The 288358-nt window shown below is 39.4% G+C and overlaps 3 protein-coding genes across 3 annotated transcripts in view; 1 reads left to right on the top strand and 2 right to left on the bottom strand.

The window, feature by feature from the left end:
• LOC149223843 (uncharacterized) overlaps positions 1-169 on the bottom strand; it is a 1361-nt gene extending 1192 nt beyond the window's left edge. Inside the window, exon 1 of the mRNA XM_089388014.1 lies at positions 33-169. Coding sequence (XP_089244140.1) covers positions 33-169 — 137 coding nt within the window. The remainder of the gene's footprint in view (positions 1-32) is intronic.
• Positions 170-25269: 25100 nt separating this feature from the next.
• LOC149223842 (uncharacterized) lies at positions 25270-26073 on the bottom strand. Its single transcript, XM_089388013.1, has one exon. It carries the CDS (start codon positions 26071-26073, stop codon positions 25270-25272), a length of 804 nt encoding a protein of 267 aa, XP_089244139.1.
• A 21483-nt stretch (positions 26074-47556) lies between these two features.
• LOC149223841 (psbP domain-containing protein 6, chloroplastic-like) lies at positions 47557-177416 on the top strand. The gene is made up of 3 exons (XM_089385942.1): positions 47557-48006; positions 176485-176801; positions 177025-177416. The coding sequence occupies exons 1-3, from the start codon at positions 47625-47627 to the stop codon at positions 177193-177195; spliced, it is 870 nt and encodes a 289-aa protein (XP_089242068.1). The 5' UTR covers positions 47557-47624; the 3' UTR covers positions 177196-177416.
• The last annotated feature ends 110942 nt before the right edge of the window (positions 177417-288358 follow it).

The following is a 288358-nucleotide window of genomic DNA, read 5'->3' as shown; positions in this document are numbered from 1 at the left end:
AAGACCGTGTTCCTCGTAGAGCTGACCCAAACCTCATTATTTGCTCTGGCAATCTTGAATCCGGAGAGTCATGAAGACACTGGCGTAGGTCTGATACCGTTGTTGGCAAGTTGTTCTCAATGTACTTCTTCACGAAAACACTGGCTGTTGCTTGGCTACGATGACGCATTAGAATGTTAGAAAGATAGTAGCAGAATCTTGGGTGTTGGCCAAAGCGGTTATCATGGTAGTGCAGCAAGTGCAAAGCATATTCATGCATTTCAACTTTTGTAAGTCTTGGTTGCATGATCATTGCGATGCCTGTAGGGAAGAGTGTGGGGAATGCCATGGCAAGGAGGCCGATGGTGTTGTATTCATTTATAGCAGTTAAAGATATTGGAGGCCAATCGATAGAGCTTGTTGAACTTGAATGGGTCGAGTGCAAATAGTTACAAATGTGGTCACGCTCAGTACATGAATTTGGGAGGACTGGAACGAAAGAAGAGGGTTGGATTTCTAATGGAGGTAGCATGACATCAGGATTATAAGTGGAATCAGTAGTGGTTTGATGGGGTTCAAAAGAGGAGGTGGTTACACTGTGGAGAAGAGAAGAAATGTCTGTAGGGAGATCTGGCAGCGTAGAAATTGCAGATGAATTCAATTGAACATCACGGTAGTAAGGGTCATATTTTATTTTGTATTCAAGAGCTGCAAGGACACGTGATTTGCAAACGTAGAATTCGTAAGCCTTTTCAGATGGATTTTGCCTTTTCACAATGAGGATGTCTAAGTCAGAGAGCATCCAGGGCAAGTATTTGGCAATACTGGTGATATCTTGAGGGAAGCTAATTGTATGGCCACTATATTTATATTGACCACCACGGGAATGAGTGACTTGTAGAATGGGGTTGACACGTGCGATGAGCATTTCTTCAACTTGTGTTAATTGGTGAAGGACACAGGGTTGTTCTCCAGGGTCCATGTTGTTTAGTTCAGAAAAACGATTGGTAGATTTAGATGATGCACAACGAAAACAAGAGAGTCTACCGTGGAAGAGCTTTGTTTTCATTCCTGGGTATGCTTCCTTGCATGTTGTGCAAACATGCAAGGTAGAAAGTCCATCAATCCTTTCTCGAAAGCGACGGTGTTCTTCGTTAAGGGGAGGGTTATATTGGATATGATGAACGTGTGGTGGGTTGGTTTGTATAGGTGGGAGAGCATTTGAGGTGTAGAGGAAGTAGTAGGGTTGTTGTGGTGTTCATAAAGTAGTCGAAGTCGTGCATTTATTCGATCCTTTTGTTGTGCATAAAGAATACGCCGCCGCTTGTTTTTGGCCGCAATTTGATTGTTTGGTGGCATATCTAAACAAGTACAAGTAATAGTTGTTAGTTTTCATAAACAAGTAGTGCATGTTTCGTATCTCATTTTATTGGGTGCACATACATTGTGAAATTAAAACATTATATTTTGAACATAGATTTAATTTTTTTTTTAGTTCAACATCGGTGAAGGTAGGTAGATTAGGTAGAAGAGAAAACATGCAATTAGGAATGCTATGAAATCATATGTTATTTCAGCATCTATCATTGAGAGGAGAGAAACAAGACTAAAAATATTTTGTTCCCTTCTTCTTCAAAATTTTTTTGTTTGACATGTTTGAGCGATAAAATGAATAGCTTAGCAAGCAAGGGATCAATGTATAGCATGTAGACAACGAACGAGAAACATATGTAGTGACTCTTTACAAATGTTGATATTTATATTATGTAAAATGTAAATGGCAAACATACATATGTTGGAATGACTGGAAGAGAGTATTTGCACTGAAAACTACAGGTTTCATGATAATAACATGGGTGTGTAATTTACAAAGATGAGACAATTAGTTGTGTGGAAATGTTTGTTTATGTACAAACAGGCGTGGTAGATGAAGCCCTAAGAAAAAGTTCAAAGGCGGCGAACAATAGGTCGTTTTGAAGCGGACAGTGCTTGAATGTTAGTGAGCGCTTCCTTGCACGCAGAGGCATATTGAATTTCTTCTGAATTGATCAGTATTGGTTGCAAGCGTTGAACACCGTTGAAGTAATATGTTTTAATGGAAAGTGTTAGCTGGAAGCGGCGCCCTAAAATCCGACCACAAATTTCCTGTAGATCAGTTGGTTCGATAGAAAGTAGGAACAGGTCTTTTGCGTGATGCCCATGAGCTCGTTCCCTGCATCATTGAAAACTGTGACGTTCTGTAGATTCCCGGTGTGGTCATGTAGCTCAATTTTAAGTTTGTAACGGTAGTCACATTCTAGGAAGTCACCGTTACATTTTGTACAATGCCAAAGATTGTTAGAATGCTCCACAACCTTTTTCATGCATTGTTTTCCATTGAAATCTAGTGGACATGCTAGAAAGTAGAAGTCGTCCATATCAAGAGCAGTAATTGTTGCTCGAACTAAAACCCAGATTGCTTTATCAGAGGGTTGCATGCCAGCAATTTCATGAAACGTCTTTCGTGGCAGGGCACGTTTCGAAGCAACACCATAGTTTCTACTCAAAGATGGAGAAGAAGAGCTATAGCCGGTTTCACGGAACCATGCATGTAATTGGTGAGTTTCTTCAACTTGTGGATTTATTGTGACAGTGCTCGTTGGTATCGTCCTTATTGTGGTGCCATTAAATTCAGACATGCGGCCTCCTTTGATTGCAAGAATTGGTGGGTTGTCGAAAGAGTAGAATTCAGAAAGATGATGTCCTATATAGTCACAGTGGTCTCCCCATAATGTTACATCAATGCTAAAACCCGACTTGTCCTTTAGTATGAGTGTTTTCCTTAATGTTTCACTTCCATCTTTTCGTCGAATTGTTGATGCAGGTGACGTGGAGGTAACAACACCAATGACATCCACATTTGTATTTGGAGTTGCACTTTTTACTTCAGCAATATTCTTGAAGTGAAAGCTCTGGTAGGGAAACGTTGGATCATCTGTAGGACATGGATTGATAGTGGAAGCAGTAAACAAGTAAATCTCCCATTTGTTCTTGAGGTGGTTGTAGTTTGGATTTGCTTCTCTCACTGTGCCATTTGATACAATGTATAGTTGCCCAACCTGAATTATATTGTAAAGAGATTCGGCCAGTTCAGCAAATGCAGAAAGGTGGATCTCTTCCTTATCACGGTTGATAAGGTCAAATACGAAAACTTTTCCTGAGCCTCGCACATTGTTGTATGCCTTCAATGATGTCTTCGCAGATGATCTACCTTGGATAGACCAATATTTTCGGTAAGGGTTGAGTGCTGTGAATGGAATTGTTGTAGTTGTTGCCGTAGTTGGTGGAGTAACTACAGAGGGCAAGGTATCTTCAGCTGACGAAGAGCTAAATTGGGTTGAACCCGCCTGTGCATGTTGCAGCGTCGATGTGTCCTTCATCAACGCTGCTGAGCGCTTCACAACTTCAAGCTCAACGACTCGGATGGACCTTATGTAAACAAGTAAGAAATGAATTAATAAAGATTCCATTTTCCTTCTTTTGATGCAAAAAATGTCTAGGCGGGAAAAAGTAATAGAGGGTGATTTCAAATGGTGGGCCTTACGAGGAGTTTTGGAGCACTGTGCAAGCTGCTTTGTTGAGCAGAATTATTGAGCCAATTTGGATGTCTCCAGAGACAACTTGTGGGCCATATGCGGATGGTAGCAAAGTCTTATGTTGATGTGTTCCATCAGATAGAGTAATGTGGAAGTGCGAGGATGTTGTTTTCAATGAGGTAACAGAACCTACATCGATTATCTGAAGTAGTGGTTGAATCTCGGTGCAACCATTCAGCAATAGAGGAATGGCATTCGATGTCAAGGTTGTCTCCATAATAGAACAAGAGGTTTCTTTTTCCCGTGATAGGAGTACCTGCAATTCATCAATTTCACCACAATACAAAATTCTAGTCAAAGAAGATGTGACATGAATGCGGAATCTAATCTAAGAAGGCTAACTGTTGATGGTGAAACAATAATAAGGGCACAACCTACACGGGGAGGAGAATAACCTCTCATATTAACCACCCAAGGTAGTCCACGTTAACAAAATGCTTGTTATTTGATTCAGGGACAAGCTACATATTGTTCAAATTTAGAAGCACCTCAAGCGGCTCAAAAATGCTTATAGTCTTACAGTACCGGCAAAACATCAATGAAATAGGAACATTTCCCAGCCAATCCTAATACTGATCCTACACATTAAGAGATGTGGTTCAATCGAGGCATTTGCCATGTATTTCACTCACTTAATTTACCCTTTGCAGACCCTTCTAAAAGGCTGACTGGACTCCATATGGATTTGTAATAATTTATGATATATTAAGTATCCTGTGAACAAGGCACAATTTTTTTTTCTTTAATATGCTATATTCGGGTGTACTCAATGCGCTTGTGCATTTCTGCACATTTTAGGGATGTTGAATAGCTCTGTTTTTTCTTTGCTGTTCTATCATATCCAAGAATGTACTCTTTCTTATAATTGGAAGTAATTTATATCTTACCAAGATTAAAATTGTACTCTATTATTCTCATGTACCAGTCGCGTCTGTTTATTGTTTTTTATTAGGAGCGATAAAAATTGTCATTGCCCATTGCTAAATCATAGAACAGTCTTCTGCTCTTTCTTCTCTCTGCTGTTCCATTGTTCCAATGATGTGCACTTTTTTTATCATTGTAAGGAATTTATATCTTACTATTTCGCTTCATGTATATCTTATATCTCACCTACTCTTTCTTATCATTGTAAGGAAGTTATTTCTTACCATAATTTATACCAATCTCTTGTTTCGCTTCTTGTATCATATTTTGTTATAATTGATTTTTATTAGGAGAGGCACAAGTCGTGATAGGGAGGAAGCTATGCACATGTAATTTGCCAAGGGACTTTCTGGTGCTTAAAAATTAAATTGCCACATATCTCCGCTGGTCTGTCATGAGCGTATTAGCTGTTAATTTGTTACTGTTTAGTTTCATGGCACTTTTAATGAGAATTATTGAGTAGACAATTTTGCATCAAGTACTCTTCTCTTCTTTCAAGAAACAAATATGTAGCTTCACCCAACCAGCTTTATACATACACACACACACAGCTAGAACAGGTATAATGATGATTGTTGCCTAGCTAGGATCAACTCCACTGCATTACTGGCATGTACATAATTAACGTTTAACTCATCATTGCTACCGAATTGTACCTAAATTTATTACTAGGTCAACTCATCCCATGCAAATGCCAATATTATCCCATGTTGGGTAAGCCATGTGCAACACCATTGGCGTATGACTGCTACCCATGGAGTTCATGATTGGGTTCAAAATAGGTATATGATGCCAGCCTCCCTAAAGTGAATATGGTAAAGTGTCAACATACAGAGTTTACCTCTGAAATTTGGAAGGCAGGGACTGTAACACCTGTTGTGTCAGCCCTATTGTTAAGCACTCACCCCTAATTTCCTCTGTGGTGAACATGTCTCCAACATCAACATCTGCTGGTTTCCAAGGAGAACACAGTCCGTAGTAGGGGCAAGTTCTCATGATCTATCTATTTATTGGGCTGAGGCTCCTCCCTATTTCTCTTCAACATATGTCATTCTACTCTGAATTCTGCATGTGTGGTGCGTAAGAAACTGACATACTAACAATACCAGTAGACAAAACATGGTGTGAGCACACATTTTTAGAGCAAATTTTGATTGTCCACACCTAAGGATAGGTAGGAGGTGAGGTCATTCAAAGCCCTTCCTTTCAGGTCATGAAATTACATGGGTTGGTAAGGCTAAAATTATATTGAAACTGCCCACATTCTTTCCCCTTTCACATCATACTCCATTTCCCTCTTTTTAACTTTGTACAAAAAGAAAATGGGAATTGAATTACTCCTCTTTTCCAGATCGCTGCATTTAGATGGGTTGGTCAGGCTGCAAATAAATAGAAACTGCCCATGATAGTCCGCAATCTGCCCACTGTTATGTCACTGATGGAATCTGATTGTTGTTATGGTCTGGCCGCTGTTTTCAGGGCCCTGTTTCTAACAAGAGGGAGGACCCAGATAGCTCTTATTACAAACATGAGCTTGGCCCCAGATAGTTCTTCTATATGCCTGGACTGAAGGAATGTGTGAACTTTCAGATTCAATAGCTATACATGGTGTTTGAATAGCGTGTTCACTATATGCAATGGCTGCTATTCAACATCCCTAAAATGTGCAGAAATGCACAAGCACAGTGAGTACACCCGAATATAGCATTTTAAAGGAAAAAAAATTGTGCCTTGTTCACAGAATACTTAATATATCATAAATTATTACAAAGCCATATGGAGTCCAGTCAGCCTTTTAGAAGGGTCTGCAAAGGGTAAATTAAGTGAGCGAAATACGTTGTGTGACTGATGGAATCTGATTGTTGTTATGGTCTGGCCGCTGTTTTCAGGGTCCTGTTTCTGACAAGAGGGAGGACCCAGATAGCTCTTATTACAAACATGAGCTTGGCCCCAGATAGTTCTTCTATATGCCTGGACTGAAGGAATGTGTGAACTTTCAGATTCAATAGCTATACATGGTGTTTGAATAGCTTGTTCACTATATGCAATGGCTGCTATTCAATATCCCTAAAATGTGCAGAAATGCACAAGCACAGTGAGTACACCCGAATATAGCATATTAAAGAAAAAAAAAATTGTGCCTTGTTCACAGGATACTTAATATATCATAAATTATTACAAAGCCATATGGAGTCCAGTCAGCCTTTTAGAAGGGTCTGCAAAGGGTAAATTAAGTGAGTGAAATACATGGCAAATGCCTCGATTGAACCACATCTCTTAATGTGTAGGATCAGTATTAGGATTGGTTGGGAAATGTTCCTATTTCATTGATGTTTTGCCGGTACTGTAAGACTATAAGCATTTTTGAGCCGCTTGAGGTGCTTCTAAATTTGAACAATATGTAGCTTGTCCCTGAATCAAATAACAAGCATTTTGTTAACGTGGACTACCTTGGGTGGTTAATATGAGAGGTTATTCTCCTCCCCGTGTAGGTTGTGCCCTTATTATTGTTTCACCATCAACAGTTAGCCTTCTTAGATTAGATTCCGCATTCATGTCACATCTTCTTTGACTAGAATTTTGTATTGTGGTGAAATTGATGAATTGCAGGTACTCCTATCACGGGAAAAAGAAACCTCTTGTTCTATTATGGAGACAACCTTGACACCGAATGCCATTCCTCTATTGCTGAATGGTTGCACCGAGATTCAACCACTACTTCAGATAATCGATGTAGGTTCCGTTACCTCATTGAAAACAACATCGTCGCACTTCCACATTACTCTATCTAATGGAACACATCAACATAAGACTTTGCTACCATACGCATATGGCCCACAAGTTGTCTCTGGAGACATCCAAATTGGCTCAATAATTCTGCTCAACAAAGCAGCTTGCACAGTGCTCCAAAACTCCTCGTAAGGCCCACCATTTGAAATCACCCTCTTTTACTTTTTCCCGCCTAGACGTTTTTTGCATCAAAAGAAGGAAAATGGAATCTTTATTAATTCATTTCTTACTTGTTTACATAAGGTCCATCCGAGTCGTTGAGCTTGAAGTTGTGAATCGCTCAGCAGTGTTGATGAAGGACACATCGACGCTGCAACATGCACAGGCGGGTTCAGCCCAATTTAGCTCTTCGTCAGCTGAAGATACCTTGCCCTCTGTAGTTACTCCACCAACTACGGCAACAACTACAACAATTCTATTCATGGCACTCAACCCTTACCGAAAATATTTGTCTATCCAAGGTAGAGCATCTGCGAAGACATCATTGAAGGCATACAACAATGTGCGAGGCTCAGGAAAAGTTTTCGGATTTGACCTTATCAACCGTGATAAGGAAGAGATCCACCTTTCTGCATTTGTTGAACTGGCCGAATCTCTTTACAATCTAATTCAGGTTGGGCAACTATACATTGTATCAAATGGCACAGTGAGACAAGCAAATCCAAACTACAACCACCTCAAGAACAAATGGGAGATTTACTTGTTTGCTGCTTCCACTATCAATCCATGTCCTACAGATGATCCAACATTTCCCTACCAGAGCTTTCACTTCAAGAATATTGCTGAAGTAAAAAGTGCAACTCCAAATACAAATGTGGATGTCATTGGTGTTGTTACCTCCACGTCACCTGCATCAACAATTCGACGAAAAGATGGAAGTGAAACATTAAGGAAAACACTCATACTAAAGGACAAGTCAGGTTTTAGCATTGATGTAACATTATGGGGAGACCACTATGACTATATAGGACAGCATCTTTCTGAATTCTACTCTTTCGACAACCCACCAATTCTTGCAATCAAAGGAGGCCGCGTGTCTGAATTTAATGGCACCACAATAGGGACGATACCAACGAGCATTGTCACAATAAATCCACAAGTTGAAGAAACTCACCAATTACATGCATGGTTCCGTGAAACCGGCTATAGCTCTTCTTCTCCATCTTTGAGTAGAAACTATGGTGTTGCTTCGAAACGTGCCCTGCCACGAAAGACGTTTCATGAAATTGCTGGCATGCAACCCTCTGATAAAGCAATCTGGGTTTCAGTTCGAGCAACAATTACTGCTCTTGATATGGACGACTTCTACTTTCTAGCATGTCCACTAGATTTCAATGGAAAACAATGCATGAAAAAGGTTGTGGAGCATTCTAACAATCTTTGGCATTGTACAAAATGTAACGGTGACTTCCTAGAATGTGACTACCGTTACAAACTTAAAATTGAGCTACATGACCACACCGGGAATCTACAGAACGTCACAGTTTTCAATGATGCAGGGAACGAGCTCATGGGCATCACAGCAAAAGACCTGTTCCTACTTTCTATCGAACCAACTGATCTACAGGAAATTTGTGGCCGGATTTCAGGGCACCGCTTCCAGCTAACACTTTCCATTAAAACAGATTACTTCAACGGTGTTCAACGCTTGCAACCAATACTGATCAATTCAGAAGAAATTCAATATGCCTCTGCATGCAAGGAAGCGCTCACTGATATTCAAGCACTGTCCGCTTCAAAACGACCTATTGTTCACCGCCTTTCAACTTTTTCTTAGGGCTTCATCTACCACGCCTGTTTGTACATAAACAAACATTTCCACACAACTAATTGTCTCATCTTTGTAAATTACACACCCATGTTATTATCATGAAACCTGTAGTTTTCAGTGCATATACTCTCTTCCAGTCATTCCAACATATGTATGTTTGCCATTTACATTTTACATAATATAAATATCAACATTTGTAAAGAGTCACTACATATGTTTCTCGTTCATTGTCTACATGCTATACATTGATCCCTTGCTTGCTAAGCTATTCATTTTATCGCTCAAACATGTCAAACAAAAATTTTTTGAAGAAGAAGGGAACGAAATATTTTTAGTCTTGTTTCTCTCCTCTCAATGATAGATGCTGAAATAACATATGATTTCATAGCATTCCTAATTGCATGTTTTCTCTTCTACCTAATCTACCTACCTTCACCGATGTTGAACTAAAAAAAAATTTAAATCTATGTTCAAAATATAATGTTTTAATTTCACAATGGATGTGCACGCAATAAAATGAGATACCAAACATGCACTACTTGTTTATGAAAACTAACAACTATTACTTGTACTTGTTTAGATATGCCACCAAATAATCAAATTGCGGCCAAAAACAAGCGGCGACGTATTCTTTATGCACAACAAAAGGATCGAATAAATGCACGACGTCGACTACTTTATCAACACCACAACAACCCTACTACTTCCTCTACACCTCAAATGCTCTCCCACCTATACAAACCAACCCACCACACGTTCATCATATCCAATATAACCCTCCCCTTAACGAAGAACACCGTCGCTTTCGAGAAAGGATTGAGGGACTTTCTACCTTGCATGTTTGCACAACATGCAAGGAAGCATACCCAGGAATGAAAACAAAGCTCTTCCACGGTAGACTCTCTTGTTTTCGTTGTGCATCATCTAAATCTACCAATCGTTTTTCTGAACTAAACAACATGGACCCTGGAGAACAACCCTGTGTCCTTCACCAATTAACACAAGTTGAAGAAATGCTCATCGCACGTGTCAACCCCATTCTACAAGTCACTCATTCCCGTGGTGGTCAATATAAATATAGTGGCCATACAATTAGCTTCCCTCAAGATATCACCAGTATTGCCAAATACTTACCCCGGATGCTCGATGTGCAGTTAAAGGAAGCGCCTTTGAAATGGATTGGTAAGAAATGGTTAGAATTCTTATCCAATTAAAGTTGCATGTCTTTTGATTGAATGCATTTCTTGGTTAAGGGAATGCAAGTTGTAGGATGGAAAAGTTGAGTATGAGACTCACTCTATTGCAGCGAACGTTATATTCATTTCAGCTTTGAAAGTACATGTACATGTGATCGAGGATATTGTACTTATGATTGTACTTAAGAGAAAGTTGAAGGATAAACTGCATGCATGAGAATGAGCACAGGGATCATGATGACTTCCTTGTTTTTTTAAAACATGTCTGTGTGATTAACTTGAAGGGTTGATTACTTTGTTTTTAACCATGCATGTAATGTAATATTGAATTGGAAAAAGTTAATTTGATCTCCAAGATTGTAAAGAGGAGAAATGATGAAGTGTTTCATCTTTGTAAAAGCCTTCTCATTTGGGAGGCAACTCTTCTTCTGGAGCGAAGGTGCCATGGATGGGCATCGTGACAGCAAGCAAGCCCACATGTTCAGGAGAATATTTCAGCTCATATATCAGCAATTTTCATTGCTGGTTTCTGCAAACTTTCAGTTTGTTTGGTGAACAAGCTTGGTCGGGATTCGACGAGTACTTGGTTTATGCAGCGACATTCGCCATGATGACAGTTGATAAGGCAGGACCTTTTGGCATCAGTATGCTCTTTTGGCTAAATGGAAGAGGATATTTCTGTTCCTCAAGTGCTGTACAATTCAGTTCAGAGATTCAGTGAGCTTTTGGGGACCAAAAGCCTTCTCATTTGGGAGGTGTGATCAGGAGATCAGTACCAAGTGTCATAAAATGGTCAAAAATGAAACTGCTTATAACTAGTTCAAAGTTGAATGACTGGAAAGTGCTCGTCTTCCCGATTTCGGCGCCGCAAACGGTTCGAAAAACGGTCGCCATATGAGGAAGTTATGGCAAAAAGAAGAATTTGTCCATAACATTAGAAATTTTAATTTTTCAAAAAAAAATTAAAAAAGGAATATTCCGCCTGGCACAAAATCCGAGGCAACCACCAAACATTAAATGTAACTGCAGTTAAGTTGGCGGAATTTTGGCAGGAGCGCCAAATTTGGCAGACCCGCCATAATTGGCGGAGCTAACTGGAGTTAGCTAAAGTTAGCTGGAGTTTTTCTAGGGAAAAACTGGAGAAACTTTAAATGGCCATAACTTTGGCTAGGAAAGTCGGTTTTGGACGATTTTTTTATTTTTATTTTGGGTATTTTCGACCTTCTGAAGCCATTGGTGCAGGTTTCACAGCCATTTTAGGTCATTTTCAGGTGTTTTTACTTCATGAAAGTTCCAAGAGCCACCAGGGCCAAATCAGTTTGGGAGCTGCATTGGGAATTGTGCAGCTAGTGAATGTGGAACGAAGGTCATTCCTGAAGGTTTTCAGCCTTCTGAATCCATTTCTGCAACTCGTTTTTCCTTCTGAAGCATTCTTCTCACTGTTTAGCTTCAGGGAAGCTTTCAGGGCCACAAGGGCCATTTCAGGGATTGAGCTGTTTGGGGGCTCTGTTCATCCGATTTTGGTGATTCAAAAGCCTATGTCTGCTATTTTCGACCTCCTGAGTCTAATGGAAGAGGTTTTAGAACCAATTGAGGTCATCTTCACCTCAAAATTCTCCATGAAAGTTTAAAGGGCCACCAGGGCCAATTAGGGAAAGTACTGTATAAGGTACAAAATTCACTGTTTAGTGTTTGGGAAAGAGCATGTTTGGCTAATTCCTATCTTCTGATTCTGTATTTACAGTCAGATTTGTCCTTTGAGACACCCATATTCTTGTATTAGCCTTTGTAGCAATTTTAATACAAGAGGACAAGCCTAGTTGGAGAGGTTTGGTCCAGCAGATGTAGCCCAGAGGGGGGGTGAACTGCTTTATCATTTTGATATCTTTATTTGCTGAAGATGATATGCTAAACAAAACTGATATAAAGTATTAAACAACAAATAAATATAACTTGCATACACACATAATCACCTGTTCAGCTGTAGAAAGTTACTTGTCTTATTCCGCAAGACCTTAACCTTCAAGTATGTGTATGTCGAAGACTTCTAAGTGTTTACTTTGTTATTTCTTTAGGCAGAGCCTGTAGAGGGCCAGGTAGCCTCTGGAACTCATCCTCTTTTTAGAGGTGACATGTCCGGTGAATGCCCCTACAGTCTATCTCTGTATAAGAAATAAGAAGTTTACACATTTTTAGAGGTCATTTGGAGTGTCTAGCTCACTGTTGAAATTATTGGAAATGGAAGTGCATGTTGCAGCGTCGATGTGTCCTTCATCAACGCTGCTGAGCGATTCACAACTTCAAGCTCAACGACTCGGATGGACCTTATGTAAACAAGTAAGAAATGAATTAATAAAGATTCCATTTTCCTTCTTTTGATGCAAAAAACGTCTAGGCGGGAAAAAGTAAAAGAGGGTGATTTCAAATGGTGGGCCTTACGAGGAGTTTTGGAGCACTGTGCAAGCTGCTTTGTTGAGCAGAATTATTGAGCCAATTTGGATGTCTCCAGAGACAACTTGTGGGCCATATGCGGATGGTAGCAAAGTCTTATGTTGATGTGTTCCATCAGATAGAGTAATGTGGAAATGCGAGGATGTTGTTTTCAATGAGGTAACGGAACCTACATCGATTATCTGAAGTAGTGGTTGAATCTCGATGCAACCATTCAGCAATAGAGGAATGGCATTCGGTGTCAAGGTTGTCTCCATAATAGAACAAGAGGTTTCTTTTTCCCGTGATAGGAGTACCTGCAATTCATCAATTTCACCACAATACAAAATTCTAGTCAAAGAAGATGTGACATGAATGCGGAATCTAATCTAAGAAGGCTAACTGTTGATGGTGAAACAATAATAAGGGCACAACCTACACGGGGAGGAGAATAACCTTTCATATTAACCACCCAAGGTAGTCCACGTTAACAAAGTGCTTGTTATTTGATTCAGGGACAAGCTACATATTGTTCAAATTTAGAAGCACCTCAAGCGGCTCAAAAATGCTTATAGTCTTACAGTACCGGCAAAACATCAATGAAATAGGAACATTTCCTAGCCAATCCTAATACTGATCCTACACATTAAGAGATGTGGTTCAATCGAGGCATTTGCCATGTATTTCACTCACTTAATTTACCCTTTGCAGACCCTTCTAAAAGGCTGACTGGACTCCATATGGCTTTGTAATAATTTATGATATATTAAGTATCCTGTGAACAAGGCACAACTTTTTTTTCTTTAATATGCTATATTCGGGTGTACTCACTGTGCTTGTGCATTTCTGCACATTTTAGGGATGTTGAATAGCAGCCATTGCATATAGTGAACAAGCTATTCAAACACCATGTATAGCTATTGAATCTGAAAGTTCACACATTCCTTCAGTCCAGGAATATAGAAGAACTATCTGGGGCCAAGCTCATGTTTGTAATAAGAGCTATCTGGGTCCTCCCTCTTGTCAGAAACTGGACCCTGAAAACAGCAGCCAGACCATAACAACAATCAGATTCCATCAGTCACACAACGTATTTCGCTCACTTAATTTACCCTTTGCAAACCCTTTTAAAAGGCTGACTGGACTCCATATGGCTTTGTAATAATTTATGATATATTAAGTATTCTGTGAACAAGGCACAAATTTTTTTCCTTTAAAATGCTATATTCAGGTGTACTCACTGTGCTTGTGCATTTCTGCACATTTTAGGGATGTTGAATAGCAGCCATTGCATATAGTGAACACGCTATTCAAACACCATGTATAGCTATTGAATCTGAAAGTTCACACATTCCTTCAGTCCAGGCATATAGAAGAACTATCTGGGGCCAAGCTCATGTTTGTAATAAGAGCTATCTGGGTCCTCCCTCTTGTCAGAAACAGGGCCCTGAAAACAGCGGCCAGACCATAACAACAATCAGATTCCATCAGTCACATAACAGTGGGCAGATTGCGGACTATCATGGGCAGTTTCTATTTATTTGCAGCCTGACCAACCCATCTAAATGCAGCAATCTGGAAAAGAGGAGTAATTCAATTCCCATTTTCTTTTTGTACAAAGTTAAAAAGAGGGAAATGGAGTATGATGTGAAAGGGGAAAGAATGTGGGCAGTTTCAATATAATTTTAGCCTTACCAACCCATGTAATTTCATGCCCTGAAAGGAAGGGCTTTGAATGACCTCACCTCCTACCTATCCTTAGGTGTGGACAATCAAAATTTGCTCTAAAAATGTGTGCTCACACCATGTTTTGTCTACTGGTATTGTTAGTATGTCAGTTTCTTACGCACCACACATGCAGAATTCAGAGTAGAATGACATATGTTGAAGAGAAATAGGGAGGAGCCTCAGCCCAATAAATAGATAGATCATGAGAACTTGCCCCTACTACGGATTGTGTTCTCCTTGGAAACCAACAGATGTTGATGTTGGAGACGTGTTCACCACAGAGGAAATTAGGCGTGAGTGCTTAACAATAGGGCTGACACAACAGGTGTTACAGTCCCTGCCTTCCAAATTTCAGAGGTAAACTTTGTATGTTGACACTTTACCATATTCACTTTAGGGAGGCTGGCATCATATACCTATTTTGAACCCAATCATGAACTCCATGGGTAGCAGTCATACGCCAATGGTGTTGCACATGGCTTACCCAACATGGGATAATATTGGCATTTGCATGGGATGAGTTGACCTAGTAATAAATTTAGGTACAATTCGGTAGCAATGATGAGTTAAACGTTAATTATGTACATGCCAGTAATGCAGTGGAGTTGATCCTAACTAGGCAACCATCATCATTATACATGTTCTAGCTATGTGTGTATGTATGTATAAAGCTGGTTGGGTGAAGCTACATATTTGTTTCTTGAAAGAAGAGAAGAGTACTTGATGCAAAATTGTCTACTCGATAATTCTCATTAAAAGTGCCATGAAACTAAATAGTAACAAATTAACAGCTAATACGCTCATGACAGACCAGCGGAGATATGTGGCAATTTAATTTTTAAGCACCAGAAAGTCCCTTGGCAAATTACATGTGCATAGCTTCCTCCCTATCACGACTTGTGCCTCTCCTAATAAAAATCAATTATAACAAAATATGATACAAGAAGCGAAACAAGAGATTGGTATAAATTATGGCAAGAAATAACTTCCTTACAATGATAAGAAAGAGTAGGTGAGATATAAGATATACATGAAGCGAAATAGTAAGATATAGATTCCTTACAATGATAAAAAAAAGTACACATCATTGGAACAATGGAACAGCAGAGAGAAGAAAGAGCAGAAGACTGTTCTATGATTTAGCAATGGGCAATGACAATTTTTATCACTCCTAATAAAAAACAATAAACAGACGCGACTGGTACATGAGAATAATAGAGTACAATTTTAATCTTGGTAAGATATAAATTACTTCCAACTATAAGAAAGAGTACATTCTTGGATATGATAGAACAACAAAGAAAAAACTGACGAAGAATGGTACATTGGTAGCAAGACAAAAATCCCTCACAAGGAGAAGAAAAAGTACATTATGTAATGTGCATAACTTCCTCTGTATCAAAACTTGTATCTCTCCTAATGAAAAAAATACAACCAAAATTACATGCATGAAACAAAAGAAAAGGGACTGGTAATATGAGTAAGATACAAATTCCTTCCAAGGAGAAGACAAAATACATTCTTGCCATGATAGAACACAGCAGACAAAAGAAACAGAAGAAGATTGGTTAAAGAGAAGTACTTACAAGGAGAAGAAAGAGTAAATAACCAATATGATTCCAAAATGATTACACGCACTCATTTCTGCTGTAGAGCACATTTTTCTTTTTTTATTATTTGAATAGATATACAGGGAAAATATGAAAAACCAGAGCTCAATACATATATAAATAATCTGACTAATGACAGATCGCATGGTGAAACGTTTGCAGAGGCATCCCAAAATCAGCATGCAAGTGCAAATTTATTTTCAGCTTTAAACTAATACAATTTGAGTATACTAACAAACTTGGGTTAGCCGTTCTACTCAATTCTCCGTTACCAACAAACCCAAAATTCTCACAATACGGTTCTAAGGTCATCTGCTAAGGGTTCCCTTAAGGTTGGAGATTTATAGTGGAGTCCAACAAAAAACTAATTAGGCTGGTTGGGTGAGTGTATTCTGCTATATACCTGCATGCTGGAAACCATGGCTGAAGTAATGTTGGGCTGCATTTTTACAACTAATTATGCAGAGATTGACTTCTGTGGATTTCTAATCAGGCAGACCAGCTGAAAATGACTGACTGTAATTTTGTTGTTTTGAAGGATGAATAGAATTCCCACTGCTTATTTACAATAAAGAAAAAAAATAAGGCATAACTTCAAATATCCAAAACAGAAATTCCCAAGGAAGTCTCGAAAACAAATTTTAAAAACTTCAAAAGCAAAATAAAGCAGCTAAAGCCAGACACAGATACATGAAAGACGACATGACCTAAAATGACAGAAACACGAGGATACAAATTTTCTGGATTAGAAAATAGGCCATGAAATTTCTGAGTAGCGCAAAATAGAAATAAATGAATCCGAAAAAATCACTTACAGTTTGCAACAAAAGCAATATGGAGAATAGAGACTCTAAATGAGAATATTCACATTGTGTTACAAGATATGGTAAAACATTTCTGAATCGAAGCCTTAAATAGAATTCCCTGGAACGCCATTTTTCAAACAATAAAAAGAAAAGGGAGACAACAGATTATTGATATATGCCAAAATCCTATCTCATATATACCAGCAATTAAGGGCATCACTTAGCAGCCACAAAGTTGAAAGTGTTTATAAGGGATAACACCAAAACTGTCAACATCGCTAGTACCAGAGTGGGAACCCTGGATTGTGTGGGCTGTATCTGGGAACTTGCACAGTTCAGCCCAATTCGCCGCATGCTCATGTTAAGGGTTCTTTGATTTCTTCCACTGTAAAGCTGGTTCTGGTCATAGGTTTGCTATTATGCTCACTGGTTTTTGCCTTGAAGAAAAGCAATGCTTCAAGATTCTGGAAGCTAACAGCATTCCAGAGGGTGGGCTTCACCTGTGAAGATGTCTTCGAGTGTTTGAAAGAGGAAAATATTATTGGAAAGGGAGGAGCAGGGGTTGTGTAGAAGGGTTCGATGCGGAGCGGTGAGGAATTTGCAGTGAAGAGGTTGCCTGGGATTGGAAGAGGGTCTTCTCACGACCATGGTTTTGCTGTAGAGATTCAGACTTATATGTAAGTTCTCATACAGTATTTTCTTGTGTTATTTTTTCAGAATATGCATACACGCTGAAAGTGGATGAAAAGAGAGACGATGACCTCACCTGGAAGAAATGATGTTGTGTTGACGTTTTCTAAACAACAGCTCCGGCTCACGATTTCCAGCTCCGAGACCCGTTCGTGAGATTGTTAAACCAGGCTCCTCTGTCAGTTTGAACAGTGGTATACTCTGTGAGATTGATCGCTGCCGGTAGTTTGATCCAAGAAGGAAACCGCAGAACAGTTGATTGTGCATCGCAGAACAGCTGTGCACCGCAAAACAGGGACCGCATAATTGGGTAGCTGCCAAACCGACAGAAGGTACCATAACACAATGCGCCATTACTACTGGAGCTTAAGAATGCATAAGCTGCGGAAGATAACTGCACGAAGTTAACACGACGCCACTCCCTCGCAGAACATGAATATCCATGAATACACGACGCCACTCCCTCGCAGAACTGTCCCGCTCTATTCTGACGCCACGTGTCAGCACGAGACTGCAAAACTCCCGGTTGTGCCATTCGGAATCCGATGCCACGTGTCAGCATGAGGAACAAAGGGACGACGAAAGTCCCTTTCAAAGGAAGGCCTATCGGCCTAATTAAGGTTTTATTATTTTAGGTTAATGGAAACGTAAATATGGAAAAGTAGTATTCTAGTAAATTGGATTTGTGGTATTTTTGAGTATGGAAAAATATTAATTTAGTAATTTGTAGGGATGATTTAAGATATTTTTTAATAAATTTGAATATAGTTAAAAAAAATTATAGGAGATTGATTTTTTTTTCCAATTTTATAATTTTTATTTATAGTATAATTATGTATTTTTTTCATAATGTTATATTATTTTTTTTGAAAATATAATTTTTGTTTCTATTAATAATAGAGGTGTTTAGTACGTGATTTCTTGTTATTTTTCATCCATGAAATGTAGGAGATTGAATTTACTTTTCAAATTGATAATCTATATTTAGAGTTGATAATGTATAAATTTAGTCATTTAAGAGTGTTATGTTATTTTTTTATGCCGATATAATTTTTGTTTCTATTAACAATTTTTTGTATCAAATTTTAGATTACTTAGTAGATATACCCGGTAGTCAATTTACTCAACCGTTAAACATCATATAATATAACGGTAGTCAATTTACTCAACCGTTAAACATCATATAATATAACTGGTGAATTGTTAAACATCTTGAAACCTTATAAAACACTAACTTTTACAATTCAAATATGCAAAAACAGTTAGAATGTGCTTGATACAGTTAATATGATAACATTATAAGTGACATTAAAGTTTTTTTTTTATGATAATTTCTATCCTAATGTTCATTTTGTTAATATTGAGCAATATTGAATTTTTAATGCTTTTGCCATTATATATCCTAATAAAATCAATTTATTACTTTTCAAAATTTATTTCCATGTGTAAATAATATTACAAATATAAAATAGAATATTATATTTGAATATTATATTCTTTAAATTATATCATATTTTTATATATTCAAATTGTTATAAGAGATTTAAATACTATATATATTTTTATAAAACCATTATTATTGATTTTATATATAATACAAAAAGTATATATTATAATTATTAAATAATTCTTATGTATTTATTAACAAATTTATTTTTTTCTTAAAAAATATTATATGAAAACAATATACATATAATACTTTATACAAAATACAATTTCTATTATTAATTACTTTTTTATATAAAAAGCAAGACTAAGCGACGTTGTATATTACACTTGTTTAGTTATGTAAATTTTATTTTTACAATTATAATTTCATTTTACTTTTATTTCAAGAATTAATTTTCATAACAAATATTAACATTTAAAATTTTGTATTAATTGAAAAACAATAATATTAAAAGTTTTAAAGTTTCCATTAATTGAAATAAATTAGTATTAAAATTTAATATTTTACATGTAATTAAAATATATTACAATTTTATTTTATTTTATTTATTTTTTTTTAGAAAAAAACACGTATTCTATTTATAGCCAAATAAAATATATTTATTGTAAATGCCATGGCATTCCACTGGCACTAGCCCCAAAAAAGCCAAATGAAATATATTCATTGTAAATGCCATGGCATTCCAATGGCACTAGGCCCAAAAAAAAGCCAAATAAAATATATTTATTGTAAATGCCATGGCATTCTGTTGGCACTAGCCCCCAAAAATAGTTCCAATCTTATGAGTCCATAATAAAAAAATTACATTTTCAAAAAATAACATATGTTGATGTGTCACAAAATATACATTTTTTGACATAGAAACCACCGATGATAAAACTTTTTCAACACACATTTCCCCTACAACTATGTTGTTATTTGTGTACAACAAATTCTCTTAACCATGGCTGATAGGGAGAAGGTTATATTTGTAAAAGCTAGCAGTACCATGACTTCTATGAGAGACATGTGCTTGTGATTTCCAAAAAAATGTAAATATTATATAAGTTTAAAAAATCTCAAATTCTTATCGAGAAAGATAAATCAGACTAGAGTATATAAACAATACAATGAAAGTCTTGTTTAGGTTAATTTTGCCTAGGGGCACAATTGGCGGTGCTTTTGTTGCTTTTTTCAATTTTCCATTGTCTTTGATCCAGTGCCAATCCTCCTTTCGAAATATGATCAACTTTTTGGTTTTTTCCCCATAAATGTGTGAAAGAAATGTGAGAGAATGCTCTCACTCTTTAGATAACATTTTGATATAATGAAAGGAGTGTGTCATTTTTTTTTTTTTTTTGGGCTAAGATGGAACCATTCATATTAAAAACGAGTTAAAGCCTGTATATACATACGAAGGCCTCAACCCGCCCGAAGGGAAACCGGGTCTGTTGGCCGTCTGAAGTTTTTAATTGCCATCCAAAAACAAAATTTACTGAGTCTACTTATCCATGCTATATAAACTAACCATTCAAAGAAACTGTCACTGTTTGCTAGCTGCATTATGAGATATAACAAAAAGAAACATGCTCTTCAGCTTCCTAACTAGGGAGATAATAAACATATCTTGAGAAATCATTCTTCCATTGCACTCGGCTGGTACTTTTCCTCTTTTGCTTCCAGAGTGAGCTTCTTAAGCTGCTGCTGAATCTCATCAAGCTTGCCATCCTGCATCATAAGGGTTATCTGAAGGTTATTCATCTCTTTCTTCAAGTTTGGAATGCCTTGGGCCAGTTCTGCCATCTCCATAGCCACCTGTTCCATGGCTTTAGCTAACAGCCGCTTCATTACCAAGTACACATGGAGAGCCTGTTTATACAAGGACATACGTCCTCTGGTATTTCCCGGATCTGGCAGCAAATACTCCCAGTCTTCCGTTTCAGATTCTGACTGCTCCTCAGTCACCTCCTCCTCCAAGTGTTGTATTATCCTCCTAATATATGCCTGCGTATCCTTACTGTATGCCCTCTCCGCATACTGAACCTGGCGCTTCATCGTCCTCCTGCCGCGTTTGCTCCTTGCCAGTTGGGGGTGACTCCGTTCCTGATTGCTCGCTTGACGGCTCCCTCCTCTTCCTCTGCGCCCTCTTCCTCGTACTACACTGCCTACATTGCCTTCCCCTACCCTGCTTCCCTGTCCAATTGCACTTGAAGGTGATCCCTTCCTTTTATCCTCTTCTCTGCCTCTGATTTCCTTATCTCTGATGTCAACCTTTGCCGGTCGTATATCCTCCACAGTTCTCCCTTTCCCTCTTCCGCTTCTCCTGGTCTGCAATTGACTATCCCGTTCCGAGTCATACATCTCCTCCATGTTAGCCTGAGTCTGTTCCTTTCCTTCCCAGTGTTCCGACTTAATTCCTTCAGTTCGTGAAGGTCCTCCTCCCCTGCTCTCAAAAGTTACAGTCTTCCTCCTTTCGCCCTTAGTGCTCTTACTCTGAATTTTCCTTAAACCAGGAGGTCGAGCCCTCTGCTGCTTGCTCTCTATGTTAACTCCTGCTCTGATTGCCAACTTTTCGCACTTATCTCCGCTCACCTCGAGGGCATTAACTTCATACCTGCCCTTATGCCTCCACCCGTACCCACTTCCTCTTACCTGCCGCCCTCTCTTGTGTTGCTGCACCGTCTTTCTCTGTCTCCTGCACTCGCCATAATAACCCACTCCTTCTTGGCTTGCCCTTATGCGAGCTGGTCCTTGTCCCATCACCGTTCCGCCGTCACCTCCACCACCTCTGGCTTTCAAATTTTCCTTCCTTCTGCTATTTGTAATGATGCCCAGTCTACCTAACGTCATGTCCACCTGTTGTGATCTCTTAATGCAAGGTGGCTTATAATTGCCACCCCTTGTCTTTTTATTGCCTGCTCGTCTCGTCACATTTGTCACCCCGATCGGGAGTCCTTTATACTTCTTTTTATCCTTCCGTGGATTCATTTCCATCCCGAGTGATTATTAGGTTGAGAGTCTCCCATCTAGGTTTGTTCATAACTATTGGCCAGATGTTGTCCACCTTACCTTCTTTGCATCCCTAGTTTGCCAAAAAATCTGCTGCTTTGTTTCCTTCTCACTTTACATGACTAATAATTTTATAGTCGACACGTTTCAATATGTTTTCCATGTCTTGAACTAACCCTGCTGTCCTCCAGCTCTGGGCCACCTGTTCCCAGTTCTTCCCATTGTCAAGCTTTCTGAGCATTTTTATTACGATCTGCGAGTCACCTTCAATCTCTAGGTTCATGTATCCATTTCTTATTGCTATTTTAATACCCTGGTATGCGGCCATCATTTCTGCTTCGTTGTTGGTCATTATGCCTCCTCTGTCTGCGTACACCCATCTAGTGCGACCCATATTGTCTCTGAAGATGCCCCCGAAGCCTGCAAGTCCAGGGTTTCCTTTGGAAGCCCCATCAAAATTCAGTTTAATGAAGTTTTCCCCTGGATATCTGAACTTCGCCTAGCTCTGAATCTGCGATCTTTGGTGTCTTTCCTTCTGGGGATATATCATGTTGTACTCTATATTAAGTTTGGCTAAGATTCTTCTCTCCTCGGGATTTGTCTTCCATTCCTCCTCCTCCCAGTTTTCAGCCATCACAGTTTCTATTATTGCTTTTTGAGTTTTTTCCCAAATCTTCCCTGGTGGATTGTTTTTGTCCCGGAATATCCTTTGATTGCCATATAACAAATCCTACAGCGAAACTCCATATTCTCCTTACCATAGAGCATGAAAATTGGCCTTTTCCCCAGTGAAATATGGTCTTCTTTATATCAGTAGGGTCTCTATTAGATTTTCCAAAGAGGTTCCTGACCTCATCCCATTGGTGCTGGGCAAAAGGGCAGGAGTTCAGGAGGTGCTCCTGGGTCTCATTCTCTTGTTTACAAAGGCTACATCTGGGGGGGCCCTGGAAACCCCTTTTCTATAGCTTGTCCCACATGAGGATTCTTCCTTTCCCTACTAACCATGCAAAAATTGTTACTTTCGGCCACCACTTATTCCTCCATATTTGTTTCCAATCTATGTCTTCCTCTTCTCCTTCTTGTTGAGTGGCTAAATAGTAAGCCTCCTTGACAGTAAAGGTCCCTTTTGTAGATTTTCCCCATCTGAGTATGTCTGGTCCCGTACTGTTTTTTATTCTTCTTGAATCCATCTCTTTTGTTAGTATCTCTTTCTGATCTCCGTCAATATTTTCATCCCATTCTTCAGGTTTCCTCCAGATCCGCCAGGTTTCATCCAGCTCTTCTTCTTTCCAGTAATCCTTAACAAGTTTTAATCCCTCCATTGTTGCCTTCTGATAGGTGTTTTGAAGGGTTTGAATATCAGCCATTCTGTCCCTTTGTTGCCATGCCTCCTCCCAGAATTGAGCTATACTTCCGTTCTTGATTTCCCAGAAGGCAAATTTGTTTATGAGGTCTCTGTTTTGGCTTGCTAGGTCCCAGATTGAGGATCCTTTTGGGATTTCTTCCATTCTGAGGATACCTTCTGTTGTTGAGGGCATGTTATATTTTTGAGTCCATATTTGTTTCCATATATCATTTCCTCCCCTCATCCACCTCCACCATAGCTTTGCCCCCAGGACTTGGTTTAAAATACCTGGATCCCTGAGACCCAGTCCTCCTTTGTCTTTTTGTTTCGATATACCCTTCCACGACACTAGAGCCCATTTCTTTTCCTGTTTGGGACCTCCCCATAAGAATTTTCCAAAAATTTCCTTCATTTTTGCGCAAACTCCTTTGGGAGCTGCCATCACCGATAAGGGTAAATTGGAATGGCCTGGAGAATTGATTTCAAGAGCACCAATCTTTTTGCTATATTTAGCGATCGGAAGGACCAGTTCTCAAGTCTGCTCTTGAGTTTGTCGATATTTTGGAACCAGTTTGCTACTCCTATAGGGTTTAGAGCTAGTTGATTCCCCAGATACTTTGTTGGTAACTCTCCAAATCTAAAGCCCAACGTTCTGGTCAAGTGGTTTTTAATTGGTTCTGGAGTGTTGAAGATAAAGGTGCATGATTTGTCTTTATTGATTTCCATCCCCGAGGCTTCGATGAACAGATCCAAGATCTTTTTCAATCGTTTCACTTCCTTTAGGGAAACCTCACAGAAGAGCATGATGTCGTCTACGAACTGCTGGTGGGAGACAGGCATGTTGTTTCCCCATAATCACAGTCCCTTTATCTTTCTATCCCTCATCTCTTTTTTAAAGTATCTGCCCAGGTCGTCTGCCACCATGATAAACAAAAAGGGCAATAAGGGGTCCCCCTGTCTTAATCCTCTAGTGGCGCTAAAAGTTGTTGTGGGAGTCCCATTCAACAGAATAGAAAAGTTAGGTGTTGATATCATGTTATAAATCCATTCAATCCATCTATTACTAAAACCAAATGCCCTGAGCGTTGCCTTGAGGAAGTTCCAGTTGAGGCGGTCGTAGGCTTTTGATAAATCCAGCTTTATCATCATTCCTCTCCTTTTTTTGTTGTATGGAATGGATCACCTCCTGAGCTACCACCAGCCCATCTAGGATTTGTCTCCCCTCCACAAAACCGGTTTGTTTCGGGGAGATAATGTTCACAAGGATTGGCTTCAATCTTTTAGCTATCAAGGTTGCAATAATTTTATAAATAACATTACAAAGGGCTATTGGGCGAAAACCTTGGGCATTCTCAAATTTGGCCAATTTAGGAATAAGAGTAAACAGGGTAGAGTTAAGACTTGGCCATACCTTTTGCTGTCTACGCGACTCTTCCACCACTTCCAGAATATCGTTTCCCAGGAAATGCCAACCTGCTTGATAAAACTTTGCCGTAAAACCATCCGGTCCTGGTGCCTTATATTTCTTCATTCCTTTTACTATTTCCTCTACTTCTTCTAGCGTTGCTGCCCTCATCAAAGCTTTATTCTGGTCTTCAGTTACCATCTTGGGAATTTCGTTGCATATTCTTCCGATTGCCTCATCTCTGTCGACCCTTGGTTCTGTCAGCAAATCTCTGTGATACTCAACTAGAACTTGTTCAATTCCTTCATGTTCTGTTATTCTTTGCCCTTCATTGTTTAAAATGGAGAAGATTCTGTTTCTTTGCCTGTGTTGAACCATTGCTTGGTGGAAAAACTTTGTGTTCATTTCTCCTTCGCGGAGCCAGTTTATTCTGGACTTTTGTCGCCATAGGATTTCTTCCTGTTTTCTCCTTTCTTCTACTTGGTTGATCAGGATTCCTTCTTCTCTGCTCTTCTCTTCATTTCATCCTTCTGTTATAATTTTCTGTTGTAGCTCCTCCATTTCCTGTTCTAATCTCTGCTTCTCCCTTAAAATATTCCCAAACTCCTCCTTGTTCCATTTTTTGATTTTCCCTTTGAGTTCCCTGAGCTTTAGCTGAAAGGTGTGCATCTTACTTCTCCCTCTTTGTTGACTCTGGGTCCACCATTCCTCTAACTTCGGTATGAACTGATTATTCCTGAGCCAGAAGGCCTCAAACCTGAATGGGCGTTTGTGAGGGTTCTTTTTTATATCTATTTCCAATCTGATAGGCCAATGATCAGAACCCATGGCCGGTAGAATCTTTGCCTCTACAAATACATCCCTGTTTAAGATCTGTTCTGATACTAAGAATCTATCCAGCCTGGATGCTATTTGGTTCCTGCCTCCCCTTCGATTATTCCAAGTATGAACTCCATTTATCGTTGGAATATCTACCAGTCTTTGCTCTGTTATCATTTCGCTGAAAGCCTCCATGTCTTGATCTGGCCTACTTATTCCTCCTTTCTTTTCCCCTAGGGTTTTAATCATAATAAAGTCTCCTCCTACAATCCATGGAATCCCAGGGAAAATCCTGCGGATAGTTTGCATATTTTTAAGGAAATTTTTCCGTTCCCTTGGGATGTGCAGGCCATAAACTCCAGTGATGAGTACCCACTCTGGTGACCCTATCATTCTAAATGAGCCTGAAAGGATTCTAGGGAGACTAACCCAATCTTTGACTTGCACCTCCTTTGGGTTCCATAGGATTGCCAATCCTCCAGCTGTGCTGGTCGCATCTTGAGCCATGACTTCATATTGTATTTTATATTTTCTCGCTATCTCTTCCAATTTTTGAGAGTTGATCTTAGTCTCTTGGATTATCATTATACTAGGCTTGTCTTTTTGCACCCTTTCCTTCAGATACCTCTGTTTTCCTTTACTGTTGAGCCCTCTAATGTTCCAGCTTGTTACAATCATTTATAACTTTTTGGATGTTGTTGAAATACCTATGAAAGAGGTATGACTCTTCCTGAGTTTACCAGGGTCTCCCCTACCACCTGTATGGTTTCACTCATCGGCCGTCTTCCTCTTTTCCTACTTCCTTTTCCAGAATTGCCCATTCCCATACTTTGTGTTTCCTGCGTTCTTGTTTGTTCCATAGGACTTGTCATAAGGGTTCCCTTCTTCTCCTTGTATTTCTGAAACATCTCTTTATATAACTGTTTTTGCACTTCCGGGATGAACCTCTCATCCAGGTTCCTCCAGTCCTGTAACAGCCTTTTCATTACTCATTCCTCGTCGCTTCCATTCTCCTTTTGAGGATCAATCTCCATCTGCGATTGTTCTATTAATATTTCTGCATTCTCCTCTATCCCTTCTTTTCCCATGTTTCCTTGGTTTGGGTTTGTTTCCTTTGTATCTTTGGTAGAGTCCATAGGTACTTCTGCGTTTTCCTCCTTTTCTGTCTCTCCTTCTTCTTCCTGGAGTATATTGAACTTATTTTGACATTCTAAAGATACTGATTTAGTGGTTTGTGGCCTGCTTACCGTTTCTTTCCCGGGCCTACCTTTTTTTTGGGATTTCCTGGAAACCCTCATCCACTCCTTCTATTTCTTCTGTCCTTCTCCTTTCCTTACTATTTCCTCCGCAACATTCAACGGGCATTGTTTGAAGAGATGGCCATATTCGTGGCACCTTCTACACCTAAAAGGTATATGTTCGTAATCCAACGGTTGCTGCCATACTTCATCATGGTATTCCAGCTCTATGTACTCTGGCAGGGGTTTTGATATGTTCATGTATACACATATCCTAGCATAGGATCTGTATCTCCCTCTCTTTGTAGACTCTGATACTTTGACAAATGACCCTATCGTATTGCCTATTCCTTCTAGGATTTCAGGGTCCCAGAACTCTATTGGTAAGCCAAACAGACGAACCCAAACGGGTGCTGCCAACATCTTTTCTTGGTCAGGATTGTAGCTGTCTTCCTAGTGCCTCATGAATAAACCAACGTTATTCGTGAAATACGGACCCCCTTCAAATGTTCTTTCCTTTTCTAGATTAGCAAATATCACTGTAAAAAAGCCCTTTGCCCCCAGCTTCAGATCAATATGTCCTTTCGGTTTCCATCTTTGTTGAATCCACCTTGCCAGGTCCTTTTCAGCCGGCCAGAACCCTACGAACTTACATATCAGAGCGTGATCTCTCATGTAGCATCTATACTCTTCGAGTTTATTGTTCGAGATCACGAATCTCGGCTTTTTTAGGGCTCTAGGAAGGCATCTGCCTCCTAATCTTGTTTGCCATTGGTTTCCCATCACTGGCGCATCCCTACTATCACCCCCTGATTCTCTTCGTAGTCCGCTTCCACTTGCTTCTCCCGCCGTTATGTTTTTGTAGGAGGGGATCTCTCCCCTCCCTGGATCCCCCGCCATGGCGCCTTTCAACTCCTCCTGGCTTTGTGAGCCTTCCCTTCTCCCTTTTGCGCTGCTGTTGGTTTGCTTGCGCCCCGGATGTTCGCCCCCTGCCCTTATCCCCTCTGTTGCTCCTCTTCCGGCCTTTCCATTGTAAACCCTAAAGTTTCACAAACCCTCGTCCATCGCAGACCTTCGCATCACTCCCTCATCCCCTAAACCTCCAAAAGGAGTGTGTCATTTTTTAGTAAAGTTGGAGTCTTCATATATATTTATATTAGAGATACAAATAGTTTCAGCCAATTGCAATAGTAATTTTGATGCAAATAATTCAACATAATTGTTTGTAGCCTTCCTAATGTTGCAAGAGAAGGAGAAGAAATGAAAATCTGACAAATAGATGAGGCCTCTTAAGCCACCCTAGGAAGTGTTTTGTTGTGATGCTCCATCAAAGAAATCCCACTACTTTTATTCAATAATTTCAACTTCATAACAATTTTAGATTCTCAAAATGGGTTAATGTAAAGGAAAAGAGTCATGTAAAGCTAGACCATTTATTACAAATCTGATAAAAGATTGCCCTTGATTTTCAAAAAATGTGTTTCTCCTCTCTAGCCAAATGCCCCCACAAACAATCAGAGGCATAACTCTTAGATTGTTAGGGGGATTCTTATCAATCCAAACTTTCAAGCATTCATCAATTGGGTTCCCTTGTCAAATGTAGATTGCTCCAATGGATTTATGTATTTCTCTCCATACACTTGTTGTGAAGGGACATTGAATGAAGAAATGAGAGATATTTTGTTCCTTTGTCAAGTGTAGATTGCTCCAATGGATTTATGTATTTCTCTCCATATGCTTGTTGTGAAGGGACATTATATGAAGAAATGAGAGATATTTTTAGCAACTTTAAAACAAATATATCATCTATTGAGCCCACAAAAGGATCTTTTCTATAATATATCCCTGGTTTGGACTTTGTTTTTTATGAGCAGCCACATATTTTTTGTTTTGTTTTGGGCAAATAGTTTTGTTTCCATAGTTTTTTTACCCATCAGGGAGGCAGGTGGGCATTTGGTTGTTGTGCAATGGATATGTACCCATACTTTGGACTGTAGAAACCTGTTGGAGCATTTGAAGAGCCCCTCAATATTTAAATCCTCAACTCTCTTCCAATATTGTTGGCCTTAGAAACCCATCCTAACAGAGACTTGATTCAAGTAGAAGATGCCATGATTATTTAAAACTTGGGTTAGTTGTTCGAAGAGAATATGTGTTTCCCCACTCCCAATCCAAGGATCCTTCCCAACTAAAAGTTGTGTTCCATCCCCCACTTTCCATCTGAGACCTTATGTGATGATACCCACAGAGTTTAAAATTTGTTTCCAAATGGTAGATCTATTTTATGAGGGCCTTCTAGGGGCTTTGAGCCAGTCCAGAGTAATAGATGAGAGAATGTATTTTAGGCCATTGTCTAAGCCAGAATCCAGTGCCTTGAATTATCTTCCAAGCATATTTTATAGCTAAATATTTTGGGAGAAAATGAGATTTTTCAACCCCCATCCTCCCAAGGGCTTCGGGAGGGCTATGGAGGATCAAGCTATGAGTGCAAAGGGTCTGCAATCTTGTTTTCTATCTTATATATATCTTAAGAAAATATGCTTTATTTTATTGAGAATTCCCTAAAGAACCCATGTTAATGATGCATAGTATAAAGGAATAGCCTTAATCATTTCCTTGCATAGAACTAGCTTGCCAACTCTAGATAGTTATCTATTGCACCAATTTCTAATTTGAGCTCAATTTTGGTAATGAACCAAACCCAATCCTCCTTTTTGTAGTTGTTTGCCTTTAAAATAAATCCAAAGAATTGTAGAGAGTCCCAAAGAGGTGAGGGGTTGATGAAAGGATTCTGGAAGCAAGGTCAAAATTGTCCTCATTTAGGGCATCCCAATAAGAATAGACTCCCATGATTTATCAACATACTTTTTTCCATAGAGAATAATTCCAAGATATGTTTTATGGCTTGCAGGCTTCCAACATTTAGCACAAGGAAGAGGATATAATCATCCACAAATAAAAGGTGAGTGAGAGAACATTGAGGGGAGATATCAAAGCCTTAAATAATATGTTGTATGTATGCATCAAGGATAGCCCTGCTCAGAGCTTTGACCACGAGAAGGAAAAAGGAGAGGGGACAGGGGGAAACCATGCCTAAGACCTTTTTGAGGATTAAATAAGGATGAAGTTGATCCATTGATCAATAAATCCATATAAGAAGTGTTGATATAAATGTATATCCAATCCATGAAGGAAGGATTGAAGCCAAGATGAAGGAGAATCAATCTCATGTAGAGCCAATCCATTCTATCAAAGGCCTTGGAAAGATCCACTTTGTAGATGAAAGCTTTTTGTTTAGGGATATGGATAAAGTGTAGACCTTCTTGAACAATCCCTATAGCCTCGTGGATTTGATGATCATTCAAGAACTCTATTTGTTCAAATGAAATATGCCCAGACATAGTTGGATTTAATTGGATAGTAGTGATCTTGGAGATAATTTGTAGATAGAATTGCATAGAGATATAGGCCAAAACTAAGCAAAAGAACTATGCTAATTTGATTTTGGGATGGGGGTGATGAAGGTAGAGTTGAATGGGGCTAATACTCTACCATTTTTTCTAGAGTATTCCACCACTCTCAATAAGTCATCATTGATAAAGTCAAAACAACCCTGATAGAGTTCAATGGAGAGGCCATCTAGACTTGGGCTTTTATCTTTTTGAAAACCATATAATAGTATAATACTACTTCTAGCCCTGCTTTGGTGATTTCTTTCATTAGTTCTTAATTTTCATCATCATTTACAAAGCAAGGAAAGAAGTAGCCGTCTGGAGGATCTTGTCTATATTTTCTCTTTTAGGATTTTGGAAAATGTTCTTGAAGTATGATAATCCTTCCTCTAAAATTTCCTTGAAGGAAGATCCTTTTGAACCATCTGCTTTAATGATTTCCTAGATAGTGTTTATTGATTTTCGGTGGGTTTCAATTCTATGAAAATATTTTGTATTCTCATCCCTTTCCTAAAGCCATAGAGCTTTGCCTTTAAATTCCATTCCTTCTCCTTTTCAAGAAGAAGGAATCTTTTTTCCCCTCTAGGGATTTTTTAGTAGCTAATTGCTCACCAATGAAAGAGGAATACTCATTGTTTACCACGAAATACCATAATGTTTCCTCAATTTTAGATAGAAGCCTCTCATCTTGGAGTTTTTTTTCTTTTTCCCATTGAGAGAGAGTTTTTTTCAAGTTCTCTTAGAATTGTATTGGAGGAGATGATACTAGGGTAGGATTATAGTTATTCTAATCCTCTTGATTTTTTTAATAAGGGAAGGATGATCAAGCCATCTAGGGTTTATTTGAAGGGACGCATGGACTTTTGGGATCCATGATTCATGTATAGGAAAAAAGATTTAGGTAAGAGGAGAGAAAAATACGGTAATGGAGGGAGGGGGGAGGGAAAGAAAGATTGGAGTGATTTGAGAGGGGGTAGTTGCACAATGACAAATTGATGGAAATATAGTTTAAAACATCAAAGGAAAAATAAGAAGGGTTTATGGGAGAAGACATACTCATTGAAGAAGTATCCACAAGAGTTGGGCCTCAACCATACAAACCAAAAGTGGGAATAAAGACATTTTCCTTTATATTTTTACCATTTGTCTCCAAACTATGCGAAGGAATGCTTTCTAAGTCCAAACCCTTTGTTGATTTTTGAATCCATTTTTTCTTAACCCTTCCATTGGGGTAGTCCTCTCCCAGGTGGCTATAGGAATGACATCTTGTACACTTATACATAATTCCTTTGTAATCCAGGGCCTACTTATGGTTCTTTGCCCCAACTTGAATGGTGAATGAATCCAGAAGGCTTGATGCCAAGCTTAACCCATAAGTATTATGGCCATCACCATGTGCCCAACCTTTTTGTGAGAGGAATCAACTTCGTAGAAAAAAAACTTATATGTTTCCAGCTTATTTGAACACTTCTTCTAACTTGAATTGTAGACGAAGGGTCAAAAGTCAGATCTAGACCAGAACCACCAAAAGTCACTTGGATCAGGCATTGAAGTCTATAATGCAATTCTTCAGGTATAATTCTTGAGAACCCCAATACCATCGATGTTGAAGCTGTCTCCATTCACCTGAGAATACGTAAGCCAACCTATCCAAATCTTGGCTAGAATGATACAACAAGGCAAGTATCCTAACACATGAGTAAAATGCTTTGCTGTCTAGCTCCGCATAACTGCCATATCCATCCTTTTAGTAGTGAAACAACCAACAACTATATATTCTTCCATCTTAGTGATATCGCTCAACTTGATGTCACCCAAATACCAGGTTTGTCTCTTCAGCCTGCCTTTTCACACATCTTTTACTCGTTTTGGAGGCATGCTTTGACGCCAGCTAGAGGGAAGGTGACTGACTATTCAAGGAAGTACCCCTGCTAAGCATTTCCAAAGTAAGGAGGTCACAAAGGAAACTAGAAGAGGAAACAAGTAGATGGGGGTCATTTACTAGTACAAGGGAAGCCAAATCCCCTAAAATGATAGGTAGGGATAAAGGCAAACACTGATAACCAAAAGTTGTCTTTGCGAAGGTTTCAGGAAGAGATAGATCTGGAACACTGGGGATTTAGAGGGGGCCCGCTAGTGGAGGAGAAGGGGGTTGATTGAGGGAGTAGCAAGGCACTATCAGGAGAGGAGCCAACGATGTGGAGGATGTAGAGGGCATCGGGCCTAACATGACATGGACAACTCCCAAGATGTTAGAGGAGTTAGAGGGGAATGCAGAAAAAGGTTATTCCAAATTTGGAGGCCCTCGTAAGGGTCCTTCGAATATTCTATTAAATTCATGTCCATTGTCGAGCCAAAGTATTTAGAGGCATGCCAGGCCTAGCCATTGAAGAGATAGATCTGGAGTGACAGGGGTTTAGAGGGGGTCCACTAATGGAGGAAGTGATGGAGGAGAAGGGGGTTGATTGAGGGAGTATGAGGGCACTATCATAAGAGGATACAATGACGTGGAGGATGTATAGGGCACCATACCAAGAGGGGGCTCTGACATGACATGGACAACTCCCAAGATGTCAGAGGAGTCAGAGGGGAAGGCAAAAAATGGTCAGTCCAAATTTGGAGGCCCTTCGAATAGTCTAATAACTCAATGTCCATTATCAAGCCAAAGTATTCAGGGGCATGCCAAGCCCAACCCTTGACAGAAGCAACTTCCAAACCCTTAGAGCTCGGATCTCATATGTTCTCCTCTGCTCTAGCAGAACATGTTGAATTAACGAAGCACCATATTTGCTTAGAGGATTCTAAGGTCCTCGCGAAGGTTGATCATTTCCATCACTAAAAATTAAGAGAAGCCATTGAAATTGAAAAGAGGAGTAAGACTCTTAATAGAGACGATGGATGGAAGTTAAGAAGCTAATGGGTCCCTTCTCTTTGTTCTTAACCCCCTTGGTTTCCTTCTTCTTTCTTGGTTGACGCGAGTTATGTTTTAGGGCCTTGTTTCCTTTATTGTGTTGATTGGTTATATATATATGATGATGATGATGGTGGTTAACGTCCACTGAGACCAAATTGGTCTATCAGACCTATAATTTTCTTAGTTTTTAATTATCTGGCTCCTCGTCTTTCTTGGCGAGATTGGTGTTGTAGATTTCTTTTTCCCTATAGTCTTCCAACTTCCTTTATCTTGCATCTCCTTCATCTCTTCTGGTTCTTGGGACATTGGTGTCTTAGCTTCGCGGTTTATTGTGTTCGTCCTTTTGAAGATAGTCGACGAAGAAGTTTGGTCTAGGAGATCTGCTTTGCTGTTAAATGAAGATTTATTATGTGAGGTATTCGAATCCTCATAGTTGTTGATTTGTTGGGCGGGGCTTTCTCCCTGCCTGTCTTGAGAGTTGTTTCTTTCGTGCCCGATTTCTTGTGATTCAGAGTTTTCTCTAGAGTATTCTTCTTTGATGACAGTGTAGTGTTCTTTTTGTGCTCCTTCCCACCATGTAGATTTGTGGTGGTTTTTTCTAGCAGAATTTTGCTGGAAGACTTTTGGGCAATTTTTGGCTAGATGGCCTGTCTCAAAGCAGGATCGACATCTGAAGAGGACACTTTCATAATCGAGTTTCTGGTTCCACACATAGTCTTTACTTGTTAGGTTTATTTTAGCTGGGAATCCGGTGCTGAAGTCCATTTCCACACAAATGCGTGCATAGGTGGTTCTGGCATATTCCTCTGTTTCTGGGCACCTACAGTAAAATTTCCCAATTGCATTTCCAATGGCTTTTAGCGAGGAGAGATTCCAGAGATGCAAGGGTAGGCTTGGAAATCTCACCCAAACTGGTGCTGAGGTTATGACTGCTATAGAGGGATCAAATGATGGGTTCCATGGCTTCATGAATAGGCCTGATTTTTCCCAAAACCAAGGGCCGGAATCTAGAATACATTGTCTGCTTTCAGGATTTTCAAAATCTACTATAAAGAAGCCCCTAGCACAGGGGTAGATATATTTCTAAAATTATATTGATTAGAATTTATTAGAAAAATATCATGGTTCTTGATTCAACCATGATAATCACATAACGGTTGATATTATTAGTATTTTTTTTTTGTAAGTAAAGGTAGTACCATCTTTTTTCTTTTCATTTATCAAATAGGGCAACCATATACATTGTTCTGGTGGCCTCACCTTGCCCCTAAGGGAAACCAGGTCTGTTGGCCACCTTAGATTGTTATAGGCATTCCAAAAACAAAATTTTGCTAATCTGTCCATATTGGCTACATACACCAAACAGCTGAAACTACTTATACGCATGCAGATAACATAGAAATCTAAACAAAACAGTTAACAACAAGCCATCAGAAGCTCATTCTCCCCTGGTTCTTGTTTGCTGGTCCATCTCCATGGGCATATGCACCTGATCAGCCTGGTTGGGGTTTCGTCCACCCATCCTGGACAGGATTTGTGACATCTCCTCAATCTTGTTATTCTGGTTTATCATAATAACTTGAAAATTCTTCATTTCTTTCTGAATCTTAGGCACCCCACTGGCCAGGTCAGCTACTTCCTTAGCCACCTGTTCAAGGGCTTTAGCCAACAAACGCTTAAGGACCCAGTAGATATGCAGGGATTGTCTGTACAGGGTCATCCTGCCCCTAGTATTGCCTGGGTCGGTCACCTCGTCTGCTAATTCCTCTGTTTCAGAACCCGACTGCTCTTCTAGTATGCTGGATTCCATGTTCTGTATAATTCGTCTGATATCTTCATCAGTCCTTTCCTGATAGGCACGGGCAGCTTCTTGAACCGCAGTCAGGGTCGTTCTCCTTCCCCTGCGCTGTCCACCAAGAGAGTCTGCATTCCTCCCACCCTGGGTTTCCTGCCTTGGGCGACCCCGGCCGCCACGACCTCTTCCTCGGCCCGAGCGCGCCATCTCTTGTCTTTCACTTACCTGTAAACATTCATCAATTGCAGGAGTTAGATTGTGATTATGCTGCTCATCATCCGACCTTGCATCGGCTCCTTTGGATAATCCCTGGCTTCTACTACAGTGCCCTTCGTTTTCATAAATTTGTTTCAGCCCTCTCCCATCCGGGTAAAAAAACTCAAGAATACCCTCTGCCATACGGACCAGATGATGGGCAGTTGGGATAATTCTCGGGTCACCCTTACCATATCTCTTCTCCTCTTCCGCCTGGGCATACTTGTCACTGGATCCCTCTTGCTTTTTCCCACTCTTAATTCTGTGACCACTTTCCTTTTTCACCGTATTTCCTTCCCAGTATAATCCCTTATTGCCTTCTCCATGAGTTACAGAGGGGCTCACATAGCTCTCGTCCTCCCCAGCTTCACAACTATTAAACATCTCCATTCTGACAATAGCGCAATATGGAAAAGAAACAGAGTTCACAGTAAACACATACCCGTGGATGCCGACCTCCCTGTTGAGAGCTTCTGGTTGCGTACCTTGCTGCTTCACCTTCGCCGCGAACAGGATAAGATTAAGCCTACCTCCCGCAGTCATCTTATAAAAACTACTCTCCATCCCAGTCTCTCTGCCACTACCGCCTCCACTCCTTCTACTCAACTGCAAACCAGTACCGCCACTGCAATGTCTTGAGGCTTGGGATGAGTTCCTACTCATTATATTTGTTGGGGATACCGCCTTTTCCCAGGCGTCGCCACCACCTGCCCTCTCTATGCTATGATTACTCCTGTCATCTCTACCTGCCTGTCTCTTCAACCCGATCGGGAGATATTATTAGTATTATTATTATTGTAATAATATTGTATTATTTTAATTATTGTATTTAGTAGCTTTTTAGTAATAATACTTCTATCATATGATTTTCCTCTATTAATAGATAAATAATATTTTTAAACAATCATTAAATAAAAGTAATATAATTTTAATTGATATTATATTTGTATCTTATTAGATTATATAATAAAATATTAGAAATTGTTAGGGTCATATAATAAATTAATAGAAATTGTTAGAGTCTATCATTTTTCTGAATAATTAAAATTGAAAATAAAATAAATTAAAATAAAATTCAAAATTAACTAATTAATAAATTGATTTTTTCCCATTAATATTTCTTTTGATTGATTTTTCTTTTTTGACCATTGAAAATTTACCGTTGCATCTCTGAGATATATATTAGTGGTTAATTGATCTTGCTCCTCATCGTGGTCATGATGATGAATCTATATTTAGGTTTGAAACGCGCCAACCCTTTGTTTTCTATGTGATTTCTCTAGAAGATCTGAGCGTTATATCATGAATCACAGAAGCATCCAATTTGAGAAAAAATAATTATATCTTCTTTATATATTTTTAATATTTTAAATTATTTATAAATATATTACTATGTGCTATTTATTTTAAAAAAATATTTTTATATAAAAGACAAATGTCCCAATTTTCATAACAAATAGTAAAATAAACTAAAGTGAATTAATTTCAAGATTTTAAAAGTTTTTAAATGACTGAGATAGATTAATATCAAGTTAAAATTTGGTATATAATTGAGATAAACCACATTTTTATGTTGTATTATTTAATATATTAGCAATAGTTGGTTATAAATGTAGGTTGTTAACTATTAATATCCAACAATATAAAATAAATAAACAAAATATAATTGGTCAGTTATAGATGCCATATTAAAATGATGCATCCACATTATAAATGTGAAAATAAAAAAGGCATCACCTTGATTGTCTTCCTCACTTTGCATTATAACATTGTTATTGTAAAAAATATGTTTTGATATCGAATCATGTCTTGGTATGAACCACCACTCCTTATCTAACACATTTGGGTTAAAAAAACTTGTTGCAATGTTTTTGAAAGACATAACGCTCCTTGGTTTCAACCAACATTTTTTCGGAGTTAATACTTATTATCCCACTATCATGATTTTTCTTTGCATTACTCTGGTTGAAGGTATCCCACCACTTGTAACTAAAAATAATACATTGAAAATATGAGAAATCCATGTTTCAAACTTAACCTAACTTCCCCTCTACTATGTTTCGATCACAAGAGCTAGCATGAATAGCTTCGCTAAAATCAATCTCTAGTCCACAATCTTGTGATAGGTGTCCATCATTAGCATCCTCAATGCGAAAATGTTCATATGCTCACATATATGGGAATAAAGACACCTGTAAAACATATGAACAGAGGAAAATATCACACCTCTAATAAACCCAACATTAATTAAAACATGTATCCCTTCCCATAATTGCTTAAATTCATCAATTAATGGTTGCATGTTGACAACCATGTTATTCACTTGCTTTCTACCTGAGACTGTAAGAGAAAACATAAAATGTTCATTCTTCACCAACAATCATGGTTTCTATTGATTGCTACTAATAACTAAAAAAATAGTTAGTGTTTTGGAGGGAATATAGATCAAATCCATCCATGGCTATGCTCAATTGGAGTCTTTGTACTTCATCATTGAATTTATCAAGCCATGTATCCTCTATACTTTTCATGGCTATTGAATCTGCTAGGATTCTTATAACTCCCTACTCATTTCTATGAGAGGCATGACACCTCTGCAACTCAGATAATTATTTGCAATGAAAGAACCTTGGAATTCTTGGAGTTATTGGCATGTGCCTCATAAGGAGGACATGTGCATTACTCTTGTTTTTTTTTTTTGATATCCATCATGCCCACATTTTGGACACATCTCTTTGTCCACATATTCATCTTTGTATATTATATAATCACTAGGACATGTGTCGTATGATATGTACTCAACACCCAACCATGTCAACATTTTTTTTTGCCTCCACACAACTGTTAAGAAATACATTATCACTGGGAAGTACCTTATCTTTGAACAATCTATAATTACTGGACAATACAAATGTACATTGTCATTAATCATGCATAAAATCAACCATTTTCAAATTATTTGTGTTAGATGATTACCTCAAAAGTTTCAAGAAACACACATTTGACATACCGCACATTAATTTGAAGTTGTACAATAACATTGTTGTCCCTAGTTGGGTACACCTTGTCGACCCATGTCTAAAGAGTGGGCTCGTGGAAGTAGATTTTAGGCTTTTGAAGAAGGTATCAACGTTATCAAAATCATCCCCTAGTTCATTTTGTTGGAGTGGGTGTAGTATAGGCTTTTAAAGAAGGAATCAACAATATCAAAATCATCCCCTAGTTCATTTTGTTGGGATGGGTGTAGTAACATACTCTCCATGGCATGAGTATCTTGTAAGGAATTATCCATATAAAACTTATATATCATTGGCTTCGTTGCCAACATGTGAAGAGCTAGTATTACTATAGAGGTGTTGAATTGGTGACTGAAGACATAATGGGAATTGAGTATATAGTTGATTCAATAATTCTTGTTATGTTTCCTCTCTGAGTTGAGCTCATTTCATTTGTTTCTCTGCTTTTAACATTGTAGTAGGGTGCAACAGTAGATGGTAGGCAAACCACTTGTCGTTAGAATCCTGATTGTAAATATATTGAACATTACACCAATAATGTTAGTAACACAATGCATTTAATATGCTCAAATATTAAACCAAACATTTATTATAAGCATGGATTTTATATGTTTTTTCCGCAATAATGAACATGCTATTAGGGTGTCATAAAAGAGATCCAATTCACAATGTAGTATCATTGTCTCAAGTTAGTTGCTAGAAGATGACATTTGGTAGGCTAAAGTAGTTGTCCATTTTCATCAAATAATTGTCTAAATATCTTTCTCTTCATAAGAGTTCGTGACATTTTAGGACTCGTGGAATATCATGCACATATGAATACAATCTTGAATACTTATCCTACAAAATTCAATAAACAATTATTCAAATGCACATGCATAGATAACATAAATTCAATTACATCCTCGAGGGTTAGTTCAATTGGTCGAGTCCCCATCATTAAAGCACCTATGCTATTGAGAGGCCACATGTTCAATTCTCTCGACACTCTCAGGGTCTGGCTTCGTGGTAGAGCTGACAAGAAGTAATCCTTTCAGGTAGATCTGCCTAGTACAAATATTATGTGGATGTAGTGGTCACTAATCCTCAAGGGTTGTGAACTACATAGAAACAAAGAAAAAGAAAAACATAAATTCAATTATACAAATGAATCATAAATAACATATAGACTTACTACAATTGGTGGCAGATAATTTGAAGGAATAACAATGTTATTAAATGAGATGGAATTTGAAGAATTAGCAATTTTATATTGTAACATTTTTTCCCTATGTTCGAGCTAAACCGATCTTCAGTATTTCAATATTGACAAAAACCAAACAATATAATTCAAACATAATTTCAATTAGCATACAAAAAAATATTGGGGTGCCAAATAATGTTTTAGTGCCCTAGTGCTTCTTAGTACAACGAGTGGATTGATGTGTGCATTAATGAAGAACATCGAATAGTGGCCTTTGCTTGAACATCCACAAAGAAAAACCTCCACAAATTTTTTATTGCAAAAATTTGAATTTCTATTTTGTCAATAAAATATTTTAGAAGTGCACTTTTATTTACATATATGCATCAATGCACTTTAAAGATAAAAGCACATTGAAAGATAAGTTGAAAAAAATCACATGTGCTTCTATGACCAATGCATAAAAATATCCATAAAAATGAGCAAGAAGTTTTATTTAGTTTTAAATGGGTTCCTATAAAGAAAACCTAATATTTATTTGTTCTTATTCCAAAATTTGGAGGGGAAAATTGTGCAAAACATATCTAGCAACTAATTTCATTCTCCAAGTTATACTATTATTATTGGGAGAGAGGGCATTTGCACTAGTCTATGTTTTAAGTGAGAATTCTTTGGCACATCTTAAAAGGAAAATTGTACAAATGTATCTAATATAATGAAGAGTTATATTTTTCACCCAACGAGGAGTTTGATTATATGCAAGAAATGAGATTGAGTATGTTGATGAAGAAATTCCTCAATCAAAAGATTTTCAAGGAACTACTAATGAAGGGGAAGAATATGATGATTATCTTTCTTTATAGCACTTTAATGATAACATCAATGATGTGGACAGTACTCAAAAAATACCTTAAAGTGATGATTTTGATGATAGTTTAAATGATCAAGATGATCACTTTCATCATCGTGATGGCTTTAATGGAAGCAACAATGGATATTCAATGATAGAATTAATGCAGACGAGAAATATGAGGATGTTTCAAATGATGATGACGTTAATAGTGATGATTATTTCCTCCAAATGGAGATTTTAAAGGCATCAATGAAGATTTTCCTCAAATTAAGGATTTTAAAGGCACCAATGAGGATGATGAATATTTTCCTCCAAGAGGGGATTTTAAAAGTAATGAAAATGATTATGATCGTGGTAGAGACTTTCCTCAAAGTGGGAAATTTAAAGGCATCGATGATGACAATGATGAGTTTTCCTCCAGCCATGGGTTTTAAAGGCATTGATGGTGACATTATTGACGACGAAGACATTCTTCCAAGTGGATGATTCAATAGCACCAATAGTCTTCAAGATGATGTTGTTTTTCCTTCAAGTGAAGACCTTCATTAAAAATCTGATGGCATTGGTGAGGATGATAGTAGTTTTCCTACAGAGTTTGATATTCCTCTTAGTGAGGAAATTAACAATAAAGATACTAAATGGCCTAGGAATAAGATCATACTCTAAGTCATTTAAGTGCAAAAATTCAAGGCAGACAAAATTCTTGTTGGGTCTCTTGACAATGTTGAGTATGGTTATGGAAGGGATGATTATTCCTAGCAATGAGGATATTCGTTCTTGTGAACATGATGAACTTTCCATAACCATAATGAGGACAATGAAAAGAAGCTATGTATCTATGTCCAAGATCATGAATACGACTATATGTTTTTATATTAATTCAATCATTTTGGCTATACAATGCTAAGTAAAGCATTTCGCACAAGTTCTATTAGTGATTTGATTTTTTTTTAAACCATATTGAGAATTTTGTATTTGTATGCATCTAGATCACAAAAAATACATTAGGTAGTACATATCTATATCTTCAAAGAAATTTCCTTAGCCTTCTTATCCAAGAAAACTACAATTTTTTCTAAGGGAACTCCAATCTGGATAATAAAAAAAGGGGTTTCATAGGTATATATCTTATAAAATTGACCAACGAAAAACAAAAATTATATGCCATACTATAATTGATTGATAATTCAATCCTTCATAATTGTGTAATGCCAATCCATTTAGATCTAAGGAATAAGATATTCAAGGTCTCCAAATCTTAATTTACACCCTTTTGTTAGCACATAAGTCTACATCTGTTGACACCTAATCCTCACGATTGGGTGAATTTATGTAAATAGTTAAATTAGGAATGTGAACAGTCATCAGGAGATGAATAGAGCAGTCACACCCTTTGTATATAACAATAGCATACCTAATGAAATAAATGGAATCAGTTTTACTGCCTTTGGAGAGTTACTGCCTGGCCTGACATGGTATCAGAGCCAGTTCTCAAAATAAGTTGTAACTCCCTTCATTTTTTGCTACTGTGGGCTGTACGTTGGTCTGAGCACTATCCACTGAGCACTGTCCTCTGTCGTTCTGACCTGAGCACTGTCCTCAACGCCTCTGTCCTCTGCGTTGTGATTCATTGCCTCAACGCCTGACCACTCCTCCTTGTTGCTTGGTTAACGCTTGAATTGACTGTGTTACATTGAACGCTTGAATTGAATGCTGTTTCATATACGTTTGCTGTTGTTTCAAATGTGTTTGCTGCTTTTCGATGAACTGTTATACTACCCTCCACGGACTAAACTCTGTTGAATCGACATACCACCATTAATGCTGCCTGAATGTGTGATGAGCCCAGCAACGGAAGCGTTGATGAGCCCAGGTCTCTTCCCTTGTTCGTGGTGCTTTCAACAAATGCTGCTGTTTTCAAATAAATGCTGCCTGACATGGTTTTTAAGCTGCTGTTTTTAAATAAGTTCGAATGGTTTCAAATACATTTTGATAAGTTTGAATGCTGTTGTTTATTTCAAATACACTTTGAATAATGTCATTTCAAATAAGTTCGAATGCGGATCAGAACGTGTTAGTATGCTCGTGAGGTCTGAAATCGGTTCGTGCTTGATTCAAACTCATGACCCACATGGTAACAGTACTATATATGTCATCCGCCATCCAATCTGAAATCGGTTTGTGCAGTGTTCTATCCCTAGAAATCACATGCTGTTAAGTTGGAAGAACTTGAATCCTTTTTGGGTAACCCGAATATTTTGTTTCTCTTTCTGGAATTCGGACCAGTGTTGAATGGTATGGCGCCCTATGTACATTTATAAATATCTATTTTTGTATCAAAGTTTTGTTCGTGCTTATACCTTCTTATTGGGTGGCGCATATCATGAATATTGTTTCATTGAACGAGTATAATATGGAGTGTTGAATGGTAACATTTCAAATGCGCAGTTTTTAAATCATTTGAATGGTATCACAGTTTTTGAAATTATTGCTCAGCTCAGTTTGGTGCGGTGACCAACATATGTTCATGTCTGTAAGAATAATAATATATTATATGGAGTTTTAATATATTATTTTGAATGAAGTGGAAGGTATAACATATATACTGTTTTCTATCAGCAGAAGTAATTTTTTTTCTTACAGAATGCATTCAATCATCTCCATGGTAGGAATAGTTCTCACTGGTAAGGAGAACTATCCTGAATGGTCCCAGATGATAAAACACACCCTCATCTTCAATGAGTTGTGGAAAGGAGTGTGTGCCGGAGAAGGAGACAATGACCCAGTACAGCCTACCTCAGACAAAGAGCTCATCATTTGGGAAAACAAGAATAGCAAAGCTTATGCATTAATCGTAGCATCTGTAAATGAAGAGGTGAGTCGCCATATTTTGTCATATTCAACTGCCTTTGAAGCCCTACAAAAGCTGAAAGAGCTCTATGACTCACATTCTGCACTTGAAGTTGTCCAACTCATGATTAAACTCTTCACTCTTGAACTGCAAAATAATGATCCTCTTGCTCTTGCATCTGAAATAAAGTCTATAATGCATGATATCAAATCCACTAAGGTTGAATTGGATATTCCTCTTATTGCTTTTCTCAAGGCACTTTATCCTACTTACTCCAATTATCTTGAGTCATTGCAAGCAAATGGAAATCTTAAAGATATAACCTTTGACTCTCTTGTGAAAAAGTTTGCTGAAAGAGAGAAAGCTTTCGGAAAGAAGACAACCCTTGAATCTTCTGAAGAGACTGTGTGCCTTGCTCATAAAGAAAAGCATCCTGCTCAAGATTCTACAAGAGGAAGAGGTGGACGAAGAGGAAGAGGAAGATATTTCAGAGGTAGGGGTTCAGACATTCTCAAGGAGAAAAGGCAAATTTACACTGTATTCGCTCAATCAACAGAGCAGCCTGGACCATCTCAGAAAGGTCACCCAAAGTGGCTGACAAAGACACTTGAAAGTGTTCATCGTGATGAAATTGGAAAAACAGGAACCAGAAATTCAAACCGGCAAAATGGAGGTGATGTAGATGACTCTAATTCACCTGTTGATATGGATGTTTCTTATGATTGTGAATTGAACTTGTCTACAGATTTTGAACCAACTTCCTTTAAAGAAGCTGCTTCTCATGATGAATGGAAAGAAGCGATGCAAAAGGAGTATGATGCCCTCATAAAGAATGACACTTGGAAGCAGGTTGATCCTCCATTTGGAACCAAACCAATTGGCTGCAAGTGGGTCTACAAGAACAAGTACAAAGCTGATGGCTCACTTGACAAGCACAAAGCTAGGCTTGTGGCAAAAGGTTTTGCACAGAAAGAAGGGGTCGATTATGAGGAGACTTTTGCCCCCACAGCAAAATGGGCCACCATCCGGACACTCTTTGCACTAGCAGCTCAGAACGGTTGGAAAGTCCATCAAATGGATGTAAAAACTGCTTTCTTGAATGGAGATCTAAAAGAGAATGTTTTTATGTTCCAGCCTGAAGGATTTGCTATGAAAGGACATGAACATAAAGTATGCAAATTTGTGAAGTCCTTATATGGCCTCAAACAAGCACCGCGAGCCTGGTATGAAAAACTAACTGAGCATCTTCTGAAGCTCAACTTCAATCATTTTGATCTTGATGATGCAACTTTATTTGTCAAGAAAGTTGGCAAAACAGTTGTATATCTTGTGGTATATGTAGATGATCTTTTAATGACAGGGAACAATGAAAGCTATATTGCATCCATAAATAAGGAATTGGGGAAAAGTTTTGAAATGACTGATTTGGGCTATGTTCATTACTATCTTGGCATTGAAGTAACCCAACATCCAAAGTACATATTTCTTTCTCAAAAGAAATACATTGGAGATTTGTTAAACAGATTTGGCATGACAGAGTGCAATCCTCTTACTACTCCAATGGAACAAAACTCAAAGCTCACATCTATTGAAGGAAAGGAATTTGAGGATGCAACAAAGTATAGACAGCTTGTAGGAAGTCTCAACTACCTTACTACTACCAGACCAGACATTTCATTTGCTGTTGGAATCCTCTCCAGGTTTATGCAAAAGCCTTGTGAGGGACATTGGTCTGCTACAAAAAGAGTTCTAAAGTACTTGAAGGGAACTCAAGGCTTTGGAATCGAGTACACACAGGTGGATGACTTCAGTTTGATCGGATACTCTCATTCAGACTTTGATGGAGACAAAGAAACTGGGGTATCTACTTTAGGATATGCTATGAGTCATGGATCAGGAGCTGTCTCCTGGGGATCACGCAAACAATCAGTTCCAGCAGATTCCACAACAGAAGCAGAATACGTGGCAGCAGCTGAAGCAACAAAAGAAATTCTATGGCTCAGGAAAATTCTTGAATATTTGCGGGTAAAACAAGTACAATCAACTCCACTCATGATTGATAACACCTCTGCAATAAAGTTGGCCAAGAACCCAAAGTTCCATGATCGAACAAAGCACATCAATACTAAATATCATCTGATCCAACATCATGTTGAGGCCAAAACAATCCATCTCCGTCATTGTTCCACAAATGAGCAAATTGCAGACATCTTCACCAAAGCGCTTGGAAGAGAAAAGCTTGAAAGATTCAGAACGATGCTTGGACTCACCAACATCCCTTCAGATTAAGGGGGGGGAATGTTGACACCTAATCCTCACGATTGGGTGAATTTATGTAAATAGTTAAATTAGGAATGTGAACAGTCATCAGGAGATGAACTGAGCAGTCACACCCTTTGTATATAACAATAGCATACCTAATGAAATAAATGGAATCAGTTTTACTGCCTTTGGAGAGTTACTACCTGGCCTGACAACATCTCTATTGAGATCACGAAGAACATGGAAATATGTTATTGAGGAGAACCCTTCCACTACTTTCCTAATTCTTTTCATAAGACTTTCTAATGTTTTGTCCTTCAGAGAGGAGCCCTTCACCAAATGTTGAATAAGGAGGGAGTCTCCCAAAATAGTGAGAGAAGTTACATGTTTTTCTTTGGCTAACTAAATTGCTTGGTAGAGGGCATACACTTTAGCTTAGTTGTTTGTCATGCATCCTAAGCCCCCTGAATACTCTACAACTTTAACTTCCTTGGGGCCATGAAACACCCCTCCCCGTCCTCCCACCCCTCTATTAGTGACTTTATTTCAAGTGAACGTTGTCAAAATAATTGTTTGAAAGATATAAAATGTAGATATGCCTTGGATAAAAGGAAGGCACACTTGTCATGAATAAAAACATGGAAAATGTACAAAGCTAGGTTAGGATTATTGCATTGAAAAATGTTTACTTTGCAAAAAGGCATCAAAGGAATTCACTTAATTGACAATCTTTATCTATCAAGAATGGAAACAAGATTGGAAAAGGATCTTACATTTGATTCAAAATCACATCATGGACAAGAGAGTGAACCATTAATGAACACTACAATGTCATGGATGCGATACTTCTTTTCGAGGGATAGAGACTGTATGCCAAATTGAGATAGTACATGTTCCATGTAATTTCTTCAAATAGAAAATCTACAACTTATAGAAATAAATATTGAAGGTGCTATTAATTGGGATTATCTCAAGTGGTTGGGAGGAATGATTGCTATTCTCCCCACCTAGGTTCAATTCCCACAAGTGATGATGATCTATGTTGCAATGACTTAGAGCCTTATTTGTTAAATTTACGCAGTCCCTTGAAGACTCAAACATGTATATTTTTCATAAGAAATACAAAGATATTTCTCAGGGGAAAAATGTTAAAGGTGCTAAAGGAAATGATAATTTCATTACATATGCATATTTCACAAGAATATGAAAAAAAATCAATGGTGTCCATATCCATAAGAAGTTAAAGATTTCATTACATATGCATATTTCACAAGAATATGAAAAAAAATCAATGGTGTCCATATCCATAAGAAGTTAAAGATGAGGATCTGCAATACATGTGCTTCTCTTTAATCAAGAAGGGCTGAATCTAAATGCTTAGAGAGAGGTATGTCTCTACAAAATTATTTGTTAGAGTTGGGTAGTTATCAATATTTTTATTTTATGTTTAATATGTAATTTTCATTATTAAAACAACTCAAGAACATCTCATTCAACAATTAAATGAACAAAAAGAGTTGTACAACATCAAAAGAAGTGTTGTGATGCTCCATATAAATATATATGTTTGATAATTGATAGCATGGATTAAACAAAACAAAATACACTTAAACTACATTTTGTCTATACACCAAAGAATTTAAGAATTTAAGAGAAGATATGCTACTCAACTTCACTTGGTTGGTTGTATAGCTTTAATGGAAAAATGTCTCCATACCTCCAAATATTCACAATTGTGAACATATGACCATCACTATAATTCATCATGTGCTTACTTATTAGTCCTTTTCTAAATATAAATATGTGTTATGATGTGTTAGAATCATAAGTCTAGTTTTTGAAAAATTTATAGTATTTTTTAATGCAATTTTAACTCATGTAGTTGATATTTAAGCCAATATATTATCTGGTTTTCTGGGATCGTTGTTTGTTGATTGTGTAGTCTGAAAATTTTAAGATTTTTTCGTTCCACCGTTAACGAGAGGAAGAAAGTTATTCGAAAATTTTATAAAATGGTTTCAGTTAATTAACCAAACAAAATTAATCTGCAATTCGTTATAACACTTCATTAGAAAGATCATGGTTACAAGTTGCCAGTGCCGAGGTGCCAAGAAATATGGTAAAAGCGAGTATAGTTAAAAAATATATATTTGAATATGAAAAATTTCAAAAATCGAAGCGGAGCGGATATATGTAAAAGTCCAACGATAGAATTGTGGGTAAGGAGAGATTGGGAGGATGCAGACAGCCACGACAGCTTCTGCTCTGTGCAAATGTTCATCCATTCCACCTTCATACACCTACAATACTATTGGGCCACCCATACATTTGAAGAAAAAGACGAAGGAGAGGCATGCACGGAAGAGGCTATTCCATGGTACGCGCTGCCAAGTGCTGCATCATCATCAACAACATGGACAATCATTTGCTCCCGCAATGAGCAGAAGGTGGGTGTGCATGGGAAGTGGTGCAGCAGCTGCTCTTTGGATGTTATTAATTGGAACAGAGGAATCGCAAGCTAAGGACATACAGGTTGGCTCATACCTCCCCCCTGCACCATCCGAAGCAGGCTTTGTTCAATTCAAGGCTACCAACAAAGACACCCCTGCTCTGCGCGCAGGTACTCAACATACATTACTCAAATGAAATTCAGGGAATTAGTGCCCAATTTAAGTTGGCCTCTTGGGGTTTATGTGCTGCCCAAAGATCAATTGAAGGGGGAATTTTTGATAGATTGTAATTCAGTATCCATCGATGGTTTTATCTGTTTAGTCCGTTATACCCATCAATGATTATACTGTCTGGTAGACAGGAAGTCATTGGTAATTTGCCTCAGTTTTCAGTTATGTTTAGTGTTCTGAACTCAAGTGTTCACTTAGTCTAGACTACGGTTTTAGGGGTTTCAAATCGCTTGTTAGCCTAAATAAGTTTTTAAACAGAGTCTGGGTATTTCGAAATTCGCACTAGGTAAATTATAATGAGTGGCTTAACAGAATATGGTCATTTCGCGCCGCATGAGTCCCTGTTTACTAATGTCAAGTTGAAGTTTGACAATATTTTAAGCATTGAGGCACTTCAAGAAATTTAGTTAGCCTTATGACCATTTCACAAGTCAGTGTCTTAGAATAGGAAAGATAAAATATCTGAAACATGTTAACATACACACAAGAAATTTTTTGAGTACCTTCCAATGTATTTTGAGAATCAGCGAAAAATAAGAGTTTATTGGAGTTTAGTGAATGTTATCCTTAACAGAATTTTTAACATGCTTGTGTGTGAGGTGAAGCTAAACCAAATTTATTTGTTTATTTTATTTTATCGTAGTGTGAAATAGCCTGTAAAGACTAATTTATTCTCTTCTTGCTATGTTAGTTTAACTTAATTCAAAATATCAGCCTTTGCAAAATGACTGTTTATTGGATTCAAAATTGGTCAGACTTGAAATCATTATGGACATCACATAAATAACAGCCCTAAACCAAAGAGGTCCCACAAGGCATGGCATAGAAACTATGAGGTATGCTGATACTAGAATGAGGGAGGATGCTATCGCATCAACCTGAAAGCCAACATCCAGATTCGGAAAGCTTTTGGTGTAGTTAATGCCTTATAATCCATTCTCTGCCTTAGAATTGTATGCATGTAGAATTATTCACAACACACATACTAACACATACACAATTAAAGGGAGAGTAAATCCCCATTGAAGTTGTAACTAGGTTCAATTTTCATAATGTAAATTTATCATTGATATATTTATTATATTTGTTTTGTTAAAGCATGTTCTTCATGCTTAGAGTCAAAAGAATTTATTTTTGAGTCAAAAGAAAATTTTTTTGAGTCATGTCCCATTTGGACATTTGTAAAAAAGGGAATTTAAATTTTATTTTTGAGTCGTAAGCCCACAAGATGACCAAGTCGGCCTAGTGGCCCCTATTCAACCCTCCTGGACAATTATATATAAGAGACAATTCGACCTCTTGGAAAGATCATTCATCCATCACATCATCAAGTATATTCTGTGTCAGGGCCTCGAGTTGACGAGCGCCTGCATTCGGTTAAAGGCGACTCGGAGGTGGACTTTCGAATGTGTGATGGGAGCGTGCGACGGGCAACCCGAGTTGGGCATTCGAGCGGGCGCACGCCCGAGCAAGGTTCCCATGGGCGAGCGATGGAGTGTGCGGAACCAAAGTATGGAGATCGGGCGAGCAGGTGGCTAGGCCGACCTGAGTGGCAGTGATACACATGCGACACGAAAGCGATATATAATTATACAAGTTGGGCTGACATACATATATGGGTAGGCCAACGTGTACATGGAGGATGGGCCGACCATGAAAGGTCGCGACCCTTGGTGTTGCCACATGGTAGCACGCATATATATTGGAGTGAATGATGGTCATTCCAACCATCAACGAACTTGAACGAAGACAAGCACAGGACAATAAGAAAAGAGGGAAAGCAAGCCGAAGCTACAGGTGGAAGCGCGAGGGTGCAGGACCGAAGTTAGCGAGGCAGAAGTTCGAGGTTTCTTTGGACTGGGCTGAGACACGTTACAGGCAACCGCACTGCACAACCGTGCTGCAGGCAGACAAACTGCTGCAATGTATTACAATGGTGGGGTCGAACGCCGAGTGGGTGTCAGAGTTGTTTGGGTGCGGGCAGGCTGCGACCCGAGGCCACTAAGGTGGACCTGTGAGCGGAGAGTGCCCACGCTGCCGAGTAACAACGATCGAGTGAACAATGGGCGCAGAAAGTTATAATAGGCGGGCCGAGAACTGTTTAGGCCTAAATGAAGGTGCGACAGAACGCCGAGAGGTGTGTGGTGCGGGCAGGTTGCGGCAAGGCGTGCTGAAGGTGCGGGTGAACCAAAAACGGTGAACGGTGGGTACGATAGTGCCGAGGGAGTTTTGTGATTTGGGTAAGCGTGCACGGTGGCACGACTTAGAGAATTTGCAGGCATGGTTTTGTAAAATAAAGGTGTGCAGGCCAAGGCTTGTTGGCAACACCGAATTGTATAATTTTTTGTACAATTGAATTACATAATTTATATATATTGATATTGAGCAGACTCTAACTTTTGGGAGTTGCCCCTCCCACTTATGATGATGTGTTGATGATTTCTGCTGTGCATTTATATTGATGAATGGTTGTTAGGTCCCTATAATACTAGTGATTCCCCCATTACTATTGTCATTATATCCCTTATTGTTATTATTGTGCCCCTATTGTCCCCATATTGTTATTAGTGTGCCCCATAGAAACCCACTATTGTTATTATTGTGCCCTTATGTTATTATTGTTAGGTCGGCTTGATTATATTGTGACCGTTTAGACTCTTATATATAGAAGGGAGGTTTAGTCGTTTGTATCATCCAAGAATTGTTCATTTGTATAATGTAAAGGAGGTTGCCCCCTCGAAGAGGCTGAATTCTAAGGTGTTGATCTATCTTTTATATCTTTTTGTGAGCTGGTTTCCTAACATTTGGTATCAAAGCTTTGGATTCTAGGGTTTCGCTGCTCCAAACAGGTCATCGTGGCATTTTCGCTATAACTTTTTTTCTGCGACGTTTCAAAAGCTAAAAAAAACCCATTTGAGCCAAAATTGTTCTAAACTTCAGGTTCGAATTTCAGAGCTTGTCTCGCTATATTTTCGGAGATATGATCTGAGGAAGTTAGGGTTTTTGTAGACTCCCGAATTACATTCCAAACAAGTGACCTGGGGAAAATTATCATAACTTTTGTTCTGAGCATCAGATTGAAATTTCGTAAGAAGTTTCAGAAAGAGGACGACCTGTAGTTTTTTGTATATCAGTTTCAGGTACTAAGGTCGAAACAGTGACACGTGGCACTTCGTACAAGTTCGCTCTACTAAACTAGTCTATAATCAGGTCACTGTGGGAGATTTGACATAACTCTTCCTTGGAGAATCCAATCTTGATCAGACTTGCAGGGTTAGAAAGAGGACTCAAAGGGCTACTGCAGGACGTGATTTCAGATATTCGAGATCCGTAGTTACAGAGATACAACAGATTCAATATCGAGCTCTTACAAAGTGAAAAAAGGTGTGTAGTTTTTTTAAAATTTTGCATAAGATTGGTTTGAAAAATTAGTTTGAAGGAATTCAAAGGGAATAGTGAAGAATTATTAGCATTGATTGATGCCCCGAAGAAAGAAAATGGAAACACCTAGTAAGAAACCTGAAAGCTCTAGCATGACTAGTGAAGAAGAGGAAGAAATGCAACATGATATATCAAAATTACAAGACCAAGTATAACAAATTTCACTCTCACAAAAGGTAGCTGAAGCCAAGATGAATGGCATGGAAGCTAATATGAATGGCATGCAAGTTAAGATAGATGGCATGGACGCTAAGATGAATGGCATGGACGCTAAGATGGAAGAATTGACGATAAATTTGAATAAGTTGCTACAAGAAATGGTTACTAATGGTGAAAGGGTAGTAAAGGAAACTCATGATGAGAACAAAAGAAATGTTAATCATGATTTCATAGACTCTAATGTTGGATTGAAGACCCACCATGTTCCAAAAATTTATATGAGGAAGTTTGATGGCAAGGATCCTGGAACATGGATACTACATATGGAGCAATTTTTCGATCTTCATAACATGCAAAACACACAAAAGGTACGTATTGCAACTTTATATTTGGAACCAAATCAGTTTGTATGGTATTGATGGCTTTGCTCTCTCGTAAACAAATTGTCACTTGGGCAATTTTTACGGAAGAAATGATAACACATTATGAGGATATAAAAAGCAACACCTTTTTTAGCCAATTGATAAATCTCAAACAAAATGGTTCAATGATGGAGCACATTGAGGACTTCCAAAAATTGAACATAAGGGTAAAAGATATTCCAGAGGAGCATAGGATTGATGTGTTCATAAGGACTTTAAAGGATAATATCCAACATGAGGTTCGCCTTTGGAAACCTGATTCATTGGAGAAGACATTCAGGTTTGCAAGAAAAATGGAAAGCAAAATTATGGCAACTAGGAAGCCTACCACTCACAACTATAAAGATAGAAGTGTTGTTGCCCCTAGCCTTCCACAACCTACAAGGTTGACACCACAACAATTGGAAGAAAAATAGCAAAAGGGCTTTGTTACAGTTGTGATAGCAAATACAATAAAGGTCATAAGTGTGCTAAGAAGAAATTACTCTACATAGATTGTGAAGAGGAGGAAGAAAAGGAACAAAAAATGTCAAAAGAAGAGGATATACTCCAGGAACAAACCCTAGATAAAGAAGAAATGAATCCGACCATATCTTGTAATGCATTGGTTAGAATTACCTCTCCTCAAACTATCAAGATTCGGGAAGTACCCATAATTTTATTCATTGTAAGATAGCCAAGGAATTGAATTGCTTCCTATATCCAACACTAGAGTGTCAAGTGATGGTTGCAAGTGGAGGAACCATAAATTGCTCTGGAAAGTGCCATAACATCAAGCTATCCATGGGAGAATATGTATTGAATAGCCCAATGCTTTCCATTCCAATGGGTGGTGTTGATGTTGTACTAGGAGTCCAATTGCTACAATCCTTGGGTACAATAGCTTTTAATTTTCAAGAACTTTTCATGAAATTTTGTGCGGAAGGAAAGGAAGTTGAATCGAGGGGTATTGTAAGATAGCCAAGGAATTGAATTGCTTCCTATATCCAACACTAGAGTGTCAAGTGATGGTTGCAAGTGGAGGAACCATAAATTGCTCTGGAAAGTGCCATAACATCAAGCTATCCATGGGAGAATATGTATTGAATAGCCCAATGCTTTCCATTCCAATGGGTGGTGTTGATGTTGTACTAGGAGTCCAATTGCTACAATCCTTGGGTACAATAGCTTTTAATTTTCAAGAACTTTTCATGAAATTTTGTGCGGAAGGAAAGGAAGTTGAATTGAGGGGTATTGCAGGGAAACCGGGAAAGATAATTAGCTCTAACAGTATGACAAAGCTTTTAAAGAAGGAACAACGAGGCGTAATTGCACAATTATGTTCGCTAGAGGTTCCCACATCGAAATCATCTATTTCTCCAGATCTCCAAAAAGTCTTAGACAATCATTCCAAGGTATTTGAGACTCCCAAAGGCCTCCCACCTATTCGTGATCATGATCATGCTATTCATTTGATTCCAGGAAGTGTTCCTCCAAACATCAGGCCGTACAGATATCCCTATGCCCAAAAAAGTGAAATTGAATGTATGTTTGCAGAAATGCTAGAGGTTGGTATAATTCAACCTATTTAAAGTTCTTTCTCTGCTCCAGTAGTATTGGTGCACAAGAAGGATGGATCGTGGTGCATGTGTCCGGATTGTAGGGAGGTCAACAAGCTCACTATTAAAAATAAATTTCCCATTCCTGTCATTGATGAATTGCATGGATCAATTTACTTCAACAAATTGGATCTTCGTTCAGGATATCATCAAATCAGAATGAATATTGAAGACATTCCGAAAACAACATTCAGAATTCATGAGGGTCATTATGAATTTTTGGTCATGCCTTTTGGCCTTACCGATGCACCTTCTACCTTTCAAGATTTGATGAATTCCTTTTGCAAACCCTTCCTTAGAAATTTGTGTTAGTATTTTTTGATGATATACTAATCTACAACAAGTCTTGGAAGGATCATGTTGAACATGTTGACAGGGTGCTCAAACTATTGAAGGAGAAACAATTATATGCAAAAAGCTCCAAATGTTTCTTTGGAGTACAAGAGGTGGAATATCTGGGTCATATTGTATCTCATGAAGTTGTTAAGGTAGACCCTAGCAAAATTAAAGGCATTAAGGAATGGAAAATCCCCACATCCATAAAGCATCTGTGAGGATTTTTCGGGTTGACAGGGTATATCACAAGTTTGTTAAGAATTATGGGAGAATATCAACACCTCTAACAACATTATTGAAGAAAGATGCATTTTCATGGACTTCGGAAGCAACAAAAGCCTTCGAACATCTTAAAGAGGCAATGTGCCAAGCACTGGTCTTAGCTACGCCGAACTTCACAAAAACCTTTATTGTGGAATGTGATGCTTTAGGAAATGGAATTGGTGCTGTTTTAATGCAAGATGAAAGACCCATTGCTTTCGAAAGTCGTCCAATCAAATGAAAGTATTTACACAAAGCTATTTATGAGAAGGAAATGTTGGCAATACTACATGCACTTAAGAAATGGTGACTCTACCTAATGGGAAGACACTTCAAGGTAAAAACGGATCATGATAGTCTTAAATACTTTCTAGAACAAATATTATTCTCTAAAGAGCAACAAAAATGGGTCACAAAGATGTTGGGTTATGACTTTGAAATCATCTACAAAAAGGGGAGGAAAATGTTATGGCAGATGCACTCTCAAGAAAGGACGAGGATGTGGAAGCATTGTTGTGCGCCATTTCTATTATCCAACCAGATTGGATAAACGAAGCAAGGGATGACGAAGAATGACGAAGAAGTGTGGGCACTCATTCAAAAGTTACAACAAGATCCCAATATATCTGATACATTTAGCTGGAAAAATGATTCGTTATGGTACAAAGATCGCTTATACCTATATAAGAATTCCCAACTCAAACAAAAGATTCTTATGGAATTGCACGCTTCTCCCTTAGGAGGGCATTTAAGATTTTTAAAAACTTACCACAGGGTTAAGAAGGAATTTTTTTGGGATGGCCTTACATCGGATATTCAAAAGTTTGTGGCGGAATGTTTGGTTTGCCAACAAAATAAAGTTGAAACAATTAAGACCCCATGTCTATTACAACCTTTATGCATTCCAAGCCAACGTTGGGAGGAGGTTTCAATGGATTTTATCACAGGTTTACCCAAGTCCGAAAGAAAGAGTGTCATCATAGTGGTAGTTGACAGACTTACCAAGTATGCACACTTTTGTGCATTATCGCATCCATTTAAAGCCAGTACAGTTTATACTGCATTTATGGAAACAATTCAAAAGCTACATGGAAACCCAAAGATTATTGTAAGCGACAGAGATCCCATTTTCACTGGAAATTTTTGGACAAAATTATTTTCTTGTCTCGGTACTCAGTTAGCTCATAGCTCATCTTATCATCCTCAATCTTATGGGCAAACTGAGATAGTAAACAAATGTTTGGAAGGATATCTTCATTGCTTTGTATCTGATAAACAAACACAATGGGTCAAATGGTTGCCTCTAGCTGAATGGTGGTATAACACTTCCTTTCATATTGCAGCAAAAATGACCCCATTTATGGCACTTTATGGATATCATCCACCATCCATCACATCATATTTAAGAGAAAATTCTAAGGTTCAAGTAGTGGAACATCACATCGAGCATCAACAACAAGTTCTCCAACTCTTAAAGGATAACCTCAAGTTGGCGCAGAATAGAATGAAACAACAAGCAGATCAACATCGCAGCGACAAAATTTTTGATGTAGGTGACTGGGTATTCCTACGGCTAAAACCATATAAACAAATGTCCCTCAAGCAAGCTAAGAAGGATAATAAATTATCACCAAAGTATTATGGTCCATACAAGGTGTTGCAAAAGATTGGTACTATGGCATACAAATTGGAGCTTCCTGCAACTTCCCAAGTGCAGCTAGTTTTCCATGTTTAATGTTTAAAGAAGGTTATAGGTGACAAGCTCCCAGTTCAAACAATATTGCCAGAACTTGATGAGGAAGGAAAAATCATATTGGAACCGGAAGCAGTCACAGAAACAAGAACTCAACAGCTACGAAATCGATCAATTTCAGAGTATCTCATCAAGTGGAAGAACTTATCCGCTGAAGATTCCACATGGGAGGATGAAAATTTTATACAGAAGCATCCAGAACTACTCAAGCATTGAGGACAATGCTTTTCAGAAGGAGAGGGGCATGTTAGGTCCCTATAATACTAGTGATTCCCCCATTACTATTGTCATTGTATCCCTTATTGTTATTATTGTGCCCCTATTGTCCCCATATTGTTATTAGTGTGCCCCATAGAAACCCACTATTGTTATTGTTGTGCCCTTATGTTATTACTGTTAGGTCAGCTTGATTATATTGTGACCCCTTAGACTCCTATATATAGAAGGGAGGTTTAGTCATTTGTATCATCCAAGAATTGTTCATTTGTGTAATGTAAAGGAGGTTGCCCCCTCGAAGAGGCTAAATTCTAAGGTGTTGATCTATCTTTTCTATCTTTTTGTAAGCTGGTTTCCTAACAATGGTTAATTGAAGAGTTTATTTCCAATGCAATAATAACACTTGAATTAATAATTGGTGAAGTGTTTGGTTAGGCGTAGCCTATACACTTAAGTATTGGTGAAAAGAAAAAGTGTGGCGGTACCACACCCGCCTATGTGTGGTTGAAATACTACCACCAAGATAGGGGCGTGACAGTTGGTATCAGAGGTTGATTCAGGTCGAGTTGAGCATGATTGAAGATTTGAAGCAGAGATACATCTTCCACTTCGTGACAGTTGGTATCAAAGCCTACTTTTTGCAGGGCTTTGATTGAAGTTGAAGAAGTTTGACAAGGACAAGTTGCAGGGTTGAAGGTGAACGGATTAGTGTATGGTCTTGACAAGATCACAAGCAAAATTGATGGTAGACAACGTAGAAGAACCTCAGGTAACAGGTGAATCTAGCACAATTTTTATGGACAGGTTATTGGACAGTATGGAGGAATTTGCTTCGAAGACAGGCTCATTGAAAGCTGAGAATGTTGAGCTGCGAGATAAGTTTACAACATTGGAATCTGTAAGAGATCAAGGTTTGGGTGAAATCTTGAAGCTGCAAAAAGCTCTTGACGATGTTTGGAATGAAATCACTGTTTTGAAGAAAGCAGTTGGGCAGGGATCGATTGGAGGGACTGCTCATGTGAAAGTCAATGAACCTAATTCTTATGATGGGATGATGAGTGCCAAAGCACTTGGCAATTTCTTATGGAATATGGAGCAATACTTGGAGCACTTGGGGATTCTTGAGCCAAGGTCAAAGTAGCTGCTCAATTCCTTACTAAGGATGCTAAGATGTGGTGGAGACAAAAGTTGAATCAGATTGCCAACGGTGATGCTGATGACATCTCTACTTGGGATGATATGAAGAAGGCTTTATAGACTCATTTTAGCCCACAAGATGAGACTTGGGATGCAAGGACAAAGATTAAATACATTAAGCAAACAGGGAGTCTACAAGCATATCAACGAGAATTCTCGAGTGTGATCTTGGAACTACCTGATATGGCAGAGAAAGACAAGGTATTCAACTTCATTATAGGATTGAAACCTTGGGCATGCAATGAGGTGAAGAGGCAAAAGATCAAAACTCTAGAAGAAGCATTTGCTGCAGTTGATCGACTGGTAGAACATTATGATGAAGGGACCGAAGAGAGAAAGACGAAGTCTGATAAACCGAAGGAGAAATCTACAAAGGAGGAGCATTCGAGATCGAGTGACAAGTCGAAGACGAAGAAGCCTCTGAAATGTTGGTTGTGCAGAGAGAACCACACAGTGAAGAATTGTCCTTCTAGATCAATGGTGGCTGCAACAACACAAACCGATGGAAAGAAGAAGAAAGAGGAACCAACAGTTGGGGTGATGCATATTTTAGGAGCTGCAGTGGCCACGGAGGCTGTCCCAAGGCAGGATCCTGAGAGGAACAAATTGGAGTATGTTAGCATGAAGGTTGGGCAAGGCACTTTACTCACTATGGTGGACAGTGGTGCGACCCATAACTTCATCAGGGAGGAAGCTGTGAGAAAAGTTGGATTGAAGTTCTCACCAATCCAAGCTTGTCTTAAAGCAGTGAACTCTCCACCAGATAAAGTCATTGGTATGGCAGAAAATGTGGATGTGAACATTGGTGAGTGGTTTGGAAAGATCGACTTCACGATTGTGCAGATGGATGACTATGAGGTAGTATTGGGTATGGAATTTTTGAAACAATATGAGGCTATGATGGTGCCACATATGAAGAAGTTGTACATTTACGATGGACGGGATGATGAACCTTTGGGGGTACCAACTGTGGCAGCTATGACAGCTGGATGTAAATTGACAGCGATGAATGTGGAGGACATCAAGCAGGACAAAGAAATCTATGGGAGGTTGTCTACTGTAGAGGCAAAACTCATGGAGCAGTCACAGGTTATTAGAGCATTGTCTGATAGTATCCTGGATTTGACAGGCAGGCTAGAGGCAGTGGAAGGAAATGAGGATGCTAGACCAAAGACTCAGGAGGAGAGCCGGGAAGCATACATGCAGAGATTGGAGGAGGAAGATCTGGATAGATGGATTGAGCTGTTAGAGAAGGAGGATGGAGAGCCATCGACTTTCCCATCCCCTACCTCTTCTTAGACTGACATGGGGATGAGGCTCATTGTCTTATGCTCATGGCAGTGAGTCCTCTATATTTTATGAGTAGGCACATGGGGCAAGATGGACACAATTGACAACAAGATGCGAAGATAGTCATGATGATGTGAGGATCATGCGTTCTTGTGGAGGCAATGTTACGGTTGGATTAACTACCCAACTAATCACCATCATAGGGGGATCCAACACATGATTTTCTTGTAGAGTTTGATGGGATTGGAGCATGGAGCAGGTCATGGGTGGAGCTATCTGGGTGCCCACATATATGGATATGTCTTAGCAATGGAGGTTGTTGAGATGGTGTTGTCGAGGACGACAACATTTTCAGAGTGGTGGAGGATGTCACGACCTTGAGTTGACAAGCGCCCACATTTGGTTAAAGGCGACTCGGAGGTGGACTTTCGGATGTGCGATGGGAGCGTACGATGGGTGAGTGTGTCGGGTGACCCGAGTTGGGCGTTCGAGCAGGCGCATGCCCGGGCAAGGTGCCCATGGGCGAGAGATGGAGTGTGCGGAACTGAAGTATGGAGATCGAGCGAGCGGGTGGCTAGCCGACATGAGTGGCAATTATACACATGCGATGGGGCAACGATATATAATTATACAAGTTGGGCCAACATACATATATGGGCAGGCCGACGTGTACATGGAGGATGGGCCGACCATGAAAGGTCGCAACCCTTGGTGTTGCCACATGGTAACACGCATATATATTGGAGTGAATGATGGTCATTTCAACCATCATCGAACTCAAACAAAGACAAGCACAAAACAATGAGAAAACAGGGTGAGCAAGCCAAAGCTATAGGCGAAAGTGCAAGGGTGCAGGACTGAAGTTAGCAAGGCAGAAGTTCGGGGTTTCTTTGGATTGGGCCAAGACACTTGACAGGTGGCTGCACTGCAGAACTATGTTGCAGGCAGGCAGACTGCCGCAACGTATTATAGTGGTTGGGTCGAATGCCGAGTGGGTGTCGGAGTTGTTTGGGTGGGCAGGCTGCGACCCGAGGCCGCTAAGGCAGACTTGTGCGCAGACAACACCCACGCTGCTGAGTAGCAGCGTTCGTGTGAACGATGGGCGTAGGGCACCAAAAGTTATAACAGGCGGGCCGAGAACTGTTCAGGCCTAAACGAAGGTGCGACAGAATGCCGAGAGGTGTGTGGTGAACCAAAAACGGTAGGTAGAAGTAGCAAGGCATGCCGAAGGTGCGGGTGAACCACAAACGGTGAACGATGGGTACGATAGTGCCAAAAAGTTCTGCGATTTGGGTAAGCGTGCACGGTGGCACAACTTAGAGAATTTGCAGGCACGGTTTTGTAAAATAAAGGTGTGCAGGCCAAGGCTTGTTGGCAACATCGAATTGTATAATTTTATGTATAATTGAATTACAGAATATATATATATATGTATATATATATATATATCGGGCATACTCTAACTTCTGGGAGTTGCCCCTCCCACTTATGATGATGTGTTGATGATTTCCATTGTGCATTTATATTGATGAATGGTTAATTGAAGAGTTTATTTCCGTTGCAATAATAACACTTGAAGTAATAATTAAGTGTTTGGTTAGGCGTAGCCTGTACACTTAAGTATTGGTGAAAAGAAAAAGTGTGGCGGTGCTGCACCTGCCTATGTGTGGTTGAAAGACTACCATCGGGATAGGGGTGTGACATTCTGCATCTAAACAAAGACGAAGAAGGGAAAAATCAAAGGAGAGAGAAGGTAATCAAAGCATAAGAAGAAAATTGAAGTTTCTACCCTACTACAACTCGTACGTGTTGAGAAATCAATGTTAGTAGAATTAGGGTTAGATTTCTCTTTCTTGATAATTACTTGTGAATTATGCTGGCTTCTTTTACTTATTTCTTATATTATCTTTCATTAAGCAATTACCAAATTATCTGTGTATGAAGATCACAAAAACACAAGACACAATATATAGGCACTCTGCTAAGGCAAAACCCCTATATAGGGGAAAACCCAGTCAAAATCTCTTCCTTCAATGGTTTTCTTGAGACTCTTCAACTTTGACACATACCTCCTCCAACTACCAAATCAACCTCCTCTTCCAACAACTTTGACCTAGAATTTCAACCTTGAAGCAGCAGATGGCAGTAGCAACAACAACTTCGACTAGATAAGGAAAACTTCGATCTCCTAGAGGAATCCAAATGAGAGATAGAGAGACAGCCCAAAGCTTCGATTTTCTCTTTTCCTTTCTCTTTCTCCAACTTCACACTTCTTTCAGCCTCCTTTCCTTCTTTGCACTTTTCCAGCTCTTTCTTCTGGATATCGAACTTATGAGAAAGTGAGAGAGTGCTCCAAATGAATTCGGGCTCCTTGTATATATAGGCTTGAGGTGAGGTCGAATTGCCTTGTTTGAGGCCGACTTGATCTCCTTGAGGTTGATTTGGTGTGGAAGTGTCAAATACCTAATTTGACTCCATAATAAATCTTTTTACATGATTCAAAAGCCCATAAGGGTCTCTTTAAATGGACAATGACTCTAATGACTCAGAATAAATCCTAGAAGTCCTCAATGGGGACTTTGACCTAAAACATGATGACCCAAGCATGAAACCCATGCTTTAATAAGTCATTGTGATAATAATAAAATTTTTCTTTTTCATTCTTTTGACAAGTACATTACATAATGACTCAAATACATTTATGAAGACCGAACCTAGTTACATTTTTCAACACTCCCTCTTAACTAGGGAGGTATTCATAATAACATATACAAGTACAAGGAAGATCTCAAACCATATGAACTATGAAGAGTTTAGGCACCACAATGCCATGGACTAGATTCCTGACCAGGGCAATCTATCCGAGTGGGATTGAGATGAACTAAAGCTTTCAGCCAGTCTAGGTACCATCAGGCTTACTTGCTAACCATCAACTGTTGGGTGTGGTTTTTATACCTATTTCCTACACTTTCTTTCCCCAATTTTGATTCTCTTTCCCTCCAAGCCAATGAAAACTTCACATGTTAATCGATTTTTTCTTATTATAAAAATCTATTTCGCCGTCATGTTATTTTGCCATTTTTGCTGAATATAACGATGCAATATTCCTTTTTGTGGCTAACTGGGGTAAGCATTGGAGAAGTCTTTTGGATCCTCTCCTTTTTTTCAGGTGTTGCTTGCGAGAATGAGGTTATGGAGTGAACAAGCTGCGCTGATCGGTCTCAGAGAAGGATGGAACAGATCGCTGTTACACTTTGTAAGCTGTTACATTCTGTATGCTGTTATAGGCGTTGTTGTTACACCACGTGCTGTTAAAGGTGACCGTTGTTACACCTCAGATGCCGTTACAAGGATGCTGTTACCTAGTGATTGCTGTTACATCCCAAACCGTCATTTGACCGCAGGATGCTGTTGCATCGTAGCTGGCAAAGTCGTGGGTACTATTCCATGCAACAGCTATCAGAAGTTATGAATTGTTTATTTAGAAAGTAACAGATCCAAACGGTTGTGATCTTAACCAATGTATTTGAATAGCATTTGTATTTAGGAACAGGTTATAACGATTTCTATTTTATGATCAGCATGAGAATCGTGAGATTCTCATGACTGATCTATTCCTGATTTTGGGTATGTAATAACTATAAGAGAAACTTAATCTCTCATGTACGGGGACGGCATAGAGAGCACTATTATTTTGATCTTGTAACTTTTAATTATTTTTAATATTGAAGACACTGTGGTGATGCTGTTACTGTTTCTCATTTGATTCTTTAACTAATCTCGTGTTCATTCTTGCGCCCCTGCTAGGGAGGAAGGACCCTCCTCTTTAGCAGGGACTACAGCGGTAGAAGTAGCTATATATTATTGTTTCTTTTATTGTTTGTATGGTTTTCTGCTGTTGCTGTATAAATTGTAGAATATATCTGCTTTAGTTCTAGAATTATGTTATGTTGTTACATTGATTTGATTAAGCAGTATGGTAGTTGACCAGCTAGTGTAGTTATTAGTTCAGTGTGTGGCGCGCCCTTGCTCTGGTAATCGTGAAGTGTGATTTCATTTCTGTAGAGTGTTTTAATTTCTACATGAATGATTTAATTTCTGCAATTGATTCAACAACATTCTTTACTGTTTCTATTTTTATTCTTGGCTATAGTGTATCGGCATAGATAGTGCAAACTCCATTGAAACAACAAGACCTACCCTGGGTTGACAATTAAATGGTTGCAGTCTTGGTCAATTAGGATTGATTAAAACAACACTACATTTTGGCGTCGTTGCTGGGGATGGCAGTTGACGATACAGTCAACCAAGTTGTTTGTTTGATGATAGAGTGTTCCTAGTCCACAATCGTTGGGCAGTAAGACGAGAGGTAAGAACCTGCACATCGCTCTAACATACCTGGGCGGGCTCACCATTGTGATCACTAGGGCACTTAGGGTGTGGCATTTTGGTGTTTTTTTAAAGCGTGTCTTCAACTCTTCAGTTGCTGGGCGGTAAGACGAGAGGTAAGAACCTGCGCATCGCTCTAACATACCTGGGCGGGCTCACCACTGTCGAAGACTGAGACACTTAGGGTGTGAATTAATACACATAGGGTCCATGTGTGCAACTGTAGGAATTATATAAATACCAAAAATACCCCCCACTCTAATTAGTCATAGGAAAAACAGGTCGTAAAAATGAAAGGAAGAGTGTAGATTTGGGAAGGAAAACATTTATCCATGAACTGATCTCAAAGGCAGAAAAAGAACAGTCAAGTTCTCAAAGGGACGTAAGGAAAACAGGGCCATGAAACGCTGTTACTCTTATAACAAGGACAGAAACCTCCGATTCCTTTGTCTCGGGGCCATACCATTCTAAAGCTAGTGAAAATACTCCCAAGATTAAGCATCCAATTCAGGAACAACAGGGGGAAGCTAGTAACCAGAACCTTAGGACTGAGGGACAAGGGGAAACTGAAGGGGGACATCAAAAACCTGAAACAGGAGAGCACCTATTGGTTTATCAATATCCAGATTCAGGCAGTGCAGTGAAACAACTAGCCTTGAAGTCACTTGAGCCATCAATTTCACCTGCAAGACAATCACAAGAACAGTTTGAAGAACGTCTGTTACAACAAGGATTAGAAGGGTTAGCAATGGGGGACAACAATAACAACAACACTAAAACATATGCTACTGTCACCACCTTTGAGTTCCCAATTGGGGATATCAGAGGCGAGGCTCCCATGAAAAATATTCCTTTATCATCCTTACCATCCTTTCAAGGAATGACTATAGAAGACCCTGACACCTTCTTATTTGAATTTGATGTCTTATGCAAGAGTTATGACTATGTTTCAGATGCTCAGAAATTAAAATTATTTCCTGCTACTCTAAAAGGAGCAACCCTGAGATGGTTCATGGGGTTAGGCTCTGCTTCTATTCGAACATGGAGCGATATGAAGGAGACATTCTTATCAAAGTATCAAGACTATTGCAGAACCAGGGACTTAAGAGAGGAAGTATTCAGGATGACACAAAAGGAGGATGAGAGCCTGGAGGACTACGTAGAGCAGTTTCACTATAATTTGCAGAGGTCTAAACACAGTGATTTAGATCACGAGATCTTGAAGACCATATTTATAAGAGGAATGAGGGACCATTGCCTTGATACCCTGAATCTACTAGGAAAAGGGGACATATCTTAGGAACCATTCGCCGAAATTGTAAAGCTCTGTCTAAGATTCTTTAGAGGATCGTCGAAGGGAAGAAGCACAATTCGAGATGCCTCTGCCCGAATACAAAAATCTGCAAGTGGAGGAGTAACTAGAGCAGAGATCGGGAATTCATTGACTAACATTTTAAATATTAATAATAAAAGTAATATTTATTGACATCCTCGGTGCTCTATCTGCCCAGATAACGACAACACAAATCAAGAAGACACAAGGAGAAGCTGATACACCTCTGGCTGTGTTCTGTTCGAATTGCCAAAAGAAACATCCCTTGAGGGAGTGTGAAATGAACAACATCAGCTTGTGCAATATTTGTGAGCTGGAACATTCTACAGGTCAATGTTCGGAGCTTCCCAGACTGAAAGCAGTACTTAGAGAGTTGAGTGAAGAAGTTTAGTCCTCTTATTTCATCGCACCTAGGAGACCATGGCAGCCATGACCTCCAGGTATGTCCCAAGATTTTTCTTCTTTTAATTCATGGAATAATGCATATAACACTCAACAATATCCATGGAAATACTTTGCTCCTTCTCTAGCATAGTTTCCTTCGCCCTGGAACCAGTGGTCCCCCTGTCCCTCTATTCAATATCCTCCATCTCAACCATACCCTTGGAATTAGAACTGGAGGGGGAATGCCCAGAGTACAGCCCCACCTGGATTACCAATGCAGCAATAGCTACAATTGCCCCCTTTCCAAACTCCTATTCCTACACCGCCTGTGCGACCCCAACTACCTGTGCAACCTAACCCTAACCCGAATAATAAAGCAGCCCAGAGCATAGAGGCTTCGACTACCTTCTAGACTTACCTTATCACTCCCGTTGGACTTAATGAAATTCAACTATGGTCGAGTAAGGTAATTAAACCAAATCACTCCCCTATCATTACTGAGGAGGAATGTGAACCTTCTAGAGGAGGTATAGTAGATCTTGAGGCAGCTGTTACACCTGTAATAACCGATACAGAGCAAACTGTTACGTCTGTAACAACCAACCTGAGAAGAACTGTTACTCCTGTAACAACCAACTCGGGTAAGGCTGATACACCTGTAGCAGCCGACTCAACTGTTATGACTCAGAATCCTTCATATCCTCAAAGATTAATTGAGACTGGAATGACCTCACAACCTGAATCCGATTTCCTTAGGGAGTTGCAAAACCTGCACGTACGAATTCCTCTGCTACAAGCTCTTAAAGAAGTACCTATTTATGCCAAAACAGTATGAGATCTGTGCATTAAGAAACCTAGAAGGAAGCCTAAGGACCTTGCTACCATACACGTGATGGGGAAATTGTTCGAATTAATGATTGCTCAGCCTCTTCTAACCAAGTATAATGATCCGGGAAACCCTACGGTTACTGTCTATATTAATGACAAACCCATAACTAATACATTGATTGATCTTGGGGCTGCCATTAATGTGATGACAAAGGACCTCTTTACCACCCTAGGGTTACATGGGCTTAGACATACGCCTACTGTACTTGAATTAGTAGATAGGTCCCGTGTTAAACCTGAGGGGGTATTAGAAGACATAGTAATCACAATAGCTTCCTGGAGGTATCCGGCTGACTTTCTTATCTTACAGACCAAATCCAACCTGGGGGGACATCCTTTGATCCTAGGGAGACCTTGGCTGGCCATTGCAGATGCATTTATAGGATGCAGATCTAGATCTATGATGATCTCAGATGGCTAGGCTATAAAGAACCTTAATCTTTACCCCCAAAAACCAAATATGGATTTGAACAATCCTTGGTGGGATGAATTTGAGCCTAAATTGGATCTTTCCCTACCGCTCCTCACTCTAGGAAAAGCCTAGTATTTCAAGGATGAGACAAAAGATGATATCATTAATGGCTTTATTAGTAACTCGCTTTCTGTCGCTTCTATTGAAAATTCAAAGGAGGAAGAGGAGGTAGAAGATATAAACTTTGAACAAATGAGAACCACTCCGCATACTGACAGCAGTCCAGTCAAAATAGAACTAGGAAAGTATTTGAACATTAACCCCAACCTGACTGCTGAGCAAAACAAACTGCTGTTACAAAAATACAAGAAGGCATTTGCATGGGACTATACGGATATGAAAGAGATTCATCCCAACCTGTGCACTCACCGCATTTATTTGAAAGATGGCTGCAAACCAATTAGACAACTGCAACATCGCATGAACCCTGCGCTAAAGGAGGTAGTGAAGGAAGAATTACAAAAACTCCTGAGTGCTAACTTTATTTATCTGATATCTGACAGTCAGTGGGTGTCTCCACTTGTCATTGTTCCTAAGAAGAATGGCAAGTGGAGAGTCTGTGTGGATTACAGAGAACTCAATAAGGCCACTCAAAAGGACCATTTTCCTTTACCATTCATAGATCAGGTCCTTGACACCCTTTCTAGGAAAAAGTTTTTTTCATTTTTAGATGGGTTTAGTGGCTACAACCAGATACAGATTGCCCCAAAGGATCAGGATAAAACAACCTTTACTTGCCCTTGGGGAACTTTCGCATACAGAGTACTCCCTTTTGGACTTTGCAATGTGCCAACAACTTTTCAGAGGGCAATATTGGGAATTTTTTTTGATTTGTTGAATGACTGCCTTGAAATCTTCATGGACGATTTTACACCTTATGGTGATGCTTTTGAAACAGCATTAGCTAATTTAGAAAAAGTGTTGGAACGTTGTGTACAAACTAATGTTGCTTTGAGCACTGAAAAATGTCACATGATGATGACTGAAGGGATTGTGCTAGGACACTACATTTTTGCTGACAGGATCAAGGTAGACCCTGCTAAAATAGAGGTAATTCTGAAAATTCCAACTCCCAAGACGCAAAAAGAGGTACGTAGTTTCTTGGGACATGCAGGGTATTACAGAAGGTTTATAGAGAATTTTTCAAAAATTGCATCGCCATTGTTTTCTTTACTCATGAAAGATGTAGACTTTTTGTGGATAGGAAAGTGAGCAGCCTTTTTGACGCTGAAACGATGTGTATCAGCAGCTCCGGTTTTACGTGGACCTAATAGGGAATTGCCGTTTCACATAGTTACAGATGCATATGATATTGCTGTAGGTGTTGTTGGAGGACAAGAAACCTTATGCTATTTATTACATAAGCAAGAATTTGACTCCAGCTGAGTTCAATTACACAGTGACCGAGAAGGAATTCTTACTGGTAGTGCATGCCATCAATAAATTTCAACATTATATCACTAAGCATCAAGTATTTTTACACACTGACCACTCTGCCATTCGTTTTCTAATGAATAAGCCAATTACCAATGGTAGAATTACACGCTGGTTATTGCTGTTATAGGAATTTGATATCACAATTGTCGATAAACCTGGAAAAGATAATGTAGTAGCTGATTTTCTTTCTAGGTTAACTATTGATGACAATTGCATTCCTACTGAGGATTCTTTCCCTGATGAATATCTCTTTGCTATTTCTACTTACTCACCATGGTATGCAGATATAGCCAATTATCTTGTTACAGGGAAGTTTCCACAATATTTGTCCTCCAAGGAAAAGAGAAAGATCATACAACAAAGTGCTACCTATACTTGGATAGATGGGAATCTCTATCACACTAGACCAGATTTCCAAATCAGATGTTGTGTTAGGGAAGATGAGATCTTTGACATCCTTAAGGCTTGTCATGAGGAACCTTGTGGAGGGCACTTCGCAGACAAGCGGACAAGATACAAATTCCTTTCGACAGGATATTATTGGCCAACAATATTTCAGGATGCCAAGAAGTTCGTGAAAGGATGTGATAGTTGCCAAAGAATGGGCCAACCGCTGCAATCAGATGAGATGCCATTACAACCTCAAATCGTCTTAGAACCTTTTGAGAAATGGGCCTTGGATTTTGTGGGACCAATTAATCCTTCATCTAGACATAAATCCTACATTTTGGTCTACACCGACTATGTCACAAAATGGGTTGAGGCAAAAGCACTAACCAAAGCCATGGAGTAGGCTGTTTTAGACTTCCTGTTTGAAGACATCTTCGTCCGTTTTGGTATACCTAGGGAGATAGTGACAGATGGAGGGCCCCAGTTTACATCCCATATGATCCAAAAGTTGGTTGAAAAATATAAAATCCATCATAGAATCACAACACCTTATCATCCACAAGTGAATGGCCAAGTGGAAAGCACCAACAAAGTCATTGAGGGGATTCTTACCAAGACTGTGGCTAGTCACTGAAGGAATTGGGCTGATAAACTTCCAGAAGTGTTGTGGGCATATAGAACTACGTGGAGGAATACTACGGGATTCTCACCATACGAACTTGTGTATGGTAAAAATCCCTTATTCCCTATTGAGTTCGAAATCAAGACATTGAGAACAACATTGCAAGTGAATTTGGATCTGGCTACAACACAAAAGCAAAGGTTGAACCAGCTCAATGAATTCGAGGAGAAACGGTTCGCTGCTATCTAGCAAACAAAGATTATCCAGCAGCAAAGAGCTAAGTGGCATGACAGGTTCATCAAGAAGAAGTTTCCAAAAGGAGATTGGGCTCTCTTATATGATTCAAGATTCAATTATTTCAAGGGTAAGCTTTGCACAAGATGGCTAGGTTCCTATGATGTAGATGCAGTCTTTGACAATGGGACTGTGAATTTGGTTACCATTGATAGTGCGAGGACACCATTGCTTGCAAATGGGCACCGTCTTCGGTTATATCATAAACTTGCTTCAAGGGATTCATTTGTTAACATTGTCACGAATTCGGATCTTCAGATTATAGGAGCAGGGGAAACCCCCATGTGCTGCCAAAATTCTAATTTTTCAATAAGTGTAACAACTGAAAACCAACCTCTGTCGACGGTTGTTACACCTTATATATACATATATATAAACAAAAAAAAGAAAATAAAACAATCTGGCTGTGAAAACCTTTTTCGGGCGCAGACAGACAATTTCTGTAGCAGTTGAAAACCACTCTGTGGCGGCTGTTACACACTCTATAACAACATTTGTTATTTCAAGTATATCCTACAATAATGCTATCACACGACTGTGTTTTTCTTTGCTTTTATCTTTTGTGGAAATCAATAATACATAACAGTCGTCTTGGCTGTTACATCTGTAATAGCCGACGACTTCTAGAAATAATCCAAGTAAATTATTTATTGTGATACACAGCATGCATCACCATGATTCGGGAGCAGTTGCCTTGACTGCCAGAATTAAATTTGCGCACCTCGTCACCAATGTCTTCTCTCCACATCACACCAGGTACGTCATAAAATGGTAATATCGCTATCCTCTTTTATTTAGTAATTATGGCAATCTAATGCGATATCCCTTTTGACGGTCGAGGTCGGTTGTCACATTTAAGCCAGGGGGGACGAATTACATGATGACATGACCTTTGCATGACCTGTGAGCATTTAAAAACCACAACCAAAGCATGATGATCTTGTAATCATTATCATTTAATGATCGATCATGCCAAAAAAGGGAATTGTACCTTAAACTAGACCTCCCATAACTTAGCATTAATAAGGAAATGTTACTGCGCAGTACGAATCCTGACTGCAAATCCTGATTTGAAATTCCTGCCTGCGTCACCCTACCATTTACCCACTACTGAAGCGTTGCATCCTCATTCAGAGTTCTCAGATAGAAGTGGAGGAGAACAGTTGCAGGGCTAGAACAACTGAGTATTGTGCCGACCGCTTCGGAACTTCTCAAGGGGGAGAAGAGAGGAGAACAACATTGAACTTGTGTAGCAATGGGTGGGGCAGCAATTCGACATGAACCAGGATCAACAGAGGCATTGGAAAACTACCTCGAAGCATGCCAAATTTTTAAAGACACAGGCTGGTTTGAGTTTTTCCAAAGGCTGGAAGGATCAGACGGGGCAATTGCTATGGAATTCGCGAAGAATTTAAAGAGGAATCAAATGGAGGTCAGGGGATTAAAGTTGGAAGTTACAAAAGAGGTAATTTCCCGTGTGACGACATTACCAACAGAGGGTAAAAGGTGGTTTAACAGAAAAATTAATGACCCCTCCTTGAAGGAGGATTTTCTCCAAGGGGAGGAACGATTGGTGAAGAAAGGAAGGGGGATTGACAGGTTGTCGCTTCCCCAGCCATGGGCTGATGTCGCCCTTTACCTCATCAAGTATATTACCTGTGAGGGAAGGGCAACAATTGTATTCAATTACCACTTCCCGTTGCTAAACCACCTCCGACATCGACAGTTGATAAACCTCCTGTACTTTTTGCTGGAAAATATTAGGCATATGGTCGCGGCCGTGAAGACAACTGTGCATCCAGAGACTTGCATCACAAACCACGGCCTCATCAAGCTAATTGTGTTGGACGCCCTAAGTCACCAGGGCAGGAGTTGGGAGGAATTCATGAGAAAGAAGGCTAGGACTACTCGTAGGAAGCAAACTGGGATGTCTGAGGAAGCTCCAGCGGAAACCAAGGAGTAACCCCAACCCTCGAAAGTAAGGGCTGGAAAGAGACCAGTTGACAAGCCAATTGGTGATAAGCGGCCAAAACAGAGAATAAGGGTTAGCGGGCACCCAGAGTCCCCATCCATGTCTAAGAAGAACAAGGAGGCAGTAAGGCAGGAAGATGAAGAGCAGGCTCGGCCGGAGGAACCTTCCTCACCAGGTAAGAACGAGACCCAATCCTTGCTGCTTAAAATTGAAAGTTTAGAAAGAGAAAATGAAAAGCTAAGGAAGCAGTTAGCAGAGGATAAGGTAGAGGCAAGGGCCCCAGGGTTAGATACTTTGGCTGAGGCTGTAGATAGGGCTGGGGAGGAAAATGTTCCGGGTGCTGTGTGCACAGCCTGTGCTAAGGAGCTAGTGGCAGCGGGGTATAGAGTCTGTGTAGTGGACACCATTTTGAGGGAAACACAAATTGAGTCCTGGGAAGATGACACACAAAAACCCGTTGAAGATGCTACTATTACACAAGAACCAACAGCTGAGATGGAGCATTCCACAGAAAGTAATTTGGTAGCTGATACACAGGAACCCTTGGTTGACACTGCTGTTACACAAGAACCAGTAGTGGAAACAGAAACTAACCAAGGGGAAAAAGAAGAAGCTGATATACATGAACCTGTGGTTGACACTGCTGTTATACAAGAACCAGTGGTCAAAACATAAGCTCACTAAGGGAAAAATGATACACAAGAACCTATGGATGACATTGTTGTTACACAAGAACCAACAGTGGAAGTGGAAGCTGATCAGAGAGAAAAAGAAATTGTTACACAAAAATCCATTGATGATGCTGCTATTACACAAGAACCAGTAGCCGAAATGGAGCAGTTTCACCCTCAGGAGGTTGTTACACCTTCAATTGTTAGTGCATGTAGGAGAACACTGGGTCCTCATGAAGGATCGTGTTCTGAAAGAATGTTGTTGATACCAGAGTTACAGAAATGGAAGCAATTGACGCTCTCTCTATAAGAGGGAATGATCTCGCTCGAGGCACATAAAAAGATGATGGATTCACTTGGGGAGAAATGGTTAAAGGAAGAGTGGGAGAGAGAATGGAAAGAGTGGAGTCACGAGGAAGCTATGAAGAAGAAGGACAAACAGCTGCAACCGTTACAACGACAGGTTCTAGATCTAACAATGATAAGACAAAGCTTTGTAAGCTTGCCTTGAACTTGCTATGATGCAGGCGGCCTTCCCCATCATATCCAGTGTTCCTTTGGGAACGTTATTATTTGTTTCAGTTAAAAGCAGTCTTTGAGAACAAACCTTATTTGGGTTCTTCTACCCGTACTTTTCTTGAAATTTTTCGTACTTGTGATTTTGATGAACAAAGCTTACTTTGTGAGCTGTTTTTGCATAACATAATGTGTGAATATGTCAGTACCAAGATGGTGGCAAGTGTTTTCTCCTATATGGGGGATTTGTAGTTGCGGGCCTTCCTTTCTTTTATGAGGAACCAAATCGAATGGCATCTGGCCATGAAATCAGCTGAGACCAATGAAGAAAGGGCAACATTATGGATCAGAGAAGAACCAAGAATGGTTTATGAACTAAGACGTGAGTTTAAGTTGTTCTTGAGTACCCTGGGGATCAGGGAACAATCAACCACTTATAGAAAAAGGATTGTGGGGATTTGCCTCAATTTGTATGCACAAATGAAAAGTCGAGCGCTAACAGGGTGCCTTAAGTGCACCGAGGCTTGTAGTGCTGGATTACAAGAAGGAGATCCTTTTGAGTACAGGAATTTCGTGGCTGTTGTTACACGAGTACTCGAATATGCTCGAGTGGTGCAGACATTGGGAGCATTCTGGATCGGACTTAGATTCAAATTTCCTCTGATTTGGTTACTGGTGGAAGAATACCAATCGGATTACCACTTGTGCGACTATGAAGAAGAATCCTGGCTGCGACAGCTAATGGCTACTCAGGGGTACAGGGCTCCTGGTGAAGACACTGTTGGTGCCTATAATTTTACAGACTTGCATCAGGGGTATAGCAGGAGAAGCTAAGGTTTTGCATGGGGACATGCAATTGCTTCAGTTGGGGGGATATGTTGGGTGTGGTTTTTATACCTATTTCCTACACTTTCTTTCACACTTTTGATACTCTTTCCTTCCAGACCAATGAAAACTTCGCATGTTAATCGCCTTTTTCTTATTATAAACAACCTATTTGACCGTCATGTTATTTTGCCATTTTTGCTGAATATAACGATGCAATATTCATTTTTGTGGCTAACTGGGGTAAGCATTGGAGAAGTCTTTTGGATCCTCTCCTCTTTTTCAGGTGTTTCTTGCAAGAACGAGGTTATGGAGTGAACAAGCCACACTGAGCAGTCTCAGAGCAGGATGGGACAGATTGCTGTTACACTCTGTATGTTGTTACAGATTGCTGTTACACTCTATACGCTGTTACAGGCGTTGCTGTTACACCATGTGCTGTTAAAGGTGACCGTTGTTACACCTCGGATGCCGTTACAAGGATGTTGTTACCCAGTGATTGCTATTACATCTCAAACCGTCATTTGACCGTAGGATGCTGTTGCACCGTAGCTGACAAAGTTGTGGGTACTATTCCATACAACAGCTATCGGAAGTTATGAATTGTTTATTTAGAAAGTAACATATCCAAACGGTTGTGATCTTAACCAATGTATTTGAATAACATTTGTATTTAGGAACAAGTTATAATGATTTCTATTTTATGATCAGCATGAGAATTGTGAGATTCTCATCATTGATCTATTTCTGATTTTGGGTATGTAATAACTATAAGAGAAATTTAATCTTTCATGTACGGGGACGACATAGAGAGCACTGTTATTTTGATCTTGTAACTTTTAATTATTTTTAATATTGAAGACACTGCGGTGATGTTGTTATTGTTTCTCATTTTGGTTCTTGAACTAATCTCGTGTTCATTCCTGTGCCCCTGCTAAAGAGGAAGGACCCTCCTCTTTAACTGGGATTGCAGTAGTAGAAGTAGTTGTATATTATCGTTTATATGGTTTTCTGCTGCTGTTGTATAAATTGTAGAATATATCTGTTCCAGTTTCAGAATTATGTTATTTTGTTACACAGATTTGATTAAGCAGTATGGTAGTTGACCAACTGGTGTAGTTATTAGATCAGTGTGTGGTGCGCCCTTGTTCTGATAATCGTGAAGTGTGATTTCATTTGTGTAGAGTGTTTTAATTTATGCATGAATGATTTAATTTTTGCAATTGATTCAACAATGTTCTTTACTGTTTCTATTTTCATTCTTGGTTGTAGCGTATCAGCACAGATAGTGCAAATTCCATTGAAACAACAAGACCTACCCTGGGTTGACAATTAAATGGTTGCAGTCTTCCTCAATTAGGATTGATTAAAACAACACTACACATCAAGCCACGGATCTAGGTGCATATCTAAGGTCAGAGCTACAGGACCAATGCCACCCTTCCTACTTTGAGATCCAAACATCAACACATAGTGCCAGTCAGATGTCCTCCTAGGCAATGTGTCTCACACACAAAGCCTCAACAAATCTCTCCCAAACTTCTATCATCATCAACAAGATCAATAATATCAGCTAAACCAAGCATGCTTCTAAGATGTTCAAACTTCTTATTAGGAAGAGACTTTGTTAGTATATTAGCTACTTGATTTTCTGTTGGGACATATTGTAGTTTCACGATCCCATCCTGCACCAAGTTCCTAATGTAGTGGAACTTATTGTTGATATGCTTCGTCCTAGCATGAAACACGGGATCTCCAGACATCTTGATGCAACTTTGATTATCACAGTTTATCACAGTAGGATCCAGAGGCTTCTTGAACAAATCTGTCAAAAGCTTCCTCAACCATACAACCTCCTTTCCTACTTCACATGTAGCCACATACTCTGCTTCAGCACTACTTAAAGCAATGAGATCTTGCTTTCTACTCATCCATGAGATCATGGTAGATCCCAAACTAAAGCATCCACCTATAGTGCTTCTTCCATCGGTCTCACTGCCACCCCAATCAGAATCTGTGAATCCAATCAGCTTGACTTCCTTGCTATCATACTTTAGGCAGTGATGTATAGTGCCACAAAGATATCTCAATATATGCTTGGCAGCTATCCAATGATCATGACGAGGCTCCAACTGAAACTGACTAAGAATGTTCACAACAAAGCATATATCTGGCCTAGTATTTACCAGATACATCAGAGAACCCACCAATTGACGATAAGAGGTAGGATCTACAAGACTTGAGTCAGAGCTCCTCAACTTCTTGAGATTGGTGATCATAGGAGTAGTCATGGGCTTGGAATCCATCATCCCAAATTTCTGCAACAACTTGATGATATACTTTCCTTGCCCCAAATATATCTCCCTAGGCTTTTGCCATACTTCCAGACCTAGGTAATAGTGCATCAGTCCTAGATCCTTCATCTCAAATTCAACTGCCAACATCTTCTTGCATTCTTGTATTCTTCGTTCCACACCTGTAATGAATAGATCATCCACATATAGTAGAATAATGATTGGCTCATTATCCACAACCTTGATGTAGAGATTTGGATCAACAAAACTCTTCACGAACCCAATTCTTAGAAGGTATGCATCCATTCTTGCATACCATGCCCTAGGAGCTTGCTTCAAACCATATAAGGCCTTCTTGAGTCTACAAACATGAGTATCTTTGCTATTTACTTCAAAGCCTTCGGGTTGCTCAATGTATACTTCCTCATCGATGGTCCCATTCAGAAATGTTGTCTTCACATCCATTTGATGGATATTCCATCCCATTGTAGCAGCCAATGAAACCAAAGATCTAATGGTAGTATACCTTGCAGTGGGTGCAAAGGTTTCTTCATAATCTATGCCTTCCTTTTGAGAGAAACCCCTTGCAACAAATCTAGCTTTGTATTTGTCTATACTTCCATCAACAATGTGCTTGATCTTGTAGATCCATTTGGAGGTGACAACCGATTTGTCACTAGGTCTAGGAACGATTTCCAAAATCCCATTCTTCATGATGGATTGATATTCTTCTTATGTTGACTTCTTCCATACTTCTTGATGAGCAACTTTTTCAAATGTAGATGGTTAAGCTTCAATCAATTTTGTCATATATGCAGCATATCCAGAATATCTTTTTGGCCTTTTGCTTTCTCTAAAGGTTCCTTTCGTAGCTCCATGTCCTTCAGCATCTTCAAGAGTAGCTTTTAACCAATTTGGCCTCTTCCTTGTGTTCAGTATGATCACAGGTTGAATAGGCTCACTTGGTCCTTCTTCTTCTTCTTGAATTGTAGATGGATTGTCGTGTTGTACTTCTTCTTCTTCGAATATAGGTAGATCTTCATCATCGAAATCAATAGGAATGTCCTTGGATCTTTTGTAGGCATGATTTTCATCAAATATAACGTCCCTTCTTACTTCAATATGTCTTCCTTCCTTGATGTAGATTCTATATGCCTTTGAGGAGAGACTATAGCCAACGAAGATCCCTTTGATGCTTGTAGAATCTAACTTCTTTCGTTTGTCCTTTGGAATGTGGATATAGGCAGGACTCCCAAAGATTCAGAGATGGTCCATACTTGGCTTCTTCCTTATGAATGCTTCCTAAAGTGTCATATTTTCAAGAATTCTATTAGGACTTCTATTTTGAATATATACCGTTGTCATTGTTGCTTCTCCCCATAGAAATTTTGGTAAGTCTTGATCAAGGAGCATTGTTCGTATACCTTCTTCAATTGTCCTATTCTTTCTTTTAGCCACTCCATTTTGTTCGGGATAGTAGGGAACATTAACCTCCCTCTTAATTCCTGCTTCATTACAATACACAATCAATTCTTTAGAAGTGTGTTCCACACCATTGTTGGATCTCAAAGTCTTTATTTTTCTTTCGGTTAGGGTTTCCACTTCAGATCTAAACTCCTTGAATTTTTCAAATACTTCATCCTTTCTCTTGAGAAGGTAGAGCCATGTGTTTCTAGAGTGATCGTCAATGAATGTCACATGGTAAAGATGACCTCCAAGTGATTTGTCAGACATAGGCCCACACACATCAGAATGAATGAGGTCTAATCTTTTTTTAGACCTTGTTTCACTATTTGAAAATGGTTTTCTTGTATGTTTACCCAAAGAGCATCCTGTAGGTTTTAACCTTGTACAGAAATTACCTGCATACGAATTCTTAAACAAAGAAAATAAACAATGCGAGAGCATAACCCATAAAACACATATGCACAGAGATTTTTCCCTGGATCCCAAAACCGGGACTACCAGCTTGGTTTTTCATTATGTTCCTTTCAATGTTACAATACATATTTATACATGCCGAAGCATCCAATACCATGGACCGAAAACCATCGTGTCCAATACCATGGACCGAAAACCATCGCGTCCAAAAAACATGTGTGAAAATCCTGCACAAAACCATAGGTGGGTCCGCCCAACCTAACATATGGTCCAAAACCAAAATTTTCCGGGGCACTGCCCCGGACCCCATAAAGTGGGGTTACAGGTGCCCTTCAAACCCCCTATTAACTACGTGGAAAGAATATAACACAACCCAACAATCTCCCGCTTCTTGTTTTCTTTCCACAGGGGGCCACAGGAGAGCTTAGTCATTTTTTCAGCCCTGAGATTCCCATTGCTTCTCTACACCAAGAAAACTTCTCAGAGCTCACAGATTTTGTCAATGCATCTGCAGTATTATTCAAAGTGTCCACCTTTACTAGCAACACCTTTCTGTCTTCTATCATATCCCTCACAAAGTGATACTGAACATCAATGTGCTTTGTCTTTGAATGATAAGCAGGGTTCTTTGCCAAGAAAATTGCACTTTGGCTGTCACAGTCTATTCTTATAGCTCCCTGTACTAACCCCATACTTGAACACAATCTCTGCAACCAAACTGCTTCCTTGCTTGCATGAGTGGCTGCCATGTATTCTGCCTCTGTAGTTGATAGTGCCACTACAGATTGTTTTTTACTCATCCAACTGACTGCACCTCCAAATAGGTTAAACACATACCCACTTGTAGATCTTCTCTGATCCAGATCTCCAGCCCAGTCTGCATCAACAAAGCCATGAATATCCAACACTCTGTCCAATCGTGGTCTTCCTTGGTAGCACAAACCATAATCACTAGTGCCACGCAAATACCTGAAAACCCGCTTCACTGCTGTCCAGTGCTCCTTCCCAGGTTTTGACATAAACCTGCTCAATACTCCCACTGCATGTGCAATGTCTGGTCTAGTACAGACCATTGCATACATCAGGCTACCCACTGCACTTGCATATGGAACACGGGACATGTCCTCTTCCTCTTCTTGTGTCTTGGGACACTGTTCAGCAGATAACCTCACACCTATAGGAATAGGAACCTTCACCGGTTTACTATCCTGCATATTAAATCTCTGGAGTATTGTCTCGACATACTTCCTCTGGTTTAACCAGAGCTTCCTCTTTGATCAATCTCTTTTAATTTCCATGCCCAAAATATATTTTGCAGCACCAAGATCTTTCATGTCGAATTTGGAGGACAATTGGGTCTTCAAATCCTGGATAATTTCTTTGTCATTTCCAACCAGCAACATATCATCCAACATACAAGACCAGATAAATAATACGGTCACCAATTAATTTAAAATACACACAATGATCTGCTTTGCTTCTGGTGAAGCCAAGTCCCCGTATAAATGTATCAAATTTCTGATACCACATCCTTGGTGACTGTTTTAACCCATATAGAGACTTCTTTAACTTGCATACCAGTTCTTTCTTACCCTTCACCGCAAAGCCTTCAGGTTGCTTCATGTAGATTTCCTCTTCCAAATCCCCGTGAAGAAATGCTGTCTTCACATCCATCTGTTCTACCTCAAAATCAAAAGCAGCAGCAACAGATAAAAGTAATCCAATAGAAGTTACCTTGGCAACAGGAGAAAAAATATCACCAAAATCAATTCCCGGCACCTGGGAATAACCTTTTGTTACCAACCGAGCTTTGTATTTCTCCACCTTTCCTTCTGCATTTGTCTTCTTCTTGAACACCCATTTGCTGCCAATGGGTTTCCTTCCAGCCGGCAACTCCACCAGATCCCAAGTCTCATTTTTGTGCAAAGATGCCATTTCATCGACCATGGCCTCTTTCCAGAGTTTTCCATCCTCTGAATCCACTGCTTCCTTCACAGTTCTGGGATCATTATCAGTAACAGACAAAGCAAAATTTGAACTGAAAGCAGATGGACTATACCTTTCTGGCTGCCTTCTTTCTCGAATTGATCTTCTCACAGCCGGAGTTTGTGGCTCTTCATCTTCTGATTCCTCCTCTGCTGCAGAGTCTGATTCTTCCTCCTTTGGCTCAAACTCTATCTTCTCAGGTTCCTTTGGTTGGACTTCATGTTGAATAACATCTTTTACCTCTCTAAACAACACATCTCGGCTGTACACAACCTTCCGTGTGACTGGGTTCCAAAACTTATAACCCTTTAAACCATCCTTATACCCAATAAAGATGCACTTTTCAGATTTACTATCCAACTTGGTTCGTTTCTCCTTTGGAACATGTACATATGCATCACATCCAAATACCCTTAGATGTGAAAGAGAGGATTTCTTACCAGTCCATACTTCTTGTGGAGTCTTATCCTCCAACGCTGATGAAGGTGATCTGTTGATCAGGTAACATGCAGTATCCACCGCCTCTGCCCAGAATTCCTGTCCTAACCCGACACCACTGAGCATGCTTCTTGCCCTTTCCATCAACGTCTTGTTCATTCTTTCTGTGACTCCATTTTGCTGAGGTGTATATGGAGTAGTCTTCTGTCGTGCTATACCACACTTCTTACAAAATTCTTCAAATTCCTTGCTGCAAAATTCTCCACCATTATCTGTCCTCAGCACCTTTATCTATTCTCTGTCTGATTTTCCACCAGAGCCTTAAATTCTTTAAACCTGTCAAAGACTTCAGATTTCTTCTTAAGAAAATATATCCATGTATTCCTTGAGAAGTCATCTATGAATGATACATAGTACACAAACTTACCCAGTGATGGAACCTTCACAGGTCCAAACACATCACTGTGCACAAGCTCTAATATCTGTTTCGTCCTCTTACCACCAGAGGGGAAACTCACCCGATTCTGCTTCCCATATACACAATTTTCACAGAAATCAAAATCCAGAGAGCTATTATTCATACCTTTACCATGAAGTATTCGAAGGCCCTTCTCTCCAATATGTCCAAGCCTTTGATGCCACAACATGGTCTTCTCTCCAGAGACCACCAGATTCTCTACTCCATTTTCAGGAACCATAGAACTATTGCACCCATCAACAACAGTGCTACCTTGCAGCTTGTACAGAGTTCCAATCCGAACTCCCCGCATTAATATCAGTGCTCCTCGAACCATCTTGCAGGTATCTTTCTCGAACACCGTCTTTACACCTGCATCATCCAACTTGCTTACAGAAATCAGATTTCTGGCCAATGCAGGAATATGTAGAACACCCGGAACTGTTCTAACCCTTCCACCTTGCAACTTCAACTTTACTTTTCCCCGACCAATGATTCTAGCCTTCCTATCATCTCCTAAGAAGACATCACCACCATCGTATTTCTCATACTCGCAGAACCACTCTCTATGGGGAGTGAAGTGAAAGGATGCACCTGAGTCAATCAACCATGCCTCATGATCTACATGTGTACTTGAAGAAGCCAGGTACACATCCCCACCTTCATCTGAGGTGGTTTTCGCCTCTGCAGAAGGAGCATCATCAGATCCCTTTCCTTTATCAGGAGCTTTAGATTTACAATCCCTTCTGAAGTGCCCTTCCTTTCCGCATTTCCAGCACACCACCGTTGTAGGTTTTCCTGGAGATTTAGATCTCCCTCTAGATTTAGATCTCCCACTCGATGACTTATTTTTGTTTCTGTTCTGGGACCGTCCTCGTACAGACAAGGCATCACCATTCTGGTTGTCCATATTTTTCCGTCTCATCTCCTCCGTCAGCAAGGCTGAGACTATTTCATCAAACTGCAAAGCAGTTGCATTGCTGCCTATTGCAATAACCAGACTATCCCACGAATCTGGTAGAGAACACAACAGACTGATGCACTTATCTTCATCTGAAATTTTAATATCAACAGATAATAACTGACTTACCACAGTATTAAACGCATTCAGATGCTCTGTCACCGAGTCTCCATCTTTCATCCTCAGGTTATACAGCTTTTTCCGCAGGAACAGTTTATTCACCAGAGACTTAGATTGGTACAAAGTCCCGAACTTGACCCACAAAGCCTTTGCCGTAGCTTCCCCTGATACATTCAGCAATACTGAATCCGAGACACACAATCGTATTGTGCTCTTTGTCTTCCGATCCAACTTCTTCCATTCTTCATCGGTCACTCCCGATGGTTTAGTACCCGGATCTACCGCGATCCACTGATCTTTATCCACCAACAGATCCTCCATCTTGAGTTTCCACAACTCAAAATTCTGACCATTGAACTTCTCAATCTCTATCTTTCCACTGCTCGCCATCTTCTTTCACCACCAGAATCAATCTCGCAGATCTCCCACTGAACAGGGTCTACCACAGGCTCGAGCGAAACCCCTTAGCAACAAAGGCGTCCCCTTGAAGCCAAAACAGCTCTGATACCAAATGTAGGTTTTAACCCTGTACAGAAATTACCTGCATACGAATTCTTAAACAAAGAAAATAAACAATGCGAGAGCATAACCCATAAAACACATATGCACAGAGATTTTTCCCTGGATCCCAAAACTGGGACTACCAGCTTGATTTTTCATTATGTTCCTTTTAATGTTACAATACATATTTATACATGCCGAAGCATCCAATACCATGGACCGAAAACCATCGCGTCCAAAAAACATGTGCGAAAATCATGCACAAAACCATAGGTGGGTCCGCCCAACCTAACATATGGTCCAAAACCAAAATTTTCCGAGGCAGCACCCCATAAAGTGGGGTTACGGGTGCCCTTCAAACCCCCTATTAACTACGTGGAAAGAATATAACACAACCCAACACATCCCTTGCAAACTCATCACGATCTTCTTTGATATCGGGGATGCCATGAACTAGTTGATTAAGAGTGGGAATGACCTTGTAATGAAGATGACCATATCTTCTATGCCATATCTCAATGGGATTGATTTCCATATGGACTAGGGCTTGAAGAGGTGGTGTAATAACTCTATATAAGATTCCTTCATGAACTCCAATAACCCTAGCTTTATCAATACTTGAATCTTTTCCCCAAACCAAAACCTTTCCATCAACAAAAGCAACTCTATCCTCTTTATATTTGAAGCAATAAATTGAAAACATTTTTTTTTTTCAAACTTGGAACATATAGTATGTTGTTGAGATGTAGTTTAGCTCCATTCTCCAACTTCAAAGATGTTGATCCCAGGCCTCTAACAACATAGCTTTTGTTGTCTCCCAATTCCACTGCATGAGAAGATGGTTCCTTTGATAGAGTTTGAAGTTGTTTACTTTCCCCTGTCATATGCCTTGATGCTCCATTGTTAATGATCCATGCATTATCATCATTAAGTGAACCTGTAAGTGCAACTAAGAACCCTTGACTTTTGACCTTGTTGAATAAGTAGTAGAAGATATTCTTGATCCAACTTCCTGCAATATTGAATCCCATTCTTATCATAGAGGGAGTAATCATTTCCTTCAAGCCAACGAAGTGATCTTCAATCTTCTTTGACCTTAGCTCTGAAACCATGTTGAGAAATCAATGTTAGTAGAATTAGGGTTAGATTTCTCTTTCTTGATAATTACTTGTGAATTATGTTGGCTTCTTTTACTTATTTGTTATATTATCTTTCATCAAGCAATTACCAAATTATGTGTGTATGAAGATCACAAAAACACAAGACACAAGATGTAGGCACTTTGCCAGGGAAAAACCCCTATCTAGGGGAAAACCCAATCAAAATCTCTTCCTTCAATAGTTTTCTTGAGACTCTTCAACCTAGACACAGACCTCCTCCAACCACCAAGTCAACCTCCTCTTCCAGCAACTTCGACCCAGAATTTCGACCTTGAAGCAACAACACTTTGACTAGACAAGGAAAACTTCGATCTCCCAGAGGAATCCAAATGAGAGAGAGAGAGATAGCCCAAAACTTCGATTTTCTCTTTTCCTTCCTCTTTCTCCAACTTCGCACTTCTTTCAGCCTCCTTTCCTTCTTCGCACTTTTCCAGCTCTTTCTTCTGGATATCGAACTTATGAGTGAGTGAGAGAGTGCTCCAAATGAATTCGATCTCCTTGTATATATAGGCTTGAGGTGAGGTTGAATTGCCCTGTTTGAGGCCAACTTGATCTCCTTGAGGCCGACTTGGTGTGGAGGTGTCAAATACCTAATTTGACTCAATAATAAATCTTTTTACATGATTCAAAAGCCCAAGAAGGGTCTCTTTAAATGGACAATGACTCTAATGACTCAGAATAAATCCTAGAAGTCCTCAATGGGGACTTTGACCTAAAACATGATGACCCAAGCATGAAACCCATGCTTTAATAAGTCATTGTGATAATAATAAAAAATTTCTTTTTCATTCTTTTGATAAGTACATTACATAATGACTCAAATTTTTTTATGAAGACTGAACCTAGTTACATTTTTCAACAGCACGTGTGTCGAATTTTCTGTGGAATAGGGCCGATTTTCTAAGGTAATTCCAGGCTGAAATTCGGCCTCTACTGCAAGGCCGAAATTCTGAGTTCGACTAGCGTTGACTTTGACTATTGTAGGAGACTTGGAGGGTTTGACTTGGTATCTTTGTGGCAGTTTGGTCTTGGTCTTTGTCTTGGATATCTCTCATTTTGATCTAATTATATAAGAGAAGGATTGTTGGGTTTTCCCCTTGTGGGTTTTTCCCTAGCCTCTGGCCTAATTTCTGGTGTCCTTTGTCTCATTGTGATCTTTATGTTTTGAACATTTGTATAATTGCTTGATGAAGAAGACATAAGAAGTAATAAGAAGACATCTAATATTCACAAGTAATTATCAAGAAGAGGAATCAAGCATTAAACTACACTACACTTGGTTTCTCAACATGGTATCAGAGCTAAGGTGAAGGAAGGAAGCTTGAAGATCACAAATTGTTGGCACTCTTGATTGAAGACATCTTTGTAGCAGCTCTCTCACTCTTCCAATGGCCAAGTACATGAAGGAAGGTCTCAAGGCTCTAAGGATTCTCCTTGAATCCATCAAAGGATACATCACCACCTTTGTTTCAAAACTATCTAAGGAAGTCAAGGATGGAAATCTCTACTTTGCTCTTACAGGTTCAATTGAAGATGACAACACATGGGTAATCAATAGTGGAGCTTCAAGGCATATGACAGGTGAACGTGGACATCTCAACACTTTATATAAAGGAAGCTCCTCGCATGCAACGCTTTATCAGATATTCAGGTTGAGTCAAAACCATCAACTACCTCAGGATCGGTGTCAACAGACACTGGTAGCACCAGAAGCGACACCCTCATTTGATTTGTTAAAGTGCATCATTAAGTCAAGTCAGTTGTTACTTGAACATTGAATTTATCATTTATCATTTGGGTGCATTTTCGATAGTGTTCGACAACCTTTGCTTTTTTTACAAATCATCACATTCAGTGAGTACATTCAAGAAATCACAAGTGTCAGTAATCAATCAAGCAAGTTCAAGTGAGCATCAAATCAAGCTAGTGTTTAAAGCGAGCGTGTCATTCAAACAACAAAGCAAGCGAGCGTGTCAAAATCAAGTGCGAAAGTTCAAAGCATGACATATACAACAAACGAGCTAGTGTGAAGTTGATTGAAGCATTCACGAAGTGTCAGTGAAGAATTCAAGCTAAAGCGATCGTCATCAAGTGAGCGTACAATAAGCAGTTCAAGCAAGTGTTTAAAAGCATCAACAATCAACAACCAGTACAAGCGAACGTGTCATTTCAGTGATCGACTCAAGTGAGCAATTTTTTCAAGCACGACTTCTACGACAAGTGAGCTTGACTTCAAAGTAAGCAAGGGAACGTGGTGACACACATTCAATTGTCCTAAATTATTAACAATTTAATGTTTTCATCAGCCGGTGACATGGTGCACATCAGCAAAACCACTCTTGCTGACATTCAAGTGCATCTTCAACATGCACATGAAACGATTGAGTTCCTTCAACTGGAGTCGCAACTGCAGAGAAATGAGTTGCAACAGAAGTGTGTTGCTTCCAAGTCTTTGATCAATCCAGAGACAACTGATCATTCGACTTCATTCATCCAACCAGCTTCAAGTGTTGAAGTTGTTCTAGTGCAACTTTCTTTCAAACCCATCATCAAGCCATGGGAAGAAATCCAAAGTAATCGAAATCGACACGGCTTAGGATATGTCAAAGATAATGACAACTTACATATCCCTGATTATTCAAAGCCCATTCAGTTCGTCAGTGTCAGATTACTTGAACAAATCACCTCAGCAAGTTCTCAGCAACTTGCAGACCGACATCAATGCACACAAACTGAAAGTGCAGACAAACATAAATGCATGCAAACTCAAGTTGCAGACAAACCAAAATGTTCTCATTGTCAAAGAACTGGTCATCTGGAAAATAAATGTTTTGATCTCCATCCTTGTAGCCATTGCGGCAAGTCAAATCATACATTAGAGAAATGTTGCAACCAACGATAGTCAGCCAGATTGAAGATAAATTATTCATGGATTGATCCCTGGGAATGGTCATCCACAGCCAAAAGATTGTACAAGTTTTACAATCGAATTCACTCACACATATTGCAGCCAACAGTCAAATGAAGATGGTACTCTCGTGCAGTTGAACGGGGGAGTACAACAGTGAAACTCTCCTACACCTAAAGGGGGGGAGTTCAGATATCAAATGCAGATGATTGTCTCTCCTTTCAGTTGACAAAGGGGGGAAAATGTCAATGAAATTGACAAGTGGTTGTCAGACTGAAAGTCTCGACAACATCAGCGAAGCAGCCAGTGGGCATCTTCATCAGCCAGTGGGCGATCATCATCAGCAAATACGCCAGTGGGTGTTCATCAAATTGTGTCAGTGGACATCGGATGTTGTTTTCAAGCAAAGGACAATTGGATCCTTTTGCAGCTTGGCACGTGATGGAGTTGTCAAGTGACATTCAGAGATGAATCAGACATGCAGCTGATTCATGTTCTCTTTAGATTTGAGTTTTTCCAGCATCCAGCTTTGGCTGTTTTTCAGGCAAATGTTTTTTTGAGGATCAGCGTGAGAACTTGGAAGATGGTTCCTTGTTCATTTTGGATTTATCATTGAGGGGGGGGGGGAATGTTAGCCTCTTTCTCTTAATAATCAATTAATAAATCCAAATATTAAATTAAATTAATAAAATCATGAGAATTCCTCAAACTAAGAAGTCTAGTTTGGATGAGAGATTCTCTCCAATTAGCTCTCCTAAATTAGTGTGTAAGTTGAGAAATTTTCTCAACCAAGTGAATCTAAGATAAACGCACTATCTTAAGACCACTTGCTCATGTATTATTAAATTATTTGAATAAGAGAGATTACATGAGCATGAGAGGCCACATGATGGCTCTCTGCCTTTTCCACCAATTTGTCTTTTGTGTGTTGCTGGTTTGATCACTGTGTGTGTTTAATATGGTTGAGTGGTTTCAACAACTTGGAGACAAAAATAGCTATCCAGTTAAAGGGATTGGATCTACCTCCATCGAGCTGGAATTTGGTGGGAACATTCATCTCAACAACATCCTCTATGTTCCAGGTTTGAAAAAGAATTTACTTTCTATTTCTTGTTTAGAAGATAAAGGAGACAAGATAACATTTATTGATGGCAAGGTGGTTGTTTGGGCTAAGGGATCTAGTATAGATAGTGCTAAAACTATTGGGATTCATGAGGGGAGGTTGTATAGACTTCTAACTCCTCCTCCTCAAGCTTTAGTACACATTGACATCAATCCATGTGAATTGTGGCATAGAAGATATGGCCATCTCCATTACAAGATATTGCCATCCTTGAGTCAAATGGTTACAGGTATGCCCCAATTGAAAGAAGAACATGAAGGAGTTTGTAAAGGGTGTGCTCTTGGCAAAAATGTGAAAAAGCCATTTCCTAGCAGTGACTCAAGATCCAAGGAAATCTTGGACCTAATCCACTCTGATGTGTGTGGCCCAATGTCTGAAAAATCACTTGGTGGTCATCTATACTATGTAACATTTATTGATGATTATTCTAGAAAGACTTGGATCTATTTCTTGAAGTCTAAAGATGAAGTGTTCGACAAGTTCCAAGAGTTCAAAGCCGAAGTTGAGAATATGATAGAAAAGAAGATCAAGACCTTGAGATCTGATAATGGAGGTGAATATACATCTAAAGAACTTGTAGCCTTTTGCAAAGAAGCTGGGATTAAGAGGGAGTTGATAGTTCCCTATAATCCCCAACAAAATGGTGTAGTTGAAAGAAAGAATCGATCTATCGAAGAATGTGTAAGAGCCATGATACATGATCAAGATCTTCCCAAATTCCTATGGGGAGAAGCCTCCATGACCGCAATATACATTCAAAATAGAAGCCCTCACAAATTCTTGGTGACATAACTCCAGAAGAAGCTTTTACTAGAAAGAAGCCTAATGTTGATCACCTCAAAATCTTTGGATGTTTGGTCTACATTCATATTCCCAAGGACAAGAGAAATAAGTTGGATCCTGTAGGTATGAAAGGAATTTTTGTGGCTACAATAACTCATCTAAAGTATACATAATCTACATCAAAGAAAAACATTGTATTGAAGTAAGCAGAGATGTCACATTTGATGAAAGCGTTGCATACAAGAAGTCCAAAGATATTCCCATTGACTCTGATGAAGAAGAAGGACTTGTCTTTCCCAATGAAGATAGTCCAAGACAAATCAATTCTCTAGAACCCTCAGTTGATCATCATGAAGAACCAAAAGGACCAGGTGAACCTGTAGAACCTGTCATCATTCCAGAAACTAGAAAGAGACCTGCTTGGCTTAGAACAACCTTGCAAGAAGCTGAAGGACATGCAGCCCCAAGAGGAACATTCAGAGAAAGCAAGAGACCCAAAAGGTACTCTGGCTATGCAACATTTATGACCAAACTCATTGAATCAAAACCTTCTACTTATGAAAAGGCTATTGAACAACACATATGGAAGAATGCGATGATGGAAGAATATCTATCAATAATGAAGAATGATATTTGGGAAATCATTCCTAGACCAAAGGATACATTTGTTGTAACTTCCAAGTGGGTTTATAAGATTAAGCATGCAATTGATGGGAGCATCAACAAATATAAGGCAAGATTTATGGCTAGAGGATTCTCTCAACAAGAGGGAGTTGACTATGATGAAACTTTTGCTCCTATAGCCAGATACACAACAATTAGAACTCTTATCTCTATTGCAGCTTCTATGGGATGGAATACAAATCAAATGGACGTGAAGACCATTTTTCTCAATGGCACAATTGATGAAGAAGTTTACATTTAACAACCGCAAGGATTTGAAGTCCATGGGAAGAAATCCCATGTCTGCAAATTAAAGAAAGCTCTATATGGCTTAAAACAAGCCCATAGAGCATGGTATGCTCGTATGGATGCCTATTTAATAAGGCTTGGTTTCATCAAAAGTACTGCAGATCCGAATCTCTACATCAAGGTAGTAAAGAATGAACCAGTGATCATATTGCTATATGTGGATGACTTATTAATAACAGGTGTGGAGCATCTTATTTGTTAATGCAAGAAGGAACTAGTAGCTAAATTCGACATGAAGGATCTTGGATTAATGCACTATTACCTGGGACTTGAAGTTTGGCAGAAACTCGGTGAAATATTTCTTGGTCAAGGAAAATATGTGATCAATATTCTACAAAATTTGGGATGATGGATTGTAAACCTATGGCAACACCAATGATCACCAATTTGAAGAAGTTGAGAAGTTCATATTCAAATCTTATTGATCCATCATCATACCGACAACTGATTGGTTCTCTGATGTATTTAGTAAACACTCGACCAGATATATGCTTTGCTGTGAATGCTCTAAGCTAGATTCAGATGGAGCCCATACATGATCATTGGGATCATTAGATAACAACGAAGCACATCTTGAGATATCTTCGTGGAACTATACATCATTGTTTGAGATATGTTGCAGGAAATGAGATTTGATTATTAGGTTACATTGATTCTGATTGGGCAGGCAGTGCCGATGATGGGAAAAGTACTACTGGTGGTTGTTTTTGTTTGGGATCCGCTATGGTTTCTTGGATGAGCAGAAAACATGATTCAATTGCACTAAGTACTGTTGAAGTTGAATATATGGCAACCAGTGAAGTTAGTCGTGAAGTAGTTTGGCTCCATAAATTGCTTGCTGATTTGTTTGAAGGTGTATTGGATTTGACCATAATATGTTGTGATAATCAAAGCTGCATAAAGTTGTCAGAGAACCTAGTCTTTCATGGGAGATCAAAGTACATTATGAATAAGTATCACTATATTCGAAGCATGGTGTAGGATGGAGTCGTGAAGCTACAATATATCTCCACTAACAAACAGGTAACCGTTGTATTGACGACGTCCCTTCCTAAGGGAAAACTTTGTTGGAAAATGTAACTGTGTTCAGTCCTCAATAATGTACTTGAGTTATCATGTAAATGTACTTGTCAAAAGAATAAAGAAAAGAATTATTATTATTATTATTATTGTGACTTAGGGAAAACTTTGTTGGAAAATGTAACTATGTTCGGTCTTCAATAATGTACTTGAGTTATCATGTAAATGTACTTGTCAAAAGAATAAAGAAAAGAATTATTATTATTATTATTATTGTGACTTATTAAAGCACCAGTTTCATGCTTGGGTCACCATGTTTTAGGTCAAAGTCCCCATTGAGAACTTCTATGATTTATTCTGAGTCTATAGAGTTATTGTACATTTAAAGAGACCCTTCTTGGGCTTTTGAATCATGTAAAAAGGTTAAGTATTGAGTCAAATATGAATTATGTGACCTCCACACTATGTTAGCCTAAAAGAAGATCAAGTCGGCCTAAGGACCCTATTCTACCCCACAAGAAGCCTATAAAAGGAAGCTCATCGAATTCATTTGGATCATCATTCTCTCACACAAGTTCAAATTCTCTTGTAGCTGGGAAGAAGTGCGAAAATCTCTTGTAGCTGGGAAGAAGTGCGAAGTTGTCTTGTAGCTAGGAAAAGGTGCGAAGTCTGCTACCGGAGAGCCGAAGTGAATGCAAGTTTGGGGAAGTCTAAGGAGAGAAGGAAAATCGAAATTTTGGTGTTTCTCTTTCTTTGTTTTGTGTCATGGATTGGGAGATCGAAGTCTTCCAAGTTTCACTGTTGCCGGAAGCTGGCAGTTATTGTAAGTTGCTGCCTAGTTGAAGTTGCTGGAAAGAGGTCGAAATTTTGGGAGGCCTACTTGGTGTGGAGGGAAGGTCTGGTCTTGGTCTAGGGTGAAGAGTCTCAAAGAACACTATTGAAAGGAAGAATTATCTTGACTGGGTTTTCCCCTCGAGGGGGGTTTTGCTCTGGCATGTGCCTACATCTGGTGTCTATTGTTTCTTGTGTTGTTTCTTTTGGTAATTGCTTGATAAACTAAAGAAAGAAGATATAAAGAATCATAATAATAAGAAACATCACAAGTAATTATCAAGAACAAGAAAATCTTTTTGCCTTTCTGATTTTCTAACACGATATTAGAGCTTTGGTGAAGAAGGAAATAAAAGGCAGTCTCAAGCACTTGATCAAGGAACCATTCAAAGGGTCTATTCAAGAAAGATGTCTAACTCAATCAAGGGAGAGAACAAACTTGAAGGAGCCTCTAACTTCAGGTCTTGGAAGAAGAGGATTGACCTAATCCTTGAAAAGAACAAGGTACTGGACTTGGTAAGAGGAAATGTAAAGAAGCCTACAAAGGAATCCAGTGATGCCGACAAAGTGAAATATAGGGAATTAGAATTGGTGGCCATGACTCTGATGGTAGAAGGAATAAAGGACAATCTTGTCCCATTCATAGCTAACATCGATCATGCTCAGGAAATGTATGAAGCCTTGTCGAAGCTATTCACTATTAAGAACATTGGACAAGTAGCAAGTTTGAAGAAGAGCTACAAACTACGAAGATGCCTAAAGAAGAAACTGTGGTAACCTTCTTTGTGAAGATAGCTAGACTCAGGGATGATCTCTTGGCCATCGATGAGATTGTTCTAGACAAAGAACTTGTGATCACTGCTCTATTAGGATTGCCACCCTCTTGGGGTGCATTTGCTGCAGGTCTCAATAGTTGGAAGGTAGCTCCCACCTTTGAAGAATTATGGACCGCCTGCAGTCAAGAAGAACTAAGGATTTCTATGGTTACCAATCCTGAAGGAGTATCAAATGCTTACGTTGCTCATCATAAAGGAAAGAGATCGAAGGGACCAAGGAAGAAAATTGACATGTCTAAGATAGAGTGCTATCAATGTCATAAGAAGGGTCACTACAAGAGTGACTATCCCGACAATCCAAAGAATAAGAAGAGAGGAAGGGATCAAGCCAACTTTGCTGAAGAAGGAGACTCAAAGAAAGTCAAGCCCAAAGAATCCGACATTAGGGACTTACACTACTAAGTCCTTTACTTGAAGCTTTATATATCTTGTTTTATATGTTTTTAACATATTTTGGAAAAGACATTTTTATTGTATAAGTTTGTAGGTATCCCTCGAGCTTTGGAGGGAGCCCCCAACAACTCCCAAAGATAAGTATCTCATTTCCTTTCAGTCTTTGGGTTCATGTATTCATTTAGTTTTGATTACATTAAATACTAATCACCATTTTCCCTCTATTGTCTTGATTAGGAAAAACCTCTGCAAGGAGTATGAAAGAGTATCTCTCAAGACAAGGTTGGTCAAGGAACTAAGGAAAAACATTTACAAGGAGTATGAAAGAGGATCCCTTAAGACAAGGTTGGTCAACGAAATAAGGTATTCTTTAAATACATTGATATTGAAAGGATTATTCATTTGATAATCTACTACTAACATTGTCATATTTAGCTATATTGAATCATGATGATTCTTGTTTTGGGTGATTCATCTCTTGATAAATCTACCCACCCTACTCATATTCTGAACTGATTTTGTAGAACCCTAGACAAGTTTTAGAAAACCCTAACCAAAGGTTATGCTAATGTGAATGTTTGAAACCCTAAACTGCTTAGGGATATTGTGAAATGCTATTTAAGTCTGATGATGTCATGTTTGGGATTTTGGTATGATCAAGAAAACCTATCTTGTTAGGGTTGAATGATAAGGTACAAAATCCCGAACCTTTGATGTTTTGGTAATGTTGGGTTTGCTATGTTTCTACATTGAAACCCTAGATCATTAGGGTTTGGTGGAATGTGTGAGCAAGACCCTTATATTGACTTAGAAATGATTTCCTTGGTATGTGTGTGTTTGTTTGATCAAACCCTAGTCTAATCAAAGTTTGTATATCTAACTCTTATTTGATATTTTTGTAAGTTGGGTTTGACTAACACATGATATAAAATGTATTTGCATGATGATGAAATCTAGGCATATATAGATATGTCCTTTTGATTGAAACCCTAGCTTAGTCTAGGTCAGATGTATTAATGTTGTTGGACATATGATATGCTTATGAATGATTATGAATTCCTAGATATGTGTGTTGACCTAGTCATTGATGGTCATAAGTTTTAGGATTTAATGGAAGTCCTTGTCTGAGATTCTAGGATGATGATATTTGGAAATCTAGGGTTTTGTAGCTAAACCCTAGTGAAGTTAAATTGTCTAGTATGTGTGACATAACAATCTGAAATCTATTTTAATGATTGTTGAAAATGAAAATCTAGGGTTTTGCAGTTAAATCCTAGTAGTAACATTGTCTAGTGAGTGTAACGTAACAATATGAGATCTATGTATTTAATGATTGTTGGAATTCCAAGGCTTTGGAGTTGAACCTTAGTCAAAGTAAAAATCTCTGAAATAGGATAATTTGGTTTGTGTAAATTGTGAAAAAGGAATTCTAGGGTTTTGAAGTTGAACCTTAGTCGAAGTAGAAATCTCTAATGTATGATGACTATATGATAATTTGAGATGTGTGACAAATTGTTGAAATTTGAGTTTTGGATGGATTTGATGATTGATTGGAAATCTAGGGTTTGCAACTAATCCTAGTGGAAGTTGGTCATGTTAATGACTAAGCTGTAATTGACTTTGATTGGTTCTTTTGTATGAAATCTAGGATTTGTATAAATCTCTAGTGAGAAGTCTAACATATGAATATTTGAAGGGTTGTTAGATGCCTTGTAGATCTATAATTGTGTGAACTGTTTCTATGGTTTGCTATATGTTGAAGTAAGGTATGTCATACCTTTGGAAGTGACATTGAAACCCTAGATAGAATGAAAAGTATTATGAAGTAGTCTAGGGTTTATGATAAAGTCCCTAGCAAGATGTTGAAGAATATATGTCTCTTGTTTGTAATTAAGTTTGGGTATTTGATATAGATAACATCATGTTTTTGTAGATTTGGTTGTACTTTCTATTTAAGTTGTTCAGGTACACCTTCAATATGGTGAAGATGCTCATTGATGTGATAAGCATGATGGGGATGATGATAACTTTAATATGGTTGGAAGCCACGGAAGATTCTCTGTTGACAAAAAGAAGAAGCTGATCTCGTTAAGAAAGCATGAATAGAAGAGATCTTCCTAAGATTAAGAGGGATTCTGGATGAAGAAGATGCTTTCTAGTTGAGAGGGAGGGCATAACTCGAAGTTAAATAAGGAACGAATTTCAGAGGATATCTTGTTGGATGGGAAGTAGGAATGAAAATGTATGATTGAGGAATCTTCTGTCAAAGATTCGGTTGATAGCCCTACTATGAAAAGTTGAGAAGCAACATCAAGTTGTCTGAAGACCCTGGAGGTTTGTATTTGATTTTGTACATATGAAAGTATATTATTGATTGGGGTTATGTTTGAACAGGTGAATCTCTCAAAGGTTTTGATAGCATTCTCGTTATCAATCAATTTGATTGGGAGAGATTGGTCATTCTTGATTTGCTGGATCAAGGGGATGTTGAGACTTTGTGAGTGAAGCATTGCCTGGGAAGACATTTGGCTGGCATTTTGTGTTGTTGTCTAGGTCCTGAAGTTGGAAAGGTGGTGTTGGTTATTGAGCTCTGTGTTGGATACACACCTGGATTTTTGGGTTGATGGTTAGCAAGTAAGCCTGAGGGTACCTAAAGGGGCTGAAGCCTGAAAGCTTGAGTCCATCTTAGTCCCACCTGGATAGATTACCTTGGCCAGGAATCTAGTCCATGGCATTACAGTGCCTAAATTGTTGAGTGTTTGGATAGATTGTCCTAGTCAGGAATCTAGTCCATGGCATTACGGTGCCTAAAGTTCTTCATGGTTCATATAGTTTGAGATCTTCCATTGTATTTGTGTTGATTTTGAGTAACATTGGATGTGCTCTAGCTTCAAAATTTTGTGGCGAGGCTAGAACACATGAGATCTCCAAGACCTAGAAACCGTTTGGAGAAATTCCACCCAGATTGTGAGTTATTAAAATAATTAATATTTTTAATGGGGTTCCTAAGTCTAAACTTAGGAAAATAAAAATATTAATGGGTATTAATAAAAATATGGGTGAAAAGCTTCTAAGAGATGAGGATCAAGTTTGTTTTAATATTAGTCGTTGATTAGGGACTTAATCTCGGTCGTTGATTCATCAACAGGAAAAGTATAAGAGGAGGCTTGAGGGGCAGTTGGAGATACACCAAGAGCTCAAAGAGTTCGATTTTTCTGGGGCGTAGTTTGCTGAGAAAGTCAAATTAAGTGATCTGAGTTGCAGTGAGGGGCAGTTTGGCAAGGGAATTTCAGTCTGAGGCCGAAGAATACATAGCAGAGAGGCAAAGCAACACTGGGAGAGACAACGCAGTCCTAAAGAGGGTGACACAGAGGTTGTAGGGGCTGACGCAGGTGACACAGAACTGTAGGGGTTGACGTAGGCCCTTAGAGGCAGTGCTGGGGAGATTCTGTGGGACAAAGAGGGAGTAGTTCAACAAATTGACTTTTCTGAGCAGAGGAGGCTCACTATGGAGGTGACGCAGATCCTAGAGGGGGTGATGCAGTTCCAGCACAGAGCTTGGAGCAGCCATCGCTGCCCAGCATTGGGAACAGCCGAGTCATTTGTGGGGTTTGATCATCCAGTTGCTGAATTTGTTGGAATATCTGTCTCTGGATAGAGGTAGTTCTGCAAGGATTTTTCTCTGTTGGGTGAGCCATATCTAACACCCTAGTTGTATTCAAGAATATGCTTAATAATAAAAACCCTCTATATGCTGCACCAGTTTTCCCGAATTGGGTTTTTTCTGGGGAAAATTGTCCAAAAATAATGGTGTTCCTTGTATGATTGTCTCAGTTTATTTCAGTTCATGATCTGCATGTATGTGTAGGTTGCAATAGTGTTTTTCATCGATGTTTATGTAATTAAATAACTTGTTAATGCAAAGAACAAGTAGGTGTTAAACCAATAATTGCAGTAGGGGTTTCTGATGTGTAGATTTAGAAATTGTCACCTGGTATCAGAGGGATTGCAAATCATAGGCGACTGGAGACACCAGCCAAGAAACTCGGAGAATTTGCAGCAGAAAAGGAGCTGTCCCGAGTGACAACGCTGTTCCAAAGCAGAGACGCAGGAGGAGGAGTGACACAGTGCAAAGAAGGTGACGCAGAGGCTCACGCAGTGCCTGCGTCAGCGCTCTGAGCCAGGTGAAGGTGAAGCAGTAGCTGGGAGGAGCCCACACAGTAGTTGCATTAGCTGTCTAGGCCAATGTAGAGGCAGAGGGGGGGCAGACCAGGCTCACATAGCGCCAAGTCATCTTTCTGAGCCAGGAAGAATTGATGCAGTGGCCAGGAGGAGCTGATCCAACTCTCACAGTGATTGCGCAGAGTCAGAAGGGCTCAGATTCTTCAGTTGCTGGGGGCTAAGGGAGCTTAACAAATTTCGATTTGAGGAGCTGGTGGTATGCTATTTCTGTTGGTACAAAATAGTGTCTAAGGAGACTGAACCAAGGTAGAAGGAATCACTGCCTTGACAGATTTCTAGCCAAGAAATCTAGATCCGAGTTGCAGCAGCAAAGGAGGATTGGAGAGGAGCGATTCGACAGTTGGCCGGAGGATTTCTGAGAGGGAAATTAGGACTCAAAGGGAGTCTAGAGAGGAGCTTGTTCCTTAGAGGGTTTCTTGAGCCCAAGGAATCCAGATCCAAGTTCTGCTAGATTGACGACAAGAGAGGGAGAAGAGAACCAGTCCTATTTTTTTGAGCAGAGATGGCAATGAATGGGTTGAGGGATCAGGATAGATTGGACAAAGCATCCAATTTTGTCATTTGGAAGGCCAGGATCCTGGCAATCCTAGCTAACCATCGCATCAAGGACTATGCCTTGAAAGTGGTTGTTGTTCTAGTTGACACTGATGCGACAAATGAGTACGAGGAGGCCCAGGCGAAGGCAAAGTGCATGATCCTATATGGGTCAAAGATCATGTAGTACCACACATTGCTGAGATGGAAACAACAAGGGCGTTGTGGGAGACCCTGACCACCTTGTACCAAGGCTCTTCCGTGCAATGGAAGATGCTATTAGAAAATCAGCTGAGACAGTATCAGATGCAGAAGAGAGAGGAGATTGATCCCTTCCTTCTCAGGTTGCAAGGGATTCGCGACCAGTTGACTTCTGTGGGGTCTACTCCAGATCCTGAGTTCATGGTTAGGATTGCCTTGAATGCAGTCACCGAGGATTGGGAGACATTTGTCCAAAGTATTTTGGGCAGAGCGACTCTCCCCAGTTGGGAGGAGATGTGGGCAGCTCTCTGACAATAAGAGCTTAGGAGGATGACCAAGACAGGGAGTAGCGGCAAGGGAGCCCAAGTCAAGAAGGAGGAGGAGGAGGATACGGCTCTCGCATCGTCGGGACAACAAGGGAAACAAAAGAGAAAGAAGAAGGATATCACCAAGGTCAGATGCTTCAACTGTGGGGAGCTGGGACATTATGCCACTCAGTGTCCCCGAAAGAAGGGCAAGGGGGAGGCTTTTGAATCAAAGGTTGCTCCAGCAAAAGCAGACAAGGAAGGCGAGGATGACGATTGTGCCATGAGTGCTCATGCGCCTCTGGAGAAGAGGTGGGGCGATATGGAGTTGTAGTCGAGAGGACTACATGGGGGTAGATCCTTGAGGTTCCCAAACTCTTGGATCACATACCGCTACGGGAGCCCTTAATGACAATCGCAGAATGTCGGGAGTCAGTTGGTGCGAGGGATGATGGAGCAACAGTGGCAGAGCTAGAATGCCAGAGTCTGAAGCAGCGTAGTGGAGGTTGTAGCAATGCGGGAGGCACAAAGCAGATTGCAACAACGCAATAACAACAGAGGGTTAGCACAGATTAGCAGCAGAGGTAGCTGCAGCATCACGAGGCATCCAGACTGACCAGCATGTCAGCTTTTGGGAGACTTTTTCAATTGCTTACGTCTTAGCAACTGAGTTGCAGTGCAATAGTTAGCAGTGGTAGTGCTATGGGAAGCATGATGCAACATTTTGAGAGGGAGCTGTAGTGCAGATGCAGCAATGACAGTGGCAGTGTCATGGGCAACAGTACAGGTTGCAACAGTGCAGTGGATGAAGGGCAGCAGGCCAAGCATCAACAACACAGAGGACCGATGCCATGGATTAGTGTGATGCTTCTATTGGGAAGTATTGCTAGAGCACATTCCTCGCTAAGAGGGAGTGTTGATTTTAGGTAGCATCGGATGTGCTCTAGCTTCGAAATTTTGTGGAGGGGCTAGAACACATGAGATCTCCAAGACCCAGAAATCGTTTGGAGAAATTCCACCCGGATTGTGAGTTATTAAAATAATTAATATTTTTAATGGTGTTCCTAAGTCTAAACTTAGGAAAATAAAAATATTAATGGGTATTAATAAAAATATGGGTGAGAAGCTTCTAAGAGATGAGGATCAAGTCTATTTTAATCTTAGCCGTTGATTAGGGACTTAATCTCAGTCGTTGATTCATCAACAAGAAAAGTATAAGAGGAGGCTTGAGGGTCAGTTGGAGATACACCAAGAGATCAAAGAGTTCGATTTTTCTGGGGCGTGGTTTGCTGAGAAAATCGAGCTAAGTGATCTGAGTTGCAGTGAGGGGCAGTTCGGCAAGGGAACTTCAGTTTGAGGCAGAAGAATACATAGCAGCGAGGCATAACAGCATTGGGAGAGACAACACAGTCCCAGAGAGGGTGACACAAAGGTCGTAGGGGCTGATGTAGGTGATGCAGAAGCCGTAGGGGCTGACATAGGCCCTTAGAGGCAACGTTGGGGAGATTTTGTGGAACAGAGAGGGAGCAGTTCAACAAATCAAATTTTCTGAGCAGAGGAGGCTCACTATGGAGGTGACGCAGGTCCTATAGGAGGTGACGCAGTTCTAGCACAGAGCTTGGAGCAGCCATCGCTGCCCAGCACTGGGAATAGTCAGGTCATTTGTGGGGTTTGATCATCCAGTTGCTAAATTTTCCAGAATATCTGTCTTCGGATAGAGGTACTCCTGCCTGGATTTTTCTCTATTGGGTGAGCCATATCTGGGACCCTAGTTGTATTCAAGAATATGCTTAATAATACAAACCCTCTATACGCTGCACCAGTTTTCCCGAATTGGGTTTTTCCGGGGACAATTGTCCAAAAATAATGGCGTCCCTTGTATGATTGTCTCAGTTTATTTCAGTTCATGATTTGTATGTATGTGTAGGCTGTAATAGTGTTTTTCATCGATGTTTATGTGATTAAATAACTTGTTAATGCAAAGAACCAGTAGGAGATGTTAAACTAGTAATTGCAATAGGGGTTTTTGATGTGTAGATTTAGAAATTTTCACAATCTGTACATTATGAATACCTCGCTAGTTAAGAGGGAGTGTTGGAAAATGTAACTATGTTCGGTCATCAATAATGTACTTGTCAAAAGAATAAAGAAAAGAATTAATATTATTATTATTGTGACTTATTAAAGCATGGGTTTCATGCTTGGGTCACCATGTTTTAGGGCAAAGTCCCCATTGAGGACTTCTAGGATTTATTTTGAGTCTATAGAGTTATTGTACATTTAAAGAGACCCTTCTTGGGCTTTTGAATCATGTAAAAAGGTTAAGTATTGAGTCGGATATGAATTATGTGACCTTCACACCATGTCGGCCTAAAAGAAGATCAAGTCGGCCTAAGGACCCTATTCGACCCCACAAGAAGCCTAGAAAAAGCAAGCTCATCGAATTCATTTGGATCATCATTCTCTCACACAAGTTCAACTTCTCGTATAGCTGGGAAGAATTGTGAAAATCTCTTGTAGCTGGTAAGAAGTGTGAAGTTGTCTTGTAGCTGGGAAAAGGTGTGAAGTTTGCTGCTGGGGAGCCGAAGTGAATGCGAGTTTGGGGAAGTCTAAGGAGAGAAGGAAAATCAAAATTTTGGTGTTTCTCTTTCTCTGTTTTGTGTCTTGGATTGGGAGATCGAAGTCTTCCAAGTTTCACTGTTGCCAGAAGCTGCCAATTGCCATAAGCTGTTGCCTAGTCGAAGTTGCTAGAAAGAGGTCGAAATTCTGGGAGGCTGACTTGGTGTGGAGGGAAGGTCTGGTCTTGGTCTAGGGTGAAGAGTTTCAAAGAACACTATTGAAAGGAAGAATTATCTTGACTAGGTTTTCCCTTCAAGGGGGGTTTTGCCATGGCATGTCCCTACATCTAGTGTCTATTGTTTCATGTGTTGCTACTTTTGGTAATTGCTTGATGAACTAAAGAAAGAAGATATAAAGAATCATAATAATAAGAAACATCACAAGTAATTATCAAGAACAAGAAAATATTTTTGGCTTTTTGATTTTCTAACAAGCTTGGGCTTGTGGATATCTCCTCCCAGATTGAGAGGGAGTGAGGATGGACACCTTGTTCTCCATGCGTCATGTATTATGGCCAGGACTAATAGTCGTAATTCTAGTACATGAACACGGATAGGGAGAATGGTAGATTGGATAAGCATCATGGAACGACATTCTTGAGACATGTACTATGACCAGGACTAACAACCGTAAGTCAAGTACATTGATCTGGTATAAGAATGGTCTAGAGGACCGATATTTCCTTGTGTCAAGTATTGTGACAATGGATTAGGAAATGGTCCTATGAGGACATACTTTGGTGAACCTAGATGGAGTATGTACCTCGGAGAGGTTGTGGTGTCCTATTGAAGGCCTCCCAACATTGTGATTTGATTTAGTGGAGAGATAGAGCTTACTTGTCAAGGCCTTGGTAGTTTGACAATGCTAGTCGTGATGATGTTTATGAAGATGCTTATCAATCTATATCCTTTCTTATATGAATATTTCAACTTTAGATTATTTTGATGAGTCATTATGAATACCTCCCTAGTTAAGAGGGAGTGTTGAAGTTGTAACTAGGTTTGGTCTTCATGATATAAATTTATCATTGATATATTTATTATATTTATTTTGTTAAAGCATGTTCTTCATGCTTAGAGTCAAAAAGAGTCAAAAGAAAATTTATTTGAGTCATGTCCCATTTGGACATTTGTAAGAAAAAGAATTTAAATTTTATTTTTGAGTCATAAGCCCACAAGATGACCAAGTCGGCCTTCCTTGGACAAGTCGGCCTAGTGGCACCTATTCGACCCTCCTAGACAGCTATATATAAGAGACAATTTGACCTCTTGGAAAGCTCATTCATCCATCACATCATCAAGTATCTTCTGCACCTAAACAAAGAAGAAGAAGGCTGAAGTCAAAGGAGAGAGAAGGCAGTCAAAGCACAAGAAGAAAATCAAAGTTTCTACCCTACTACAGCTCACACGTGTGATGAATTTTTCTGTGGAACAGGGCTGAATTTCTGAGGTAATTGCAGGCCAAAATTCAGCCTCTACTGCAAGGCCAAAAATCTGAGTTTGACCAGCATTGACTTTGACTATTGGAGGAGACTTGGAGGAGGGTTTGACTTGGTATCTTTGTGGCAGTTTGGTCTTGGTCTTGGATATCTCTCATTTTGATCTGATTCTATAAGAGAAGGATTGTTGGGTTTTCCCCTTGTGGGTTTTGCCCTAGCCTCTGGCCTAATTTCTGGTGTCCTTTGTCTCATTGTGATCTTTATGTTTTGAACATTTGTATAATTGCTTGATGAAGAAGACATAAGAAGTAATAAGAAGACATCTAATATTCACAAGTAATTATCAAGAAGAGGAATCAAGCATTAAACTACACTACACTTGGTTTCTCAACAATCTCAACTTATAGACATGCCACTGTAGTAGTAAGACTTGCAATTATTATGGACATCACATAGATAACAATCACAAGCAAAAGAGGACCCATAAGGCATGACACCAACATTGTTGGTGATGTTTGTCCTTGAGCAATGGAGCATGCTATGATATCAGTAGAGGAACTTGCACCTGAAAGCCAACTTCTAGATGGACAAAGTTGTTGGTGTACAAAGAATAAAAGAAGCAGAAATTAAATTTCATGGTTAAGTTCATTTCCAAAATATCTCATGGTCATGGTGGTGACTTTATTTGTGTTGTTCTCTAATGTCAGAAAATCCTCCTTTGTTTCCTTTATATATCATGGTACCTTTTGGGTTTCTTCAATTTCCTGTTACCAGACTAATCAGCGTTTTACAGTGCACCTAAACCTGCATCAGACATATTTCTTTCCAAGTTTTCTTCAGATTTTGGCTTCTTCAACACTTAAAGTTGCTCCCCATCAAATTCTGCAACCCCATTCTGTTCTAGAGATAGACTTAAAAAAGACAAAATCTCTGCTAATAATGAGTTTCTTGGTTCTAGGAGTAATAGAGTGTACAACCTATAGACTGGAATCTTTCCTGTAGCCTATAAAAATACACTTTTCACATTTATTTTCTGGCTTATGTCCTTTTTATTAGGAGCATGAACATAACCATTACAACTAAAACCTCTGAAATGTTTACTTAAGGCTGTCTTCCACTTCACACTTAGGTGTAATGAAGCGACCGCTTTTGTAGGGTTGGTTCATTAAATATACAATTGTCTTCACTGCCTCTGCCTGGTAAGAATAGTCGAATCCTTTGGCATGGATCGTGTGTTTGGCCATCTACATTATGTGCCTATTTTTCCTTTCCACGACACAATTTTGTTTAGGTGTGTAGTTGCACGAAGCGGGGACATTTGTTGGAAGCAGGGACATGAAAGCATCATTTCCCAAAAATCTAGGAAACGAAGTGTCTCAAAAGCGTCTACTATATATATATATATATATTTATTTTATTTTTTTGCATTTATATTTAAAAAAACATCCAAAATACCAAATTAGTTGTAGAAGACGTGAAAACATGCATATTTTTCCATAAATCAAGATAGATATGGCATCCATTGTACATCAATGATCAATTATCCCAACATCAACCATCTAGAATCTAGATTCCTCTTCTCTTGTCTAGCCTTTGCCTCTACTTCAATTCTATAGGGATATTAATCAACATTGCCTAATTTTGATCAAACAGCTTAATCCAAGCCTTATAATATGGTATCGAAAGCTTAACATGCTTGATCAATGATTTTGACTTGAGTGAAGGGTACATAATTGCTAAGGCCATGAAAAGGGAGTTCGACAATCAACAACACCCACACTGGGGTACATATAGGGCTTGGTGCTCTTGATTAAATGCCAATCACATGCCCTCATACTCGATATAATCCAATGAAATGCCACAAACCCATTGATCCTCAAAACTGTTAAAGTCTATTGAATTATGAATGGGATGTGAATTTCTATTTTCTCCATATGAAGTTTGTTGAGGTTGGAACCACTCTTAAACATCCTGAGTCATTTCATGGTAATGTTAAAAATTTAAGTAAAATGATGGAAATGAAAGACAAAGGAGCATGCCACTTTTACTTCAAGAATTTAACATTACCATTAGGGAGCATCTAGGAATCGTGTAGGGAGCATCAAAGGGCACCTTGGGAGTATTCGGAAAGTGTAGTTCCTCACATAACAGTTCGAAATTTCCAAAAAAAAACCCCGTGGAACTGTGTGAACCGTCCACCTTCTCTCGGATCCGCTCGCGATACGCGGTGGATACACGTCCGAACCTCCACAGATCCGTAGATCGGGCAACAGGGTTCGCGGATCGGGTCCCCACGGATCCAATTTGCCAGGAATGGCCAAAAAAAGGCGAAATCACGGATCTGCGATTCCGATGAAGGATTGGTGGTGGATCCGTACAGGACGCGGTTCTGCCTCCAGATCCTTGTGGGGGGGGGATTCCTGCAAGCCTTTATGCCACAGGCATTACAATAGTGATGAAATTCATTTGAGCTGAATTTTCCTCTTCTATTAGTTCTTAGAACCTTAATTTTCTTGCCACTTTGCTTTTTAAATAATTTTTTCAATTCAACAGATGAATTGAAATCTCTGATTTGTTTTAGAGAAAACAAGCCCCACCATTCCTTATCAAATTATTTATGAAGCTTAGAAGATCTTTGGATCCTCTTGTTAAATCTATTGCATTGGATTGTAGACATCTCTATACAACAAATCAAGTTGCTCTCTTGCTCTTCATGTTTATCTATTTCAAGTGAGCCAGAAAGAAGATTATGACAGGAAGGAAAGAAGGAAAAGGGGTCATTATTTGTGACCTCAGTTGCATGAAACGGGGAAACGGGTACGAGTTTCCGAAACGGGAAGTGATACGAAACGCGACCTCCACAAATTTTGGAAACGGGGAAACGCAAATATATATATATGTGTGTGTGTGTGTGTGTGCAATCATAAAGCATAAATGATACATTATAACTTATTACACTTGAACATTAAGATTTAATTTACATCACATTTACTCATGAATGATCACATAATGAAAATAAAAATATCGGAATATCCAAAAGCAACCTTTATTATATATCCAAATCTCAAAATCAGCCTTTATTTATATTAATATATGAGGCTGCAAGTACAATAAAGACTATAAGGCTGCAAGAGAGAGATCCAAATCAGGATTTTCTGCATCCACATCCCATTCTTTAGAAGGACCACTGTTGTATTGGGAGTCTCCTCCTACATAGTCGAACGACCTTAGTGCTCTTGATTAAATACACGTTTCATACCCTAGTACCCTACATGATCTTGATTATTGGGAGTTTCCCCTGCATAGAGGGCTTGGTTCTCTTGATTAAATACAAGTTCCATACCCTAGTACATGATAAAATCCAATGGAAACATTGCAATCCCTCCAATCTTGAAATCCTGAAAAACAAATAAGTCTGTTGGATTTTGAGTGAGATCTAAAATTCTACTTTCTCCATATGAAATCCAATGAGGGCGAAACCACTCTCAAACATCTTGAGTCATTTCATGGTAATGTTAAAAATTTAAGTAAAAGGATGAAAATGAAAAATAAAGGAGAATATCACTTTTACTTTAAGAATTTAACATTACTATGAATTGCATATCCCTCAAACTTCCTGATGAACTGCATATCAACACTAGGGCAAAAATTCACTTTTATAACTTTAGACACGCATCCATAAGCAACAAGAAGTCACTAACATACCCTAAAAGTAAATTAAAAAAAAAAAAAAAAAACGCAAGTTAATGAGGAAACGTGGGTCGTACGGCCCTGAAACGCGTTTCCGGCCGTACTGGCCACGTTTCAATTTTGGAAACGTGGCAGTACGGCCGGAAACGCGTTTCATGGCCGTACCAAACGCGTTTCCGCGTTTCGTACCCGTTTCCGTACGGAAACGGACCTCTATACCACGTTTCTAGCAACATAGTTTGTGACCTTGGAGCAGTGATTCAAAACTCCCTTCCATCCCTTGGTTAGCCTTGTTCTGAATAATGCCCTAATTGGCATGGGTTGGACCATCCTCCATCTCCATTGGTTGTGGGAATTGCAATGGCTTAGTGTGGTCTTCTCCAAGCACCTTCTAAGATGTGTATGTGCCTCATGACCTCCTTTTCCTCTCAAAGACCTATGAGAGTTTTGAGCGAAATATAACACCTCAACCTTTAATCCCCCATAGATATTGTAATTGTAATTAATTATGTTTCTGATACTTGTATGGGAAAGTACATGTAAATGGGTTACAAGACCCGAAACATTTGTAATTATATTTTAATAAGAATTGATGAAGAGGTGGAGCTTTGATATGGACCATGAGAAGCCATGAGGAGGAGGCTCTCGTGTGAACAAGGAACCTTGTGCATGATGCAACAACCTATGCATGATGTTAGTTCACTTGGTTTAGTGAGTGAAGTTAGTAGTAGAGTCTTTAACTTGACCTAGAGGGTTGCTAAGAATTTTTCTGAATTGTGTATAAAAGCTCTAAAGAAGGGAATCATCGAGGGACTATTGACTTAATGTAGGGCTCCCTTCATGCTGTGCAGGCTCAATGTGGCCAATTACTCAGAAAGCTTCTTGAATTACCTACAAAAAGAAAAAAAGGGAAGCATCGAGGGATTATTGACTTAGAGAAGGGCTCCCTTTTTGCTGTGCAGGCTCATTATGGCCACATTGTGAATGAAAATAGGCCCTGGCTCAATAGGTTGAAAGATATCATATTGATTTCTATGTGGATGAAGGAGAATGGCCTTCATCCTTACACTAGTAATAGCGTGGGAGAGAAATTTCCCTTTAGGTGCTTGCTATGCAAAGCAGTTGAGAAACCACCCACAATAGTTGGGCAGACTTTAGGCTTAGCGTGATTTCAAGAGAAATTGATGAATGTGATTTGATGAAGGAGAATGGCTTCCATGACTCCACCCTATAATGTTGAGTGAGAACTTCCCTCATGGCTTCTTAGTCTAGCTCACGGTGGTCAATTGCAAGAAAGATTGTAGTGTAGCTAAGTCTATGGTGGGGTGGAACGTGTCTTACCCTTCATCAGTTGCAAGCAGCTAATGATCTTGATCAAATAAGGACCCTTGTGGACTTCAACTTTACAATGTAAATTATGTTCAAGGAAGTAGAAATGATGTTGATAAGTTGTGTATATTTATATGTCTTCTTCCTATTGATCGGACTTGGCTTATGTGATACATGATCATGTCATGAATTGGTAAAGTTGGGTTGTGATGACTGTGTAATATTCATATGCCTACTTGGCGATCTTTAATGTGCTCTTATGATGTGCTTTCAAGAGAATAGGATTGATAGTTTTTGGTCCGGGTTATTGTTGATGCTTAAGGTTGTTATGGGCCTTTACCAAGTAGGATGATATGGCTAAGAAGATAGATGAGGTTAATCACTCGACCTGTTAGATAGCCAGGATGACTGGTTGGTTGTGAAAGACTCTTGGTGAGTCTTAATCATGCAACTTGGTCTGCTTTAGACAAGATAGAGAAGCTTTGAGTTTGTTGTGGTGAATAGAAAGCCTTGTTAGTGTTATGGACCTTGAAACAAGAGTAACAACCTGAACTACAGGGTGAGGACTTAGATGAAAGAAGTTTTCTCAGAACATTTGGGGCAAAGTGTTATAGAGTTCACTAAATAACTCTTGAATTGGTTGGAATGAAAAGGTCTGAAGCAAGGCTGCTTGGAAGCGGGAGCGGGGAGCAACAATTTTCAGAAGCTTATAGGCTGGGAACGATTTTGCAAGCGATTTTTATATAATATATGTTTTTACGTATTTTGATGCATATATGTCAACAAAAGCATGTAGAATAATGAATTAGCTATAAAAAGCATAAAAACATGGATTAAACTATATAACATCAATCATCTAGTAACTATAATATTCATCAACCACAGGTCCACAAGTTACAACATCTCAATTCTCATCATGTTGGGTGTGGAGCCTGATTATCTTCCTGATTTAGAGGTCTTGTTTCGGTCACTTTTGGATCCTAGTCCTTGACGGAGGCGGGGGCTGGGGGAGCTTGTTGTTGAGAAACCAATAGGCTAGCAATTAAGGTTGATTTCTCTTACTTGATAATTGCTTGTGAGTATTTTTTTGGCTTCTTATTCTTTTATTATGTTCTTCTTCATCAAACAATTATCAAAACATAAAACATAAAGATCACAAGAGACAAAGAACCCAGGATATTAGGCTCCAAACCAGGGCAAAACCCCACAGGGGGGAAAACCCAAGAAAATCCTCTTCTTATAGAATTGGATCAAAGTGAGATATCCAAGACACAAAACCAAGACCAAAACTGTCACAATGAACCCAAGTCATCCCTCCTCCAAGTCATCTTCACCAAGTCAAAGTCAACAAAATCAACGTTGGTTGAATTTTTGCATTCTAGTCATCCCATGAAAATTCAGCCCCTAAAATTTCGGGTCCTAAAATTTCAGCCTTGCAACAATTCTAAAAAATCATAGAGAATACTTGCACATGTGGACAGATTAGGGCAAAAAACAAGACTTCCTTTCTCCTTTTACTTCGCGCTCTCTCTCCTTTGACTTCATTGGTTTCCTTCTTCTTTCTTGCACATAAATTGATGTGATGTCAAAATGTGGAGTACAGGTGCCAATATATAGTTGTTCGACCATATGAAGAGACACAACTTATGGGTTGGTCGACTTGTCCATTTGGAGGACTGACTTGGTCTTGTGAAGACACATTGACTCAAAAGCAAATTTCTTTTCTTTTCTTTCAAAAAGTCCAAATGGGAATTTGACTCAATGACTCATAATAATTTTTCTATTGGACTCAAATGATCCTACAAGCATGAAGAACATGCTTTCACTGGACAAATAATAATAATAATTTTTTTTCTTTTTCTTCTTTTTGCTTTTGCATAAAATACATATTGACAGAAGTACAATGATAATTATGAAGACCAGACCTAGTTACTTTTCCAACAATCCCTCTTAACTAGGGAGGTATTCATAATGGCACGACAGGATACAAGGATACTCTCAAATTGAAATATTCATATAAGAAATGATCCATATTGATAAGCATCAATGATGATAGCATCATCATAACCAACATTGTCAAACTACCAAGGCCTTGACAAGTCTTCTCTATCTCTCCACTAGATTAGAGCACAATGTTAGGAGGCATTCCATGGGACATCACACCGTCTCTCTGAGGCACATATTACCGGAGTATGTCCACCATCGGGCCATTTCCCTCAAGGAAATGTCTATCCACCAGACCATTCTTTATCCAAGTCCATGTACTTGACTTAGGATGTCAATCCTAATCTGCCACAGTACATGACTCAAGAATGTCTGTCCAAGATGCTTATCCATCCACCATTCTCCTTATCCATGTCCATGTACTTGACTTAGAATGTTAATCCTAATCTATCATAGTACATGACACAAGGAGAACCATGTGTCCAACCTAACTCTCTCTTAACCTAAGAGGAGAAATCCATACTCACTCCCTCTCAAACAGGGAGAGTACATCAACAAGCCTAAGCTTGTGTCGGAATTACTCATACTTCCCTTACATCAGCTACTTGTTTTACTGTGGAGATTTATTGTAGCTTTACATCTGGCTTCCTCAAGCAACCCTCTTATCACTGAGTTTGCCCTACTGCAACCCACTGAACTAGGGCACAATACACTGCTTCCTAACAGCCCATTGACACCTTCAACGAATCACTGTAGATGAGGTCTTCTAGGCATCCTCTAGTCAATGTACTAGCTGCTCCAGAATGTTGTTCCTAGATCTGTCCTCATACAGTCCACCAACTCACTGATCTAAGGCTTACATATGCTGCCTCCTTAATAATCACTATACTAGGGTAGCCAACACACTGTCCAAACAACCTTGAACACAATTGGTTGTCCTTTGCCTCCAATCTGCAACTCTTTAATCTGCCTTTATCAGTTAACACAACTCTGTAGTCTCAAACAATTCGCCCTCTAGCTGCTTCTTAGCCCATCAAGGATGTCAACACATAGGGTCTTCTATAATGTTGCCCACTTTTGTCACACTGCTGCATCAAGACGACAAGTCTAGGGAAATGGAGGTTGCCCCTTCTTGTCACTGAAATAACCCCCCTCAACATAGTGAACTAGGGCTTGTTTACTAGCCCTTTTGGCTGCCTTATATCGTCCTTCAAAGAACCAATCGTTAGAGCTCAAGTTTGCTCACTAACAACCCTTAACTCCTTGCGTGTACAGTAACTGCCAAGCTTTGTCCCAAACTGGACCACCAAACACCTAGCAATACATCCAACTCGGAAGACACAAAACATACCTCTTAACCGACTTCTTCTGCCCACCTCTAGGTCACATTCCTGTGCATATACTTTTGATATTTCGGCCTGGTTAGGGCACACAAACAATCCCCAAATTCTGGTCCAAAACTTCCACTATAGTTGCGTTGATCCTCAACTAGAAGGCTTCTATCCCTACGTTGTTCATCAAGTGACTTGGCCTTGATACACTGCCCAATATTTGCTCTACAAATGCTCTATCCAGCAACAGTACTAGGGCTCGGCCTACCTAAAGTTATATAGTTAATGCAACCCTCTGTACATAGAGAAAACATCTCTCCAGGGTGCATAAAACTCCTCCTTATCCACTCGCCCACCTTTGCCTAAACTTTGCCTTCAAGCATAGAAAAGATAGACACCAAATCCGTCCTTCCTTCTCTTAACTTTGCCTATTCTCCATTATATCCTTTGAGTATTGTACTAGGCGACTCACACCTCATTCAATTTTGTCCACATACTTCAGGTCTCATATAGTCTTAAGGGTTGAATATAGATCTTAGTTTTTCGTCCTACGATATGTTGTACCTTAGGAGACAACCCCCGGCTGAGTAGAGGTCAGTGCCCTAGACATTTGTTTAGAATAATCAATTTCTTGATTTTTTGTTCCATTGTGAAACTTCAAAAGTATTTGTTTTATAGGTAAAGACTATAAAATCTTCTTGGAATGAAACACCTTTCAAAGTGGCCTTTTTGATAATGAATATGATTTTAAGTTGTAGTACAAGGGATGAAAAAGATTTTTAAGAAAGTTTTAAACAATAGGCTACTTGTGGCAGAATCTCTTGTTTTAAACTTTAGCAGAATTATGGAAGACAGATGAATGGAAATACAAAAAAGAGGAGCGCATATTAAGGTTATTTAACTTTAACTTATAGATTTTGTGATTTTAGTGAAATTGTATCATAAAAGACCGACTGCTTCATTACTCTTTCCCATAAAAGAAAAACTTTAAATGATTTTACAGATATAAGAGAACACATGTCACATTCAAAATCTGTCTGGAATCACTTCGAAAGCTTTATTCAAATCACTAAGAAGATCAAAATAACATTACACAGGAAAGTTTTCCTTTTGAAGTGAAAAACTCGAAACCATACTTCGTTCCTCAAAATTTCCTTTTGTATGATAATTACAAGGATGACAGTTATGGAACTGTCAACTATCAAAACTACTAACTACTTGAATTGTTTCAAACTGTTTGGTCCTCAAACTTCATCTATGATAAAATAAAAACAAAATTATATCATTTTACAAGTACATTTTGAAAATTTCTGATGAAAAAACAAGTGGCTTTTCTTCATTGAGTAATTTGGCATTCTGGTGCAGTAGAAGGTCCAACTTCTGTTGTTGTTGCTGTGGGAGACATCCACTCTCTACATCTCTTTCACACTGTTACATCTGAGCTTTAAAGATAATTTACAATTGTTGTTCCTTTAGAACTGTTGCTTTTTCATGAGAAGTGCCAATCTTTCTTTTGGCTTCTACCAACAAGGTTTCATAAGTCCCCTAGGGAAGCAGATTTCCTTGTTGATCCCAGCATGAAGGCAATCTTGCTTTGGCTCTTTCATCAAAGTTGGTGTTGAACTCCAAAACAGATTCTTTAATCTCTCCCAACTTTTTTCTAGTTGTCTTTCTATATAAACTCTTCAAAACCATTTTGTTTATCTCCAACACCAATTTTGTTCTTTCCTCAATCTGCATTTCTCTTAATTCCTGTGATGACTTAGAATTAAGGAAATCAATTATCTTCTTGGAAAATTGTGCACATTGCTGGATCTTTTGTTTACTAGCAGTAATTATGCTCTCCAAATCTCTGACAATGGATTTCTCCTCTGCTATAATTGACATAAATTCCCAAACATTCTTCACTGTATTAATAATATCGTTCCAAATAATCTCCCTGGCTTGAATGAGGGACATATTTCCTTTCACTTTCTCCTTCAATTCTTTAATCTCATGAGAAGCAATTTGGTAATCATTTTGATACTTTGAGGCAGTGTCTTTGCCCATGGCTAACTCCCTCTCTGTTATCTTCAGAATCTGTTTTGTATCATCCAAATTTCTTTGCATCTTCTTCATCTCATCCTATGACATCTTCAATTTAGTCATTACTCTAGTCAGCTTTACCAACTTTGGTCGCTGCTCTGTTCCAAGGTTGCAATCTTCAATGTCATCCTCCTAGTTTGATTTGCTTGCTTTTACAACAACATCATTTGCATTGAACAATCTTTCCAGGGGTACCAAGCCTCTGGGGATCACATTATTTTTCAATTGCACTATCTTCTGACCTCCCACAAAATCTTTCCAAGGCAACTCATTATTTGATTCTTTTTCTTGGAAATCTTCAATTGCATCTTCTTGATCAATCTCTAAATTTGAAAACTCGCCTACCATTTCCAAAAATCTTTTAATCTGTTCTTCATCCTCAAAAACCTGCCAATATTTTATATTGTCTGGAATGGAAGGTATGCTTCTAATTTCAATTTCATATCTCAATTTGAGATTTAATGGGGGCTTACAAGTGCTAGCTGCCATTGCTAGTGAGTCAGCTAATCTGTTCCCTTCCCTTGGCAGGAATTGTATATTAAAAGCAGAAAAGAAATTATCTACTAAATCCCACACATCATTTCTATAGGCTCTAAGTCTCAGATGTTTAGTTTGGCATTGATTCTTGACCTGTTTTACAATCAATTCAGAGTCTCCAAAAACAGAAATACATTGTATTCCTATATTTTTAGTAGCTTGTAAACCAAGAACCAGAGCTTCATATTCAGTTATATTGTTTGTGGAGTCAAATTCTAATTTGTAAGAAAAGGGAATAATCTGACCTTTAGGGGAAAGCAGAAGAACCCCAACTCCATTCCCTTCCTTTGAGTATGCTCCATCAAAATACAACTTCCAAACTCCATTGACTACTGCTTCCTTGCTTTGAATTGCTGAAGGAACCTGCACTTCTGTATCTTCAACAATTTCTTGAGATTCTTGCAACATAAAACAGGAAAAATCATCTTTTTCCTGACTGTAAATAGGAGAATTACTTGAACCCTCCTTGGTGATAGTCTTCACAAATCTGGTCTCTCGATATAATATCCTTCCTTTATGAAATTTCTTGAATCTAACACATCAGAAACCCCTACTGCAATCACTGGTTTACAATCTCCTACTTGTTCTTTACGTTAACAAGTTATTTAATTGCATAAACATCGAAGTAAACACGATTGCAGCCTTCACAAATATACAGATCATGCACTGAAATAAACTGAGAGAATAACACAAGGGACACCGTTATTTTTGGACAATTGTCCTGGAAAAAAACAATTCGGGAAAACCGGTGCAACATATAAAGGGTTTGTATTATTAAGCAAATTTCGTGAATACAATTAGGGTGCCAGAAATGGCTCACCCAACAAAGAATATCCTTGACAGTAGTACCTCTATCCGGAGACAGATATTCCAACAAATCAGCAACCGGATGATCAAACCCCACAGTGACTCCGACTGTTCCCTATGCTGGACAATGAAATCTGCTCCAAGCAATGCTTTGGAACTGCATCACTCCTCCAGGAGCTGCGTCACCCTCTCTCGGGTCAGAGTGTGCTGATCTGCTCCCAGTGTGCCCCACAGAATCTCCCCAATGTTGCCTCTGAGGCCCAGCGTCAGCCTCTACGGTTTCTGCGTCACCTGCATTAGCCTTCTTCGGCCTCTTCGTCAGCTCTTCGGCCTTTGTGTCAGCCCTTCTAGGGCCTGCGTTGTCTCTCCCGGCACTGCGACGCCTCTCCGCTATGTATTCTTCAGCCTCGAATGAAAATCCCTTGCTGAAATTCCCCTCACTGCAACTTTGATCACTAACTCGATTTCCTCAGTAAACCTGTTAATTTTAGGTATGTTCTATGCTTAGAGCAATCTATTTCAATTTTACAGTTAGCTCAATATCTTTTCCAGATTAGTAATCACATCAGCATTAAAGTAAATTGCAGATAAAACATAAACATAGATCGCAAAAGACAAGCCAAGACAAGATGACACAAGATGTGGCGCTAGCCAGGGACAAACCCCAATGTGGGGAAACCCTTGATCAATTCATCTTATATATTCTTCAATAGTTCAGCAGAGAGAGAGAGATAGTACATTTACAACAGAAGTCAACACTTTGACTTATAATAGCATAGATCATCTCTAAGAAGATGATACATGAGGTTAGTTGAAGACATGCTACTTCAACTGATTCTCCAAGGTGACTCCATCACCTATCATTGTGCCACACCTCATCATCATGCTGCACCTCACTGTGTTGCATCATGCTGCAACCATCATCACTACGCTGGACCTCATTACCATGCTGCACCTTCCGGTACTGCAACATCTTGTTGTACCTTATCATCTTGCTGCACATACTAGTGCTGCCTCATCCTGTACCTTACTGTGCCCATCACGCAGCATCTCATTGTAGCATTTAATATCACTATACTATACTAACAAGTGTTGTACGCAACATGCTACACTTCACATTGTCATGATGCCCATCGTTGCGCTGTAGCATTTCACATCATGCTGCCCCTTATCACAATGTTGTCACTGCTCATATTGCTGCACCATGATTGTTTGCTGTCCCTTGCAAGCACCATGCCCTTGCTGTCCCATCTACCATGCTCCACCATGATTGCATTTGCTGCACCTTGTTGTTGTTGCTGTTCCGTTGTGCCATCATTGCACCATGCCATTGCTGCTATCCCATTGTAAGCATTGTTGTGCCTACACTTCTGGTTAGGGCATGTTCCATTGCGCTTAACCCAACACACAACAAGACTAGCCCTCTAAATGACTGCGGCCTAGTCAAGGTAGAGTGCTGCCTCCTCATGCTGTTGTTTTGGGCATATGGCAACCTCTCAAGTCTACACGCAACCCTGTTTTGGAGTGGCTAGGCCTGCGGCCTACCACAGATCTCTGCGGCACCCTAACAACCCTCCAAAACAGTCAATCCTTACCTCTTGCTACCCTCAACCAATCCACAATTATTCTTTCCTAACTCGGCCTCCATGCAAGTGTAAACAGTCCCCAAATTACATCCACTGCACCTTCAGCAAATCGATCTTCAACCACAAATTTCTCCCACGCTATCCCAAAATCTCCTCAGCCTCCTTTACAACAACTCGGTCCTCCAAAAGACCCATGACTTTGCTGCGGCTAAGACCTATTTGGGCAGCGTATAGGTGTCTGCAATTAGGGCTCTTTCTGTCACTGCGTCTAGGGTTAGATCTCCCCTCTAGGACTGCGGCTAGGGCATCCTCCTTAGGACTGTAGCTAGGGCATCCTCCTTAGGACTGCGTTTTCCTTGCTAGGGCATCATCTCTAGGGCAACTCCCTTAGTCTCCTTTCCTCTTGCGTCTAGGGCTTCATCATCTAGATTTCTCTTGCCACGAAAACCCGGAACAAGTGGAGAGAAATCAAGAGTGAAGTGTGTGTAGAAATGACTATTAAGTCACCTCCTTTTATACTAAAACGTTGAGTACATGTGTGGGTTATTTGGTTGTTGTCCGACCTTGATGAATTGTCTTATAACACAAATAAATTCATAACTCCATGAATACTGATCGGAATCAGATGATCTTTAGATCAATCCTACACCTCTCGATGAGAGGAGTCCAGGAAAAATATCAGCTGCCATAAATAAGATGACCCACATGGAGTTTGGCCCTAGTTGCCAATTTTAACACTCCCTCTCAACTAGGGAAAACTCCATCCGCTGATCCATCTGCCAGACTGTACTATCTTTGCCAACAGTACCCTGCACTGCTCTGCCTTGCTAAACCATGAAGAAGAAGAATTGATCGAGAATGTCTCATACCATTCTCTACTGACCCGAAGTCAGTTCCATATGAAGAGTGTGTCATACCACTTTTACTGATCCCAAATCAGTTCCAAAAGAGAGTGAGTTTTGTCACTCTTATTGACCCGAAATCAGTTTCATTGATCCCAGATCAATATCAAAAGAGAGTGTCTCAAACCACTCATATTGATCCCAGATCAGTTTCATTGATCCCAGATCAGTTTCATTGATCCCAGATCAATGGAGGTCATCCTAGCATAGGGAGTACAGTAGATACAATGATGCATCCATCGATAGTACTACTATGGTCACTAACCCCATTTCCCTGCTCATTGGCCAGATGACAGGTACTTCCCATGAGTCCCAGACTGCATGAGTAGGATGCCTCGACAGGAGAACCACTCATCTTGTCCATAAGTCGCCACGGGGTATCACAGGGGAAGGCTGAACCATTCACCCTGTACACAACGTGCCATTAGGGGAGGGTGAGTCGCCCTATGGTCGCTTATTGCTCCAAGAAGTACCCCAAGCCCCCCGAAGCTCCCAAAGCTCAATGTATGCATCATACAGGACCCTCATAAGAGGGTCTCTCAATGACTCCAAGTCGTTCTGGAAAGTCACAAATTTGACCTTTCCTCGGGGCTTCGACAGAATGTCTGCGACTTTCACATCAGTCCCAATGCGATGGAGCCTTCTTGCTCATTGATGTACCATATCCCAGATAAGGTATTCCTTGATGTCTATATGTTGGAGCAATTACAGAATACGAGATTCCTCAATAATCGAATCCCCCTCTGGTTGACATAGAAGATCACGGTGGTATCCATCATGTGTACAAACAGCTCGCTGAAGAGCTTCCGCAACCAGGCAGCTTCACACGAGGTCATACTCATAGCTATGTATTCGGTCTCAGCGGTGCTTATAGCAACTGACTTCTGCTTCCTACTCATCCAGGATATCGAAGCAGAACCTAAAGAGAACCAACACTCAGAAGTGCTTCCCGCGATCCTCCACACTACTTGCCCAGCCAACATTCGAATAATCATGTAGCTTCACATTTCCGGCAGTGTATCTCAATCCATGAGAGATTGTGCCCCGAAGATATCTCAGAAGATTCTTGGCACCAATCCAGTGAGGCTCAACCAAATATGAGCCCAACATGCTAACTGCAAAACATATATCTGGACGGAAGTTCACCAAGAACATCAATGCGAATGAGTTTATGAAACTCAGAGGCATTTCCCAAATTTGGTCCGGCATCACTACCACATAACTTCTGAAAGTTAAGCTCCATCGAGGTAGTCACGGGCTTGTAGTTTACCATTCCAAATTCAGAATCCAACTCCCTCTTACTTTTTCAAATGAGAGGGTCTGCACCTGTCAGAAAGAGGTCGTCCTTAGAAGGTGCCGGTATGAGAGGTCTATCATCCACAACCTTCAAGTAATGGTTTGGATCGGCTTCACTCTTAGTGAATCTCAGCTTCATCAGACAGTTATCAATCCTCTCATACTATGCCCGGGCTGTTTTGCTTCAAGCCATAGAGAGATTTATTCCACCTGCATACATGAGATTCCCGATCATGAATCTCAAACCCCTCGGGTTGTTCCAAACTTGTAGACATGCTACATGAGGGGAATGGTCCCCTTGTAAGGTTTTCCTTCAGTACATCTCAAACATGTACTTTCATTCTCTTTTTGAATTCAGGCATCCCTGTCACTATCTGACTCACATCGGGTAGGGCCCCATAAAGTAGACCTCCGGTGCTATAGATTAGATGTGTCAACTGACATGGTCCCCAATGGACTTCCTGCAACTTGATACAAATTGCCAACACTGAACTCATGAGTAAAAGCATCTTTGAAAATTCTATTTTCAAGCATGTACCTTTCCATTGATGAATGCAACCCTGAAACCTTTGATTTCCATTGTCGAAATGGACACCAAGTTCTTCTTGCGATCAGGTACATAAAGAGATTCTCGTAAATGAATCGAGTTACCCTCATTCACTTGAGGGGTAACATTCCCTACACCCTTTCCGGGATAGGTGGCATTGACTCCAAGTATAATCCCACGATTGTTTCCATCTCTACCAAATTAGAGAGTGCACCCTTCTATTCGATGAAGTGCCTTGAAGCACTACAATCAATAAGCCAGATTCCCAAAGAGTCTGGAGGAGAGGGCCAATATAAGATAATGTTGCTTTATTTTACCAAAAACAACATTTGATTCTTCATACCTGGAGTTCCTTGCTTTCTTTGAAGAGTCTGCTGTTTCCTTGATGACCTGCATTACCTATCATTCCTCTGATCATTGAAGATGTCCCTGGAATGATTGTTATCATCATCAAGTGATGTGTCCCTACCATTTAGACACTCCTTTGTATAAAGGCCGAACTTATTACAAACAAGGCATCTGCCTTTCCTTCCACCCTTAGATCTGGACTTCCCATTGAAGCGATCTTAAGGTAGGTCATCAAAAGCTTCCGCTGTGCCATTCTGATAATATTCTCTGCTTCGACTTCACCCTTGGTGAATTTAAAGAAGGATGAGGAATCCATTGATCCTTTTGTCCTTTCCTAACTGTCTTCGGTGATTGCTCTTTCACTCTTGCTTGGGCTTTGTCTTCACCTCAGCTCTGATACCATGTTAATTTTAGGTATGTTCTATGCTTAGAGCAATTTATTTCAATTTTACAGTTAGCTCAATATCTTTTCCAGATTAGCAATCACATCAACATTAAAGTAAATTGCAGATAGAACATAATTTAGATCGCAAAAGACAAGCCAAGACAAGAGGACAAAAGATGTGGCGCTAGCCAGGGACAAACCCCAATGTGGGGAAACCCTTGATCAATTCTTCTTATATGTTCTTCAATAGTTCATCAGAGAGAAAGAGAAAGAGATAGTACATTTACAACAGAAGTCAACACTTTGACTTATAATAGCATAGATCATGTCTAAGAAGATGATACATGAGGTCAGTTGAAGACATGCTGCTTCAATTGATTCTCCAAGGTGACTCCATCACCTATCATTATGCTGCACCTCGTCATCATGTTGCACCTCACTGTGCTGCAACCATCATCACTACGTTGGACCTCATTACCATGTTGCACACATCATACTGTTGCACCTTACGCTGCACCTTTCGGTACTGCAACATCTTGTTGTACCTTATCATCTTGCTGCACTTACCAGTGCTGACTCATCCTTTACCTTACTGTGCCCATCATGTTGCAACTCATTGTAGCATTTAATATCACTGTACTATACTAACAAGTGTTGTACACAACATGCTACACTTCACATTGTCATGATGCCCATCATTGTGCTGTAGAATTTCACATAATGTTGTCACTGCTCATACTGCTGCACCATGATTGCTTTTTGTCCCATGCAAGCACCATGTCCTTACTGTCCCATCTACCATGCTCCACCATGGTTGCATTTGCTGCACCTTGTTGTTGCCGCTGTCCCGTTGTGCCATCATTGCACCATGCCATTGCTGCTGTCCCATTGTAAGCATTGCTGTGCCTGCACTTCTAGTTAGGGCATGTGCCACTGCCCTTAACCCAACACACAACAAGACTAGCCCTCTAAATGACTGCGGCCTAGTCAAGGTAGAGTGCTGCCTCCTCATGCTACTGTTCTGGGCATATGGCAGCCTCTCAAGTCTACACAACCCTGTTTTGGAGTGGCTAGGCCTGTGGCCTACCACAGATCTTTGCGGCACCCTAACAACCCTCCAAAACAATCAATCCTTACCTCTTGCTACCCTCAACCAATCCGCAATTCTTCTTTCCTAACTCAGCCTCCATGCAAGTGTGAACAGTCCTCAAAATACATCCACTGCACCTTCAGCAACTCGACCTTCAACCACAGATTTCTCCCACACTGTCCCAAAATCTCCTCAGCCTCCTTTACAGCAACTCGGTCCTCCAAAAGACCCATGACTTTGCTGTGGCTAAGACCTATTTGGGCAGCGTATAGGTGTCTGCAATTAGGGCTCTTTCTATCACTGCGTCTAGGGTTAGATCTCCCCTCTAGGATTGCGGCTAGGGCATCCTCCTTAGGACTGTGTTTTCCTTGCTAGGACATCATCTCTAGGGCAGCTCCCTTCGTCTTCTTTCCTCCTCCGTCTAGGGCTTCATCATCTAGATTTCTCTTGCCACTAAAACCCAGAACAAGTGGACAGAAATCAAGAGTGAAGTGCGTGTAGAAATGATTATCAAGTCACCTCCTTTTATACTAAAACGTTGAGCACATGTGTGGGTTATTTGGTTGTTATCCGACCTTGACGAATTGTCTTATAACACAAATAAATTCATAACTCCATGAATACTTATCGGAATCAGATGATCTTTAGATCAATCCTATACCTCTCGATGAGAGGAGTCTAAGAAAAATATCAACTGCCATAAATAAGATGACCCACATGGATTTTGGCCTTAGTTGCCAATTTTAACAAAACCTCGCCCCATAAAATCGAATTCTATGATCTCTTGGTGTATCTCCAACTGACCCTCAAGCCTCCTCTTATACTTTTCCTGTTGACGAATCAATGACCTAGATTAAGTCCCTAATCAACGGCTAAGATTAGAACTGGCTTGATCCTCGTCACTTAGAACTTTCTCACCCATATTTTATTAATACACATTAATATTTTTATTTTCCTACGTTTAGACTTAGGAACCCATTAAAAATATTAATTATTTTAATAGATCCTCATTCGGGTGGAATTTCTCCAAATGATTTCTGGGTCTTGGAGATCTCGTGTGCCTTACCCTTTCCACCAATTTTCAAGGCTAAAGCACATCCGATGCTAGCCAAAATCAACACTCCCTCTTAGCGAGGAATGTGCTCTAGCAATGCTTCATCATAGAAGCATCACATTGATCTTCCACATCGTCCTCTGTGTTGATGCTTGGCTTGCTGCCCCACATCCACTGCACTACTGCTTCTTGTACTGTTGCCCATGACACTGCCACTACCACTGCTACATCTGTATTGCAGCTCCCTCTCAAAATGTTGCCTCATGCTGCCCATAGCATTGCCACTGCTAAGTGCTGCACTGCAACTCAGTTACCGAGAAGTAAGTAACTGACTTCACCCAAACACTGACATCCTAGTAAGTCTGGAAGCTTCATGATGCTGAAGCTACCTCTGCTGCTATCCTGTGCTCCCTTTGTTGCTACTGCACTGCTGCAAACTCCTTTGTGCCTCTCGCAATGTTGTAACCTCTACTACACTGCTACAGACTTTTGCACTCTAGAAATGGCTTGCCACTCCATCACACCTTGCTCCACCCGACACCTGTCATCATGCTATTGTCATTAAGGTCTCCCATAGCCGTATGTGATCCAAGAGTTTGGGCACCTCAAGGGTTCTGCCCTTCCTTCTGTAGTCCTCTCGACTACAGCTCCAAGTCTCCCCACCTCTTCTCTAGAGGTACATGAGCACTCATGGCACAATCGTCATCGGTCTTGACATCCTACTCCACCTTTGTTGGAGAAGCCTTTGAGTCGGAAGCTTCTCCCTTGCCTTTCTTCCTGGGGCACTGAGAGGCATAATGTCCCAGCTCCCCACAGTTGAAGCACTTGACCTTGGAGATGTCTTTCTTCTTCGTCTTCTGTAGCCCCTGCTGTCCCGCTAATGCAAGAGTTGCATCCTCCTCCTCGATTCGAACTCCTTACCGCTAATCCCTGCCTTGGTCAATCTCCTGAGCTCTTCTTGTCGAAGAGCTGCCCGCATCTCCTCCCAACTAGGAAGAGTTGCTCTGCCCAAAATGCTTTGGACAAACATCTCCCACTCCTCGGATACTGCATTCAGGGCAGTCCTGACTAAGAACTCTCGATCTAGAGTAGACCCCATGGAAGTAAGCTAGTCGCGAATCCCCTGCAACCTGAGAAGGAAGGGATCTATCTCCTCTCCTTTCTGCATCTGATATGACCTCATCTAATTCTCCAATAACATCTTTCGGTGCATGAAATAGCCCTAGTATAAGGTGGTCAAGGTGTCTCACATCTCCTTTGTTGCCTTCTTCTCAGCAATATGTGGTATGACATGATCCTTGACATTGTCTAAGATCATGCATTTCTCCTTCACTTGGGCCTCCTCATACTTCTCAGCTGCATCAACGTCAACTGAGATAGCTACTACTTTCAAGGCATAGTCCTTGATGCGATGTTTATCTAGGATTGCTAAGATCTTGGCCTTCCAGATGACAAAATTGGAAGCCCCGTCCAATCTGTCCTGATCCCTCAATCCGTTCACTGCCATCTCTGCTCCTCTTCTCTAGACTCCCTCTAAGTCTTGATTTCCCTCTCGGAAATCCTCCGGCCAATTGTCGAATCGCTCCTCTCCAATCTTCCTTTGTTGCTGCAACACGAATTTAGATTTCTTGGCTAGAAATTTGTCGAGGTAGTGATTCCCTCTACCTTGGTTCAGTTTCCTTAGACACTATTCTGCACCGACATAAACAACGTCCCACCAGCTCCACAAATCAAAATCTGCACAACTCCCTTAGCCTCGGCAACTCTAAGAATTTGAGCCTTTCAAGCTCTGTGCAATCTCTGCGTGTGCTGAACCTGCTCTTCCCGACCAACTACGTCAATCATAGTTGCAGGAATCGCCCCCCCCGGATCCTAAGCCGGAATCGCGTCCCGTACGGAAGCGTTCCGGAACCTCCAGGCGAAGCGCGATTCCGGTTTTCATGAAGCGCGATTCCGGTTTTTTAAAACGATTCCTGGAAATTGGGTTGCGTTGCCCCGGATCCGCGCTTCGGAGGGCGCTTCGGGCATCCGGAAGCGCCACGCTTCGGGCCCGGAAGCGCACGCTTCCCGAGCGCTTCGGAGCGCTTCCGGAAATTTCCGCGCGGGCAGCCAATGAAACTTAAATTTTTTTTAATTTCTTTTAAAAGTTAACTTAACTTAGCATGAGGGGGTGGGTTAGGGTGAGTTTAGGGTGAGTTTAGGTGAGGAATGAAAAGCATAAAGCTCCCATTCATTCCTCATTTTCTCACTTTGAGTTTATGAGAGTTGGAGAAGAGAAGAGAGGAGAGGAGAAGAGAAGAGAGGAAAGGAGAGGAGAAGAGAGGAGAGCTTGGAGGAGTGAAGAAGGAGGAGCTAGGAGAAGGAGGAGGAGCTTGGAGCAAGAGCTTGGAGGACTTCATCTACAAGAGCTAAAGAGGTAAGTTCAAACCCCAAACTCCCTTGTTTTTTTGAAAAAAAAATTGTATTTTTCTCCTCCCTCTCCTACTCTTTCCCATTGTTTCTACTTGCTCCTTTATTTACAGGTTGTCCACCACCTATATCCATATTCCAAGATGGTGTTCTTTTGGCTTCTATGTATCATTCCACTCTTGGTTTTAATGATGGCAAGGGTGAGGAATAGAGGGGAAGAGGAAGGGGATGAACTTGGTCCTAATAGTAGTGACCCAATGTATGATGAGGAGGAAGGGTTTGAAGAGGAAGGGGATGAACTTGAAGGGGACACTGAAGCACAAGATGGGAAAGGTACATCAACACCCTTGTGGAACTATGTGACCAAACTTGATGGGGGAAAGGGTGGTGGATCTTACAAATTTGTGTGCCCTCATGGTTGTCATGGAGGAAAACCATATACGGGTTCATATACCCGTCTGAGGAGGCATCTTTGTGGGGTGCTGGACAGTGATGAAAAAAAGGGTTCTGTGGGGGTACAAATTTGCCCAAACATTTCAACTGAAGAAAGAAGAAAATACATCCAAATAGAGATGGCTGCACAACAAAAAAACAAGAAACAAAAAACTCATTCTGAATCAAGTGCAACCTCTAAATTTGGTAGTTGCCCATCTCCTCATGGTACTTCTGCAACCTCTGGAGGTAGAAGAACAATAGGGGATTTCCTTAATGTTGCTGGGAGGGATGATGTGGATGGAAAGATAGTCCGTTTTCTTTGTGCTTGCGGTGTATCATTCAATGTGCTTCGCTCTCCCTATTGGCATGACATGGTAAAGGCCATCAATGAAGCCCCAAAAGGATACAAGGCCCCCAACTATGAGAAAGCTAGAACAGTGTTATTAGAAAGAGAAAAAGCTAAGGTTCAAAGAGCTTTGACACGTTTTACACATGAGTGGGTGGATTCTGGGGTATCCATTGTATCAGATGGGTGGACAAATATTAGAAACCAACATTTGATAAATGTTCTTGGTGTTTCTTCTAGTGGTGCAGTATTTATTGCATGTCATGACTCCTCCTCCATCAGTGCAACTGCACAAAACATTGCAGATCTCCTATTGAAATCAATCAAAGATGTTGGTCCGAATAATGTGGTTCAAGTGATCACAGATAATGCAGCAAATTGTAAGGCAGCAGGAAAAATTATTGAGCGTACTCATCCACACATCTTTTGGTCTGGGTGCCTGGTTCACACATTGAACCTTTTGATGCATGATATTGTGAAACACAAAGATTGTGGGTGGATTGCTGAGGTTTACAGGAAAGGGAAGCAGCTCATTAAATTCATCACAGGGCATACAAGGGTAAACTACTTCTATGGCACTTACTCCAAGTTGCAATTGCTTAAAATTGCAAAGACAAGATTTGCTAGTTATTACCTCACCTTTAGGCGGCTAGTGAGGGTGAGACAAGCTTTAACTAATCTGGTGTGTGCTGATTCATGGGATGAAATTAACACTGACTCAGATGGTGCTAATGCAGTCAAGGACACTGTTCTTGACAGTTACTTTTGGTCACAGGTTAAATATGTTTTGCAATTCACCAAACCAATTTATTACATGATCAAGTTTGCAGATTCAGATCGACCAGTAATTGGGGAGGTGTATGAGCAAATGGATAGCATGTTGGGGCAGATTAAAGACATTGTTGAGCCTAGAGATACCACCTTGTACAATTATATTCGTGTAGAGGTGCAAAACCGATGGGAAATGCTAAATATTCCATTGCATGCATTAGCATATGTTTTGACACCTAAATACTATCATCCATCATGGCTTTCAACACCAGCACCTGGGGGGGGAAGCAGGAAAAAACCACACCAAGATAGAGAGGTCCACGAAAAATATATGGCTGCATTGAGTAAATTAATCCCTGATGAGGAGGAGGCTGCATTGGTACGGAGACAGGTGAGCAACTATACGCTCAACACTGGTCCATTTGGGAGCATGCATGCAATTCAAGATCGAGAGACTTTTTCTGCTCTTGAGTGGTGGAACATGCATGGAGGGGGTACTCCACTTCTACAGAGTTTGGCATTGCGGGTGCTATCACAGGTGGTAAACACTTCTTCTGCAGAGAGGTGTTGGAGCTCTTATTCTTTCATCCACAGTGTTAAAAGGAACAGGTTGAATTTAGACCGGGCAGAGAGCTTGGTTTATGTTCATTACAACTTGCGATTGTTGTCCCATTACTGTGAAGATGCAAAGTCTAATAAAGACTTGTTGATTTGGGACAAGAATCCAGAGGAGCCCAATTTGGAGGATGGAGTGTTGCGACTAGAGCAATTAGAGGATGCTCTTATCCAGGTATGTCCATTGTGGTATGAATTTTCCAATTTTCCCTTATAAAGCATTTCTCTAATTCATGTTTTTAATTTTTTTGTTAACTAGTGTTTTTTTTTTTTTGCATGAATTTTTTGAGCGATTCTAGGATGATGATGACCGTGTTGATATGCCACCACCCCCACCCCCATCTGGTCCCTTGGTTCCTAGGTTCCATGGTTCAACACCAACAGCAGGGGGTTCTTCTTCATCAATTTCAGTGCCACGACTTACACAGGGACCATCTTCTTCATTGCCACCACGTGGAGGCCCACCATCACGTTCTATTCGTGGTGGAAGGAGGAGAGATTAGTAGATATATTCACAATCTACTACTTTTTGTCATAGATTACTCATTAGACTTGTAGACTTGTGAATTTGAATTTTGAACCTTTTTGGCTTGGCGGTGACCAAGTGACATATTTTGTAAACATTATTATTTGAATTTTGGACATGACAAATGTTGACAGTTGCTCACTTGCTAGATAAATCATAATATGCTCTATGTTTTATGTTTTATAATATGCTTAAATGTTTTATGTTTTATAATATGCTTAAAAATTTGATGTATGTTTGTAATAGCTAGAATATAGATGATTGTTGTACATACTAGTAACTACAATGGAATCATGGATGCCATATCTATCTTGATTTATGCAAAAATATGCATGTTTTCATGTCTTCTACAATTAATTTGGTATTTGGGATGTTTGTTTTGAGTATAAATGCAAAAAAATATAAATATATATATATATATATAGCAGACGCTTCGCTTCCTAGATTTTTGGAAAATGACGCTTCCGCGCTCCCGCTTCCGCTTCCGCGCTTCCGCTTCGCTCCTGCTTCGTGCAACATTGACGTCAATCCTTCCTGGCTTAGAAAGATGATGTGGCTCTGCATGAACCTAATCTGCCCTCCTCTGCCTCTGCGCTAGCCCTGATGGTTAACGCAACTACTACATGGGCTCCTCCTAGCTACTGTGTCTCCCTCTCCCGGCTCAAAACGCTGACGCAGGCTCTATGTCACCTCTTCTGCACTGCGTCACTTCTCCTTCTGCCTCTCCGACTCTGGAACGACGTTGCCTCTCGGGACAGTTGCTTCTCTGATGCAAATTCTTAGATTTCTCGGCTGGTGTCTTTAGTCGCCTATGATCTGCAATCGCTCTGATACCATGTGAAAATTCTTGAATCTAACACATCAGAAACCCCTACTGCAATTATTGGTTTACAATCTCCTACTTGTTCTTTACATTAACAAGTTATTTAATTGCATAAACATCGAAGTAAACACAATTGCAGCGTTCACAAATATACAGATCATGCACTGAAATAAACTGAGACAATAACACAAGGGACACCGTTATTTTTGGACAATTGTCCCTGGAAAAACCCAATTCGGGAAAACCGGTGCAGCGTATAGAGGGTTTGTATTATTAAGCAGATTTCATGAATACAACTAAGGTGCCAGAAATGGCTCACCCAACAAAGAATATCCTCTGCAGTAGTACCTCTAATCCGGAGATAGATATTCTAGCAAATCAACAACCGGATGATCAAACCCCATAGCAACTCCGACTGTTCCCTATGCTGGACAACGAAATCTGCTCTGAGCAATGCTTTGGAACTACATCACTCCTTCAGGAGCTGCATCACCCTCTCTTGGGTCAGAGTTTGTTGATCTTCTCCTAGTCTGCCCCACAGAATCTCCCCAGTGATGCCTTTGAGGCCCAGCATCAGCCTCTATGGCTTCTGCGTCGCCTGCGTCAGCCTTCTGCGTCCTCTGTGTTAGCTCTTCGACCTCTGCGTCAACCCTTCTAGGGCTTCCGCTGTCTCTCCCAACACTGCGTTGCCTCTTTGCTATGTACTCTTCAACCTCGGATGAAAATCCCTTACTGAACTGCCCTTCACTGCAACTTTGATCACTAACTCGATTTCCTCAGCAAACCTCGCCCCAAAAAATCGAATTCTATGATCTCTTGGTGCTTCTCCAACTGACCCTCAAGCCTCCTCTTATACTTTTCCTATTGACGAATCAACGGTTGAGATTAAGTCCCCAATCAACGGCTAAGATTAGAATTGGCTTGATCCTCGTCACTTAGAACTTTCTCACCCATATTTTATTAATACACAATATTTTTATTTTCTTAAGTTTAGACTTGGAAATCCATTAAAAATATTAATTATTTTAATAACTCCTCATCCGGGTGGAATTTCTCCAAACGATTTCTGGGTCTTGGAGATCTCATGTGCCTTAGCCTCTCCACTAATTTTCAAGGCTAGAGCACATCCGATGCTATCCAAAATCAACGTTCTTCTCTATCGAAGACTGGAATGATTACATAAGTAAAATCCAATTTGAGCAGTCCTCCCAGCTTGGCTCCCCAGGACCTAGAAAGTAGCATTCCAAAACAAGTTGGAATGTCTACAACAACAACATCCATTACAATGCTTCTTGCTAGAATCTGAGCTAATGATACTACTAGATCTTTAATAAGCCCCAAACATTTAACCTTTTCTGAATCAATAGAATACAAGTCTTTGTAATCTGCAGATTAAGCTACTTCATAATTGAGAGAGGCATTAAATTATGAGAAGCCCTCGAATCGAACATACAATTGTGAAGAATAAAAGTAGTGTTGTTGGGGAGCACCCCCCCCCCCCCCCCCCCCCCCGATCCTGCTCCCAATCCGCGCTCCAGGCGGGAGTGACTCGGGAGCGCGCTCCGGGAAAAAAATTTCCGCTCCTTGCCAATTTTGGGATCGAACTAGCAAGTGTCGCTCCTGGTGGGTGAGCGACGCGGAAAAAAAAAATTCGCTGAAAAAAAAAGAAAAAAAGAAAGAAAAAAAGCAATGGTTGGAAAAATTAAAGGGAGGGAAGGGAGGGAATATAAATAAACCCTCCCTCAAATGAATTCATTATTTTAGAAATTGAGAGAGTGAGAGTGAGAGTGAGAGCAAGAGAGAGTGAGGAGCAAGAGAGAGCAAGTGAGAGTGAGAGAGAGAGCAAGGAGCAAGGAGCAAGGACTTGTAAGGGGAGATTGGAGGCCAAAGAGGTAGGCTCTATTCTAGCAATTTTTTTTTTAATGTTCATAACTTCATTCCTAAATAAATAAATAATTTTTTTTCTCCCATTCCCATTCCCATTCCATTTTTTTGCAGATTCAAAACTTCAAATTTCAAACATCATGGTTATATTTCTTGGCATTTTCTTCTTCTTGGTTCCTTTTTTGGTTATTATGGTGTTGGAGAGTAGAAAAAGGAGGGTTGAAAATGAAGAAGGGGATGAAGAAGTGGGTCATAGTGGATTTGATGAAAACCCCAGAGAGGAGGAGCTGGAGGAGAGTGAACATGAGTCTCAAAAAAATAAACAAGACCAAACTCCATTGTGGAAATATGTACTATTCCTAATTAGCCATGGCTAATTGGAATATTCGATTTTGCTCAATTTTACTTTCTATAGTTATTTATAAATAAAAAAGTGAGGAAAGGGGGACATAACTCACTTCATGAATAAAGTCACTCCCTAGTAGCACAACGTTGTAACTTAAAAGGGGAGCCAAGGGGGCCCAAGGACCACATAGAGAAGGGGCCCACGTAGACATTTGGAGGGACTGCGCAGATGGAGAAGGAACACGTGGCAAGAGAGAGGCTACGTTGGAGGAGGTGGGCCTTAGGGTTTTGAGAGAGGCCAACGCTATAAAGGAGAGAGGAGCCTCCTCATTTTGATCATTCGATTATGTTGCATTTGAGCTAGTCACTTCGACTTAGAGCACGCTGGCTGTTTAGCCTGTCTGCAGCACTGTTTAGTGCATCGAGTGTCTCTGTTCGAAGATCTCACCCTTAGCCCCGGGGGACTTCGAGTGCCTGCTCGGGCAAGGTAGTTTCATCAGTATTTTGTAGGAGGAGCGATTTCTAGAGTTGAGGAGGAGCTGAGCATTTTGATGACTGCGCAGTCTTGAGAGGGAAGGACGCAGTCTCTTTGGTAGGAGCTCCGGATTGGGTTTGTGTGGAGGATTTGAGGTGGGAGATTGAGCAAGGGATCAACCCTTGCATATTGGAGGATTTTGGCAGAGTTTCAGGTGGAGTTTTGGAGGATTTTCTTCAGGGGTAGCGCAGAGCCTTGAGGGATTGCGTAGATCCCCAAGGGGGTGATTTTCGGGGGTCAACTATTTTAGAAAAGCTTTCTGGGCTTTTCTGGGTTTATTGAGCAGAGGATGATTCCAAAGTTTCAACATTTTTTGAGGAGGGGAACAACCCCAAATCCTCATTTGATTCCAGTAGTAGCAGCAGCATAGCAGTTCTCCGGTAGTTTGGACGTAGTTTAGAGAGAGGCCATTTCCTTACCATTCTGAGTGTATTTCTTCACTTGCCTTGTGCAAGTCGAGGTGCTATCTTTCTGATCACCTCTTGTACTCTTTCCATTACTCAGTATAATAAAATGGCTTACCATTTTTCTTTGCATTTCTCGAGTATCTGCTTATATTCCATGTATACATTATTGTATGTTGCATTACTGTTATTTCTCTGGTTGGAGTTTGCTTGTGTTTGAGGGATTCCCCTGATAAGGGATATTACAGTGGTATCAGAGCATAGATCTGGCTCAGCCTGTGGAGCTAGCAGTCTATGACACCGAGGGAGAAGCCCTACATCTGTTACAGAGGTAGGAAATACAAAGATATTGAGCGTAGGTTGGAGAACACCTACGGAGAGGGAGACTGTGTTCGGGTGGTGGACACAGAACAGGAGGAGCCTGTGGTGGACGCAGAGCAGGAGGATCCGATGGCAGATGAGGACGGGAAGAGATTTGCGGACATGCTCCTCAAATCAGTGCAGGATCTGTCGAGGCAGATCGAGGTGATGGGGCAGAGATTCATGGCAGTAGAGGCTAGACAGCGTGAGAACCCACGGGTTTTCCAGGTTGGTGAGGGATTGGGTACATCCCACCATTTGCCAGAGCAGGGTGCCACTCAGCGTGATACTACTCAGTAGATGGCCTCACATGCCCCGACACGTTCTATCATGCCCACTTTCCTAGGAGCAGACACGGGGGCCGGAGCCCAGCAGGAGGCAGAGCTCGGTCATATGGGCGATTATTTTGCAGAGTAGCAGGCCTATGGGCAGGAGTTCAGGGATGCTCTCTCATTCAGAGACTTCGTTCAGCTCCAGCGGGATAGTAGACCCCGCGACCATCATAGAGGATACCGACATTATCATGATGGAGACACCCACCGCATAGCTAGTAGATTCCACTTGCCTATGTTCGATGGCTCATCAAATAGTTCGACAAAGTCTTGGGTGGAGTAGCTAGACATCTATTTCCAACTTAACCAGATGTTGGAGACAGAGGCCATCAAGGTGGCGACATTACATTTGGATGGTGAGGCCCAGGACTGGTGGTTCCATGGGTTGGTTACACTCGAACACTCCATAGTGATGACATATGCCGAGTTCACCAAGAGACTAATAGAGAGGTTTGACCGGAGGGATCCAAAACAACACTTTGTTGAGCTGACGAGGCTCAAACAGACGGGAACCTAGAGACCTACATTGCAGACTTCTTGAGGGTTTCAGTGATGGTGCCAGATCTATCCGTGGCACGGAGGATCTACATGTTTGTTGAGGGGTTAGCAGAGCCACTTCGGGGTCTAGTTAGATCCACTAGACCAGCCACACTCCAGGATGCTATTAGCAGGACTCGGGACTTACAGGATGCCTTACCCAGGACCCAGACACCTTACCCCTAGAGACAGGCTTTCCAGCCTAAGGGGAAGGATGTGAGGATTCCGCCTCCAAAGGGGAATCCAGGATGAGCACAGATTGATGATGATGCCAGGAGGGAGTTGAAGAAGAAGCGGTTGTGCTTTACTTGTTAGGAGCCGTGGGCACTGGGACATAGATGTGCTGCTGGAAAAGCACATTTTATTAAGGTCTTCTCTGAGAGCAGCGGGGAAGAGGATGAGGAGGATGATGTGGAGGCAGGAGATAGTCATGCCGCGCAGGATCCTTTGCCACCTCCACCATTAGCAGCAGGTGGTGCAGCTTTTGCACCTACCAGAGGGGCCCTTGCAACATTGTGAGGAGTTCCCAAGTACTTGACGTTGCAAGTACGGGGGACAGTACGTGGCCAGTGAGTATCAGTTTTGGTTGACAGTGGGGCAACCCACAACTTCATTGATGCACAAATGGTTGAGCGGAGAGGTATATAGACAGAGAGCTTCGATGGCTTTTCAGTTTTGGTCCCAGGAGATTAGACCATGGTCTGTGCTCATTATGTTCCAGAGTTATCAGTGACGATGGGCACCTACACACTGATTGACCACTTTTTCGTGGTCAATATTCCGGACACCAACATGATACTAGGTGTTTAGTGGCTTATCACTCTAGGGAAGGTCACGACAGATTGGAAGGCCCTAGAGATGGAGTGGGATGATGAGAAGACAGGGAGGCATGAGAAGATACGGGGACAGCACACATATCCGCCTCAGACTGTTTCAGTTCATCGGATGGAGGCAGTCTTTCGGAAGGGAGACATAGAGTGGGCAGTGGAGCTGCGTGCATCAGAGGCAGGGACTACAGGGCAGATGGTGCACCCAGAGATACAGTCCATCCTTGACCAGTATGCCATAGTGTTTGGGGAGATTTTGCCGGGACAGCCACCGGACCGGGGGTTTGAGCACACCATTGAGCTTGAGTAAGGCATACAGGCAGTGATTACTACCCCCTATAGGCATCCCAAGGCCTATTGGGATGAGATTGAGCGGGCCATTCAGGAGTTGCTGGCTCTTGGGCACATTCCGTCGAGCACGAGTCCTTTTGCTTCTTCTGTGGTGTTGGTGAAGAAGGACGACACATTGAGGATGTGCATTGACTACAAGGCCCTGAACAAAAAGACCTTGAAGAACAGGTACCCCATACCCAGGATCGATTAGTTGAGAGGAGCACAGCTCTTCTCAAAGATTGATTTGAGATCTGGATACCATCAGATTCGCGTGAGGGAGCAGGACATTCCCAAGACCGCCTTCAGGTGTCACTATGGGCACTTTGAGTTTTCGGTGATGCCCTTCGGGCTAACCAACGCCCCAACTACATTCCAGTCCTGCATGAATCACATCTTCTGCAGTCACTTAAGGAAGTTTGTGTTGGTGTTCTTTGATGATATTCTCATTTACAACAGGATTTGAGAGGAGCATCTCCAACACATTGAGACAGTATTGCGCATTTTGGAGGAGCAGCAGTTCTATGCCAAGCTCTTCAAGTGTGAGTTTGGGTTGACGGAGATGTTGTACTTGGGACACATCATAGGGGTGGACGGAGTGAGAGTCCACGAGGAGAAGATCAGGGCCATCAGAGATTGGTCGGAGCCGAGGAACGTGACAAAACTTCAGGGATTCATTGGCATTTGTACTTACTACCAGAAGTTTGTCAAGAGTTTCTCACAGCTTGCTGCACCCTTGACAGATCTGACGAGGAAGGGGGCATTCAGTTGGTCGGATACAGCACAGCGAGCCTTTGACAGGCTCAAGGAGGTTATGAGCAGCTGCCCAGTGCTTGTATTGCCGGATTTTTCACAACCATTTGTCTTGGAGTGTGATGCGTTGGGAGAGGGGATCGGCGCAGTGTTGATGCAGGGAGGTCACCCTATAGCCTTTGAGAGCCGGAAGCTCCTTTTGCATGAGAGGTTGTATTCTATATACGACAAGGAGATGCTAGCCATTATGCATGCATTGGCCAAGTTCCGCAGTATTTAGTGGGTAACAGGTTCAGGGTGAGGACTGATCACAACAGCCTCAGGTTCTTTTTGGCGCAGAAACAGCTACAAGAGAGGCAACAGAAGTGGATCAGTGAGATCCAAGCGTATGACTTTGACATTGAATATGTCAAGGGTAAGAACAACGTTGTAGCAGATGCCTTTTCACGTAGACCAGCCACGTTGTCTCTTATGAGCTTGGACACAGATTGGAGGGTTCAACTCTTAGTAGAGTACTCCAAGGACAGATTTGCATATGAGGTTCTAGATGGGCAAGTGGTGGATGACAGGTACAGGGTAATCGATGAGATCATCTACTATAGGGACCGGATCTTCTTGACTGAGGGATCTCAGCTGGAGAATAAGATACTTCAGGTATCACATGATTCACCATTGGCCGGCCGTCAGGGGTTTACCAAAACCTACAGGGCCATTAAAGAGAGGTTCTCATGGAAGGGCCTCAAGGAGGACGTGCTTCAGCATATCCGGGAGTGCGATATTTGCCAGAGGAACAAGGGGGAGATGAGCCATCCCGCAAGATTATTGCAGCCTCTTCCCATTCCAAAGGGGAAATGGGGAAGTATTTCGATGGACTTCATCACAGGGTTGCCCATGGTGCAGGGCAAGGATTGTATCTTTGTCGTTGTTGATCAACTGACAAAGGACGCACATTTTTTCGCCATATCCGCACACTACACAACAGCGCAGGTTGCCGAGCTGTTCTTCAGAGAGGTCTTCAGCCTACATGGTCTTCCTAAGACCATCATCAGTGACAGGGACAGCCGTTTCATGGGCGGGTTTTGGCAGGAGCATTTCTGGTTGGTGGGGACAGAGTTGACACCGAGTACCAGTTATCACCCACAGACGGACGGGCAGACGGAGATAGTTAACAAGTGGCTAGAGGGCTACTTGCGTAACTATGTCAGTGAGCAGCAGCGAGCATGGCTGAAGTGGCTGCATCTGGGGGAGTACTGCTACAACACTACACATCACATGTCCATTGGTATGTCACCATTCTATGCTTTGTATGGATATCATCCTTTATCTTTTGCTGACGTGATGTTTGTTGCTAGCAAGGCTCCGAGAGCCAAGATTTGGATCCAAGAGAGTCAGGGTATCCTCCGAGCTCTCAAGGATAATATGGCTACAGCGCAGAACCAATAGAAGTTGTACGCTGACAGGGGTCGGGTGGAGAGACAGTTTGAGGTAGGGGACTTGGTCTACCTACGATTACAGCCATACCAATAGTCGTCACTGAAGCAGAAGGGAGTGGATAAGCTCAAGCCCCACTTTTATGGGCCATACAGGGTGATACGTAGGATTGGATAGGTTGCGTATGAATTGGAGCTGCCCCAAGGCAACAAGATTCATAACGTTTTTCATGTATCATGCCTGAAGAAGGCATTGGGGCAGCAGGTGACAGTGATAGATGAGCTACCACCCATGGATGATGATGGGCATTTGGTGTTGCAGCCAGAGGCTATTATTGATCCCAGGGAGAGGCAGCTATGGAGCAGGACGGTCCGGGAATTCTTGGTGAGGTGGAAGAATTTACCGGATGAGGATGCCACTTGGGAGAGTGAGAACATTTTGCAGCATCCATCACTTCAGTTGCTTGAGGACAAGCAACATTTTGTCGGGGGAGATTGTAATATTCCTAATTAGCCATGGCTAATTGGAATATTCAATTTTGCTCAATTTTGCCTTCTATAGTTATTTATAAATAAAAAGGTGAGGAAAGGGGGACATAACTCACTTTATGAATAAAGTCACTCCCTAGTAGCACAACTTTGTAACTTAAAAGGGGAGCCAAGGGGGGCCCAAGGACCACGTAGAGAAGGGGCCCACGTAGACATTTGGAGGGACTGCGCAGATGGAGAAGGAACACGTGGCAAGAGAGAGGCTATGTTGGAGGAGGTGGGCCTTAGGGTTTTGAGAGAGGCCAACGCTATAAAGGAGAGAGGAGCCTCCTCATTTTGATCATTAAATTATGTTTCATTTGAGCTAGTCACTTCGACTTAGAGCACGCTGGCTATTTAGCCCATCTGCAGCACTGTTTAGTGCATCGAGTGTCTTCGTTCAGAGATCTCACCCTTAGCCCCGGGGGACTTCGGGTGCTTGCTTGGGCAAGGTAGTTTCATCGATATTTTGTAGGAGGAGCGATTTCTGGAGTTGAGGAGGAGCTGAGCATTTTGATGACTGCGCAGTCTTGAGAGGGGAGGACGTAGTCTCTTTTGTAGGAGCTCCGGATTGGGTTTGTGTGGAGAATTTGGGCTGGGACGTTGAGTAAGGGATCAACCCTTGCATATTGGAGGATTTTGGCAGAGTTTCGGGTGGAGTTTTGGAGGATTTTTTTCAGGGGCAACGCAGAGCCTTGAGGGATTACGTAGATCCCCAAGGGGGTGATTTTCGGGGGTTAGCTATTTTAGAAAAGCTTTCTGGGCTTTTCTGGGTTTATTGAGCAAAGGCTGATTCCAGAGTTTCAGCATTTTCTGAGGAGGGGAACAACCCCAAATCCTCATTTGATTCCAACAGTCATAGCAGCACAACAGTTCTCCGGCAGTTTGGACGCAGTTCAAAGAGGCCATTTCCTTACCATTTTGAGTGTATTTCTTCACTTGCCTTGTGCAAGTCAAGGTTCTATCTTTCTGATCACCTCTTGTACTCTTTTCATTACTCAGTATAATAAAATGGCTTAGCATTTCTCTCTGCATTTCTCGAGTATCTGCTTATATTCCATATATACATTATTGTATGTTGCATTACTGTTATTCCTCTGGTTGGAGTTTGCTTGTGTTTGAGGGATTCCCCTGATAAGGGATATTACAAAATATGTTAATAGGCCCGAAGCAGGGAAAGGGGGTGGAACCACTAAATTTCATTGCCCCCATTACAACAATAATTACACAGGTTCATACACTCGTGCTAGAAAGAACCTATGTGGGAAAAGGCCATGGGATGGAGATAAACAAATAGGAATCAAAAATTGTACAGGTGTGTCAGCAGCAGATAGAGCCAAATACATAAGGGAAGAGGAGGAAGCCCAATACAAATCTAAAAAATCAAAGGATTTCTTTGAACCAAGCTCACAATCACATGCACAAAGAACTCCTTTAGCATCCTCCCAAGGCAGTGGATATGGAGGCATAGGGTCACCAAGTTTAAGGCATAGAAGCATATCAGATTTCCTTGATGAAGGGTGTAGGAATGATGTGGATTCAAAAGTTTATAGGCTTCTCTATGCATGTGGGATACCATTCAATGTTCTTCGCTCACCTTATTGGCACGAAATGGTTTCTACCATAAATGATGCCCCTAAAGGATACAAGAGCCCTGGGTATGACAAGGCTAGAACCATTGGACTTGATCATGAAAAAGCAAAAATATCACATTCTTTGAATAGAATGACCAGTTCTTGGACTGACCATGGGGTGTCCATTGTATTTGATGGATGGACAAATGTAAAAGGCAAGCCATTGATAAGTGTTCTTGCTGTGTCTGTTAGTGGTGCCATCTTTCTTTCAGCATATGATTACTCAGACAAGGTCAAGACCCACATCAACATTGCAGAAGCATTACTTGAAACAATTGACCGTATTGGGCCATACAATGTAATCCAAGTCATCACTGATAATGATCCTAATTGTAAGGCAGCGAGAGCAATTATTGAGGATAAATACCCCAACATATTTTGGTCTGGGTGTTTGGTTCACACAATGAACCTTTTGATGCATGATATTGTTAAGAATAAAAACCAACAATACAAATGGATTGGTGATTTGTACAAGAGAGGCAAAGAAATGATAAAATTTATTACAAATCATAGCAATACCCATGGCCTTTTCCGTAGTCACTCAAGATTGGAGTTGTTGAAGATTGTGAGGACTAGATTTGATAGCTATTACCTCACCTTCAGGCGCCTTTTGAAGGTAAGAGTCATTGGCTAGCATGGTATCAAGTCCACACTGGCAGGTATTAAAGGAAAGGGCTACAAATGCAGCTGACAGGCAAGGTTTTGAACAGGTGGAGGAGACCGCTCTTGATGGTATGTTTTGGGCACGTGTGAGGCAAGTATTGGATTTCACCAAGCCCGTTTATCACATGATTCGGTTTGCAAATACAGATAAACTAGTGATTGGCGAGGTGTATGAGCAGATGGATACCATGTTGGGGCAAATAAAATATATTGTTCATAAAAATGATCCCAACTTGTATACACTGATTCACGATTGTGTGTGTATACGGTGGGATAAACTTAATGTTCCACTACATGCCTTGGCATATATCCTTACGCCAAAATACTACTCTGCATCTTGGTTGGGCCAACCTGCACCAGGGGGTGGGGTTAGGGTCAAACCCCATATAGATGAAGAGGTATCTACAGGATATTTGCAAGCATTAGACAAGTTGATACCTAACAGGGAGGAATGTGCTAGTCTGCGTCTTGAATTAGGCAGATACTTCAGTTGCACTGGTTTGTTTGGTACCTTCCATGCAATGGAAGATAGAGACAGATTTGATGCTCTCACATGGTGGGAAGCATATGGCGGCTAGGGAATTTTGCCAAAATTGGCAAAAAATTTCTTTCACAAGTTGTAAATACTACTTCTGCAGAGAGGTGTTGGAGCACCTACAACTTCATACATAATGTGAAAAGAAACAGACTTAATGAAAACCAGGCAGAAAGCTTGGTTTATGTGCACTACAACTTGAGGTTGTTGAGTCATTACTGTGATCAGGCTTATGAGGATCCAACATATAAAATTTGGGACAACCACCCAGAGGATGATAATTTGGAGGATGGCACTATACATCTTGAAGAACTGGAAGCGAAACTTATGAGAGAGGAAGATGAAGCAACAACCATGCCACCTCCACCATCCAGTAGCAGTGCTCGAGTTCCGAGTCTTGTTCCTTTGCTATCACCGCCTCCATCTACACCCTCATGTGGAGGGCATGTGCCTTCTGGTTCTAGTCGTCGGTCTGTGCGGGAGGAGACTCCTAGAAGACCACCACGACCTGCTCATACATCAGACACTTCTCATGGCAAGGGCCACATGAAGTAGTAGATAATAGATTTACAGTTTACTTGTCTTTTCTAGTTTCTAGTAGTTTTCATAACTGTTGACTCTTTCATATTTATTATGATATTTTTTGTAAACAATATATGACAATTTAAGTTTGAAGTTTGAAGTTGGCAATTATAACTCATTGGTAATGATTCTGAATTATGAATATGATGCTTCGTGAAAGTTGTTTCATTTCATTTCATTTTATAACATTTCATTTCATGTTAGATATTATTTCTTGTAATGGTTAAACTTAGCTTACAAGTACAACTTTGGTGATCAATGATGATAAATGTTATATATTGAATTTTCAATTTTGAAAGCTTGAAGTTGAAACTTTAAGATTGATGAATCATGATTCATGAGACTCAATATGTTGTATGTTACTAACTTGTGGACGTGGTTGATGAAGATTATAACTTCTAGATGATTGTTGTTATATGGTTCAATGATCAATCTATGTTTTTTTTTTTTTTTTTGTATGTTTTTAATATCTAATTCATCATTCTACATGTTTTTGTTGACATATATGTATCAAAATATAAAAAATATATATATTATATAAAAAACACTCTGGGATTCGCTCCCAAACCGGGAGCTTTTGAAAGTGTCGCTCCCGCTCCCTGCTTTCGCTTCCACTCCCAAGTAACACTGAATAAAAGTGTGCATGAGAAGAGAAATGTAAAAAGGAGTGGAAGAATCTTGTTCTTCCACATGAGGGCCAAACATCACCACTGGCCTTTCTTCTTGTAAATTAACTATTTCAGCTGCATGATTGTTTTGAGATAAATTTATGAAATCATAAAAAAAAAAACTGTAATCAGAATTTTTTACTAATCAGCTAATGGAATAGGAATTTTAATTTTCTCCAATTATTTCTGCAAATTGAAAGAATGAACCTCCTTTACAACTTTTGGTTGCTCTTCCTCAACTAGCATCTCTTTTGGCACATTTTGTGGATTGATAACAGGCTGTTGGGACTGTTTTTGCAGCATCCCGGTGTCCTGCTAGCTTCTTGAACTCTCCCCTTGATGAATTGGGACTGTTGGCAATGTATTCAATAACTGCTTCCCTCTATCATCTTGTTTTGGTGATTGCTGCTGAGTTGCTTGGTTGGATTGATCCTCCACATGATCTTGAGTTCTTGATCTTTTCCTCGACCTCAGATCATATTTTTTTATGTAATTATGTCTGCATAAAATCTGTGAACCTTTTGCAATATTCTTCAATCTCTTCATCATCTAGGGCAATTTGAGGTTCCCAGCTTGAATCCTCATTAGTGACTATTTCTTCTTCCTCTTCAAACAAAGTAGAATATTGGTTTTCCTGCAATCTAAGAGTCTCCTCCACTACTTCTTCTGGTTCATCTTCAATGTATAAGGGTGGTTGCACCTAATCCTCGTCCTTCTTGTCCCTCTGCATAATTTGCAGTGGTTGTCTCCTAAACTGAGGATTGAAATTTCTATTTTGTGTTTGTTGAATCTGCCTAGGAGGATTTTTACTTTCCAGCTCCAATTTTACCAATTTATTAGACAAATTTCTAATAACTTTAGTCATTTCATCTAACTTCTGCTCATGAGAATCCTTTGGTTGACTAGCAGGTTTGGATTCCTCCTTTCCTTTCTTTTTATCATCAACTTGGTCCCTTGATTTGATCTTCCCTACCACAGACAAGTTGGCTTCAATCTCCAGTGCATCAGTCTAAATTTGGTCCAAAGTAGGGGATTGCCTTTCCCTCAAAGTAAAACCATAATTAGATTCAAATGCTCCCACAAACACCACTTCTGCACTAGCTGGTGGTGGTTTTATCTTTGTAGGTAGGCTATTTTATAACTTATTAAACCTCTTAATAAATTCAGCTACCTCTTCATCTGGTTTTCTCTTAATTGCATTAAATTCAGTCAGGAAATAACCATGATCTTTCTTTTCACCCCATCTCTATATAAATGTATTTTCCAATTCTTCCCAAGTGTTTATTGAATTAGTAGGGAGGGTTTTAAACCATTTCCTTGCTTCTCCATCCAATGACTGCACAAAAAGCCTCATCACCACATCCAAGTATTCAACATTCAAATTTTCTGCAAAAGCGCAGAAGGTTGCCACATGTTTTTCTATTGTTACTTCATCTTCCCCTGTAAATCTAGGTAACAACTTTAGATAATCTTGAGGCATGGCATTCATGGGTCGAGGAAGATTCAAAGGTGCATATTTGTTTAAAAGAAAAGTCAAAATTGCCATATTTTGATTTTGAAAAGGAACAAAAGAAATTCTTGCTTGAAATACACAAGAGTGAGGTGGAATGACATATAGGAATTGGCTGAGAAATAACAAGGACAGTCTGATACGAAATTAACAAATCAACTGTTTTTTTTCTTCAACTTTTGGGAAGGAGAAAGAGACAGACTCAAACGACTCTTCTTCTAGAGTGGGTTCTTGAAAGGTACTCTCAGGAGGGAACAATCTTTCTTGAGAAAAATCTAAGTTTCTAACAACTTCTTCTGAATGATGAATTCTGGGATATTGTGAGACAGAACTGGTACCAGGAGCTGATAGGGTAGGACTTGGAGTTATTGGAGATTTTTCTTTCCAAATCCTTCGAGAAACTAATTTTTTCGGATTAGAAAGGAGATGAGCCTTTTGTTGTGAGGTGTCAGACCTTGTGTGAGGCCTTCTGGGAGCCAGGACTGCTTTTCTTGGTGAGAAAACTCAGCCTAGACACTTTCTTTGCCCACCAAACAAAGAAATGACATATAAAAGAAAACCCAGGGAAAAATGACTTCATTCTCTGTTCCCCGACAAGGACGCCAAAAAATGTTGTACCTTAGGAGACAACCCCCGATTGAGTAGAGGTCAGTGCCCAAGACATTTGTTTAGAATAATGAATTTCTTGATTTGTTGTTCCATTGTGAAACTTCATAAGTATTTGTTTTACAGGTAAAGACTATAAAATCTTCTTGGAATGAAACACCTTTCAAAGTGGCCTTTTTGAACTTTGATCTGTTTCACCCTCCAAATCAATTATTTCTTCACTGCCTCTTTTTAGACCTTTTTCAGTAGGATGTGGAGTTTCAATTTCTATTCCTCCTTGTGCTCCTATCTTAACACCATTTGCCAATTTTTCTACATCTAGTCGAGATTCATGTATATAGGGAGCATATGAATTTTTCACTCTTCTCTTAGAAATAATATGATGGGGATCATATGACCATTTTTCACCTTGTTGCAACTGCATGCCTTCAAGAATCTTCTCCACTTCTTCCATGGCCTGTCTATTGTTCACAATAAAAGGCCCAATAGTTTTTGGCAATTTGAATAAATGCCCCTTCTTTGCTGGTACAAAATGAACCTGATCAACATTTAAACTTTGTCTGATGAATTCCAAAGAAAATAATCTCATAGGTACAAATGTGGGAAGTCTATAAGGGGCAACCTCTGCTCCATACAATCTAATCTCAGCATAGTCTTCAAACTGGAACCAATCACCCACTTTAACATCTTTGCTAAGTTGCAGAAGAGATTGGGCCTTTGGCAAAATACAAGGTGGAGGAGAGCTATTTATAATGGAATAAGAAACTAACATGAAAGTAGTGAAGTGTGTAAATCCTTCATAATTGGCATGACATCTTAAGGTATCTGTCCAATTCACTATTGATTACCTTTTTTTTATGGACATCCATTATATTTAGATACAAATGCATGAATCTCTCCAAATGAGTGTACAAGAAAAGATAAGTTACTAATGAAGGAAATCTGAAACAACCAATAAGAGCTAGGTCTGACAATTGAAAATTAACCAACTTTTCCCAATAAGCATGTATATCAAGTACAGTCTTAGGGTGCAGCATTAAATTAAACATCCTCAAAATAGCTCGGTCAATAACAGTGGTATCTTCCCTTCCCAAAACCTTGGCAATTATTTGCAAAACCGGTCTTACATCTTCAACAAAAGTTTCAAGAGAAAACTGAGTGGACTCTATAGGCAATTGTTGTCCTGTAGGCATTAAAAAGAAGGTCATTTGGGCATAATCCTTCCCAGACAAATTTTGAAAAGATGACAACAAGGTTTCTTTTGAAAATGGGGTGTAAAGGTTTGAAGATGGAAAGACCAATGCTTGTTGAATTAAGAGTAGACACCTGAAAGATGTTTTCGCCTAACACATTCATCACAAAGCACTTATGAGGGTAGAGAGCAGAGACTAATTAGTAAATAAACTCAGGGAAGACATAAGTTTGAGGAATTATTGTAGCAAAAAGACCAGACTTTACAGCTGAATCATATACAAGAGACTCCTTTTGGTTGACTAAAATATGCTGATGAAGTTCCATTAAATTCAGAGAGCAAATTGGATCAAAAACATCCCTCTCGGTGTCCATGAGAGGAATGTGGGTAGAAGAACCAGACAAAACAATTTCTTTGACACTCTGAAGACTTTGACAGTTGGAGATGATATATAAATCCCTGGTTAATGGATGGCTGGCGATAGTGACTTCAAATTTAAGCAGGATAGCGACTACCACATGCTACGGATATGGGGAATTGAGAATGACAAATGGGAAAATGAGGCTAAAACAGAGTTTATGGGAAAACAGGAAATGGAAGGGAAAACAAAGTTAAATGCTGAAGTGACGTGTATGGGATGGGTGGCATGGCGGAAAAGACATGACGATGTGATGGAGTGACATGGCAGTGACAAGGTGATGATGTGGAGGACCAGTTTGCTAGATCGTGCTCGTTTGTTGCAGAGTTATGGGGACACCTACCGAGACGGGGAAAACTCGCTGGTAGTGCTCCTGTAAACAATCCCAACCGTCGATTGATAGTCAACCACTAATTGTTTGACTGCTCTACAGAGGCACCCACGGGCATAACCATCGGGCTAATTATGGTGTCTAGTTTGAACCATCGGGGGGTCCCAACACGACAATTAACTCCGCCCAACGAATTAGCTTGTTGTTTATTTGTGTAATATTTAAAAAAAACAACTCCGACAAGGCCCCACCAGAATTAATGTTGCATCATTCTCAATGTTAATGTTAATCCACCCTTTATAAAATCAAAATCTTAACACTTCTAGATTTTGATTTTGATTGATTTTTTTTTGAAATATATAATTTTTCTTTTTCACAATTTTAAAACATAGTGAAAAACAAGTTACAAGTTACAACAGGATACAAACCACAAAAATGTCTATGCAAAGTCCTATGATTCTCAAAATCAAACAGGTCAGCTTTTATTGTGAGATCCATTCTTCTATTATAAAAATCGAGACTGCTTCATGTACCAATACTTCATTAGACCTCAAATATCTTGATACAATCCTTGTTGCTATATATTCTGGTGTCATATAGATAAGCTTCATAGATCTATCATATCCCAGAGATGGCTTACATCAACTTCTGTTCTTCATTCCTTAGATATTATCACTTCAGAACTCATAATTACAGTACCTCAAAGTTCAGATTCTTCATTATTTCAGGTGCCACAGAGAAGTGTTGCCTTGTAGAAAGCTCAAATGTCATGATAGCTTGTAGTTTCCTTGAGACTCACATCATTAGAGATTGTAGACTTCTTCATACGACTTCTCTACCTCTGAAGTTATTCATAATAATTGTCATTTGTCTCAGAGATGAGTTACTACAGTATAGAATTCTCAGCTCAGTCTTTCGTAAATGCTAGTTATAAACTTTATTATGTTCTTCCCATAGAGCTTGGTGTTAATAAAACTTGGATAAACCTCAGAATTTGGACTGCTCATAATTTGTATATGTTAAGTTTAGGTATGTTCTATGCGAGAGCAATTTATTTAATTTCTTTTTCCATATTAGCAATCACATCAGCATAAAGTAAACTGCAGATAGAACATGAATATAAATCGTAGAAGACAAGCCAAGACAAGAGGACACAAGATGTGGCGCAAGCCAAGGACAAACCCCACAATGTGTGGGGAAACCCTTTGATCAAATCTTCTTTTATCTTCAAAGTTCAGCAGAGAAAGAGAGAGAGAGAGATTGTAAATTTACAATAGACATCAACACTTTGACTTATCTAGATCTAGCATAGATCATTTCGTATAACGATGAGATCAGTTGAAGACATTCTGCTTCAACTGATTCTCCAAGGTGACGACTTCACTTATCATAGTGCTGCATCTGGTCCACTTGCTGCACCACTGCATGCTGCACTAATCATGATTATCATCATGCTATCCATGTCCATGATCTTATCCATCATCATGCTTCATGCTGCCCATGCTGCCCATGATCTCATCATGCTTCATGCTACTCATGCATCATCATGCTTCATGCTGCCCATGCATCATTATATCATAGCTGCATCCTTATGATAATACATCCTTCTGCCTGCATAGATATTTATTGCCATAACCTGCATATATATACCTTGCCATGTATATATGTTGTATTGCAGATTTGCCTGCATATATGAGCATAGGTCAGAATATATGAGTCTTGATATACAACATATCACTGTCCATATACATACATAGCGTATAACTTGTATCACCCCAGCGTATATATTGTGTGTGACCACGCTACCAGATCTAGGGCCTGCATATATATATATATATATTGCTGTCCTGCATATATATATACAATCTTCATTACTAAGTGCCTTGACTGCGTTCATATGTACAACCTTTATTACCTTGATTGCGTTCATATGTATAGTCTTCAATACATGACTGCATTCCATATATGTATGTGACTGCGTTCACATGTATACTGCATTCATTACTTGTGAGCCTTAACTCTGTTCATTACGCGTGTTAGGGTTTACAACATCAGCGTACCATAAATATATCAGCGCATCATAAGTATATCAGCGTATCATAAATATATCAGCGTAGCAGCGTGTTAGGGTTCAATTTGTAGATGAATACATCTCAGCGGATTCATGACTCTGTGCTCTGCGTATGAACAACGTATATGTGTCAGCGTATATGAACAGCATAGTAAGTGTCACCATGACTACGTATGAATCTTTCAGCCTTGCGTAAAGAACAACATATATGAACAACGTAGATATCTACATTGCCTGCTCAGCGTATAGTGTTTCCAAAATTGTGCGTACATTGTCCTCATGACAGCGTATACTGCGTGGATGTCTAACTGCGTAAGGTTTCCCTCCTGTGCATATATTGCTGGGCATTTCAGCGTATTAGAGTCTTCTTAATGCGGATAGGGCCTTTCCTTTGGCTGCGTATGAGGCCTCCTTTACTGCGGCCAGATCTCTGCGGCTAGGGTAACGTACAACAGCTAGGGCATCACTTGAAGACCAACGTATCACTCATGGTGTCTCTCTCCTTCACCAAAAACCCAGACGTGGAGAGGAGGAGACTACTCATGAAGGTGTGTGCCAAATGACATCAAATCCTCTTCTATTTATACCAAAAACGTATAGGTTGAATAGACATGACGTTTGGGCTTCTAGAACCTACATAAGAGCTGGTCGGCTTGATAATAATTACATAATCAAAATAAATTCATATCTCCATAAATACTTATCGGAATAGGATGATCTTTGGATCTATCTTACACCTCTCGACGAGAGGGATCCAATAAAAATATCAGCTGCCATAAATAAGTTGACCCACATGGAGTTTGGCCCTAGTTTCCAATTTAACACTCTCTCTCAACTAGGGAGAACTCCATCCGGTGATCCATAAGTCTGACTGTACTATCTCGCCCATCAGTGCCCTGCCCTGCTCTACTTAGCTCTGCTGACTCTGCTAGCTCTGCTTCGCTGGCTCTGCTCAACTTTGCTTTGCTGAACTATGGAGAAGAAGAATTGATCGAGAATGTTTCATACCATTCTCCACTGACCCGAAGTCAGTCTCTGAGTGCATACCACTGGTCCCAGACTAGTCTCAACCGACCCGAAGTCAGCCTCATAGTAGGAACCACTCCTACCATTGGTCCTAGACCAGTATCGCAATCTCAGAGAGTGTACCACTGGTCCTAGATTAGTCTCAACCGACCCAAAGTTAGCATCATAGTATGTACCACTCTCACTAGTCCTAGACCAGTACTGCACTAACACAAAGTTAATCTCAGAGTATGTACGACTGGTCCCAGACCAGTCTCAACCGACTCGAAGTCAGTGTCATAGTATGGTACAACTCCTACCACTTGTCCCAGACCAATATTGCAGTCTCAGAGAGTGTACCACTAGTCCCAGACTAGTCTCAACCGACCCGAAGTCAGCGTCATAGTATGTACCACTCTCACTGGTCCCAGACCAGTACTGCACTGACACAAAGTCAGTCTCAGAGTATGTACCACTGGTTCCAGACCAGTCTTAACTGACCCGAAGTCAGCGTCATAGTATGATACAACTCCTACCACTGGTCCTAGACCAATATCATTGATCCCAGATCAATGGATATCATCCTAGCGTAGGGAGTGCAGTAGATACAACGATGCGTCCATCGGTACTACTATGGTCCCTAACTTCATTTCCCTGCTCATTGATCGGATGAGAGGTACTTCCCATGAGTCCTAGACTGCATGGTTAGGATGCCTCGACAAGAGAACTAATCAATCCTGTCCTCACAGGAGAACACATCAATCCTGCTACAATCGCCATGGAGAACACATCAATCCAGGCCTCACAGGAGAACACATCAATCCTCCTACAATTGCCATGGAGAACACATCAATCCAGGCCTCACAAGAGAATTGATCATCCTGCTACACAGGAGAGCGAATCATCTTGTTCCACAAGAGAGTGAATCATCTTGTTCCACAAGAGAGCGAATCATCTTGTTCCAGTGTGCACCACTAGGGGAGGGTGAGTCACCTTGTGGTTGTATGTTGCTCTAGTAAGAACCGCAAGCCCTCCAGAGGTCCCAGAGCTCAATGTATGCAACATGCAGGACCCTTTTACAAACGTCTCTCGACGACTCCAAGTCGTCCGGCAAAATCACAAATTTGAGCTTTCCCCGGGGCTCTAACCTGTACATTATCTCAGTGCGATGGAGCCTCCTTGCTCATCGACTTACCATATCCCAGATAAGGTGGTATCTGATGTCTATCCACTGGAGCAATCGACGAATACGGGATTCCTCAATAATCGAATCCCACCTCTGGTTGTTACAGAGAATCATAGTGGTATTCATCATGTGTACAACTCACTGATGAGCTTCCCCAACCAGGAAGCTTCATATGAGATCATACTCGTAGATATGTATCCGGTCTCGGTGGTGCTTATAACAACCGACTTCTGCTTTCTACTCATCCATTATATCGAAGCAGAATCCAAAGAGAAACAGCACTAAGAAGTGCTCCAGTGATCCTCCACACTACCTGCCTAATCAACATTTGAATAATCATGCAATTTCATATTTCCGGTAGTGTATCTCAATCCATGAGAGATTGTGCCCTGAAGATATCTCAGAAGATTCTTGGCACCAATCCAGTGAGGCTCATCCAAATATGAGCTCACCATGCTAACTGCAAAACATATGTCTGGACGGAGGTTCACCAAGAACATCAATGCGAATGAGTTTATGAAACTCAGAGGCTTTCCCAAATCTGGGCCGACATCTCTACCATATAGCTTCTGAAAGTTAATATCCTTGAGGTAGTCACAGGCTTGCAGTTTATCATTCCACATTTGGAATCCAACTCCCTCTGTCTTTTACAAATGAGAGGGTCTGCACTTATCAGACATAGGTGTCGGTATGAGAGGTCTGTCATCCACAACGTTCGGAAGGTTTGGATAGATTTCACTCCTAGAGAATCTTAGCTTCATCAGACAGCTGTCAATCCTCTCATACTACGCCCGGGGTGTTTTGCTTCAATCCATAGAGGGCTTTCTTCCACTTGTATACATTAGATTCCTGTTCATGAATCTTAAACTCCACAGGTTGTTCCAAACCTATGGACTTGCTACATGAGGGGGAATGGTCCCCTTGTAAGATTTTCCTTCGGTACATCTCAGACATGTACCTTCATGCTCTTTTTGAATTCAGGCATCTCTGTCACCATCTGACTTACAGACCTCCGGTGTTGTGTCAATGGACATGGTCCCTAGTGGACTTCCTGCAACTTGATACAACCTTGAACTCAAAAACATCTTTGAAAATTCAATTTTCAAACACGTACCTTTCCATTGACGAATGCCACCATAAAACCTTTGACTTCCATTCCCTTTTCAGGATAGGTGGCATCGGCTCCAAGTGTAATCCCACGATTGTTTCCATCTCTATCAAATTAGAGAGTGCACCCTTCTATCCGATGAAGTGCCTTGAAGCACTACAATCAATATGCCAGATTCCCAAAGAATCTGAAGGAGAGGGCCAATACAAGATAACACTTCTCTATCTTATCAGAAACAATATTTGATTCTTCTTACCTGGGGTTCCTTGCTTCCTTGAAGAGTCGGCCGTGTCTTTGATGACCTGCATCTCTGTCATTCAGACACTCCTTCGCATAAGGGCCGAACTCATAACCAAGACATCTACCTTTCCTTCCACCCTTAGATCCGAACTTCCCAATGAAGTGATCTTTAGGTATGCCATCAGAAGTTCTGCTGCGCCATTCTGATAATATGCTCTGCTTCGACTTCACCCTAAGTGAATTATGAGGAACACATTGATCCTTCTGTCTTGTCCCAACTGTCTTTGGTGATTGCTCTTTCACTCTTGCTTGGGCATTATCTTCAGCTCAGCTCTGATTCCATGTTAAGTTTAGGTATGTTCTAAACGAGAGTAATTTATTTAATTTCTTTTTCTATATTAGCAATCACATCAGCATAAAGTAAACTGTAGATAGAACATGAATATAAATCGTAGAAGACAAGCCAAGACAAGAGGACACAAGATGTGGTGCAAGCCAGGGACAAACCCCACAATGTGTGGGGAAACCCTTTGATCAAATCTTCTTTTATCTTCAAAGTTTAGAAGAGAAAGAGAGAGAGAGAGATAGTACATTTACAATAGACGTCAACACTTTGACTTATCTAGATCTAGCATAGATCATTTCGTATAACGATGAGATCAGTTGAAGACATTCTGCTTCAACTGATTCTCCAAGGTGACGACTTCACCTATCGTAGTGCTGCATCTGGTCCACTTGTTGCACCACTGCATGCTGCACTAATCATGATTATCATCATGCTATCCATGTCCATGATCTTATCCATCATCATGCTTCATGCTGCCCATGCTGCCCATGCATCATTATATCATAGTTGCATCCTTATGATAATACGTCCTTCTGCCTGTATAGATATTTATTGCCATAGCTTGCATATATATACCTTGCCATGTATATATGTTGTACTGCAGATTTGCCTGAGTATATGAGCATACGTCAGAATATATGAGTCTTGATATACATACATAGCGTATAACTTGTATCACCCCAGTGTATATATTGTGTGTGACCACGCTGCCAGATCTAGGGCCTACATTTATATATCTGCGTATATTGTGTGTGACCACGTTGCTAGATCTAGGGCCTGTGTGTGTGTATATATATATATATATTGCTGTCTTGCGTATATATATACAGTCTTCATTACTGAGTGCCTTGACTGTGTTCATATGTACAACCTTCATTACCTTGACTGTGTTCACATGTATACTGCCTTCATTACTTGTGAGCCTTGACTGCGTTCATTACGCGTGTTAGGGTTTACAACATCAGCATACCATAAATATATCAGCGTATCATAAGTATATCAACGTATCATAAGTATATTAGCGTATCAGCGTGTTAGGGTTCAATTTGTAGATGAATACATCTCAACGGATTCATGACTCTGTGCTCTGCGTATGAACAACGTATATGTGTCAGCGTATATGAACAACATAGTAAGTGTCACCATGACTACGTATGAATCGTTCAGCCTTGGGTAAAGAACAACATATATGAACAACGTAGATATCTACATTGCCTGCTCAACATATAGTGTTTCCAAAACTGTGCGTACATTGTCCTCATGACAGCGTATATTGCGTGGATGTCTAACTGCGTAAGGTTTCCCTCCTGTGCATATATTGCTGGGCATTTCAGCGTATTAGAGTCTTCTTAATGCGGATAGGACCTTTCCTTTGGCTGCGTATGAGGCCTCCTTTACTGCGGCCAGATCTCTGCGGCTAGGGTAACGTACAACAACTAGGGCATCACTTGAAGAGCAACATATCACTCATGGTGTCTCTCTTGTTCACCAAAAACCCAGACATGGAGAGGAGGAGACTACTCATGAAGGTGTGTGCCAAATGACATCAAATCCTCTTCTTTTTATACCAAAAATGTATAGGTTGAATAGACATGACGTTTGGGCTTGTAGAGCCTACATAAGTACTGGTCGGCTTGATAATAATTACATAATCAAAATAAATTCATATCTCCATAAATACTTATCAGAATCAGATGATCTTTGGATCAATCCTACACCTCTCGACGAGAGGGATCCAATAAAAATATCAGCTGCCATAAATAAGCTGACCCACATGGAGTTTGGCCCTAGTTGCCAATTTAACACTCCCTCTCAACTAGGGAGAACTCCATCTGGTGATCCATAGGTCCGACTGTACTATCTCGGCCATTAGTGCCGTGCTCTGCTCTACTCAGCTCTGCTAGCTCTGCTCTGATCTGCTCAGCTCTGCTGGCTCTGCTCTGATCTGCTCAGCTCTGCTGGCTCTGCTCTGCTCAGCTATGCTCAACTTTGCATTGCTGAACTATGAAGAAGAAGAATTGATCGAGAATGTCTCATACCATTCTCCACTGACTCGAAGTTAGTCTTTGAGTGCGTACCACTGGTCCCAGACTAGTCTCAACCGACCCGAAGTCAGCTTCATAGTAGGTACCACTCCTACCACTGGTCCCAGACTAGTATCGCAGTCTCCGACAGTGTACCACTGGTCCCAAACCAGTCTCAACTGACCCAAAGTCAGCGTCATAGTATGTACCACTCTCACTAGTCCGAGACTAGTACTGCACTGACACAAAGTCAGTCTCAGAGTATCTTCTGCTAGTCCCAGACCAGTCTCAACTGACCCGATGTCAGCGTCATAGTATGATACAACTCCTACCACTGGTCCCAGACCAGTATTGCAGTCTCAGAGAGTGTACCACTAGTCCCAGACCAGTCTCAACTGACCCGAAGTTAGCGTCATAGTATGTACCACTCACTGGTCCCAGCCCAGTACTGCACTGACACAAAGTCAGTCTCAGAGTATGTACCACTGGTCCCAGACCAATCTCAACCGACCCGAAGTCAGCGTCATAGTATGGTACAACTCCTACCACTGGTCCTAGACCAGTATCATTGATCCCAGATCAATGGAGGTCATCCTAGCGTAGGGAGTACGGTAGATACAGCGATGCTTCCATTGGTACTACTATGGTCCCTAACTTCATTTCCCTGCTCATTGATCAAGTGAGAGGTACTTCCCATGAGTCCCAGACTCCATGGGTAGGATGCCTCAACAGGAGAACTAATCAATCCTATCCTCATAGGAGAACACATCAATCCTGCTACAATCGCCATGGAGAACACATCAATCCAGGCCTCACAGGAGAACACATCAATCTTGCTACAATTGCCATGGAGAACACATCAATCCAGGCCTCATAGGAGAACACATCAATCCTGCTACAATTGCCATGGAGAACACATCAATCCAGGCCTCACAGGAGAACACATCAATCCTGCTACAATCGCCATGGAGAACACATCGATCTAGGCCTCACAGGGGAACTAATCATCCTGCTACACAGGAGAGCGAATCATCCTGTTTCGCAAGAGAGCGAATCATTTTGTCCCACAAGAGAGCGAATCATCTTGTTCCAGTGTGCACCACCAGGGGAGGGTGAGTCACCCTGTGGTCGTATGTTGCTCCAGTAAGAACCGCAAGCCCCCCAGAGCTCCCAAAGCTCAATGTATGCAACATGCAGGACCCTTTTACAAAGGTCTCTCGACGACTCCAAGTCGTTCGGGAAAATCACAAATTTGATCTTTCCCCGGGGCTCTGACCTGTACATCATCTCAGTGCGATGGAGCCTCCTTGCTCATCGACTTACCATATCCCAGATAAGGTAGTATCTGATGTCTATCCACTGGAGCAATCGTCGAATACGAGATTCCTCAATAATCGAATCCCACCTCTGGTTGTTACAGAGAATCACAGTGGTATTCATCATGTGTACAACTCACTGATGAGCTTCCCCAACCAGGAAGCTTCATACGAGATCATACTCGTAGATATGTATCCAGTCTCGGTGGTGCTTATAACAACCGACTTCTGTGTTCTACTCATCCATTATATCGAAGCAGAATCCAAAGTGATCCTCCAAACTACCTGCCTAATCACCGTTCGAATAATCATGCAATTTCATATTTCCGGTAGTGTATCTCAATCCATGAGAGATTGTGCCCTGAAGATATCTCAGAAGATTCTTGGCACCAATCCAGTGAGGCTCATCCAAATATGAGCTCACCATGCTAATTGCAAAACATATGTCCGGACGGAGGTTCACCAAGAACATCAATGCAAATGAGTTTATGAAACTCAGAGGCATTCCCAAATTTGGGCCTACATCTCTACCATATAGCTTCTGAAAGTTAATATCCTTGAGGTAGTCACAGGCTTGCAGTTTATCATTCCACATTCGGAATCCAACTCCCTCTGTCTTTTACAAATGAGAGGGTCTGCACTTATCAGACATAGTTGTCGGTATGAGAGGTCTGTCATCCACAACCTTCGGATGGTTGGGATAGATTTCACTCCTAGTGAATCTTAGCTTCATCAGACAGCTATCAATCCTCTCATACTATGCCCGGGGTGTTTTGCTTCAAGCCATAGAGGGCTTTCTTCCACCTGTATACATGAGATTCCTGTTCACGAATCTTAAACTCCACAGGTTGTTCCAAACCTGTGGACCTGCTACATGAGGGGGAATGGTCCCCTTGTAAGATTTTTCTTCGGTACATCTCAGACATGTACCTTCATGTTCTTTTTGAATTCAGGCATCTCTGTCACCATCTGACTTACAGACCTCCGGTATTGTGTCAATGGACATGGTCCCCAGTGGACTTCCTGCAACTTGATACAACCTTGAACTCAAAAACATCTTCGAAAATTCAATTTTCAAACACGTACCTTTCCATTGACGAATGCCACCATAAAACCTTTGACTTCCATTCCCTTTTTAGGACAGGTGGCATCGGCTCCAAGTGTAATCCCACGATTGTTTCCATCTCTATCAAATTAGAGAGTGCACCCTTTTATCCGATGAAGTGCCTTGAAGCACTAAAATCAATATGCCAGATTCCCAAAGAATCTGAAGGAGAGGGCCAATACAAGATAACACTTCTCTATCTTATGAGAAACAATATTTGATTCTTCTTACCTGTGGTTCCTTGCTTCCTTGAAGAGTCGGCCGTGTCTTTGATGACCTGCTTCTCTGTCATTCAAACACTCCTTCGCATAAGGGCCGAACTCATAACCAAGACATCTACCTTTCCTTCCACCCTTAGATCCGAACTTCCCAATAAAGTGATCTTTAGGTATGCCATCAGAAGTTCTGCTGCGCCATTCTGATAATATGCTCTGCTTCGACTTAACCCTAGGTGAATTATGAGGAACCCATTGATCCTTCTGTTTTGTCCCAATTGTCTTTGGTGATTGCTCTTTCACTCTTGCTTGGGCATTGTCTTCACCTCAGCTCTGATTCCATGTTAAGTTTAGGTATGTTCTATGTGAGAGCAATTTATTTAATTTCTTTTTCCATATTAGCAATCACATCAGCATAAAGTAAACTGCAGATAGAACACGAATATAAATCGTAGAAGACAAGCCAAGACAAGAGGACACAAGATGTGGCGCAAGCCAGGGACAAACCCCACAATGTGTGGGGAAACCCTTTGATCAAATCTTCTTTTATCTTCAAAGTTCAGAAGAGAAAGAGAGAGAGAGAGATAGTACATTTACAATAGACGTCAACACTTTGACTTATCTAGATCTAGCATAGATCATTTCGTATAACGATGAGATCAGTTGAAGACATTCTGCTTCAACTCATTCTCCAAGGTGACGACTTCACCTATCGTAGTGCTGCATCTGGTCCACTTTTTGCACCACTGCATGCTGCACTAATCATGATTATCATCATGCTATCCATGTCCATGATCTTATCCATCATCATGCTTCATGCTGCCCATGCTGCCCATGATCTCATTATGCTTCATGCTACTCATGCATCCTCATGCTTCATGTTGCCCATGCTGCCCATGCATCATTATATCATAGTTGCATCCTTATGATAATACGTCCTTTTGCCTGCATAGATATTTATTGCCATAACTTGCATATATATACTTTGCCATGTATATATGTTGTACTGCAGATTTGCCTGCGTATATGAGCATAGGTCAGAGTATATGAGTCTTGATATATATACATAGTGTATAACTTGTATCACCCCAACATATATATTGTGTGTGACCATGCTACCAGATCTAGGGCCTACGTATATATATATATATATATTGCTGTCTTGCGTATATATATATATATATATTGCTGTCCTGCATATATATATATATATAGATATTGCTATCCTAGGTATATATATACAGTCTTCATTACTGAGTGCCTTGACTGCGTTCATTACGCGTGTTAGGGTTTACAACATCAACGTACCACAAATATATTAGCGTATCATAAGTATATCAGCGTATCATAAATATATCAGCGTATCAGTGTGTTAGGGTTCAATTCGTAGATGAATACATCTCAGCGGATTCATGACTCTATGCTCTGCGTATGAACAGCGTATATGTGTCAGCATCTATGAACAGCATAGTAAGTGTCACAATGACTACGTATGAATCTTTCAGCCCTGCGTAAAGAACAACATATATGAACAACGTAGATATCTACATTGTCTGCTCAGTGTATAGTGTTTCCAAAACTGTGCGTACATTGCCCTCATGACAACATATACTGCGTGGATGTCTAACTGCGTAAGGTTTCCCTCCTGTGCATATATTGCTGTGCATTTCAGCGAATTAGAGTCTTCTTAATGCGGATAGGGCCTTTCCTTTGGCTGCGTATGAGGCCTCCTTTACTGTGGCCAGATCTCTGCGGCTAGGGCATCACTTGAAGACCAGCGTATCACTCATGGTGTCTCTCTCGTTCACCAAAAACCTAGACGTGCAGAGGAGGAGACTACTCATGAAGGTGTGTGCCAAATGATATTAAATCCTCTTCTATTTATACCAAAAATGTATAGGTTGAATAGACATGACGTTTGGGCTTCTAGAGCCTACATAAGGGTTGGTCGGCTTGATAATAATTACATAATCAAAATCTACATAAATACTTATCGGAATCGGATGATCGTTGGATCAATCCTACACTTCTCGACGAGAGGGATCCAATAAAAATATCAGCTGCCATAAATAAGTTGACCCACATGGAGTTTGGCCCTAGTTGCCAATTTAACACTCCCTTTCAACTAGGGAGAACTCCATCCGTGATCCATAAGTCCGACTGTACTATCTCGCCCATCAGTGCCCTGCCCTGTTCTACTCAGCTCTGCTGACTCTGCTGGCTTTGCTCTGATTTGCTCAGCTTTGCTGGCTCTGCTCTGCTCAGCTTTGCTCAACTTTGCTTTGCTGAATTATGAAGAAGAAGAATTGATCGAGAATGTCTCATACCATTCTCCACTGACCCGAAGTCAGTGTCTGAGTGCATACCACTTGTCCCAGACTAGTCTCAACCAACCCGAAGTCACCTTCATAGTAGGTACCACTCCTACCACTGGTCCCAGACCAGTATCGCAGTCTCAGAGAGTGTACCACTGGTCCCAGACCAGTCTCAACTGACCCAAAGTCAGCGTCATAGTATGTACCACTCTCATTGGTCCCAGACCAGTACTGCACTGACACAAAGTCAGTCTCAGAGTATGTACCATTGGTCCCAGACCAGTCTCAACCGACCCAAAGTCAGCATCATAGTATGGTACAACTCCTACCACGGGTCCCAGACTAGTATCGCAGTCTCAGAGAGTGTACCACTAGTCCCAGACCAGTCTCAACCGACCCGAAGTCAGCGTCATAGTATGTACCACTCTCACTGGTCCCAGACCAGTACTGCACTGACACAAATTCAATCTTAGAGTATGTACCACTGGTCCCAGACCAGTCTCAACCGACCCGAAGTCAGCGTCATAGTATGGTACAACTCCTACCACTGGTCCTAAACCAGTATCATTGATCCCAGATCAATGGAGGTCGTCCTAGCATAGGGAGTACGGTAGATACAACGATGCGTCGATTGGTACTACTATGGTCCCTAACTTCATTTCCTTGCTCATTGATCAGGGGAGAGGTACTTCCCATGGGTCCCAGACTGCATGGGTATGATGCCTTGACAGGAGAACTAATCAATCCTGTCCTCACAGGAGAACACATCAATCCTGCTACAATCGCCATGGAGAACACATCAATCTAGGCCTCACAGGAGAACACATCAATCCTGCTACAATCGCCATGGAGAACACATCAATCCAGGCCTCACAGGGGAACACATCAATCCTGCTACAATTTCCATGGAGAACACATCAATCCAGGCCTCATAGGAGAACACATCAATCCTACTACAATCGCCATGGAGAACACATCAATCCAGGCCTCACAGGAGAACACATCAATCCTGCTACAATCGCCATGGAGAACACATCAATCTAGGCCTCACAGGAGAACTAATCATCTTGCTACACAGGAGAGCGAATCATCCTGTTCCACAAGAGAGCGAATCATCTTGTCCCACAATAGAGCGAATCATCTTGTTCCAATGTGCACCACTAGGGGAGGGTGAGTCACCCTGTGGTCGTATGTTGCTCCAGTAAGAACCACAAGCCCCCCAGAGCTCCCAGAGCTCAATGTATGCAACATGCAGGACCCTTTTACAAAGGTCTCTCGATGACTCCAAGTCGTTCGGGAAAATCACAAATTTGATCTTTCCCCGGGGCTCTGACCTGTACATCATCTCAGTGCGATGGAGCCTCCTCGCTCATCGACTTACCATATCCTAGATAAGGTAGTATCTGATGTCTATCCACTGGAGCAATCGATGAATACGGGATTCCTCAATAATCGAATCCCACCTCTGGTTGTTACAGAGAATCACAGTGGTATTCATCATGTGTACAACTCACTGATGAGCTTCCCCAACTAGGAAGCTTCATACGAGATCATACTCGTAGATATGTATCCAGTCTCGGTGGTGCTTATAACAACCGACTTCTGCTTTCTACTCATCCATTATATCGAAGCAGAATCAAAAGAGAAATAACACTAAGAAGTGCTCTAGTGATCCTCCACACTACCTGCCTAATCAGCATTCGAATAATCATGCAATTTCATATTTCCGGCAGTGTATCTCAATCCATGAGAGATTGTGCCTTGAAGATATCTCAGAAGATTCTTGGCACCAATCCAGTGAGGCTCATCCAAATATGAGCTCACCATGCTAACTGCAAAACATATGTCCGGATGGAGGTTCACCAAGAACATCAATGCGAATGAGTTTATGAAACTCAGAGGCATTCTCAAATCTGGGCCAACATCTCTACCATATAGCTTCTGAAAGTTAATATCCTTGAGGTAGTCACAGGCTTGCAGTTTATCATTCCACATTTGGAATCCAACTCCCTCTGTCTTCTACAAATGAGAGGGTCTGCACCTATCAGACATAGGTGTCGGTATGAGAGGTCTGTCATCCACAACCTTCGGATGGTTTGGATAGATTTCACTCCTAGTGAATCTTAGCTTCATCAGACAGCTGTCAATCCTCTCATACTACGCCCGGGGTGTTTTGCTTCAAGCCATAGAGGGATTTCTTCCACCTGTATACATGAGATCCCTATTCATGAATCTCAAACTCCACGGGTTGTTCCAAACCTGTGGACCTGCTACATGAGGGGGAATGGTCCCCTTGTAAGATTTTCCTTCGGTACATCTCAGACATGTACCTTCATGCTCTTTTTGAATTCAGGCATCTCTGTCACCATCTAACTTACAAACCTCCGGTGCTGTGTCAATGGACATGGTCCCCAGTGGACTTCCTGCAACTTGATACAACCTTGAACTCAAAAACATCTTCGAAAATTCAATTTTCAAACACGTACCTTTCCATTGACGAATGCCACCATAAAACCTTTGACTTCCATTCCCTTTTCAGGATAGGTGGCATCGGCTCCAAGTGTAATCCCACGATTGTTTCCATCTCTATCAAATTAGAGAGTGCACCCTTCTATCCAATGAAGTGCCTTGAAGCACTAAAATCAATATGCCAGATTCCCAAAGAATCTGAAGGAGAGGGCCAATACAAGATAACACTTCTCTATCTTATCAAAAACAATATTTGATTCTTCTTACCTGGGGTACCTTGTTTCCTTGAAGAGTAGGCCGTATCTTTGATGACCTACTTCTCTGTCATTCGGACACTCCTTCGCATAAGGGCCGAACTCATAACCAAGACATCTACCTTTCCTTCCACCCTTAGATCCGAACTTCCCAATGAAGTGATCTTTAGGTATGCCATCAGAAGTTCTGCTGCGCCATTCTGATAATATGCTCTGCTTCGAATTCACCCTAAGTGAATTATGAGGAACCCATTGATCCTTCTGTCTTGTCCCAACTGTCTTTGGTGATTGCTCTTTCACTCTTGCTTGGGCATTGTCTTCACCTCAGCTCTAATTCCATGCTATGTTTAGGTATGTTCTATGCGAGAGCAATTTATTTAATTTCTTTTTCCATATTAGCAATCACATTAGCATAAAGTAAACTGTAGATAGAACATGAATATAAATCGTAGAAGACAAGCCAAGACAAGAGGACACAAGATGTGGCGCAAGCCAGGGACAAACCCCACAATGTGTGGGGAAACCCTTTGATCAGATCTTCTTTTATCTTCAAATTTCAACAGAGAAAGAGAGGGAGAGAGATAGTACATTTACAATAGACGTCAACACTTTGACTTATCTAGGTCTAGCATAGATCATTTCGTATAACGATGAGATCAGTGCAAGACATTCTGCTTCAATTGATTCTCCAAGGTGACGACTTCACCTATCGTAGAGTTGCATCTGGTCCACTTGCTGCACCACTGCATGCTACACTAATCATGATTATCATCATGCTGTCCATGTCCATGATCTTATCCATCATCATGCTTCATGTTTCCCATGCTGCCCATGATCTCATCATGCTTCATGCTACTCATGCATCATCATGCTTCATGCTACTCATGCATCATCATGCTTCATGCTACCCATGCTGCCCATGCATCATTATATCATAGCTGCATCCTTATGATAGTATGTCCTTTTGCCTGCATAGATATTTATTGCCATAACCTGCATATATATACCTTGCCATGTATATATGCTGTACTGTAGATTTGTCTGCGTATATGAGCATAAGTCAGAATATATTAGTCTTGATATACAACATATCACTGTCCATATGCATACATAGCGTATAACTTGTATCACCCCAGCGTATATATTGTGTGTGACCACGCTGCCAGATCTAGGGCCTGCGTTTATATATCTGCGTATATTGTGTGTGACCACCTTGCCAGATCTAGGGCCTGCGTTTATATATTTGCGTATATTGTGTGTGACCACGCTGCCAGATCTAGGGCCTGCGTGTATATATATATATATATATTGCTGTCCTGCGTATATATATACAACTTTCATTACTGAGTGCCTTGACTGCGTTCATATGTACAACCTTTATTACCTTGACTGCGTTCATATGTACAGTCTTCAATACATGACTGCATTCCATATATGTATGTGACTGCGTTCACATGTATACTGCCTTCATTACTTGTGAGCCTTGACTGCGTTCATTATGTGTGTTAGGGTTTACAACATCAGCGTACCATAAATATATCAGCGTATCATAAGTATATCAGCGTATCATAAATATATCAGCGTATCAGCATGTTAGGGTTCAATTCGTAGATGAATACATCTCAGCGGATTCATGACTCTGTGCTTTGCGTATGAACAACGTATACGTGTCAGCGTATATGAACAACATAGTAAGTGTCACCATGACTACGTATGAATCTTTCAGCGTTGCGTAAATAACAACATATATGAACATCGTAGATATCTACATTGCCTGCTCAGCGTATAGTGTTTCCAAAACTATGCGTACATTGTCCTCATGACAGCATATACTGCGTGGATGTCTAACTGCGTAAGGTTTCCCTCCTGTGCATATATTGCTGGGAATTTCAGCGTATTAGAGTCTTCTTAATGCAGATGGGGCCTTTCCTTTGGCTGCTTATGAGGCCTCCTTTACTACGGCCAGATCTCTGCAGCTAGGGTAACGTACAACAGCGGGGGCATCACTTGAAGACCAACGTATCACTCATGGTGTCTCTCTCCTTCACCAAAAACCCAGACGTGGAGAGGAGGAGACTACTCATGAAGGTGTGTGCCAAATGACATCAAATCCTCTTCTATTTATACCAAAAACGTATAGGTTAAATAGACATGACGTTTGGGCTTCTAGAGCCTACATAAGAGCTGGTCGGCTTGATAATAATTACATAATCAGAATAAATTCATATCTCCATAAATACTTATCGGAATCGGATGATCGTTGGATCAATCCTACACCTCTCGACGAGAGGGATCCAATAAAAATATTAGCTGCCATAAATAAGCTGATCCACATGGAGTTTGGCCCTAGTTGCCAATTTAACAGTATACCACAGTAATAGTCGGATGCTTGTCACAGTATGTTAGGATCTTCACTGTCACAGGTCTGCATTTTAGGAGAGATACAGTAGCTTTTATTGCAGAGAGATATATATCCCATAATAGAAGATGCTACTAAAACTTTGATGCCTTGAATATAGTGTAATTCTTCATGGAGTTGATCTTCAAACTACCAACAACAAGTATAAGAATACCATTCTTGGTCACAACTGTCTACTTAGAAGTATAAGTTCAGATGGCTTCCACAGGATTGGATCTTCTGTCTAGGATTATCATAATGTCTTCACATTGCTTCAGAGATATTATCTTCTTTTCATGCCTGAGCAAGAGTGTATATTCTTTAAAACTTGGTTTTGAACTATATCTCGGATAGTAATAAGCTTAGGTCTTCTATACAAGTAGATGTCATCCTTTTTCTTGAGTTCAGATTTCAAACAGGGAATAGTCCTTGGAGCAATATAGGATTTAGACCACCTTTAGTTGGATGTTGCAGAGTTACGATAATGATCTTCTTCATAGGGAGTGATGATTGCTTCAACGATGATGAATCTGCTGCAAGAATATCTTCAAGCAAAATGCCAACAGAAAGTGATCTCCAAACTGCCTTCTAGTAACCTTAGCTCTCATACCATGTTGAGAAACCAATAGGCTAGCAATTAAGGTTGATTTCTCTTACTTGATAATTGCTTGTGAGTATTTTGTTGGCTTCTTATTCTTTTATTATGTTCTTCTTCATCAAACAATTATCAAAACATAAAACATGAAGATCACAAGAGACAAAGAACACAAGAAATTAGGCTCCAAGCTAGGGCAAAACCCCACAAGGGGGAAAACCCAAGAAAATCCTCTTCTTATAGAATCAGATCAAAGTGAGATATCCAAGACCCAAGACCAAGACCAAGACTGTCACAATGAACCCAAGTCAGCCCTCCTCCAAGTCTTCTTCACCAAGTCAAAGTCAACAAAGTCAACGTTGGTCAAATTTCTGCATTCTGGTCATCCCCTAAAATTTCAAGACCTCAAAATTTGGCCCTCTAACAACTCTAAAAAATCGCAGAGAATACTTGCACATGTGGACATATTAGGGCAAAAAAAAGACTTTCTTTCTCCTTTTACTTCGGTCTCTCTCTCCTTTGACTTCGCTAGTTTCCTTCTTCTTTCTTGCACAGAAATTGATGTGATGTCAAAATGTGGAGCACAGGTGCCAATATATAGTTGTTCGACCATATGAAGAGACACAACTTATGGGTTGGCCGACTTGTCCATCTGGAGGGCTAACTTGGTCTTGTGAAGACACATTGACTCAAAAATAATTTTCTTTTCTTTTCTTTCAAAAAGTCCAAATGGGACTTTGACTCAATGACTCATAATAAATTTTCTTTTTGACTCAAATGATCATACAAGCATGAAGAACATGCTTTCACTAGAAAAATAATAATAATAATAAAATTATTTTTCTTCTTTTTGCTTTTGCATAAAATACATATTGATACAAGAACAATGATAATTATGAAGACCAAACCTAGTTACTTTTCCAACACTTGCCCCCCCACTAGTGTTGCAGGCAGAGGGGGGGAAACAACCTTTGAGATCCCCCTGGCGAAGGTTCAGGGGAAATACTCCCGAAAGGAAATTTTTTAGGAAAGTGCCTTGTAAAATATTGTAATTTTGTAGTCAATATGGACCGTTCTAACCCTTTTTCTTCTCACTAATTTTGTCACATACTTTTACAAGGGTGTTGAACAGTAGAGGGAATATTTTTTTGTGAAGAAAACAAAAGAAATTTTGCTTCCGACTCTTCTAAATGTAAGACTCCATCCTCCAAATTGTCCTCCTCCGGGTTGTTGTCCCAAGTGATATATGCTTTATCAAATCGAGCCTACTCACAATAATGTGTCAACAACCTCAAGTTGTAGTGTACATAAACCAAGCTTTCTACCTAGTTTTCATTGAGGCAGTTTATTTTAACTTTGTGGATGAAGCTATAGGTGCTCCAACACCTCTTTGTAGAAAAAGTGTCAACACCTGTGAAAGCACTAGGGGGAAGCGATTTATTTTTGGTGGGAACGACCAGGGAGCGATTTTTTTTTTTTTTGAAATGGTGGCAGCACACTCTTGAAAATCGCTCCCAAATGGGAGCGATTCGAGAGTGCGCTTCCGTTCAGAGCACGCTTTGGGAGTTGGTGTCAGGGGGGGCGCTCCCTCGCAACCCTGGGTTGAAGGCCTCAAATGGGGGTGAACTATGAAAAATGGTCTCTTCGTAACCTTGGAAGGAAAGCTTGTTAAATGGCCGTGGATGAAAGATTTTGGATGCCTTTGTGGTTAGTGTGTACCTTGCAGCTTTAGAAGTCTTTTGGGGCATGGTATTTTCCCTGTTGGAATTATATTCCAACCTTTAGAAATTGACTTGATTTGTCTATCGAAAGCTTGATTGTTGGAAATTTGGGGATTGGAGGCTTCAGCCCTAGCCCTTGGTCATATGGGCAATAAGGGGGCCAGAACCAAGAGCTTAGTTGAAGGGGGCTTAAGCCCTGGAGAATGGGATATCGATTGTCAAGGTATTGGCCTATTGACGTTAGGCAATACTTTAAACAACAACCAATGCAAAATATTGATACTGACAGATCTCGACAATGCTATTAAATAGCAGGGAATTTCCTATCATCAATCTATGGTATATCGACCTTTTGGCTATCGAGGCCTCAAGCTATCAGGTTATGGGATTACTGAGTTTTAGGTGTTTGGTGACACTGCCAGTAGTTACCAACATGAACTTCCGATGCTGACAAACCTCAATAATGTATGTTAACTATTGGGAAAAATTACCTCATCAATTGCGAAACTTCGACTTATTAGACTATCGACTTTTAGGCGATCAAGGGGTCAGATGTCAAGACAATGGGACATCAGCTAAGTCAATGCAAACCCGATACTGACAGACCTTGAAACGTCAGTAGAGGAAAGTTTGGGAGCTTCCAAGTGACATGATTGGGTCATCGAGAGATTGGGCATTAGGACCTTCGGAGCGGAAGCGACATTTTCAGAAGCTCCCGGTTTGGGAGCAATTCCGGGAGCGTTTTTTATATATAATCTATATATATATATATATATTATATTTTGATGCATATATGTCAACAAAAGCATGTAGAATGATGAATTAGATATAAAAAACATAAAAAGCATAGATTGAACCATATAACGACAATCATCTAGAAGTTATAATCTTCATCAAACATGTCCACAAGTTAGTAACATAGTAACATACAACATATTGAGTCTCATGATTCATCAATCTTAAAGTTTCAAGCTTTCAAAATTCAATATATAACATTTATCATCATTGATCATCAAAGTTGTACTTGTAAGCTAACTGTAACCATTACAACAAATAATATCTAACATGAAATGAAACAACTTTCAACATTCATGAAGCATCATATTCATAATTCATTATTAATGAGTTATAATTGCCAACTTCAAACCTCAAAATTAAATTGTCATATATTACTTACAAAAAATATCATAATAAATATGAAAGAGTCAATAGTTATAAAAACTACTAGAAACTAGAAAAGACAAGTAAATCTATTATCTATTGCTAATGCTTGGGCCTCTTGCTACCACGAGAAATGTCTAATTTTTAAGTCCTGTTGGAAAATCATGATCTTTGTCATTAATATCACACTCTGAGCATTAATATCCAGAGGTATCTTTGTCATTACCTTTGGATCTGTATAGGGATGTTTGTCATTAATATCACCCTCTAAGCATTAACATAAGATAAAAAAAGCATAGCATGTCAAGTCAAGATTTTGTTTGAGTGATGCGTACATTTTTAGGAGGGTCATGATAGAGGTGTTCGACAACCAATGTCACTAACATCAAGGTACATAGAGGGATTGGTGCTCTTGATTAAATACAAGTTCCATACCCTAATACATGACAAAATCCAATGGAAACATTGCAATCCCCCCAATCCTGAAACCCTGAAAATTGATAAGTTTGCTAGATTTTGAATGAAATCTAAAATTCTACTTTCTCCATATGAAATCCAATGAGGTCAGAACCACTCTCAAACATCATGAGTCATTTCATGGTAATGTTAAAGATTTAAGTAAAAGGATGAAAATAAAGATTAAGGCCATTACCATGAATCACATATCAATACTAGGGCCATAGGCTTGATCATTAGGCTACCCCACCCAAAAATTATTTGTTTCTTTGAAAAAAAATTGCATTTGGAATATTACTGCAATTTTTTTTTTTGCACAAAATACTAAATGCTCTCGAAAAACTAGGGAGTGTTTTTTTTGCTAGGAGCGTGCTCCCGACTAGCTCCTGAGTCGCTCCCTCCCGGAGCGCAAATTGGGAGCAGGGGCATGAGGGGGGGCGCTCCCCCACAACCCTGCTGGGTAGACCATGATGTGCATGTTATCACGTAGACATTCCCTGTCAACTGACTATGGTTTTTATGCTTTTGGGTATTAGCCTTCAGGATATCAATTGATTGATAATCAAAAGGTTAGGATACCGTTCACTTGGGCTTCTTCCTAATATTGATAGAACCCAATAAGGTTTTGACATGGCATGCTGAGTGGCAGGGCATTGTGGCAAGACAATGTGGTATGGAATGACGTGGATGAGAGTGTGCAACAGTGCTAAGGTGGAAGTTGACATGATACGACTGAGGATGTGGCCCTATGAAGTGATGACATGTGGACAAGGGCTGCCATGTGTTTGCCATGTGGCATGGTAGGATGTTGACGTGACATTTGGAGGCCAAAATTTCAAATGTGTATAACTTTTCCCCCTAGAGCTTAGAATGAGATGAAATTTATATCATTAGAAAGCTCTCGATGAGCAAAAGATGATGGTGGCCTTAGAAATGAGTTTTAAGGTGGTTGAAGGAGGAGGAATTTGGACAACCCCACTTTCTTAAGGTGACCTAGGAGGTTAGGTTTGAATACATCGCAACCTTAATCGGGCATTAAGGGGTTCAGTATCTGACACAAAAGCTCCATCCTATTATAGGTAATTGTTGGATCTTTGGCTCCAGATAACAGATTCATTACTTAGAGGACATCCAAGGTTTTGGGGATGTGGCATGCTTTATCCATGATTCCCTTCAGGTCAAAGTTTCAATGGTCACCTTCAATGAGCATTCTAGATTCATGTGGATTTGAGTCCAAGGGAATACTCTTCTCTTCTAGGACATTTTCTTTGTAGTTTACCAATTCACTACAACTAAATTGAGCTGTGTACTTCACTTTGAGTCTGATGATGATTCTTTACTAGATCTTTACCCCAACATTTTTCAGTACTCGACATTGGGTGACATTATGCTCTTGGGTGATTTCAACACTTGTATTGGGTCTTTATAGATACTAATTCATCATAGGTTAATGTCCATCTTTTCTCTTCTAGAGTTCAACCTTGACATGGTTGATTTTCACAAGGTTCCATATGATAGTGTGGGATCCCTTATAACATATGAGAGGCATCTCCTCTAGGTTGGTAAATCTCATGGCCTACTGCTCCTCAAAGACTTCTTTTGGTAACTTGATTCTATAAGCTTCACTTGTTTCTTTGCAATGGTAGCACTAGTTTGGTCAACTATGCCTGTTGATAACTAGGCCTTGCTCCCTCACATCCAACACCTCTCAATCTCCCCCCTTGTTTAGATGATCATATTCTCATTATCTTCTCCCTTCACAGTTCTCCCACTCCCCTTCCTCCTTCCACCTTGTTCCATTATGATGCCTCACGGGTTATTGTCCACTTTGATGGGGAGTACACTAACTCTTGAGAGGGAAACTTTGATTAAATGACACTTGAAATGGTAGACACACGAATAGGGTGGTAGTATTATGTGAGTGTGAATTATCTGATGCATTTAGTGTTGTAGAAGGGTACACTATATTAGGAATAAATGAGAGCCAACTGGAACATATATGATTTTAGTCTTTATATGAAAAAAAACAGTGTGTGTAGAATCCTAAATCTTGACCATGATTCACATTCATCTTCATATAATGTTGAAGCTATAATGATCATTGAGCACCCACGAGATGGGAATCGAGACTAATGGGTTGTTGTAAATGTCACCTTCTTTTGAAATTTTAAAATACTTGTCCTTCAAAAATGACAAGTGAATTCAAAAATTTTCATTTTTGTTGAAGGTTGATTTTTGAGTTAACCCTTCTAGGATAGGTTTGAACCCCTTGGAAGGGTTCGATTTTGATCACTGCCACCATCCATCCTCCAAGGTATCCATGTAAATATGATGCACGTGCAAAAATTGCTCAAATAGATCTCTAGAAGCTTGAACTGGCACCATGCTAAAAATAACACGTGTTGTCCTTCTAGAATGTTGATCTAATAATAATCTCCAAAACTTACACATTGCAACTTTGGAACAAAGTTGAATTGGAATAAAGCTTTGCACAAGGTACCCATGTGGCCAAGGTATTGAGGAATTGTCATTGTCATAATGTTGAGTCCACCCTTTATAACATCCTTGAACATACGCTGGGACATAAAACCTAAATTTTATGTAGGAAAATTTGGGCTTAACATTTATTGTTGAAATATGATGGAAAGGGCAATAGAGAGCCATCATTTGGGGTAATAAAATGGAACTTATCTTGGTATCAAGTCCACTATTTGAAAGAAGGAAATGATTATGACAACCTCACATTATTTAGAAAGAGATAATTATGATTGGTTCTTGTGGTGGTATGAAAATTGTGGTGGGGTCTCGATAATTGGAAAATGTCCATGAACAATTTTTGAAAGGGGTTTCACAAAGAAGAAGAAGATGATAGTTATACTAGGCTTACCTGCTAATACCAAAAAGGAACGATGATCAAATATACTCCTGAATGGGAAATACTTGCTACAAGAAACCGTGGGCTCACAAATATCCGACTATTGAAAATGTACATCATAGGATTGAAGCACAACATCTGCAATGAACTAAAACTATGTGTTACCACTCAAATTGTACTTAATGATAAAAGTCCCAATCCACAAGGTACAGCTCAAGGGGTAACTATTAGGATGGTTACTATCAATACTTTGCAATTTAGGTTGGTTCTCCTTTGGCTCAAGGGGGATATCCCTAGTAGGATTACTATGACCAAGCAGTGAGGCACGAGGTGAAGTTGAGAGTAGCCTTACTAAAATAGAGTTTAAGGATTTTAGGGTTTTGAAATAAGTGATGGAAGGAAACAAAGATATATTCCAAAATCCAAAATCCAATAATGGGAATGGGGTCAAGGTGAATCAAATGGCTTATGAGGTCAAGAAGAAACCCTCTTAAGAATTGGTTTATTTCTTTCAAGGATAATGGATTAGAGATTAGAACCAAGAGGACGAGTAATCCCTCACCCAATCAAGATTGATAGTGAATATCAAGGTCTACAAGAAGTTAACCTTAATGGAAAAACCTTCACTAACAAGATCAACTATGATTTGATGGATTTACTTAATACTATTACTAGGGCTCCACAAGCAAGAACAAAGCATGGCACCAAATAATCACCAAACCAACAAAGCAAGAAGGAAAAACCCTACAAAATCTTCCTTCCATGATCTACAAACCATTGTGGATATTCCACTAAATAGTTTGTCACAACATATCTAATAAAAATATACTGAAAATCCAAAATCTATGCTAGGAGGGTTAGTTTGTCTTAGACTTTCTAGATTTATTAAATCATTGTTTCTGCTTATTCATTCTATATATAAAATGCAGAAAATAGAGAACAGATAGAACGATCACTCATAAAACCACACTAATGAAAGATATGACTTAGGAAACCCTTTTGGGAGAAAACCTAGCTGGAAGGTGACGCGACTGCACTCTCCCTTTCTCTGAATGGAAATGGTGCAAATAGAAAGGAGTGAGAATTGTGGCCCATGGGCTGCTACAAAACACAAGTCCTCTCTATTCTATCCGTTCTCTTTCCACTCTCAGCTACTTTGTGCAACTATAGAACAAAATGCACTAGAATAGAATTGAACCTCTTTTCCTCCTAGTGGCCCAATTATAACATAGCTCAATAGCCAACTTGGGGTTAAATTTGACCCATTCAACCCTCAATATGAGTTGCAACTCTACTCTTCTAGAGTGTTCTTCATGATGGACATGTGGCTAGCCCGTTTCTCATGAGTAATGGGGCTGACATGGCATCCTCTTGAATCATGGTGGACAAAACAACTTTTGGGTGGCATAACTTTTGCATACAGCCTTCGTTTGAGGTCTTTCTTGCACTAATGGAAAGGTATTTGACCAAGGGGTTTGGTACAAGCGAGAGTTTTTGGACCCCAAAAAACTTCATTAAATGTCTCAAACTTCCTCTGGAAGGTCTTAAACCCCAATTTGCCAAACTGGGATCCATCAGTAAAACTGGTCCTGTGAGTTGACTCATCCAATTTTTCCACTCTAAAAGTATCAACATGGATGATAAATAATATAATGATCCAATCCAGATGATATTGATGATCCCTCACCTAATCAAGATCAATAATGAATATCAAGGTCTACAAGAATGGAACCTTAATGGAAAAACCTTCACTAACAAGATCAATTATGATTTGATGAATTTACTTAATTTTTTTTACTAAGGATCGACAAGCAAGAAAAAAGCATGGCACTAATAATCACCAAACCAACAAAGGAAGAAGGAAAAACCCTACAACATCTTCCTTTTAAGTGGTAGACTTACCCCTCAAATGGATCAATCTTGAAAGCTTTTAGAAGACCTAAGCATTTCACCATTAATCCTTATGCACCAAATAATAACCAAGATAAAGAAGCTTCAAGAATTGACAACAATCACCCACAAAGAAAGAACCCTTTACACAACCATATGCTCCAAGGAAGATATTTCAATTAAGCTCCAAGGAGTGAAGCTCCAAAAAATCTAGCCATGGGTACAAATGAGGAACGACATCTCCTTTTATAGAGTGGTGCACATCTCCCATTACAATAAGATAATATGATATGATGTGAGATCCTTAGATCTAAGCTAAAGGAAAGTAAAAATCAAATTTCCTACAACTATCTAGTCAAAATTACTATAAATATAAAGTGGTCAAGCCACATGTACAATGATCAAGGTGAAACAACACCTAAAGAGAGGGACGTACCCACTAAAGAAGGAAGGAAGTGGTTCCAAGGTGCAATGCCTAGCCTCCAAAGGCCCTCAAAGTGTGTAGAGACTCAAATAACTCCTCATAGCATGGAAGTCAACCCTCCTAGTTTTCCTCCAAAGTGGACGTATGGGTTTCCAAGCTGGAATGTTGAAAATAATAACGAGAAAGGGTTCCTTGATTTGTGCCTTAATCAAAGGAACTACAACAAGTTGCTCCTTGAGCATGCACGAGTTCCTAAAATTTATGGTGAATTCCTAAAAGTTAGGAGTGTAAGAAGTAGTTGACTAGTGCTAATTAGTGGAAGGCCAAGTTCATTGTCTTCTAGTGCGAGTTATTTTGGGTAAAGGACGAGTTGATTGAGTCAGCCTACTAAATTATAGGAAGGACGAATTAACACAACTAGTGAGCTTTTGTTAACTAGTCAATCAACAGTCTGATTTTCCTCAAATAGAACTTGCCAATGATAGCCTAATCAAAGTGCTTATAAGGAGGAATGAAGGCACAATTTGATCATTGCCTTGTGAACACAGGTTAGTGCTTGTGTGAGTTTGATAGAGGGTAGATAAGGATCAACAATCTTGCAAGGGTTTCAAGCCTAGTTCAAGGCAGGGAAATAAGGTTGTTTTCATAATGAAAAAGCTGTATTTGTAAGAGATCTAATGCTCAATGTCTATCAATAATCAAGTAGAGGGTTTTCCTGATTGAGTTCCCTAGAAAAAATATTGTGTTTTGCTATTGTGTGACTGTGATTTATTTATGTGCCTATTCCGCTGCAAAGTTTAGTAGAGAAATTATGTGTTCATATGAAAAGAAATTATATTTCAGATTGTTAATATTAGCAAATCAAAATTTTGTGGATTTTCTACATGAAATGTCCTCAAAATCATTATCAAAAACCCTTCAAACAGAGAGGCCCGTCAAAATCAACCCCAAAAGTCAAGTGTGAAATCTTCATAGTGAAAGAACCCTCATCAAATGTGTAATGAAAGGCCCATAGGGAGCCTCCAATGTTTTCCAAGGTGACAAGGGGTCAACAATCAATGAAATAACCCTCCAAGTGTGGATGACCTCTCAAAATCAGCTTTGCAAGCAATGTATGATGCCTCCAGGGGAGAGTTTTACTCTTCAAATCAAGTGAATCATCTCCTAAGACATGGGAGGGGGCCTGTAAGTCCACATGTGCCAATAGAGCCCTTCATATTATCTCCAATATGGTCACCCCCACAAGTGATGTGTCATATGCTTCAAAATAAATGAACAAGGCAAGAACTCCAAATTCTAGAACGTGTATTGTTATGAGAAACCCTGGCTCAAGAAAATAGCTCCAAACTATTTTTTTACCACTGCCTTGGGAAACATGAATTGCCTTGAGACATGTGAATTGCCTTGGGAATCATGAAGATGACCAAAACTCAGGATGAAGCCAAATTCCCAAGAAGTATCATGCCACATCATATGGTCCATCCAAATGTCACCAAACCGTCTATCTCATCAATATCCATGAAAACAAGTACCCCAACTATCCAAAATACAAGGTCTAGTGAGGAAATTGAAATTCACTATGTTTACCCACTACCAAAATGACGGTGACATTGTAGAAACCTCAAAATGTGGATGAGGCTAGAAGTGCAACAATGTTAATCAACATAAAAACCCTTGGTCAAGAAAAGATATCTTTTGAGCCACTAGAGAAGATAATTGGCTATAATCCACAAAACCAACACAATGAAAATAAATTCCACCACAAGGGACAAGATAAGGAAAATGATTGTCACAATTTGGTCAAAAATGGTTTCGAGACATGTAGAAAAGTCACTACAATATTACAAAATAATGATTGAGAAGGAAGTAGTCATCCCAAACTCATAAAATGAAATCACTATTGGGCACATGTTAAAATTTGACAATGATGGAATCAAGCCTGAAATACCATTAGCTACCATTACATGCACTAGGTAGTCTTGAAGGGAAGGACAATTCTTGCTTCCAAAAACTATCGAACCTAGTGTAAAATATATGTCACCGCACCTAAGGAATGTCAACAAGACTATGGCTCTAAGAAAAGAGGAAAACAAAACTGCAATTTGCCTTGCATCCACAATAAGAAATTTGAAACCGAAGACTTCAAAATTGATAGGAGTCATAAAAAATAGGAATATAAGATACTAGTAGATTCTAGCAGCGCACATAACTACATAGACATCAATTTATCTAAGAAATTAAACCTTTTTATATATCCTACCAAGGATATCATAGTTAAACTTAAGATTGTTGATGGAAAACTAATAAAAAATTTGGGAATATGCCATAAAATTTCTTTAAAATTGCAAATATTGAAAACCAGGTTTTACGCTATGCCACTTGATGGAGAGAATATGGTATTAAGCACTAATGGTTGATATAGTTGGGTACTTATGCCACAAACCTCGAAGAGCAACCCATGGAATTCAATTACCATGGAAAACATTACAAGCTATATGAATTGGAAACTTTTTGTAATAATGCAGTCAAGTCACAAGCAACAAGGAAAGAAAATGTCAAGGAAAAGCCATATACATGTCAAAGAAAGCATCATACGAGCGATCACCAAAAAAACATATTAATAAATGAAATATATGAACTTGGAAGCATTATAATCAAGTTACAACAAACCTTTGAAGTATTCAAACCAATGACAAAAAGACCAAGAAGGACACTTTAGAAAGGGAATCATCTAAAACCTACATTTTCAAGAGTGCTTTGAGGACAAAGATTTTCGAAGGGAGAGGCAATATATATATATATATATATATATAGAGAGAGAGAGAGAGAGAGAGAGAGAGAGAGAGAGAGAGAACTTGTTACAACAAAATAACACCCTATATGATGTAAATTACCAAACATCAAGGAAGCAGTCTTGTGCAACTCAGGAAAGCTAAGCACTATTACCTCAGTGGCTCTTCCTCTCACTTTTGGTTGGCTCTTCTCCAACTTTAAGGGGGCTTCCTTGATTAGGATTGTTAAGGCTATGGAATGGAGGTACAAGGTGATTATTGAAGAATAAGGTATTGGAATTTCCACGCACCCTAGGTCTTGTCTATGACTTAGCCAAGTGCAACACACTAGAGATGCTCAACTATAAAGAACTTTGCACAACCAAATATAATAGCAAAGAAATCAACAAAGTACACAAGAATTATGGCCCAAACACATTCCTTATCAGTCCATTAATAAGAAAATAATAGGGCTCCCATACCGGGGATCATGGCCCTTTACAATCCCTGTACAAATGCCAAATATAATACAAAGTACTTGGGTCGAGACTAAGTCCTTTTAGCCCTCATCTACCCTTGATCCTGGTTGTCCTTTGCCACCAAAATCCCAACTATTTGTTGTACCACACAGGGCACTTCTTTCCCTCCTCAAACTGCCCAACTAACTCCTTTAGGCTCACAATCAACCTTTGTCCAACTGGCAACTCCACTGACAGCTTCTTAAGCCTAGGCTTATCCCTTTAGCCCACATACTTCTTTTTGTAGCTTAATCTCCTCCACAGTCATCACTATCCAAACTTCTTTAGCCCTCCTAGGCCAACAATCCCTTCGTTGTCCAACACAAATTCTCCTTCTTCAACTTGGCCTGCTTCAAGCCTTCAACAACCTCTATCGTAACTATGACTCACCTTCAAGGGGCCCTTTAACCCCTCGGCTAACCTGTTGACTATTTTTGGGGTCCTCGGGCTACTTGTTTACCCTGCTTCCTTGCTCCTAGGGTTGAGGCAGCGTGTGGCCTTCAGTTGCCTTAGAAAACACAACATAAACCCCCTCTCTTGCTTGTGGATGGCCTTACAAAGCCTTCTATCATTGCGGCCTGGACAATAAAACACAAACTAGCGCTTGCTTTAACCACAAAAACCTCGGTCGCCTCTAGGACAGTCCACTCGACCTTCTCTAAACAAACTTCTTGAATAGAACTCCTAACTCGACCTTTCTCTCTTGGTTGCGACTCCTCTTGCTTGGCTCCAGCTCGGTCACTTTAGCCTCCTTTCTCCACAAGATGAATGTCCTTCTCCACTTGTGATTTGCTCTCCTTTGGCTTCATATTTATACTTTTCCATTAGGTGACTTAGGAGCCCTCTTTATTCTTCAAGAGACCCCACTACACCACTCAACAATTAATTAGAATATTAAATTAGTTTCCTTGGGTTCCAAGCCCACTCCTTTGGGTCAAAACCCCCTAACTTGGGTGCTTTGTCCACAAACTCATTCTTTTGTGAGTTGTCTCCTCACAAACCTAGCACCCAAGGCTATTAGGAGTACCTCCCAAGCTACCCAGTTTCAACATAAGCCCTAGCAAAACAAATGTTGTAGCAATAGTGGAAAAGTGAATGGACTAACGAAATTGAGATGGAGGTGAATCCGTAAGATGAGTGCCTAATCACATTGTGGGCAAAATGGAGTCAAAGAAACATAGATCTAAGAGGGTAAGTGCATGAACATGTAAGGTAAATGTGAGCTGATCTAGTTTCCACAAACAAACTTTAGCTTGCTGCAAAATTAGCCCCAAGGGCTAGCTCAGTTGGTTGAGTCCTCATCATTAAAGCACCTCTGCTATTGAGAGGTCACAGGTTCAATTCTCTTGACACTCTCGGGGTCAGGCAATGTGGTTGAGCTGGTAGGAAGTGATCCTTTCGGGTAGATCTGCCTGGTACAAATATTCCGTAGATGTAGCAGTCACTGATCTCCAGGGACCATGAACCACACAAAAAAAGTTTGCTGAAAAATTATAATTATAGCAGAAAATTACCTTGGAAGGCTTGGGGTGCCATTCTTAGGCATTTGTCATCAAAGTGAGGTTATGTTACTCTAACAAAAATTAGGTTTATTAGACATAAGCTTGACACAACAACTATATATACATATAAAAGAAGGATTAAATCCTCGCACTACACTATCCAAGTGACACACAATTCATTACAAGGCCTTCAAAACATGCTACAAGGGTTTCCTGCAACAAAAATCAACATGTGAAAGAGTTGCAAACATAAAAATTCCTTGCATAGATAGATTCTATGCCTCCAGTCTTCCATTAAGCTTGCCAAAAATGATGTATCATGTAGCCCAAGGGGAGAACTCCTCAATGGCCAAATCCCCAACAACTATCAAATAGAAAGAAAGCTCCTCTTTCTAGAAAGGGATTCTTCTCTTTTACAACAAAAAATTATTATTCTCCAACTCCATGACAATTCAAACGTATAATATAAAAATGGAGTTGTTAGATCACTCAATCAATGGTTGACCAAGTCAAGGTACGTGGACACTAGCCTCCAAGAGAGCTTTCCCTCATCCAAAAATAGGAGTAAAAACACATTACATATCTCCAAGAGAGGGAGCACTGCCTAAAATAGGCATCATAACCAAGTCAAGATGTTATAGGTCCACATAGGTAGTCCCCTCCAAGATGCATGTATGCAAAACATAATAAAATATCTTTAACATAGGAAGATGTGCCTCAAGGTCCACCTAGAAGAGCTCACTGAGTGTGCCTCCAAGATGCACAAGTGAGAAAACAATATAATAATCCTCCTAGGGGAATGCTCCATAACTAGTAAACAACCATCCCAAAATAGCAAGTGGTCCACAAGATACATGTAACCAATCTACAGGTGTGAATCCCAAGGCAACTGACTTGATGGATGATGTGCAAAGTCCAAAATTGATAACTGGGTTAATTGCCAGATGTTTGTAAGAGTGATTCTATTGTATTATGGGTTGATTTGATGGCTGGAATCACTGTTACATGTCTTTTGTAAGAGTGATTCCAGCAATAATAACGGGGATAATCTTTTCTGGGAATAACAAAATTTGGCAGGAAAGCAACATCTAACACAATTTGAGGATAATCTTTATCCTGAATCTCACTTTATAGTATCTTCTCCAGGGATGGAATCAATTAAGAGTATCCCACAAAATAATCATGGAGAAAATTAATTAATCCATTCATCAATGTGCCATAATTAGTCCAAAATAGCATTTTGTAATTTGTGCACATTGGCCCCCATGTTTTTCAGCATCATCATGCTAGGAATATCATATTAAGTAACTAACTTGATTTTAGGAGTTGAAGGTGCGTGTTATCTCCAAAGCTTATCTTGAAGAATATTTTTATGTTAGGGATTATCTTTATCCTCAATGTCACTTTAGTACCACCTTGTACTATAAATTTGTACTTATCTATTGTTGTGTGACATGAAAAGTAGTGTAGTGTACAATTTATCTATGGTTAAGACTACTTACGCTCTCTCTCTTCTCAAAATTTTACCTTGTCCTGCGTGCTTGTATCATGGTCCACATCATGTTACAATATTTTTTTTAACTTCCTTTAAGTTTGCTCCTGGCTTCAAAACTGCTCATGTTGTTATGTAATGTTTACAAGTATGCAATCCTGAGAGACATTGAAATGGGATTTTAGATATACTGTAACTGATCAAAATTGAAAAATAATTATCCTATATCTAATCAAGTTCCAGTATGTGTATGTGTGGTCAGTATGAAAATAAGCACAAAATAAAATCGATATATAAGAATTTGTTTCTCTAGGGAAGATGCTGAGTCTCTTGAAATTGACGCTAAGATTGACATGATGGCCCTTCTTGTTTATGTAGGGAGAGAGCAAAAATAATGGCTGTTAGCCCTCTGATCTAAGTATATTGACAATTCAATATAGTATAATACTATAACATACACTTTTTTTAAAGAAAGGGAAGTCAAGCAGGAAAAATTTACTCTAAGCGATTGCTGAGGACTTGTGTATCTATTTTTCATGGTCACTCTATCCTCGACTCCAATTTTGATTGTACTCTTGCTGCTTCTTCTGTAGCTGTAGACTCTAATTTGACTTCGTTATACCAACCAAGGTGTGGCATCTTTACCACTTTGTAGAGTTGGTCGTTACTGAGATTCTTTCAAACAGTTTTAACACACAAGCTTGACTAACTTATTTACAGCTTCAAACTGGCTTGGACAAAAGCAGTACTTTTCATTCTTTTTAAATAAATTATGCACCATTTGTGTTCTAAAGATCAATGCCTTTTAACTCATGATTTGTTATTTGACAGGCAATGTGGAACCATATCAGTTTATTCTTCCTCCTACCTGGAAACAGGTCCGAGTTGCTAACATACTATCGGGTAACTATTGTCAGCCTAAGTGTGCTGAGCCTTGGGTGGAGGTAAAGTTTGAAGATGAAAAGCAAGGAACTGTGCAGGTAATTGCATCTCCTTTGATCCGCCTTACAAACAAACCAAATGCTCAAATTGAGGAAATTGGAAGTCCAGAGAAGTTGATTGCTTCATTGGGTCCCTTCGTAACTGGGAACAGCTATGACCCGGATGAGCTTGTTGAAAGCAATGTGCAAAAGTATGATGACCAAACGGTATGTGTACATGAAAGTGCTCTCTTGGAACTTTTTGGGAATTAACCTGGTTATCGCCTTATCTGAATTTTGAAACTAAACTTCTTTGTGGTAACATTTCAAAAAAAGTTGCTCTTTATTATTCAATGCCACACAAATGAGATTCAAAGACGTATTTTGATTTTTCTCTTCACAATAATTACATTTAATCCATTCTCTGACTATATTGTTTTCCTCTCTCCAGTACTACAGGTATGCGTTGGAAACCCCATATGCTTTGACTGGCACACACAATCTTGCAAAAGCTACAGCAAAAGGAAATACAGTTATATTATTTGTGGTTAGTGCCAATGATAAGCAGTGGCCAAAGTCTGAAAACATACTGAGAACTATGGTAGATTCCTTCCAAATCTAGTATTTCATTTATTTTATTTCCTGTAAAATGAATCAGCAAAGCATGTATGCAATCATTTGTATTTTTTCAAATAGTAAGCAATACTGTAAGCCTTGTTCAGTTCTTTCCATTAAATTTCCTCCGTGTTCAGAAGTTGTGAAATGCATCCATGCTGGAAGGTAAAGTGAGCCTGCTTTAATTAATTTAATATTGTCTTACAACAGAATGAGCTTGTTTGTAAATTTTGGCCATTTGTCTTCTTGGGTGGGTAGAAGCAACGTTTTGAGTGTATCTTGAGGTTTGGATTGTGACTTGGTAGGTTTAATTGTATATTATAATCATGTGATAATTTTTACCACTTCGCAACTATGCATGGAAACGATATGATTATTTCTTTCTCAAAGGTCTTTTACCAAAGAAATATATTTATATTTTACTTTCTTACCAGCAAAATAGTTAGCATTTCTGCGCCTCTCCTAATGGTGATGCTTGAGATATTTACAAATTGACATGTAGACACATCTTTACTTGGATTATATCCTTTTCCAGGTTTTAAGGGGCAAAGGCACAAATCTTCCTAACATTAAAATTAATTTTGTATTGCGCACACAATGTTTGTGGTGAGAGTTAATACTAATCTAGTAGATTTAGTATTCAAATTATTGTGTATAGGGAATGGGAAGTTCCTAGAAATATTTGGGGCTTTTCTTGTGGCATGCTCCTCCTAGAAAATGCCATCCATTTACTTTAAAGAATCAAACTAGTTGACAATTTCCATTTAAATGAACATGTGACCTAGTTTATTTAGCATAAACAGATCATATAAAGTTTATACTAATTATCAATTCAAGTTACTAAGTCTTATGCAATACAAAGCTGGATTGTGTAACAACACAATATTGGGAATATAAGAAATTTAGTAAACAGACAGAAATTGAACAAAGGGTGCGAAGAACAATGGAAATGTAAACTAAGAAAGTAAAAATAATATGCAACGGAGCTCATGCACCTTTGAAGAATGAAGGCTACAGCTCACGTGTATTATGAGTCGGGTACCATAAAGGTGACAAGTTGCTTTCTTTCTTCTATCCATGCTCAAAGATGGGTAGTGTCGCCCTTTGATTGAGAGTTCTCCTTTGATGGAAAGCTGGAGCGATTGAAGAATATTGATCTTTATTTTACAAGGGATGCTCATTTTATTTTGACTGTAATTGTGTATAGAAGGGAAAAGAAGTATAGTGTTTTTACAAGTTGATGATAATGATATGAGATGGATGGTAAAAAAAAATGAGGAAGTGATCCCCTATTTATACCATTTTTGGTGTCAAATTTATGTGAACCACCTCAGCTTGCGTATGGTCCATGAACTTTGTAGTGTGGCACCTAATTGGATACAATGTTAGCTCTTGGAAATCTTGTAACATGGTAGTATAAATCCTCTTGCTTCTAGCACATAAAAAAAGGTCTTTTAGAAGTTGTCAATGTCTTGATTTTGATGACTTTAGTATCTTTCTATCCATTTTCTTGCTTTAAAAATTTCCCCATCGCAATGAATGCAAGGTTGCATATTAAGTGGTAATAGATGCTCCATATGATCAAGATGAAATTATAGAAATCCTTGTAAAAGTGAACATCTAAGTTACATGGCATGCTCCTAGGGGGCCTTGTTGTTAATTTTCCATTGTTCTATGTTGTTACAATTACTTTAGCCCAATTTTATTTTCAATTAGCAATCACTTTCAAATCAATTTAATCTTTCCAGTAACAAATAGGAATTGTAGATAGAACAATAAATGCAATGACAATAGAAGACAACCAAGAGCAATAAGCAACACAAGGATTCAGTTAAAGACCAAGGAAAAACCCACAACGTTGAAAACCCTTTCAAATTCTTCTTCTTATTAGATTGTCATAAAATGTTCAGTAGAGAGAGTACAATGATTCAATTCACAGTTCAAGAGTCAAAGGCTAACAATTTTGACTTTCCAACAATCAATATCCAAAACTTCAAGACGTGAGCCCAAAAGTCAAATCTGGTCAAATTCAGTAGCAGTCAACAACAACAAATGATGCCCTAACTAGTCATAAGTCAACTGTAAAACACCTCAAAGGAGCTCGGTCAACAACCCAAAAATGTGGCCTAGAAAGCTGGTCAAAATGAGGTCAAAACACTCCCAAACAACTTGGTCAAACTTGGTCAATAGAGAGAAAAAATCAATTGTCAAATTTGCGGTCAAAGTCTATGGTCAAATGTAGTCAAAGTGCCCAAAAAGTCTCGGTTTTTGTGCCAAAGAATTGGGCCAACAAAAACAGTCCAAAATGCCAAGTCAAATCAAGACAAATTATGCCCAATCTCAAAAAGTCAACGTTGGTCAAAGATAAGATTTTCGGCCCAATCAAAATCTCCTCTCTCCTCCTCACACGTGTGAAAGAGACTTGCAAATTTTCAGATGTGCGAACCTCCAAGAGAAGAAGAAATGAATGTTGTGTGAGATGTGTGTCCAAATGAGGTGCTAATGAGTTGTGTTTATAGGTGTTGGAGGAGACCCAATTTGTCTTTAAAGTCGACCTGAACTTTTGTGAATTTTTGGGTTTTCACATTAAAAATATATTTTTCCTTGACCAAATTAAATTCTTTCAAGGGCAAAGAAGGTCTTCTCTGAATGAGGAAGGTCGTCCAAAGGAGGGAATTGGTCCTGCGCTGCAAAAATTAACACTCACTCTTAGCTCTGGAGGAATTTTCGACTGCATCATATGCCCCATCTCAAATTTCTCATCATCATCAAATCAAATGTCGTCTTTGTTCATCTCTATTGAACACTCTCGAATCTAAAAGAAGAAGAATTTGACATCATAGGGGAGTTCAAGCTACCACCCTCTATCCAAGGACGATAGGCAGGATATGACTTACTGTGAGGTAATGATAGCAACTATCCTATCGTCAAGACAATAGGAAAGATATGACTTACTGTGAGGTAAGGATCACAACTATCCTATTATTCGTTGATCTTCTTAACTTTGACCCTCAAGGGTTAGTGGTGGAACACTTGCATCCTTTCACTTGGGCAGGATACTACTTACAATAAATGGTAAGGATCGCGACTATCCCAAGTCACCTCTCAACCCCTTAGCCAAATGGGGAGGAACAATCCCAGCAAGCCCATCTTGTAGGTAGGATGCCAACTAGGGTATACTCTGTCAAGTTCCAAAGATGACAATAGGCAGGATATTACCTACCATGTGGTAAGGATCTCAATTATCCTATTGTCGGACAATATGTAGGATATTACTTACCGTGAGGTAAGGATCACAACTATCCTATTGTCTAGAGTTCCCTCAACCCTAGGAGCCCTTACTGCTCCATTCCTCATCCTGGGAGCTCAACAAGGGGGGAAGAGCACGCTTAGTGTTCTTGATCAATAGAACCCTTACCTGAGAGGGTCACATCCATCAGTCCAAGTTGCTCTCTGAAGACCAAGAACTTCCACTTCTATACCTTCCTTGGAAATAACATTTTTGAAGTAATGAACTTTTGTCTGAAAGAAAGTGCACTTGCTAAGCTTGGCATACAACTGATGCTCTCTCAGCAATCTTAACACTGTTGCCAAGTGTTCTGCATGCTCTTCCTCATTCTTAGAATATATCAATATATCTTCAACGAATACTATCACAAACTCAGGATGCAACACATTATTCATCAAACACATGAAAGTAGCTGGAGCATTAGTCAAACCAAAAGGAACCACAACAAACTCATAATGCCCATACCTAGTATGGAATGTGGTTTTGTAGATGTCATATTCTTTGATGTGTACCTAATGATATCCTAATCTAAAATCAATCTTCAAGAACATTACTGCTCCCTTCAACTGATTAAATAAATCATCGATCCTCGGTAATGGATACCTGTTCTTGATCATCACCTTGTTCAGCTGCCTATAATCAATGCACAACCTAAGAGTATCGTCCTTCTTCTTCACAAACAACATTGGTGCACCCCAAGGCAGTGCACTTGGCCTTATGTATCCCTTCTCAAGCATTTCCTTCAACTGCAGCTTCAATTCCACTAACTCTGGAATGCTCATCCTATAAGGTGTCTTTGATGTGATGCTACTCATGGTACCAAATCTATAGAAAATTCCACTTCCCTATGAGGCGATAAATCTGAAATATATGTTGGAAATACATCCTAAAACTCTTGCAAAATCAAATGCCCCTTCAACACTTATGCATCCTCAACATCCTTACCTTTGTCACTGGATACATGCACTACAAACAATAAACACCCTTTCCTGCAATTGTGCTTAGCTTGCATAGTTGTAACCATTCTCACTGATGTAGGCTTCTTCTTACCCAACAATATTTTCTTCCCTCCATCATCATCCAAACACTCAATAGCTTTCTCATAACAATCTATGTTAGTCCTGTGAAGGTACAATCAATCCATGCCCATAAGCATATTATACGAACCCAAAGGAAGCATATTCAGATGCGTTGATGTAGACATGCCATTTAACTCAAATGCACAGGCTCTCATCCAATGATGAACTATTTTCTTGGTACTTGTAGCCAACTGCACCAACCAAGACTCTGCATGCACTTATTTTCTCAAACCACACTTATCCACCAAGTCAGGATTAACATAACTATAATTAGATCCAGGGTCAATCAAAATGGAAACAACTTGATCATAGATCTTACCTTCCATCTCAATAATGGATGCCTGGTGATCTACCTGCTTATTATCAAATGCTGCATAGATCTGAGGAATGCTCTGGCCCACATCCCCAACTGTCTGTGCCTCCTAAGCACTATAGATTTGAGGTTTTCCACCCTGATACAATGGAAAATCCTTTTTGTGATGATCCTTGCCACAAATCCAACACTATAATGCTTCTATACCACTACCTTTATTCTGCTGCTCTCCAAGCTGAGGTCGATGTCCCTTCTTTGTCGCATTAAACTTCTTGTAAGGAGAAACATTTTCCTTTTCACGTGCATCATGAGGTCTTGGTCGCTTCAATGGCCACTTTCCTTTAGTTTTGTCATTCCCCTTCCAATCTCGCTTAGGCTCGGACTTACACTTCAATTGCTCATAATAGTGCTTCAACTTCCTAATGACTTCCTCCAGCGACCGAGGCTTGTCATACTCAATCTGATCCTTGAATGCTAATGGAATTCCACTAATAAATCTCTGAACCTTCGTCTTCTCATCCTTGAGCTAAGGCACATACCTCAATAATTCCATAAACTTAGTCGTGTACTCCTCATCTGCCATAGATCCCATCTTCAACTCGTAGAACTCCTTAGCCTTATTGTCATAGTATCTCTCTGATCTGAAAATGGGGCATTTAGGCTTCTTGTCTAACTTACAAGAACCTCTCCCACTTCCAAAGCTTTAAAATTTCCCAAGTCTTAATGATTAACCAATGCAGAATTAAGAAATGCTTGGAAATATAGGTGTATGTTGGTATTTGTTTTTCACTGATTACATGCTTTAATTTTTGTTATTGTGTTGTAAGTTGATGTGCTTAAACTGATATATAAAGGCATATAATAGTAAATAAAACAGCAAAGATAATGCAGCAGCGAAACACACACAAAAACAACAATTTAATTTGGAGTTCACCCACAACTCTTGGGCTACATCTCCGTGAGCTCTAGTCAACTCAACTAGGCTCTCTGGGATTATGGTATAAGTCCTTTTTACAAGCTCTTGACTTAACTCCTGCTGTTTTTCACATAAACAGTGGGTTCAAACACCATGTTATCCCTGGCTCTTGAAGCTCCGACTTTTGGCTCTGGCTCTTAGCTCTGGCTCTTGGCTCTTGGTTCTGGCTCTTTGGCTCTGACTCTAGCTCTTTCGCTCTGGCTCTGGCTCTGGCTTCTCGGTCCTCCCAACCTTTGGTGACCCTCTCTGAATCCCCCGTCTTCCGTATTATTTGTGTTTTTATAACTTATTCGGTTATCGTTTTCCTTTTTGCGTGGAAACCCAACTGTTCATATAAAGAATCAGTTCACAAATAAACGAAACGGCAGGCACGGGTAACTCGACCGCCCTGGCCTTTTTCCGTTATTAATCCCTGTTGACCACTACCGGTCAACTACCCATGCAGTGCACCCCCTCCTTTCTTGGCAGAAAGGGGTAGCACCTGAGCGACGTGTCCGTGCCATCCTGCAGTCATCAGCAGCTTAATCATTTTGATTGTAAACCCAGTCTGCATGTATGAATTGTAAATAATCTTAGCAGATATGAGTCATGTATGTAAATTGCCTAGGTGGACCTAACTTTCTAGTGGTAATCTACATCCCGGAAGGTTTTTCGTCTCACCGATCCATGATCGGCAGAGTCTTCCTTCAACCTGACCCCAAAGCCGGGATGGATTTTGTCATTAGAACTTTAGGAGAATCCTAGTGTGTTAATCTGCTAGATTATAATTGTGTTGCAGAATTGGGTGGTTTATGAGGGTCTGTATTAAGTGGGTTTGTCCCCTTGAGATGTAAATTGTAAAAGTCATGATGAAATGTGTCTTGAGGGTTGGAAAATGTTTTAAAACCCTCATGAGTCCTAAGTCCTAGGCCCTAGGTGATGTTTCCGAAGGCTTAGTTCGATGATCCATTTGAGAAAATAAATAAAAATAATAAAATAAATAAAAAATTATAAAAATTATAAAATAATAAAAAATTAAAAAATAGAGCAAAAACCCTAAATAATAAAATAATAATATTTTAAGTGAATGCATTTTTTAATAAATCGACGGATGAGATCAAGAGATGTCTTGATCCTCATCAACGGTCGAGATCATTTCAACATGGATCACTCGAACTAGCCGTTGCGATCATTTCCTTTAAATAGGGTGCTAGGGGTCATTTTCAGATAATTGGAGGAAGATCTGTGAGTCTGGTACTGAAGAAGCTCTCTCTTGTAAATCTGTTTCTGGTTAATAAAAGAAGACTTTGGGGTCCATATCTTGCTAGTGTTACTCTCTTGAAATGCTGTGAGATTGTTTAATTTTCTGCATATTTTATTTTCAGCCATTAATAATAGCTTATTGTAGAGTATTGTGAGCACAGGTATCTTGTTCACTTGCTGGGGTTTGAGTGTTGTTAGGGTTTCTGAAGTAATGGCAGGTATCTCCATTACTTTCTGAGACCTAGCAGCATTTTTGCCCTCTTTACTGATGGTTGTTCTGAGCTGTGCAGAAAACCCTTATCGAAGAAGATTTGTGGGCGTTAGGGGAAGTTCTCGGCTGAACCAGCCAACTCCCGCAAGCATTTTTTGCTGAGCCCAGTTGGATTTGATCCTGGGTCTATCATTCGGTTTATTTTTCTAATTTGCATGAGAGATTTTCTGAAGTTCTTCACAGTGAAAATCTGAAATCTTTATTTCTTTAAAATATTCCTGTGCTCATTGCTGAATCTGGCTGTTAAGGGGCCAAATCTGTAAATTAGTTAAGCTGTTCTAGGGTTTCAGATTCAGTTTTGCTTATATCAGGTTTAATTAGGGTTCTGATTTTGGTTTTATGTACATATTATTTTTTGGGTGATTTCATTATTTCAGGTTACAGGCATCAGAGGAGAAACATATTTTTTATACGCTGTCCAGTTTTTCTGAGCTACCATTTCACACAACAATACATCAACTGTGCCTGTATTGCTTGAGCCGGATTACGGATTCTGCCTTCTCAGTCGCCTGCGTGGATCTGGTCAAGTGATTCATCATAGATAACGCAGCCAGAGACGTGGTCGTTTCACAATATCCTTGACATCAGTTTTCAATCAGTTCACTTGAAAAATTATTCCGCTCCAGCCGCTTAGACAAAATAGCCAGTTTCAAAGTGGACGCCAAACCAAAACACGTCGCTGTCTCAGGTAAAAAAAATAAAAAATTCCGCGTTTCAGGTGAGCTTCCCTTCTATCCATCGCCGCCATTGAAATCTCGTGCTACGCATATTCCATTGCCGCCGTCGAAAAATAATGCTATGCCATATTCGAAAATACGCATGGTTATTAGCAAGTCATGAAGGTAGTCTCTCAAACAGTTTCCGATTTCCCCGTCATCAATTTGCATATCTGCAAAATCATAAACCAAGCAAAAATTAGATGCGTACAAGCTTATTATTTCACACGCAAGCTCATCAGTAAATAGTCGTTTCTGCGTTTCAAATTTCTCAGGGTTTTGACTTATAATTGTAAATTTTGATTTAACTCTGCTCTTTATCATCAATACGTGGTTAACCTTTGGTCTAGGGTTGCGTTTCTTCTTTTCCGAACAGGCAACATCGGATTGCTCTTTTGATGAAGCTAGCGACTCAGACAAACAGTGGCTTTTCCTTAATGTATGATCTTCATCCACACACGGTATCAATTCTCATTCACGGCGGCTCAGGTAACGTTTGTAAAGCTCGGAACGTTCAGTGCTCAGGAAAATTTCAAACTGAATCGTATTTCTCTCTGCCATCACCTGTGTCTGCCAAGGATTTTTTTTCTGCGATTGGTCATTTTGTTCTGATGCCGGGCCAAGTCACGCACATTCCATTTTGATTGTTATTGTTGGTTTTCAATTCAATATGCAATGCGTGGTTATATTTTAGACTAGGGTATATTTCAGTTGTTTTACGTTTTCTTTATAGCGTAAAGTTAGAATTTAGTTTCTTTTTATTAGTTTTATTTTTGACTTTAATTTTTAGATTTTAGAACTTAGGCTTGGTTAGATTAATTTTTATGTTTTAGACTTTAATGTTTTATAGTTAGCTTTCAATTTTATTTAAATTAGATTTTAAGTTTAAATTTTTATTTTTTCATTTTTATAATATAAAAATTAAAAGAAAAAAAAAAATAAAAAATTAAATTTCGTTTTTCTTTTAAAATTTTGAAAAATAAAAATTTTGTGGAAAATTATTTTTGCCAGATTCAGTTGTTTTCATGTTATATCTTTCACGCTGAGATCTAAATTTTCAAGTCGAGATACGAAATATAATGATTTATGATTCTCGTGGTGGTTTAAAGCATTCATCTCTTTAAAATTCTCAGTTGCTGGATATCGTGACAAATGATTGCTTTTCACGATTTATGTTTCTATATCATCTAACAAGTAATCGTTTTAATAATAAGGCACTGGTCTGCTAAATTAATCAAATCCATCTAGTGCTTATCATATCGTGTCTCGTGTCTCCTAACCAACTGTTTGGCAGTTGGTTTTCATTATCTCATAGGGTCTACCCCCCTTAGCCGCGGGAGACAGGCTTAAACGGAGGGATCGGGGATCAGAGTGACAGCCCCCGGTCTGAGCGTTGTCGTGTCAATCTGTGCGACAACATTTTTTGGCGTCGTTGCCGGGGAAATTGTTTTCTCGACGTTTCAACGACAATCTTCCTTCTCATTTTTATCTTTTCATCTGGCCCGGAAACGCCAACATTTCTTGGCGCCGTTGCCGGGGACAGAGTTTTTTGTTCCTGGAGTTTCATCGACATTCATCTTCTCATCTCTCGTCTCTCAGTTGAGCTGGCAGATTCAATATTTTTGGCATCTTTTCATCCCATATCAGCAGCATCTCTTGGGTTTGTTTCTTGTTTGGGTGGCGACTCCATTTTCTCATTTTTCCCAGACAAGAAGCTTTCCTCATATCTGCTTGTGGTTACTTTTTGGATCTTAGAATCAGATTCATTGTTCAAGTGGCGACTCCACTTCTCTCATCTCTTAATTTTCTTGAGTAGAAATCTCTTTCTATCATCCATTGGATCCCTTATTGTTCATCATGGATTATTCATTTAAACCATGTCATTTTACTGATAATCTCCATGATCTTCCGAAAGAGGCCATTTCTAAATTATTTAAGTTCTCAGGTGGTGATTCGGTCGGTGTTAGATAGCATTTAAACAGGTTTACTTGTGTAATGATCATATATTGTAGACTTCCTCAATATAATCATGAAGATTTCAAGATGCGTCTATTTGTCCATTCTTTAGAGGGTGATGCCTTGAATTGGTTTAATAATTTTCCTAATGATTTTTTCACTTCTTTACAAGACATTCTCAATGCTTTTAAAGATAGATATGATAATCCAAACAGCTTGCCTTCTACCTCTAAAATTGTGCAAAAGGAAGAAAGTAATCATATTAAAGGTCCAGCTGTTGAAGAAAGATTTCAAGATCAGAATGTGTCATCCACCAGTACTAATGCAGATCAAGTCCATGATAGTGGAAAATCAGGGACAAATGACAATGAAAAGGAAGAGCAAAAGCAAATTATACAAGAATTAATGATGCTGGTAAAAAATATGGAGGCTAATCAAACTAATTATGTCAATGACGTGAGAACTTTGTGCACCCACCTTGAAAAACGTAATAGGGAGATAGAGATTATGCAAAATCAGCATGCTAAAGAAATTAAGGCCATGAAGACTAATCATGAAACAGAGATTAGATTCATGCAAAGCAAGATGTCAGGCTTAGAAGAAAATATGGCGACCATGAAAGCTGATCATGATAGAGAAATTGATTCTATGCAAAACAAGTTATTAATTATGGATCATCAGTTGGCTACCATGCAAGCAAATCATAAAGAAGAAATAAACTCTATGCAGTATTTCTTGATGAACTTAAAGGAAAAGACCGATAAAGTAATAAAAGATATGGAAGAAGACCATGCCAGGCAAATCAGTGATTTAAAGGTTGAACACTCTAGTCAGATGGATGCCATTAAAATACAGGTTCAAAAGTTTCAACAATGGTCAAAGGATGAGAGAGACCAGGGGACATCAACAGATCAGGAGCCTTTTCATTTGTTGCAACAAGTTCCATCTTATTATGAGAAAGACATTGGTTCGATTGAAAAATGGTTAATTGAAGGTGATCCAGATAGACTTAAAAATGATAAAGATCAGATGCAGGATAAAGAAAGACATATCACGCATACTTCATCTGATAGTTTTGAAACAGAAAGTTCCAGGTCATCAGTAATTCAACCTACCAGAAAGAAGAAGCGCAAAAGAAAGAAAATGAGACAAAGATTTGATGCATCAGACGGCCGTGAGCAGCTTGATTTTCGGATAGGAAAAAGTCCTACCATATGCAAAATTGGACATGGCACATCCGACAAGCAGCCGACAGATTTGCCTGAAAGCAGGCAAATGCTCAGTATACACTATATTGAACACATCTGATGCCATGGGGCATCCTTTGTATTGTATTTCTAACCCTACTTGTCATTTCAGCATTTTCATTTCGGTTTTAGGATTAGATTTGCTTTTCTAGATTAGTCAATAAATGAAGAGCTCATATCTTTTCTGTGCTTAATGTTATATGATGATTTTTGGACGGACGCTACTTATATTTTGTTGTGTGTGGCATGGATGCAGATTCTGGATTCTCACATTCCTACAGAGCAGCGACGTGTCCCCAAGTAGAGCCAGATGTTGACCACTACCGGTCAACTACCCATGCAGTGCACCCCCTCCTTTCTTGGCAGAAAGGGGTAGCACCTGAGCGACGTGTCCGTGCCATCCTGCAGTCATCAGCAGCTTAATCATTTTGATTGTAAACCCAGTCTGCATGTATGAATTGTAAATAATCTTAGCAGATATGAGTCATGTATGTAAACTGCCTAGGTGGACCTAACTTTCTAGTGGTAATCTACGTCCCGGAAGGTTTTTCGTTTCACCGATCCATGATCGGCAGAGTTTTCCTTCAACCTGACCCCAAAGCCGGGATGGATTTTGTCATTAGAACTTTAGGAGAATCCTAGTGTGTTAATCTGCTAGATTATAATTGTGTCGCAGAACTGGGTGGTTTATGAGGGTCTGTATTAAGTGGGTTTGTCCCCTTGAGATGTAAATTGTAAAAGTCATGATGAAATGTGTCTTAAGGGTTGGAAAATGTTTTAAAACCCCTCATGAGTCCTAAGTCCTAGGCCCTAGGTGATGTTTCCGAAGGCTTAGTTTGATGATCCATTTGAGAAAATAAATAAAAATAATAAAATAAATAAATAATTAAAAAATTATAAAAATTATAAAATAATAAAAAATTAAAAAATAGAGCAAAAACCCTAAATAATAAAATAATAATATTTTAAGTGAATGCATTTTTTAATAAATCGACAGATGAGATCAAGAGATGTCTTGATCCTCATCAACGGTCGAGATCATTTCAACATGGATCACTCGAACTAGCCGTTGCGATCATTTCCTTTAAATAGGGTGCTAGGGGTCATTTTCAGATAATTGGAGGAAGATCTGTGAGTCTGGTACTGAAGAAGCTCTCTCTTGTAAATCTGTTTCTGGTTAATAAAAGAAGACTTTGGGGTCCATATCTTGCTGGTGTTACTCTCTTGAAACGCTGTGAGATTGTTTAATTTTCTGCATATTTTATTTTCAGCCATTAATAATAGCTTATTGTAGAGTATTGTGAGCACAGGTATCTTGTTCACTCGCTGGGGTTTGAGTGTTGTTAGGGTTTCTGAAGTAATGGCAGGTATCTCCATTACTTTCTGAGACCTAGCAGCATTTTTGCCCTCTTTACTGATGGTTGTTCTGAGCTGTGTAGAAAACCCTTATCGAAGAAGATTTGTGGGCGTTAGGGGAAGTTCTCGGCTGAACCAGCCAACTCCCGCGAGCATTTTTTGCTGAGCCCAGTTGGATTTGATCCTGGGTCTATCATTCGGTTTATTTTTCTAATTTACATGAGAGATTTTCTGAAGTTCTTCACAGTGAAAATCTGAAATCTTTATTTCTTTAAAATATTCCTATGCTCGTTGCTGAATCTGGCTGTTAAGGGGCCAAATCTGTAAATTAGTTAAGCTGCTCTAGGGTTTCAGATTCAGTTTTGCTTATATAAGGTTTAATTAGGGTTTCTGATTTTCGTTTTATGTACATATTATTTTTTGGGTGATTTCATTATTTCAGGTTACAGGCATCAGAGGAGAAACATATTTTTTATACACTATCCAGTTTTTCTGAGCTACCATTTCACACAACAATACATCAACTGTGCCTGTATTGCTTGAGCCAGATTACGGATTTTGCCTTCTCAGTCGCCTGCGTGGATCTGGTCAAGTGATTCATCATAGATAACGCAGCCAGAGACGTGGTCGTTTCACAATATCCTTGACATCAGTTTTCAACCAGTTCACTTGAAAAATTATTCCGCTCCAGCCGCTCAGACAAAATAGCCAGTTTCAAAGTGGGCGCCAAACCAAAACACGTCGCTGTCTCAGGTAAAAAAAAAAAAAAATTCGCGTTTCAGGTGAGCTTCCCTTCTATCCATCGCCGCCATTGAAATCTCGTGCTACGCATATTCCATTGTCGCCGTCGAAAAATAATGCTATGCCATATTCGAAAATACGCATGGTTATTAGCAAGTCATGAAGGTAATCTCTCAAACAGTTTCCGATTTCCCTGTCATCAATTTGCATATCTGCAAAATCATAAACCAAGCAAAAATTAGATGCGTACAAGCTTATTATTTCACATGTAAGCTCATCAGTAAATAGTCGTTTCTGCGTTTCAAATTTCTCAGGGTTTTGACTTATAATTGTAAATTTTGATTTAACTCTGCTCTTTATCATCAATACGTGGTTAACCTTTGGTCTAGGGTTGCGTTTCTTCTTTTCCGAACAGGCAACATCGGATTGCTCTTTTGATGAAGCCAGCGGCTCAGACAAACAGTGGCTTTTCTTCAATGTATGATCTTCATCCACACACGGTATCAATTCTCATTCACGGCGGCTAAGATAACGTTTGTAAAGCTCGGAACGTTTAGTGCTCAGGAAAATTTCAAACTGAATCGTATTTCTCTCTGCTATCACCTGTGTCTGCCAAGGATTTTTTTCTGCGATTGGTCATTTTGTTTTGATGCCGGGCCAAGTCACGCACATTCCATTTTGATTGTTATTGTTGGTTTTCGATTCAATATGCAATGCGTGGTTATATTTTAGACTAGGGTATATTTCAGTTGTTTTACGTTTTCTTTATAGCGTAAAGTTAGAATTTAGTTTCTTTTTATTATTTTTATTTTTGACTTTAATTTTTAGATTTTAGAACTTAGGCTTGGTTAGATTAATTTTTATGTTTTAGACTTTAATGTTTTATAGTTAGCTTTCAATTTTATTTAAATTAGATTTTAAGTTTAAATTTTTATTTTTTCATTTTTATAATAAAAATAAAAATAAATAAAAAAATAAAAATAAAAATAAAAATAAAATTTTAAATTTCGTTTTTCTTTTAAAATTTTGAAAAATAAAAATTTTGTGGAAAATTATTTTTGCCAGATTCAGTTGTTTTCATGTTATATCTTTCACGCTGAGATCTAAATTTTCAAGTCGAGATACGAAATATAATGATTTATGATTCTCGTGGTGGTTTAAAGCATTCATCTCTTTAAAATTCTCAGTTGCTGGATATCGTGACAAATGATTGCTTTTCACGGTTTATGTTTCTATATCATCTAACAAGTAATCGTTTTAATAACAAGGCACTGGTCTGCTAAATTAATCAAATCCATCTAGTGCTTATCATATCGTGTCTCGTGTCTCCCAACCAACTGTTTGGCAGTTGGTCTTCATTATCTCATAGGGTCTACCCCCCTTAGCCGCGGGAGACAGGCTTAAACGGAGGGATCGGGGATCAGAGTGACAGCCCCCGGTCTGAGCGTTGTCGTGTCAATCTGTGCGACAACAATCCCCAAATTGAATACATAACGGATTACATAGAAGACTCATGGAAATCCGACCTGAACGCCTCAAGCCGGAACTCAAATGGAATTAGCCGCATCATAATCCTTTTCGGGTCTGCATATCATAGAAGACTCATGGAAATCTGACCTGAACGCCTCAAGCCAGAACTCAAATGGAATTAGCCGCATCATAATCCTTTTTGGGTCCACATATCGCAAATCGCCTGTCACATGGCCCACGGCCAAACCCAAACAAAACCCCAAATAATGGAATATATGGGAAATACAAAAAAATCCACCCGAAACGCTCAAGGTTGGATCTCAGATGGCATTTAATTGCATTCATAAATCCTTTCAGGTCTGCGCATCCCCATCGCATATCGCAATCGCTTTGTGCATTGGATACAAGTCATGGCCATCTCCCATGGCACATTGCGATGCGATAACATAACGCATATCGCCCACGTCGCATGTCGCATATGTAAACGGCCCAGGGTCCATTCAACGTTTAATGGAACGTTGCGATGCGATATTGTGACGATTGCATATCGCAATTGCTTGAGGCCTAAAGGTCCAGTCCACTCCGCTGGCTTTTCTCCGATGCGATAAAGCGGAGATCGCAATCGCATGTCGCTTGTGCTTCAGGCTTGTTGTCCGTCCTTTATATTATTGCGATGCGATATATATATATATATATATATATATATATATATATATATATATATATATATATATAACAAGCCCTTGTTCCACACCGTCGATTGGTCTGCTGCCTTATTAAGGTTTGCTTGTAAAAGCGTTTATCTCCATGATCCTCCACCTTTGCTCTCGGATTTACATGCATTTGCGCCATTTAGCACCCCTTTTTTTTTCCTTTGTGAAGAAGATTTTTAGACTTAGAAGTCTATGCTAGATCCATTTTGGATCACGCCTTCCCACTAAAAAGCTTTTGGACTCCAAAAGACTGATATACTGATCTGAATAGTAGATGAGAGTAACTCACCCTCTTCTTTCAGCCTCCCTACACTTGCCTTTGCATAGTGCCTCTGAACCAAAGTTTCTGACCACTTCCCTTCTTGAATGGGCTAGTCCTCCTGGGAAGAGTTGTCTTCCTCCTTGCCTTTCTGCAGAACTTCTACTGAAATGGTCATAGAAGGTAGTTTGAGCTTCTCTGCCTTGATCATTGATCCAAGGTGGCTCAAACAAGTGTGAAGTACATCTGCTCCACAAAACTTTCATTTGTACCTATTTGACAAGCTGTCAACAACAACTGTTAACAACAACAGAAATATAGACAACAACTGGATGGCCTAAACTCCTGCTTCAACAAAAGAAACAGATTTCACATCTTGTGAATGCCTCCATGTCTTACATCTACATACAAATGATGGACTAGATAACAAGCCCACAAAACATGCCTTTAAACAAATGACCCTTCAAGTCAAGCATGTAGAAAAAGACCACTAGGACTCTTTTTCAAAAGATGAAATACTTCATCATTATCTCCATTTGGAAACCAAGTTAACTTTTCCCAAGTCAACATGGCATCACATGCATGTCAAAGCAATCAACCTTGCAAGTTAATTACACATACATGTTCAAAAACAAGGAAATCATCAACATCCTTGTGTTCATGCACATCAAGCTCATGCATGGATTTCACCTTTCAACTTTTGCTTAAGCACACTGTACTTTTGAAGCTAAAATGAAATATAACATTGTAGCAACAAAGTGAGCCTCCTACTCAACCTTTTTCCATTCACCATCTTGGTAGACCTGCAACTTGCATTTTATTAACAAAGAAATGCAAATAGATGCATCAATAGACATGCAATCTTAATCGGATAAGAACTCTAACCGTTTCTTACCAATCCCTTTCAAAGGTACTACCTTTATTTGCACATCAGCATCAACAGGTGAATCATTTTGAGACACATTACTCATGGAATCTTCCTTTCCATTCTGCCATCTTCTCTTTCCACTTTCTTCAGCTTTGGTGGAAGCATTGTTAGATTAAGTGTCCAACATTTTACAGCAAGATGTCCTTGCTTATGGCAGTAAGTGCATTGCATATGCATCCTCTTGACAGCATGATTTGCCTTGTCCAATGGACTTTTGGCTTCTTGCTTCTTTTCCTTCAAAAGTTTCTTGTATGTGGCCATTCTCTTCCAACATCTAGAAACATTATGGTTATCCAACCCACAAAAGGAACATGCAATTCTTTTCCCATACATATGTGGAAATTTATCATGTTTTGCACAATCCAAAGGAAAATGTTTAGAACTAGATTTATACCTTTCTCTTTCACCTTTATCGCCTTCATGAGGAGGTGAAGCAAATGAAGAAGTGGCTCCCTTTGGAACACCATCAATCTCTTCAAGGCTGTTGGAGTCTCTCCAACTCTCCGATTCAAGTGTGTGCTTCTGAACACCTGCATCTTGCAATTGATGTTTCAAGCTATTGCATTCCTCCTGAATACAACCTTCACACTTTGTAATGCAACCCCTTCTTGGAGATATTTCAATGGCCTTCATGGCAGCCTTGGAACTTTCTCCATAAGCTTGTCCATAGCCAAGACCCAAATACTTAGGCCTTTCCTCAATCATTATTGGTTCAATAATACCTTGTGCATGTCTACCCAAGCCTTTTCCTTCGTAGCGCATCTTGGACATTAGCTTGGAATCTATGCCTCTAGTATGTTTTTCAAAAGAACCAATATAAGCATCCTTACAGGAATTTGAAGACAAACTGGAATGATTTACCTTTTCTTCAAGCTGATACTTGACTAAGGATTCTTGGGCAACAAAGAGCTATGTTTCCAACTCATGCATCCTCTTCAGGTTCATATTTGCGATATGAAGTTGCCTCTCCATTTCCTGCAATTTGTCAGCAAGCAACTGCTTCTCTTCCTTCATGGAATACAACTGCTTTCTAAGCATGCTGCTCTTCCTTCCATCCTCATACAATTCTCTCACCATATCCATCATGGTGGATAATTCTTGCTTCATGTCTTCATCAAAGAATCATGTGAAGAGAGCAGAATTTGAGGACCCACTTGTAGCAGTTGCCATTATGCCAATGAACAAAAAAAACTTCAACAAGATAATAAAGAGCTTATGTAAGCAACCTTTTGCAACAAACCTCTTGTGCTTTGGATTGCCTTGAGGTCCTTTGGGATAGAAGAATGTCTTCAGCCCTTCTTCCTATTTGTCCTTCCTGGACTGAGCTAGCAACAACTTTCCCTTTACCTCTACAAACTCATAAAATAGTCAGTCTGCAAAACAAGCATACAATTAGCCTCTTGATGTTCAAACACCTTTCAGACAAGCAATCTTTGCTTTGTCAATCAAGCATACTGATAATACCTTCTTTGAAGGTGGGTGTTAATCAATCTTAAGCTCTGATACCACCTGATCTGAAAAATGGGGCACTTAGGCTTCTTGTCTAACTTACAAGAACCTCTCCCACTTCCAAAGTTTTAAATTTTCCCAAGTCTTAATGATTAACCAATGTGGAATTAAGAAATGCTTGAAAATATAGGTGTATGCTGGTATTTGTTTTTAACTAATTACATGCTTTAATTTCTGTTGTTGTGCTGTAAGTTGATGTGCTTAAACTGATATATAAATGCATATAACAGTAAATAAAATAGCAGAGACAATGCAGTAGTGAAACACACACAGAAACATCAATTTAATTTGGAGTTCACCCACAACTCTTGGGCTACATCTCCGTGAACTCTAGTCAACTCAACTAGGCTCTCTGGGATTATGGTATAAGTCTTTTTTACAAGCTCTTGACTTAACTCCTATTGTTTTTCACATAAACAGTGGGTTCAGACACCATGTTATCCCTAGCTCTTGAAGCTTTGGCTCTTGGCTCTTGGTTTTGGCTCTTTGGCTCTAACTCTGGCTCTGACTCTGGCTCTTCAGCTACGGCTTCTCGGTCCTCCCAACCTCTGGTGGCCCTCTCCGAATCCCTCGTCCTCCATATTATTTGTGTTTTTATAACCTGTTTGGTTACCGTTTTCCTTTTTGCGTGGAAACCCGACTGTTCATATAAAGAATCAGTTCACAAATAAACGAAATGGCGGGCACGGGTAACCCAACCACCCTAGCCTTTTTCCGTTATTAATCCCCAAATCGAATACATAACGGATTACATAGAAGACTCATGGAAATCTGACCTGAACGCCTCAAGCCGGAACTCAAATGGAATTAGCCGCATCATAATCCTTTTCGGGTCCACATATCACAAATCGCCTGTCGCATGGCCCACGGCCAAACCCGAACAAAACCCCAAATAATGGAATATATGGGAAATACAAAGAAATCCGCCCGAAACGCTCAAGGCCGGATCTCAAATGGCATTTAACTGCATTCATAAATCCTTTCGGGTCCGCGCATCCCCATCGCATATCGCAATCGCTTTGCACATTGGATACGAGTCATGGCCATCTCCCATGGCACATTGCGATGCGATAACATATCGCCGATCACAATCGCATATCACATATCGCCCATGTCACATGTCGCATATGTAAACGGCCCGGGGTCCATTCAACGTTCAATGGAACATTGCGATGCGATATCGCAGCGATCGCATATCACAATCGCTTGAGGCCTAAAGGTCCAATCCACTCCACTGGCTTTTCTCCAATGCAATAAAGCGGAGATCGCAATCGCATGTCGCTTGTGCTTCAGGCTTGTTGTCTGCCCTTTATATTATTGCGATGCAATATATATATATATATATATATATATATGTTCCTCACCGTCGATTGGTCCGCTGCCTTATTAAGGTTTGCTTGTAAAAGTGTGTATCTCCATGATCCTCCACCTTTGCCCTCGGATTTTCATGCATTTGTGCCATTTAGTACCCCTTTTTTTAATTTTGTGAAGAAGATTTTTAGATTTAAAAGTCTATGCTAGATCCATTTTGGATCACTCTCTGACAAGTACTTCTTCTCGAAAAGCCTTTTAAACCCATGCCAACTAAACTCCTTTGTACTGATGCCTCTAACAGGATTTACATCTTCCCACCAAATGTCTGTTTTTCCTTTGAGAATGAAAATAGTTATCCTGGCTTTCATGTTCTTTGTGTAGTTACGCAGCTCAAAGAACTTCATCATCCCAAGCAACCATGCCTTTGCATCTTTTGGGTTCTTTATCTCTCCATTGAATGTAGGAGGCTTGGCTTTCTTGAACTCATCTAGCAAGTATCCCCTCTCACTCCTCCTGTAAGGATGATAGCAATGATGAACATGATACCTATCTGAATAAGAACTAGAATAGAATCCATAACCGTCGCCTCTCCTCTCAGGTGTATCCAAAAGCCTACCATCTCTGACTGTGTCATCTTTGTTCAACTTGTGCCCTCCATGAGACCTATTATCGTATCCCCCATTAGTCCTTTCCTCCTGTCCATAAATGATCAGTGGTTGTACCTGTCTCTGCAAATCTGATAAGCTCAGAAGGATAACTGCATTGACTTTTGTTTGCTTTTCTTGAGCCCTGGCAAGTCTTTCTTGTGACTGAATGATCCTATCATTATCTTCCTTGCAACTTATGATTCATGCCTTTAGACTTCTCAAGGCATTTTTTATGTCAGGAGAGTACTCATCTCTTGGCTGCTCATATGATCTATACGGATAGTCACATGAAATTGTTGATTTGGGGTAACATCAAATGTGCTCTAGCCACAAAAATTGGTGGAGAGGCTAAAGCACATGAGATCTCCAATACCCAGAAATGGTTTGGGCAGATTCTAAGTAGTTTGGGAGATATTAAAATAATTAATATTTTTAATGGAGTCCCTAAGTCTAAACTTAGGGAAAATAAAATATTAATGTGAATTAATATAAAACTGTGTTAGAAGGGTCCAAAAGTCATGGATCAAGCCAGAGTTAATCTTAGCCGTTGATTAGGGACTTAATCTTGACCATTGATTTGCCAATGAAAAAAGTATAAAAGGAGGCTTGAGGGTCACTTGGAGAACACATCGAGTTGATCAAGATTTCGATTTTCTGGGGCAGGGTTTGCTGAGGAAGTCGAAAGAGTGATCAGAGTTGCAGTTGAGGGGAAGTGAATACAGAAGCAGAGAGGCAGAGATAGTACCAGGAGGATCATCACAGAAGCTGGGAGAGGGGGACGCAGAGCCATACAAGAGATACGCAATGCTTCAGAGAGCCAGTGTGGGTGACGCAGAGGCTCTAAGGGCTGACGCAGGGCAAACTAGGGTGATGTTGTGCAGATGCTGGGCCAGAAAGGGCTGACACTAGGGTTTTCGTGGGGCAGATTGGTGCTGGGAGCTGTCAGAGTGTTTATCCAAGGTTTCAGCCGGAACATCTGTCTCCGACTGAGAGGTACTACTGCCGAGATTATTCTCTGTTGGGTGAGCCGGTTTTGGCACCCAGATTGTATTCTGAAACTGCTTAATAATTAAAACCCTTATATAGCTGCATCAATTTTCCCGCATTGGGTTTTTCTGGGGACATTGGTTCAAAAACAACGGTGTCACTTGTGTGCTTGTTTTGTTTCCTTCAGTTGATAATCTGTGATGTGTTGAGCATGAACTTGTATTTATTTTCAGTATTTACATGGTAAATAACTTGTTAATTAATTAGAACAAGTAGGTAGAAATAAATAAATAAAAGTATATGAAGGGTTTCTAATAGTTAGACTTAGAAATTCCAACATGGTATCAGAGGGTGGTTGTAGATCACAAGAGAACTGAGGCCATCAACTGAGTAGAGCAGCAACAGCAGAAACAACTATCTCGAGTGACAGAAGTTGTTCCTAGTGGAGAAGCAGCAAGGAAGGGGTGACATAGTGCTTGCGTAAGTTTGAGCCGGGAAGAGGATCAACGCAGTGGAAAAGGGGAGCAGACTCGACCTACGCAGTGCCCGGTCATCTTTCTCAGTCAGGAAGGATTGACGCCCGTGGCTAGGAGGTGCGGATTTTGCTGGTGTCGGGATTGCGCAGAGCCTAGAAGCTCTAACCTTCAGTTTGTTGGGGCTTAGGTGGTTGTGGGTAAGTTGCAGAGTGGAGTTGGCGGGGTATTGTAGTCAGAACAGTACCTAACAAGGCAAGACCAAGGAGGAGGGAGTTGCTACCTTGTATTTCTAGCCAAGAAATCTGGATCAATGGTGTAGCTGTACTAAGGATCGGAGTAGGGGTATCTCAACATTGGAAGAGGGGTTTCCAGGAGGGAAATCGAGGCTCAGAGGTAGTCATACCGAGAACTTCCAGAAGGGAAGTAGAGGCACAGCGAGATGGCAATGAACGAAGTAAGAGACTAGGATAGACTAGACTGAGCCTCAAACTTCATAGTCTGGAAGGCCAAAATCTTATCCGTTCTAGATAGGAACCGTCTCAAGCACTTCGCCTTGAGGACAATAGCGGTCCTAGTTGACCCAGCTGATAACGATAAGTACGAGGATGCAATGGCGAGGGCCAAGAGCATCATCCTTGACAGGGTCAAGGCCCATGTAGTACCACACATTGCCGAGAAGAATACGAAAAATGAGATGTGGGAGGCCCTAAATAAGTTGCATCAACATACTTTCGTGAAGAGGAAGATGCTACTAGAAAATCAGCTGCGGTCATACCAGATGCAGAAGGGAGAACAGATCGACACCTTCCTTGGTTGATTGAAGGAGATCCGAGTTCAACTAACTTCCATAGGGGCCACGTTGGATCAAGAATTGATGGTGAGAAAAACCTTGAATGCAGTCTTAGAAGTCTGGGAGGTGTTTGTCCAGAGCATATTGGGCAGGGCGACCCTTTCAGATTGGGAGGAAATGTGGGCGGCTCTTTGCCAAGAAGAGATTAGAAGGCTAAGCAAGGCGGGAAGCAGCAGCAAGGGGATCAGAATCAAGAAGGAGGAAGAGGAGGATGCTGCCCTAACATTTGAGGGAAAGCAGGAGAAATGGAAGAAGAAGGACCTCTCCAAGGTCAAATGCTTCAACTATGGGGAACTGTGTCACTATGTGAGCCAGTGTCCGAGGAAGAAGAGCAAAGGAGAGGCTTCCGAGACCAAGGTTGTGCCAGCAAGGGCGGATAAGGAAGTGGAGACAGATGATGACTGTTCCATGAGTGCTCACACCCCTCTTGAGCGGAAGTGGGGAGACATCGAGTTGTAGTCAGACAGACTACAGGCGATGAGGAGCAGGATCCTTGAGGTACCTAACTTCTTGGATTTTACCTGGCTACGGGAGCCCTAAAGAGGAGTAGCAGTAATGGCAGATGTTGGTAGAGATGGATGTAGATGGAACGACAGCGGGAGTTACAGTGCAAGAGTCCCAGGGGCCAGGACAACGTGAGGCAGAAGTGCTAGATGCATAGAGTTGATGCAGCAGTGCAGAGGTCAGAGAGGGAGCACTTGTCAGTGACAGAGGGAGCTTCAACATCAGGAGTGTTTCTAGCTTAACGAAGATGTCAGAGTTGGGAGATCAGTTAATTACTTCTCATTCACTGAGTTGCAGTGCAGCAGTTAGCAGTGGTAGTGCTATTAGCAACACGATGCAGCATGATGAGAGGGGTTGCAGTGTAGATGCAACAGTGGCAGTGGCAGGGCCATGGGGAACAACACGGATGCAGAGGGAGCTACCATACAGATGCAACAGTGGCAGTGGCAGGGCCATGGGTAGCAGTACATGATGCAGCAGTGCAGAGGATGTTGAGCAGCAGGCCTAACATCAGCATAGGGACTGATGCCAGATGATCAGGGTGATGCTCTGTGAGGAGTATTACTAGAGCATAGTCCTCGCTAAGAGAGAGTGTTGATTTGGGGTAGCATCAGATGTGCTCTAGCCACGAAATTGGTGGAGAGGCTAAAGCACATGAGTTCTCCAATACCCAGAAATGGTTTGGGCAGATCTTAAACAATTTGGGAGATATTAAAATAATTAATTTTTTTAATGGAGTCCCTAAGTCTAAACTTAGGGAAAATAAAATATTAATGTGAATTAATATAAAACTATGTTAGAAGGGTCCAAAAGTCATGGATCAAGCTAGAGTTAATCTTAGCTGTTGATTAGGGACTTAATCTCGGTCGTTGATTTGTCATCGAGAAAAGTATAAAAGGAGGCTTGAGGGTCACTTGGAGAACACGCCGAGTTGATAAAGATTTTGATTTTCTGGGGCAGGGTTTGCTGAGGAAGTCGAAAGAGTGATCAGAGTTGCAGTCGGGGGGAAGTGAATACAGAAGCAGAGAGGCAGAGATAGTACCAGGAGGATCATCGTAGAAGCTGGGAGAGGGGGACGCGGAGCTAGACAGGAGCTACGCAATGCCTCAGAGAGCCAATGTGGGTGACGCAAAGGCTCTAAGGGCTAACACAGGGCGAGCTAGGGTGATGTTGTGCAGACGCTGGGCCAGAAAGGGCTGACACTAGGGTTTTCGTGGGGCAGATTGGTGCTGGGAGCTGTCGGAGTGTTTATCCAAGGTTTCAACCGGAACATCTGTCTCCCACTGAGAGGTACTACTGCCGAGATTATTCTCTATTGGGTGAGTTGGTTTTGGCACCCAGATTGTATTCTGAAACTGCTTAATAGTTAAAACCCTTATATAGCTGCATCGGTTTTCCCGCATTGGGTTTTTCCGGGGACATTGGTTCAAAAACAATGGTGTCACTTGTGTGCTTGTTTTGTTTCCTTCAGTTGATGATCTGTGATGTGTTGAGCATGAACTTGTATTTATTTTCGGTATTTACATGGTAAATAACTTGTTAATAATTAGAACAAGTAGGTAGAAATAAATCAGAAAAGTACATGAAGGGTTTCTAATAGTTAGACTTAGAAATTCCAACATGGTATCAGAGGGTGGTTGTAGATCACAGGAGAACTGAGGCCATCAGCTGAGTAGAGCAGCAGCAGTAGAAACAACTATCTCGAGTGACAGAAGTTGTTCCTAGTGGAGAAGCAGCAAGGAAGGGGTGACGTAGTGCTTGCGTCATCAAGTTTGAGCTGGGAAGAGGATCAACGCAGTGGAAAACGGGAGCAGACTCGACCTACGCAGTGCCAGGTCATCTTTCTCAGTAAAGAAGGATTGACGCCCGTGGCTAGGAGGTGCGGATTTTGCTGGTGTCGGGATTGCGCAGAGCCTAGAAGCTCTAACCTTCAGTTTGTTGGGGCTTAGGAGGTTGTGGGTAAGTTGTAGAGTGGAGTTGGCGGGTACTGTAGTCAGAACAGTACCTAACAAGGCAAGACCAAGGAGGAGGGAGTTTCTACCTTGGATTTCTAGCCAAGAAATCTGGATTAGTGGTGCAGCTGCACTAAGGATCGGAGTAGGGGTATCTCGACATTGGCAGAGGGGTTTCCAGGAGGGAAATCGAGGCTCAGAGGGAGTCATACCGAGAACTTCCAGAAGGGAAGTACAGGCACAGCGAGATGGCAATGAACGAAGTAAGAGACTAGGATAGACTACAATGAGCCTCAAACTTCGTAGTTTGGAAGGCCAGAATCTTATCCGTTCTAGACAGGAACCGTCTCAAGCACTTCGCCTTGAGGACAATAGCGGTCCTAGTTGACCCGGCTGATAACAATAAGTACGAGGATGCAATGGCGAGGGCCAAGAGCATCATCCTTGACGGGGTCAAGGACCATGTAGTACCACACATTGCCGAGAAGAATACGGAAAATGAGATGTGGGAGGCCCTAAAGAAGTTGCATCAACATACTTTCGTGAAGAGGAAGATGCTACTAGAAAATCAGTCGCGGTCATACCAGATGCAGAAGGGAGAACAGATCGACACCTTCCTCGGTTGATTGAAGGAGATCTGAGATCAACTAACTTCCATAGGGGCCACATCGGATCAAGAATTGATGGTGAGAAAAACCTTGAATGCAGTGTTAGAACACTGGGAGGTGTTTGTCCAGAGCATACTGGGTAGGGCGACCCTTTCAGATTGGGAGGAAATGTGGGCGGCTCTTCGCCAAGAAGAGATTAGAAGGCTAAGCAAGGCAGGAAGTAGCAGCAAGGGGATCAGAATCAAGAAGGAGGAAGCTGCCCTAGCATCTGAGGGAAAGCAGGAGAAATGGAAGAAGAATGACCTCTCCAAGGTCAAATGCTTCAAATATGGGGAATTGTGTCACTATGTGAGCCAATGTCCGAGGAAGAAGAGCAAAGGAGAGGCTTCTGAGACCAAGGTTGTGCCAACAAGGGCGGAGAAGGAAGTGGAGACAGGTGATGACTGTGCCATGAGTGCTCACACCCCACTTGAGCGGAAGTGGGGAGACATCGAGTTGTAGTCAGACGGACTACAGGCGATGAGGAGCAGGATCCTTGAGGTACCTAACCTCTTGGATTTTACCTGGCTACGGGAGCCCCGAAGAGGAGTAGCAGTAATGGCGGATGTTGGTAGAGATGTATGTAGATGGAACGACAGCGGGAGCTATAGTGCAAGAGTCCCAGGACAACGTGAGGCAGAAGTGCGAGATGCATAGAGTTGATGCAGTAGCGTAGAGGTCAGAGAGGGAGCACTTGTCAGTGACAGAGGGAGCTTCAGCATCAGGAATATTTCTAGCTTAACGAAGATGTCAGAGTTGGGAGATCAGTTACTTACTTCTCATTAACTAAGTTGCAGTGCAACAGTTAGCAGTGGTAGTGCTATTGGCAGCACGATGCAGCATGATGAGAGGGGTTGCAGTGCAGATGCAACAGTGGCAGTGGCAGGGCCATGGGTAGCAGTACATGATGCAACAGTGCAGAGGATGTTGAGCAACAGGCCTAACATCAACATAGGGACCGATGCCAGATGATCAGGGTGATGCTCTGTGTGGAGTATTACTAGAGCACAGTCCTCACTAAAAGAGAGTGTTGATTTGGGGTAGCATCAGATGTGCTCTAGCCACGAAATTGGTGGAGAGGCTAAATCACATGAGATCTCCAATACCCAGAAATGGTTTGGGCAGATCCTAAACAGTTTGGGAGATATTAAAATAATTTTTTTTTTAATGGAGTCCCTAAGTCTAAACTTAGGGAAAATAAAATATTAATGTGAATTAATATAAAACTGTGTTAGAAGGGTCCAAAAGTCATGGATCAAGCTAGAGTTAATCTTAGCTGTTGATTAGGGACTTAATCTCGATCGTTGATTTGTCATCGAGAAAAGTTTAAAAGGAGGCTTGCGGGTCACTTGGAGAACACTCCGAGTTGATCAAGATTTCGATTTTTTGGGGCAGGGTTTGCTGAGGAAGTCAAAAGAGTGATCAGAGTTGCAGCTGAGGGGCAGTGAATACAAAAGCAGATAGGTAGAGATAGTACCAGGAGGATCAGCGCAGAAGGCGGGAGAGAGGGACGCAGAGCCAGCTAGAGCTCACGCAGAGGTAGCCAGGAGCTGTGCAGTGCCTCAGAGAGCCAGTGTGGGTGACGCAGAGGCTCTAAGGGCTGACGTAGTGCCTCCAAAGGCTAACATAGGGCGAGCTAGGGTGACATTGGGAAGACGTTGGGCCAAAAAGGGCTGACGCAGTCCCTAGAGGTTGACGTTGGGGTTTTTGTGGGGCAGATTGGAGCTAGGAGCTGTCAGAGTTTTTATTCGGGGTTTCAGCCGGAAAATATGTCTCCAATTGAAAAGTACTACTGCCAAGATTATTCTCTGTTGGGTGAGCCGGTTTTGGCACCCATATTGTATTCTGAAACTGCTTAATAATTAAAACCCTTAGATAACTGCACTGATTTTCCCGCATTGGATTTTTCCGGGGACATTGGTCCAAAAACAACGGTGTCACTTGTGTGCTTGTTTTGTTTCCTTCAGTTGATGATATGTAATGTGTTGAGCATGAACTTGTATTTATTTTCAATATTTACATGGTAAATAACTTGTTAATTAATCAGAACAAGTAGGTAGAAATAAATCAGAAAAGTACATGAAGGGTTTCTAACAGTTAGACTTAGAAATTCCAACAGAAATGTAATCCACCATTCTACTAGTCATCTCTTATCTTCTTCTTCCTGCAAACATACCATGTCAGATAACCAAATATAAACATAATCAAACTTACCTTGGTGAAGTTCAGGGGAGGCTATCTCATCTACACAAATTAGTCCAGATTAGCATGACAAAGATATATACATAATGGCTCAGCTCATCAATCATAATACATGGAAACATAAGGTTGTAACACTGACCATATGGATGTTAACCATAGCCACTACCATACATGCATAACAACCACATAGACACTAACATGCATGCATGACAATCACTTTTACCTCGAGGTTCAGTGCTGCAATCTCGCTCTGATACCAATATGTAACATCACCACCTCACAATTACCCGCTTTTGTAAGCCCTCTTGGTAAATGTTAAGCGGAGCACCACTATGACAAGACCCCACCTCCAAGCTTTAGTTATGGAAGTGGGACCAACAACTGACAACTCACAAACATCCCTCAAGGTTTACAAGATACTCAGGGGCCAAAGAACCACTCCAGGTACCAAATCCCTAAGTTGGATTTTTTTCACTAACATGGACCCACAACTGCATGCACAAGGCTGCAAGGGTGTGGTTATGACCCTCCAACCGCATGCACAACACTACCTCCATGCAGTTGCATCCCAAAATCTCCAGCTCAGAGGGTGTAGTCCCGAGATCTGAGCCACTTTTCCAGGCCAATCTCCAAACCACTGCTTGTAACTTCTCAGAATGATAAATGACATAATGACAAAGCTATTCATACAAAAATTGAACAAGAAATTTACCTAATCGAGCCTAACCATGACAGTCATTTCATCAAACATATGGTCAACATGTAAATTACAAGTCATGAATGCATATCTGATTTTAAGAGTTTGTGGTCCATCTGATAATCATCAAGAAGGTCTAATGCCCTCTCATATTAGCTGCAATAACACTTGTTAGTCCATGCATTCATCAACCATTCATATACTTATCAAATCCTGAACAAGTCATAGCTAGAGCACATTACAAATACATGCTTATCATGAGCATATAACCAAAGTATTAACCATGACAGAATAACCATCAAATCATCATAATAACAAGTACCAGTGCTCATAGATTGCAATAGGAAAATATATCTTTATTACTTATGTGAAATCCAACCAAGTCAGGGACTTCCATGCATCACCCGATCATAGAATGGGTTGAACCAAATATTTATTCCAGTCAATCACCATTGATCCATATTCCAAGCATGAATGTGGGATCTCAAGACATAAACCACTAAGGCTTCCCAAAGATTAAACCACCTCCACTCTCAAGCTACCGCGATCTCGCCAAAACCAGTCAAAAGATCACGAAGCTCAAACAAGCTTGGATGCCTCAAAGTTTCTTCACCATTATCTTGAGGAATTTGTCCATCTCCACCCACCTATCAAGGGAAACCCGAAGATTAAACCACCTCCACCCCCAACCCTTGGGAATTTTCCTAAGACCACCTCACCCGGTTCCAAAACCTTCCGGAAATCCAAAGCTCAACCAGAAAAGAATTCCATCACACCATGGCTATCTAGGAAATGGCAAGGCAAGGCTGAAACCATTGTCAAACCAGGTAAAACCCATGCCAACGAAAACAAATGAACCAACCGAACAAATGCATGTACCATGCATTCACACTTCAGCTAGGAAATCACACATGCAACCTGTTACCTACAAAATCTTCTTGCTGAAGTTGCTTGATCCAACCTTACTTTCTTGTCCTTTGCTTTCATTGTCCTTCCTTTTCCTTTTGTTCTCCAATGCTAGAGTGCTTCAAGAATGCTCTGTGTGTGTAAGAGTATGAGAGAATAGAAGAGAGCTCCAAAACTGAACTAAAAAAAAGCTACAACCAGCAAAAGATGCGCACTGATCCTCAAAATTCTTTTATCATTGAGGCCTATTTTTTCTTCATTTTCCTCTATTTTCCTTCAATTTCTCTCTCATGCAAATATGTGACCCTTCATCTCCCTTTTCTCCTATTTTCCTTTATTTTCATAAATAAATGTCAATTAATGTCTCTTTGCATTTTCCAATGCTTTTACCAATTTCCTTAGCCATTAATAAATCGAAAGTGACACCCACTAGGATGTTTTGCCCAACATTCACCTTGGAATATGTGTCCCATGGCCTAGGTCTTATTTTGCCTTTATTATCCTTTATTACATGAACTTTTAACACGGGGTTATTACAAAGGCTATGTATGACAAGCTAGTGAACTTGTACTCTATAAGTACATCAAGACAAAAGATGTCTTTGAGGAAAAAGCTATATAGAATGAAGAAATCGAAGGATGAGGTCATGGGATTCTTTCTAATGAAGATCTCTCAATTAAGAGATTACTTGCAGGTGCTTGGAGAGGCAATTTATGATTCAAAAATAACCATATGTGTATTGAATGCATTGCCACCAAAATGGCGCAACTTTGAAACAAGCATCTACTCTAAGAAATATTCAACTCCTTTTGATGAGTTGTGGGTTCAATGCATCTTAGAAGAAACTAGGATCAAGGAAAATGATGACATTGGATCAGATGAACAGTCTCAAGCTTTTATAGCTAGAGTCAAGAAGTTGAAGAAGGGAAAGTTTGGGAAGTCCAAGAAGAAAGATATGTCCAAGGTTCAATGCTTTAAGTGCAATGAGTATGGACACTTTAAGAGGGACTGTCCAAACCAACAAAACAACAAAAGAAAGGAAAGAAGTGAGGCTCACGTGGCTGAGGAAATGGGAGAACCTGAGAAGAAGACGAAAAAAATTATATGTGAAAGATCTTTACTATTAAGTAAGGCATCGTGTTTGTCAAGTTCTTTGAAAAGTTGGTATTCCTTTAGGATAGTATGCATTGTTGTTTACTATATATGAATCTTGATTTTGTATAGCATCATAGAAGAAGAAGCATGTGATAGTAGCATACTTAGAGTCTACTTGGTTAAGTTGCTTTGTAGAAATCATCTAGTCTTTAAAGATATGGTAGACCATTTTGCATATTGTTCATCCAAGCATTATCTAACATTATGTTAGAAGCGGTCATCTTGCTAAGGTGGATCATCATGCTCCTATAAGAACCATAATTTTGGAGGTTCTTGGGAGAAGCATTATGACAAGATTAGTATACATTCCATACAATATGGAAACAATAATCTTGGAGGGGTGAAGGAATGCAATGGGCCAAGTTGCAGGCTCATTATGAAGACACATAGCTAGATGATGGAATAAGAAGCATAGGAATGCATATTGAAAGTAACTCTTGGATAAGATTCATGTGTGCATAATCTTGTAAACATGATTTCTATGATTATGTGATGTTTAAAGGGGAAGATTTTTTACTTACTCAAGGATGAATAAAGAATTAATACTTTCTCTAGATTATATAGAATAATGATTAAAATCCAGTGTAATCTTCGAAAGAAAGCTCTAACTTGGTAATCAAGTTTGATCCTTGGGCACTCTGATGCATGAAGAAAGATTTGTGTGGAGATGAGGATGTTGATTAGACGAGAGGGTCATCATGATGAGGTAAGTCTAAGTTGAATTGTCGTTGGTTATCTAGTTAACATATTGTTTTGCTACCTGGAAAGATATTGCAGGAATATATATATATATATATATATCGAGAGAGAGAGAGAGAGAGAGAGAGAGAGAGAGAGAGAGAGAGAGAGAATGTTGAGGCAAGCTCAACATGGGATACCTAGCAATTATGAATTCAAGATACATTCATCTTGGGAATAAAAGGTAGTAGTGCAAGAAGATAAATTGAAGGTCAAAGGAGATCACTTTCATAAGGAATCTATGAATAGCTTGAAGATTGGAAAGGCTCAATACAATGCTTGCATTATTGATGACGAGTTGAAATTAATGTGCAAGATTAATGACCTGGATCCTGTCACAAGACTGAAGAAAGAATATGGCTCCATGATACCTCGAAAGGAAGCAAGCTCGATATAATGAGATGTGAAGGAAAGATGGAGCCATGCGGCTATAAAGAACAGGTTGTTGATACTCTTATGCAGACAAGCTATAAGGCTTGTGGTGTTGACTTCCCAAACAGAAAGGAATTTTGGGATCTCCTCTAGATTTAAAAGGGAGTAAAAGAGTCTCCTTGAATAAGAGCAAGTATTTATTCCTTGGTCAAGAAGGAATAGGGATATCCTCTCTGGTTCAAAGGGGGTGATGTTGGACATCACATGTGTATTCTCTTCTTCATCTGCAAAGCACTTGACCAGGATTGATAATCGTAAGTCTAAGGTAAGGTCATGGAGAGAGAATGGTGGAGGATTTGATAAGAATCTATGGTTTCCTTGAGGATAAAGCATCCAAGAAAGGAAAGGTATTGACGCTCTTTGAGGATGGGACAGGTATCCAAGATAACAGTGGTTGAAGAGGATCGATATTCTTCGAGGATTTAGGAATGGAAATCCAAGATAAGAATAGTCCTAAAAGGACCATCCTTGTGAACATTCAGATGGAGTATGTATCCTGTAGAGGTAGTGCAGTATTATACGTAAAGCCTCCCAGCATAATGCTCTCAAATAAAGTTGAGCTTGTCTAGTTAGGCCTTGAAGACAGTGGTGCTCATAATGATGATGCTTACAATTGGCTTATCAATCCGAATCTTGTTATGAGAACTCTTCAATTTGAGAATGATGTTGTACTAGTTGTACAATTATGAATACCTCCCTAGTTAAGAGGGAGTGTTTGAAATGTAACTAGTTTCGTTCTTCATAATTGTTGTACTCATTTCAATATGTATATCTTATGTAACAAACAAAAGAAGAAAGAAAACTTATTTATTGTAAAGCATGGGTTTCATGCTCTGTATTGATGATCTTCTAGGTAAAAGCATGTTCTTCATTCTATTAGGGTTTGCTAGGTCATAGGATTTATTGTCATGAGTCAAGAGAGTCAACATCATGTTTTTAAGATCCTTCTGAGAAAAATATATCTTGTAAAAGAATTTATTTTGAGTCTAGAATGTCTTGTAAACCTCCAAAGTACAAGTCGGCCTTGGAAGCTTCAAGTCAGCCTAAAGGAGGGAATTTGACCCCTTGGAATGACTATATAAAGGAGCAGTTCAACCTCATTTGGCACTCACTTCACCACAAGTTTGATCTCTTAAGAAAATGTTTGATCTAAGGTTAAAAGAGGCAAGGAAGGAGGAGTGAAGGTCTAGAAGGCAAGAAGTCAAGGAAAAACTTGTTTTGGGGATCTATCTCTCTCACATGTGCGAAGAACTAGGGTTCTTGCAGCTACAAAAGAGATCGAAACTGCATGTTTGAATTGCAGGAACGAGTTGCTGGAAGAACAAGTATCTTGTTTTGACTTCATTGACCTTGGAAAATATTGTCTTTCCCAAAGGAAGGTTCCTTGAAGAACTATTTCATTGTTGGATTAGGGTTTTTACAAGTCGAAGGTGTAGGACGAAGTTGTTGGACAAAATTGCGAATAGAAGTTGGTTGGTGCAAGATTGAGTTGTGATATAGTGAAACGCTCACTTGGTACTTGGGGGAGGACTTGGTCTAGGGTTTGGGTCTTTGTTGTCTCATTTGACGCAGATTCTATATAAGAAGAGTTTATAGGTTTTGGGGTTTTTCCATAGCTTGGATTCTAACTTTTGTGTCCACTGTCTATATTATTTTTCTCTTGATATTTGTTTGATGAAGAATATCTAATAAAGAAACACAAGCAGACGAATAAATTTCACAAGAAAGTATTAAGGTTAAAGAAAATTGGAATTAATAGTTGCCACTTTGCATTTTCCAACACATGAGAGGGATTGTCGTGTTCATAGGTTGTTGATATCCTTGCATGGGTTGTTATGTATATCATGAGCATGTTATTTTAGGATGGATGCATATTTCCATATTTTTATTTTGATAAGGTAATTTAATATGATTTTAAATTACGTTGCATTAAAGTATCAATCCAGGTAAGTAAACTTGTGAAGTACATTACACTATATGTGCTAGGAAATCAACTTTTAACTATGGTACTAAAATAAAGGTTCTAGTCTATAAATAACAAGAAATAAAGGATCAATTTTATGAAAATAAATTTAACATATTCTATGAAAGCATATGGAATGGAATGAAATGAAATACTAATCGATGAGCAACAATCAAAATCTTAGAAAGCAATGAAAGCAATCTATGAAAACTCTAGTTTAGGAAAGAAGGTAATTCTATGTTTTGAAAGCATTGAAAGTGAAAGCAAAAAAGTATATTATGTGAAAGCATAGAATTTATTCTAGGGAAGCATTAACAATGTTTGATCTAGGAAGCCATTTAAAGCATTTAACCTAGGAAAGCATCAAAATGTCAATCTATGAAAACCTTGACAATATTTAATCTATTGAAAACATGGATAACATCTAATCTAAGGATGTAAAGAGATCTAAACTAATAAAGCAAAGAACTAATTATGAGAAAGAATTTTATTTCCTATGAAATCATAAAAATCCAATTTAACAGAATCGTTGAGAGAACTTAAAAATCGATCTTTTAAGATTAGACTAAGCATATGCAATTATTCTAAGCAATGATTTGGACTCTAATGACAATGTAAGAAGGTAATGTGACTGAATGTGAAAGTTATGCACTAATGTGAATGCTAGTTAAAATAAATCTTTTTATAATTTTTCTTTGTATTTTCAAGCACTTGATCTAGCCTATAAAAGAAGAAAGACAATGATTAAAACTATAAGAATAACTGTAAAGAAATAGAGTATCTAACTATGCTTTAAACAAAGTAAAATATAGCAAAAATATAAAGGATTATATTGCAGGTCTTGCAAGCAACAATGGGGCCCTACAAGTGATGCACGAGATTAAAAACACACAAAGAAATTTACTAGAATTGTCACATTATACTCATAAAAACTAAATTTCAGTAACAAGCAGTGTCTGACATTAAACTGTAAGTTGTGCGAACACAACTATCCAAAATTACATACTATCTCCATATCTCTCAATTGTTAGCAATTCAATTTATAGTGTCTTCTCAAAAATAACAAACTCATAATGATATTGCTAATAATCAGAGAAGATGGACAATGATCAAATGTCCAATTACAATTTGAAGTTTAATTCGTATGGTTCACTAATGACTCAGTGCATCCACATCAAGATATATGGACACATAACCATCCTCATTTTATTCCTCAGTTTACTGGATATGGAGAAGATACCTCACTCACTTGAAATTGATTCCATCTCCAAGTAGTAGTCCTAATGTATTTTGTTTATGTTCATGCCACATGATAGTTGACTAGAATTATGACCAAGCTATCGTGGTCCTCCAATAGCCTTTCTCTTGTGCTAAATAGGTGGAATACCATGTTAGAATTGTTTGACGATTGTTCATATGCTTGAGTTGGCCTTTCCACTTCAGAAACCTTTCTAACCTTGGATTTACCTACAATTTTTCCACATTAACTCAATTCTATAAAAATAAAAAACATATAGAATCATGGAAATATTGGGCTAAATACCTTTTTATTCCTATGTAGCTCAAATGGCCATGTTCATGCAAGAGATGGTAAAATGATGCAAAAATAGGCAAGTTACGAGGGTTTCTACAAGGTATAAGTCAAAAACTGAAGTAGCAAACTATTAAAAAGGTGTTGATTCTTAGACCCAACAAATGGAGTTAACATTGATGACACTCTTACTTTAGGATTCTCACATAAAGAGGGAGTCAAACTAGCTCTAATTAATATGTAAATTATCAAAGGCTTTAAGGTGTATGAGAGGGATTCTCATGTTCATAGGTTGTTGATATCCCTGCATATATTGTTACTTATAACATGATCATGTTATTTTAGGATGGATTCATATTGCCATATTTTGATTTTGATAGATGTGATTCACTTGTCTTGGTCTTGTATGGACAGGTGATTATCTTTGTGGGACATCCTAAACAAATCACAATTGGTGTCTAGAGATTTTGACCCATGATACTAACTTGAGGAATGATGGAGATAGGTATGTATATTGTGAAGTCCATGCTCCTTCATATTCGCTAGTGGTTAGAACATTTTGGAGATTTAAGATGTTGTGATGGCATCTTATGTTGTTGGATAAAATGTTACTTCTACAAATCACAAGGTCTATATACCATCACAACCAAAGAGAATAGTGAGTAGAGATGTGAAATTTGAAAATGACATGGGGTCTTCTAATTCGCAGGATTCTTATTTAAAGATTAGGGAGAATGAGAAGGTTGTTGATCTAAGCACTGATTTAGAGGTGTTGACACCTAATCTTTAGGGATTAGGAAAACTGTAAATAATGTAAATAAGAAATTAGGGAAGACGAAGAGATATTGGAAAATGAATTCCAATAGTCTCCCACTCCTTATATATTCATGATTTTCTTAATGCAAATCATTTTCATGGAGTTACTCAAACCTGGCCTGACATGGTATCAGAGCTATATGTCCTATTTAGTAATTCTTTTGCTATGTAACTCCTATTCCCTGCCATATTCTTTGTCCTTTGTCCTCTGTCCCTTTGCATCGATTATGTTAAACCATTGGAACAAAGTGTTTGGAACCTTTGACTAGTTTGTTGAATGTCGTGTATGGTAGTTGGTGCACGCTTCTTTGAGTGTGGAATGGCTCATTGTTGTTAATTTTTCATAGGGCTATATTGTTATTTGCTTTGATAATTGAATTTCTTCATTAACACATTAAGTTCACCCCATAACATCATAACATTATTTAGATTTACATCATTATTCAACAACATATGCAATTATGTAGAAAGAACAATATCATCATCATCAATGCAGCGGAACATAAAGGAACAATAGAAGAAAAATATTCACACATAGAGACACCAGGATTGGTCGGAGACCAGGGAAAAACCCACTATGGGGAAAACCCTTTCAAATTATTCTTCTTAATAGATCGTCATCAAATGATTCAACAAAAGAGAGTACAATGATCCATATCTTCATCTATGCAACTAACCAACAAAACAACTACAACATCCATGAAATGAACCCAACAATGTATATACTCAAAACCCTGATTCTGAAGTCTATAATGAACTGTCACTGTATGCAATCAATAGTCGAACCCTGTGGTCACTGAGCGAAATCTTCGAAAGACTGAGATTTTATCTTTTAGTTCCTGGTCACACAAAGGAGGAGATATGCGAGCGACTGTGGCAGCCCAGTTGTTATGAGGACAAATCGCAAGTGCGGACACAAGAAATCTCCGTAGATCCTAAAGGAAACTAGAAACAAATAGACAATCAAGCTAATTCCTTCCCTGAATCTATCTTTTCTTGAATCATAAACTAACAAGGTGAGAAAAGGAAATTCATACCTTATTATGACATGCTTGATGAAGATCCCCCTTTGTGCTTCAGTGCAGCTCCTCCATGCTTGAATCTAGACCTGCACACATGGAAACAACAAAGGATCAAAGGCATATGCAACATAAATGATTCAATAATTCAAACTAGTGATCAAGGAGACTAGTAACAAACATCATTCCAATGGACAAATAGAAATAACATAAACCATCCATGAAATTCATCAATTAATCCATTAAACAATGCAGTGAGAAGAAACACTTGTTTGTATTAATTTCATAAACATAAAAGAGCTACAAAACCTGTGCCTTGATGTTGTGAAGCTCCTCCCATTGATCTCAATCCTCTCCAAGAATGATAAGCTCTCCAACCTAATTTCTCCAGCATAAACTTATTCTCAACAGCCTCCCTCAACTCCCCCACCTATGGCTTGATTAATAGGCCAAAAGGAAGTAGTTTGAGATCCTTAGTCCAAGGATGAGATCCACTAAAAGAGGGATGAGGGCTCCTTGAAGAATGGGGATTAGTTCCATAAAAAATGAGGTTAGGCTCAAATAAACATGAGTTCGAGGCTTTCTGTTGGGAATGATTCACCCAACAATGCTTCTAGATCTCACTTTTTATTTTTACTTTTCTTTGATTCACCCGCGCAGTCTATAGTGGAAGAAAAAGTGTAGTTTTGTGTTGTCCTCGGGGATAAGTACAAGGAATGCACAGAATCTTCTAGGAGAGTGTGCAGGTCATACTTAACAAGGAATACAAGCCATTTTCCCCAAAATACTCATCTTCTTCAAGGGGTTTTTGATTGTTTGACCTCTAAGGGAGTTCAATGAAACATGTTCACGGATGGCGAAAGGTCCATTTTATTGATCAAGTGTCATGGTGACAAAATGATGTGTAACACCGATCGCTCCCTTAAGCCTGATAAGCGAGCCTCTGGGGTCAGATCTGGAATGTGGAAACCCTAACTCCCAGTCGCATGCATAGTGAGTTTCCTGTGCAAATGGAAGGCTCCATTCGCACGCATGAGCCTCTGAGAGAGCAACTGTAGTCAGGATCCTTTTGTATTGTGCCTGCGACTATGGCCCAAAACCCTAGATCTGAAATGTGAGTTTCGGACCCTACAATTTCACCTCAAAGCAAACTTGATCCTCCGCAAACGAGCCTCAAACCTGTGCAAGCCAAAAATAGTATAGAAGAGTGTCTCATAGTTTTGTATAAATGAGGTAGAGGGAACTTGTATTTATATTCTTTCAAGGTGGTCCACTTTGCTTTAGGGTTGACCTTATCAGATATGCACATGTGGGCTTTTCTTCGTAAGTACACTTTCCATTATCCGATTGAGTGATATTTAGGTCAATTTTGGTCCTCTCAAAAAGAGGAATTCAGTGCAATCTTTATCTGTTGAAAATACTGAGAGTGGGTGAATCAATATTTCTTTTCAATTGTTACTTTTACCAGATAGATAATTTATATTTAGAACACAAAATGAACAATGGAAATAAATGCTTTTATTAATATAATCCTTATAATGAATCAAGTACAGTATGGGTAGGGCTCCAACCCTTGATGAAGACACCTAGGCTCCAACTTGGGATGTGCCAAGAACCTACTTGGACTTTAGTGAGGCTCCGACCTCTAGGGCTTCGACTGTATCTTATCCAAGGCACCAACCTTGAGTTTAGGAGCACCAACTCCAAGGACACCAATCCTATAGCTTTTCTTTGTCAAGATATGTTTGGTTGTACTTCACAGCTCCCAAAGTCTTCTTCACCAAGCCTTGTCAATCTTCAGCTATCCCCTCACTTAATTGTCACATCACATCATCAATGACAACCTTGTCATACAGAAAGTGTCACCATTGTTCTTCATAATACCCAATCAATATCCTCAAGTTACCTCATCATGACATCAACGCTACATTACGATATTCAATACAACACTTCAATGTGTCTTCAATGAACTACACCAAGTTTTGCACCAGCTCTAATAATAGTTTTGCACCTTCTTCAAATCTGGTCCAAGGTCAGTCCCAAAGATTACTTCAAGTTACCTCCAAAGGTCTGCACCAAAGTTTGCACCAGCTCTTATGCACTGCACCAATATTTCAACACCAGATTACCTCAAGACTACTAGACCACTGCTCAAAATATCACATTGCCCAATGCACCATGCTGCACCACGACTTCAACAATGATAATCCTTGCACCACACTACACCATTGTTCAACGCACCATGCTACACCAAGACTTCAGTAATGACAATCCTTGCACCAATAAGACTTCAATGTTTCTTTAATATTACTCCAATATATGGTATGTTCCTTCAATGCCTCATATTCAAGTCCGCCTTCAAATTTCTCTTATCATGCCCTTTTCAAAAAAAATCCCTTTAACAAATTCCTTCAACGAGTTATCCACGGGTCTTGGTTACACCACAGGTTTGAGCTTAAGGCTTCAAGCCTTGATTGTTTGAGCCTCCACAAAAATATAAGTGAACCACTCCATAGTTATTTAAGTCTTAACCAAGCCTTCCAAACGTTTATTATCTCATCAATCCTCCACTATCCTTTTCGATCTCCAAGAAAAGGTCACTGGTCTGCACTACAAGTATCTTCCACAGATGACTATAGGTCTGAGGCACATAAGCATAAGTCCAAGCCACTGTCTAAGCTCAAAAGGAACGCTACTCTACTATAGTCAAGAGTCAAATTTCTGTGGTGAGGAGTTTTGTAACCCTAGTCTGAGTTGCACCAAAACCAAGACTGAAGTGTTGTAAGTGATTTGAGTTATTCAATCAAAGATGCTAAGTGGTCTAACAATTAAACTTCTTGTCATAAGTCTGAAGATTAAAATCCTGTCACAGGTCCGAGGGTATAGAGGCTTCTTAATATTGGACTGAGGTTTTGTTAGGCATTATAACTGCAATGTATCAATGAAAACAAGCCATAGGAGGTCAACATTATCCAAAGTTTGTTTTAACTAATCTGAGCCTCAATCCAAGGCTGCAGCACAAGTTCGAGCCCTAAACTGGGTTGCAATAGGTCCGAGGGTTGGATATCTGAACCACGAAGGTCTTCTTTAGATTATCCAATTCAGATTTACCCTTAAACACTTCTTCTCAGCCTCCTACAGTTCATGAGTTATGAACTTCTTGATGCGTTATATTCTTTTTATTTTCCACCAAATTTTTACTTGTCAAAACTGAGGAGTCGTGGTTTATATTTATAGTAATTTACCATATCTGAAAGGACACGACTATTGGAGAGAGAGCCGACATGAGGGCCGACTTAACACAGGTCGGCTCACTGTCAGAATTATACCCTTAACTTGTAAATTCTCGTTCTCCCTCACTGTTTGAAGTTTCGGGCCAAGTAATAGCTCATTGGAAAGGCAAAATTATGCTCTAAAGGATGGTGTAGGTGTCATGATGAAATTCTGCCTCTAAGGTAGTAAAAAATATTCTTTAATGTGACTGGTCATTTATTAGTGCAGAAATGGAGGTAGAGTAGAATGCCTTCGAGTGTTAGGCTTCTTCATAGTTTGATTTCTTCATTGTTTGCCTTCTTCATCATAGGGTCATAATGTCATCATCAATGTCATCAATTCACCATGTCATTAAGATAGTGCAGTGATATGTCATCAATCATATGCAACATCATGTCATCATGTAGTCTTCCATCATCAAGATCACCGGAGGTAAGGACATTTAAGGTTATGGCTTCACACCATCATCAAGACCATCAAAGGTAAGGACATCATCTAGTCCTTCATCAAGTGTGGTCAACATATGTCATCAAGGTCATCAAGGGCTTCTAGATCATCAGAGGCATGATTGACACTTCTTGTCTTATAAATGATGAGCAAGAGTTGTAGTCATCCTTTGGCATCTTCAAGAATATTTTCCATCCTGGCCAATGCCATATTGACATCAATGACAACCTATATTAACAATATCTCCATCAGGTGCGTTGTCCAAAGTGGAATTTGACCACAATTGCATATTTTTAACACTCCCTCTCAACTAGGGATAATTCCACCTGCCAATATCATACCATTGATCATCATGTCATCTTGTCATCATATCCCATCCAGTCTCAAGTATCTCATCATCTTGAATCATCAATGTTCATCTCAATTCATCTCTTGCTTATTTATGATTATCTCTTGATTGTCCTTGCTCATATGTTGAATATTCTTGAATCTAAAAGAAGAAGAATTTTGACATTGGAGAGGAGCTCAATCTACCACCCTTTGTCCATTGGGATACTACCTAGAATCTTTGCCAATGGGGTACTACCCGGAATCTCTATCAGCGAGCTACTACTTGAAATCTCTTTCAACAGGCTACTACTCGGGAATATCGTCAGGGACTTAAATCTACGACCCGCGCCATCATCAGAGAGCATATCATTAGGGAGCATATGTCAACCTGGAACCACATCGAGGATCACATCTCGACCCAGAATCTCATGGGGGAGCTACTATTACGACCCCATATCGAGCAATAAGATATCCAAACACACAAGGGAGCAAATATCAACCCTGGAATCACATGAGGGATCTCAATCTTAGCCCGAAACTACAAAGGGGAGAAAATCTCAATTTTGCAATCATAGTGAGATCTATAGTCCAGAACATATCAAGTCAAAGTTCTTAAGTCATTATCAAGCATTATGTCAAAACTCCAAACACTACTCATCTATATCAATCAGCCAAATCATGTCAAACTCTTGTAACACAAACTTCAAGCATAATGACATATCTATATGCATGTCCCGGTCACTTGCAAACACAAGTTCATTTTATATATTCATATTATAGTAAACATTCAAACTTTCCTTCTCACAAATATTTTTGTTGTCTACTCCACATCTGTAGGACTGACATCCTTCAAGTGAACCTATGATTTCATGCACATTTTTGTGTCCAGCAGGCATAGTCGCACCAATAGGACTTCCCTACAGGTGGTTGGGAGATTATAGTCTCACCCCTAAAGATGTTATGCGAGCGACTGAGGCTTCTCAGTCGCTCTCTGAAAGCATTATAAGTGAGTGACTATGGTCGGATTTGCCCATAACTATCTCAGTGCCTCAGTCGCACCCTTAAGCTTGCTTCCATGTGGCTGGGAGGCTACAATAACACCTGTAGGCTTTCTTCCATGCGACTAAGGCTTAGAGTAAGAGAAAACTCTCTCATCTGAGATCAGAACTTTGCTACAAATCATGAATGTCAGATATTTGTCTATTCAAACCCATAAATCACACTTTAACAGTAAAGAGTATATAATGCAAACTTCAATATGAGAAGGGATCTTATGGAGAGGTTCTCCCTCTGAATGGGAATCCACTTCAGTCATCTTATTCATGTCGTCAACTTGTCTATAATGCTATCACACATCAACATATTTGTTAGATCATAAAATCAGACTATATCCACATATTCATCATGGTCATATATGTTATCATCAACTACTTCATCATGATATCAATCTGTCATCAAAGGTTAGTGTCAAAGAGCTAATAGGAGTAGAGTTCAAGAATCATGATCACATGCATTACTTCTTTGTCACATAACTCAATCCATCAAGTCAAGGCATTCAATTTTATCATATGTCATAATTACTAAAACACATCAAAACATAACCATGGTCAACAAAAGATCCTAAGTATCAATCTCATAGCTGTACTTCTATCATCATGGTTTCCATGCATTTTGCAAACAAATAGTGTCAAGTTACCATCTACTAGAATGAAGGTGATAACCTTCTTTATGGGATCAAGATATCCAAAATAATAAATGTTAACCAAACATAAAGTATGCCACTATATCAAAGATCAACATTAAGTAGCCTCATAGAATCAAGAAGTTCATTATGTAAGAAGGTAAGATACTTCTTCAATATCAAGTGGACCGTTTCATCATAAGAACCATGAATCTAAATTACTTTCATATGCATGTATGAACCATTTGAGAAAGATACATTCTCATCATACCTTAGGGCTTGCTAATATTATAGATGAAACATAACATTGAAACATTATATCATGCATACCTTGTAGTATTTGAATACATGTGCACCTTTTCATTTGACATAGGCAACTTGTAACACTTAGTCATCTTTTCATCAGGTTCCTCTTTACCTTTTCCAGCTCTAGCTTTTCTTTCTTGCATCTCAAATGATCCTCAAGAAGGATCCTCTTATTATATCTCATCAAGGAGGTTAGAAACATCCAAATACTCAAATATACATGCAGAAAGTATAAGTAATGATCAAAACAATAATCAGATCTATAATTCTAGACAAAAGTAAATACATAAAGGAGCATCATAAGTCAAGAAATACTTATCTTCAATGAGAGGTGATCCTCTCCCTCTTGAACCAACCTTCAAGAGCCATCACTATCCATTGTCCACATAACAATGTTGCCTTCAATCAACTTTATCAACAACCATGCCTACTAGAGACTATCCCATCTAGGGCTTCATCAAATCTGTCACAAGTGCTTGAGCATCTTCACATTGACCATGCAAGGTTTCATATCTCAAATCTTTGCCATAAACGAGGGTTTCTCTGAAACCATAACCTCATAATATCCATCAAACCAACCTTCAATCAAGAGCCATCACTATCCATTCTCCACATAACAATGTTCCCTTCAATCAACTTTATCAACAACCATTCCTACCAAAGACTATCCCATCTAGGGCTTCATCAAATCTGTCACAAGTGCTTGAGCATCTTCACATTGACCATGCAAGGTTTCATATCTCAAATCTTTGCCATAAACCAGGGTTTCTCTCAAACCCTAACCTCATAATATCCATCAAACCCTAATACACAAATTGCCTAAGGTTTTCTTCAAACCCTAGAATTCTTTTAGGTCTCCTCCATCTTCTCTTGCTTCCATCAAAGGTGTCTCCATGGGGGTGATCTCCATGACTTTTCTTCAGCCCAGCTCTGAAACCATGTTAATTTTTCATAGGGCTATATTGTTCTTTGCTTTGATAATTGCATTTCTTCATTAACACATTAAGTTCACCCCATAATATCATAACATTATTCATATTTACATCATTATTCAGCAACATATGCAACTATGTAGAAAGAACAATATCATCATCATCAATGCAATGGAACATAAAGGAACAATAGAAGAAAAGTATTCACACATAGAGACACTAGGATTGGTCGGAGACCAGGGAAAAACCCACTATGGGGAAAACTATTTCAAATTATTCTTCTTAATATATCGTCATCAAATGATTCAAAAAAAGAGAGTACAATGATCCATATCTTCATCTATGCAACTAACCATCAAAACAACTACATCCATGAAATGAATCCAACAATGTATATACTCAAAACCCTGATTCTGAAGTCTGTAATGAGTTATCACTGTATGCAGTCATCAACCAAACCATGTGGTCACTGAGCAAAATCTTTGGAAGACTGAGATTTCATATTTTAGTTCCTGGTCGCAAGGAGGAGGAGATATGCGAGCGACTATGGCAGCCCAGTCGGTCCCTTAATCCTAACAAGCGAGCAAATGGGGTCAGCTTTGGATTGCGAAAACCCTAACTCCCAATCGCATGCATAGTGAGTTGTTTGTGTGACTAGAAGGCTCCAGTTGCATGCATGAGTCTCTGAGAGAATGATTATAATCAGGCTCCTTTTGTGTTGTGCCTGCAACTGTGGCCCAAAACCCTATATCTGAAATGCGAGCTTCAGACTCTACAATTTCACCTCAGAGCGAACCTGATCCTCCACAGACGAGCCTCATACCTGTGCGATCCAAAAACAAAATAAAAGATTCTTTCATCATTGTGTCTAAATGAGGTAGAGGGCACTTGTATTTATAGCCTTTCAAGGTGGTCCACTTTGCTTTAGGGTCGACCTTATCAAATATGCACATGTCAGATTTTCTTCATAAGTACACTTTCCCTTATCTGATTTGAGTGATCTTTTGGTCGATTTTGGTCCTCTCGAAAAGAGGAATTCAATGTAATCATTATCTCTACTAGATGATTTTTCCAAAGTGGAATTTCACTGCAGTTGCATATTTTTAACAATTGTTTCATTGAATCATTCTCTACGTTGTGCATGGTGTTGCTCCTTGCTTGAAAATTCACTATCCGCATTCAAAGACTCCCTGTTGAATAATCCTCGTCGTGGCATATTTGTGTTGAATCCTCTTCATTGAGAGTTTGAAGTAGTGTTGAATAGTTTGGAAGAGTGTGTTGATTTATGCTAGTGAGAGTTGTCATTATTGTTGGACCTGGTGTGTTAAACTTTGTTGAATACCATGAATTGCATTAACTGATGCATTCATCCTTGTCTGTGCTTAAAGTTCAAAGCATAAATATTTTTGGTTGAATTGCATATACGATGAACATATATTATATGCATTAGAAATCTCTATATGTATGCTAAAGATCGTGCATGGTTCGTTGGTACTCTCCATATGTGTGTTGTGAATAATATTATATGAGCATTGAGTCATATATTGTATGTTGAATATATTGATATGGCATTGGTATTATATGAGTGTTGAGTTGAATATATATACCTTGATTTATATGCAAATTGGCTTGGTTTGTTAGTTGTCATATTGGTTTGATGGTTGTCATATAAAAGGTAGAAAGTAAGGTTGTGATTGTTTTGGAAATTAAAAGTAGATAGTCCTTTTTTATGATGCATTCACTCATCTCCATAGTTGGAGTAGTTCTCTCTAGAAAAGAGAACTACCATGAATGGTCCAGGAAGATAAAGCATACCCTTATTTTTAATGAGTTGTGGAAAGGAGTATGTGAAGGAGAAGTTTGGAATCCTCCTAAAATGGTCACTTCAGACAAGAGCTCACCATATGGCCTATGCCTTGATTACAGCATCAGTCAATGAAGAGGTGATTCATCATATTATGCCATTTACAAATTCCTTTAAAGCCTTAAATAAGTTGAACGATTTACATGACTCACACTTTGAGCTTGAAGTAGTTCAATTAATTCCTCTAGCTCGAGAGAGCGGGTTTAGCCACAAACAAACAATCTATGGAAAATCTCCTTAAGCTAGAATCAAATAAGAGGGCCTACCTCTTAGAACGTTATTCCGCTTGGTGATGATCCTACTTCCTTACTCTAGCTATCTTTCGTTTCCTTCCTTCGAATACCTGAAACAAGCAAACAAACAACAACAACAAATGTGATAGCATACAATATTGTATTCAGCCTACTTAACAGGTCAAGGAACATTAAGCCATAAAGATGTAAGATAACACTTCATGTAGGAAATCAATCAATAGTTGTATTCATATAAATTCAGAAAGAGATTACAACCAATGCCTTGACGTTGCTGGTCTCCTCCGATGTATCCAAGTTCCCACACTTCTACTAGCATCTCATGGATAGCCCCAACAATGGAAGTTTTAAGGCCTCTTCCCTTTAGTCTCAAACCAAACCAAACACACTATTCTCCCTCAAACATACACTAGAAAGCTACAAGCTATAGATGTCTTGTTGATCATTCAAACTCACTCCAAAACTAGTTTAGCTTGGGAAAAGAGAGGTTTATATAGCTTGGATGGAGGGGAGATGGTTCCTCTCATCATGGGAGAAGGCCTTATCTCTTGGGTTTGTTCCATCCTAATAGGGGAAAGGAGCCCAAACTAACTTCCTCGGCTCCATCCAAGCCCAACCATCTACCAGAATTCCATTACGAAGCTTCTAGACCTGGAAGCTTCAACTCCATATTTAAAAAACTTGCCAAAAGAGGATCGGCACGACTGAAAAAGGGCTCAATCGCTCCGTACGACGCTAGTGCTAGTTTTAATCTCTACAAATTGACGCGAGGAGGAAACTGGTTAGTAGTGCAGGTCTTGTAAACTGGGTAAAAGGAAGATTCTTGGGAAATGATGCAAAAGGGAATTATTCTGCTCATGAAGAGGGACATACTGGGAGTTTCTTCATGATGGGAAAGCATGTAGGGTTCACTGTAGAGGTCCTCCAGGATCGTGGATGGGGAGTACAAGGACAATGACAAAATGATGTGTAACAGATGTCCGCTAAAGCATGAACGTTGAACTAGAGTGAGGGGTGAAATTATTTACAAGTGTATGTGGGGAACCAGAGTCCGTCGTCAGAAAACCTGCAAGCAAGCATAGATACATATACATCACTGAAAACTCTGAAAAATGATACATGAATCATGGTATGGATGCAACCATCTAGAGAATGATCATGTAAATGGATCTAAGGCATGGGCGCAGCCATCTAATAGAAAGGATCATAACGAAACCAAGGTATGGTCGCAGCCATCCAATAATGAGAAGGATCACATATAATAACTCATGGTATGGTCGCAGCCATCCATCTGAAAGAGACATGTATATTAACATGATCATGTCACATCGCCTCGCAACCTGGACTGATGTAATCTGAGCCCAAGGTCTTGCGCTCCAAACGACCCGATCAAAGTACAAATTTTAACATATGAATGAATGTGTTGAAGTCAAACATGCTAGAAAGTCGCTTTATTACCGTTCAATTATGTGAACCATTAACAAGTGTGAGAGAAACCACCAATAATTACAATGGCTCTCAAGGTACTAGCAGCACAGTTCACAGAATGTGAATAAAGGAACTGATGTCAAACACCCGTGAAATCACCTGATCAAAAGCTAATGATGTGAACTTGTCGTCGAGTGCGAAGAACTTGCCATTAGGGCATGCAAGCTCTAAGGTACTGGAAGGGAGTCTCTCGGCCAGCTTCCTGGATAATGAGTTGAAGTCGATAGGAAGCGACCGTGTCGAAGGAGGGCCATGACGTGTTCCACATCATCGACATGAGACAAAGGGATGCAAATGATTTCAGATGATATAGAAAATCAGGAGTAAGTGTAATTGCAGAAGGACTAACTCTTGAACATATCGGCGACACGACTCTAGAGTTTGGCAGCTTTTGGATCATAGGATCGGTGGTCATGATGACATGGCAGTGATAAAATGGAAGGCAAAAATGAATGGCCCAGCCCAGGAAGGTCAATGACGAAAAGGAGGATATCCCAACCCGACACGAAGTAGAAAGTGTCATGTTCAAGATTGAGCTGCCGACACAACTGATAGAATTTCTAATTTTCCACCACCATTCCTGGCAAGTACCCCAATTATTTTTTATCGCAAGCTTGAAGGGGATAGTATGTGCTTGCACTGTAAGTTCATCCTTCGGACAAATCCGACCTAGTAAGTTTAATGAGCCCTAGGAAGGAGAAGCTCATGTTTGTCATGGTGACGAATCCAATGTTATTTAATATTTTAACGAGTCTGAAAAAGGTGTAACTCGGTATATTTTTCATGTTTAGAGAGCTTGAAAAGACACGGAAAAGAAAACTCCACATGGTCCCTTTTCGTACTTTTGTGTCTCTCGAGCTCGAAAATGTAGAAAACGATACTTGAGAGAACTGCTTGACCATTTCAGCCAAGGAGTACTTTTTTCGTAAATAGTTCATCCCAACTCGAAAAAGGGGTAAACGTATATTGGGTAAATGACGTTTCGCAACCTTTAACGAGTTCAAAAACGACAAGAGATCAGCAATCTTTTCATGTTTTAAGAGTCGGAAAAGAGCTGAAAGCAGACCCCCCGTTTTTATTCTCTTTAACGAGTCAAAAAAGGGAAAAAATACTCGGCAATCTTTTCATCTTTTACGAGTCAGAAAAGAGCTTAAAGGTGACTCGTCCTGGAGGAACAAGTGGTATAAAGGGTAGCAACTAGTTCCAGCAATGGAGGAACTGCTCAAAACATGTAATGGTCAAGAGGTTGGCTAATAAAACCACTCATTGTTGCAGTTCCTCAGGAAAGGAAAAAATAACCAAGTGAAAGCATATGATCAGCCAAAGAGATGGTGGCGATGGAATAAAACAACCAAGGCTCATCTAGCAGAAATCAGTTGATTAAAACGACAATCACGAGATGTAAATCGGGCATGGGTTCATTTTTACACAAGCTTGAACCATGGAGAACTCTGCTTGGATTTAGTTTCATGTTTACACAAGCTTGAAACGAAAAACTATGCTTGAGATAAGTTTGCATGCCCCCGGCATAATGACTCAATTCGAGGGACATGCCCCCCAAGCTTCATTTCATTCAAGTAGGTGGATGGAATGAAGGTTCACTTTCGAGATCTAGGAAAGTCTCCACTGTGATTTTATGAGAACTTAATCAAAGACTCGAATTTGAAAAGGGAGTTGTTTCATTTTTTAATAAGGTTGACATAATAAAAGAACTATCCTCGGACATCTATTTCATTTTTTAACGAGGTATATACAGGAAGAAACTGTCCTCGAACTCCTTGATTCATTTTTTAATGAGCTTGACACAAGACAAGGAACTATGCTTCCATTCCTTGTTTCATTTTTTAACGAGGTTGATACAGTAAAAGGACTATCCTTGAGACCCTTGTTTCATTTTTAACGAGCTTGACACAAGGCAATGTTCGCACTCCTTAATTCATTTTTTAACGAGGTTGTCACAAGACAAGGAACCATCCTCATGACTCCTTATTTCATTTTTTAACAAGGTTGACACAAGACCAGGAACTATCCTTACGACGTCTGTTCATGACCCAGAAGAGAACATGGCTCCCAAGAGGTCTTCACAAGACGGAAGAAACACATTCTAGGAGGAATACATGTCATTTGGCACCAAAGACAGATCGAGTTCCAATGCCCCTAGTACATAATGTACAATACCATCTGTGTGATCATCAACAGATGCGGAGATGGAATGGGTAGCCACATAATTGACCTATGGCAGGGAAGGTACTGCTTAAAAACAAGAGTCGATAGGGGATGATGGTTGCAAAGGAGGTGCCTGATGACCAATGAACAACAGTTGATCAATGGTCATAATTCTCCATTCGTGCGGAAAAAAACCACACGGAAAAGTGAAGAAACAAGAGCTCCCATGACATAAACATAGTCGCATCCAAGGAGAAGATTGAAATCTAAGGGACCTTGGACTACCATCACGTCTATATAGACGGTCTTTCCTCCCAAAGTAATAGGGAACTTCGGAAGGACCCCCAAGGGTTGATTGGTTCCTCTGTTGAAAGCCAACAAATTTTGAGTGACAAGCACAAGTTGTGGGGAGCCCAAAGCTTGCCAAGTAGTAGAAGACATGATGCTAACAGATGCACCTTCATCTAATATAGTTCCATGTACTACCATATTATAGGCTTGTACTGTGATCTGGAAAGGCACATAAGATGGGAGGCGGAAAGCAGTCAATTGACTCCAATCAAAAGAGACGACAGAACTACTTGGTGGGGGTATCATATGATTTCCCCCATGCTCTGCAGGAATAGAAGAAAGACTCTCCTGAACAACCGAGATGGGAGGGTCACTCTTTGATTCATGAGAATCTGAGGAGACGAGAAGAACATGAGCAGTATGATCACCACTCTCTTCAGGAACAGAGTGATCAACTGAAGGCAGAGACAAGTCGACACTCTTTTCGACCAATGGTTGGTTGGGAATAGACAGAAGAGAGTCTTGCTCAAGAAGAGTAGGATGGGAAAGAGATGAATCCAAGTCAATCTCTTTACCAACTGGGAGAGGGTCAGAAGAAAACCTCTGATAACCAACAGGGAGTTGGGCCTGAGGAGCTGTAAGGTTTTCCAAAGCTTTGGACGCTTTATCCATAAGAGGACAAAGGTGAAGAATATGCTCTTCTTCACATAACCTACAGGGGAATCTAATTTTCCCTTTCTTCTTACCATCGCTAGCCGAGGGTGTAGCATCGACATGATCTCCAGAGGTCGATGGGGATGGTCAATCCAAATTTTGAGACCATACCTCTAAGACTCTGGGAATGTCAGGACAGTCTCAGAGGATATGGTCACCCTTACATAGCTTGCAAGGGAATCTGACCTTTCGTGGAGGATAGGAATGTTTGTCTACGGGAGGTGCATTTGGAATAACAACTACACGGTTGGCCTCTTGCTATTTGTCCTCTTCTTCTTCTTAGCCTCCTAGTTACTGGATTTCAAACTTTCACTAGGCGAAGTAGAAGAGGAGGGTGAAGAAATAGGGGAAGAAGGTGAGAGGTCAACCTTAGAATCAACGTGATGTGGTTCAAATGAAGGAGATGGTTGGGTAGGAGTCGGGACACTCGAGACCACCGAGGTCGAAAATAACCAAATAGGTAAACCAATGGTTAACCCAAGGAGGGACAACATTGCCATATAAGGAGCACCAGCATTTCCAAATGAAGGAAATGGACCAGGGTTCCAATCCGAGGGGAATCCTTGACTGGTAGACTCTGGAAATGTTGCCATTGGAATCGACCTAAAGAATTACTAAGGAAGATAACTTTAACCAGGAATATTTCGTGGAAAGTTAATTTTAAGACGCTGAAACAAAACTTTGCATTTTCATGTTTAAGAGTCGAGAAAAGGGCAAAAGGTGACTCTAGTCTCTTTCAGTTTGAACGAGCTCGAAAGGACAAGTGCTCGATGATCTTTTAAATTTAAAGAGTCAAAAAGACCAAAATGACTGTTATGAATGATCTAGGCAAAAGGATTACCAAGTAACCATGAACTGCAGAATACCTCTCGGCAAACCGAGAAGTACAGGCAAGTAATCTCCCCGAATGTTGTGTTCGGTGTATCGCATTTACAAGGCGGAAAACTCGGCTTCTAATGGATAAAGGATTGCATACCTAGTGGGGTCTCCCTTTATATACTCGATGGTACGGGGAGCACAAGTCCATACTAGTGTTTTCTAGTGCCGAAGTGAACGACAACTTCTAGGTTTAAAGACGCCAGAACATGTCTCTAGCTTAGACCTCTAAATATAAGCGTTAAGTTTCAATGCTTCCCTAGGTTAATTCAATAAATTTTAACGGTTGATCTTGAATTAGGTTTCAATTACAAGGCCCTACCGCTGTCAACTGAAAAAAATCCTACATGCAACTATATGAGAAAGGAAATCTTTGTCTTCAATGAAAGTTAACACTAATTGAGAGATAGAGAACACACAATCAATGCAACAATCAAAGAATAAAATCTTTCACTAATAAATCTCCAAAATGCACTAAATCTTCATATCGAATGCACTTCAACTAGTCCTTTTAATAGTAAAGAGAATTCATTTCTTTTTCGAATACAAATGATGACACAACTCTAGTCTTCAATGATTCTAACTAATGTAACATATTGATTCAACAAACTAGAATTATGTATTTTTCAATGGAATGATAACATGAATCTTTCACAAACACTTCAATGAAAAATTTCCAATATAATCAACCTCAAGCAAATGCAAAGCACAAAAGAGAATTCCTTCCAAACTAATGATGCAAAGACTCAACCAAAAACAAGATGAGCAATGTGATCTATGCCCGAAAAGAGACGCTCAATCAACAAACGAAACTTTTCAAACTTGTTAAATGGAAATCAAAGAAACAAAAGGACTAACAAATGAAATGCAAGGAGAAACTTGACTATCGACTTGACTTGTTGAGCACACAAACAGGTGAATGGATGACGACCTAGATGCCATAGGGTTATAAACCATCCAAGAACTCAAAAAACCAAGTGAAGAAAAGGCAAACCAAACCAGCATATAAACCAAGCTAATAGGACTTTCTAGTTAGGGAGAACACAGTCAAAATAGGCTAAGAGATAGAAATTAGAAGGGCAAGACACACTGGTTATGATCTAGGGGAAACCCTGATCTTCACCTACAGGAATCAGCGCAACTGCCTAACTAACAACAAGCGCCAGAAGGGGGTCAGCGCGACTGTCAGAAAAATAAACGCGCTGACCGAGGATTCAAGGAAATAAAAATAAAAAATAAAAGGCTAAAACCAAACTTTCCACTGTAAATTTCAGGCTCAAAGCAGTAAACAGGCAAAGTAGAGAACAGTAAAGGGAAACGGTGATACTAGAAAAGTTCACACAAAACCATAAAATGACAATCAATCAAATAAAAGGATTGGCTCCCTAGCGAAGTCGCCAATTTGTGGTGCAGGTAAATTCTCAGTGCGGACACAAACAATTCCTCTAGCCCGAGAGAGCGGGTCTAGCCACAAACAAATAATCTATGGAAAATCTCCTTAAGCTAGAATCAAATAAGAGGGCCTACCTCTTAGAACGCTATTCCGCTTGGTGATGATCCTGCTTCCTTACTCCAACTATCTTTCATTTCCTTCCTTCGAATACCTGAAACAAGCAAACAAACAACAACAACAAACGTGATAGCATACAATATTGTATTCAACCTACTTAACAGGTCAAGGAACATTAAGCCATAAAGATGTAAGATAACACTTCATGTAGGAAATCAATGAATAGTTTTATTCATATAAATTCAGAAAGAGATTATAACAATGCCTTGACGTTGTTGGTCTCCTCCAACGTATCCAGGTTCCCACACTTCTGCTAGCATCTCATGGATAGCCCCAACAATGGAAGTTTTAAGGCCTCTTCCCTTTAGTCTCAAACCAAACCAAACACACTATTCTCCCTCAAACATACACTAGAAAGCTACAAGCTATAGATGTCTTGCTAGTCATTCAAACTCACTCCAAAACTAGTTTAGCTTGGGAAAAGAGAGATTTATATAGCTTTGATGGAGAGGAGATGGTTCCTCTAATCATGGGAGAAGGCCTTATCTCTTGAGTTTGTTCCATCCTAATACGAGAAGGAGCCCAAACTAACTTCCTCAGCTCCATCCAACCCCAACCATTTACCAGACTTCTATTACGAGGCTTCTAGACCTGGAAGCTTTGAATCCATATTTAAAAAACTTGCCAAAAGAGGATCGTGCGACTGAAAAAGGGCTCAGTCGCTTCGTACAGCGCTAGTACTAGTTTTAATCTCTGCAAATCGGCACAAGGAGGAAACTGGTCAGTAGCATCGGTCTTGTAAACTGGGGTAAAAGGAAGATTCTTGGGAAATGATGCAAAAGGGAATTATTCTACTCATGAAGAGGGACATACTGGGAGTTTCTTCATGATGGGAAAGCATGTAGGGTTCACTATAGAGGTCCTCCAGGATCGTGGACGGGGAGTACAAGGATAGTAACAAAATGTTGTGTAACAAACCTATGCCTTGATTAGAGTATCAGTCAATGAAGAGGTGAGTCATCATATTATGCCATTTACAAATTCCTTTGAAGCCTTAAATAAGTTGAAAGATTTATATGACTTGCACTTTGAGCTTGAAGTAGTTCAATTAGTGATCAAATTGTTCAATTTAGAATTGAAAGATGATGATCCCCTTGCCTTAGCCTCTGAAATAAGAGTCATTATGCATGATATAGAAGCCATTGGCATTAAAATGGATTTTCCTCTCACAAATTTTGTCAAGGCACTATATCCCTCATTATCTTGAGTCATTACAAGCTAGTGGCAAACTTAAATACATTTCCTTTGACTCTCTTGCGTATAATTTTTTCAAAAGACAGAAAGCTTTTAGGAAGAAGAAAACAACTGTACAAGCCCTAAAGAATTTGTGTGTCTTGCAGAGAAAGAGAATAATCAGGCACAATATTCTTCTAAAGGAATAGGTGGTCATAGAGGGCATGGAAGGAAGAATAATAGAGGCATGGGGGAGCAAACATTACCAAGGAGTAAGACCTAAACTTCATTGCATATGGTGCAACAAAAATGGACATGATGCTTCCACATGTAAGCTCTCTCACGACAAGATCAGATAGGAAAAGGATGAAGAGAAGGGAAAATCAACAGATTGAGGGAAATGTAAAGCACTCGAATCTGCTGATTATGTTGTGGCACATTGTGATATTGGAGTAATTGAAAACTTGTTAAATGCTTCACTTGCTTCATGGAAATATGCATGGTTTCTTGATTCGGGATCAATTTGCCACATGACTTTTAGAAGAGATTTTTTTGAATAATTCACTGACAATGTGATGGAATAGTATACTTTGCTGACAAGTCAAAGTTCAAGTCATCGAGGTTTGGCACCATCAGGCTCAAACTGCCTAGTCTACCAGACTTTCTTCTACATGATGTTCTCTAACCCCCAGAGTTGTGGAGAAACTTGTTGTCTTTGGTTCACATCCACCAGTAAGGACACTCCATCCACATATTTGATGGCAACGTTGAGGTCAAAAAAGCATCAGACAAATCACTTGTCATGATTGGGATAGCAAAAGAAAGACTTTTTAAGTTACAAGGAACCTCTGCTCGTGCACAATTTTTTTCATAAAGTTCTCAATTTGATGAAGGTACAATACTATCCAGTCTCTTATGGCATGCTAGATTTGGACATTTGAACTACGACAATCTGCGTTTATTGAAGAGAAATGGTGTTATTGGTTGACTAACCATTCCTAGGAAACTTAAGCAATGTGATGCTTGTATCTTAGGAAAGCACAACAAACAATATTTTCATGATTCTCATTCCAGAGCACATATGAATCTTGAGTTGACTTATTCTAACTTTTGTTGGCCCTATGCCTATTCCTTCTACAAATGGTAATAAATACACAATGAATTTTATTGATGAGTACGCCAGAATGTGTTGGGTATATCTCTTGAAGAACAAAGTTGAAGCTTTTGAAACTTTCAAAAACTTTCATGCATGGAATTAAAAGGATACACAATATCATATTGGCTTTATTCACACTGATAATGGAAAATATTATACTTCAAATGAATTTGAAAAACTAACTTCGCCAACATGGGATCAAAAATCAAACAATAGTGCCTTGTAATCCCTAATATAATGGTGTAGCTGAAAGAATGAACAAGACAATCTTAAATATGGTAAGTTCAATGATGTTTTTCAAAAATGTAAAGTTGATTTTTTGGGTTGATGTAGTTCTATGTGTTGTGTATATTAATAATAGGTGTCCATCTCATGCTCTCAAAACTAAGACTCCCTATGAAATGAAGTATGGCCACATTCATTCGATGAGGCATCTGAGGGTTTTTGGTTCCACCTATTATGCCTTGATACCTATGAAACAGAGAAACAAACTTGGTGCAAGGAGTTGAAAATGTATCTTCTTAGGGTAATCAAATACCTCCAAAGCATATCGTCTCTACGATGAAGTAAATAATAAGTTTATAATATCTAGAGATGTATTTTTTCTTGAATCTTCCAAGACTGACAATGTTGTTGAGAAACAACTTGATCACTTGGAAAATTTCGGGCATACAAATTCTTTTCAAGAATTTGATAATGATATTCCACATCTTGAAGGGGGGATCCCTATACTTGATCAATCTATTCCTTATTCAAATACATCGTTGTCATTAAGCCCACTTCACGATAAGGAATTAAATTGAACCGAGCTTTCGGTAAATTTTTCGGATCCTCTACAGATCCTCCTTCAGGAATTATTTGATTAATTCATGGAATCTCCTTCGGAAGCACTCTCTCCCCCTCATGAAGTTCCAACCAGTGATCAAGAAGCCACTTTGAGTGATGTGATTGAGAGAATTGATAGTCTAAATCTTGATTTAGCCCCATCTCAATTAACTGAACAACATGGGCCATCTCATAAATGTCCTCCAAAATGGCTCACAAAAAAACTTGAAAGTGTTCATCCTAATGAGGTTGGAAAGATGGGAACAAGAATCTCTTCTAGATAGAATGGAGGTGATGTAGACGATTCATATTCACCTGCGAATATGGATGTTTCTTATGATTGTGAATTAAATTTGTCTATAGATTTTGAACCAACTTCCTCAAATAAGCCACTTCTAATGATGAATGGAAAGAAGTGATGTAGAAAGAATATTATGCTTTGATAAAGAATGGAACATGGAAGTTGGTTGATCCTCCATTAGGAACCAAACCAATAGGCTACAAGTGGGTTTTTAAGAACAAGTTATAATCAGATGGCTCACTTGACAAGAATAAAGCTAAGCTCATGGCAGAAGGTTTTGCACATAAGGAAGAGGTTGATTACGAGGATGCTTTTTCCCCACAACAAAATGGACTATCATACCGAATCTCTTTGCCTTGGCAGCTCAAAACAGTTGGAAAGTCCATCAAATGGATGTAAAAACAACTTTATTGAAGGGGGATCTGAAAGAGAATGTTTTTATGTATCAACCAGAAGGATTTTTTGTGAAGGGATGTGAGCACAAAGTATGCAAGCTTGTCAAAACATTGTATGGCCTTAAACAAGCACCGCGAGCTTGGTACGAGAAATTGACTGAGCATATTCTGAAACTAAATTTCAAACATTATGATCTTGATTATGCAACTTTGTTTGTCAAGAAAGTTGGAAATACAATTATATTTCTTATGGTGCATGCAGATGATCTTCTAATGACAAGTAACAATGAAAATTACTTTGCATCCATAAAGAAAGAATTGAGGAAAGATTTTGAAATGACAAATTTGTTATATGGTCACTACTATCTTGGTATTGAAGTAACCTAGCATCCAAAGTTTATATTCTTGTCTCAAAAAAATTATATTGGAGATATTTTTAACAAATTTGGCATGGATGAGTGCAATCCTTTGACCACTCCAATGGAACAAAATTTAAAGCTCACATCCACAGAAGGAAATGAATTTAAGGACGCAACAAAGCACATACAGCTCGTAGGAAGTCTCAACTACCTCACTACTACCAAATCAGACATTTCGTTTGTTATTGGAATCCTCTCTAGGTTTATGCAAAAGCCTTCTGAGGGTCATTGGTCTGCTACAAAAAGAGTTCTAAGGTACTTGGAGTGAACTCAAGACTTTGGACTCAAGTATTCTAAGGTACTTGGAGTGAACTCAAGACTTTGGACTCAAGTATGGACACGTGGCTAACTTCAACTTGATTAGATACTCCGATTCAAATTTTGATGGAGATTAAGAAAATGGAGTATCTACTTCAGGTTATGTTATGAGTCTTAGATCAAGAGCTATCTCTTGAAGTTCATGCAAATAGTTAGTTCTAGTAGATTCCACAACTGAGGTTGAATAAGTGGCAGTTTCAGAATCAATAAAGGAAATTATTTGGCTCAAGAAAATTTTGGAAGATTTGCAAGAGAAACAAGTGGATTCTACTACTATTTTCATTGAAAACACTTTTGCAATAAAGTTGGCCAAGAATCCAAAGTTCGATGATCGAACCAAGCACATCAATATAAAGTATCATTAGATTCAACATCATGTTGAGGCCAAGACTATTCACCTACGCCATTGTTCCACAAACGAGGAGATTATAGACATCTTCACCAAAGCGCTTGGAAGGGAAAAGTTTGAAAGATTTAGAATGATGCTTGGACTCACCAACATCCATTCAAATTAAGGCAAGGAATGTTGACACCTAATCTTTAGGGATTCAGAAAATTGTAAATAATGTAGATAAGAAAATAGGGAAGACAAAGAGACATTGGAATATGAATTCCAATAGTCTCCCACTCCTTGTATATATTCATGATTTCTTAATGCAAATCATATTCATGGAGTTACTCAAACTTGGCATGACAAGAGGTCATAATAGAGTATGTCTAGAGGTGGATGAGGTGATATTCACCTTCTACCAAGAATATAGGAGACCAAGATGGCTCACCTAAACATTGTAGGAGGATTGAGAGCATGTAAAGTCCCTAGATTTTTAGTGAGGGTGAGTATATCTCCTGGGAGATATTCTTGTCGCATTACATTGGTTGTTTCTTCCATTTGCAAGCCTTCAAAATTTCTTAAGGAGGCGAGGTGTGGTACCTTGATGGACAATGATGTTGGATTGATTCCATGAATACAAAAGGTACATATTTGTAAATGGTAACTTTGGTGGAGTTGCAAATGGAATTGATTAATCTTCTTGATCAGATATTGACCGAGGACCTTAACCGCAGTTAAGAATAAGGTTGCAAACAATGTACATGCGGTTGCAGTTCACATGACCGCCAGTCCTACGTGAATTAGCGTTAAAAGGTTAATATTGGCTTTTAACGTGAATTAGCATTAAAAGGTTAATATTGGCTTTAAGCGCTAAAACCTTTATTAAGCGCCTTTTTCTTAAAATACGAATTAAGCATGTGGGCAGTATTCAGCCAAGCGGTAAACAGTTTTTCGCGTGAGCGAAAGGTTGGAAGCAGTAATTTACCAAGATCACACGATTAGCCTCAGCAGGCGACACGTAGCAAGGCAAAACTGCTTTTCTCGTGCGCCCTCGATTTGATATCGGTCGTGCAGAAATTTGCGCGAGATTGTGCGATGTTTGTTGGATCAAGCGGGGTCACATCAAAGGTGGAGATCGTCCAGGCTAGTTGGCTAGTGGACAACGCAACAGTCGTTGGATGGACGGGATAGATCGACGGTTGAGAGTTAACCCGATCGTAAACTCTATGGAGGACTATCCCTAACTCTCAGGATTATTGTTTGGTCAATTTAGTATGTCCTAAATTGCTATTTAAAATGTCAATCCGGGAGCCGTAAACTGCTGAAGTGAAGTGCACTGTATATGCAAGATAACCGATTTCTTAGTCTTTTGTCGTTTTTGAGTTTTTTTAGTTTGTTTTTGGGTTTATCTTCTGTGGATTCCCTAGTGTGAGATGGCGAAATTGAAAGTCAAGTATGGATGGTAATGGTGATTTCTACAATGATTCAAGTGTGGATGGTAATGGTGATTTCTACAATGATTTTCCAAATTTTAAAGTTCTCAAAAAGGAGGTTTCAAACTGACTGTGATGAAATCAATTCTCAAAAGGAAATAAATGTACCAAAACATTGAACTAGTGACAATGGCCCAGTATCCTTACTGCTGTATGAAAAGAAAATAAAAACTGAACTCAAAGCAACTCAAAGACTGAAAGCAAAGCAAACTAAATCACACTACTTCAACCCACATTCTGACCCTTCACCTTTCGACTCGCTCTAACTATAGGAAGTAATCATAAACAGGCTGAGTAATATGATATCTAAATTGCAGGAAATCAAATTGCATAAAAGGAAACTAAGATTTAACTACTCATTCATATTTCAATTCTTGAAAATTACATAAGTTATTTAATCTCTAACTTGCAGGAAAGCAAACTAAATCATACTACATCAAATAATATTCTGATTCCTCACTAATTGAGTCGCTTGGCTATAGGAAGGAAATCATAAACAGATGAGTAATATGATATCTAAGTGGCAGAAAAGTAAATAAGCAAAGAAAAATTGAAAGAAGTGACAATGCTGGAATTAAAACTCAGTAAATGAAAATCAGCAGAAAGGACAAGATGATCTCATGTCAGTAGTCATTAAAAATATGTAAATTTGCCCGGGCTGCCTACAAAAACCTGTAAGAAAAGCACTGATCAGCTAACAGTTATGAGAAAACATAAAAGGAAATATGGACAGCAGTTAATCATGAACATCAGAACAGCGTAATATATACAAGCAATGATTATAAAAGCAGTAACATAATGAAAGCAAGTAAGAAACTATACAGAGCCTTGGTGTACAGGGGCCCTCTACAACCTCAGCCAGTGAATACTCAATCACAAGTCGAATTCAAGAATGTTGTCTTCTCATATATTAAAGTGCAGCAATAAAACAAAAGTAAAGCACGGTACAGTGGGCTTATAACAATAGTCAAAATTACATCTGAAAAGCTAGCTATCCAGCGTATACCAACGCGTTATTTATAAGTGAAAATGCTGCAACTAATTCCTAGATTCTACGCTGCCAAACAAACACGTAAATCTCCACGGCCTAAGATCTAGCGATATGGTAATTATGACAGTTAAATCCATGGAGTGGTGGCTGCTCGATTCAGTTCACGGGTTGATCCACAGGTGTGCCAACACCTCCGGAAATTGAGGATCGTGCCACGCAAACCTTCACGTGGGCAAAACAGAGCCGTGCCATCGCAAAACTCTTGGTTTGACCCCTCCTTTGACCATCTTTGACCACGACTGTTTTTGAGTGATTTGGCTGAACTGAAGGACATGCTCCATGTACATGTCACTTGCAGCTTGCCCATGTGGCCGATTTCTCCATTGGACACCTGTAACATAGTCTTTAACAAAATGGTTGCGGAAACTTGAGCTGGCTGCAGAAAGTGACAAGTTTCCGCAGCTGCTTGAACAAAAATCTAAATCAAACAGCAGTCATAAACATAGTTAGGAAACCATTTCATAAGCTCTTTTTAGACTAATATGCAATGATTTGACAGCTTGGTGGATCAAGTAAATGGAAAAGAAGGCTGAAAAGGTATATAGGGAAGATGCAGGTTTGGGACTCAACATACCCCCACTGTGAAGGTGTTGCATGTCCTCATGCAACCAAAATTCAGTCATTCCCCTCTAATCCATATGTTCTGAAGCCTCTGCTAGGACATCTAGCCCTCTTTTCTTCTTCTTTGGTGCTACCACCATCCTGGGTTTCCTTATTAGACATCTGAATTTGAGATTGATCAATTCTCTGCTCAATTTTCTGCACTTTTTCTTCAGTTTCTTGTTTTTCTTTTGCCATAGTCCCAAATGAAGCATAGTGTTATCATGAATAATTTTATCTACTTTGCTCTGCTCCTTAAGTGCTTCATTTTCTTGCTTGATATGCCTGTTTAGAACCTCTAATTCAAATACCTCCTGCTTTAAGGACTGAACTTGTGCATCTGGTGTCATGTGGGGCAGAGTGGTACTCGGACCTGCAGCTAATTTTTCTAAAGATTCCAAGTAGTCATATACCTCATGTTATTGGGATCTATTTTAGGTGTCTTTCTTGGACTGAGTTTAAAATCTTGTGGAGAAGGAGGACTGCTCTCTAACTCTGGCCGAGAAGGGCTTTCATCAATATGTGGAGGACTAGTTTCAATACTTGGCTGAGGACGAGGTGGACTACGGCCAGCTGGAGGTTTCTCGGGTGCCTCACCACTCAAGTCAATGAAGTGGGGTCGTTTTACTTGTGTTTTACTCCCCTTTCCTCTTAGCCTGGTGCTTCTCCTTAAGTATGGTGTACTAGTACTCCTTTCTTGTATACTCTGTTTCCCTTTTCCCTTTTTCTTTGCTATAGCAGTCTGTTCTTGAAGATGCACTAATCTCTCCAACAGTGGTTGATAATCCTCCTCTATGGATGGCTCAGGTGATTGGTAGACTTCTTGGATGGTTCTTTTGCCTTTCACTTTTTTCTGTTTCTTGTCCTTAGTTCTGTTTTCTTTTTCTTTTTGACCAACTTCTTGAGTTTCTGTAGTAGGAGAGTCTTGGACTATGGCACTCTTTTCTTTTCTCCTACTTTTTCTTGGTGTCTTTGGTGTACTACTTTCAGATGCCTCAGATGGCTCTTGAAATTAGTTTCTTATCAAGAATTGTTCCCAAGTATCTTTGTTTTTCTTTAGTTGGTCCTCAATGAGAATTTTTACGAGTCCATGATGATATAGATGAGGTTCTATATTGCCTATGTGTTTTTGGACTGTAATACTCATCTTTTTCAAACTCAACAGTAAGAAATAAGGCAAATTAAGAGTTTGACTCTCTAAGAAATTCATCAACAGTCTAGCATGGTACATGTACATTGAACCAAAGCATCCTTCGCAAGTGATAAATTTTTGTATAACTAACAGCAGACTGGCCCATTCTTCTTTCAATGCATGAACAAAAATTCCTTTAGTAAACACAGTGGTGTCCATACATGGGTTTCTTAGCATAATTCTCCATGCCTGTTCATCCACGCTTTTGTTTTTGAACCATCGCTCACCTTCCTGGGGTAAGCCTGTGGTAGCTGCTATTATTGTTTCAGTCACTGTGAGCTTCAAGTCTCCAATCTCCACCATTTGGCCATCGAAAGACCGTGCAAAAGCTTTGGTTACCTCTTTATTATAGCCCTTAAACTTTTGGATGAAGCGTAACCATTTGGCTTTCTTCAGCAAATCTTTTGCTTGAGGGTAACCTTCTAAATATTTCGGTCCTTCTGGTTCTGCCCTTAGTAATTTTCCCATTCCTTCCTCTGTTTTGAATTTCAACTGAGAATTCAATTGTGTGTGAGGGTTTAGCAGAGGGAAGGTGGCTCGGTTGCAGGGTTTATGGTAAAATGCAGTGGCTGCAATCGGTAGTAGGTAACGGGAATGCTTCGGATTACAGGCGGAACAGAGGATGAGCAGCTGCAAATGAGTTCACAAGTTGAAATGCGTGTATGTGAAGAGGATGATCTTAATAGAATGGTAAGTGGGAGTGAAGTCGAGATTTTTGAATTAACGGCTGCGTACGAAATATTACACGTTTTAATGGATGGCTGCGGGAAATGCGGTGGAGAGGAGCCGTAATGGGATAGGTCACATCTCATGAGTACAGGTGGTAAATGAAAGTGCAGTCGACTTGAGTTTAAACCCGAAAATCAATCATGAGACCGTTAAGAAATGAATGAATGGAATAGGAGTGGGTAATGGAGCTATCGTACCGAATCATTGCACATAGTAGAGCTTTTATGGTTTGATAACTATGCATAATCATGTCTTGCTATTTGATAAAAAAAAATTGCTCATACCTTTGGAAACCTTGTCATTTCTTGCTCATAGATTTTAACCAACTGCTCTTCCTTGATGTCTTGGAGATGCTCCATGTCTTCATAGCATTTGCTCAATTACTCCTGCATTTTCATGATTATTGCGCTAACATTTTGACTGTGAATTTGAAAAACGGAGTGGTGGTAGATGCGGAAATCGTTTCTGGCTGCGGAAACTGTTTCTGGCTGCGGAAACTGCTTCCAGCTGCGGAAACTAGGACAGCACCCACTTAGCTGAACAAAGATAGTTAGAAAAGAACTAACTGAGTGAACATAGTCCTGAAAGGGACTTTAATTGATGAAATGAAAATGAAATGAGTGGAATGGAGTGAAAGTGAAGCGGAGTGAAATGAAATGAAAATGAGAATGAGATGGAGATGGAGTGAAATGGCAAATGAGGTGGAGTGAAGATGGAAAAAGGAGGAGATGAGAGATTTTTTTGGAAAATATAGAGTGTCAGGTGTCCCTGATTTTCACTCTATATTTTCTGTATAAGACCGCCAATCTATGATTGGTTTTCAGGCTTATACATTTTTTATTTTTTTTTTAACTGAAAGAAACAAACGCTAGGCTAGTGGGGAAGAACGATTCTTCTCCACCAGCCTTATTGCAGAATTCTCTTGGAACATTTTGACAAATTCCTCTTTTGAGAGTGGCTTATGATAAATTTTCAATTGGTGGCCATTCACAATGAGAGGAGTTTGAAATTCATCAATGGTCTTGATTCTTACCGCTCCATTGTTAAAGACTTTGTCAATCTCATATGGCCCAAGCCAATGGGTCTGAAATTTACCTTTGAAGTCTTTAAACTTGGAATCAAACAGTAGCGCCCAATCTCCCTCTTGAAACTTTTTCTCTTTGATATATCTGTCATGCCACTTAGCTCTTTGATGTTGAACTAGATCAGTCCTTAAAATTGCTTCTTGTCTGATCTCATCTAGCTCATTTAGTTGCTCCATTCTGTGCTTTTGGGCTTCTGATAGATTCATCCCCAACTGGACTGCCATCTTGAAAGTCTTGACTTGAAACTCAATGGGGAGGAGGACTTCTTTCCCATAAACAAGTTCATAGGGAGAATGTCCTGTTTTGTTCCTCCATGTAGTTCTGTAGGCCCACAAGGCTTCAGAAAGCCTCTCTGCCCAATCTCTTCTATGTAGATGAACAGTTTTGGTGATGATGCTCTCAAGAACTTTGTTTATAGACTCCACTTGGCCATTTGCTTGTTGTTGTGGCCAGCAACACCCCCCCTTGTTCATTTAAGTGTTGTCCAAAATACTAAATGAATGGGGACCCTTAGTTAAATTTTAGAAAAAAAGCAAGAGTTTCCTTTCTTCAAAATAAGGTTACCATCGTAAGCTTAGAAAGGTCTTTTGAATATTTTTTAACCTAAGTCTATGATAAGGGAAATATCTTTAAAGCCGCGTTGCAAAAAAGATAGGAAATGCCTCCATTTCTCTATAATATCGGTATGCGCAAGACTCTCGTGTTAAGCATAATATCGCATCGCAATAAAGTAATACTCATAAAGAAAAAACTTCAAGATTTACCGATCTGCGATAACACCGATCGCAAGATCGCATATCGCAGAAATGAGCTGACAAGATTCGGCAAACATTAAACTTCTGCGACCTACGATGTTGCGATCGATGCGATATTATATTCGTATGTTTGCGCGATCTGCGATGGTGCGATTTGCGATGGCGCGATCTGCGATGTTATGTAAGCAAATCATAAATCACTTCATCACGAATCCTTCGGACACGCTATTCAAAGAAAAGCCACTTACCATAATCTGACTCAAGATCATGCGCTTTTAATAATAATAAAGGAATTAGTTGTCAGCTATTAAATGAAATGAAGACGCGTGCTTTTGTAAAGAATTACTTCACATAAGGTGGCATATTTGATATATCTGTTGCATTTAAAACTCTCCCATCACCTTTCTTGATCAGTCATTTCCATTTCACTCGTAAGCTGCAGGAACGAAGAACTAAAGACGATTCAAAGCCAAACGCAGGAAGAAATGGGAAAGAAAAATAAAGCTCAAGGCTCTGAGGCGAAGGAAAAGACGAAGGAGATGGCGCTTTTGTATACAGACACAGCCTGTAACAGAGACGCAAGGATATCAACATGGGAAAGCATGTACAGACTGCTCGAAGAAGAGAATCCCAGAATAATGAAGGTTGCTGCTGTCGCGGGCTCACAACGCTCTTCCAAGGCGTCCTTAGAGGAGCTAGTATGTTCATTTCTTCACCGGATAGCAGCAAGGCCCAAAACTCTACCATATACGGATATGATCAAGTGGATACTTGACAATGCAGAGATGAACAACAGACAATTCAAGATTCAAGGACATGGGCTCATCGGATCATTCGCTGCACAAGATTTAAAGCTTATGTATCATCTTCCTGAACCACAGGCGACTTACAATGCACAATTCATTAAGAAATTTGTGGCAGAGAACCCAAACCTAGCAGAGACCACCAAAGATTGGTCCAGAAAAGAGGAGCCGCTCAAAAAAGACAAAAACGGTATGTACAGCACTGGTTCCCTCACCTCTCCGTATTGTTTTGCTGCGGCCATGCTTTGTAGATTATTTGGGATGCCGGATATCAATAAGTTTTCGTCTGAATGGCTACCATTAATAGATGCTGCCACAAATGCCGATATTATGGATTGGGCCAAGATCTTTTCTAATAATCTATACATGGCTATTATCAATTACCGGTCTAAAAGATCCTTGTCTCAAAGGATCTATCCTCCTTTTTATCTGTCCGCATATGTTATGGATTCTATTTGTTATGTGTCTAAATTTCCCACTATGGGTTGGAAATGGACTACTCAGGACCCATTACCTATCCATGTTTATCATAAGGTGTTATGGGATTCTCAGTTCGTCCCGCACTTCTACCAGATTTGTCACGGGCTTATCTTACCCTTGTATAAAATGATGTATGATGAAGACCCCCCGAGGTGCTCACCCGAGGCACAGATAGATATCATCCCCATCGCAAGATGGTTTGGGGAAGAATGGTACACCTATATTAGAGTGTTTGGAAACACTGTACCTCCTCATGTCCTGCCTCTGTATATCCCCGATAAACTTTTGGCTCGGGAAATTGCTTATCAAACCTGTTTAGAAGGCGGCCTGACCAAAGACCTAAAAGACAAAAAGAATGCCATATGGCCTCAATTTCCTGTAGCTTGTGGGTCCTTTTCATTATTCGATGTAGGACACGCTTTCACTGAAGTGGAGAATGTGACGTGTCTACAATTATTTAAATTCCCAGCAAGGTCATTCGACCCAAATGATGTTGCCCAAGATTTCACAACGAACGTCAAAATAAAAGTATTCGTTGGAAAGAAAGATTTGTTCGATGATTTATTTCAGAATAAAAGCTCACTCCAGGAAATTTTGCGGGAAGCTCAGTCAAAGTTGTCTCCAGATGACCTCCAAAGATTCATGTTATACAGGGAAAGAGACTGTGTAAATGAGAATTTACACAGGGCCAATTTAATCGAAGAGACCACCCCGGGGTACCTACCAAATAAACTACGACTGGAAGCAGAATGGAAGCAGAAGGCGCAGGAAAAGGGAAAGGCGATCCAAGCATTAAACAGGTTAAATTGGGAGTGTTACTGGGCATACTTGGTCAAGCCGCATAGTCAATGGATGACTGTGAAATGCATCATAAACGCGGCCGAAAAAGTAGTGCCAGCTCTCATAGATTCTGTTTTCGCAGCCCAGCTCAGTGCAGAAGTCAGCCAGCCGACTCTCCTCAAGCCCATGATGAACACTTGCAGCTTTAAAGACCAAGTTCAGAAGTAGCCTTATTTTAGAATGTTGTTTTTTCTTTAAAATTAGATTAGAAAAAGGACGGTCATTTGAAAACCGCATCCTAAATTTTGTAAATACACTATTATTAGAATTAGGAAGTAGTATTTTAACCCTTCTCATGTATTTAGAGAAGGGTCCAGAAATTTGTCAAAAACTTGTCCTCGGAACATGCACTTCTGCACCCTCAGAGGAGGTTTTGATGAATGGATGGATCGAGATTTATTAATGTTTGCATTTGATGTCTGCTACTGATGTTGCTCTTTTGTACTCTTAGTAGATGTTAGAACAAGTAGAGGTAAATCATTGTTGCTTGAAGCTTATGAGTAGGATTAGTCATAAATGGTACTTTTATCTTTTGGCCATTTCTGCTTATATTCTTAAAGTGATATACAGTTTTCAGTTGTTTATATGTTACTGCATGAATGTATGAGTTACCATTTGGCACTTTTGTACGGTGGAGTCATTTATTTATGTTTGATATATGAATAACTTATTATGCGATATGTTGTTCACAACTGTTTTGCCTAACTTTTTATGCAAAGTGGTTTATCTTAATTGATTCCTATTCTTATGATAGCTGAATGATCTTTATTACCAGTTATTGTTTGAAATCTCTTTAGATCGCATAATAGAAGAAATACACCCCGGGTTAGCGTAGATTAGATGTGTTGTTTCTCATTAGATTACAATAGCATAGAGTTAGTTTAAAAGTTTGAATTAAATTAGCTTTAAGTATTCTTAGATCAGCAACATCCAACTCTGCACACACACACATACACCCTTAGATTGGGAAACTGGTCCCATTATCCCCAGTCAGACCCGCTATACCAAACGGATAAGGAGCTGCCAACCAAGGTCCGGACCGGGTGGGTATCCCCCTTGTTGTCGACCCGATTTTCGGGGCTTCAACATATTTGGTGCTAGAAGGAGGGCCTGAACATAGTGTCTGTTGGAATGATTTTCAATTGTAACATTTAAATCCGGATGGCTGCTCACAAACTTCCCATTTGGAGTTGCATCCATGTTCCTACCTCTTCCAACACTCCACCTAAATTGGTAAGACTCTTGTCTCAGGTAAAATTCAATGGTAAGAATAATTCTTCTACTTTTACTCATGCTCTTCAATTTATTCAAAGAGTTTCAAGTTCTGATTGTTCAAAGAATTGATGAAGGCGTTTTATGCAGAATTTTTACTCTTACATTCACGGCGGAAGCTAGAAAATGGTGCCGAACCCTCCCAGTTGCCTCAATTCACAGCTGGGACCAATTCGTCAAGACTTTCATTTGTAAATTTGATTGTTATGACTATGACCAGGTATATGATGAAATTGATTATCTACGGAAACAAGATGAATCTGTTAGGGATTTTAATATGCGATTTCATCTTAATTGTCTAAAGTATGATCTTGAAAGTGAACTCATGGATGAAGAATCTTCAGATTATGCTGAGCATTCCCTGCCTCCTATGTCTGATCAAGCAGAAATTAGTCCAAGCTTTGTCTCATTTTCTTCTAATGTGAATGAGAATTCCAATTTGAATATACAAATCAGCCATGATGAAGAAAGTCCCCAAAGCCTAGGAGACATGCATGCTCTAATGCAAGAAGACAAAAGCGAGAATGCTGGAGGAAAGCCTGCCTTGGAACCAGGAGATGACTTTGATACAAGGTCAGATAATATCGTTGCAAATCAACAAATGCAGATGCCAAGGTTAGAACAGCAAACTATTTCTCTTTCAAAAAGTATCAGTACACAAAGGTATGATCTAAAGCCCGATGTCTATGATGAATCTGATGAACAAATATTTTTCCATGACGATATTTTCAAATGCATTGTTCCATAATCTCATTTTTCTCTTTATCCTGATGTTTTTAGTGATGATAATTTTTCCCCTCTCAATATTAAAGATATCTCAAAAAGTACAGAGGATTATTCAAATGAGTCATCATTATGTTTTCAAGATAAAAAGATAGCTATAGAACATCCTTTGATCATTTTCAAACAAGAACCACTTGACCTTCCTTGTCTAAAAATATATGACGAAAAAGAAAAATCTAGGGAAACCTGTAAAATCATTTATGATAGCTACTTTGACAACGATGATGTTGTTGATTTATCCCAAATAACTCAACAAAGCTCAGATAATGAGAGATTTTCTAATTCAGGAATCATATCAGTCAATCCTCATTTCAAAGTAAAAGATCATTTGCATGATTTTACTATCCAAGACAATACCCCGATCTATGATTCATATCATGAGGAAACCCCCATGCCTGTTCACAATCATAAATTGTCTTCTGATTCACAAGACGGAATTCGAAATTGCTCGGATGCCATAATTCTGGCCAGTTCTTATGAAAAACAAGATATTCCAAGTCAATCCCAGTTGTGCTGTAACATTATTTGTACAGATAATCATTTCTTTCTTTCTCACTTGCACTCATTGTGTACAAAATTGGATTGTGTTTTAAATTTTCAGACTTTTGATAGATTACTATGGTATGTTGAGCACCTTATCAAAGAACATTCGAAAGATGTGCTACCATTTTGGAAAGCTAAACTGTGTCAAGGAAGTATAGAACTTTTTCAATTCCAAGATCAATCAATATCAGACTTCCTTAAAAAACTTCTTTGGCATCCAAAACACCATCAACGAAGGAAAGTACCTTTCGAAACTTGTCGGCAATTCGCGCCAATTGATAAATCTCTTTCCAGAAATTTCCATCTATTCTTCATTGATTTATTTAGTGATTTATATATGGAAACTTTCCTTTTACAAGAAATTGCTAAAAGCTTGACTTTAACGCACAGTAGGTTACAAGCCATTAAAACTAAAAAATCATATTCGCAACCTGGCTTGTCATCTTTCCTATTACGAGATCATCAATCCATAACAGAAATTCATCCTGATTTTTATGATCCAATAGGTATCCAGTTGGAAAGAAGTTTTCATGAGAAAGAAATTTCAGACAGAATTCCAACTGAAGTTACACATTCTTATTCCACATCCAACATTAACAGTCCAAGAAAAGTTTTGTTCTTAACGCTGATGTTTGAAAGTTACATACGTGTAGGAATAAAAATGAAAAGATGGCTCCACTGGAAATATCATTTCACCTAGTTAATTTTCTGTATATAGTTAGAATAGGAGTAGGAGTAATTTAGCTAGGTTATTAGGTTTACTTTTAATAGTTGGTAGGTAAAATAAGAGAAGAGATTATCCCTATTCTGTACATAATCCTAGGGAATGTCTACCTCTCATTTCGTTAAATATTTTTCTCCATAATAAAATTTGCTATGGTTAACAGCATTTGACATTTACTAAAGACACCTTTTCTCTATCAAGATTTTGAACTTCTGCTTCTATAAATAGCAAATCTTTTGAAAACTTGATCTTTATTATCAATAGAACTTTAACCCAGATATGATACTAGTTTCAACTCCAAGAAATTTGAAGAAAGCAATCTTAGTGAAGAAATTGTTTTATGTCAGTACAATGAAAGGCATCAATAACAAAATAAGGATTCCCTGTAGAAACAGCCATTTCCAAAAAGCTCTATTATTGTCGTCCAGAACTTTCTTAAGGAAAAAAATTGACTTCCTCCCTGCTAAAGAAAATCGCAGCATTTAGAAAAAGACCCAAGGATACACTATATCTTGAAGAATAAGAGGTCTCATCACGAGCCGGCTTATCATGATCACAGATATTATAACTTGCTGACTTTGCCATTACTGTCCACCAAAACAGGGCAACGACTTAAGATTATTGAAATCACAAGACAAGGGGTCTCATCGCGAGCCAGCTTGTTCAGCAAAAGTGTAAATCAAGTGAATGACTGTGTCATAATTTGGCTACCAAACCAAGACATTGTTCTTTAAGAATAAAAAAAGGAAAAAGTATCAATCTGGGTTTTTTCTTTAAGAGTTGTAGATCACCTTAAGTAGGATAAAGGATCATTACTGGGTAATAGGTAACCCTGTCGAGGCTATGGATGCCTGCTGGCAGCAGAGGCTCTACCTGCGACAAAGGAGCATATTTAAAAGGCTGCTACACAGGGAAGACTTTATTTTATTTTTTACAAGACCAAGTAATGGCTTATGTAAATGCAAGGACAAGCTGAGGATGCAAGTAATTAAAATAGAAAGAGGTTGAAACAAAATATCATTGATAGTTTGGAGTATAATATGCTTTATCTTTTTATAATAAAGTTTAAGTTTTCTGAGAAAATTTTTCGTTTCGGAAGTTTGAAAACGTCAATAGAAGATGAGAGATAACTGGTTCTCCCAAGTGAATCGCCAATTGTTGTGGCCAGCAACACCCCCCCTTGTTCATTTAAGTGTTGTCCAAAATACTAAATGAATGGGGACCCTTAGTTAAATTTTAGAAAAAAAACAAGAGTTTCCTTTCTTCAAAATAAGGTTACCATCGTAAGCTTAGAAAGGTCTTTTGAATATTTTTTAACTTAAGTCTATGATAAGGTAAATATCTTTAAAGCCGCGTTGCAAAAAAGATAGGAAATGCCTCCATTTCTCTATAATATTGGTATGCGCAAGACCCTCGTGTTAAGCATAATATCGCATCGCAATAAAGTAATACTCATAAAGAAAAAACTTCAAGATTTACCAATCTGCGATAACACCGATCGCAAGATCGCATATCGCAGAAATGAGCTGACAAGATTCGGCAAACATTAAACTTCTGCGACCTGCGATGTTGCGATCGCTATATTATATTCGTATGTTTGCGCGATCTGCGATGGTGCGATTTGCGATGGCGCGATCTGCGATGTTACGTAAGCAAATCATAAATCACTTCATCACGAATCCTTTGGGTACGCTATTCAAAGAAAAGCCACTTACCATAATCTGACTCAAGATCATGCGCTTTTAATGATAATAAAGGAATTAGTTGTCAGCTATTAAATGAAATGAAGACGCGTGCTTTTGTAAAGAATTACTTCACGTAAGGTGGCATATTTGATATATCTATTGCATTTAAAACTCTCCCATCACCTTTCTTGATCAGTCATTTCCATTTCACTCGTAAGCTGCAGGAACGAAGAACTAAAGACGATTCAAAGCCAAACGCAGGAAGAAATGGGAAAGAAAAATAAAGCTCAAGGCTCTGAGGCGAAGGAAAAGACAAAGGAGATGGCGCCTTTGTATACAGACACAGCCTGTAACAGAGACGCAGGGATATCGACATGGGAAAGCATGTACAGACTGCTCGAAGAAGAGAATCCCAGAATAATGAAGGTTGCTGCTGTCGCGGGCTCACAACGCTCTTCCGAGGCGTCCTTAGAGGAGCTAGCATGTTCATTTCTTCACCGGATAGCAGCAAGGCCCAAAATTCTACCATATACGGATATGATCAAGTGGATACTTGACAATGCAGAGATGAACAACAGACAATTCAAGATTCAAGGACATGGGCTCATCGGATCATTCGCTGCACAAGATTTAAAGCTTATGTATCATCTTCCTGAACCACAGGCGACTTACAATGCACAATTCGTTAAGAAATTTGTGGAAAAGAACCCAAACCTAGCAGAGACCACCAAAGATTGGTCCAGAAAAGAGGAGCTGCTCAAAAAAGACAAAAACGGTATGTACAGCACTGGTTCCCTCACCTCTCCATATTGTTTTGCTGCAGCCATGCTTTGTAGATTATTTGGGATGCCGGATATCAATAAGTTTTCATCTGAATGGCTACCATTAATAGATGCTGCCAGAAATGCCGATATTATGGATTGGGCCAAGATCTTTTCTGATAATCTATACATAGCTATTATCAATTACCGGTCTAAAAGATCCTTGTCTCAAAGGATCTATCCTCCTTTTTATCTGTCCGCATATGTTATGGATTCTATTTGTTATGTGTCTAAATTTCCCACTATGGGTTGGAAATGGACTACTCAGGACCCATTACCTATCCATGTTTATCATAAGGTGTTATGGGATTCTCAGTTCGTCCCGCACTTCTACCAGATTTGTCACGGGCTTATCTTACCCTTGTATAAAATGATGTATGATGAAGACCCCCAGAGGTGCTCACCCGAGGCACAAATAGATATCATCCCCATCGCAAGATGGTTCGGGGAAGAATGGTTCACCTATATTAGAGTGTTTGGAAGCACTGTACCTCCTCATGTCCTGCCTCTGTATATCCCCGATAAACTTTTGGCTCGGGAAATTGCTTATCAAACCTGTTCAGAAGGCGGCCTGACCAAAGACCTAAAAGACAAAAAGAATGCCATATGGCTTCATTTTCCTGTAGCTTGTGGGTCCTTTTCATTATTTGATGTAGGACACGCTTTCACTGAAGTGGAGAATGTGACGTGTCTACAATTATTTAAATTCCCAGCAAGGTCATTCGACCCAAATGATGTTGCCCAAGATTTCACAACGAACGTCAAAATAAAAGTATTCGTTGGAAAGAAAGATTTGTTCGATGATTTATTTCAGAATAAAAGCTCACTCCAGGAAATTTTGCGGGAAGCTCAGTCAAAGTTGTCTCCAGATGACCTCCAAAGATTCATGTTATACAGGGAAAGAGACTGTGTAAATGAGAATTTACACAGGGCCAATTTAATCGAAGAGACCACCCCGGGGTACCTACCAAATAAACTACAACTGGAAGCAGAATGGAAGCAGAAGGCGCAAGAAAAGGGAAAGGCGATCCAAGCATTAAACAGGTTAAATTGGGAGTGTTACTGGGCATACTTGGTCAAGCCGCATAGTCAATGGATGACTGTGAAATGCATCATAAACGCGGCCGAAAAAGTAGTGCCAGCTCTCATAGATTCTGTTTTCGCAGCCCAGCTTAGCGCAGAAGTCAGCCAACCGACTCTCCTCAAGCCCATGATGAACACTTGCAGCTTTAAAGACCAAGTTCAGAAGTAGCCTTATTTTATAATGTTGTTTTTTCTTTAAAATTAGATTAGAAAAAGGACGGTCATTTGAAAACCGCATCCTAAATTTTGTAAATACACTATTATTAGAATTAGGAAGTAGTATTTTAACCCTTCTCATGCATTTAGAGAAGGGTCCAGAAATTTGTCAAAAACTTGTCCTCGGAACATGCACTTCTGCACCCTCAGAGGAGGTTTTGATGAATGGATGGATCGAGATTTATTAATGTTTGCATTTGATGTCTGCTACTGATGTTGCACTTTTGTACTCTTAGTAGATGTTAGAAGAAGTAGAGGTAAATCATTGTTGCTTGAAGCTTATGAGTAGGATTAGTCATAAATGGTACTTTTATCTCTTGGCCATTTCTGCTTATATTCTTAAAGTGATATACAGTTTTCAGTTGTTTATATGTTACTGCATGAATGTATGAGTTACCATTTGGCACTTTTGTACGGTGGAGTCATTTATTTATGTTTGATATATGAATAACTTATTATGCGATATGCTATTCACAACTGTTTTGCCTAACTTTTTATGTAAAGTGGTTTATCTTAATTGATTCCTATTCTTATGATAGCTGAATGATCTTTATTACCAGTTATTGTTTGAAATCTCTTTAGATCGCATAATAGAAGAAATACACCCGAGGTTAGCATAGATTAGATGTGTTGTTTCTCATTAGATTACAATAGCATAGAGTTAGTTTAAAAGTTTGAATTAAATTAGCTTTAAGTATTCTTAGATCAGCAACGTCCAACTCTGCACACACACACATACACCCTTAGATTGGGAAACTGGTCCCATTATCCCCAGTCGGACCCGCTATACCAAACGGATAAGGAGCTGCTAACCAAGGTCTGGACCGGGTGGGTATCCCCCTTGTTGTCGACCCGATTTTCAGGGTTTCAACACTTGCGGATGGTAAGGAGTAGATTTTTTGTGCTTGATTTTGTATTCTTCCATCAGCTTCTCCATCAAGTTAGATGTAAATTGACTTCCCTGATCTGTCACAATTTCTCTTGGGACACCAAAACGAGTAAAAATATCCTCATAAAGAAAATGAATAACTGAATTTTCAGTGGCAGAAGGCAATGCTTTGGCTTCTACCCATTTAGTGACATAATCAGTGCATACCAATATAGACTTCTTCTGTTTAGATGGTGGATTAATGGGTCCAATGAAATCTAAAGCCCATTTTTCAAAGGGTTCGATAAGTACCTGTGGTTGTAATGGCATTTCATTTGAAAGAGTCGGTCTCCCAACTCTTTGGCAACTGTCACACCTTCTGACATATTGTTTTGCATCTTTGAAAAGGGAAGGCTAATAATATCCTAAAGAAAGGATTTTATAGGTCGTCCTTTTGTCAGCAAAGTGTCCACCGCATGGTTCATCATGACATGCCTTGAGGATGTCAGGCATTTCATCTTCCCGAACACATCTTTTTATCACACAATCTAGCCCTGTTTTAAACAATTCATTAGAAATCCATGAATAATTCGAACTCTCTTGAATAATTCTTCTTTTTTCACTAGGAAATAAATGTGGAGGTAGCTTCCCTGTAACCAAATAGTTAGCAATATCTACATACCAAGGAGTCTTAGTAGTTACTGCAAATAAATATTCATCTGGAAACTTATCCTCTACAGGAGAATCTTCATTGGTATTTTGGATTCTAGACAAGAAATCAGCTACTGTATTTTGTTTCCCTGGTCTATCCAACACAGTAATATTGAATTCTTGTAAAAGTAAGAGCCATCTTGTAACTCTGCCATTAGTAACAGGTTTGTTCATTAGATATCTAATTGCAGAATGTTCAGTATGGACAAAAGTTTCATAGCTTGTTATATAATGTCTAAACTTATTGATTGCATGAACAACAGCTAAGAACTCTTTTTCAGTCACAGTATAGTTTAACTCGGTGGGAGTCAAATTTTTACTGGTGTAGTAAATGGCATAAGGAACTAAATCCTTTTGACCCAACACAACTCCTAGAGTTGTATCTAAAGCATCTGTAGAAATATGAAAAGGAAGTTTCCAATTTGGCCCTCTCAAGATGGGTGCTTTAGATATTCTTGTTTTCAAAGTTTCAAATGCAGATTGACAATCAGGATCCCATTTGAATTCACAGTCTTTTGTAAGTAATTTGAAGACTGGAGATGCTATCTTGGTGAAGTTTTCAATAAATCTTCTATAGTATCCAGTAAATCCAAAAAAACTTCTAACATCTTTCTGACAATTTGAAATAGGCAACTTGGAGATGACTTCAACTTTTGATCTATCAATTTTAATCCCATCCCCTGAAATATGATGTCCTAAAACAATCCCTTCAGTAAACATCATAAAGCATTTTTCATGACTTAATGAAAAGTTTGTCTCTTTACACCTTATAAGGACTTTTTCCAAATTCTCTAATGCCTCTTCAAATGAATTACCATAAACTGTAAAATCATCCATATAAACCTCTACACAATCATGGATTAGATCAGAAAAGATTCCTAGTACTACCCTTTGAAATGTTGCGGGTGCATTACATAATCCAAAAGGAAGTACTCGGTAAGCAAAAGTTCCCCATGGACAGGTAAATGTGGTCTTATCTTGATCTTCAGGTGCTACCTGAATCTGATTATAGCCACTAAAACCATCCAAAAATGAAAAATACTTTTTGCCTGCTAAAGTATCTAATACCTGATCAATAAAGGGTAAAGGAAAGTGATCCTTCAAAGTTGCTTTGTTCAATTCCCTGTAATCAATGCATACCCTCCATTTACCATTCTTTTTAGGTACTATAACCAAAGGAGAAACCCATCGGCTATCTGAAATTGGGTAAATGATGTTTATATTGAGTAGTTTTTGGAGTTCTTCTTTCACTATCTCCCTAAGGTTTGGATTCATCCTTCTATGAGGTTGTCTGATTGGTCTACTGTTTTCCTCAATATAGATGTGATTATTGCAAGTCTTAGGGTCAATACCTTTCATATCGGTATACTCCCATGCAAATGCAATAGAATGTTTTTGCAATATTTTAGTTAGCTTTCCCTGTTGTGATCTTTCCAAGTTTTTGTTGATATTCAATGATTTACCTGGAAAGATCTCAATGGCGGAACTACCAAACTCTTCCATAGAGAAAAGAGACATTTGTCTAGATGATAGATACTCAATGTCAGAATCTAACTGAAATTGTATGTGGTCATATTCTGAAGATGTTTCAAAGTTTTCTAATGTGTTTAGAATTTGACTATCTTCACTGATTTCAAAAATGGTAAAGATAGGTTGTATAGTATCCTCATCATCAACCCACTCATTATCCCCTATTTCTGTAATTGCTTTTGCTGGAGGATACAGATTGAATTTCTTTGTCAAATTACCATCAGAAATATACATATCCCCAGACCTACAAGTGATAAGAGCATCAGCTATGGCTAGCCAAGGTCTTCCTAAGATGAGAGGGTGTCCTCCTAAATTACTCTTGGGAGTTAAAATCATGAAATCTACTGGATATTCCCAAGAGTCTAAGGAGACCAAAATGCCTTCTAATACACCATCTGGTTTGATAATTGATCGATCTGCAAGTTGCAGTAAAGTAGGTGTAAAAAGAAGATTAGGAAGTTTTAGATGTTCCATAGTCTATCTACTCATAATGTTGATAGCGGCCCCTAAATCAATCAAAGTATTTGGAATTTCTACCCCATTGATATGTGTTTTGATAATTGGACTACCGGGATCTACATACTTCTGCATAGTAATTTTTTCCATCATGATATCTGCAATTTTTCCTATCAGGTGGATTCTTCTTGTATCTCTTGGTTTCCTTCCTGGTCTTTTAAGACTCAACTCCTTTATTGTTTTTGCTAGACTAGGAATCTCTCTAATGGCTTGTAACAAGGGAATCTTGATACAGAGATTCTTTAATTCATCTAGAAAATCATAGTCAGGCAACAAGATTTGTTTTTCCACCCCTTTGTCAATTTGTAATCTTTCGGGAAAAGGAGGTGTGGATGAAGGTGCAGGTTGCTCAACTATAGGAGTTGTGGGGGTTGATTCTTTTTCTTTTTCTTTTTCTTTTTGAATGCTTGGGTTTTGAAGAGATGCTTCAGAACCTTTATTGGCTTCAAGAGAATCTTCCTCAGAAATGCTTTGCTTTTGAGCATCTATAGAAGGCTTATCTAAAACTATACCAGATCTGAGTTGTACATCATTGAGAGGAACAATCATATAGGTAGGAAATTGTTGACCTTCTACCATGTAAGCATTTTGAGGGTTTTTATTGTTGGGGTTTGGCAATGGCTGGGAAGGTAGTTGATTTGGCTTCTGTTGGAATGGAAGCAAGAGTTGAGAATTTGGATTCTGTTGAGAAGGTTGTTGTTGTTGTGAAAATGGCAATGATAGTTGTGGATTTTGATTTGGAAGCTGTGGAGCTTGTTGGTTTTGAAAAGATGGAGGATATTGATAAAATTGAGCAAATCTCCCATAAGGATTTTGCATACCTTGTACCCATGATTGAAAAGGATTTTGAGGTTGGGACCAAGGTTGTTGCCAAGGATTCCAATTTGGTGGGGGTTGAAAGTTCATAGAGTTATTAAACCCTTGGTTTTGTTGCCCCTGCCAAGGTCTCCTTGCAACAAAACAGAGAGACTCAATTGTATTTGGATCTTCTTGAAAGACAGCTTTGAGCCCATGAATTGAAGGACAATCCTTGGTCTCATGATTTTCTGAACAAATCACACATGTTTCTACAACTTTTGCATCCAAGGGACATTCCCTTAGAGCATGTTTCTTTCTACATTTTGGGAAAAAGATGGCCAAAGCTTCAGCTTCTGCTTTCTACTTGTTTTGTATTTTAAGGGTGTCTAGTTGCTCACTAAGACTCCCTAAGATATCAGTTTTGAATTCATCAAGCATGTTGCCAATCTCAGCCCTACTTACTGATGCGGTTGCAGATTTGTTTGCTCTAATGAGAGAAGGATCTCCAAGCCCTTTTCCAGTTTTAGATTTTCCCCTTGAGAGATGGACACATAGCTCTGTTATATCATGAAGTGGAGGTTGAGATATATCTCCTTTTCCCATCATGTTCAAAATATCTATCCATTCATCTCTAATGGCTTTTAATAGAAGAGCTTTCAAGGTTTCCTCATCTAAGTTACTCATTTTTCCTCTTTTCAGGTTGTATTGGAATCTTTCAAGTAAATCCTCCAAGTTTTCATCCTCTCTTTGCACCATTTTGAATACTTCATCCTTGTGATTGGTGGGCATACAATAGTCCAGGTATCTATCCAAAAATGTTTGTTTCATATCATTCCAAGTCTTAATGGATTGAGTGGGTAATCCCATGAACCATTTCAAAGTAGCTCCTTTCAATGTTGAAGGAAACAGTTTGAGTTTTTGAGAGTCTTCCAAATAATCATAAGTTCGACACACGACTTCAAACTCAAATAGAAATGTTTCAGGATCCTCATTTCTTAACCCATGAAAGTTTGGGAGGACAGATGGTGAGATGTTTTTCATTGTTGCTCGAGAATCCTCATCGACTATAGGAAATCCGAATGAATTATCTCCATCCCTATTTCCCCCATTGTTACCTCTACCTCCTCCATTGTTTCATCCTCCTCCTCCTCTACCTCTACCTCTACCAAATCCGTTTACTACTTCCTCTGTCATGATAGTTTCCTCAGAGACTTCAGAGTCCTCTGGTTCCTCTACTAATGGCGAATGAGGAGGAATTTCTCCCTCTTCTTCCTCAAGTGATTGTACTTCTTCAATTACAATGTGTCTCCCTATAGAAGGAAAGAAAGGATCTTTTCCTAATTCAGATTTGATGGATGGTGTGGGAGAGTCTCCTAATTCAACTACTGCCTCTTGAATTCCAGGAATCCTAAGGCTAGGAGTATGAGTTGGAGATGATGGAGGTGTCTCTTGTCTATTCCTTGAAGTAGATGGAGTTGTAAAAATCGACCTCTTGGCCCTAGCTAAAAACCTTCCCCTAGAATCTCTTGCTCTATGCATGTCATTTTTTCTTTTTCTTCAAGTCGGGCTAATAATTCTCTTTCTGATCTTCCAGGTCACTCTAGGTGCAAGAAGAGAGCATACTCAAGAAATTATTAAACCAATAACTCTCTTTCTTGATCCTCCAGATCACACTAGGTGCAAGAGGAGAGCATACTTTGAGAGGTTATCAATTTTTTGCTTCCTTGAAATTATTTTTTTTTTTTTTTTAAGAAATTGGCTACCTAGTTTCACTTCCCCGGCAACAGTGCCAAAATGTTTGGTCAATTTAGTGTGTCCTAAATTGCTATTTAAAATTTCAATCCAGGAGTCGTAAACTGCTGAAGTGAAGTGCACTGTATATGCAAGATAACCGATTTCTTAGTCTTTTGTCGTTTTTGAGTTTTTTTAGTTTGGTTTTGAGTTTATCTTCTGTGGATTCCCTAGTGTGAGATGGCGAAATTGAAAGTCAAGTATGGATGGTAATGGTGATTTCTACAATGATTCAAGTATGGATGGTAATGGTGATTTCTACAATGATTTTCCAAAATTTAAAGTTCTCAAAAAGAAGGTTTCAAACTGACTGTGATGAAATCAATTCTCAAAAGGAAATAAATGTACCAAAACAGTGAACTAGTGACAATGGCCCAGTATCCTTACTGCTGTATGAAAAGAAAATAAAAACTGAACTCAAAGCAACTCAAACACTGAAAGCAAAGCAAACTAAATCACACTACTTCAACCCACATTTTGACCCTTCACCTTTCGACTCGCTCCGACTATAGGAAGTAATCATAAACAAGCTGAGTAATATGATATCTAAATTGCAGGAAATCAAATTGCATAAAAGGAAACTAAGATTTAACTACTCATTCACATTTCAATTCTTGAAAATTACATAAGTAATTTAATCTCTAACTTGCAGGAAAGCAAACTAAATCATACTACATCAAATAATATTCTGATTCCTCACTAATTGAGTCACTTGGCTATAGGAAGGAAATCATAAACAGATGAGTAATATGATATCTAAGTGGCAGAAAAGTAAATAAGCAAAGCAAAATTGAAAGAAGTGACAATGCTGGAATTAAAACTCAGTAAATGAAAATCAACAGAAAGGACAAGATGATCCCATGTCAGTAGTCATAAAAAATATGTAAATTTGCTCGGGCTGCCTACAAAAACCTGTAAGAAAAGCACTGATCAGCTAACAGTTATGAGAAAACATAAAAGGAAATATGGACAGTAGTTAATAATGAACATCAGAACAGCGTAATATATACAAGCAATGATTATAAAAGCAGTAACATAATGAAAGCAAGTAAGAAACTATACAGAGCCTTGGTGTACAGGGGCCCTCTGCAACCTCAGCCAGTCAATACTCAGTCACAAGTCGAATTCAAGAATGTTGTCTTCTCATATATTAAAGTGCAGTAATAAGACAAAAGTAAAGCACGGTACAGTGGGCTTATAACAACAGTCAAAATTACATCTGAAAAGCTAGCTATCCAGTGTATACCAACGCGTTATTTATAAGTGAAAATGCTGCAACTAATTCCTAGATTCTACGTTGCCAAACAAACACGTAAATCTCCACGGCCTGAGATCTAGCGGTATGGTAATTATGACAGTTAAATCCATGGAGTGGTGGCTGCTCGATTCAGTTCACGGGTTGATCCATAGGTGTGCCAACACCTCCAGAAATTGAGGATCGTGCCACGCAAACCTTCACGTGGGCAAAACAGAGCCGTGCCACTGCAAAACTCTTGGTTTGACCCCTCCTTTGACCGTCTTTGACCACGGCTGTTTGTGAGTGATTTGGCTGAACTGAGGGGACATGCTCCATGTACATGTCACTTGCAGCTTGCCCATGTGGCCGGTTTCTCCATTGGACACCTGTAATATAGTCTTTAACAAAATGGCTGCGGAAACTTGAGCTGGCTGCGGAAAGTGACAAGTTTCTGCATCTGCTTGAACAAAAATCTAAATCAAACAGCAGTCATAAACATAGTTAGGAAACCATTTCATAAGCTCTTTTTAGACTAATATGAAATGATTTGACAGCTTGGTGGATCAATTAAATGGAAAAGAAGGCTGAAAAGGTATATAGGGAAGATGCAGGTTTGGGACTCAACAATTATACCACACATATGTGCGCCAGGAAGTTAATGTAACGGGACCTCCGATGGTCAGCCTAGTAGAGTGGCTAAAGTTTAGCGGATATGATTAGTTTAGTTGGAGTCAGGTGTAGTCGCCAATATTGGTGGAGATATCGCATAAAAGCTCTCAAAGAGCAATTTTAAGAGGTAGTCCAGAGAAAACAGGAGAAAAGACAGAAAACAGAGAGTCTGGAGAAGAGATAGAGAAGCTTAGAAGACCAGCGAGAGTGAAACAAGAGGCTCGCTAGGCTAATAAGATCCTTCTGAAGCTGATGGGATAGTCTAGAGAAGCTGAAGAAGTCATCTTCATGGATAATTTCATCCAGGAAGATTGATTTGGAGCTCAAAAGCCACCAGAGGTTGGAGGCAGTTGTAGGAGCTACTAGTACTCATTCTCAGTGATCCAATAGTCAATTTTGACTGTAAAGGACCTTCTGAATCCATTGCAGGGATTTGCAGAAGCATTTGGGGACTTATAAGGGCCAAGAAGCTACAGGGAAGTTTCAGGCAACAAATGATCAAATGATCAGTCTGTTGTAGGTGTCTAATATGTGTTGGAGACAGAAGAAGAAGTTCCAGAGACAGTTGAAGAATTCTGAGGGAGTTAGTGCCATCAAGAAGCTTAAGACAGCTTAGAGCACTGATTGAAGGAATCAAGTCCAAGGAAGCTTAGATATGTTTGTAGAGTGAGGATAGCCATGGATATAGATGGTATTCTAAGCCCATTGGTTTAGTTCAGTAACCTTTGGAGTTAAGTGTGGAACTTGTAAAAGAAGATTTACCATAATCCCAAAGAGCCAAGTCAAGTTGACAAGAGCTCAAGGAGACGTAGCCCATGATATTAGGGTGAACTCCTAGATTAAATTTGTTGTTATGTGTGTGTTTCTTATTTGTTGCATTATATTATTGTTATATGTGTTTTATATAAGCAAAAACACTTAAAGCACTAAAACAATTAAGAACAAACAAAGACATACACCTATTTCAAAAATTTAATTCTGCAATTATCAACATAAGCTAGATCATATATTTGTTAAGCTTTGGAGTGGGAGGCTCTTGTAAGTATAACAAGATGTTAAACCCTCATTTCAGATCAAGTGGTATCAGATCTAGCTTCTTGATTGACAAAGCATAGCTACTTGATAGACAGAGCAATAGATTGCTTGTTTGAATTGATAGGTGTTTAAACAGTACAAAGGATTTGACTGTTTGATTGTTTGTAAACTGACTATTGCTTGAGTTTGCAAAGGTGAAGGGAAAGCTACAGATAGCTAAGTCCAGGAGAGGACAAGAAGGAAGAAGGGTTGAAGGCATTCTCCTTACCCCAAGGACCTCAAGGCAATCCTTGAAACACAAGAAGGTTTGTTTGCAAAAGGTTTCTTGAATAAGCTCTTTGTGAATTTTGTTGAAGTTCTTTTGTTCATTTCTATAATGAAAACTTCTACAAGTGAGTTCTCAAAATCTTCCTCCTTCACAAGATTCTTCAATGAAGACATGAAGCAAGACTTGTTCATCATGATGGATATGGTGAGAGAAATGTATGAGGATGAAAGGAAGAGCACCAAACTTCGAGAGAAGTTGAATTCCATGAAGGAAGAGAAGTAGTTTCTTTCTGAAAAATTGCAGGAAATGGAGAGCCAACTTCATATTGCAAATATGAACCTAGAAAGGATGCATGAGTTGGAGACACAGCTCCTTGTTGCCAAAGAAGCCTTAGTCAAGTATCAGCTTGAAGAAGAGGTAAACAATCCTAGTTTGTCTTCAATTTCCTCTAAGAATGTTTATGTTGGTTCTTTTGAAAAACATACAAGAGGCATAGGGTCCAAGTTGATGTAAAAAATGGGCTATGAAGGAAAAGGATTGGGAAAACATGCACAGGGCATTGTTGAGCCAATAATGGTTGAGGAAAGGCCTAAGTATTTGGGTCTTGGCTATGGACAATCTTATGGAGAAAGTTCCAAAGCAGCCATGAAGGCAAGTGAAACAGTTCCTAGAAGGAGTTTCATTTCAGGTTCTCTACCTCAAGTTTGTAAAGATTGTATTCTTGGGGAATGCAATAGTTTGAAACATACTTTGCAAGAAGAAGGTGTTCATAAACATGCATTTGAACAAGAGAGTTGTGAAAGCTCTAAAAGCATTGAAGAGATTGATGGTGTTCCAAAGGGAGCCACTTCTTCATTCGATTCACCTCCTCATGAAGGTAACAAAGGTGAAAGAGAAAGGTATAAATCTGATTTCAATCATATTTCTTTTGATTATGTAAAGCATGATAAATTTCCACATAAGCATTGGAAAAAAATTGCATGTTCCTTTTGTGGTTTGGATAACCATAGTGTTTCTAGATGTTGGAAGAGAATGGCCACATACAGGAAACTTCTGAATAAAAGGAGGTAACAAGCCAAAGGTCCATTGGACAAAGCAAATCATGTTGTCAAGAAGATGCACATGTGTTGCACTCACTGCCATAAGCAAGGACATATTGTTGAAAAGTGTTGGACTCTGAATCCAACAATGCTTCCACAAAATTTGAAGAAGGTGGAAAGAGAAAATGGCAAGAATGGAAAGGAAGTTTCCATAATTGATGTTTTGCAGGATGATTCACATGTCAATATGTAGACAAAGGAAGCACCTTTGATATGGATTGGTAAGAAATGGTTAGAGTTCTTATCCAATTAGTTGCATGTCTTTTGATTTGATGTATTTCTTTGCTAATGCACTGAAAGTTGCAAGGTTTTACCAAAAAGGTGAAGTGAAAAAGTTGAGTATGAGACTCACTTTATTGCAGCAAAATTATATTCATTTCAGCTTTGTAAGTACATGTACATATGATTGAGGATCTTGTACTATTGATTGTGCTTAAGAGAAAGTTGAAGAATGGAATACATACATGAGAATAGTATGTATGAACACAGGGATGTTGATGATTTCCTTGTATTTGAACATGTATGTGTAATTGACTTGATGGTTGATTGCTTTGTTTAAAACATGCATGTAATGTCATATTGACTTGGAAAAGTTGATTTTGTCTCCAAGATTGAAAAAGGAGATAATGATGAAGTGTTTCACAAGAGGTGGAATTCTTTCTACTTTGAAAAAGAATCATTAAGTTCTTTTTGTACATGCTTGACTTGAAGAGTCAGTTGTTTGAAAAGGCATGTTTTTTGTCAGCTTGTTATTCAGTCGATCATTTGTATACAAGATGTAAAGACATGATGATGATTCACATGATGTGAAATTTGTTTCTTTTGATGAAGCAAGAGTTTATGTCATCAAGTTGTTTTCTTGTATTATGTTGTTTTTGACAAGATGTCAGAAGAACGTTTGTTTGAGCCACCTTGGATCAATGATCAAGGAAGCGATGTTCAGCTACCTTCTGTAAACTTCTTAACAGAAATTTTGAAGGAAAACCATTCTTAACAGGAGGACAAGCGCATTCAGAAAGGAAAGTGTTGACTACCTTCGAGTTTTGGTTCAGAGGCACTAGCCATACAAGGCAAGTGTATGGAGGCTGAAAGAAGAGGGTGTTGGTACTCTCATCTATTGTACAGATCAATATATCAGTCTTTTGGGGTCCAAAAGATTCTCAATGGGGAGGAGTGATCAGATATTGATCAAGGACCTTAACCGCAGTTAAGAATAAGGTTGCAAACAATGTACATGCAGTTGCAGTTCACATGACCACCAATCCTACGTGAATTAGCGTTAAAAGGTTAATAGTGGCTTTTAATGTGAATTAGCATTAAAAGGTTAATATTGGATTTAAGTGCTAAAACATTTATTAAGCGCCTTTTTCTTAAAATACGAATTAATCATGTGGGCAATATTCGACCAAGTGGTAAATGGTTTCTCGGGCAAAAGGCTAGAAGCGGTAATTTACCAAAAGCATGTGATTAGCCTCAGCAGGTGACATGCAATAGGGCAAAATTGCTTTTCTCGTGCGCCCTCGATTTGATATCGGTTGTGTAGAAATCTGTGCAAGATTGCGCGATGTCCGTTGGATCAAGTGGGGTCACATCAATGGTGGAGATCGCCCAGGCTAGTTGGCCAGCGGACGACACGACAGTCGTTGGATGGACAAGATAGATCGATGGTTGAGAGTTAACTTGATCGCAAACTCTATGGAGGATTATCCCTAACCGTCGGGATTATACCACACATATGTGCGCCAAGAAGTTAATGTAATGGCGACCTCCGACGGTCAGCCTAGTGGAGTGGCTAAAGTTTAGAAGATATGCTAAGTTTAGTTAAAGTCAAGTGAAGTCACCAATATTGGTGGAGATATCACATAAAAGCATTCAAAGATAATTTTTAAGAGATATTCCAGAGAAAACAGGAGAAAAGGCAGAAAACAAAGAGAGTCCAGAGAAGAGACGGAGAAGCTCATAAGACTAGCGAGAGTGAAAAAAGAGGCTCACTAGGTCAATCAAAGCCTTCTGAAGCCGATGGGATAGTCTAGAGAAGCTGAAGAAGTCATCTTCATGGAGAATTTCAGCTAGGAAGATTGATTTGGAGCTCAGAAGCCACCAGAGGTTGGAGGTAGTTGTAGGAGCTACCAGTACTGATTTTCAGTGATCCAATAGTCAATTCTGATTGTAAAGGACCTTTTGAATCCATTGTGGATTTGCAAAATAATTTGGGGACTTCTAAGGGCCAAGAAGCTACAGGGAAGTTTCAGGAAGCAAATGATCAAATGATCAGTCTGTTGTAGGTGTCTGATATGTGCTGGAGACAGAAGAAGAAGTTCCAGAGACAGTTGAAGAATTATGAGGGAGTTAGTGCCATCAAGAAGCTCAAGACAACTCAGAGCACTGATTGAAGGAATCAAGTCCAAGGAAGCTTAGATCTATTTGCATAGTGAGGACATCCAAGGATATAGATGGTATTCTAAGGCCATTGGTTCAGTTCAGTCTCCTTTGGAGTTAAGTGTGGAACTTGTAAAAGAAGCTTTACCATAATACCAAAGAGCCAAGTCAAGTTGACAAGAGCTCAAGGAGACGTAGCCCATGATATTAGGGTGAACTCCTAGATTAAATTTGTTGTTATGTGTGTGTTTCTTATTTGCTGCATTATATTACTATTATATGTGTTTTATATCAGCTGTAGTGCCCACTCTAGTTTCCTGACCCTAATATGATATTATCTTACATACTTTAGTCTATGAGGAACTCAGGTTGAGGATCCAGAAACGTGACTCTATTATTAGTGAATGTGATGGTTATGTATGTTCTCTATTAATATTATGATTACGATATAATTAATGTTTATGTGTACTCTCTATTGATATCATGATGGTGATAGTAGTAAAGGATAGACATGTTTCTATTGATGTTATAATGATGATAGCTTTGATCTATATGTATGGTTCCACTAAGGTTATGATGATGCTAGCCATGATGGAGGTATCCCCTATGTTAGCTACTTACATTAATTCTAGTTCAAAATGAACAATGATGTGAATGACCAGGTGATGGTAATAATGTTATTATGACAATGACTGACACTAAGAAACCTGGTTACTGATTATTATTGAGTATGGCAGGAAACCACCAGAGGCACTCACACATGATGAGTTGACGACACCTGGTTTGATGAAAATTTATATTATTTTATCTTTGAAATTCTAATCGATTTTGAAACCTGCTATATATTTTTATCTATACTCTGATGATATGTTAATGGTTGCAGGCACAGATTAGTTGCTTGGCCGAATGACTCACATATGGGTGATGGGGTTGTACAAGTAGATGGAACTACATGGGAGGGGTGGGACAGTGTCCCTGATCTCACCCACTAGCACTCCCGCCGTGACTTGGGCTGGAAGGGTTGAAACACCTTCGCCTTGAAGATCACGATGCCATGAGGGCAGGTCCCCAAGTTGGGTCGCTCATGAGGATTTTACCAGGGGGCGCGCATCAAGGCGAATTCCTTGATTCCCGACACCATTAGTCTCATTATAGCAGGCAATATAAGAGATGATAGTGGTCTATGACGTTGTACCTATACTTCCCCTCGTAGTCACTAAATGCTTAAAGGGCAAGTGGTCTGGCACCCTTGGAACTTCAAGGGAATTTCTTTAAGGGCACGACCAACTTGGCACCCTTGGCATCACAAATAAAATGTTAGGTGTAGCACCCTTGGAACTTCAAGGGAATTTCTTGAAGGGCACAACCAACTTTGCACCCTTGGCATCACAAATAAATTGTTAGGCATGGCACCCTTGGAGTTTCAAGGGAAGTTCTTGAAGGGCACGACCCAAACTTGGCACCTTGGAATCATTAAAAGTAAATTAATTAATAAATATAATCAAGAAATGAAAACTAGGTAAATTTACATCAAGGGTAAATGATGTTAGAAACCGAGGTAATTAAATCAAGAATAAAACTTGGGTTAAGAGGATCATAGGAAGAAATAAAATATTTTATCTTAAAAACTCTACCCTCCCCATATTGGAAAATATTAGGTAGATTATGTAGTTTAATTAGGTAAAAGGGGAAAGAGGGACATAATTGTAAGGATAAAGATTAATCTTAAACTAATTAAGCCTAATTAAGAGAAGAGGAATGTGAATTAAAATAAGAATAATAAATTAAATTTAGAGAAATGTAGAGAACCTCCATATGGCAACAACCAACATAAGAATATCCATCTAAGAGAGAACTTGAGTTAAATTAGGGGGGTAGATAGGGGATCAAATCTTGACTCACTAATTGACTTTAGTAATGAACCCAAATTAAGGAATGAAAAGGGGGGTAAAGAGGCAACTAGGAGAAGAAATAGGAATCTTGTTGAGGTGAGGAAAATATTAGTTTTAAATTAAAGTTTAAGAAAATAATTTTGGGAGACCCTTGATGAGAGAGTGACACTTGGGTGGGTGAAAAATCAAGCTATTGAATTATAAAAAATAACTAATTATGCATGACATGCCAAGTGTCACCTATGAGGACTCCTATAAAAGAAGGGGCAAGCCATGAGAAAAGGGACTTTTTGGGAACCCTATTGTTGGATGGATGAAATGATGTCAAAGCAATGATTACGATCCTACAGTGAGTTTGGCGAGGTAGAGGATTTTAGAGAGGGGACTCTTGAGCCAAGGAGTGCTCTCCTCTACCAGCTATTGCAATTCTCCATTGTACAACCCCATTGCAGCTCGAGGGTCCGCGGGGAAGAAGAGTACCCAAGGAGTAGGCTGGGAGGTTAACCGGTGGGTCATCGCATTCGGATCAAATACATCGCCATTCATTCACGGAGGTGACAGACAACAAGGGAATACTAGCAACAGCAAAGCAAACGGAGTCTCATCTTCTGGTGAACGGTACATATGTGTTGCAATACTATTTTGGTCTTAGTTAAATGTATGTAAATGTTATGATATGTTTACTGAAATGAATTCCCATTGTGTTTCTCTTCTGGTTGTATTTTGCTGTGATTTAAAAAAAAAATTGTATATAGTCTGGATGTGGTCCTTACACTTGGTATCAGATCCAGGTTGAACCCTTGAGGCCTATGGACCCATGCATGCATGACTAGTTTTGTTGGCTATATGTGGGTATTTCTCTAAAATCAAATTACTTTAGTTTCAAAAGAAAAAATATTGAATATACATTAAACTTAGAGTAAAGTTGTTAAAACAATTTTTGAGAGTGATTTCCTTGAATTTTTGCATAAGAAAAAGAAAGCCATCTCCAAAACAATTTGGCATTGGTGTTGTTTTCAATCCCATAAGAATGGATTAACAAAAATTCAGAGCTTTCAAGGGGACCGGAATGAAAAAGCACCATGTGGATTAAAAAAAAAAAAAAATTGCAGATCTAAGTAGTTAAGGAATTTTTGTATCATTTTCTCTATATATTCGTGTGGCTATTTTGTGAGACCACTGCAGGCTTAGACAAGATACGTGGAGGGTTTTAAAAACGTTTCGTTTGCAGGTATCCCCATGAGATATTTCAGGAAGCCGAATAGAAGAAAGTGCTCCACCCCTCATAGCCTTCACGGCCAGGTTTTGAGTTAAAAAATAAATAAAATAAAATAAAATAATAATAATTAATAAATAAAATAATAAATAATAAATAAAATAAAAATAAAAAATTTAAGTTTTGAAGCCGTCTTGCTTATGCCAAGAGGGACTTTCTCCATTTCAAAATCCAGATTGTTTGCAACGAAGAATAATCACATTTTTCAGAAAATTTCTTTTAAATTTTTATTGAGAATTTGGCTCTAACGTTACTTGCAGGCCGCACTAAAATTTTAAGGGAAATCTGTGGGCTGAAGGGCCTCCTTTTCTGTGAAGAGTTCTTGTGATAATTGCTCCATTAAAATTGAGTTTCAAATTTGCAGAACTTATCACATTACGAAGACAGGGTTTTACCAAGAGGTTCTCAGAAAATTTGAGAGGGTTCCAAATAAATTTCTGAACCTTGAGAATTCTTTTCTTTGGGAAGGTCGCGTCCTTTTCTGATTTGAAGCAAAAGGGTTTCTTTCAAAACTTCTAAATCTTTTGGCAGGATTTTCATTTTTTTTGGGTTCCAGGAAGAAATTTGTGGCTCAAGAAAATTTATTTGATAATTTTGTGAAGTAGCCGCTAACAAACTTGCCTCATTTTGCTACACCACAAGGGGTTTGAAACCAGTTTTCATGGTTATGAATTTTTGTCTTTCTAACCTTTCCTCTTGTAGAGAAAAGATCTGATTTATTAGAGCTTGGTTTGATATTTTTTTTTGTGAAGAAATTGAGTGCAGGTGTGATTTCAGGGCCGAGAGAGGTTTTTGGAAGGATCTATTTCTCTTTAACTAAATTTTACATCACTTTGCAGAGGATCAAAGCCATTTTTGCCACATCAAATTGTTGAAAAAATTGCCATTTTTCTCTCTGGCCTAGGGCCAAGAGTGCTTCTTTACAGTGTCTGGTCGTTTGCATAATCTGTGAGGGCTACAGGCTTTGAGACTCGATAAAAATTCCCCCAAGAATTTAATAAAACTCAAGCTAAAATTTTGATCAAATTTTGGAGTTGACCGTAAGCATTTGATTTGGAGTTGACCGTAAGCGTTCTTAGACACACGCTACGCAGAGAGAAGAAGAAAAGCAGATATGGGATGTGATCTCTTAAATTTTAATGCAAAATGTATAAAAATGCCTGTTGTTTTGGAAGATTAGAAAAAAATTGCCTGTCTTCAAATAGCACAGAGAGAAAAAGTTGGACAAACACTTGGCCTCAAAATACCATATTCCAAATTAAATCAGAAGAAAGTAAGGATGGGATCAAGGATATGGGCTATTATAAATTTGTTCTAACATCTTTAGTGGGTAGTTACATAGATGCCCAAATCTTCAAAATACAGCCAACACCCAGTTTCAAATCCTCCATGGCACTGCAAGGAAGCATACAACCTGGAAATAGAGCTAGAAACCTAGGAAAAACGGTGTGGGCTCTTGGCATTTCATTTCAAACCAAATTAAAAAAAAAAAAACAAAACAAAACAAAAAAACAAAGAAGGTCCTATTCATTCCAATGGTCTACTGCAGTCTTGATCAGGTTGTTTTCTCATTGGTCGAGTTGAAGAATTGGACTATCTCCCTAATCCGTATGCAGGTCCCTCTCATCTGCAAATTCTCCCTCTTCTTCCCTTACCAGAGGTCTGGATATCGAATCTTTAGTCTCCGTGTGATTTCCTTCCTCAGAGGTCTGGGATCGAATCTCCAATCTCGTCCCACCTCATTTGCATAACCATGGCGCAATGGAAACGTCTGGGAAAATTAGCAGTCTCAGAGATTCAAACGTGAAAACATAACAATTGCAATTCCAGAAATATGACACAACAACCCAATCCCCAAATTCAACCCCGTGAACAAATCTTCAGACTGGAGATTACATTACTCGAGCTTCAGATCTTTGGCATGACTTCCGATGGTAGAAGAGTGTCATGAGGACAGAATGGGCCTCAATTCACGTGAAATGGCTGGGAAACACGGGAAGCCACCGGCAGATTTGGTTGAACATTTGACTTCAGTTGAAGTGAAGTGCGTTTCTACTTCAAAGCCCTCTTGTTTATGTGAGAATCCAGCCAAATACACGCAGATCTGTTTGAGATTAGAGCCAGCTACACTCAGCTTTCACGCTGGCAGTTTCCTATAACACACGCAGGGATTGATTTGCTCACGTTTTTTTGGACTGTGAGTTCATGGGATAGTATTGATTTAGTGGCAGTTCACAACATTCATTACATTTGTTCGTTGGTAGTTTTCAAGAGTAAATTGTGGGATATGTTTCCCTTCATTTCCACGCAAATATATGTTTGTGTTGCTCATACTCATACGCTGGGCTGAACAGAAATATAGACTACCACATTTCAGATTTAACCTCACTTATGTTTTGGTCTTTGACTAGTGATTCTTATTTTAGAAATGGTTCTGGCCTAGAAACAGTAAGGGGCATTTCTCAGTTCTCACAATCTAGAGTGCATCCAACCACATTTATCTCATATTTCTTTTCTATCAATCTGTTTCTTAAGATCATTACGCTATGTGCCTATTTTATCCTTGACTTATTTTTTTTACCTCTCATACCTCAGGTTTCGGTTGACCCAAACTCAGTTCACAGCAAACATCATCAAGCCCACACACTTAGCTACAACCTTAAGTTTTGATCAATACAACATTTCCATAAGTTTTAAGAGTTTAGGAATATTCTGAAGTCTGGATCTAGTTGAACATTTCTTATGAGAATCTCCACAACTTTGAGACCACAAACAATGGAAATATACCAGGATGCATTTCAGATTTTTAAAACTAAGATTTCAAGATCAGAAGCAGAAGCTAATGAATACGCAGAACTAGAGACACTACTATTTTTCTGTATGGAACAGATGTGTCACAATAGCTGAGTGCCGTATTTGTCAGGAGGAGGACCAAAAAAAATAAATAAATAAATTTGGAGATTCCCTGTGCTTGTTCTGGCACCTTGAAGTATGCTCACAGGAAATGCATCGAGCGTTGGTCCCATCAAAAGGGAGATTCCATATGTGAATTGTGTAATCAGGAATATATAAGGAGGAGGGTTGACCGAATGCGCGAGAGGATATCCCGACCTACAGATGGGGCAGGATATAAAATTTGTCGTTCATGGACATCCAACATTATCTGAAGTGCTTAATGAGCTCTTCAAACATGCCAAGGTATGCCCCATTTATTGCCTATTTGTTTGGCTTACTGCTTATTGATTTAATTTGTTTCTCTCAAGATTGTATTAACCAAATCATATTACACTGTGTTTTCTTATACTGTCACCAAGGTATAACTATTGGCACTATAGGCAGTTGTGCATGGTACAACTTCTAACTGTAATTGCATAATAAATATTGTCAAGATGAAGAGATAGATATAGGAGGGTGTTATCAAAATCCATTTGAATGCTTTTATATATTAACAGTTTTGAATGCTTTTATATATTAACAGTTGATCCATAGGGCCATTCATATCACAGATCCCAAACTTTGAAGGCTAGATAACAATTGCGTCTGACAATTCATTGTTTTGGTTGAACATGAACCTGCTGAATAACCATATCTCATACAAAGGAACCAATTTGTCTTTGAGAATAAAGAAACTCTTTCACTGTTCTTTCTATTAAATCTTTGATTTAATATTGGAAGTGGTCAGCTACTGCTAATTTTATGAACTTTTCCAAGTTTAATATTATCTTAACGGTAATGGTTTTAATATCTATTAGCACCAATATCTTACTAACACGATAAAAATCTAAAGCTAATATTTTAATCTACTTACACCATACCACTTACCTTAAAATATTTAGGTTTAAGAATGCAGAAACATCACCATAACATCAATGAAACCACTACATGAAATATGCTATAATCATAAAACATCATCTTTTAACATAATACATAGTATTCTAACAAACATTTGGCTTACACGGTCACACCTTTCCGCCATCTAGCAGTCTTTCACATACTCTGTTATATGCAAAGCATTAGAATTTGATTCCTCAGGCTCAGACTCGCTTATAATAAACTTGGATCCCTCTTTTTGATATTTGCATATTAGACCTTTACTCTTCTTTTTTTTTACATCACTGTACTTATCTCGGCTTTCACAAAGTCAAATAATTCAGACTTGGGAACAACTCAGCAAAGCTGAAGAGGAAGACTTGGCAATTAAAAAATCTCAAGAAGTACTTAAAATAGGCAAATGTCTATCAAACTATATCCAAACTAAGTCGAAACAGAGAAAGTTGGTCAAACTTATTAATTAAATCAGTGAAACATTGGGTTTTGGTCAAACTCACGAGGAGAGTTTGACTAGATTTCGCCAAATTTGGCCCAAACAAGCAGATTTAGCTCATTTTGGCTTGTTCAACAATTAGCGTTCCTATGGGCTCTCACTTAATGCAAATGTAGCACTTGCTATGTAGAACTTAGTTGTCATATATATATATTGCATATGTTTCCAGAATGTGGGAATGTTCTGAAAGTTTCACTCATATTTCCAGGAAAAGAAAGTTTGAGAGTGACAATAATATATATTCAAATATATCCATAAAAGCCAAAAATAGGGGAAAATGGGAGAGCCACACTAAAACATACTAATATTAATAACCACATACAGGTATTTCCCAAAGATTATTTTCTTTACATATATATATTTAAATTATAACTCTGTGCAATGCATTTTTGTTTTTGTTTTTTTCTCAATCCAAAAATGGAGAGACCAAATTGAACATTGAGTATCCAATCAATTATATTTGCAACTGTACCTTCAATTTCTCTTAATTTTCAATCAGAATTCTTTTTTAAGGGACTTACTGGAATACCACCCTTGCTGGAAGATCAGCTAAATTTAACACAAATAGAAACTTCAAGGAAATATCTAAACATGCAATTTTATAATACCTTAAGTAGCATATTGTTCCTTTCTTCAGTCCATTCTCTTTTATCTTCTTAGACATCTCCCAAACGGTTGAACAATATTTTGACCCTACATTTGCCTATTCATTGGATATACTCCATGTAATTTTCTAGGATATCAAACAGTGCACAAACATTTTGTCATATATCTGAATAAATAAATGATAGTTACAGCATGTTTAGAATATATATAACTGCTAAAGCTACAGAAATAGAAACTTTGTTTAGGGTGGTGTTGAAATATACAATTGAGAAGCTCTCATCCTTAAAATGAAGCCTTCATCCTTAAAATAAACTGGTTAATGCACATGTTTTATGATAGATAAGGATGCTTAAATGTGCTTAATGTATATATAATAATCTAATGATTAACAATCACCAGAAAATAATAAAATAAAACATAAGAATAAGTTTAACTAATGAAACTAGTTCCATCTCATTTCAATAAGCTGTCCTTTTTTTCATTGTATAATACCAAAAACTTAATCTTGACTTCGTCATATGTTATTTTTCTTGGTTTAAGCTTTGAAATCGAATGAGTGGTTGTTAATTTTCTTGGTTTATGCTTTAAAATCGAATGAGTGGTTGGATGTGAAGCCTTTTAATGCTCTAACAATAATCAAGCCATTCTTTTAAAAATTAATACCGAGTTAAAAGTGCCACATTATAAATTGACATATGGAAATTATGTTTTATGTAATAATATCTTGGTTAAATTTAATATGTACATCAACTGTATAGAAGTTTTATATATTGGTATGTATTAAAGAGAAGCCAATAATTAAATATTGATTGCAAAAGGATGTTTTTTTAATGGGTACAGGAAAAATTAGGAGTGTGTTTTAAAATATTATTAAATTAAATTGTTTTAAAAATTTTAATAATAATTTGAATTAAATTATAGTTTTCATAAATATCATTATTGATATAAATATATATTATAATTTGGATATCATATTTTCAATAGGTTGCTATGATAATTTGATAATTTATTTAACTATTTATGCATGAGTAAGTGAAGTGGAGTGGTCACTGGTCACAAGTTGTGATCACTTAATAGTATCCTTGGGTTTTCTTTGAAAAAAGTTGGGATCTTTCTTTGGAGACGAACTTGAGTTATAGCAGGGATGTCACTATCTCTTTCTTGATAGGTGAGGTGTGGTAGGTGTTATAACCAATTTGATTCCTCTCGATAGTTTTGATTCCTTGGATTGGGAAGTATGTTTTTGAATGATTGGCATAATTTCCTTATTTAGAGTATTCTTCTTTATGCCCAATTCAATGCTCGATAGATTATCAACTGCATGTTTAGATTCTTCCATTGTCAGGTCATGTGCCACATCATCTCTAACTAGTTGAGACACTAACATCATTGCTTACTAGGATATTATCTATAATTAAGTAATGTGGTGATGTTTCAAAGAGTTTCTTGGTTGGATGAACTCCTAGGAACTATTCATTGAACACTACATCTTGACGCACAATCACTTGCTTTGTAATTTATCTAATTATTTATTTATTTACAACTTCTAATAAGAATGTTTTAATTTTTAGCACTTCTGACATCAAAGTCCTTCATATTTTTGCTAGCTTGTAAGCTTAAGTTCACCATTTGAAATTCTTATTCTTACTTGTCCACCTCTTTCGACATTTTTTCGCCTATGGCCTAAATGCGATGCTACAAATATCATTTTAGGGAACATACTGACAAGAGTCCAAAATGACACTTATTGAGATATTGGGGAAATATTGCAGAATTATCAAAAGGGATAACTTATAATTTAAGACTTTTGAAAATATCAAACGTATGGACAACTTTTGGAATAATTTATACGATATTTTCTTCTACGAAAATATTATTGCAACATCTATGACAATGAACTCTGCCATATGCAATGATGATTATACAAATCACTTTGTGTTACATATTGTCCCCGATATTGTCACTTATAGGGTCATGTAGACGTAGTTTGAAATGAACAACTATAATTGGAGGCTACAGGAGTACAGTATGTAGACGACTTTACTTGGTTGAAAGCATCATATATTAATTGTACCATGAGATGAATATTGATTATGATTATCCTGCCCTTGTTTTGTTGTTGCTTAGTCCAAAAAAAAAAAAAAAAAAAAATTGGGCTGCAATGTTCCCCAGATATAGTCCTTTAGTTATAACGGAATTCGTGGTATAGATACCTTGGGAAAATTATAACCTGCCCACCAGAAGGTTGGCAAGAGTTTCAGGAAGGGTTCCTAAGATTATGTGTCGTCGTTTCTCCTTTATGTTCTAAGGACTTCGGGACGAAGTCCATTGTTAAGAGGGGGTGTATGTAGTGCCCACTCTAGTTTCCTGACCCTAATATGACATTATCTTACATACTTTAGTCTATGAGGAACTCAGGTTGAGGATCCAGAAACGTGACTCTATTATTAGTGAATGTGATGGTTATGTATGTTCTCTATTAATATTATGATTACGATATAATTAACGTTTAAGTGTACTCTCTATTGATATCATGATGGTGATAGTAGTAAAGGATGGACATGTTTCTATTGATGTTATAATGATGATAGCTTTGATCTATATGTATGGTTCCATTAAGGTTATGATGATGCTAGCCATGATGGAGGTATCCCCTATGTTAGCTACTTACATTAGTTATGGTTCACAATGAACAATGATGTGAATGACCAGGTGATGGTAATAATGTTATTATGACAATGACTAACACTGAGAAACCTGGTTACTGATTATTATTGAGTATGGTAGGAAACCTCCAGAGGCACTCGCACATGACGAGTTGACGACACCTGGTTTGATGAAAATTTATATTATTTTATCTTTGAAATTCTAATCGATTTTGAAACATGCTATATAGGTTTATCTATATTCTGATGATATGTTAATGGTTGCAGGCACAGATTAGTTACTTGGCTGAATGACTCACATATTGGTGATGGGGTTGTACAAGTGGATGGAACTACATGGGAGGGGTGGGACGGTGTCCCTAATCTCACCCACTAGCACTCCCGTCATGACTTGGGCTAGAAGGGTTGAAACACCTTTGCCTTGAAGATCACAATGCCATGAGGGCAGGTCCCCAAGTTGGGTCTCTCATGAGGATTTTACCGGGGGGCGTGCATCAAGGTGGATTCCTTGATCCCCAACACCATTAGTCTCACTATAGCAAGCAACATAAGAGATGATAGCGGTCTATGATGTTGTACCTGTACTTTCCCCTTGTAGTCACTAAATGCTTGAAGGGAAAGTGGCGTGGCACTCTTGGAACTTCAAGGGAATTTCTTTAAGGGCACAACCAACTTGGCACCCTTGGCATCACAAATAAAATGTTAGGCATGGCACCCTTGGAACTTCAAGGGAATTTCTTGAAGGGCACGACCAACTTTGCAACCTTGGCATCACAAATAAATTGTTAGGCATGGCACCCTTGGACCTTCAAGGGAATTTCTTGAAGGGCACGACCCAAACTTGGCACCTTGGAATCCTTAAAAATAAATTAATTAATAAATATAATCAAGAAATGAAAACTAGGTAAATTTATATCAAGGGTAAATGATGTTAGAAACCAAGGTAATTAAATCAAGAATAAAACTTGGGTTAAGAGGATCATAGGAAGAAATAAAATATTTTATCTTAAAAACTCTACCCTCCCCATGTTGGAAAATATTAGGTAGATTATGTAGTTTAATTAGGTAAAAGGGGAAAGAGGGACATAATTGTAAGGATAAAGATTAATCTTAAACTAATTAAGCCTAATTAAGAGAAGAGGAAGGTGAATTAAAATAAGAATAATAAATTAAATTTAGAGAAATGTAGAGAACCTCCATGTGGCAACAACCAACATAAGAATATCCATCTAAGAGATAACTTGAGTTAAATTAGGGGGGTAGATAGGGGATCAAATCTTGACTCATTAATTGACTTTAGTAATGAACCCAAATTAAAGAATGAAAAGGGGATAAAGAGGCAACTAGGAGAAGAAATAGGAATCTTGTTGAGGTGAGGAAAACAGTAGTTTTAAATTAAAATTTAAGTAAATAATTTTGGGAGACCCTTGATGAGAGAGTGACACTTGGGTGGGTAAATTACCAAGCTATTGAATTATAAAAAAATAACTAATTATGCATGACATGCCAAGTGTCACCTATGAGGACTCCTATAAAAGAAGGGGCAAGCCATGAGAGAAGGGACTTTTTGGGAACCCTATTGTTGGATGGATGAGATGATGTCAAAGCAGTGATTACAATCCTATAGTGAGTTTGGCGAGGTAGAGGATTTTAGAGAGGGGACTCTTGAGCCAAGGAGTGCTCTCCTCTACTAGCTATTTCAATTCTCCATTGTACAACCCCATTGCAGCTCGGGGGTCCACAGGGAAGAAGAGTACCCAAGGAGTAGGCTAGTCGGTTAATCGGTGGGTCATCGCATTCAGATCAAGTACATCGCCATTCATTTGCGGAGGTGATAGACAACAAGGGAATACTGGCAACAGCAAAGCAAACGGAGTCTCGTCTTCTGGTGAACGGTACATATGTGTTGCAATACTATTTTGGTCTTAGTTAAATGTATGTAAATGTTATGATATGTTTACTGAAATGAATTACCAATGTGTTTCTCTTCTGGTTGTATTTTGATGTGATTTTAAAAAAAATTGTATATAGTCTAGATGTGGTCCTTACACTTGAGTATACAACTAGTCCTTACATCAGCAGAAACACTTAAAGCACTAAACCAGTTAATAACAAACAAAGACATACACCTGTTTCAAGTATTTAATTCTGCAATTGTCAACATAAGCTAGATCATATATTTGTTAAGCTTTGGAGTGGGAGGTTCTTGTAAGTATAACAAGATGTTAAACCGTCATTTCAGATCACTTCTTGAAAAGAATTTCCTTGTAAAAGTGCTTATGCCATGTTTGGAGTTGCTTCATGAGATCTAGGGTATATGGTGTATGCTTATCCCTTGGATAGTCCATGATGGATTTTCACATTGGAGGTGGCTTACCTAATGGTTACTTGATCTTAGTTAAATGATTCCTTGGCATTCTTCCATGGAGCTTTGGAGATATTAAAACAACTTGGGACATAAATAATACTCACATGTAGTTTAGTTGCTTGCTTGAGAGGACACCCTATAAGAAATGCGGATCATTGTCATTTTAGAGTAGGATGGAAATTTTCCCTAAATAACATGGGCTAGATCGGAAGTTTTCATGGAGGCATTGAGTTGACTTAGATACCTACTTATGTATGACATCAAAATGGAACTCGACCTGTGCACCTTGTAGAGTAGAGCATCACATATGTGATATTGATTTGAGGTAGCATTGGATGTGCTCCAACCACAAAATTTGGTAGAGAGGCTGGAGCACATGAGATCTCTAATACCCAGAAAGGATTTGGGCAGATTCTAAACAGATCATGAGATATTAAAATAATTAATATTTTTAATGGAGTCCCTAAGTCTAAACTTAGGGACAATAAAATATTAATGTGTATTAATATGAATCTGTGTTAGAGTGGGCGAAAAGACATGGATCAAGCCAAATCTAATCTTAGTCGTTGATTGGGGACTTAATCTTGGCCTTTGATATGTCAACAGGAAAAGTATAAGAGGAGGCTCGAGGGTCACTTAGAGAGCACACCAGATGATCAGTCATTCTATTCTCTAGAGCGGGGTTTGCTAAGAGAGATAGAATCAGTGATCGGGAGAGCAGCTGAGGGGCATTGAGTACAAAGAAACAGAGAAGGTAGAGATTGTGTCGGGAGAGCAGCGCAGCAGCCAAGGAGAGTGACGCAGGGCCATCAAGGTCTCACGCAGGGCCACGCAAAGGCAGCCAAGTGTTGCGCAGAGCACCAGAGAGGCCAGCGTGTCTAACGCAGAGGCCCAGAAAGATGACGCAGGGGCCAGTGTGAGACAGAGAGGGGCTGATGCAGTCTAGATTAGGCAGACGCTGAGGTTGCAAAGTAGTTTTGTGCTGAAGAGCTACGGAAGGATTTTCCAGGGTTTCAACCAAGAGATTTCTCTCAAATTGTGAGGTATAGATGCTAGGGAAATTCTCTGTTGGGTAGGCTAGTTTCGGCACCCAGATTGTACTCTGATATTTCTTAATAATAAAACCCTCTGATAGCTGCACCGGTTTTCTCGCATTGGGTTTTTCCAGGGACATTGGTCCAAAAAATAATGGTGTCATGTGGTGTGTTTGTTCTTGTTTCTTTTAGTTGTTGATCTGTAATATGTTGAGCATGCACTGGTGTTTATTTTCAGTATTTACTTTGTAAATAACTTGTTAAAGAAAAATAACAAGTAGGTAGGAATAAATCAGAAAAAATGCATGAAGGGTTTTTAGACTAAGTAAACTTAGAAACTTCAACATGTGATCCTACATGTGCTTTTGTAGGTTACATGTCAAGGTTTGGGCCCACACATGTATAGCTAGCCTTCCTAACTTCATATATATAGATAGAGGAAGAAGGAACTCATTTCATATTGTAGAGTGTAGGCTTCTTGTGTTAGATGTGTGAGGAGAAGAGTGATCTACTCTCTCCCTCTCTTTCTAATTTATATATCTTTTCTTGGATACCTTAAGGTTTTTAGAGCTTTGGAGCATCTTGAATATTAGGATAGAGTTTCGTCCCTTAACGACCTTGGAGATAAGGTTTTGTTATTAAACCTTATGATGTATTTAGTGAAGTGGAGAATAAGAGGAGATATCTTGCTAAGAAGGCTTACTAGAGTTTATGCTTACTTATGGAGAATATTTGGTGGAGTTAAGGTTTTCTTGGTTTTCCCTAGCTATAATTTTCAAGAGATAGAAGATTATACTAACCTTGGTATGAGGCTATGATATATGCATGAACTTCATCTTTATATATATACATGACTTTTTCAATTGTTCAAAATTAACGTATTCTGGATTTGATTCCTATCTATCTTTATCTTCATGGATTTGTAATTTCTAAAAGTTATATGTCTTTATGATTTGATATAACTCAAGGCTAAATTTGCTAAGAAATTTGAAAAAGGAACTTGAAGATAATAGGGCAAGTTTACTACAATATATTCAATTGTAACAAAGTGAATTTCATATCTTGTTTATGTTTGGAAATGTGTGCCCTAAGGGATGTGTTATCACCAAAAAATAGCTCATGTGAATTAGTCAAGTCATAAAATATCAAAAATCCCATAAAAGAAAAGGTTCCTAAGGATAATAATTAACCACTTAAAAATTGAAAATTAACTGCCATAAATCCTACTTTAATTAATTCATTCAAAGTCATTCTTTTGAATTTGCAAAAATCTACACAATTGATTCTTCAGCGGCCATGTGGATCCATAGAAAAAGACACTCCAAGGATTAATGGCACAGGAAATCATGCAGATTTAATGTTAGCATGTAAGTACAAGGTTCGGGCAACTTTCCTCGAGTCTATACACACTTGAGGCAAGTACAAGGGCTCCCAAAGTACTCCTCATGGCCCCCTTCAAGCATGAGAAGGCCACACTAATTCTAAAGCCATTAATGGGCATGGATGGGGATAGTCACTTACTTAGTCTATAAAAACATAGCCATGGGAACCAATTCAACAAGAGAATATAAATGTGGGGTTAAGCTAGCAAAATTGCCTTCCAATTTCTAGAATTTTTTTGCATATTTGGAGCTCCACCATTAGAGAGTTTTCAAGAGATTCTTTGGGAGAGAGTATACCTACAAAGAGGGAGAAGAGGACCCTCCTTTAGGAGATCCACAAGGGTCCACTTCCCACAAGCCTACTTTAGTGTCTCTAGGACAACTATATTATCACATTTTCACCATTAATAAAGAGTTATATGTTTCCCGATTTCTTCTTTCATGTGTTTGTTGTTTGGCTTTGTAACTTGTTCATTTCATGCTTGAATATTGTTGCATTATTTGTTATTTCTATTTTATTCCATGCTAATTGTTGTTATCTATCTATGTAGGGAATAATAGCCAATATAGAATTGGATTTTGGGACACACATTCTCCAAAAACCATCAAATAGATTGGCAACTTTAGTTTTATTCTCTCTGATCTCTATTGTTTATGGGCATTCTTTCCCTTTCAATTTCATTTATCAATTCTTGTTTCATCTTTAGTAATCCTTTTAGTGCCTCATGTCGACCTGTGTTTGGCATAATTTGACCCAATATTATTTTTGGGATAATTTGCATGAATGTAAAAAAAATAGATGCATGGATTCTATAAACATTTTTTGCAAACTTGTCAAAACCGTGTGATTGTTAGGCTTATTTATGCATGGATATGAATAACTCATTCAAATTGTAATTTTTCTCTCATTCTTGAGTTGAGTGGCAGCGATTAATAATCTGCCCCCACTCCTAAATATTTTGGTAGGATAGTTTTAGGGTGCTTTTCATCATAATTAACCATTAGAGCAGAAGAATTTAAGTTTTATTTTACCACATGCATGGCCTTAATTTTGTAGCTTTAATCTTAGTTTAGGACTTGAAATGACAACCTCATGGTTGAGAATGTTATTCCCCTTGCACTCAAAGTGATCTGGGGAAATAAGAAACACTTTGGGATCCATTTTCCCCTCCCTTATGAATAGAGATTAAATCGCATAATTTAATCAAGAGGAAAATAAGTGTCCCTCATGTATGCATCCTTTCATTATTTCACATAGTGTAATTAGGCTGGATAGTAATGGATCACAAAGTATCCACATCTTTACAATCTAACAAACATTGTGATTCACACTTGTCACTTTGCACCCACCTCACATCACACACTTGAATTTCTTTAAGCACTTCCTTAACAAGTATGCTCTTCACCTTGTGCTTAGAGTGATCTAGCGAAATCAAAACATTAAATTGGACTATTTGAAGTTTTTCATTTTCACACCTTAAGCAAAAAAAGTCTCGGGCTAGCTTTCCAAGCTCAAATCCACTTAAAGAAACCTAAATTAAAGGCACTAATTCCCCCCATCGTGGGGTCACAAAAGAAAATTGTGGTCTAAGTTAGGACTCTAGGGGTAGGCATCCAAACAATCCCCTTTGTCATTTTCATCTGAAACATAGAAAGTTTTTTTAAGGAAGCTTTAAATCATCTATAATCTAGTTTGAGAAAGGTCGGTGGTGAGAAGAAACCTGTGAAGGGGGAAAGGATTAGACCAATGATGTTGTGGGCCTCCTTGAGTTTCCTAACTTGTGGAAGGGGCTCCAAATTTGCGGTTGATACCTGAAAGGTAAGATTCACTCATGCACACTAGATGGAGGTAGTTTAGTGGCCAAAACTTAGGGCATACTTCCCAAGGTGATGTTTGTGAGAGCATTTGCACCTATAGGTGATTTTGAATGGCTACTAAAAGTGTTGCAAGTTGTTTTGGGACATGCCTTCGTACCCCTTATTACAACCCTTTTTTCATACCTTCAATAGTTTTCCTCTAATGGAATCATTCCACACTGTCAAAAAATATTGGAAGGCCTAATTACTTCTGAGTGGAAGGATGTTAGGTCTTCTTAGGATTTCATGCATGACCTCTCTTTTACCATCATTAAAACTTGATTCATTTCACACATTAAAAACATCATTAAAGAAATTAACCTTTATTTTTCACTTTGTTTTATGTATCAATTCATTGGTTTGAATATTTGAGATCCCCCTCACCATTTACCTATTTCATCAAGAACCGCAAAGCAACACTTTGTACCTCGATGCTCTTGGCACCTTCAAGGCACCCCACCTTTAATAGGAGGAGTGACAGGTCTTACAGCCTCACTTGGTCAACCTTCACCTCAGACATCACCTTTTGATCCATCTTTGATAGGTTCATCCATTCTTGGTGCCACTTTGTTAGGGGCCTCTATGCCTTAGAGTATCCCTTCAACTCACAACCATCATACATCATATATGGCAAACCCAACACCCAATCTTCCATTTGTTGCTTCATTAAACCTCTCATATCTTTTAAAGTTTACAAATGATCCCATAGATCAAGACAACATATGGCCCCCCATGCCGACCAAGTTTCCTTCAAACATCCCAAATTTTGAAGGCAAGCCAGAGGAACAACTTAATAACCATGTAATGACCTTCCATTTATAGTGTTTCTTGAACAACATTATTGATGACTCAAGCAAATTGAGAATTTTTAAGCATACCCTAACTGGTCCCTATTTCAAATAGTACCTTAGTAAGAAAGAAAGATCCCATAAAACATTTGAATCCTTGACCATGTCGCTCTGCACATTCCTTAAACTTCATATTTGTCGCAATACATGATTTCAATTATTGTCTGATATTGGATAGTCATATTCTACCCACACTGCGGATCATATCGATGAGTGGCACAAACGTCGTAGTATTTTCAAGATCAAAGTTCCCAAAGATATTTTGTTAGACTTTTTCCTCAAGCCCCTTTCTCCATTTATATCAAAGGATGTCACAACCACTATTCCCTAAAATGAGGAATAAGCCATCACTACAACTCAACAATTTGAGCTCATTTACACCCAATCAGGGTACCTTTACACAGTAATATTGGATGCTCCTCAACCCCAATCTTTCAATAAAGAGAAATTGAGGGCATCAAATTCAATTGATGCCCTCATTAGGTCTATCACCCAGTACAACCCTTAGCATTGGAACTAGATTCCCTATCTAGGAAACCCATATGGACCACCTCCAATATTTGCTAATATGGGTGGGACAACACTTATATCTACACCCACAATCATAAGATATTAAATCCCTCCTTCTTCAATCAATGCACCCTCCCCATTCAAGGGGAAAGGTATTCTACCCTACACAACACTGATGAAGCATCTACATCATAGTCCTCCTATGTGAAGCATGCACAAGGAAACACTTATTTCCTTTTTCCAAAACCACCACAATCTAACTCAAACTAACAACAAAATGCACATGTTAATTTCATCCAAACTTCTTTTTCCTAACAATAACAAGCCTTTGAATAGCTCAATATGGCCAATCCTCCTTCTCAATAGAAAAATGGGAAGAAGAAAGGAAATAACAAGCCAAATGGAGACCGAGGACTCGAGGGCAATCCATAGTAGCAAAACACACAAGGTGGGGGTAATCCCCAAAATCCCAACCAAGGCCCAAACAACCCACAAAAGCAAGGCCATAATAATGGTTTATGAACTAATTCCCTTGCACACTATGTGGGGAATATGGACATTATACCCACAATTGCCCCCAAATTTTTGATTCCAAATGCATGAACGAGGTTATGGGTACCATAGTGTCCAATCAGGAGTTACCCAAAAACCTATCATACTAAATACTCCCTTTCTAAAAGGGATAATTGCTACCCAATAGGAGATAGGTGCTCCTCATTTCAACAACACTACAATAGGATATTGCCAATAGGGACATTTACATGAACTCTTTTGATATCCTATTACAAACTCATCATCAAGACTACAACGCACATCTACAGCCTAATCCCTCTTCAGCTGAGGGGATTTCATCTACATCCACCACCCCTTTAATGACCCCACATCCCTCTCTTGATCCAATTCCAAGTTGACTAAAGGATTATTAAGGCACACATCACATAATGTTAAGGTGGCACAAAACTAATAATAACATCATCAACGACCTAGACCAGTCCCCTACTACCATGTCAGCATTAGAAGTACTTCAAACATGCCCTACACAATGGAAGGCCTTATGAGCTATTAACCCTTCTTATTTTCATTTGATCACCTTTGATATGGGTAATTCAGAACCATAACTCCCATGCTTAGTCGCCTTCCAAATTCCTATCACTATTAACAACATCGATATTCATCATTGCATCATTGATGAGGGTGCATCCATATGCATCATGTCCAAAACTTTGTGGCAGAAAGTTGGACCCCCTGAACTTTCTACTTCATCCATTACCGACAAGGCATATGATGGTCACCCTCTAACCAATTGGCCTCTTTTAGAATTTAGTGGTAGAAGTCACAGGAAAAATAATTCTCATTGATATAGAGGTCCTTGATTCCCCCCTAGATCATGATATCCAATTTGGATGAAGTTACATGAATGACGTGAAGGTTGTAACATCCTTAGTATTCCACACAATGAACTTTCCCCTTTCCCCACAATGGAAATATTGTGACCATCGACCAACTTACACACTATGAGTCAATATCATCACCTCCATAAGATAGTATGTTACCATTTATGGGATCGTAGTAAGAACTTGTCCCTTATTTCACTGAAGTAGGGCATGGAATCTTCATATATTCTGCACTCATATATACCTACCTTGAAGAACCCCTAGTCATGCTTATGTCTAGCTCTGCCCCAATATGCATAGTAACCACCTCTTCTAGTGAATCGTCTAAGGATACCCAACCAATTATGGTTGAATCAGATATGGATAATACAAATGATACGACATTCATCCCTTATACTATCACTCAAACTCCCTTCTTATACCTATTGCTTGGTTTCACCTCACATTAAGTGATGGCCACCTTAACCTTACCTAACATTGTCCTAGTATTTCTCGTCTAGTATTTGACATGTCTTACCAGGTCCATTATGCAAGCCACCGTGCCAACAAGTCATTTCAATCTTGATTCATCTTCAAAAAACTCAACTTCTTTGAAGACACCAAACCCCAAAAGGACATAAGATAGCACCAAAAGGTAGGTAGGGAGCAAAGAGAAAGAGAAAGCAGATGATTTAGTGGCATCTATCCCTAGGTTGAGTCCCCCATGCACCCTTTGCAAAACCCATGGACACCCTACCAATTTATGCCCTACTATTCAAGAGTAGAAGGATCTCATTCATGTCCCTGAGGCAACCCCTCTATTCTCCACTCCACTAGTTCATGGAGCTACACCCTCACATAATAAGGGTCTGCAAACCAACCACCTATGTGCCATTTGCACACAACACGTGAATTATACTCACCATTTCCCCATCTTCCTTGATATAGAAATTTTTTGATCACCTTACATCAAGCGTTGATAGTCACATCATCACTCCCACCTACCTCAAATTTTAATGATGCACCTTCCACCATTTATTATGTCACTACTTTGATTACTTAGTGGATGGAATTCTCTTGTTCTTTGTGCACTAATGACAATCACTTCACGTATCTTTATCATATAATCATCACACACCATCGATGAAGGATGGCTTAGATGACATATATTTCTCATCTGAAACACAATCAACCCCAGATTGAGGCCACTCCTAATGTCCCAAGTTCCTCAAGATATCTGAGGAATGATTCGACTCAACATTTGGCCCCATCCACACTAGTGCAACCATTTGAGGATCAATCTATTCCCCCCCCCCCCCCTAGTTCTAATGACCAACATAACCATGAACATATCTACTTTATTTCCTCATAAATGGGGGAAATTTTAGCAAACATGCTCACATCATTTTATGGTGTCAAGATCGATTCATCGGCTATGAAGTTAACACCAAATAGGATAGTTTCAACGCATCTAGTCTATGTTGTTTCGTCATCAATTGGCCCTACAAAATCTAGCTTGATGTTGCAGGCTTGTATTTTGATTAGTACTTCCACATGCCACCCTTTGCTTCATGACTCCTCTATGATAGTACCACATTTATCAAAAGTATTCCACTCATATTAAGACATTATGAAAGTCATGACAACACCCAAATATTCTTTGGATTCCATGCATCATCATTCCTACTTCCTACCTAAAGGAGCTTTCATACCATCTAGACTACCCACAAAAGATGGTTGTGCAGTAGAAATTAAAGACTTTATTCCCCCACACCACATCATTTGGTTTGAAAATACCATTCCAACATTGGATGCCTTCAAAGAATGCAACATGGAAAATGTCTCACCTACCATCAAAGTAGACATATCTATCAATCTCAACATTGTTGAAGAGTTAACACCGGGGGAAACTTGTTCCCCATAAGAGGTTATTGCCTATAAGGCATTATTCTAGGAAATATCAAGATATATTTGCTTGGTCATATGTTAAAATGCATATTCCTAACCCTGCCATCATAAAACACCACATCAACACCTAGCCATACACTTCTCATGTTTCCTAGAAGCAATATCCTCTATACCCATCTAAATTTGTGACTGTCATAACTGAAATTGATAAATGACATAAAGTCGGGTTCATCTACCTCATCGCTTACACATCATGGATTTCAAACCCAATCCATGTGATGAGAAAGCAAGGTACCATCCAAATTTACATTTATTTTTGGGATATGAACCAAGCATACCCAAAGGATAATTTCCCCACGCCATTTATTGACTAGGTCATTAATTTTTGCATTAGGCATGAAGTTGTATCCTTAAAGGACAACTTCTTAGATAATAATTAGATTTATATCTACCACATTGATCAATACAATATTGCATTAACAATCCCTAGGGAACCTCTGCTTATCGCATTAAGCTCTTCAGACTCAAAAACAATAGAGCCAACTTCCAGTGAGCCATTATCTATATCTTCCATGGTTTCACTCACATCATCTTTGCTTCCTTGGATGATATCACAACTCCTACCAAACATCGTTCTTAATATCTCAAGGATCTCCACACTGTTTTCCAGTGGTGTCAATAGTATAAGCTTTTCTTAAATCCCCTAAAGTGTGTGTTATGTGTGTATATTAGATTATTACTTGAATTCATAGTTTGCCAGCAAGAAATCATCGTGGAACCCTTAAAGATTTAATTTGTTTGAGAGATCTTCCTACCCAAAAATTTATGCCAACTATAGAGCCTTCAAGACAAGGCAAATTCATCCCAGATTATGCCACCTACACTCATAGTTTTTTTCTGTCTCCTTTGTTAAGATATTCCATTCCAATGGGATGGACATGTGCAACAATAATTTGATGCTTGAAAGGATGTGTTATCAAAAGCACCATTGATAAGTTCTCCTAATTAAAATAAATATTTACCCTTTACTTATAGCATTTGAAGTAGCCATCGCTTAGATATTATTCCAAGAAGGATATGACCATTGAGAACATGTCATCTATTACGTGAGTAAAAACCTATCAAGACAAACACTCAATTATGAGTATTAAGAAAAAACAACATATGCACTAGTGCATGCAATCCAAAAACTATGTCACTACACCATCCTAAAGAATATGAAAGTAGTCACAAGTTCTAATCACATGCATTACTTACTTACTCGCAAGCTGATGAAGCATAGGTTCGCTCGATGGATAGTTATACTATAGTAATTTGATCTTAAGTTTTCCTCACCCAAGAGGGAAAATGCCCTTATACTAACAAAATTCATCATTGACTTGCCCTCAGATACCAAAGATCCAACATTTGGCAACACTTTCTTGGCGAACATATTTTCATTATCTTGTAAGATGGCCCTTGGTATGATGACATTCTCATCTATTTGTGTACAAAAATTTTAGGCCGCACCTCTTGTGAGATGATCACGAACGCATTTTCCACCAAGCCCCTCTTTATCTCCTCATAGGAGACGTATTATATCAACATGGCATCAATACCATCTTGAATTTATGCCTTGCTTTTGAAGAAGCCAAATGGGTCTTGAACAACTACGATAGTAGGGCCTATAAAGTGCATTTGCTTGGGACGTCAACTTCCCAAGAAATCCTTGGCACTCGTTATTTCTGGCCCACATTTTTTTTGGGATTACATTCAATCAATCCAAAGATATACAAAGTGTTAGCTATATCCCCACAAGACACAAGCCCCTTCAGTTCCATTTCATCATGTTATTGTAGCAATCCCTTTTTGTATGTGGAGCATTGACTTCATGATTTGTAATCCACTATCTCAAAATGATCCGAATTGGATCGATGAAGAATTGTCAGAAGGACCATGACTGTATCAGGTCGGGATAGACATCAAAGAATTAAGAAAACAACGGTCAAAAACACCTCTGAACAGTGGCAGTTAGCAACCAGCGTGGAGCGACGAGGACCTCGGTCAAAGCGTGCTGACCGA

The sequence above is a fragment of the Pinus tabuliformis genome, chromosome Q (genome assembly GCF_031772625.1).
Source record: "Pinus tabuliformis cultivar Carrire ecotype Pingquan chromosome Q, CPIR1, whole genome shotgun sequence".
NCBI classification, from domain to species: Eukaryota; Viridiplantae; Streptophyta; class Pinopsida; order Pinales; family Pinaceae; genus Pinus; species Pinus tabuliformis.
This window is presented reverse-complemented; position numbering and strand designations above follow the sequence as displayed.

Bases quoted from the DNA above. Each gene is read 5' to 3' on its own strand.
- LOC149223842 (XM_089388013.1), bottom strand. From the start codon at position 26,073: ATGGCTCAAGATGCGACCAGCACAGCTGGAGGATTGGCAATCCTATGG.
- LOC149223841 (XM_089385942.1), top strand. From the start codon at position 47,625: ATGCAGACAGCCACGACAGCTTCTGCTCTGTGCAAATGTTCATCCATT. The intron at 48,007-176,484 runs GTACTCAACATA...GTTATTTGACAG, and splicing joins CACCCCTGCTCTGCGCGCAG to GCAATGTGGAACCATATCAG. The intron at 176,802-177,024 runs GTATGTGTACAT...TCCTCTCTCCAG, and splicing joins AAAAGTATGATGACCAAACG to TACTACAGGTATGCGTTGGA.